Genomic DNA, 213,669 nt, shown 5'->3' on the forward strand with positions numbered 1-213,669 from the left:
CCACACGCCCCTATTGGAAGCCTTTGCCCTGTTCACGAAGAAGAGAGGTATTTCAGTTGAAAGTTTAATACACTGTTGAACAGCCAAACCTTACTGTACCGTTCCAGTGCTCAGCCGAGTGGAGCGTGTCGTTCAAAGCGTCCTCCCCGTCTGGTGGTCTCCATACGCCCCTATTGGAAGCTTTTGCCCTGTTCACGAAGAAGAGAGGTATTTCAGTTGAAAGTTGATACACTGTTGAACAACCAAACCTTACTGTACCGTTCCAGTGCTCAGCTGAGTGGAGCGTGTGTTGAAGATTTTATGATTTAGAAAATAAGTAATTTAGTTACATATTAAGACACTATTATTTATTTCCTTTATGAGTGTGTGACTTTGGTTTGTCTTTTGGGGGCTTACAGAAAGGTCAAGAATGCTGATGCAGCAGATGATTCTATTTAAGTTTGTCACATGGTGCAAGACCCTATCTATAGGATGTATGACCATTTTTGGAAGTGATGTGGGTATATATGTGAAGCTGACCACATGACTGGAGCGACTCTTTCTGCAGAAGGGAGCTCGGCTTTGTTTGTGAATAAAGTCTAACATTTCTGGCATCAAAGATCTCTGAGAAGTGATTTCATAAAAAGATTGAAACCACAACACGTGTCGTTCAAAGCGTCCTCCCCGTCTGGTGGTCTCCACACGCCCCTATTGGAAGCCTTTGCCCTGTTCACGAAGAAGAGAGGTATTTCAGTTGAAAGTTGATACCCTGTTGAACAACCAAACCTTATTGTATTGTTCCAGTGCTCAGCCAAGTGGAGCGGTTCGCTTAAAGTGTCCTCCCCGTCTGGTGGTCTCCACACGTCCTCCATTGGAAGTATCTGCCCTCATCGGGAAGAAAGAAGGTACCCCAGCTGAGTGTTCACATACTGTCGAGCAGTTAAACCTTGCCATATCGTTCCAGTGACTCGCCTGCCCCCACACTGACATACTTACCTGGTGGCAAGAAGAAGATTTTAATTAGGACTTATCCAATTGGCCACTTTTAATACAATAAAATACTGTCATTTTATTCCCTTGTCTGTCTGGTCCTTGACCCGTTCCTCGAGGTGGTTCCCGGTATCCAGGGGTGGGTGCAGTCTGGCTTGGCCCGCCCCGACCTGTGACATTATCTTTGATTTTTCCCCATTTAAATGGACAAAATGGTAACGGTCTGATAGGTACGATCTACACCAGCTTAATGCCTGTCCCTGAACACCAGTGTAATTTTGAAGTCGATCTAAGAGTATTTTATGATCTATAGTGTCGAACGCAGCACTAAGATCGAGTAAAACTAGTATTGAGATACAGCCTTGGTCAGAAGCTAAAAGTAAATCATTTGTAATTTTAACCAGCGCAGTTTTTTTTTTGTATTTTAGACATAAATGGAAGATTTGAAATGGGTCTGTAATTTGCTAGGTTATTTGGATCTAATTGTGGTTTCTTAATAAGAGGTTTTATAACTGCCAGCTTGAATGTTTTTGGAACATGTCCTAAAGATAGAGACGAGTTAATAATATTGAGAAGAGGCTCTTCCACTACGGGTAACACTTCTTTCAGTAGTTTAGTGGGTATTGGATCTAATAAACATGTTGTTGGTTTAGATGCAGTGATACGTTTATTTAGCTCTTCCTGTAGTTGTAAAGCGCTGTAGTTGTTGAGGGGCGATGATTGAGGCTGAATCATAAGACGCTGTCAAAGATTGTACATTTACAATTGTGTTTCTGATGCTTTCCATTTTCTCAGTGAAGAAATTCATGAAATCATTACTATTAAAATGTAACGGAATATTTTGTTCAGGTGATGTCTGTTTATTTGTTAATCTAGCCACAGTGTTAAATAAAAACCTTAGATTGTTTTGGTTATTTTCTATTAGTTTGCGGAGATGCTCAGCCCTGGCTGCTTTTAGAGCCTTTTTATAACGTGACATACTGTCTTTCCACGCGATTCTAAAGACCTCTAAATTTGTTTGTTTCCATTTGCGCTCTAAGTTACGAGTTTCTCTCTTGATAACATGCGTAGCACTGTTGTACCATTAGTTTTCTCTCTAACCTTTTTTAATCTAATTGGTGCAACAATTTCTAATGTACTAGAGAAAATGGTGCTCATACTGCTAGTCATTTCCTCTAGCTCATCTGTTTGTTTGGGTTCACTGAGAAGCTGAGATAGATCAGGTAAGCTATTCAAGAATCTATCTATAGTAGTTTTGCCTGGTCGATAACGCGGCGCAACATGACACATTTCAGCCGTACGTAGTATGCAAGTTACCATGTAATGATCAGTGACATCATCACTTTGCGGTATAATATCTATATCGGTTGGATCGGTTCCATATGATATAATTAAATCTAGAGTATGATTAAGACGACGAGTGGGACCACTAACGTTTTGCTTGACCCCAAAGGAGTTTAATAAATCTGTAAACGCAGCCCCTAACGCATCATTTGTGTTATCAACGTGTATGTTGAAATCTCCAACAATTATTGCCTTATCGACATTGACTAATAGATCTGAGAGAAAATCTGCAAACTCTTTTAGGAAATCAGCGTAAGGCCCTGGCGGTCTATATACAGTAGCCAAGGCTAGAGATAATAGGGATTTCTTTCTTACATCTAGGAGCGTAACATTTAGCACAAGTACTTCAAACGAATTAAACCTGTGGCCTGTTTTCTGAGTTACATTAAGAATATCTCTATAGATTGTTGACACCTCTCCCCAGTACTTAACCATCTCAAGGAAACATGCCCAACAGTGTCAATTATCCACTTTTTCAGTGATGGTCCCTGCTCACAATACAGGCAGAAGGGAAACTTTTACATGTTGACAACTGAATTGTACAACCAGGGCTTCACTGCGGGCACTTGGAACTTTTTTGAGGCCAGCCATGAAAAGGGTGCCCCCGATGGGGTAGGAGGCTTTCTGAAGAGAACAGCTGACAGATTGGTGAGCCAAGGTGAAGACATTTCCACTGCTAAACATCTTTTCAATGCATTGGTAAACACCAATACAGCTGTCAAGATCTTCTACATTGAAGAGGCTACAGTGGAAAAGGCCATACAGCAGATGCCACAACGACTCCCCGCTGTACCATGCACTATGCGGATTCACCAGGTCATCACGCAAGCACCAGGGAAACTGACATACCGTGATGTGAGCTGCCTGTGTTTAACAAGGCAGATTCTGCAATGTCAGTGTTACCAAGCTCAGGCCTTCGACTTCAAAGTCAACTCTGCTGTTCCTGCATTGCACCAAGAACAACCAGACCTTGAAGTACAGTGGGATAGAGATGACATTGTTGGTCAGTGGTGTGTCATCAGATATGACGATGAGGTTTACCCTGAAACCATTGTTGAAGTGAGTGAGACACATGTTCATGTTAAGTGCATGCACAGAGTGGGACACAATCGTTACTACTGGCCAATGCGAGAGGATGCGCTCTGGTATCCATTTGAGGATGTGCTCAGGTTGATTCCTGCCCCACAGCACGTGACAGCACGTCATGTTGAAATAAAAAGAGATGTGTGGGAAGATATTGCCAAATCATATCTTCATGGCTAAGGACATGCACGCACACACACACACACACACACACACACACACTCTCACACTCACACACTCAAAGATTACTTGATTGAGCTTGACAAAGTAATTAAAAAACAAACCATAATTGGCCATGTTCTTAGGTTAGAAAATGGGGAGTGTGTTCTGTCTCCGCCGGTTTCATGGGTGCCTGGAAGTTGGAGGGTGCCAATGTTTTACTTGGGTTCTGACATATGAATGTTTTTGAGATACAACTGTTTGCACTATTACAATTTTGATCCAATGCAGCACACTTATTCTGTTAACCAACAGAATAAAACACTATTTGGTTATTGTTACTTATTGCAGTGCACTATTGTTTTTTGTTCAATACAATGCACTACTGTATTTCATTCCACAAACAAGATTTTCAAAAATGTTTGCATGGTGGAATTTTTGTGTAAGTGCTGTTTATTATACTTTTGTTGTTGTTGTTTTCTATGTTAGGATCTCTTGCTTATGATATATGTGCTTATTAATAAAGTTGTGATTGATCCTTGTAAACTGATGTGCGTCTGTATTTCTCCTTTATGTCATGAAATATTCAACAGGTCTTGATTACATGCAATAAAAGATTAGCTAACATATAATAATTGATATAGTTTAGGATTATTTTTGTTAAATACATCATCCTACTTTGTCATGTCCAGTCAACTATGTTACTTTTGTCAACTATGATACTGGGCTGTCAATTAAGTTACCATTATGTTTTTAAAAAAATATATGTATTTCAATGGTTCCCTAATCTCCAAGTAAATATTTAGAAACTGAGTAGCTGTCAAATATATACCTCAGCATAATTTCATCAAGAAAATTATCATGAATCAAGCAGTTTGGAAACAAAATATACAGACCGGTTACTTCAGTACTTGAAATTTGGGGTTTCAATAGAACAAAATGTGTATTTTCTTAATTAATTGGGTATTTTAATTGAAATGGTAGGTAAATGGACACATATTCTTCCAAGAGTAATGATTTTTTTAAATATCTGCCATTTACTTAAGTTAACTTATAGGTTTTGTCCGTAACATAGTTGACCAAATAATGAGTAAACTTCTTGTTTTTCAAAATAAATAACTGAAATCAATTATGCCTGAGCTTGGCAATGACTAAAAACAAAATATTTCAGGGATGATTTATCAGGGAAGATAATAATATTTTGTAAATAAATATTTTTTTTCCCAGAATTATTCAAACTCAAAATCTCCCACAATTATATATTGACCCTGCAGGTTTGTGGAAAAACTTAAAGGAGAACTCCAGCGCAAAATGAACCTTTGGTCTAATTACACATTGTTACCTAGTCAACCGTTATCTGAGATTTGTTTTCATGATTATCGAATGTAAATAGTTTTATCTCTAAAAACAGTTTAGCCTATAACGCTAGTATAACGCTAGTATATGGGGCATGGAGTAATGACAAATAAAAATCGCTTGTTAATACCACTAACAAGGCTCAAAATAGCCCCACACTAACACGGCAGCATAATGAGGGTCCCTACATGCAAACCGAAGCATTGAGAACTTTGACAGTGTCCAGACAGTTTAATAAGAAGATATTTTATACATACAGTCAACTTCACGTATATAAGCAGAATCCATCTTGAGATTCTACACAGTTCAGCGCATTTCCTTTACGGAAGTATAGTTAAAGAAAGAAAGTGCAATGACCACATATATACAACAGAGGTCCATAGGGACTCATTTCATTTTCACTTCATTTTTCTTGATGCTTCAACTTCTCCTCACAACTTTATTATATATATATATATATATATATATATATATATGTGTGTGTGTGTGTGTGTGTGTGTGTGTGTGTGTGTGTGTGTGTGTGTGTGTGTGTGTGTAAAATTGGCATGCTTTTAAAGCTTAGAATCTCAGCTTTTTAATACATCCAAGCACTTTGATCAACTCTTAATGAATGCTGAGTAGTCCCTCTAAAACGGAGTGTACCGCCTGCAGGCGACAACAAGCTGCTAAAAAAAAAAAATCATATTTTTCAAAGCTACTACATAGATCAACTCAAAATAGGTGTAATTTGAAAGCTTAGAGTCTGGAGTTTACAATGAATGTAGCCAATTTGATTAACTCCTAAGTAGTGCTGAGTTATTTGCTGATATATATATATTTTTATCTTTAAAATATGTTTTTGTACTTTGTACTGTAATGTGTCAAAAACATCATACAGCTCATGAAACATTCACAGATCGTTGAAAATGGCACATAATTTTTTACAGCATATTATTACAATTAAAATTAGCCCAAAATGAACATAATCTATTCTATTTAAGACAAGATATTCCTCATGGAGGAACAATTAAAAAAATGCCCATTAGGGGACGTCAAGGACTGAACAAAAATGCTAACTTTGTTCCAAATTATGTAACTTTTGATAACTTTATGCAGCTCACTTGTATAGGGACTTCACTAAAAAAAAAATTATCCTACCGTATTTCCTTCCCTCTGTTCATAGAACGTTTGAAAAGTACCTGACACTACTGGCACTTCAAACGGGACGGGTTCTATGGTCAGATGAAACAAAAAAATAGCTTTTTTGGCAGCAAACACTTAAGATGGGTTAGGTGCACACAGGGATAAAAAAAGTACCCCATGTGTAAAATGAAATACTCTGCTGTATCTTTACTGCTGTGGGCCTAATTTTCTGCCAGAGGTCCTGGACATCTTGTTCAGATACATGGCATCATGGATTGGATTAAATACCAACAGATAAAAAATCGAAACCTAACAGCCGGGGCTAGAAATCTTTTAACGGGCCATGTTTGGATCTTCCAACAGGACAGTGATCCAAAAACAAATATCAAAATCAAAACAAAAATGGGTCACAAAAAAAATGAGCACAAAACCAAGATCTGCAATGGCCATCCCAGTCCCTGGCCTGAACCCTATAGAAAATGAGTGGGCTGAACTGAAGAGAAGAAGCACCAACATGGATCTGGGAATCTGAAGGATCTGGAGAGATTCTGTGTGGAGGAATGGTCTCTGATCTCTTGTCAGGTGTTCTCCAAACTCATCAGGCATTATAGGAGAAAACTCAGAGCTGTTATCTTGGCAAAAGGAGGTTGCAAAAAGTATTTAATAAAAGGGTGCCAATAATTGTGGCCAACGTGTTTTGGAGGAAAAACATTTATTTCATAATGTGATTTAGCCCCACTTTCAATTCTCTTGCTTCAATGAAAGGTTAGAATTTTGGCAATTTTTTGAATGAAAGATCAAAAGGATAAACAATGCAGATTTATTTTTTACAGCCAGTTTTGATCATATTTACCAGGGGTGCCAACAATTTTGGCCATGACTGTATATATATATATATATATATATATATATATATATATATATATATATATATATATATAGTCTTTTATCAGCAGTTTCTTGGCATGAGAATGTCCAAATGTAATGTAATTTTAAAATGTGAAAAGTTTTCTATCAAACGATACCTACCTTTTGACTCTCCTTGGCTATACTTTTGGAGTTATGAGTCTTTAGTTTTGTGTGTGTCACTCAGAAAAAAACAGCTCTAAAAATGCTCTGTTGCAGTCACACACGTGTGTGTGTGTGTGTGTGTGTGTGTGTGTGTATGTATGCGTGTGTGTATGAGATAGAAAGTTTGTTCCACTTTTTGTTTATGCTCTAGGACCAGACCTTGGTTTATATGTAGAAATTTTCAGATTTATACTGGATTTTTTTTTTTTTTTTGACAAACAAAATGAAAAAAAAAGTATTTTTTTTTCAGTTTCCCATTCATTTTCAATGTGGGGTCTAACGGACCGTAAAAAAAAATGTACACACCTTTAGAACAACCAAATCAAGCCCAGATTTTTTTTTGCCTGTTAAAATAAGATTATTTAGGAAATGTCACAGAGTTTCATGCCCCTGAGATGAAGGCAACACTTTTTAAAAATGAAGGAAAAGTCTGTTGGACCCCAAACACTGATTAAGGGTTAAGAAGAGTCAAGTCAAGAGGATCTATGACATCTGGAAGCATCTCTTTCAGTAGCTTAGTCGGTATAGGGTCTAACATACATGTTGTCGATTTAGATGAATTAACGAGTTTGCAAAATTCTTCCTCTCCTATAGCAATAAATTAATCAAATTTTTTCTCAGGGAGACTACAATGCACTTCCTGATGCGATAATGCAGTAGACGGTTGCATAGTTATAATTTTCTCCCTGATATTATCAATCTTATAAGTGAAGAAGTTCATAAAGTCATTACTGCTGTGTTGCTTGGAAACTTCTGGGCTTGAAGCTTTCTTTTTATCATTAGTTTAGCCACTGTTTCAAAGAAATACCTAGGATTATGTTTATTTTCTTCTAATAGGGTTGAAAAATAAGCAGATCTAGCAGCTTTTAAAGCCTCTCTGTAAGCAATCGAGCTCTCTTTCCATGAAATCCGAAATACCTCTAGTTTTGTTTTCTTCCAGTTGCGCTCCATTTTTCTGGCTGCTCTCATAAGGGCCTGAGTGTGCTCGTTGTGCCACGGCGTTGGACTATGTTCTTTAATCTTCTTTAAGCGCAGCGGAGCAACTGTGTCTAAAGTGCTGGAAAAGAGAGAGTTAAAAGTTTCTGTTGCAATATCAAGTTCCTCTAAGCTATCCGGGATGCTGAGATGATGAAACTGATTAGGAAGATTATTGATAAAGCAATCTTTAGTGGCAGAAGTGATCGGTCTAACATATTTATAACACGGAGTCGGCTTTGCAGCCTTGGCTAAATGTAATTTACATGAGACTAGATAATGATCTGAGATGTCATCGCTCTGCTGCAGTATTTCAACGGCATCAACATCTATTCCATGTGATAGTATTAGATCTAGAGTATGATTATGGCAATGAGTAGGTCCTGACAGGTGTTGTCTAACTCCAATTGAGTTTATAATGTCTTTAAATGCCAATCCCAATGCATCTTTTTCATTATCAATGTGTATTTTAAAATCACCAACAATTGGTACTTTATCTGCAGCCAATACTAATTCTGATAGAAAGTCCGCAAATTATTTGATAAAGTCTGTATGGTGCCCTGGTGGCCTGTATACAGTAGCCAGCACAAATCTCAAACGTGATTTATCATTTAGCACCTACACTTCAAAAGAATTATATTTAAAACTAGATTTCTTAGTGGTTTTGAAAATATTACTATAAATTACAGCAACACCTCCCCCTTTGCCTTTCAGACGAGGTTCATGTTTATAACCGTAATCTTGTAGGGTTGACTCATTTAAAGTAATGTAATCATTTGGTTTTAGCCAGGTTTCTGTCAAACACAGCACATCTAGGTTATGGTCTGTAATCATATCATTAACAATAAGTGCTTTTGAAATGAGAGATCGAATATTCAGCAACCCAAGTTTTATCATTTGCTCATCTGTATTATATCTGTTTTTTATTTGTTGAGCATGAAATAAATTTTTAACCTTAGATGGGTTTAGACATTTTTTGGATTTCCAAATTCGAGGAACAGACACAGTCTCTGCTAGCAGACAGTCGGTTAAGCCAGTCTGTCTGCTTCCTGACCTGAGCCTCAGATTGTCATGTTTTATCTCTAAGACTAAATTACTAGAGAGAAGAGCAGCACCATCCCAGGAGGGATGAATACCATCTCTTTTCAACAGGTCAGGTTTGCCCCAAAAACTTTTCCAATTGTCTATGAATTCTATATTATTTCGCGGACACCAATTAGACAGCCAGCCATTGAGTGAACACAATCTACTAACTATCTCATCACTCCTGCGAACAGGAAGGGGACCAGAGCAAATTATAGTGCTTGACATCGTACTTGCAAGTTCACACACCTCTTTAAAGGGGTCATGACATGAGAAACCAAATTTGCCTTGATATTTTGGTATATAAGAGGTCTTTGTACCATTAAAACGTCCTGCAAGTTTCATAGCTTAAGAGGACCCATTATAAACAAATAATTTATTTAATCAAGCTCTAAATACAGCTCGTTCTGGATCCATGGTAAGAAGTGACGTCACGGTACGAAGTGACGTACCAGCGTTTGCATATAGACCGCCTCCAGCACAAGACAACTACGCTTAAAGCGCAAGGCAACTACGCTCATTTCGTATCATTGTCGCGCCCGCGCGCTGCGCGCCTCACAAGTGTTCAGTCGACGGACAGCGAGTGGGTCTGTGTGTACAGGGAAATTACGATGCCACGCAGATGTGCTGTTCCTGGATGTGGACAAACAACATCTTTGAATACGCTGCGAAAGATCCAGTCGTCAGGGAAAAATGGATGCACTTTATTTTTTGCGGACGTCTCAGTCACGGCAGTGTTAGTTTAAGCGTTTGTTCTATACAATTGAAGGATGACTGTTTTGAGAACAAATCCCAAAATGATGCTGGCTTTGCCAGAAAACTGTTGCTCAAAGATAAGTCCGTGCCGACTATTCTGGGCTCAACAACGACGACGCAAACTGTAAGTAATGTATTTAAAACTTTAAACTACTTTTTAAATACGCCGAATCCGCAAATGTTCTGGCTGGGGGCGTTAATAATTGATGCATAGGCACTGACGTTAGCCAATCATAACAGTGGGCGATAACACTGAACTCTTAAAGGGGAAACACCCCCTAAACAGACTGTTTGAATCAGAGGATGAGAAACAGGGTGGGAAAAGGTCATAAATCACTACATTTTAAAAAAAATTTGTAAAAAAAAACTATAGTAATACAATAATTGCACCTAAGGGAACATAATAATAAAATAAAAAAACCCATGTCATGACCCCTTTAATGTTAATTTTGGTGATCTCCGACTGGCGGAGTCAAACATAATTAGTGCCGACGTGAATAATAATCTTAGAGAATTTATTAGCATTAGCCAGCACTTTTAAATTTGCTTTGATGTCAGGCGCTCTGGCTCCCGGCAAACATGTGACTATGGTGGCTGGTGTCTCTATTTTCACGTTCCGTGTAATAGAATCTCCAATAACGAGGGCACATTCAACAGGATTCTCAGTGGGTGTTTCACTGGATGTGGAGAACCTGTTTAATGTTGTAATTGAAACGGAAGAGCTTTTTTTTTTATCCGCGGCTACAGCGCCTCTCCAATTATCCATTTGCCCTGCTGCACGGGCTCTAATTCAGCCGGAACCGAATCGTGTAAAGAGTTCACTATGCTAGGCGCATCCAAAAGCAAAATAGTATCTAAAGCTCTTGCACTATTACTATTCTCAATTAAAGTTTGGATGCGTGTCTCTAGTTCTGAAATCTTCTCCGTCAGCCTGACTGTCTCCCTGCATTTATCACATATAAATCCTATATTGCAGACAGAGAAGGCTATGTGACATGAAGTGCAATTGATAATAACAGGAGAAGTCATTACTCACTGTGTTTGTTGACTGATTCTTACTCACCTGGGCTTTTGATGAACTCAAAGGCGTGCGCGCGAGAGAAAAATAAATAAATACATAACTGAGTGCACGGGTGGCACGTTAATAGGCTAGCAAATTACTAGCGTGTTGTGCTAGTAGTAACGGAAGCTAGCGATGTCAGGTTAATGTGTGATGTTGGGTAAGCTGTATTTAGTAGTATAAACAATTGTATTGTGGCATCACTGCCGTATCTTTGTTCTGATTACAAATGCAGCGACAAGGCTTTTAATGATGGTAAAGAAATACAAATCAATTAAACCTGTACTAGCATCTCTAAATATGCTCCCAGTCCCAATTAGATATAAATTATTATTGTTTGTATTTAAATCTCTAAACAACCAGGCCCACCATAATTGGTGTCTTGTCTTTTTTAGCTGCTCCAACTCCTCCTCAATCATTATTCTTCTTTGACTATGTGCTTGAGATTCTTTTTTCTTTCGTTCACTTTCAAGATGCATCCTGACCTCACCCTTGCTGATGTAACTGAAGCTCTGCTGTGAGGGACACCTTGGTAACAGCTCCATGCATGGACACGTAATCGCACACAAGTCTTTGTGCAATGACAGTGTCCTCTTGGATATTACAAGTGTCTACTTGTTTATTGATAGAGAAGCCCCTCTCCACCATAGCCTGCCTGGAGCAGAAGGTTTCTGATGAAAGTCAGAGCTGTGGGTAGGGCTGACTTATATAAGGGTGGAGAAACACATCCAGCCTCTTCTCAAGGGGCTTGAAGGACAGGAACTTCTCCTTCCTCACCTCCAGGGACAACAATTGTGAAAACTGCTGAATGATCAGATCACCTAAAGAAAGAGTGAATGAAAAAGCACTCACATATATATAATAATCCAATCAAATGTACATGCGTTTCTTTTGTAAATTGTATGCCTAACGTCAGGACTTAATAGTATGTACCTGTAGCAACCCCATCCAACTGCTTGTCTTGGAGAAACCTTTTGACTAGACACTTCATCTGGCCCTGACACAATTCTGGATCAGAATACATCACGGCGGGGTTAAGACAAGTAATTTGTCTTACAGTTGGGAATTTCAAAGGGCTCTTCTCTTGAATCTTCTTCACAATTTTGGACAGACCCTCGATGTATTCCTTTCTGAACTGGAGGACAGAAAGCTCTTCGGTGGATCTACTCTGCCGCTGATGTTCCTAAGGATGAATGGGCACTAAATGAAGTAAATAGCTTCCTCTCCCTCCTCTTTCCTTCTAGCTAATCCAGTGAGGGACTGAGTAGACCAGTCTAACAACAGGGACACCAGGAACAGCCTGGTCACACATTATGTATTTCCTAAATACCTTTATTGCAGCCTTAGCTCCAATGCCAATATCAACAGCTCTATGAACCCTGGACTGCATGTCACTAACATCAAGCCGGACCAAATGCTGAGGTGTGGCATCATTGAGAAGTTCTCGTTTGATGAATCGCCTCAGCAAACTCTATGAAAAGACAAAAATATACATATTTGAGATGAGAATAAAAATCTTCCGTATTATTAAATTAGGCTAATTTATCTGACTATACAAAATATTAGCATTTTCAATTAATTCAGTCTTAGCTGTAGTCTTAGCGTGAACGAGAGGAGATTTTAAAATCACTATGACAATAAAATGAGAAGATTCACCTCACCTTCAGCAGTTCAGCCAAGTCATTACCAATGAAAGGCAGCACAGGCTCATTAGTCTGGTATTTGTTGAGGAAAGGTGTTACAATTCGACACACTGCCCTGAAAAAGTGAAGCTTTGCCAGAATGAGAGGGTCTTTGGTTGCCGCCGCAATGGTATCATAGGAGGACGTCCCAGGGTTAGGAAGCTTTTTGGTGCTAACAGCCTCAACATACTTCATCATATCTGGGCAGATGACAAGGGCCCTCTCCGCCACTGGGAGGTTCTCGACCCAGCGGTGACCACAAAATGGCAAAGCGAAGATTTTGGACTTTGTGAGATTACAGAAATCCTCCCTTCTTGATGGCACGCTGTGGAAAATTGTATGCAGAGCTCTTAGGAACTTCTCCATATGCCAGTTGGTGAATCCACATTTGACAGAGTATGCAGGCCACAACTCCCCACCACTCATACATGCCAACCCTCCCGATTTTTCCGGGAGACTCCCGAATTTCAAAGCCCCTCTCGAAAATCTCCCGGACCGACCTTTCTCCCGAATTTCTCCCGATTTCCACCTGGACAACAATATTGCTACACCATCCGTCACTGGGCGCCGTTTCAGACCGAACAATAATAAAGGTTACACACCTAGAAGTCAAGCGCGGCAATCAGAACGGAAAAAGAAGCAGTCTATGCGCTGTCAGAGCCGTCTATGGGTTTGCGAGCCTTCGCTGCACGCGCCTCTGCTGACTGCGCGCGCGCCTCCCCACGAGGCATTTATACTTCGCGCTCGCCGGTGTACTATTCTTTGAAAAGACAGGGTGCGACTCGGTGTAATTGTCCTCTAAACCATCAGGAATCAGCGGTGAGAAGAAGTCAGGTACACTCGTGAATGTTTATTTTAGTACACTTTAGTAGGCTACACCAAAACCACACTACAAAAGAATCGTGCAAAGCAGTAAAACAGATTATTCAAAAAAAAAAATGGATATGAGAATGTAATCTACAACTAAATTAACGTTATCTTACATAATTTCTATGTTTTTATTTAGTCTTGTCAACCTTTTTATAAAACATGGGCATTTTTTTATTTCAAGGCTTCATTTAGTTAATGTAAGCAACTAACATTGCTTACACCCCCCCCCAACTAACATTGTTCAATATCCCCCCCCCCCCCCACCCCCCACCGAATATCTCCCTAATTCTGAGGTCTCAAGGTTGGCAAGTATGCCACCACTGCCAGCTGAGCACCCCCAAAATTCTCTGCATGCTCCTACTTCAGCATCTCAAAAAAACGGCAATAGACATTGGGTCTATCCATAGACACAGAGACCATCTTCCTCAAGTCAAGGTCACATACACACTCCTAAAAGACATGAAAAGTAAATTTATTATTGTTAAACTGGACATTTTTGCAGTCCGTTTGACATGTTGAGTTAAATTATAGCTAGTTAGTTAGCCTACGTCCTGTCTTTCACTTTGTATGCTGACTTTGCTTGAAGTTGGTGTCACGGGATCACTTCCACCCAGCGCATTGGGTTGCTGGACACTCTGGTAATGAGGAGAATATATATGATATATTTCACACTGACAAAAGTTGAAAAAAACATTGTTCTTTTAAAGTAGGCTATATAAAGGAAATACTTATAAATAAACAGCTCACTAAAGTTTAAAAAAAAAATTTTTAAGTATATAAATTAAATATAAAATAAAACGTATAATATAAATAAACATCTTACTAAAAATCATCTCTCTCTCTCTCTCTCTCTCTAAGCACGGGGCACACGCGCGTGTGTGTATGTGTTCAGCGATCAGAACGAGACATTGCAAATATTTTGTATAAGTATAAAAAGTTTAAATTAGATCTTTTAAAAATAAAAAGATTGTTTAAATTCAATTCAATGAACTAATAAAAACAAATATTCTACATCAATGGTCTATGGAAAAACTTGACTTGAACTAAAAGTATATCTTTTTTATTTATCAGGTTGCATGTAAAGAACTTTGAAATGTATGGGTCTCACAAGTCATCTCACACATTGTGTGAAATGTTCAATAATTCCTTAAATAGTATCTGTGAGAAAATCACCACATAGGCCTATCTTTAGAGAGAGAGCAACAATGAAGACATTTTAGAATCTGTGATGCCTCAGACCGACCCCCATTGATAGGCTGCTTATAAAGTCCTTCAGATCACCAGCACATCTTCAGAGAAATACCTTACTTGACAATAATGTTAGCTTCAGGATATAGGGTGACAGAGCAGATGAGCCTCTGTGCATCATGTAATGAAAGTCTGCTAACACCTTTCCTGAGCCAAAGTTTTGTTCGTACTAAATTTATTTCAAAGCATAATCGTAAAAGTTTAATTATGATCTTTTAAAATGAAAAGATTGTTTAAATTAAATCTTTAAAGTTTTAATACATTTGTATAATCTATTTATCTTTTAGAAGATTACTGTAATGATTTTGTTTAACGGAGACCCAAGTATAATTGTTATTAAACAATGTCTGTTCAAAAACTTGTTGAAAAACTGTACTTAGTCATCTTAAATTTCACTTATGAAAAGATTCAATCATAATTTTTTTGTCCATGCGGGGGTTTAAATTTTTATGGTGGGGGCTTTCCATAGCCCTAATGATTTTTGTACCGTAACTGTGTATTCTATCCCGTACACCTAAACACGACCATCACAGAAAACTATAAAATAAATAAATAATTTAATATAATTTTTAAGCTGTTTGCACTCAGCAAAGTTGGTTCCATAAATTAACTAATCTCTATTTTTAAATGAAATTAATAAATAAAGTATATAACTCAATGAATAATAACAAATATGTTACTAAAATGTATTCAAACAATTTTTACATAGTTTTAGCTAAATGAATATATATATATATATATATATATATATATATATATATATATATATATATATAAATAAAAATGTATATATATATATATATATATATATATATATATATATATATATATATATATATATATATAGGCTATAACACTTTACATTTTCATAGAGCTGCTGAAGTAGTTCTTTATGCAATGATAAAAAACAATCCAAGTTACAGGCCAGATGAGCCCCTTGGGCACAATGTTACAGCATATATACAGTTAGTCTGCGTTCCAGAGTTTTATTCATACTAAATTCATTTAAAAGCATAATCTTAAAAGTTTAAATTAGATCTTTAATTTAATTAGATCAAATCTTTAAAGTTTTATGAAAATCGTATCTTCTATTTATCTTCTTACAAGACTTCTGTATGATATATATAAGGTATACTTTTTTTACTAAACAACGAATGTTCAAAAATAAAATAAAAAATGTTTCAAAGCAAAAACTATGTGCTTTGGCGTCTCAGATTTATAAAAAATATTAAATCAGCACTTTTATCCATGCGACATGACACATGCTGTCAAAGTTTGTCACAATGTTTTTTAAGAAGTCCCAGGACTCTATTTCTCTTATTTAGATTAAGTTGTATCATTTAGAAAATCACCACATATTTTCAGAGACGCGATGTGCCTCTGTGGCCTACGAGTAAAGTTCGTCTTGAGCGAATATTACATTTTACTCGTCTTACAGTTTTTTTCAGTCGCTAACAAGCGTTTGTCCAGCCAGTTGTCACATTTTCAAAACTCTAAACACAATTAGCACAGCATCGGTCTTTTGTGGCCATACCATTCACACATTTCATGTCGTTTTCACACAAAATGCAGTCAGTGAACACATTTCCACAATGCTTACATTTTCTTCACAGACAAGCTATACCTCCCAACAAAACTATGGATTGTTTTTGTAGTATTTATGAATGTTAACACACAACATCCCACAATAGCAAAAACAATATTCCAAACCTTAGATACAGTATAAAAACCTCTGCATCTGCAATGATCAGTTCAAAAACAATATATCTCAGCTGATAATAAACAAACAATTGAATAATTGACACAGAGCTGATTTATGTTGGGTAAATTGGGCCAACCACAGCTGATTCCAGTCTGGCTTAGACTGGCTTGGACTCAGTGGCAGGGGTTATTTTTTTCTATTACATTGACACTTATTCAGTAAAAGGAGGAGAAGGGAGAAGAGCAGGCCCAGTGAGAGATGCAGTGAGCCAGTGGACCCTATAATACAGAGCGCATCCTTGCCTTTCTCAATGATCTCCACCAGCGCCTGGGTCCAGAGCAGCGCCTGGTTCTCATGAAAACATGAGGACCTTTGTAATTACCTGGGACAATGTGGCTTTCCATCATTCTCAAGCAATAACAACATGGTTTGAAGTCCACCCAAGACTGGTACGTCTCTTCCTTCCACCCTATTCACCTTTCCTCAACCCCAGAGGAGTTCGTTTCTGCATGGAGGTGGACGGTTTATGACCATCAGCCACATGACCAGATGTCCCTCCTTGAAGCCATGGATGCTGGTGCAGGGACATCACAGTTCATGATTGCATCGCCTTGGATAATATCAGATGTGATGTTGATGAAAACATGTGGCCTAACCCTGAAGATCGCAGAGATTAGATACAATAATTTTGTGTTTTTTTCAGTAAAAAAAAAAAAAAGTAAAAAAAAAGTTTTTTCTGTTGTTGTTGTTCAGAATGCTCTTGTGTGTTTCATGGATATTTTGTTCACTGTAAGCAATACTGTAAAACTTTTTCTGTTCTATCAAACCGTGTTTCTACTGTACCTCCTGTAGTAAACAGTAAAGGATTTGCTTTTACTGGAATGCTTTTGAATGTGAACATTACTACATGTGGACAGACAGTTCCCAACCAAGAAACATAAAAGTCTATGCAGTTTTTGTAATGTCAACAATATTCAGTATTTTGAAACCTGGTGTACTTTGTTTGACTGCATGTACCTTGTGAAGTGAAAACAAGTGTTATTCTTTGACAGAATCATTTCATTTTGAGAAAGATGTGTTCTATTTTGAAATGAAGAGTTAGTATATATTTAACAAAATGTGTTTTTGAGAAGAAAATTATCCATTTGGCCAATTGTGTTTTGTAGGTGTGAGTCTGTGTTAAGAGTTTAGAAAAAGTATCTGGAGTATGGGTAAGCGCTTGTTAGCGATTGAAAAAAACTGTAATTCAAAGCATGATCTTACTTTTCTACGCTAGCTATGATCTATTACACGTATGAATATATCATTTTTACTTATCTTGTATCTCCCGAATTATCCTTAATCATTGTGGAAACACACAGGGTGAAATATAGAATTTTAAAATGTTAGCATTTGTTGATGCGACAGTTTGTCTGTTGGCCGCATGATACTATAGCAGGAAGCATGCCCTTTGACCTCCTCGATTTTGGAGGCTTTTTGTTAAAGACCCTAAAGATAGTCCTTAAAGGTACGCTGTGTAGGAATTTCCCCCATCTAGCGGTGAAATTGTATTTTGCATTCAAACGAATAGTGCTCTCTAGTGCCTCGCTTTTCAAATGTGTGTTGCAACTACGGTAGCCGTTATGTGCCGAGAAGCTATGACAACATGTCTTCCAATAGCACTTCATCGAGTTTACAGTTTTTTACGATTGCTATGACAGTTTTTTCAATACATTTAACATTTTTGCTAAACTCTTAACGCATGTTATGGAAATTTTACATTTAGATATGTTTCTTTTACTTTTATATGGGTACGACTTGTATTAACGTTGAACTTTTATTTACTCATAAGCATTTAAAGGAATATAATCATATAAGCTGAAGCACAATAATAAAATATGTAACCAAACATTTAGAGATGCATGAGTTAGAACAAGCTTGCAGGAACAATATGTTCTAAGAAGAACTAAGTAGCAAGTGACTTTTGACTTCCAAGTGTGAAAAATATGTGCGCAGCCTTGATCGAACTAAAGATAGGCAATGGGTGTGAAAATGACAGGGGCTGAGAGAGGGGGTTTTTGGGCAGACATGACGTTGCTCAGACCAGTTAGAATTTGGGTTGGACATGAGATAATGAGCTAAGACATCTCCATTTAAGGTAACAAAGGATTTTTACACAGGGTGTGTTAGGGTATATAACCTTGGCGAAAGGGACTAGCCTTCGCCTTCTCATGTCAGATGCTCTCTGTGTGAGAATGCCATAGACCTTCTCATGTCAGATGCTCTCTGTGTGAGAATGCCATAGACCTTCTCATGTCAGATGCTCTCTGTGTGAGAATGCCATAGACCTTCTCATGTCAGATGCTCTCTGTGTGAGAATGCCATAGACCTTCTCATATCAGACGCTGTCTGTATGTTGAACGTCTTATTTCATGCATGAAATAAAATACTTTGTTTAATCTTTTGAGAATCGACTTTGTCTCCTTCATCCAGGTTTGAATATTGATAAATTTCCACAACAAATGGCGACGAGGATGGGATTGCAAAACCGATGATCGTCGTGAGGGGAACAGTTGACTGGCCATCCCGAGAGAACACTCTACGGCTCAATATCCTCAAGCTTGAGGAAAGAGAATTGTTCAACTCCTCACGACGACCTAGGTGGACGCAATTAAAGAACTCACAGACAGTGAGACTCACAAGACGGTGAGAGGAAATTTCTTATGTAACAAATAAGACAAATTTTGTTGATTGATATTTGCGTATTGAATATTTTTTCCTAAAGAGTCACGTTTGGGATAGACCTGATAGCAAGTTCCCAAACAGGTCCGGGATAAGACCACAAAACGTATTAAAATTTCCCTAAAGAGCCAGGGTTTTGAGAATAGGCCTGGAAATAATTTCTCAAACACCAGACAGAAGCACTGGTCTGGGAAAGACCTATATTGACGAATAAAGGCAATTTGGAAAGACCTGCATCGACGGATGAAGGCAGGGCGTGGGGTGGCTGCGCCAGGGAAAAGTTAATACGTAGAGGAGAGCGTGGGTGGCTGCGCGAGGAAAATTGATAGATAAATATAAAGTAATAAAAGAATAAATAAAAATACGCAAATATAAATTAACAAAACAAAATTAAGTATTATAGGGAAATTGAACAAACAAAATTGTAAAAGTAAAAATGGGTAATGAAAATTCAAAAAGGAAAGATGAAGAACATGTTGATTTCTCGAAAGGTTCATGCAAAATGCAATATGGGTTAATGGGGGTTTGAGTGTGTCACATTTGACTAAAACTAAAGAAAATTGGTCGACTCACGTTGTCAAGAAGAAAGACAAGACACATAGCAATCTTGAAAATGACGGATCTGACATTGTTTCTTCTTCTCCCTATTATGGCGATTTTTGTTTTGTTTTGTTTTTGTTTTGTGAGAATAAGAGAGGAGGACAGGACGCATCCGGCTCATCTTCCAACTCCTCGCAATCCTAACCAGATTCCAGCCGCCGCAGAAGGACGGGGTCAAGCAGTTCCTAACGCACCACACAAAGAACCATGCCACCACTCTGCAACCCTCCAGAAAATGAAAGTAAAGACTTTGTTCTTGGATGGATTGGACAGTGATAGTTCAAAAGCAATTCAAAAGAGCTGTGTCGGATGGCAACTGGCCTCCACAGTAGAAATGAGACAACACGCAAGACATCATGAAAGTGCAGCGGAAAATCAACACAGCCAAGAAAGACAAAGACCTCATGTTGGCCCTGGTGACAATGCAAGGTGTGTATATGGGCAACAACAACTCCAACCATCACCAAATGAACCAGAGAGGCAATGGCAGAGGAAGAGGAGAGGACGTGGTCGGGGAAAAGGACGAAACAGTCAACCATTTCAACAACAACGCAAAGAGCCCTATGAAAAATGTTTTAATTGTGGACGAAAAGGACATTGGCGTGATGAATGCCCACACGGCAAAGGCGGGAATCAGGCGGATTGAAAGGAGGAGGAGGGGTGAGCGACGGGGTTCCTGTCTCTCCAACTGATGAGTATAATTTACCTTTATTTTCTGATTTCTGCTCTATGCAATGAAGACTTGCTTGCTAGGGTTTTCTATAAGACTCATATTTCTTTACCCTTGATAGAAATGAATGTTAATGATGACGCATCTTTGCTATTTCTGCTTTGACACGGGAGCTTCCAATTTTGTAATTAAAGCCACAGAGTTTGAAAAACCAATTCCACTCTCTGGTAAGACGACTTCTTACAGAGGTGCAACTGGTCATGTGGCCATAGAACCATATTCGAAAACCCTTGAGTGTTCAATTGAAGGGGAAAAATAGAATAAAAAATTAAGCATTGTTTTTTAATTACTAAGTTATGCCCAGTGAATTTAATGCGAAGGGATTTACTTTGTAAGTAGGGTGTTTTTGTTTACTGTGGTGATCAGGGCTTATCAGCTGACATGAGAATGACGCATGAAACTGAAAGCACAGAGGATTTTTCTCTGTTTGTATATGAATGGCAAATTTCTGACACATGTCTGACCACAAAGCGGCTCATGACAGAGTGTTGCCATCTTCTGAATCTATGAGAGACTCAGATTTACATTGCACTTCGAATGTCAGCACTGATCCTGATGATGACTACGCGCAGCGATGATTTAATGTTGACATAGAAATTGTGACGACTGACTATGTGTATTGGACTGACCAATGGTGTGTTTTGAATGTGAAATTGACTGACAAACAGACAGTGTTTTATGACATGGAAAATGCACAAGCCTCATATCGCTGGCCAAACCAGTGAAGGCTGAATGGCGTGACGCGGGTCCCTTCATGGCCAGGTGCCATGAACTGACCGACTGGGTCATAATAGATCAAAAAAAAAAAGAATGATCTGCCAAAATGAAGGTACCAAAAATAGCCATGGCATGAAAACACTGAGAGGTTTGAGACCAGTCACAGTGTTGGATGAGGAAGTGAAACTGAACAGACTAAGTTTAACACAACTCCCTGTCATAACAGACGGGTTGGAGAGAGTTTCCAAAATGTTTATGGGCTACTGATAAAAAAATGATGTCTGATTGCAGATTGTGAGCCGATTCAAATAAAGACCAAATCCGACTATAGACCAAAAATAAAATGCAGTATCCACTAAAAAGGAAGTGGCAGTTTGTAAGTGCCAGGCTCATACTTCAGGTAGTGATGACGTTTCTAAGGAAAACAGGGTGTCAGAGTTTAGCAGCGAAGGCTGTAGCTCGACTTCCTGTTCAGATAACCATAGCAATCCAGCTGAATGAGGAACTAGGTGACAGAAGCGATGAAACAACACGCTTCTGCCTATGACAAGCGAAAATGGAGGAAGGCAGGCCGTGAATATAAAAATGGACGATGGGGCCCCAGCCAACCAATAAATAACAAACCATGTTTACCTTCTGATTTCTTTCAGGTATATGCAAGTTTGATGCATGGATTGGACCATGTCTCAAAAGGGAGGATGTTTACTATTATGCAAAATAACTGATTTACCAAAGTTTTTTTTTCCACAGTGGCAGCAGATTTTTGCAGCAGATGTTTGATTTGTGGGACTAACAATGTGGGGAAGGGTCAGGCAATGAGACAGGTGGGGCATCCCAGGCCGCAGAGACCATTCTCAAATGTAATGCTCGATTATATTGAAATATCAAAATCTGACAAAAAGAGATACTGCATAGTGGCAGTCGACATGTTTTCAGAATGGGTAGAAGCCATGCCAACAACAAAGGCAGATTCAAAAGGAATGGCAAAACTATTCCTACAAGAAATTGTCCCACCATGGGAATTTCAAATCCTGAAAAATTATTAAGGGACAATGGTTCACATTTTGTAAACAGTGCAATTTCAGCAGTTGAAGCATTCCTGGGTACATCCGGAAGCGGGAGGAGCTAACTTACATGAGAATGAGAAAGAGGGGATGCGCACAGCTCTCACCATTTGAGATTCTGTTTGCTCGCCCACCTCAGATGGACTGGGAGGCACGAAATCCTCGAACATTGCCTGACACCACTATTTGTGAGAATGACATGTTGCAATATTGTGTTGAGCTGGATAAGGTGTTCTGTGATATCTCAAAACAGGTCCAGGCAGCAGTTGCAGAGCCAGCTGAGACGGCCCTGCACAGCTTCCGAGGAGAGTTCGTGTTGATAAAGGATCTGAGACGAAAGCATTGGAAGGCGAAAAGGTGACAGGGACCATTCCAGGTTTTGCTGACAACTCAAAATGCGGTGAAAGTCGAGAAGCATCAGCTCATGCGGCTAGCTGCAACGGAAGAAGAATCCCACTCAAAGCTAACGAGTGCCAAACAGAGATCAGACTAGCCAGAGACGTGTCATCCCGTAGGTTACCAATTTGAAAACCACCGTCACTGGAGAGCAGACGAATCAATAGTAAGAGACGATTGTGCAATTTCAGGAGTGGTCAGAACTGTATCAAGGACTTTGTGGAACTTTAACGGCGTGGGCATTGAAATAACCTGTCTGATCATATCAACTAGACCTGCCCTGAGACCAAAAATACATCGAGAAACGGGACTGATATCGTTCAAACAAGAACATTTTCTCGCCTGACAAGGTTGTAATGTGTGGCAATAGGTCACTAAATCTTATCCTCTTAATTAGTGTGGCTGTAAGCCTAGCACGAGATGATAGCATATAGAGGTGAAAATGACAAAGGGAAAATGGGGTAAGACCATGTATTTTTGTAAGGATCCATGTCAAGGGCAATATGTGTACGGAGGTAATCAGGATGCTATCAGAGAGGGTCTATTGACCAAGGCGGGGTATGTCTCACTTCAGGGTGATTAAATTAGAATATTAGAGTGATGCCAGAGTTTTTGGAATTAGAAGAAATCACTGAAAATTTAGGAGAATTAATAGGGTTAATTCCATGTACTATGTAGAAATTACTGAATGTGAAAATTCTATAGAAATCAAATTATCTCCAAAGAAAGTCAAAAGTCAGAACCCATCAGAACACAGCACTAGAGACTTTGACAATGTATGGGCAGTGAAATGGCAATTAGGCGACGTATGTTTATGTAAATTAGGAACCTCTTGTTGTTTTAATTTGACTGACGTCCATCAAAATGTATCAGACATAATAGAACACATGAAAATGGCATATAGCCACTCCAGATGAAATGTCATCTTCACTAGATAATTGGTTCTTGGGCCTGCAGGGGTGGACGAAATTGTTAATAAGTACCATTATGCCAATCGGATGTTTGATTTTGATTTTTGTTTTAATGATTCCATGTTTAATGAATTGTATTTCTAGAATCACGGCTAAGGCAGTGACTGTAACAATGATGAGAATGAGAATGAGTCCAGGGGAATACACAACAGTGATAAGTAGAGCACCAGAGGACGAAGTTAAGGTGTTAGTGGCTGATGATGATGAGGATTATGAGAACAAGAGCGAACATGAGTTTGACTAGGAAATTAAGTAACCATGGAAAAATTTACCTGTTGTGAATTACTATGCATATGAAAAAGTAAATGTAAAATTGTGTGTATGTTCTTTGAATGAACATATGGGGGATTGTTATGGAAATTTTACATTTAGATATGTTTCTTTTACTTTTATATGGGTACGACTTGTATTAACGTTGAACTTTTATTTACTCATAAGCATTTAAAGGAATATAATCATATAAGCTGAAGCACAATAATAAAATATGTAACCAAACATTTAGAGATGCATGAGTTAGAACAAGCTTGCAGGAACAATATGTTCTAAGAAGAACTAAGTAGCAAGTGACTTTTGACTTCCAAGTGTGAAAAATATGTGCGCAGCCTTGATCGAACTAAAGATAGGCAATGGGTGTGAAAATGACAGGGGCTGAGAGAGGGGGTTTTTGGGCAGACATGACGTTGCTCAGACCAGTTAGAATTTGGGTTGGACATGAGATAATGAGCTAAGACATCTCCATTTAAGGTAACAAAGGATTTTTACACAGGGTGTGTTAGGGTATATAACCTTGGCGAAAGGGACTAGCCTTCGCCTTCTCATGTCAGATGCTCTCTGTGTGAGAATGCCATAGACCTTCTCATGTCAGATGCTCTCTGTGTGAGAATGCCATAGACCTTCTCATGTCAGATGCTCTCTGTGTGAGAATGCCATAGACCTTCTCATGTCAGATGCTCTCTGTGTGAGAATGCCATAGACCTTCTCATATCAGACGCTGTCTGTATGTTGAACGTCTTATTTCATGCATGAAATAAAATACTTTGTTTAATCTTTTGAGAATCGACTTTGTCTCCTTCATCCAGGTTTGAATATTGATAAATTTCCACAACACGCACCAACACACCTAAAACACACAATTGGCAAAACGGTTAATTTCATGCTCAAAATCACACATTGTAAACTAAACTCCAAAACTAATTTTCAAAATACAATAATACACTAACACAATACACTACATCTAACAAAACACTGCAAACATGTTTCAAAATCAAATAATTATTCAAAACACTAACACATGTTCTCTTCCAACAGGAACATTTAGTCAATCATAACACAATGACGGAAAAAACACTAACATCTGCTGAAATTACAGAAACTGCATTATGTTATGTGTCAGGTCTGCCCTTATACAATAGACAGTATGTTGTATTGATCATAGATTGTGTTTTGCACTGTAAGTTTCTTTTGAAGCCTCTCTACATTTTTGTTTTGTTGGGTTTAGTAAATGCATGCATTTTGTTTCTTTTGCTGCAGAAATTCAAAACAAAAAATGAATGACCATCTCAGAGTAGCTTTATGTACAGTTTATGAAAAAAAAAAGAAAAAAAAAGAGACAGAGACAGAATTACTGCAGTAAAGACTTTATTTGCAAAAGGACATTACTGTACTGGTACTTGTCTTCCTCTCCCTTGTCCTGGTACTTGTCTTCGTCTCCCTCGTGCAGGCATTTTTCTTTCTTTCTTTCTTTCTTTCTTTCTTTCTTTCTTTCTTTCTTTCTTTCTTTCTTTCTTTCTTTCTTTCTTTCCTTTCTCTTTGTGTTGCTCTATATTGTTCCTTTTCCACACAAGATCAGCCCAAAGAGTCCTCTTTTATAACATATGGTCATGCGATTGAAAGAACCTCAACACCTGAGTGTGCTTTGGAATCAGCTGTAATTTATATATTTGCATAACTTCAATAAGCTGTTTCTCAGTAGCAATGGAATAAAATACAGGGAATATATTTGTTTCAATTCACAATATGAACAGCTTTTCACTTTGACTTTATCCTATATAAGTTATGTTTAGAACATGATGTTATCTGTTCTGACATACAGTGTGAAAGCATTTGTAAATTTGGCAGTAAAATTACATTGTTTTGGTCTTGTTTGAGCTTGTGTGTAAAAGAAGTTCAAGCATTTTAAATTTGTGTTAACTGTATGCATTTTGTGTCAAAGCAACAAGAAATGTGTTAATTGTATAGCCTACAAAGACGGATGTTGTGCTAACTGTGTTAAGAGTTTAGGAAACTTGTTAAATGTATTGAAAAAACTGTCATAGCGATTGTAAAAAACTGTAACTAGACATGTTATGCTGCCTATATAATGAATTAGACAACCAAGCAAAGAAAAAAGCTCATAATTTTTTAGACCATAACATTGACTTACCTGTCGAGAAGAAAGCAGCGTCCCTTCATTATCTCTTTCCACCTGGAAAAAGCTATCGCGATATCTACCCTCGGTTTGAATTCACTGGTCGCGTTTCCTTTGAAATATATATATTTTTTTTTTTGCTTTTTGGCTACGAAGATACCTTCTCCTGTGGCTCGGCATAAGTATGATCCTGCATTAAGTACCGTGCCTTTCAAATTTGTCTCTCACTGATCTCCTTGTACGCATCAGCTGGTTTCAGTCAGCCGGCGAAAACGTGTTTTGGAAATGCGTTTAGGTAGGCTAGTGCTTTTTGCCCCTCTCTGCTATTATATATTTTTTTCAAGATGGCGGAACAACATGGAACCCTCCATGGACTTACCCGTCCCGTATAAATACAGATAATAAATTCTTTGCTTACGAGGATAAGCCAAATCATTGGCAGAGGTAATTTTACACCAATGAGGACATATTTATGAATAAAGACATTGATTTTAGCTAATAAAATACTTTTAAAAAACGACTTTACCTTTAATTTCAGATGTGTAAATTACAAAACAGCACTTTTCCACCATGTTAATCTACACATGAGCGGTCTTCAGAAGTCATAACTTCAGGGGTCAATGGGTCTCCTGAGAATATGTAATTTCCCTTAAAACCATAGATTAAGCTAAATGACACTACTTTCCACCTGAGGGCCTGAGTGTGCTCGTTGTGCCACGGCGTTGGACTATGTTCTTTAATCTTCTTTAAGCGCAGCGGAGCAACTGTGTCTAAAGTGCTGGAAAAGAGAATTAAAATTTTCTGTTGCAATATCAAGTTCTTCTAAGCTATCCGGGATGCTGAGATGATGAAACTGATTAGGAAGATTATTGATAAAGCAATCTTTAGTAGCAGAAGTGATCGGTCTAACATATTTATAACACAGAGTCGGCTTTGCAGCCTTGGCTAAATGTAATTTACATGAGACTAGATAGTGATCTGAGATGTCATCGCTCTGCTGCAGTATTTCAACGGCATCACCATCTATTCCATGTGATAGTATTAGATCTAGAGTATGATTACGGCAATGAGTCGGTCCTGACACATGTTGTCTAACTCCAATTGAGCTTACAATATCTTTAAATGCCAATCCCAATACATCTTTTTCATTATCTATGTGTATTTTAAAATCACCAACAATTAGTACTTTATCTGCTGCCAATACTAATTCTGATAGAAAGTCCGCAAATTCTTTGATAAAGTCTGTATGGTGCCCTGGTGGCCTGTATACAGTAGCCAGCAGAATTTTCAAACGTGATTTATCGTTTACACTATATATTTTTACATTAAGCACCAGCACTTCAAAAGAATTATATTTACAACTAGATTTCTTAGTGGTTTTGAAAATATTACTATAAATTACAGCAACACCTCCTCCTTTGCGTTTCAGACGAGGTTCATGTTTATAACCGTAATCTTGTGGGGTTGACTCATTTAAAGCAATGTAATCGTTTGGTTTTAGCCAGGTTTCTGTCAAACACAGCACATCTATAGGTTATAATCTGAAATCATAGCATTAACTATTAGCGCTTTTGAAGTAAGAGATCGAATATTCAGCAACCCAAACTTTATCATTTGCTCATCCGTATTATATCTGTTTTTTATTTGTTGAACATCAATAACATTTTTAACCTTAGGCTCCGTTTACACGATGGGAAAACGCCGATATTTCCCTGCGTTTTGGCCTGTTATTTACACGAAAACGCTGTTTTTATCCCAGGAAACGATTATTTCTAAAAACTCCGGCCAAAGTGGAGATTTCTGAAAACGCCGGTTATGTGTTGCCGTGTCAACTGGGAGAGACGGGGTTTTAGGTTCTCTCTTGTCGATTCTGAGGATTCTGATTGGCTTGCATGGCTTTATCCTTCTCCCTACACTGCCCCCCATAGGTTTGGCATAGTTATGATGGCGCTCGACGGCGTATTTATGCGGGTTGTGAGCACGATGTTATTATTGAAAACGGAGGGGGGGAAATATTCGTTTCTCTAAATACCTGGCTATGTGTAAATGTGGCCTTAGATGGGTTTGAACGTTTTTTGGGGATTTCCAAATTCGGGGAACAGTATGATGATATCTAGGTGAAAGAGTCTCTATGTGATGGGATTTATCTGACCTTGGTGATGTGAGGCCGCTAGCAGACGGTTGGTTAAGCCAGTCTGTCTGCTTCCTGACCTGATCCCCAGATTGTCATGTTTTATCATGACATAAAATCATGCTCACATGACCAGTGAGCATAAACAACGGCTTCGTCATAAACAAATTTAATCAAAGTTGTCAATAGCCTATAAATGAACATTCAAATTCATAACAAACAGTGGGTGAATACAATCATTCACACAAGCTGTCGCCCTACTGTGAGTTTGCTTGATCATTTACAATAGAGATCGATCGCTAGCTACTATAAACCTATATGTTGTATTCACTAAGTTTGCGCTGACTGCATAGATCTAGCTAATTATATCCTTGTGTTGATTAGGCGAACACGAACGTCCATTTAGAAAAACAAAAAAATGGATTTACCCACCTGTCCAGCAAAAACTGTCGGATTGGAAGCCCCTCTGGCGGCCCCTCGCCACCTTTTGCAGGCTTTTCCAATGTAAATTTGTGACTTCACACGTTCCTTATCCTTTTCCCTCTTTGCAATGTGTTCATCGGAACGTCGTCTCTTTGGTCGTGTGTCGGCCATATCAAACTTTAAGAGAATATAATTCTAACTTCCCTCTTCATGCTTCTATCTCCTCCACACACCCCTTCATGTGTACGCACACTAACACCATAAAATCTTGCTTGTCGGTTATTGGCTGGAACACTGTTTGTTATGTTTCGTGGTGCGGGTTGCCCCAATTTGTTTTTGTTGCCGTTTGTGGAGTCTGAGCTGTCTACAGAGACCGTGTTTTTTAACAGTGTGTTCAGGGGACAGGCAGCTAGCAGATAGCGAGGAGATGTTTGCTGTATGTGACAAAAAAATAAGTTGGCCTAAAAAACGTGTGACATCACTTATAGCACCTTTAACTATATCATATTATTATAAATAAAAAACTTACTTTGAAATGTTTGAGCAGGTCCACCACCATTGCATGACCCATAAACTGCGAGCCGAAGTATCTTGACTGGACGTGGTCGTCCACCCAGTAGCGAATATGAAGGTCCAACTGCTTACTTTTTAGAGTCTTATTGAGACTCTCGTCAAACATGACCACAAACCCATTGGCCATATTGACCTGGTCAGTCAGTTCTATAGTTATAAAGTGAGCCAACCCGCATTTAGTTATATATGCAGTTTTGTTGCTTTCACACGAGAATGTAGCTGCAACCTCGGAGTCAGGAAACATGGTTTTAAAAATCTCTGTAATGTTCTCATCCGATGTGTAAGAGTGGTGCTCAGAGATTGTTTTAAGGACCCACATCACCTCTGCCCGCAGAGTTGGTGTCAAGCCACAGTAAGATCGGATGTCCCTTGGCTGTGGTGGCAATGCTTCTAATGTAACAATTTCTAAATTACTGCTAGCCAGAGTTGTTTCAGTAACCAAAGAGGTCTGCGGTGCACAGAACTGCACAATAGGTGCCTGGCGCTGGCAAACAGTACTACACGCGGTATGTTTGGCACCCTTCATATGGGAGTCCAGGGCTGTAACACCCATCGTTGCTAGTTAAAAGATTTTCGGAACCAACAGAAATAGGCCTCGCGGTCAATACCTGGCACAGGTTTGACCCAAACATAATTCGGATTCCTTGGCCACAGTGAATTAAACCAACACTCTCCCATTTCAGCCAACAAACTAGCTACTATTTTGTTCTGTATGTTACCTCACTTGCCTAGTAACCATAGTAATGGGTGTGCACGCTTTCGTGCTTTCTGCTATGACGTGAGCGCGAGGTGCACTCCACGTTATGCTGCACAAATTATTAATTAGCCAACATTAGTAACAGTTAATTTTGTTACGATATTAACTTAATTCTAGTAAAGGCAAAAAAAAATAAGACCTTTGTAACGAAATCCAAGACTTTGTATACCAAATTCAAGGCTTTTAAGGCCTTCATTTTAGTTAAACTTTTAAAACTTCAAATTTAAAACTTTTTCAATGCTTTTAGACGTCGCGGATAGGATTGATGTCCTATCAATCACAAGTTCAGTATGGCGTACCACAAGGCTCCGTACTAGGACCGCTGCTGTTCACTCTGTACATGCTACCATTAGGAGATATCATTAGGAAACATGGAATTAGCTTTCTGTTATGCCGATGATACTCTTAACGGAATGCATAGCTGATAAAAAAAATTGGATGACTAGTAATTTCCTACTACTAAATTCTGAAAAAACAGAGATTCTAATTATTGGACAAAAAACTTCCACACATAATAACCTAGAGTACTGTCTAACACTTGATGGCTGCTCTGTTAAGTCTTCGTCGTCGGTTAGGAACCTGGGTGTGCTCTTTGATACCAATCTTTCATTTGAAAGTCACGTGTCTAGTATCTGTAAAATCTAATTTTTCCATCTTAAAAATATATCTAAATTACACCATATGCTCTCATTGACAAATGCGGAACAATTAGTTAATGCGTTCATGACCTCAAGGCTAGATTATTGTAATGCTCTACTGGGTGGTTGTCCTGCACACTTAATAAACAAACTACAGCTAGTTCAAAACGCAGCAGCTCGAGTTCTTACCAGAACCAGGAAGTATGACCATATTAGTCCCGTTCTGTCAACACTGCATTGGCTGCCTATTAAACATCGTATACATTTTTAAATATTGCTAATTACTTACAAAGCACTAAATGGTTTAGCTCCGCAGTACTTGAGCAAGCTCTTAACACATTATAGTCCTTCGCGTCTATTGCGATCTCAAAATTCCGGCCAGTTAATAATACCTAGAATATCGACTGCTGGCGGTAGATCCTTTCCCTACTTAGCACCAAAACTTTGGAACAGTCTTCCTACCATTGTCCGGGAAGCAGACACACTCTGTCAGTTCAAAGCAAGATTAAAGACACATCTCTTTGACCTAGCATTCACATAATGCATTATAGACTTCTATAACTCAATGTTAGGCTGCATAGATTAGGTCAGCCGGAACTGGGAACACTTCCCTTAAATCCTGATGTACTCGTTACATCATAAGAAGAATGGCATCTACGCTAATTTTAGTGTCTTTGTTTATCCCAAGGTTTTCCCGCAGCCTGACGGAACCAGGCCGTATCCAGATCTGACGAAGGACCTTCGCCTGGACCCGATGACAACGCAGTGCTGAAGTGCCAACTAGCCTCTCCCTATGGAGGATCCCTTTACCACTCTACAGATAAAGCATTGTGGACATTTCGCGTATCTCACCCATAGTGATAAAATAAGTAGTTTGTATAGGCTTGGTTTGTAGAGAATTACAAACATGCGGACATATATTCAAACACACATAACTATAGAATTAATTATTGATGCGCAGGTGAGCACCATCAGTGTTTATCACAGGTTCACGTTTAAAGTCTGTGTAGAGAGAACGGTGTCGTCTTAGCGGCCCCTAATTTAATAACAAATTATCCTTTCGACGGAAGTGAACCAATCAAAACTAACTTTAGCTGGAAAGTAACATTATTCAAGAACCGCTATAAAGCCAAAACAATCTGTTACCTAAAATTATACGTTTATCTCTGTAAAGCAGCTTTGAAACAATCTACATTGTTAAAAGCGCTATATAAATGAAGATGACTTGACTTGACCTTTGTGAGAATTCTAGGACAGAGACTCCTCCTTGGTGGGTGGGACTGCTCTAATGAAAACAGGCAGCACCTGTGACAACCTATTTAAGAAGCTCCTGGAGGTTGTCTCACTTTCTCTCATTTTTGTTTTGTCTTGGTTGGAAGAGTGGGTTCTTGAGATTGTGCTCCCATTTCCAACAGTTTATTAATTTGTTGTTCTTTTATATTATTATCTTATAAGTATATTTAAAGTAACGGTCAAAACATTTTCTTTTTTTAAACCCATCTTGTGAAGTGTCCTCTTTATGTTGTGACTTTGAGCTGGGTTGCATTAATAGGAAACACAGGAGCCTGGAAACATAGGGCCCTTTTTCACATTTTCATTATGTGACATATAAATCTTGGGAACATAGGACTCTGGGAAGAGAGGAACATTACATAGTTTGGGATGTCATTTGAACATGACATTAGACATACATTTTTGTGGAAAAGAAATGGAAAGAGAAGTTTAAGACGATTAATGTTAGACGCAGTCTCAAACTGCAGAAACCCGTGTAGACAGACCAAGACAAGAGTGTAAAGCAGCAGACAAAATAATGGTAATGAGCAATTTTTATTGAATAAACTTAGTAGTTTCATTCTCAATGCTCAGTCAGACTTTGTCCATCCATGGTATTATACCAAACTGCTTCACAACATCATCCTCTGATAGCAGAAACACTGAAATGACCTCACTCCCTCTTATCTCTAAATTATGAAGACCAAACAAACTTAAGACTAAATAACACCAGCAAAACATTGCAAGAGTAAGGAATATGAGTAATCAAATTGAATGGAAGGGAATAAATTAATATAATAAAAAATGAGATCATGAAAATGTTTGTTTGCTCTTCAACCTACACCGAAGATAACAAAAAGGGTCAGTGGTGTGATTCGGAGTTAACGAATATATAGAGAAAGATTGGAAAACTGTCAGTTGTTGTCACAAGCATTCATATGTACATGCCAAAGGAAAAGAAGCCTCAAGGCAAATTATACGTGAAGGAAGAAAACAAAATTGGTGATCTCCAAATCACTGACCATGCCAAGGTGGAACGTTGTAGGAGCATCAGTTGATCATTTAAAAATGATCCAAAAAAAATAAATGATTTGGCAGAAAATTAGATTTGGGTCACATTCAGCTGAGGTGTGAACGTAGCCTTGATTTCACACAGACACGTATTTTCTGGTGCCATTTTAAATTGCTGAGCCATTTAAAACACTTTCCACACAATGAACACAAATAGGGTCTCACATCTGTATGACACTTCAGGTGTATCTGTAAGTGAGACCACAAAATAAATCTTTTATTACACTGATCACAATTAAATCGCCTTCCTCCAGAGTGAATGGGCAGGTGACTTTTGAAATGACCCCTTTTTGTTAACCTCCTATCACACTGCAATTTCTTTCCAGAATGAGTTTGCAAATGACGTTTCAGGTCTCGTTGATACGTGAAACTCTTTTCACACTCGAGACACACGAAAGGCTTCTCTCCAGTGTGAAGTCTCACATGAGTTTGGAGGCTTACATTATGCCTGAATCTCTTTCCACATTGATGGCATGTGAAAGGCTTCTCTCCAGTGTGAAGTCTCATGTGAGTCTTGAGGTTTCCTTTAAATGTGAAACTCTTTCCACAGTGATGACACAAGAAAGGCTTTTCTCCAATATGAGTTATTACATGATCCTTAAGTTGTTTACGGTCTGTGAACGTCATTCCACACTGCTGACATATACAACGGTTCTCTCTTGAATGAATCTGCATGTGGTAATTAAGGGTTACTTTACATCTGAAACCATTTCCACACTGACCACATATGAACGGCTTCTCTCCAGTGTGAATTCTCATGTGAGTCTTAAGATTGCCTTTCTGTGAGAAGCTTTTCCCACATATTTTGCATGTGTGAGGGGTCTCTCCAGTGTGACTTCTCATGTGGGCATTAAGGGTTGATTTATATGTGAAACTCTTTTTGCATTGAGGGCATGTGTAAGGCTTCTCTCCAGTATGGAGTCTTGTGTGAGTTTTAAGGCTTACTTTATGACTGAATCTCTTTCCACAGTGATGGCATGTGAAAGGCTTCTCTCCAGTGTGAATTATCATGTGTGTCTTAAGGTTTTTCTTATATTTGAACCCCCTTCCGCACTGCTGGCATTTGAAAGGCTTCTCTCCAGAGTGAATTATCATATGTCTGTTAAAACGATTCATGTCTGGGAAACTCATTCCACACTGATGACATTTAAAACAATTTTTTGAGTGAACTCTCATGTGGTTACTAAGGCCTACTTTACGTGTGAAACGCTTTTCACATTGATCACATGAGAATGGCTTCACTCCATTGTGAATGTTCATGTGATGTCTAAGGTTTAGTTCTCGCATGAAGCTCTTTCCACAAAGTTCGCAGGTGAAAGGCATCTCTCCGGTGTGAATTCTCATGTGGCTTTTAAGAGTTCCTTTTTGAGTAAAACACTTTCCACACTGTTGGCAGGTGTAAGGGCTCTCTCCAGCATGAATTCTCATATGGACTTTAAGGTTTCTTTTTTCAGTGAAACTCTTTCCACATTGAAAGCAGCTGAAATAACTACTAGTTCCTGTCTTATCTTTTTTCCGTAAGGAAGTATTTTCAGTCTGTGTGTATTTTTCTCCATTGGCAGAATCACGATTTTTCTCATAGTGATAGTTCTCATCCATTTCATTCAGTTCTTGAGACTCCTCTTTCAGCGGCATCAGGTCTAGGGCAAAAAAGGCAAATATAAGTAATGGCACAAAGCAACAGACATCAAAACATTCAAATAATCCAAACAACAACATGCCAGATCCGAAACGGACTAAGCTCTTGAAAGATGGGTTTCCTTTAATCTCAGAACCTCCTCTTAATATAAAATCTTCACTTTCTTTAGGACATCCCAAAATCGTACAAAAAATAAAACGGCTTGACCCGGAAGAAACTGGGAAATGCATAGACCGATTTCAAATCTGCCATTTATATCCAAAATAAACGAAAAACAGTTTCCTCTCAACTATGTTCAGGTTTGCAGTGAGACAGTATTTGTAGTGTGGAAGCAATTTAATATTTTCTATATATGTGCATTTTCTTATATTCATAGTAATTAGATTAGCATGTGGAGTCCCAGGATTCTCTGCTACATCGATGGAACAAAGAACTATTAACGCGTATCTGTGTATGTATGTATCAGTGATGCGCGGGTCAATGTATAAACAACCCGCACCCGACCGACATTTTCAACTAACCCGCCCACAGCTCGGACCGCAAAAAAAAGAAAGAAAATAATGTACCCGACCCGCGTTTTTTTAAAGTAGCTAGTAAATGCTCATCGTAGCGTCATGGGCCATAGACGGAGGAACTAGGGGTGCGCATTTTTCTGAATGCTGTATGATATAGCCTAGTGTTTTTGTAGGCTAATAAAGGCTTGATTTATTCATTTATTTCGTTTCATTTTCTTAACAATTAAGATGCTGCATGTGTTTATCCAGTCTCAGCAAATACATAAAACTGACATTACTGAGCTATATGCGTTTAAAAGTAGCCTATTAAAATGGCACAATGGCATTGCTGTTCAACGCGTTGGGAAATCGGGCATTTTGTCCCGCGTCAGCTTTTATTAAAAAGTTAATAACGCACTCAACATTCAAAGGGTAAATAAGGATTTCCCACTTTCATCTGCAGACTGAGCGTGCGTCATCCTCGCGCCAGTTATTCAGCCAATAAAGTGTAGACCTATGTATTTCATAGAACATTGTGTCATATAAATTACAAAGGTTTAATTGGCATCTTTATTTCAAACGACCCGACCGACCGCGACCCGAATATCATTAAAAATATATTTGGATAACTCGTAACCGCGGGTAACCGCGGGTGACCGCAGGCACCCGCTCATTTTGGATCAACCCGCGCATCACTGGTTGCTGTGAATACCTTGTTTGAGTATCAGGAGGACATCCTGGCTAGTGTCTGTCGCGCACAGCTAGGGGCGAATGACCAGATGATGGGCCTATTTGGGAGAAAGTCCAGGGCTGTTTTTTAGCCCCAGTCCGTCCCTGCTTACTAGGATGCACCAAAATGTTGTCTGCCTAAAAGGATCAGCTGAAAATTACATTTTTTGATTTTTGTCTGAAAGAGAAAAAAGGCTTTAAAAAATTTGCCAAAAATATATGCCACAGGTTTCACTCTCGCGCAGCATTTTTTTTTTTTTTTTTTGTAACTTTGTGAACGGCTCCGCATCCGAAGATGCACAACTTTGAAGCAACTCTGACCGAGCGGGTTACTCTGTAACAGCACCCATCTGCTCCGCACAGTCGCTTACGGCCCAAACGTTCCACTCATGTAACGCTCACGCTCACTGGAAAAGCAAAGTCTGCTCAAATGTGCTGACATGAAATTTCATGCCCAAAATTTTCATTTCAGTGCATCACTAGAATACACTGGACCTGTGCATTAGATTTTAAAGTGTCAGCAGCCTAATATACTTGCTGCTTTTACGTCTGAATACTTTATTCAATGTCTGTACCTGAAAACTAAATTTCATTTGTATCTTTGTTCTGTTGGTTGTAGTTCGATTTATTTAATCTTATTTTATTACTGACTGTTTACTTGCCTTTAATAATGGTTAAAATGTTTGTTACATTTAGTAATTTAGCAGACGCTTTTATCGACTTACAACTGAGGACTAAAGCAAGCGAGTCATCGTGAAGAGGCTAAAACAATGCAAGAAGTGGTCAAAATACAAAGGTCAGCCATTGCTCAGAGTAATATAAGCCAGACAACGGAGGATTAAAGGAAAAGGATTTTTTTTTATGTAAAGTGCTCACGGAAGAGATGAGTTTTCAGTTGTCTTTTGAGTGTTGTCAGGGATTGTGGATGAGGGTGGGGAGATCATTCCAGGTTGTTAGTTAGACTTGTAGTTTTTTGCTGTGGTATCAAAATTGGAATGGAGAATTTTGAAATTCCACTGTTATCTAAAATTTTGGAGTCATATCCTTAGACACGATTAACTAGTATAAATGTATCAACCGGTAGAGTTTTTTTTTTTTTTTTGGACCATCTTCTCTATCGCGGTTACGCTCGTGATGCCAAATTTTAAGCATCCAAATTTACCTGCTGTCATTATTAATGCTAATCAATCAACAAAAAGAGTCACTGCTCTTGACTGAATCACTTTTTGTAAGTTTAATAAGAATACATGCATATTTAATTTACACAGTAAAGACTGTGCATTGTTTTTTTGTTTTTTTTATACATTTTGATTACTTAATACATTTTATGTAGCATTTCTGGTCCTTGAAGTTTTTCAGGTAGGTCTATTTTAATTTTTGTCTGTTCTATTGTTTGTTTTATTTTCTCTTTATCACTGTTTATTTGTCTTCCATATTTTAGGCTAGTATTTTTTTAATGATATTGAAAATGTTGATAAATGTTAATGGTATAAAATTTTGATATCATAACCTTATAAATAAAACTTTGATATCATAACCTTATTTAAAGCAAAAATATCTATATTGTGATGTATATCGTTATTGTAAAATCAAATTACTCGTATGTAAGATTGTCAAATTGCCGCCCACCCCTACAATCATATAACAAACTGTACCGAAACTGTGACCCTAACACCATGATACAAACCCCTAATATATATATATATATATATATATATATATATATACATATTTACATATATATGTATGTATGTGTGTGTGTGTTTCTATATAAATTCTGTATTAACTGAAAGCAACTTGAACCGACATGTCAGTGCCATAATTTCCATTTGTTTAGTCTCAAGACAAATGTCACCAGTATTTTTCTTTCTTTCTAAGGCATGTTTATAAAAGGTACTTAAAATGTCCTGTTTTAACTAATGCCTGATCCTGGCTTAGACTGTTTTCTCTCCTGTCCTCAGGTAGGCGTTTCAGGTGCCTCCGGACTAGGACCAGCAGACTAAAGAACCGTTTCTTTCCTAGAGCTGTTTCTTTATTGAACTCTAAGCCTTGCTAACCTCACTCCCCTCATATACTGTTGACTCTCCTCTCCCTCTTCACATCTGCCTTCATTGTATTTGCAATACTGGATTGTTCATTTGCACTGCTGACTGTCTATGACAGTAACAGCTGTCTACATATGCATTTGCACTTTATCTTGATGGGATTATGCTCAATTACACTGCTGACTGTTTATTACAGTAACAACTGTTTACATATGCATTTTGCACTTTATCTTAACGGGATTATGTCAATTGCACTGACAAATTGTTATTTTTAGTACCAACTGTTTATATATGCATTTTGCAATATCGTATTTTAACTGTAATATGTAATCACTCTTCACTGCACTTTATTCGGATAGCTTGTGTCCATACTTTATCTGTACTATTTTACATTTATTGTTATACTGTTATACTGCTCATCTTAGCCTAATTATCATTTTATATCTATCTGTAAAATTCTATTTATAGTATCATACTTTTCCAAATAACCAGTGGTGGAATGTAACAAAATACATTTACTCTGTTTTGAAGTTGTTTTTGTAACCCCACTTCATCTCAGAAGCAAATATTGTACTTTTTATGATAAACTGACTTTTTGCAGGATATTAGATATTGTTTAAAACAATATGAACCGTATATAATAGAAACACTACAAATGTCTTATAGACCATGGATAGGCAACGTCGATCCTGGAGGGTCGCTGCAGAGTTTATATCTGCAGTCATAGAACGGTTTTGCATGTTAAAATATTTTATAGTTTGATTTTTGAGCCTGTGATTTACGGTAATTTATTCTTCCCTCTTTTAGCCATGCCAATCTGTTTTGGTAGACAACGCAGTGGACAGTGGAAATATTAAAATTGTACTGTTTTTCTGATCTTAAACGTAAATTATCCTGTAAAAATTTGTAAAATGTACTGCAAGTAAAAATGTGTAGAACTATTTATTTTGTCAAATGTACAGAATAATTTTTTTTCATTTTCACATTTTAACTTGCATTTCAAAAACAATGCACAAAAATTCCTTGTTTGTTTCATTAACAAATTCATTTTAAAAATAATGTACAGAATGTTAATTTACAAAACCAATATTTTATTTCTCTACCAATCTCTCAAGAGGAGAAAACAATCTGTCCATTCTCTCCCTGTGATCTCCTCTGTCTCTCGCTGAACCTTCATGTCCTCCCTCTTAGCCTCTTTTTCTCTTGGCTGGTGCTGGCGCTGCTCCTCCTCATCTTGCTCATCCACTGCTGAACTTGGCCCTGGTGTGTCCTCAGGGATGGAGGCAATAGCCGCATTTCCACTGTCTGGCCAGTGCTGGGGTGGGCTAATCGCACCGAGCCCAAAATCACGAAATTTACTAAAACATGCCTCTGGAACAACTTCACGCAAACCCATAATTACACCAACAAATGGAAGTTTTATCAGAAAAATAACCATAAAGAAATCACTGGAAACTAGCGAGATTATGATAAAAGCAACCGTTTGCTGCCATTTTTGTTGTTTACATAAAGATTTAAAACACAAGCATCTATGTTTTACAATAATAAGTGATACATGGGTCATAATGAATTAATTTGTGTCAAGATTGCACATTAGTCACGGGAATAAAGTGTTATTTACCATTGTTTCACAAAAGAAATAAGACACGTACTTGTTCAGTCGCGTCTATTTCTATATATTTGTAGTCACAGGTCAGTATCACATTAAGAAAGAATGATCATTCCTAAAATAATTAAACCAAAAATTCAACCCGTGAAGCTTTAGCACTCTCTCCAGTGATAGTCCCGATACAGTTATATTTTCAGTCAGAGAAACAGAAGCTAAAAAAAAAAACAGAGTTGCTTTGTATAGAATATATGCTAAATATGGATATAAGACAGTCCGGTATAAACAGACAAGATACTGACAGATAAAATAAATACACGATTGTGATAGCCTATATGATTTGTCTGATTTCAGGCAGTCTTGCTACCATGTTTATACTATGGTAATGGTTAGTGCGCAATCACACATATATAGTCTTTTGCATTGCATATAAACATTTCTGCCTTATACAGTGATCAGAATCCACATCTGATCACAAACAGAAGTTATCCTGTCTGAAAGTGAATTCAACTAAAATTATTTAAGGTGCGTTCACACGTTACCATTCATTTCAATGGGGAGCGGGCGTTTTCCAGCAACACGCGCGATCGCGGCCATTGGCGACGTGACAAAGTTGAGATCTGTTTAACTTTATGCAAATGAAGAGCGACTTTCGGGAGCGACAACCAATAGGAGTGAAGTCAGTGAGGCGCGCGTGATCATCTGTCACTCTCTGACAGAGGCAAGTTGAACGAGAAGCTAATTTTAGCAGTCAGAAACTGTGCTATAAGTTGTGATGTATCTCCGTGTACATACAGCGGCGTTCACAGTACTGACTCAGAGCCTGAATGGTTTCGTGAACCCATATAGACCGGTATTTACACGTTTGTTGCAATTAAATAGCCGCGATGGCAAAAAGCACTTACAGTTTCTCGTTCATCTTTAATGTTATGCATGTTATGTACTGATTCCATTTATATTTAGAATTTTCCTTCCAAAATGTTTTTGTAGTGGCAAGAAAACGGATTTGTTGTCTACAACATGGAGAAACATCAGTGAATGTCATTCACAAACATTACTAGGCAACCAGTAGCGGGAACGCCCACTGGCGACCTAACCGCCAGCCACTGGCGACCTGCAGCGACAAAGTCGCTTGTAGTGTGAACGTAGCTTTAATGCTGGTATTTTAAATCATCCACAGCGTTGCCGTCTCCTGACTTAGATAAACTCCGCCTTTAATCGTAACCACTCCTCAAGCCAGAGTTGGCCCGCTTTGGGACGAGGTATTCGGCGGGCCAAAAAACCCTGGCTGTTGGCCCAGAGGAAGCCCCGGAAGTGACAGTGGAAACACGACTAGCAATAGCACACCCGCTTTTGGCCTGACAGTGGAAATGCAGCTAATGAGGGGGGGTTGTTGGAGTGCCTCTGTAAGAACACAAGAAAAAGGAAACACTTATGAAAAATATTTAGAAAATGACACAGCAGGACATGCATACAAAATACTCCAGAAATCATATTTGGATAAAACATTTGTAGACATAGCTTGCATGACAGTACTACAAACTACTGGTTGCCTTATTGTGGGCTTTGTATAGGTTGAGGGCTAACTGTTATAATACACAAGCCGCCAGCCTAGTGGAAATATTTCAAATGGGTCATTGCCTTACCTCCCTCCAAGCCACACTGGCCAAGTTTTTGGCCCGGAAAATAAATAAAAAAAATTCTGCCCTCACAAAATGTTAGAACAAGTTATGCATCAGACCACCTAACAAATGAAGCCACGCAAGGGTTAATTTAACGGTTTTTACGAAAGACCGGGGGCTCGCTTCGCTAGCTATTTGAGTAAATTTAAACAATACTTACATTTATAAATGTATTCTTCGGCCGCCACGGAAGAACTATCATCCGCCATTTTCTTTGAAAAAAAGAAATCCTGTTGTCAACGGCGTGGGCTGCGAAGTACTCACTCATTATTTCGCGGCACGGGGAAAGAAGGACGGTAGGGCACATTCGAAGGACCCTTCGAATTGGGACAGCCTTCATCGCGCCGCTGTGACACAATCGGCCTTCAAAAAGCGAAGGACGCAGCCCCTGAATTGGGACAAAGCTACTGATTTGATGCAGTGAGTGCTTTTGAAGTAAACATTTTAATAAGGATCAAATAACTGAGTTCAGTTTTAAGAATGAAACCAACCTGTTTGTTCCTCATTTTCCTCTTTCACTCTGAATGCTTCTTCAATCTTCATGTCTTCACTCTCCTCTTTAATAAACGCCATCTTTATAATTGTATGTCACATGGATCTCAGTTGCATCACCAGGATTTTTTTACAGGTTTGTTTACACACTTTGTTTAAGATGGGAATAATTAAAAGAAAGAAACATTTAATATTATTTTATACAATATATAAAAATAAATCCAAACTACATTTCTGGGTACGTCTCAATTAGCTCCCTAGTTCAGTAATTGGTGAACTGGTAAGGGAGTCAGTCAGTCGCAAACGTTTCGATCAAACCTATACACAGGTTTCTTGTATACAAACAATACCGGATGCGCGCGCATCCAAGAGGCAAGGTTGCTATATGTTATGCCGAGTTCTGTAAAAGAACATTGTAATTAACGTAGATTTCGCATTGTTTGTAAATTCTTGTTGACTCAATAATAAACTGTTTGCTTGTGTTTCATTTGCATATTAATATAACATTATGTAAAAAGTTAGTTAGTTGACTAGTATGAAATTGTCCAACTAAGTTTGCAAATCATAAAAACATGACATACCCTATGCATTTAGGTTAGTTTACAGCACAACAGCTCCGCGTCATCTCTGCTTCTGCTAGATATAGCCGTAAAGACTGTTGCTTTCTGCCTCTTAGATGCGCGCGCATCTACGTGATGACGTTGCACAGAAACCCGTGTATATTACAAATTAATTTAGCTAGAATGCAGATTAATTTAGCTTATGCAGACTCATGTTACTTATTTAGTATTTATGATATATATATATATATATATATATATAGGGGTGTAACAATATATCGTGCCACAATATATCGCAATACAAAAATGCAACAATACGTATCGTGGATAGTGACAATATGTATCGTGGATAGTTCACCCAAAATAGAAATTACTGTATAAGAAAAAAATCATGTTTTCAGAGTTTTAGTGTCAGTACTACATTAAACTACTATATAATGTTGATTATAATGTATAATAATGCAATGGTCAGCTTCAGAATCATGAATATTTTTATTCTGGTGTCACCATTATCCTTGAATTACAAGCACCAAGTCCAAACCTGTTCATTTAAACCCACAATGTAATATCAAAGTTAGCATTTTAATCAACAGTAAATTTTTTGTTAACCTTTTATCATATGTGGGAGTATCGCAATAATATCGTATCGTGAGTTCAGTATCGTGATATATATCGAATCGTGAAATGAAGGTATCGTTACACCCTATATATATTTGGTATTATTTAATAATTTATGTTTATATATTTATTTTTGGGAAAAACCTGTTAGTTTGTAAAAGTTGTCTACAAAGTTGTTTTTGTGGCATACATCGTTTTGACCAGAATACGTTTTGAACAGTTTCGAGATCTTCAAAGCTTTAAATCTCCAATCACTACTTGTCAGAGACCGAATTTCAGTTTACGATCTACTTTATTTGATTTCACGATATAGGGAGCGAAATAAGACGTACCCCTTCTGCAACTCATGCGTGGATGCTTTCTACTCACCAAAAATAACATTTATAAATGTTGCATACGTTAATTAATTGTAAATGCTATACGTTGATTAAACAATCTGTTCCCATTTAAACACCAACAATTTCCTAAATCACAAACGTTTAAAAGCACAAACCTTTTATTAGCCGAATCACAACAGACGCAGGAGCGCAGCGCATGTTTATGACGTCACACGACCACAGCAAAATAAAAGTGCAGGAGTGTTTTCCAGAGTGCAGGTTATGCGAGACTGGGGTAAGCAGTTTGTTTCAGGGTTAAGTTACTTCAGAGGTATTCAACACATGTGTGCCACACTGCAAAAAAAAAAAATGCTTTAATTTTTTTAATTAAAGCTCAAGATTCATTTACTAGACGGGTAAAATGACAAGATATTTTTGGCATTATCAGGACCCATAAATATTCCCCTTTGCATTATTATACATCTATGTTCAACATTATACAGTATTTATTTAATGTAGTACTGACAGTGAAACTCTGTAAACTTGATTTTATTTCTCTCAGTATTTTTCATTTAGGGTGAACTATACACAATAGGCTACAGATTGTCACTATCCACAATACATGTTGTTGCATTTTTGTATTACGATATTTACACACCCCTATAATCATCCCATAAAAAATGTCAATAGTGCTGTAGTAGTTTGAGTCTTAGTTTGGGTTATTTTTTTTCACCTCAGATTTAAAATGTCTCTGACTCATTGTTTTCTTTATATGATTGTTCTTTCATTGTAGCTTATAGTCTTCCCAAACAATTTTTTTTTTATCAAAAGCTAACCTAGTTCATAATCAAGGACATTCAGCCACTATCTGTTGTGGAGGATGAAGGTTTTCGAGAATTTGTGAATACACTTGATCCAAAGTACAGGATTCCATGCAAACAAACAACAAAACAACTAATCCTAGAAAGATATACAAAAAGCAAGCTCTTAGGGATCATCTCACTGTTATTTCCCCTCTATTTCAATATGCTGTTATGCTTTCCTAAATGCAAAATGTTAAATGGCTGTATTTATAATTTGATTAATAATTTAGTAATCACCGTATACTGAAAAATGTAGATGACAGAATTTGTATTTATTAACATGTGACAGTCAGTTAGATTACATGTGATCTGCTCCATCATTTTGAGTCACTTTGGCCCAGAAATATTTTTATTTTATTTATTAAAGTAAAAGGAATGTCTTTCTAATCATTCTAATGATTATTATGATTGATTCTAAAATGCAATAATTTAAACATTTATAGAGACTCATTTTAAATTTAACTTAAAAATTAAAATTAAAACCTAAATGTGTTCCTTGGTCAAAGTTTTTCCAAATGATGGTTGATATATTTTCATATCTTTACATTCATTTCTTTTCAGGCTGTACCGAGTGTCTGTCTCACGACTGGCCTGTGGACATCTGTTGCAATGGAATCATATATTTCTGTGACAGCACATTATATTTCTGATGATTCCTTTCTGCAGTCCAAATTACTGGAGGTTGAAAGGTAAAAAAAAAAGTTTCATTGGTAAATAACTTCTTTCTGAAATCCCGGAGGAAATTGCAGCGTCAACTATTGTGTATCCTAAATGAGTAATGTTGGCTTATTATTAATACATTTGAGTGGCCCATTTTATTGTACAATTGCTGGCAGATGGGCATTTATTGAAGTCATTTTGAAAACTCCATTTGGTAATGTTAGTTGTGTCGAAATTACTCTCTTCAGATTTAACGGCCAAGTAACTGTGCATAATAAGCACATCTGAGTATATCTTATTTCTTTGTTAGATTTGAAGGAAGACACACAACTGATGCCATAGGTACCCACCTTCGCAGTATCCTTCTGGAGTGGGGTCTTCAGGACAAAGTTTTTTGTGTAACTGCAGACAACGGAGCAAATGTGGTTGCAGCAGTAAGGAAAATGAGCTTGAGACATTTGCCATGTTTTACGCACACTCTTAGGCTGTTTACAGGGAAACGATCTGAAGAGAAAACGCAAACATAGCGTTGCGTTATCACTTTTTATTCTGCGTTTAGACGAGCGTTATGGGGGGGAAATCTGCGTACATATGGTGACGCAAAAGTGTGTGAAATTCGATGTAGTATGCACTCCAGGCGGCTAGGTGGCAATGTGAAGCACTGAAAGAGCCGCTGACAGTTTTTCATGTTTAATACGGTAAAGCTGCTGCTTTAACCCTTGGTGCTCTTCGCGTGTCGCTCGGATTATTTATTTTTTTGTCAATGAAATTAATGCTATATATGTCACGGGTATGGTGCGGGTGAAGAAAGGCAGAGGCACAAAGCTCCAATTCAAACTTTTACTATAATAAACTCACATAAAACTGGTACAGGCAGAAGGGTAACACTCCCAATACACTGTAACAAACAAGGACAGACAGAACAGAAGCAAACTAAGTACAGATACAAACGAACACTAACAAGGTGAAGACAGATGACACAGATAATGAGGACGATGAACAGGTGGATGATTGAGGAAGTGAGTTCAGGTGTGAAGACACAAGGGATTCTGGGAAGTGTAGTGCAGACTAAGACAGACAGCTGCAGACGAAGACTGATATAACGCCCCCCTTCAACAAGGCGCGACCTCGCGCCGTAGAACATCAAAGGGGTGGGCACCCTGGAGGCTGATGAAGGGGTGCCCCAGGAAGCCTCCAGGGCGGAGCAGGACGGGCAGGCGGCCAGGACGGGCAGGCAGAGCAGGACGGGCAGGCGGAACAGGACGGGCAGGCGGCCATGGCGGAGCAGGACGGGCAGGCGGCCAGGGCGGAGCAGGACGGGCAGGTGGCCATGGCGGAGTAGGACGGGCAGGCGGCCAGGGCGGAGCAGGACGGGCAGGCGGCCATGGCGGAGCAGGACGGGCAGGCGGCCATGGTGGTGTGGACCCCTCGGGCGGCGTGGACCCTTCGGACGGCCATGGCGGCGTGGACCCTTCGGGCGGCCATGGCGGCGTGGACCCTTCGGGCGGCCATGGCGGCGAGGACCCTTCGGGCGGCCATGGCGGCGAGGACCATAGACATGTATAAAGGCTAGATGGCTCAAGGCGGAGTCAGCTGTGTCGTCAACTTGGCGGCCATCTTAGGTCAGGAGACTCCGCTGCTGCTCCCTGCTGCTGTGGACGGAAGGTGAGTGACAAATGCTCGTAACTTGCTGATTTCTTGACGGATTTACAAACGGTTTGGTTTATTACAAACCTTATTAACGTGGCTATGATTTGTGCTGATGCCGATGTTTAAATTGTAGCTTCATGTTTTGAGAAACGCTTAACATTGCAGCGTAGCTGTGTGTTTCATGGCATCCCTGACGTTTATGACACACCAAGCCAATTGAAAATCGGTTGAAAATTGAGCAAAATATAGTTATTTCAGCACTACATGCACAATAGACTTTAATGTTATAACTGGACGAGCGGTGCTGTCCTAAGATGGCCGTCGGGTCCCATTGGCTCTCAGCGCCGGTAAGCCATCTAGCCTTTATACATGTCTATGGCGAGGACCCTTCGGGCGGCCATGGCGGTGAGGACCCTTCGGGCGGCCATGGCGGAGGCCTATAACCCCCCCAAAAAAAAATACTTGGGGAGAGTGACAGGATTCGGAACCGGCTCAGGAACAGACACCGGCTCAGTATGATGACACCAGCCTCAGTGTGATCTTCCGGCCGGAGATGGGCCTCGGGAGACTGATCCTCCTGAAAAAGGAAAAGGATCTGGACTGCTGCAAAATCCATATTGGTATGGTCGGTCCTTCTGTCACGGGTATGGGGCGGGTGAAGAGAGGCAGAGGCACAAAGCTCCAATTCAAACTTTTACTATAATAAACTCACATAAAACTGGTACAGGCAGAGAAGGGTAACACTCCCAATACACTGTAACATAAACAAGGACAGACCAAGACAGACAGAACAGAAGCAAACTAAGTACAGATACAAAGGAACACTAACAAGGTGAAGACAGGTGACACAGATAATGAGGACGATGAACAGGTGGATGATTGAGGAAGTGAGTTCAGGTGTGAAGACACAAGGGATTCTGGGAAGTGTAGTGCAGACTAAGACAGACAGCTGCAGACGAAGACTGTGACAATATATTTGTTTGATAATGTTTTGTTATTTTCCTGTATGGTGCATGCCTGTGACGTAAACGCGTACGCGACGCCTTCACTGTCTAACAGACTTTTGCGTTTTTTACCCTTTTAGACGGGAGCGCGATGGCGGAGCATTTTTAAGATTTCCACTCTGGAGGGTGGTTTCACTTTTTTTGCGTTTTTAAGCCCCAAAAACGCCGATGCCGTGTAAACGAAAGGCACATCCGATAAAATATTTTTTCGTTTTCACCCGCGAGCGTTCTCGTGTAAACAGGGCCTTAATCTTGTAGTAAAAGACAATCTTGCTGCAGTCACTGAACTTCATGACTTGAGATCCAAAGTGAGGAGAGTGGTAGGATTTTTTAGATCCAGCTGCACAGCAAAAGAGAAGCTAGGCAACTTGCAAAAAAAGACTTAAATGCCCCAACTTCGTCGTCTTCAGGACATTAAAACTAGGTGGAATTCCACCTATTTAATGATAGAGAGGTTTTTTTAACGTCCGGGAACCCCTCTCTGCAGCAATGAGCAACATGTACCTACCCATGTTTTCCCCCAGGACTGGACTGCAATGGCTCATGCAATTGAGGTGACCATACTTATCATATTGTGCAGATAGGCTTTGTTTGTGAGGCTTGTTTACAACATAACCTTTATTTAACCTTACTTTTTAAACAAAGTTTGTTTTATCAATTGTATATAATGAAATGCAACAAGAGGCTCAGCGCGATTATGTAACCCAGACTAATGTATGCTAAACACTTCGCATCATGTATTTTACAATGTCAAGGTTTGCATCTTCTCTCTTTATTCCAGAACATTTGATGTTTTGTATCTATTATCTTTGAACTGATTATGAAATTGGCATGATACATTTACCTGACATAATAAATTGTAAAACATTTGATTTTATTCTAACTGACTCTGACATTATTTTCAGTAAAGAGTTAAAGGTGAACTAAGTAACTTTTTTACCTTATCTGATCAACTTCGGAGTCACTGGAATGGTTATATTACTTATTTTGGGTTGAATGGTGGTGGTTTCGCACCCCCCTGGTGCCCGTGAGCGGAAAAACAGCGTTTGCAACTTTGGGCCGGCGGCCCGCCGGCCTCTTCGTCTGGAAGTATCGTGTGATCCCAAGTCTCGCGAGGTAAAGAATTGCTTTACTGCAAAAAGAAATCTGCTATAATGCTGTCATTATTGCACTCCCTCACGCTGTTGGAACCCGAATGAAGACGACGTTGCAAAGAGTTTCCCATCTGCTTTGATGTCGTTGATCTACTAAGCCTCTAGTGTCTGAGAATAGCCAGCGAGTTTTTAACAGTTGTTGTCAAATATATATTCCGAAGCTGCGGGGGGAGCTCTAGAGAGAAACCTCCGAGCGAAACGCGAGGATACAACAAAGAAATCCAGATCTTACTGAGGGCTGCTTTAAAAGGAATAGTCAAACATTCGCTCACATTTAATGATGCACAGATATCATTAAAGGGGTGGTTGATTATGATTTCACTTTTCTAACTTTAGTTAGTGTGTAATGTTGCTGTTTGAGCATAAACAACATCTGCAAAGTTACAACGCTCAAAGTTCAAAGGAAGGTAATTGCTTTTAAAGAAAAGGACTACAACAAACGGCTGGTAGGGACTACACGACATTCCTCATGTATGGACGAGGAATGTCATCCATACACGAGGGTTCCCCTTCCCTTTAACATGCTATATAAAAATATCTGTGGGGAATTTTGAGCTAAAACTTCACATACACACTCTGGGGACATCAGAGACTTATTTTACATCTTGTGAAAAGGGCATTATACCACCCCTTTAAAACCTTTTCATTTATGGAGTCAGATGAAATAACGAGGTAATACAATTCTTTAATTTACCATATTTCTGGCCTATAAGTCGCACTTTTTTTCATACAGTAGCTTGGCTGGTCCTTTGACTTAATTAACAAGATTTACTCGTCACAGGATCGCTGATGGCCCCAGATTATTATTGTTCAAATTCATTACTCGTTAAAACATCACACTCTAACTCAGCATCATTAGAAAGGTTTGAGACTCCAGCATCAATATTTGACCACTATTTAGAATTAAACTGGTTTGCAGTGACATTAATTTCTTAATTTATGCCAGGAGTGCAAAATAATTAATCTGTAACATTCGTTATTTTGAATAGATATCATCACACATACAGCATTCTTTCACCACTTCTCCGGTTTTTGTTTTCATATATATACAATATCTAGCATCCGCCAGGGCTCTTAGTCCAATGGTGCGCATATTTGGAGAAATAATGATTAATTATCACGTTTGAAAAATATTTCGTCACGCAAAATAACATTTCTATTCATATCATATTCATTATGCGATCTGATCGAGCTCAAACAGCTAGCAGATCGCATAATGAATATGATATGAATAGAAATGTTATTCATGCAACGCAACCACCTCTCTATCAGAGCACGGACAACGTTGTGTCAGAAACTGCCAGCAGACTTCCAAACCAAGGTCGACAGTTTCCGTGAGTTCGTTGAAAAGCAGGTAACTGAACACAACGTGTCACCGCATCATATTATCAACATGGACAAGGTCCCCCTCACATTTGACATCCCCATGGGCCGAAGTGTCACAGAGAAAGGGCAGAAAAGTGTGAATATAGTGACAACTGGTCATGAGAAATCACACTTCACAATGGTGCTGGCATTTTGTGGAGATGGATCGAATATGCCATCGAAATTGCCACCGATGGTCATTTTCAAACGGAAAACCATGCCCAAAGACGAATCTCCCCCCACAGTTGTCGTGGCCGTGAATGAGAAAGGGAGGATGAATCAAGAAATTATGAACATTTGGCTTACAAAGTGCTACACTAAGCGTCCTGATGGCTTCTTTAAAACACGCAAAGCCCTGCTTGTGATGGACAGTATGCGAGCGCACATAACGCCACAATTCAAAGATAAAATAAAAGCTTGCAAAAGGCTGAAATTTTTTCCGGAATCCCACGGGTCACGGGATTCCCTTGGGATTCCTGCAGGATGGGAGTCATCTTTGCTATTAATCACGGGATTTGGACGGTACAGGATAAATGGTTAACGGGAGCAGACGGGAGTGGGAATCGACCAATAGCAAAGATGACAAAAAAAGAAAAAAGTAAATGCACCATTTTGTAGTTTCCTTTTAATACGCCTACAATGTAACGCAATTAAAAAATAACTACACGACCCAACCGTCCCAGAAGCCATCAGTGCTTTTTGTAACGGCTTCCCGCCGGAATTCAAACAAAGAGCAGTGATGGAGGGAGCTAACAGCCGCAGAGAAGTCGATGTGGCAAAAAAATTATTTACAGCGCAAAGTCAGAAGTAATGACATGTCTATTAAGTTCACAGAACTGGTCGGAAAGTCTGAAATATTACGTTTATGAGAGTAGAATGTGACGGTGATAGCACGATGTACGCTGCTTCTAAGACATGCTTAGTCTTAGTCAAGTACGCAAGTGATTCAGGGACGAGCGGTCTGAAGAGGCACACTTGCAAGGCAAATTCGGGAAAGAATCAGCCAAGCATGGCTTCGTTCATCAAGCGAAAATTGCCATCAGGTGTCAAGTCTCGTCTGACCGACAAAATTGCTCGCATGTGCAACCAAGATCTCAGACCCTTTGCTGTGGTAGAGGAGAAAGGCTTTACCAACGTAGCACAGGAGCTGCTCGACATTGGAGCCAAATATGGAAGTAACGTGCAGGTGGAAGACATACTGCCATGTGCACGCACAGTTTCCCGTCACGTAGAAGGGGAGTATGAGAAAATAAAACTGCTGGTCATGGAGGAGCTCCGTCAGGCATGTCACTCTGCACTATTTTTATACATAAATTGTACCTCTCATGCAGTAGTCTGTGATCTATAGATTCTAAACCCTAAACACCAGATTTTCCTTACAATTTTTAAACGCCATAATATCTCCATATTCTAAACTGGTAATCTTTTTTACATGTAAGATATTTTGTGGCCCATTAAAAATATAATTCCTCCTTTCATGCAGACTAGAGACCATGCTGTAACCACAGACCTTTGGACAGAGGAAAGGACCAACACACACTACATCACTGTTACAGTGCATTACATCCTTGACTGGAAGATGGTAAACCGGATTCTGGCCACAAGAGAGATGGAAGGTGTTAAATCCAGTGACCACATCAGAAGGACTGTGGAGAGAATCCTTCAGGTATCTCTCTCCGTGTGTCTGTCTGTCTCTCAAATCAGATCATCTTTATCCACAAGGCATATGTAATTAATATTGCTAATTAATGATAAAATTGGGAAAAGTATGAGAACAGAGTGCAACAGTAACAACAACAAAAACATGTTTACAAGAAAAATTATACAATAAGAGAAATATATCAATAAATACAACAGTAGCCATGTGTGTGTTACTGTCCCTTACTGTACTGCACATCAGTTTGTTGCAGGCAGCTGCATCTGCTGCTCTCTGTGTCGGAGGCAGTTTTACTTTTTTGATAGATTAAGGAAAACGTTTCATAAAAATTTCAAACTTTTAAAAATAGTTTTCATATTTTCATATCTTAGTGTCCTCCTGTGCCGATATGCATTAAGCATATGTGTGAACACTGTATGTTTTGTCCTAATATAGTTATAAACATTTATTGAAAAGTTCTCTGTTCAGTTACAGGACCGTTAGTCATTCTGTTTTGATGCTCTTATATCTGGGCTTCTTTTTGCAAAGCTTTTGTGTTACTCTTTTTTTAATCTTTTTTATTTTTTTACCTCACACAGGAATTTGGCATCCTGAGCAACGACACCGCTTTTGTAACGGATAATGGCTCAAATGTGGTTGCAGCATTCAAGGATTATGTCCGACTCTCCTGTGGTGGCCATAATATCAACTTAATCTTAAAACATGTATTTGACCACTTGGACGAGGACAACTCGGTGCACAGCAACATCATCAAGCTGTTTAAGGACATAAAGACCCTTGTCACACACTTCAAAAGAGCAGGGGAAAATAGCATACAATTTTATGTCTTCCTGGTAAAGCTGCTTATATAATTTGAAAGAAATTAAAGTTAAATAAATAAAAAGAAGCTACTGTAATTTATACCTGCACAGGTCTTTGGTTGCAGCTAGCATACTAATCCAAATAAGTGACAAAATAACGCAAACATTTTCCCAGAGTTAGATAAGTCCATACATGCCTTTTTCATCTCCGAGCGTGCTATAAGTCTGAAGGCGAAGCACTGCTACTTGGGCGGAGTGATAACCGCAGCACCTGAGACGCCCCGTTGGTTTTGTTGACAGGAGAAACAACTCTGTCTCAGGTGCTGCGGTTATCACTCCGCCCAAGTAGCAGTGCTTCGCCTTCAGAGAATATAGTTCCCAGTATTTATACGGTTAAAATATGTCTGTCTCATGTGACTTTGTTTTTTGTACACTCTGTGACTATACAAATCACAACATGTAAATAGGAAAATGTTTGCGTTATTTTGTCACTTATTTGGATTAGTATGCTAGCTGCAACCATTTACATCCAGTCTTTGTGCTAAGCTAGGCTAGCGGTGGGTGCGTCAAACAGACTTATAGCACGCTCGGAGATGAAAAAGGTATGTATGGACTTATCTAACTCTGGGGGATAAGGTGAATAGGTTAAAGTCCCCCAAAAAAGGAGTGTTCCTTTAAGGAAAACTCTCAACGGTCAGGAGTATGAGGAGGTCATCAGCACCCTGAAGCACTAACAGAAACGGCAGGGACAGAGGAGAGAGTGGGAGGCCTTGTGGAGAAAGAGGGTGAATAACACTAGCATCAACAGCATTTGCAGAGCAAATGACAATTTATTTTTATTTATTTAGAGTGACACACACATACAGGACAGGTGTGAGGATTACCTTATAGGTAATGTTTAATATAGGTGTGTTAGACAAATTAAGTATGTTAGACTACAAAGAACTAGATTGTAAATGACAATGTTCTATAAGAATCTGTCTTTTTTCCTGAAGATCCACCCCCAGAGCAAGGAGCTACGGAGGGGCATGACTTCTTTGCAAGTTGTGTAGAAGAGGAGGAGAGGAAGGAGGACAGTGGTGATATGGAGTCACATGGTCGCCAGTTGGTGCTGCAATACATGAGTGACACTAAGTTGACACGTTTCCAGTGTCTTCTTGACTTCTGGCGGGAGATGTCAGGTGGGCTCGTACCAGTTGCCAAGAGGCTGCTAGCTATCCCCGCAACAAGTACTCCTGAGCGTAGCTTCAGTGTTGCGGGAAGACTGATAGAGGAGAGGCGTTCTACCCTCAATCCAGAAAATGTAGATGCACTTTTGTTCCTACACAGCAACATATAACTAAGATGGACTCATTATGCAAGAGCATAATTGATGAAAATCGACCAATCAGCCCAATTTCATAAACCATGTTTCTTTCTCTCTTTTCATTCCGGTAAAAGGTATATAAATGCTAATCTATTTATGAATATGTAATATTATATCAATGTAAATATATTTTTTATATATTTGTGAAGTATTGATACATGCATATTTCTTCCCAGTATTTTTATATGAAAAAAAAAACCAATAAGAAAGAAAACATGTTTTTCATGTAATTTTACACTGGAAATGTACATTTGCATTCTTTTTCTGTAATGTAAAAGTTTTTTTTTTTTTTTTATCTGTAAAATAAAAAAGTTAAATTCCGTAAAACTACAGGTTTTTTTTTTTTTTACAGTGAATTAGAGGTTTCAGTATCGAATAAACAAAGAATTTCCCATTTAGGGATGTTTAATTTTAGCCCAAAAGCCTCTAAAAAGGCATTAATAATTTCAAGAGCCTTAACAACTTTATTTGTGTTATATAAAAACACGGTTGTGCCATTTGCAAGTTGTGAAATTCTGATAACGTTCATATTTTACGCTTGGGTGACTACCGCTTTGTGACGTCACTCGCAGAATCTATGTCATAAACTCAAGATTCGAGTGAGTGTCAGTGAGCGAGTGAGTGAGAATCTGTGCGGGTAAAACTCTTCAGAAACACGGTTTACAAAGACTAATAATTATACACAGACTCACAGTTTACTACACATAGTGTGTCCACATTTGACAACATCATCGAACAGCATGTCCACGACATCTGTAGTTGGCATAGGACGTGTCGATAATCTGGAAATGATCACTTTCATGTCCGACGCGTTGTCCGACTCTATCGCGTCGCAGACAGCTGAAAGAAAGGCTGATGTGATAACCGCCTGGGTTTCTCCTAATATAGACGCCGTGGAGAACAACTCAGCAGGTGAGATGGATAAAAATACTCGCCATTTATACAATTATTATCGGTGTTTGACTCGGTGTTGGCCTAAAAAAGAAAATGTAACGTCTTCCATGGGCGTCGCTCGACCCTTTTCTAGATTTGTGAAATGGAAACCTGCAGGGACATTTCCTAAATAAGTGGTCAAAATATCACCGAAATCTTACCATTCTTGTTATCTATTTAAAAAAATAAAATAAAAACCGGGGACAATACATTTATTAATCAATTATAATTAATTATGATAATTGTGGGTAACTGACAACTGGTTTTAATATAATTCACCAAAGTCACATTATGAAAAATATAGGCTACACAGAACAGAAGCATTGCAATTAGCAAACAGATCAAAAACTATTGTATTATGTATATTATATTACATTTACATTATTATGACAAAATTATGACTTTTACAACACATTACAAAATAACACAAAATAAATACATATGATAAATGAAACGAACTTTTGAACATTTTCTAATTGTATTTAATATTTTCATTTTCACAAAAGACGAATAAATAACTACAACTATTTTAACTTTTGGAAATGAACCTTTACTATCCCTAATTAGGCTAATTATGTTGCATTATATGCTTATTTTGATTGCAAAGTATGTGCCTTCTGCAAATGTAATTTTTGTAGGTGTAATTGTTGATTTTTTTCATATCAGGATAGTGTTTCACCTGACCTACATGGTGGTGCATTAAATAATACATACAGTACACTGTGTAAAAAAAATGTATGACCAATAAGTTATGACAACATGTTTTTACATTGCTTTAACTCTCAAAATAAGTTATTTTCCACTTTATGTTGTACTAGTCAGTTTAATGTAATTTAAGTTGAAATGACTTAAACATCCAAGTTAATTGTACTTAAAAATGTAAGGCAGAAACATTTTTTTACAGTGTACAAACAGTATTATTTTTACATGAATAGTTACTACATTACTACTCAAGTAACCAGAATATGTGTTAGATGGGCTTTTTTGCAGTGTATTTGCGGGTTGTTTTGAAACTGTAAAATGGGGACATTTCTGGGGACAGCTCCAGTTGGGTACAAGACACCAAAAACCGGGATTGTTGTGTCTTATCATTTTCAGTTGTATTGATTGGTTGTTGCAGCTCTAATAGTCTTTCACAGTTAATCTATTAATTTCGGTTTTAACAGTTGGATATTTGTTCTTTCTTTGTTTTAGAAAAACCTAGAAAGGGGAGGAAGAGGAACGCAATCTGTGCATTCTTTAAGGGAGTGTTTAAGGCTGTAAAGCATCCCTTCCTCGGCTGCAACTCAAACAGAGTGGTGTGTCTTACACCACAGCTGAACCCACATCTGGATGATCCTGAGCTAATGCATATCCCAGTTTCCTCCAGGAAAACAGCCGTCACAGATCCTGAGCCACCATCTTTGCCAGGCCAGGTCTGTGCAGATCATGAGTTGTTGTCTGTCCCAGGTCCCTCTGGGATCCAACAAACACCTGTAGGAGATTCAGCTGATCCTGAGCCGTCGTCTGGTCCCTCTGTAAACAAGCAAATCACTGAAGTAGATCCTGCTGATTCCGACCCATCATGTGTGCCAGGTCCGTCTGGGATGAAGCAAACACCTGACACAGATCCAGCTGTTCCCAAGCCGGTGTTTGTCCCAGGTTCTACCAGTTTCAAAATGAATTACGGTGAGTCATTATTACTTCAGCTTGTTATTTTCTGCCCTGTTTTATTTCTGCCCTGTTTGGTAATCCTGACTGGAGTAGGTTTTTCACCACACCAAATAGTTATAAACTTAATCCAGAACCATATAAATTTCATATCCTCACCTATCACTGAAAATAATAGTTTTTTTCTACATTTTAGAAAAACCTACAAAAAGGAGGAAGAAAGCAATCTGTGCATTCTTCAAGAGAGTATGTAAGACTTTAAAGCACCCCTTCTGCTGCTGTGACCCGAACAGAGTGGTGCATCTTACACCACAGTCAGACCCACATCCAGAAGATCCTGAGCTAATCCATATCCCTGGTCCCTCCAGCATCCAGAAAACAGCTGACACAGAACCGCCATCTTTGCCAGGCCCAGTCTGTACAGACATTGACTCGTTGTCTGTCCCAGGTACCTCTGATATCAAGCAAACGGCTGACACAGATCTAGGTGATGCCAAGCAAGTGTCTGTGCCAAGTCCCACCCATCTCAAAATGACTTATGGTGAGTCATTATTTCTTGTTTGTGTTATTTGTGTTATTCTCTATTTACTTTATTTAAATTGCAATTCTGAATTGAGATGTCTTAAAGTTATAAATGAATCTGCTCATGCTGGGTACACACTACAAGACATTTGGGCCGATTTCTCCCCTTCCGACAAACCTCGGTAAAGTCTGGATTATCTTGATGGCTCAACAGATTATTTTATCAGATTTTCCTGTGGTGTGTTAAGAGTAGGGTTGGGAATCGTAAGACATTTTCCGGTTCCGATTCTGGTTCCCATTCAATAAAAATTATAAAAAAATAAATAAATAGTAGTAAGGGGAAAATGCACAATGCTTTTTGTGTTCATTTCTTATACTTGTCAAATGAGTTTAACAGATTGGTAATGTCAACAAATTCAACATATTATCTAGCAATTTTTGCACAAATAATTGATTTTTCTGAAAGAAAATTAAAATTTCTGCATTCCCCAGGATAATTTTGGACCTCTCCTATAGCTTATTGTATCTCCAGCTGTGGAGAATACCCTCTCAGAAGGGGTAGAATATGCTTGAACACACATGTAAGATCCAGACAGGTGAAACATAATATTTGTAAAATCGGTTTGAATGATTGATTCATAGACTACACTTGTTTCATTACTGGATGAATCCGTGCTCTAGCAGTTAATAAACAGAACTGCATGCGTCTTGCGGAAGAACATTGTAGCCGGAACTACTTCTTTCTGTTTATGTCTATGGGTGAGTCACGCAGGCACTGGCTACTCCGCAGTGGTGCCAAACCGACCGGTGTAAAGTAGTCAGAGTCTAAACACTTATTACAGGCTTACCGTAGTGATTCAGGATAAGACTCACTCATTATGTACATTTTGTAAATTCTGAACATAAAAAAAGTTACCTGACTGCAGCTTTAACAGTCATCTTATGAATGTTTTGAAGCATCAGATGTAATCGATACACTCGTTATTTGAAGCGACTTTCGTTTTGGTTGCTAATGTAGACAGTGTTTACTCAAACTATAAACTTTTATCTCAGTACTTCTGTGATCATTTGAATATTTGTAACAAAGAAATATTGATACTGTGTGGTTGAAAAGACTGTGAAAGTAAAGCTGTTTCATATTGACAACTGCTCTCTCAACGACAGCGCAAACAGATTTGAATGTTCCGATGTTACGTTTTTGCCATTGAGGAATAAGATTGTTTGCAGCTCTACTGTCTTTATACTCTTTTTGTTGATATCTGACACAAAACGTATGAGTAGCGCGAGAGCCAGTGCATTCATTACTATTTTATTCATATATTCATGAGGTGAGACGTCGCTATTAAAGGATAAGCTCCCAGCACTTCGCACAGGATCCGTTTTCGGAAATTATCACATGAAATGAAACACCACCCAATCAGGAACCAAGCTACCGGAAGATGGAAATTTCTGTAAGCAGTCCATATAAGTGCCATTTCTTCTTGCCGGTCGTCCGACCATGTTTGTTTACTTTAAAGTCATGTTTAATGCGAGAGATTTTGCGAGATCTCCCATGTTCACAGGTGGAACTCTGGTTGTCTGTGAAAGGAATCTGTTAGTGCGTGGTCTGCTTTCCTGGTCACATCGCAGCACTCCACACACTAAGTGTGTGGAGTGCTAGGAACAAAACGGTTAAATCTATGATTTCTTATCGTCATATTTGTGGTCTCTCTCTATATAGGCTATAGAGGGAGAGACTATCCTATTGTCCAATCCTAAACTGCTTAGTGCAAACGGTATTAGTTAGTTAAAAGGCATTAAGTTAATTATAAATATTAATAGGTTGATGTTCTGTTTTTTAGCACTGCTATTGGACTTCATAAAACATTCAAGGGACCTTGGAACCTTGTATATATCATGACCTTTTTTTGGTGTGTGTTTTTCAGGGTCTGTTGTGTCTGACTACAAAGTGGAACATTTGAAGAGAAGCGGAAGTTTCGGCATGGTTTATGAGGGGACCCGCATATCCAATAGGGAAAAGGTAGAGAGAATTCAACAAACATTTCCTTGTACAGATCTGTGTCCATGGTCTCTATCAAAACACGTCAGATTAAAACACAGTTTGTAGATGTGTGGGTCGGAAAAAATTAACTGTGTTTTTCCATTTACAGGTTGCCATCAAGCATATACCCAAGTGCTATGATGACCGTTATCTTGTCATTGTAAGTTGGCAAAACTTTAGATGTTTAAGTGCAGATTATCGTAATTAAAAGACTTTTAGCTAACATGAAACTAAACTGAAATAGACAAATAGAGTTTATTACATCTAAATACAAAGTTTCTCAAAGCCAATTAACCTTTTCTTTTTCTCTAGCCTGGTCATCCTAAACCTCTGCTTGCTGAAGTGGCGATGATGCTTAAGTTGAGTGAACCTCCCATAAGTCCCAACGTCATCCAACTATATGACTGGTTTGAGGACCTCCATAGCTTTGCACTCATTATGGAGTACCCTCAACCATGCAAGACCTTGATGGATTGCCTTCACGAAGTGTATCCAGGTTATATGAGTGAAAAAACAGCATGCGATTTAATGTTTCAGGCAGTCAACGCTACCAAATACTGCATTGACCGTGGAGTTTTTCATAGTGATTTGCACCCAGCCAATATCTTGGTCTGTGGAGACAGTTGGCAGCTGAAGTTAATAGACTTTGGTTGCGGTCAGCTATTTAGCGGTGCTACCTGTAAGAGCAGCGAATATCAAGGTGAATTGCCAGTTTGTGTAACCATAGCAGATATTGAAATCCTGCGTGTTGTGTCTTATCACATTATATTCTTATTGATTGCAAAATTGCTCAGCGCTAAATATGACTTATTTACAGGAGCTCCAGTGTACTGCCCACCTGAGGTCAAAACGAGGCCCAGATACTGGCCTATCCAAGCAATTGTTTGGTCATTAGGCGTTTTGCTGTTTGAGATGGTCCATGGATATGTGCCTTTTAGAAAAAAAGAGGATATATTGCGTGCTGATTTTGATATTAGGAACTCTTCCTTATCCAAAGGTGAAAACAAAACACTCATAAAGCCTCTATGCACAATCTCAGTGACAATAAAAGTGAATAGGCTAAAAGTTATTAGAGGATGTTAAATCTATCAATTACAAATTATTTTATATGTATGTGATCACAGACTTTATATAAGCAAATAATTAAAGGGGTCATGACATGAGAAACCAAATTTGCCTTGATCTTTTGGTATATAAGAGGTCTTTGTACCATTTAAACGTCCTGCAAGTTTCATAGCTTAAGACGTCCTCCCCATTATAAACGAATCATTTATTTAATCAAGCTCTAAATACAGCTCGGTCTGGATCCATGGTAAGAAGTGACGTCACGGTACGAAGTGACGTACCAGCGTTTGCATAATGACCGCCTCCAGCAGAAGACAGTTACGCTTTAAGCGCAAGGCAACTACGCTCATTTCGTACCGTTGTCGCGCCCGCGCGCTGCGCGCCTCACAAGTGTTCAGTCGACGGACAGCGAGTGGGTCTGTGTACAGGGAGATTACGATGCCGCAGATGTGCTGTTCCTGGCTGTGGACAAACAACATCTTTGAATACGCTGCGAAGGATCCAGTCGTCAGGGAAAAATGGATGCACTTTATTTTTTGCGGACGTCTCAGTCACGGCAGTGTTAGTTTAAGCGTTTGTTCTGAAGGATGACTGTTTTGAGCTTTGCCAGAAAACTGTTGCTCAAAGATAAGTCCGTGCCGACTATTCTGGGCTCAACATCGACGACGCAAACTGTAAGTAATGTATTTAAAACTTTAAACTACTTTTTAAATACGCTGAAAGATCCAGTCGTCAGGGAAAAATGGATGCACTTTATTTTTTGCGGACGTCCCAGTCACGGCAGTGTTAGTTTAAGCGTTTGTTCTATACATTTAAGGATGACTGTTTTGAGGAAAAAAATCCCAATATGATGCTTGGCTTTGCCAGAAAACTGTTGCTCAAAGATAAGTCCGTGCCGACTATTCTGGGCTCAACAACGACGACGCAAACTTACTTTTTACCATGGCTAATATAAACAGATTTGTATAAGAGAATCTTGAAAATATGTCGCCTTTCTAGTAGGCCTACATGTGATTAGTTAAATAATGTTAAACTGTTAGCAAATTAAGCTATAGGATAATTATGCAACAATAATCCGTTTTCAAGTGTCTCGGGTTATTTATTTTTTTATTAATTCAAAATAGTTTCACTTTCCATGTGGACACGAGCTGATCCAGTCTTCGTTGTTGTGGTGATGGTTCATTTTCCTCTGATTCCGGCTCAAACATATTAAGGTTTTATCATTGCAAGAGCCATCGCTTCGCATGCATCACCCGCTAATAAACAGTTGCGCCGAATCCGCAAATGTTCTGGCTGGGGGCGTTAATAATTGATGCACAGGCACTGACGTTAGCCAATCATAACAGTGGGCGTTAACACTGAACTCTTAAAGGGGAAACACCCCCAAAACAGACTGTTTGAATCAGAGGATGAGAAACAGGGTGGGAAAAGGTCATAAATCACTACATTTTAAAAGTTTTTTGTAGAAAAAACTATAGTAATACTATAATTGCACCTAAGGGAACATAATAAAAAAATAAAAAAAACCATGTCATGACCCCTTTAAATTTTTCATGGCAAAACAGGTTCATTACTCTACACATGCAATGCATTTCACTAAATAATATTTACTTTAGATTAATCCCAGAAGCTTTTTATACAATCAACATTAGTGTGTTTCTATGTCTAACCAACAATCTCTCTGAAAACTTGTACAGATTGTCGTAGGGTGATTTGCCAGTGTTTGACCCTTGAACCAGCCCTGCGACTGAATCTAGAGCAGCTCCTACATCATGGATGGTTTGAACACCAAGTAGAATTAAGGAAGGAAGGGGATTCTGGACATCAGTGAAGGTAGTGAGGTAACAGTGTATGTATTGTTCTGTGTATTTATTATGTAACATTGTTGTCTTGCACATGTTTTTGCCTTATCTTGGCCAGGTCGCCGTTGTAAATGAGAATTTGTTCTCAATCGGCCTACCTGGTAAAATAAAGGTAAAATAAAATAATAAAATAAACAGACAGATTACAAAACTACATTTGCAGTCATTCTTGTTAGATGCCAAGCACTGCAAAGCTGTCGTAATGGAGTTCCAAACGTAGGTTCGGGAGGAGCTTAAACATTCAGTCCTGTCATTATGAGTGTAAATAAGCAACAGTCTTTGCACCGTTCCAGCTACAATTCTTCTGGCATCCCTCTTTCCTTCCCATCTCCTCTATTTATCTTTTCCTTTTTCTGTGCAGTACTGTTATAGGGGGCTTAGCTCGGAGCTCGAGCTTCCTTAGAGGACAGCAAGCCAAGTTCCTTTTAACATTAACTATTGAAGGGTAACTAAACCCTAAAACAACTATTTTTAGTTAATGATTTGTAAGACTGGGGCTTTATTAATGCTGTTCAAGTACATTTTTTTACATTTGGGTATAATGTGTTTTAATTCTACAATATATGGTGTAAAAATGTCTGAGTGCTGCCCTCTTCAGGTTGAACGGTGGCTACTGCAGTTGAATTTTCCTATTGGCAGTTGTGGTACCCTGTGATGTAAGAGGGTACCAGCTAACCACGTCTCAGGTGCACAACTATTTGATCACGTGGGCTGTAAAAGGGTCTATACCCTTGTGTTGTGTGCACATTTTTTATTTTGGGCTGTGACAGGCCTGACAACTGAGGGAGGGCCGCTAAGTGAAGGGGGTAAGTGACGATTACCCGGGTGTTGTGTGTTTGAAACATACAAATTTTGTGCTTTATTTGGGTTGCTGTGAAAACAGCGTTTGTTTGTACTGTAGGGGTGCACGAAGTTGACTACAGTGTGAAAATCTCCAGCAGCCTGAGCTGAACGGGGAGCTGTGAGATCTAGATGAGCTCTTTTCGAGGGCGGTCCGGCTAGAGCGAGACTCGGACCCTCTCTCTTTCCTCCTGTGGCTAGGAGGGCTTCGGCAGCTCAGGGTCCAACACAATGTGGGGTCGGGGGCTTTGGCGCCGGGGCAGCGGGTAGCGCTTAGCTGATCTTGAGCGATGACGGGTATCAGCCACAGGGTGGGGCTGAGAGACCCGAGGCCCTGGTTTCGCTGGCTGAGGAGGTGGCGTTCTCTTGAGGCGGCTCGAGACAGACCTGGAGCACTTAGGCAGGAAGTGTTTCATAGCTTGTGAAGACTTCTGTGCCTCGGTTTAATCTCTCAGAAAACCCTTTCACACCTGGGCCGAAGAGACCGGTGCTGGAGATAGGTGAGTCGAGGAAAGCCATCTTATTCACCTCCTTGATGTCCGTGAGGTTCGGGAGCGAGGCATTTGCTCTTTTGTGAAAACTGAGTGTCGCAGCGGCGAACACAACAGTAGCAGAAAAGGATAAGCGTTTCTTGCCGGATGGCCTCAGGAGAGCAGTGACAGAAGAGAAGCGGCTTTGAGGTGAGGCGCTGTCCGCTGTATTCAACGCTCGCTCTAGCTGTTTTGGCTTGTTTCCACGGCGATGGCTTCAGAGGAGTCAGAGACGTGAAGAATCGCTGAAGGAGATCAAATCTGCTATTTTGGCCAAAATGGGGTCTCTTTATTGGCTTAGGCCACGGCCATTTAGGCGCGCTCTGAAGTGCTATGGCGCCAAGTCACTTGATTAGGTCGCGTGTCAGAGGCGCTTGGTCATAGGATGTGCAGTTGCCGCAGCACAGCCAATGGGCAAGCTAGATGCTCTAAAACGTAGTGCAGCTGCACAGCGAACACAGCAAATTATTAGCTTTAATATTTCTTGAGGAAAGGAGTTTCCTCACTGCGTATTAGCTACGCAATACGAAGTGACCGTTCTCGAAAGGGAACTCTATATTTCCACTAGTCAAGTCATCTTCATTTATATAGCGCTTTTAACAATGTAGATTGTTTCAAAGCTGCTTTACAGAGATAAACGTATAATTTAAGGTAATAGATTGTTTTGGCTTTATAGCGGTTCTTGAATAATGTTACTTTCCAGCTAAAGTTAGTTTTGATTGATTCACTTCCGTCGAAAGGATAATTTGTTATTAAATTAGGGGCCGCTAAGACGACACCGTTCTCTCTACACAGACTTTAAACGCAAACCTCTGATAAACACTGATGGCGCTCACGTGCGCATCAAGAATTAATAGTTCTATAGTTATGTGCGTTTGAATATATGTGCGCGCATGTCTGCAACTACTTGTCCTGCCTATAAATTTGATACAGAATTTTATTTTATTTTATCACTACAGGGTAGATACGCGATTTTTCAACAATGCTTTATCTGTAGAGTGGTAAAGGGATCCTCCATAGGGAGAGGCTAGTTGGCACTTCAGCACTGCGTTGTCATCGGGTCCAGGCGAATGTCCTTCTTCAGATCTGGATACGGCCTGGATCCGGCAGGCTGCGGGAAAACCTCGGGATAAACAAAGACACTAAAATTAGCGTAGATGCCATTCTTCTTATGATGTAACGAGTACATCGGGATTTAAGGGAAGTGTTCCCAGTTCCGGCTGACCTAATCTATGCAGCCTAACATTGAGTTATAGAAGTCTATAATGCATTATGTGAATGCTAGGTCAAAGAGATGTGTCTTTAATCTAGCTTTGAACTGACAGAGTGTGTCTGCTTCCCGGACAATGGTAGGAAGACTGTTCCAAAGTTTTGGTGCTAAATAGAAAAAGGATCTACCGCCAGCAGTCGATTTTGATAGGTCTAGTTTGATACACTAGACCTGATTAAATTTCTAAATTATCCAAAGTTAAAAGCATGCCTAGAATAGCCTATGTGAAGTGGTCCTGTATGGTCTGGGAATAGGGAGAGCCTACAGGACAAATTTAAGCCAATTCCCCACATTTTTTTCAACATGTCTAAAAAATCTTATAAGTGTTGTCCACAAGCTTCTTAACACATTAATCTAGAACTTAAAAAACATCTCGTAATAGCACCTGCACAGCATGCTGTCTTTTTTTTAACACATATACATTATTTTTAGAATCTAATCACATTCTTGCTTGCAATTGATTGACCGACACTTTGTAGTATTACACGATCTGGTTATACCAGGATACTTTGCTACTTTTGACATTCAAGACACTACAGTAAGATGCTCGTAGCTCGCAATTCCTCTCACAAACTTTACACCACACAATGGATTTCTGTAACATAATTTTCAGACTTGATCTAGTACTGCTCAAATCTAGTAATTGATCTAGTAAATGCTATCCTTTTATAATAATAAGTACAAAGTGTGATTGTGGGCTGAAAAAGAAATCAGTCTTTATTGTAGCGTTTGATATTCAGTCTTTAGGTACTAAAAGAATTTGACTTCTAGTCAAGTCACCTTTATTTATATAACGCTTTTTACCATACAGATTGTTTCAAAGCAGCTTTACAGTGATAACAGGGAAATAATGCAACAACGTTTGTTTCTGCTGTACAGCAGAAAATAGCATCATAGTCCAGCTTAAGTAAGTTCAGTGACGTTTCATTTTTGTTGTAAAAAAAAGTTATTAATTTATATATATAGCCTCACTGGAGAAAACATTGATGTCATCGTCCAGCTCAGTTCAGTTCTCATATAATGGTGTCAATGCAGGCAGATCCATATTATTGTTGAATACTAAATGTCCCCATTTGTCCCCACTTTTAAAATAATCATGTCATACAGCTAGACATTATTTAATAGTACAGTTTCTGTAGTTGAATAATTGTTTGGTCTACAGGTTTACATATGAACTAGTTCAATACAGGAACACAGTGCGAGTCTACTAGAGAAAAAGATTATCTGATTGCACAGTTCAGTACAAAACAAACATCATCTCTATTGTTTAAATATGCATGTCAAATCATAACTGAAGACCTACTTAACTCTTTGCGTTGGAGTTCGGAGGTTTTCCTTCTGATTCCAAAACATCAGTAAAATAAGAATAAACTAAAATGAAACATATTTGCTTTTTTTGTTTTCAGCAACAAAATATCAGCCCATGAAAGATGTTCTTTCTACGTACAACCTGCAGTTTTTATCGCCTGCAAATGCTGTCAAATCACTGGATATTGCTTTTGAAGGGCTGTTGTGACAGCAGGATCATCCCTGTGTTGATCAGTCACAGCGACGGTAGAACTGGAAATGGTAGTCGGTAAATAAAACTTCTGCGTAGTTGGGATCGGTGCTGCAATCAGCCAAACCCTGTGTAAAAGAAACATGTCAATACTGACAGAATACGGCCAACAGATTAAAGTAATGCTGCTAGTCACACCATGTAAAAAGACTTAATATTTAATTAGACACTTGTACAGAAGTACAGTCTGTTCAATATTTCATCTGTTAAGCTCACCTCTGATTTTCACAAGCCTCGTGTTTTAGTCCACTGGACAGACTGTACTTCTGACCCTTACAGTGTAATTTTCATTCATATTCACCATATTACATATGGTGTTTACCATGACTAAAAGTCGTTAAATAAAGACACTGTACATTCAGAGATTAACACACAAACACATAAAGATGCACAGAAACTCACAGCAACTGAAGAGCGGAAATGGTAAGAGGAGCGATGGTGATTCGCCACCGCCAATGTCCACTTATGTATGTAGCCCTATGGAAAAGAAATACTTTTAACAAATGCATGAAATCAATAACAATTTTTACAGGAACTTAAATAAAATTGGACCTATTTTTTTATGTGCTACTCATTTTTCATTAACAGAATCAAATCAATTCTGAGGGTGAATAGTCTGCAACAAATAACATTATTATCAATGAATTATTATAGAATTACTCTACATTTACTTTATATTTAAACTATTATGAATATATAATATTATTATTACATATATAATGAAATGTTTTTCTAATGCATGTTGCTTTAAGTGTATAAGTGCTGAAGTACCTGTGTGTTGAGGGCAGTGTTTGACTCTGGGCTGTTGTAGTCGAGTACTGAAGAGCACTGTTCGCTCTCATCATGTGAACACAAGTGGATCACCAGCAATTCATTTGTGCTGATCAAGTGGGGGAACAAAAACCCTCATTCATATCAATGAGAAAGTGATTCATATATGCAGACACCGTTTTTCTGTTTTTCCATTTTTTGAACATTATACAGCTGATGTAAAACATTTGAACACCCTTGTTAAAATTACAGCTTTTTGAGATGTAAAAAAAAAAATCATGCCAGATAACAAAATGGAAACTTTTAAGGAAAACAAAGAAAAATTAAATAATTAAAACAACCTGATTAAATAACCAAGAGGGCAGTATAATGAAGACTGTGTGTAGTATGAACAGTGTACTCACCTCATTTGGAGGGTTATTGGCATGTTGGGTGGGATGTGTTTACTGAGGGGAATGAGGTACGTGTAGTTTCCCTTCCTACAAAACATAGATCAATGGGTAAAAATGCAAATGCATTACGTATAGAACATTCTTTGATAACTTTAGTAAAAGTAAGTCAAGAAATCCCAATGTGCTATAAACACTGTTGTATTGAGCAGCATAGACCAGGGGAGCGACGCAACTTGCTGCTTTAACCACCATAGTTCGATGCATTGTTGAAGAAATCAACTAGCTAGTCGCAACAATTTCCTAAAACCTTATTGTTGCAAATTTGTCGTTCAACCACGTTAATGATGTAATGCAGGTGGTAGATAATAACTTATTTTAATGAATCCATTTGAGATCGAATTAATGCAAGATTTTTTTGCTATAAATTGCGGACGTGGCATCTAGGGACTAATTCTCTTTTTTTCCTCAGTTATTTTGCTTTATTTCTATGTTCGTACATGCACACTCTTCAAAAAGGGCGCTTTAAATATCTTGACAAACTAAAACAACGTAAATTAAATGAGTAAATATTCTAAATAAAATAAATAGATTAATAAATGTAAGCATGCTTATTTTGATCAAAATAATGTTTTTTTTAAGTCCACGTCATAAAAACAAGAACCTATGCTTCTAAGCACAGGTCAAGAGCTGTTGTTCCAACCACACAACTTTCAGTATCAGGACCCTGATGTGAATATTATCTTCAGAAATAGCTAGTTAGGATTTCATAAAGGGAAACATATGACTGGTCACATGGCGAGTGTTAGACTAAAAGTGAGAATGAAAAATAAACTTCCTGTATATATTGAAGATGCAAGTTTGCTACCTACCCAGAGTCCTCTTGCTGACAGTACTGCTGGTCTATAACTTGTTGATTTTGTGTTATGCGGATGGACTTTATAGTTGTGTTTGTCCCTATGAAGAAGACATGAACAAAGACGTAAAGGTGTGAATCTTTATTGTGGCCAGATCTCCAATTCATTCTGCTATTTGGAATAAGAAATGTTTTAACAAAATGTATTTATCCTAGGGAGACATTCACACTAAGTCCATTTTTTTAATAAAAGTTTATATATCTGAAACAAAGCAGTGAGTAATGAAAACAGCCTCTAAATAAAACAATTATGTTCCATATTACTATATATCAGTGTCAGTGTAAAGGAGGTACAGTAGTAAGGATAAGTCGTTTTATTTTAAAAGGCAATTTGTTGTTTATCTGATAATCTTGGCATGAACAGGCTTTTAATCGGTCAACTTACAATCAGTAGAATTTTTGAGTTTCTCTGGCAGTTCTAACCACTTCTCTGAAAGAGAACAAATAAAAAAAAACACATGAAGTCAACCAACAATATATATTATAGTATATTTGATGATTGAACGCTGCTACTGTGCCTCTGACCTTTTAGTGTTTTTGAAAGAAAGTCAAAGGGGACGGTTGTGTCTGTCAGTTGGGTGTTATGATTATGAATTAAAGTTGAAGGACAGCAGTAGACTTCATCTGAATAAAACACATTGGAGAAATCGATGTCTGGAGGCCAGGGACCAGGATGTGTGGTGGAGAACACTGCAAACAGTCAAGATTAAATTCACCATATAAGATAAACAATGATCAAAATATACAGACCAACCAACTCGCATAAGGGCTTCTCACAAGTAACCCTGGGTTATCGTTTAAACTTTAACCCCGGGTAGGGGAACATTTCAGACTTGTCATTTAAAAGCAGGGTTAGAACTGATTTTTACCCGGGGTAAGCACTGCTTTTTGAGGTGTTAACAATGCAGTGCCAAACGTGTTTTTTGCTAGTTTCAGCTTGATGCAGTTATCATTATCCCATCCTGCGCCTCGTTCTTTAAAATGGCAAATGCATTTGTGTGCCCATGCTGCCCTAAATATGAGGTGTGTTCAGGCGCATTGTAGGCGCGTTGCTTTTGAGGAAACTGAAATAGACTGCACCGTTGACCAACAAAAACCTCAAAGTCAATGGCGCAGTATTTTTTTTGTTATTTAAAGGGCGTGTTAGTAATTAGTGCGCATATAGGCGGATCCACACCTCGCGTACACTTTGTCCCATAGATGGTCTACTTGCACGCTTTAACCTCACACACGAGCTGATCCGTTTCCTCTCTGGAGACATGTTTGGTTTTTCCGCTTGCAAATTCCGGCATGTAAATAGCGAATCCACCATGGCGTGAGCGCAACTGGCTATTAAAGGGAATGGGAGACAACACTTTTAGATCATGCGCCGGGAGTGCCGACCATTTTTCCTGTCGTTAAACTAGCAAAAATGGAGTCGGGCACGTCCTAAGCGCACTTGCGCTGTGCGCTTTAGACCATGTGCTTAGATCATTAAAATATTAAATCCAGACAAGACAGAGGTTCAAAAAACCGCCCACAAAACCTCTCATGGATGTCCTGCTACTTTATCCTCTACAGTAAAAGACCTGGGTGTGATACTAGACTGCAACATGTCTTTTAAAAATCATATTTCATATGTTACAAAAACTGCCTTTTTCCACCTTAGAAACATTGCTAAGCTACGTAATATGCTATCAGTTTCTGATGCAGAAAAGTTAGTTCATGCATTCATGACCTCGAGACTAGATTACTGTAATACTCTATTAGCTGGTTGTCCTGCATCCTCAATAAACAAGCTACAGTTAGTCCAAAATGCAGCCGCTAGAGTTCTTACCAGATCAAGAAAATATGATCATATAACACCGATCTTATCATCACTACATTGGTTACCTATAAAGTTCCGTATTAATTATAAGGTATTGTTACTGACTTATAAAGCCCTAAACGGCTTAGCTCCAGTCTATTTAACGGATCTTCTATCGCCATATAATCCATCGCGCTCTTTAAGATCACTAAATTCAAGGATTTTGGTTATACCTAGGATATCTAGGTCCACCAAAGGAGGGAGAGCATTTTCACATTTAGCTCCAAAACTCTGGAATAGCCTTCCTGATACTGTTCGTTGCTCAGACTTGCTCTCCCAGTTCAAAACTAGACTAAAGACTAGATCTCTTCAGCCAGGCATTCAAATATTTTTTTAATCTTACAGTTAAATCCGGCCTCTAGTTCATAACCGCCAGAGGAGAACTGGCCCCCGACTGAGCCTGGGTTCTCCCAAGGTTTTTTTTTTCTCCATTAGGTCACCTGATGGAGTTATAGGTCACCATTGGGTCACCTGATGGAGTTTTTCGTTTCCTTGCCACTGTTGCCTTTGGCTTGCTCAGTTGGGGATATTCAATTTAATTAATCAATGAATAATACTATTGATTAGCATTACCAAACATGGACGTTTTATTAGGGCCCAAGCCTTGAAAAGGCGAAGGCCCTATTGTTTTCCTTCGGATTATTCTTCTTTATTATTATTATTTATTATTATTATTATATTACTACCTTTTGGGCACTTTTGGGGGCCTTAACGTGCTCAAAAACTCTTGAAACTTTGCACAAATGTCAGAACCCGCGGCCATTAGAGCTGGACTGAAGCTGGTACCCGGGCGTGGCAGGAGGGCTCGACAGCGCCCCCTGGAACGCGGTCCGAAAACTTGGTCCATAAATCAAACACGCTTGCGTGGAATAATATGAAACTCGGTACACTTATAGATCTCATCGGTTCATATATCCTTCGTGCTCTGACTTTTTACCCCAGCCCAACAGGAAGTCGGCTATTTGGCGTAGTTTAAAAAACACATGCAATGGAATTTAAAATACTCCTCCTAGACGATTCAACCAATCACCACGAAACTCGGTGTGCATGAAGTCAAGACATGGAGGATGAAAAATTGCCAGGGGATTTTTGATATCTCGAACGCTTTGGCCGTGGCGAGGAAACAAATTTATGGCGAATATTGGAAACAGGAAGTGTGTTATAACATCCTCATACATTAATTGATCTTGATGAAACTTCAGCAGTGTGTTCGTTGTAAGAGGCCGATCACATGGATGTGACTATTGTGAGTCAAAGTTATAGCGCCACCAACTGGCAGCAGGAAGTGTGTCACTTTCAAAATGCTTTGAATTCACCCTCTTATTTTTACCCGATTTGCTTCAAACTTTATGTGTATAATGTAAACACACGGCAGATGTAGACATGTGAAAGAATTATTGATATCTTAAATACTGTTGCCATGGCAACGCTTTAAACTTTTATATTCTTTTTGGGTGCATTTGAGGCTCTTAACATGCTTCAAATTGCATGAAACTCAACATGCATATCAGATTTATTAGGTACTAGGCATGTGTGAAGTTTCAGAAACGGGCGCGGTGGAGGGGCTCAGTAGCGCCACCTTTAGTTAAAAATGGGGTATTAGTTTTACCTACAGTAACAAAAATCGGTAATTATATTTATCTCCCCGAGCCGGACAACTTTCTAATTTACAGTCATTAGCTCTGACCAACAGGAAGTCAGATATTTTGGTTTGAATGTGATTTGATGGGAATTTTGCCAGTCTCTCTCAGTGTCTGTGTGTGTGAGAGAGGAGGGGGGCTTTATTTTAACCCTTTCTCTGCTGTGTGTGACTTCTCGGGCACTTTTGGGGCCCTTAACGTGCTCGAAAACTCTTGAAACTTTGCACACAGGTCAGAACCTGCGGCCATCAGGGCTGGGCTGAAGCTGGTATCCGGGCGTGGCAGGGGAGCTCAACAGCGCCCCCTTGAACGTGGTCCGAAAAACTTGGTCCATATATCAAACACGTTTGCATGTAATAATATGAAACTCGGTACACATATAGATTTAATCGGGCCGAACAACTTTCGTGCTCTAAGTTTTACGCCAGTCCAACAGGAAGTCGGCTATTATGGGCTGTATGAAAATGCTTGCCCCTGGAATTTGATATACTCGTCCAAGAAAAATTATCCTATCGCCACCAAACTCGGTCAGCATGAAGTCAAGACATTGAGGACGCTAAATTGCGGACGGATTTTTGATATCTCGAACGGTTTGGCCGTGGCGAGGAAACGAAGTTATGGCGAGAAAAGAAAAACACAATGTGTTATAACGTCTTCATACATTTATTGATCTTGATGAAACTTCAGCAGTGTGTTTGTTGTAAGAGGGCGATCACATGGATGTGACTATTGTGAGTCAAAGTTATAGCGCCACCAACTGGCAGCAGGAAGTGTGTTACTTTCAAGATACTTTTGACTAAAGTGGGTGGGTTATTTTTACCTACAGTCACAAAACTCGGTCTGTATATTGTGCTTATCGATCCGGACAACTTTCTAATTTACAGTCATTAGCTCCAACCAACAGGAAGTCAGATATTTTGGTTTGAATGTGGTTTTGTCTCTCTCTGACAGAGTTCCCCCTGCCATTCTCTGTGTGTGTGTGTGTGTGTGTGGGGGGGGGCACACACACAGACAGCCCCCCCCTTTTCTGTGTGTGTTTGGAGGGGAGCAGAAAGACTCACACTGATGCAAGCTCTAAAGCAGACTTCTTCTCGACAGTCAAAGCGGGGTTACGTTATTGCCCGTCGTGCACAGGAACCCGAAAGGCAACGGGGTGGCGGCTTTTTATATATATATATATATATATATATATATATATATATATATATATATATATATATATATATATATATAAATAAATATAGCTGCAAGCAGCGATGGAGGGCCCAAGCCGGTGGCAGCGCCAGCCCGGTGCCTTTAGTGTAACTAAAGGCACCAGGGTGGCGGTGCCACCGGCTTGGGCCCGTAATCGCTGCTTGCAGCTATATTTATTTATATATATATATATATATATATATATATATATATATATATATATATATATATATATTTATTATTTTAATTTAATACTGTAAAGCTGCTTTGATACAATCTGTATTGTGAAAAGCGCTATACAAATATTCTTGACTTGACTTAAAAAAGGGCCCTTTTTATGTCCCCCTAATCACACACCTGATTCAACTCATCAGCTCATTAGTATAGTCTTCAAGACCTGAAATAGTTGTGTCAGATTAGAAAGACATCCAAAATGTGTACAGTTAGGGGTGCTCCAGGACCAGGGATGGGAGCCACTGCCTTTAAATTCACATGCTTTGGACAGTCACTGAAACAGCACGTGCTGTGTAAACATTAGTTTCAGTGTTTGAGGGGAAAAATGTCAAATGGTGATGGAAAACATGTTTCCAAACCATTTTTTTAATAGTACGGAGAGTCTATTCAGGAAAAGAATATATACTACAGTGGGCAATGTATAATATGAGAATGCACAATGCTAGAGTCTTTCTGTAAACAGGTTGCATGCTTGGTTTATCTAATCAGTGACACCGTAAATATGAAGGTTAACCCAGGGTTCAGGAATGTACAATGTGCCACGTCAGCTTGTGAATACCCAGGAATATTTGTTAATCCTAGGTAAATTATGAGCAGTGTAAAACGTGAAGCAAGATAACCCAGGATTCAGTTTACCTGGGGTTTAGAAAGACCCAGGGTTAACTATTTCAAGTGTGAAAAGCCCTATATAGTATCTCTAAATATCTACATACAGTACCTGTGGTCAGTGCTGTTGGTGTAGTGTAAGGCGGTATAACATTCGTGTGGTTGAGACTGCATGACAAGAACACAAAATGACAGTCGATTAAGTTACGCTAACAGTGACGCAACAGGCATGGCAAGTAATGTAATGTATCTGAATCAATGTGCACCAAACACATTGGTTTGTAGTGATGACATCAATGATGATGACATTCGTACCTGTTATTGAAGTCCATGTCTTCTTGTAATGTTAACAAATGGAGTGCAATAATACAAATGACACTGCAAAATAACAGGACAAAATAAAGTCACACGCATGTTTTGTGAAATATTGTGTCAAGATCAAGTAGAATTTAATTTGGTCTCAAACTGTCCTCAAGACCTTCATTTAAAGAAACATTCCTGGTTAAATACAACAGTGTTTGTTATTTGAGCTGTAAAAGTCTCTAAATTGTTATGTTGATGTGAGAATACGTTTCTAGACATACACAGTTTTTGGTCAGTGTTACATGTTGAGGGACCAATTTATTATTTTTTGTGGTAATCATCAGCTGAGCATTGATAAATTATATTTAACTGGGATTATTTATTTTACTTGTAAGTCCTGCACATAACATTCAGATATTATGTCCAAAGATATTATGGACACAAATTAAGAATTCGTTATTAATCTGTTCCTTCATTTTAGGTAAATCATAGCCACAATGTAACTACATTAAAATGAGGAGGGAATGAATTGGTACAACGTGGCCACAGACTAATTAAGGCACAAATTGTAACTAAAAGGGGTTATGACATAAGAAATCAATTTTCCTTTTGAAGATAAAAGGTATTTGTACCATTAAAACATCCTGAAAGTTTCATAGTCATTAAAATAATACAAAAAAATAACCACTTTAACTAATAGATATCGCCATACTTTCCCCAGTTGATTAAACAGTGCATTAAGACAATTGTTTTTAATCTTATGCTAATGAGACTTTATCTGATTAAATATACAAAAATCTGAACATTGCATGAAGCCAGGTCCTAAATTCTCGTTACCAAATTAGAGTTGAATGTTTTAACAGAGATATTTCTTGGAGATTTCTTGCATTTTTTTTATTATTACCCCATAAATCAGAAAAAAATAATGTTTTATATAGAATGCTACTACCCAAGTCGTTTTGAGAGAACTTTTAAAAAATATATGTCTTATTGAAATCTACAGTTGTAAATAGATAAAGTGCAATAAAATAAACAATTAAAAGTGTATTTGAATGTTTTCTTTCCACTAGTCTGAAAGATGACAAGTTATGGAAACCAAATAGCCCAAAATCTCAAAATTGACTAGTGCCTGTAAAATATATATATATATAAATAGAAGACATGTTTTTTTTTATTGTCTTGCCTTAATTAAACGTCGCCATTAATTGATAAGTCGTGGGAACAAATTCCTAATTTGTGTCCAAAATATCTTAAGGTGTGTATTTAAGAAGACCATCTCACCAAAGAGCCATGGTTGTTACGAGCATGATGATGCTAGCTTGGAATACTCTGTGTTGAAGACAGTGATGATATCTCCCACAGAAGTAGTTCTGGAAGAAAAATATAATATGCAGTCATATTTGTCACATTCATTGTAGAAAATTATAAGAAATTTGATTTTCACGTACTTTGCTAGACTGCACTGGCGGTGACTTTGGTAATGGAAGTTTTGAATTAGTAGTGTTTTTTTGTTGTGTTGATATGTTGATTTTCCTGTGACAGAAAAATTTCAATAGAACGACAGATTTAAGATGATTGCATGAGAGCACATACTGTACATCACAAATCACACATATTCACGAAAAACTGCAACAAATGTTAAGCAACAGTGCAAAGTACAAGTTTCCATTCAAACTGGAATATCACCAGTCAGCAATTATGGATTTTAAAAATATATACAGGTGAAACTCGAAAAAAAATTAATATCGTGCAAAAGTTCATTTATTTCCGTAATTCAACTTAAAAGGTGAAACTAATATATTATATAGACTCATTACGTGTTAGGGCTGTTAAACGATTAATCGCATCCAAAATAAAAGTTTGTTTACATAATAAATGTTTGTGTACTGTGTATAATTATTTTGTATATATAAATACACACACGTTCATGTATATATTTAAGAAAATTTGTTATTTATATAAAATTTGTCATTTATATATAATATAAATTATATATAAATCTATATACAGTATATACATGCAAATCTTTCTTAAATATATACAAGCATGTGTGTGTATTTAAATATATAAAATAATTATACACAGTACACACACATTATATAAACACAAACTTTTATTTTGGATGCGATTAATCGTGATTAATAGTTTTATTACATGTGATATTTCAAGCCTTTATTTGTTATAATTTTGATGATTATGGCTTACAGTTTATGAAAACCCTTAAATTCAAAATTAGAATATTGTGAAAAGGTTTTTATAGCTGTTTTTCAGGTTCGAAAACGCAAGGTGCACAGCAATGCCCCGTTCACACAGAATGAGCAGTGCACTGCATTTTTATGTTACTAGGCAACCACCGAAACAGCTGTCCTGTCAGTCAAGTAAACATCAAATCAGCCTTTTATTAACTTTATTTACTTTCTGTTAACATTGTGGTAGTTGCGGTTCGTGAAGTCGTTAAGCTCCTGGTTACCCGCGAGAGCACCACAACTTTATCCTCCATCACACTCTCCGGGCGTTCAAAGCAACTGTAGCTTTCATCACTACAACGGAAGGTCCGCCTCTCCATTCATTCTATTGGACAGTGGAAAAAAACATGATGACGTCGGGCGCATTTTCCGGTCGGAGTTGCTTTTTTTTCAACTGTAAAACGCGAGACGCCTGGGGGCGCATAAACTAGGGATGGCGAAAACTAAAAAAATTCTTGACCGACCACCGAGCCTCATTAGTCGGTTGAAACCGGTTAACCGATTAGTTTAAAATATGCTACGCTATTTGAAATAACAGCCATTTCGAGCCGCGCCTGCAATTTCACAACTCTGTCGCATCTCTCTGCCGCTCTGCCTCCCGCTCACACACACACACACACACGGCGCCGGCGCCGCCCTTCCACTCACGTCACTTTTTTAAAATCCCCAACAGCGTGAAACATGAGTCCCGCAAACGCGGAGCCGAGGAGCTTGTATGTAATCGGAGGACAAATGGCTCCTTAGTTTCGAAATGGTTTGGGTACAAGGTGATCGCGTTGAAAATAAAGGCGTTTGTCTAGCGTTAGAAGCTCATTTGAAACATTGCCGCGGCTCATTTCAGAAAATGACAGCTCCGAACCGAAGAGACGCCGCTTTAGTTTCAGGTAGTGCTAACAATAATAAAGAAAGATGATGATCATCATCACCTTATCTGTTACCACTGAAATGTATTTGTAATGTATTTTCATATTTAAGCACTGTATCACACAAGTTGCAACTTACGTTACATCGGTGTCATTCTGTTTGGTGAAATGGTCCCACACACTACTATTTTCTGCACGCTTCCTCCTGTCGTCTGCCCTCGAGTGTGTTAGCCTGTAGCCTTTATTTTCTACAAACCTTGTGAGCGCGAGAACCCAAACGGTGTGACCTCGCGCCGAATGTTTTTATTGGTTTATTAAGTACAAACGGGCGAGTTATGAAAGATTGAGTGAGAGGGATTTGTTCACTTCACACAAAAATATATTGGAATGAGATGCTAACTGTAGTATCGTTTAGTCCACTGTCTATAATAGACTAATTTAGAGATCACTTTTCTTTTTTTTTAACCGACTGCCGAAAACTTTGATCGGTTAAAGTTGATACGGTCAACCATCGGTCAAACGGTCATCGGTTAACATCCCTAGCATAAACAGTGCGCAGAACGCTCACTACCATAGTAAAACAATTTTAAAAAGGCGCCTCTCACTGTAAAAAACGCCTTTGGTGTGATCGGGGCCTTAAAGGGTTCACTGCCTGTGGCTCTAATTCCTGTAATGGCAGTGGCCATTTTGTGTTTGGGCCGCAAACTGCTCTTCAAGTCAAGTCAAGTCACCTTCATTTATATAGCGCTTTTAACAGTATGGATTGTTTCAAAGCAGCTTTACAGTGATAATAGAAATTAGCATAACAGTGAAGTTGCGAAAATCATCTTCAGCCCAGGTGTCCGTTCCAGAGCCCGTTCCAGTCCACTACAGAACTACAGAACCCACTTCAGCCGGGGAGAATTCCTGCAGCTGTTTTGACTTTACACATTTTATAAACTCTTCACAAGTTCTCAGCTGGTCAAAATACCATCATACGTGCGCACATACAGCAAGCGCATTTAGCCTAGAACACAGCATTGGTTTGGATGTTTGTTTAAGATCTGTTGCACAACACTTTTTTTTAAATTTAGGTTCAGTTTTTAAAAAATGACAGTGTGAACGCTAAGAGAACCAGCGTTACATGTATTGTTTTCTTTTTTTGGTCCAGAATAAAACAACCAAGAGAACTGAACTACAAGTGTGAACACGCCCTTAGATAATGTGTCGAATCCAGGAAACACTAAAGCATGGACCTCCATGTGTATTGAGAAAAAGGGAAATAAACTTGGGGAAAGAGCATCGGAAAGAGAGAAATACTGTGTGGAGAAATTCCATACCCTTTAGCAGGAGGGCCACTGTTGGAGCGGATGCTACCTAGCGTCTTCAATTTGGCCAGGCGAGTGTTCAAAACCTCAAGCTCTTGAATACGAGTCTCAAAGTTATCAGTGAGTTTACACAGCTGCTTCACAGCACCCACGTTCTCCATAAAAATCTGCTCCTTTAAGACATACCGACCAAAATTATTTTACATAATGTCCATGTCTAGAAATATTTAGTACAATTAATAACATATATCTGACAGACTCACTTTGTCCACCATAAGAAAATTATCGATCTTCTCCCCGTTTATGCAAGTGACATCACCCATCTCTCTCACAGCCGAAGGCAGGAGTTCTCGGACTTCTTGCGCTATGATTCCTAATCAAAGCGAGATGGATGATGGTGAGTGTCTGTCTTCAAAACATAGTTTTATATATAGTGCAGTGTATACATTAATTTAGGTTGTACCTGTTTCATGATGCTGGTCAATTCCCATCCTTGAGGCAAACTCCGGTTTATAATCATACTCCACAATTCTCATCTGAGCTATCCTCTTTAGCTGCTCTGTTGAGTCCACCTACAACATCGCAAGGCACAAGATATAATTCCTTTCACATTATACTGTCTTTACTAGTAAATTACCATTTAGAGATCATGTGTTAACAGGACCTTTTCAAAAATAGTGGTTGAAAAGTTGTAACATTACCAGTAAATTACTGGTATAATGATATATGTGAACAAATAATAGGATTGCCAGTATGAGCATGTACCAGGTCTGAACACACTGATGTAAGAAGAAGGCTTTTAAGCTAATTTAATGCTTGAGGTGTTTATCACTGCTTTTCTATGTAAATGTGCTAGATTCATCAGCGCTGCTTCTCTGTAATTACTATTAAGTTCTACAGTAACTGCAGTATTATAGTACTACTAAGCTGATTTAATGGGTTTAATGTGTGAAAGGGGCTAATGTGTTACTACTTATAAGCACCCAGTTAGATCTGCTAATATCATGTCTCAAATGTGTATCAATGTGTATCAAGGGATCAAGGGGTCTCTGATCAGATCTCTCCAGACTGAGGTTAATACCAGATCAAATCACTTTTGGGAGGCAATCCATTTGAAAACAAAAAAGCCATTAAAGGAACACTCAACTTTTTTTTGGAAATAGGCTCATTTTCCAAATCCCCTAGAGATAAACAGTTGAGTTTTACCGTTTTCGAATCCATTCAGCCGATCTCCAGGTCTGACGGTAGCACTTTTAGCATAGCTTAGCATAGATCATTGAATCTGATTAGACCGTTAGCATCTCTCTCAATAAAATGACCAAAGAGTTTTGATATTTTTCCTATTTAAAACTTGACTCTTCTGTAGTTACATCGTCAGAAAATGAAAAGTTGCGATTTTTTTAGGCCAATATGACTAGAAACTATACACAACATAGCACAGTTCCTTGATTATTACGCAGGAATGAGAGTATAGTTCCTAGTCATATTGGCATTGAAAATCGTAACTTTTCATTTTCTGTCGGTCTCAGTACACGATGTAACTACAGAAGAGTCGAGTTATAGGAAAAATATCGAAACTCTTTGGTCATTTTTTTGAGAGATAATGCTACCGCCAGACCCAGAGATCGGCTAAATGGATTCGAAAACGGTAAAACTCAACTGTTTAACTCTAGGGGAGTTGGAAAATGAGCCTATTTCCAAAAAAGTGGAGTGTTCCTTTAACACTGCTGTCTTAACCTTAATTGAAGGTCATCTTGTTTAGTTTGTCTTTGTAATAACTATCAGAGAGACACACTCACTTCCTGAATGTTTTGTTTGGCCCTTCTGTCTGAGGGATGCATGACGTTGCCCATTATCTTGGCGTTCCCACAAACAACCAAAGCCTCATCGGGGCTGTCTGTGTTGATGCCAATCCTCCCGTGACACACCACAGACTCTGGGATCTGTCCTCTTTGCCAGAGCACGTCACTATCATTCTCAAACTGACCTGGATTGGAAGCCTATAGATGGAGAGATGATAAAAGTTTGAGAACACTTTCATACACCGTCAAGACACATTGGGTGCATCTCATTCAGCTCCGTAGCTTCCTAAGTTGTGAATCAGTATATCATGTACACAAATTCAGGCACTGGTAAGGACAGTAAGGACCCTGACTCACTACAAATTGGGACATTGATGACTCTATTTCCGGCGACATGACAATTAAAGTATATTATGATTAATACTTTGCTTGTTATATATATGTGCAACATTATAAATAAATTATGTTAGCTAGACTGTCTGTCTAGCGATGTATTTTTATGCTGAAATATAATTAAATAATAGTTTGTGTTTTTTTTTTTAAACATCTATCGCGTTTCACTATGCGTAGTGAGTTGGCCCTCGTGATTTATGTTCTGTGCTTCCGAACTTCAGTTAATGAAACATAGTGAGCATCGATGCTTACTGGTGTTCACGGTGCATTGTGGGACTTTTTAGGGAGCCAACCTTTCAACTGGTAGAATTTTGCAATTGAGACAGCCCTTAAAATAGCAGACTCCCTTATCAGTGGCCCAGCTACTAAACTAGGGAGCTGATTGAGATGCACCCACTGTCAAAGCCAACGGAAGGCTTCCACCACCAGTGTTGGGGAAGTTACTTTTAAAAAGTAGTGTTTGCTCATTACTCGTTACTTCTTAAAAAAAGTAATCCGTTACTTTACTTAGTTACCCCCTTTGGAAAGTAAAGTTTTACATTACTCGTTACTCGTTACTTTTATTGGCAGAACCCAATATCTGTTCCTAAATGTGTAGGCCTACATAAAGTTATACTATGAACCAGTGGCGATTTCTTTAAGACTGCAAGGGAAGCTCGGCTTCCCCTATAATGTCCACAATTAATGGTCAAATATATGTACTATTTTGTTAACATTTTATTGACTAAAAATGCTTTAGAACGCGTTCATCTCGAAGACGAGTTCGTTCAGAATCAGCTGCTGGTCAGCTGACTCGATTTCCTTCTCATTAATTCCCGTGGCGTCACAGTGCATTTCCCTGTTGAAGCCGAGTGTCCATTGACTTCAATGGGGCTGCTTTGAACAGTTTTTTTCAGTGCTCCGAAACTAGACGGTCATTGGATAAATGCTGCGATTATGTCCCGCCCACGGACGCTCAGCGTCTCTGGGGGGAATGGAGAAGTGGGCGGGCCCGGACTCCGGGCGTCTGCGTGGTGATGGAGGGTCTGTCATCTCCTTTTGATTGACAGAATTTCTGCCAATAGCTGAAGCTATTCGAGCTCAGTGAAAAGTAAACCGAAAAAATGCTTTTCTCACGCAGGGAAAAATCGCGAAGCAAAGAGGACACTGACACTGACAGACAACAAAGAGAAGGTTACTTTTGATAAGCAAATTCTCAGCTCTCCGATTCTGTAATTTGTATTACGAAATTCAAACAATAAATATCGCTTTAGCACTTGTAAATGTGACGTGACAGATCATCTCTCACTCTTTACAACCAGTAAATAATAAATAAACACGAACCAGCATGTTGAAAGATCCAGTACAACTTACCAAAATGTATATGCCTCATACTTAATATCGAGCAATCAGTGTTTTTCAACGCGGAAAGAGGTCAATAACACAGCTGGAGAAAAATGTCACAACGTTTAGGTTTAACGTACATTATCTCAGGATCAAGAAAGCCATTTAATAACCATTGCACGTTAGTTGGCTAGAAAAATTAGCTACAGAGAGGAGTATTTTGCTAAATATGTGCACTGTATGACATATTTATATTATATTTGTATTATATTTAATTTGAGTTGTTATTTAACCTTTAATAATAATACCAGCTGACAGGGCTCTCTGTATGTTTACAGCATTAGATGAGATTTTTTTTCTTGAAAAAAAAATGAATGTAGGTTAGGCTACCTAATATTTATCCAAATGAATCGATATTGAATCAAGATCCGAATAAAATCAAAAGAATAAAATTGAATTGAAATGAAATCGTGTGTCAAGCAATAAATAAAATCAGTAGTCTACAGTCATTGTACCATGTAAACATTGTAACATGTTTTTACTAAACTTAATAAAATTCTGTTTAATTACCTAATGTTTTGACAATCACGATACACATATTTTGATGGAAGTTTTGGACCATTTTTATGATGTAGGCTGAAAATGAGCTTCCCCTCTTTGAAAGACCAGCAGCCGCCACTGCTATGAACTCTACCTATTGAAAAACTAGAGGGAAAAAAAAACTAGAAAAAAAGAGAGATTTTGAAATATAATTTTTTATTTATTTATTTTTTTACATTTGAAAAACCTGTATAAAGTAAACACCAAAGAACAATATTAACTATTGAGCGGTGGTGACGCGTTCATGAAAAATGTCACAAAGAACCGGAAAAGTTATTGGTTATGGATATGTCAAATATAGCAAGGAGATATTTCAATTGTTTATTAATAAACAAGTGTTTTCTGTCAGTGTCAGCTGCAAAGATGAAGTTGACGATGCTGACTCGCGATCTTAGTAGTAGTGAACGCGCCAGAGAGAAATGCACATTTCATACGGATTACATGAGGAGAGAGTAGTCTGTTTTCTTTCGTTTTGAATAGTTTTGTTTAAAAGTACACATTTCAAGCTTTCTATATATTTCTCAGGTATTTGAGGCAAGTAGCTTATATGCTGAGAGTTTGGGTACATTTATGAGACGAGCTCCAGTTCACGAGCCGGCGCGGAACTCCTGAGAAGTCCTGATTATATTGCCTGCTATATTTACTTCTTATTTATTAATTCCAGGCAATTGGTTGATGAAACATTGATTAAAATTAAGATACAATTAATACAAAACGAAATTCACTTTAAAGAAAGGCTTTCTACAAAAACAAACTTAATGAAGTGGTCAAAATCATGTCTGCCCACTCCATTTGTCTCCCGATTGTGCATCTTATCTTACTCATGCTTTTCACTTTTCATATAATCAACATAGATGAAATAAAACAAATAATTATTTAATTAATCGTTTCTTTAATGACTTGGCAACAACTAGGCCTATTAGCCTACAGTACAGAGAAATTTTATGTCGGAGCGGGATTTGAGTGAACGCCATCTTACCCGTGAGCATGTGGGTGGAGAGGTACGGTTTTCAAAAAATCATCGAATGTTATTTAGCTTGATACGCAAAATGAAATTTCTTGATTTTGCTTAATATTTGGTGTTTTAAATGCCAACCCTTTTTCATCCGGTGGGTATTACTTTTGGTTTGCGCAGTGTAATTCACAGAATGGACTGCTCTGCTACCAGCCTCTGTCACGTACCGTGCAGAGCTTGTGACTATAGCAAGCGTGCAGCTGAGAAGACAGTGTCGTTGTCAATTCTGTCCCTGGGAAAAGTAACGTTGTGGCGAATTGAAAAAGTAACTACGTTTCGTTACCAAATTTTCAGTAGTTGCGCGTTACACTACTTTTTACTCGAAAAAGTAGTTACGTTGCTGTAAAACACGTTACACACAAAACTGTCCACCACTAAAGCAGCAATCTTTGAGGATAATGTGTGAAAATCTGGAGTTCATAGCGGGCTATGTTTGTGCTATACCGTTTATGTCAGTAAAGTAGTTATTTTTCTTCTGGATACGCAAAAGTTTTGACCACAACTCTGTGGAAGTATATGTGGAGATTTATTGCTAGATACAAAATTTAGTTGCCTTTTAATTCTTAAGGACTGCAATCCAGCCCAGGGTTATGGTACAACAGCAGGAACACTTACCCTGACGATGATTTTTTCAGAAACTTTAGCAACTAGCAGGAAACTGTCTTCTTTCACAGTAGCATACAGACCAACCGCCATCATAAAGTACCTATCAAGGCAAGGCAAGTTTATTTGTATAGCACACAACTACAACTATAAACTATGGAAATTCAAAGTGCTTTACAGAAAGGAATGAAAATAATCTCAAAATAAAAGCAAGGAAAACTAAAACAGTTATAAAAGAAATATATTATACAAACACTGGTGTATCATATTTTTCACAACTCCCAGTTTTACTCTGAGATTTTCCCATGGTGATTACACTGTCTGTGGTGTTCTTTTGGCGTGCCTAAGCTATTGGAGGTCTTCGATGGACCAGATTTTCCCTTAAAATCGGACAAGAGAAGCTCTAGGACTGACTCACGGGGTAACCTCGGGTTCACTGCCCCATCAGTCCCAAAAACCCATTTGTTCAGAAGCTCTAGGAATGGAATCAATCCAGTCCGCTCCCCACAGAACCTTGAGTTTAATTACACGTCAAACTCACTACTCCACCACAGACCCAGGTCATCAGCATGGTTTCATCTCTCAAGTTCTCCAAATAAGTAATTTATGTTTGTCTCTTACCAATTCTCAGTGCCATTTGAGTTCAGTTAAGCAATCAGTCGATACAGTTATAAAAATAATTCAAAGAGTAATATGATTATACATAAATAAACTTCTAACATACAGCATAAACCTTAATAGAACAAAACATAAATCAAGCATAAACAGTAACAGAGTACAGCTAGTTATAATTAAATGGTCAAATCTGTAGTAGCATTGCAGCTTTCAGACAATACATTTCACAGATGCAAACTCATAAGTGAAATTTGTAACAAATCCCCTATTGCCAAACCACATGACAATTTCTCCCTCCAGACATATTTGAGAACTTGCAAATGCCTTCGTGGAATAGTGGAGTAACATCTCACAGTAAGAACTGGCAAACAGTTCTCTCTCTTATCAGTGTCGAGCGGTGACTTCTTTAACCGGGTATGCTGGGTCACGCATCATGTCAAAAAATGCTGCCGATGCAGAAACGTTAGATGGGTTTAAAATACGCGAGAGGATCAAGTTCGCTCTAGAGAGAGTGCTTACTCTCATGACACATAGAAACACAGCTAAAAGTATTCTATGTTTATGTTAGAGTTAATTTTGTTCACATCACGTATAATTCATGACTGATACTGTGTGCCAGCGTTGTGTGTGCGTTAAGATTCAAGAGGAAGAATTATGATAGGCTTTTTCAAGAAAGAAGACATCACATGTAAAATGAATTCTATTTAGAAAGAACATAGCTTTTTTAGAAACTTTATAGCCCACTTACAATTTAAATTTAAAGTGTTTATTGCAAAAAAAAATTATAAATGTAAGTTTAAAAAATTTGCGTTGCATTTACAATCTTATAAAAAGATTTACCTGTTGAGACACACCTTCACTAACGCCCGTAAGCAATATTATATACATGCAATACCAGAGGCTGCAGTTTCAGGACCGCAGTTCTAGGACCTCATTCCTGAAACTGCAGACTCCAGTATTACAGGAATACCTTACTCCCCTTAAGAGCTTGATTGTGATGTTTGAGTTGAGGAGGGTGGTAGGCACGAAATATGTAAAATATGCTGGGGTATTTTTAATTCCACTAGGTGCCACCAGTGTCGCAGAAACGACATACTTCACATTTAAAGGGTTAGTTCACCCAAAAATGAAAATAATGTAATTAATGACTCACCCTCATGTCGTTCTAAGCCCGTAAGACCTCCGTTCATCTTCGGAACACTGTTTAAGATATTTTAGATTTAGTCCGAGAGCTTTCTGTCCCTCCATTGAAAATGTATATACAGTATACTGTCCATGTCCATAAAGGTAATATAAACATCATCAAAGTAGTCCATGTGACATCAGTGGGTTAGTTAGAAGTTTTTGAAGCATCGAAAATACTTTTTGGTCCAAAAATAACACAAAATAAGACTTTATTCAGCATTGTATTCTCTCCCGGGTCTGTTGTCAATCGTTCACAGTTACGCTGATGGCGTAAGACGCTGATGACGTGTTATCTGGTGCGCCCGAGCTTCATTTATAGACTGAGGGAAACGCACGCTGTAAAAGTGTCTCATCCGCGACATGCACATTTACGCACCATTAAAAAAATGATATCCACGCAAACAATGTAGAATAGCTTGAATATAGCGTGCGTCTCCCTCAGACTGTAAACGAAGCTCGGGCGCACCAGATAACACGTCATCAGCGTCTTACGTCAGCAGCGTCACTGCGGAGTCCTGAACGCAGATTCACAACAGACCCGGGAGAGAATACAATGCTGAATAAAGTCTTATTTTGTGTTATTTTTGGACCAAAAAGTATTTTCGATGCTTCAAAAACTTCTAACTAACCCACTGATGTCACATGGACTACTTTGATGATGTTTTTATTACCTTTATGGACATGGACAGTATACTGTATATACATTTTCAATGGAGGGACAGAAAGCTCTCAGACTAAATCTAAAATATCTTAAACTGTGTTCCGAAGATGAACGGAGGTCTTACGGGCTTAGAACGACATGTGGGTGAGTCATTAATGACATTATTTTCATTTTTGGGTGAACTAACCCTTTAAATGGTATGGCGCATAGGCTTAAGCCCAAAGTATACTCTTTCTTTTACTCATATGCTAGTATGTATGCAGTCGAACTCGTAGCCTTTTTCAAATATACTCCATTTAATAGCTTGCGTGAACGCAGGCGGTCAACACATGCTCTCTAGAAAGTTTTATCTTTGTCCACAGTGTCTGCGCTATTTTTATCGTTAAGTTATGACTAATAAAAATCTTTTAGTTTTCTCTTAAACTAAAGTTGCGACTATCTTATAACCCCCTCACACAAGCGCTTGTCAATAAGGGCGTCTGTTGTTATTGCAGTCTCCGTTATTATTATTTTTGTTGTATTTTAGTTTCATTACTGTACTACCCGGGCCAGTGTTGCCACCTTGTGGAATAACTGACTAGTGCAAAACAAATAGAATGCGCATATGTGCCCTTCGTGTAAAAAATATGCGTATCTACAAAAATTGGGTGGTGTACTATTCTGGTGACAAATCTTATTTTTACAAAGTTGAAAAAATTGGTCACTTTAATGTAATTTTCATTGATCGAGATCTGGCGGAGGTGGAGGTTAATGGGCAAAGTTTTTTGTAAAAAAAAAAAAAAAAAAACTTTATTAGGTTTACTGACATATTACAATGTTTACGTGGTTCAGTGATTGGTACTGGTAATGTGGTTTTATTAGGGCTTGATTTCATGATTTTGATTCATAAGCTTGCTATTCGATTCTGATCTTGATCCAATTCAATGCAATATCAATTACATGTAAGTACATGTTAATTTTCTCAAGGGTTACGGCCATTGCACACTGAGTCCAACATTTTCGTATGCGTTTTTTCGTATTCGTGATTCGGTGGCTCTGAATTGTCAAAGCACCATTCAAACACCATCCAAACTGCTTGTTACAGATGCAAAAAACGCAGAAAATCTAACCCGTTTCGATATTTTTTATGACGGACGAAAGTTTCGGAGGCAGTGTGCAAGCGTGATTGACATAACGTGAGGTCGTATTTATTTTTTAACGTGCGAAAATTTTGGATGCGAATTTCGGACTCAGTGTGCAATGGCCTTTAGGGTAACTAATGCTGTAAACTATACATGGAACAGCTGGTAAGTAATTATTAAAGGGCAAAATTAACAACTGATTCATTTACAAATGCATATAAGCCAGTTTTTATAATAATAACATTTTAATTAAAAAAAAATAATGATATGCAAAAAATTATAATGGATAATATAAAGTAATATAGTGCATTTTTTTGCTAAATGCTCCTCTCCAGAGTAAATTTTTGTAGCTAACTATCGAGTTTATGTTCATTTAATGGTGTTTCTGAGGTAAATTTAGCTTTAACATTGTTTACAAGCTGACAATCCTGATTATCTTGATGGTTGTACAGATTAGTTTATCAGATTTTCCTGTGTTATGAGGTGTGTTAAGAGTGATTGAATCTGCTCGGTAGAAGGTCAAGGCCACACGGATCTTAAATCGTAATTATCCAATGTATTGTAGGTGTTCGTCTGATTAAATGAACAGAGACGACATCAAAACTGGATGAAAAGCCGTGAACTGGCTACCGCTTTAATTATCCAAAACCAATCAAAAGCAAACATCAATCCCTTAAAGGGGAAACTCACACCGCAGGCAACTAACATTCTTAAAGGTGAAACCTAACATGCACTGTAATTGAATTCTGCGTGTGTTGCCACAGTGTTGAATATTTACATCAGAAATCCTGTTGTGTGGGGGGAACCCGCACTCTGTAGATTGTCACATGGAATGAAACGATACCCAATTAGAAAGTGAGCTGATGAAAGGCGGAAGCATAATCTCATTGCTTTAATTTTTTTATATAATCATTAAATAATCTTAGTTCATCACGAAAAAAAAGAGGCATTATAAAAGTACAAGAAGTTTGTACACTAGCACACAGCTCTTCCAGCTTTTTGTACACAGCTTTTCCAATCTGACACTGAAAACGGATAGTATATATATTGCTCTGTGACCTGCACCATTTGGTTGCCAGGTGCACTGATTGCTCTGGGCTGGTCATAATGTAATGGCTCATCCGAGGACCATTTTGTTTGTGCGTTGATCAATGTTTATATGTGAATAAAAACCTAAATTAAATTTGTTTGCCTGTGCAGAAGACCTGGATTAAAATGATTCAAATCATAACCACTTTTATGATGTTTTTATTGACTTTTGTAAGAGTAAAATTCTCTCTCAGGTTTCATCAAAAATATTGCCATTTGTGTTCAAGCGACTCAAATATACAGCATTTGAGTTCACTTGGAGCAGCATTTACTGTGAACTGATCAAGCTACTCTGTGACACTGAAAACAGAATCATGACCCATTTTGGATCCAAAATGGTGAATTTTACAGAAAAGTAAGAAGATTGTATTCAATCCAAAAGACCTTTGTTTCAGTAGTCTAGAGATAAACTCATCAAGAAATCTTTTTAAAAGTTATGTTTGGAAGATTATTCTCCTTAAACCATCTAAGAATCACAACAGATAACTGAACCAAACACCTGACCAGAAATCATGAAATATTGAAGGGGAACACGGTAACTCTAGCCATTTCTTCGCTGATTTTCACTTTTGTTGTCGCATGTTTTCTCAACGAGCTCCCCCTACAGCTGTGGGACGTATATTTCACAACACGGTCGTAAAAAAAACCTCCCCCTTTCTACCGCTGCTCATGTGCATATGTTATTATTGGAGCCGGCCAACTTTATTGTGTGGAGCTTTGTCTACCGAGGTGGGTAATAAATCATACACAGTACCATAGAACATTGACGTGAATGTCGAATTGCCGTAAAGCAGTTCGTGTTTCTCGCTCATTCTCGCTTCTCACAAGACTTCCTATTTCCAACTTACTGGGACGTTAGTCCCCATGTTGCAAGGTTGGTTTCCCGCCTGGGAACGCTGGGGGGAGCGGGGAAAGTCACAATTTTCACCAGAACAGGTTATTTAACCATCCAGATGATTTCTAAATGGTTTTATTAAGTTGAAATAGTTGCCAAATTCCCCTTTAAGGTTTGGCCTGCACAAGCGAATGTGGCGCATCTAATAAAACTACACCAAAAGTGCTTTCCTTGGATCATTGTTTCTAACTGTTGGTAAACTCTGTATGTCCAAAGGTTAGACCTTCAAAAGAACAAGCACATTTCTTTGTATGTAACTAACCTTTGATCAGGATTGGGTTTGCCCTTTTTCCTCATGTTATTCGCCGTCGTTTCACAGAAGTGTAAGCGTCCTACTGTCACCTTAGTGATTGTATCTCCTGGCAGATTTACTCTAAAAGAGATATTACACCAAAAAACTGGATAAATTACACAATTATAAATATGTTTTTCCACATGCTTAATTTTAAGTATCCTTACACTCACCTGACCGGCAGGAAAGGCTTCTTGCTGCGATCCGACTGAGACTGCTCGATGGTGATTAAATGGTTCTGTGCTTCAAACTACAAAAAGGTTCAAGCGTCAAACAAACCATCTGCATTCAGAACATAAATGTTTCCATAAGGTTTTCAGCCATGTTGTCACTACCTTGACCCCAAACACCTTCACGTAGAAGCTCTCCACGGGCATGAGACCTGCTGGGGTTCTGACAAATCTGGGATCTCCAACCATCCCAATGTGAACCGTCACCTGAAAATGGTTCTTCTTTTGACACACAAAGGCTTCATCAGCTGTGGAGTAGCTGAAGCCCTTATCAGTGTCCACATGGTAACCTGGAGGTGGTCTTCACAAAAATGTGGACAGTATAAGATGTCAAGATAATGATTAAGTAGTAGTGAGCACTAGGGTTATAACTATATTTTAAAAAAAGATTTCCTGTATCATAAATCAATGAACTTTTGCTTAAAAAAAGGCCTTAATTCCTTTAAAGTTTAAAAAATGGTCACCCCAGACAAAGAAAAATTCACAACCATAACAAACATTACTGCTTATTAGTTAGTAGCACTTCCTAAAACTTTCTATAACTTTCCGGGACTGTTTTTTTGTAGAACAATTATGCATGGTATGTAATTTTCCAGTTCAATTTATGCTTCCATAATTTTGTGCCTTCTAAAGTATCAATGTTGAGTTGTTTGCTCACAAAGCTCGCTCTCTCTCTCTCTTTCTCGTCGAGAACGCTGCTGTGGTGAGAGTGAGCTTTTCTCTCTATTCCTGTTTTTTTCCCCAAACTATTCTTTCACAAGTGTGTAGTGTTGCTTAAGTATTGGTATAAAATTGTAGAGGAAAATAATTTGTGTGTGAAGTATAATTAAGAGAACGCCCAGTCAAAGCTTTGAACAAATACCACAGAGGAAACTTTTCACTGCCTGCTTTTAATTGTTCGGTGGAGGATTGTGCTTTGGCTGTTGGGAAGGCTGTCGGTTATGATAGTATTGTGTCCGCTTTACGAATGAATGGCGCTGTAGTTATTTTCTTGGACGACATAGGAAAAGTGAATAGTGTTGTTCAGAGTGGAATTGTGATACAAGATACTTTGGTTTCTGCTGTACCGTTAATTCAACCAGCGAAAATAATAATCCTCTCTAATGTTCCACCCTTCATGATTTGCTGATAAAAGAGCTGTTTAGGCATGGCAAGATTATGTCTCAAATGAAAAAAATACAGCCCGGTTGTAAACCTCCATTGCTCAAGCATGTTGTTTGTTTTAGACGGCAAGTGTATATGATTTTGAACAATGGCGAGGATGAATTGAATGTGGCGTTCAAATTTAGAATTGACGGGTTTGATTATGTCATCTTTGCATCTTCGGGAATAATGAAGTGTTTTGAGTGTGGCAAAGAAGGTCACACCAAACGAGTGTGCCTTGGGAGGGAGGGTTAAGGGTACAGATGCTGGTTTGTTGACAAATGAAAAATACTGGTAGTAGTAATGTGGAGCAGACTAGCGTTGATATTGCAATGATGACTGTGCGAAAAGAGGACGGAGATGGTGAAAATAGTAAGAGTGTTGATGTTAGAGGTGTTATAGGTGTTGAGGGTGAGGAAAATATAGACAGGGGTGCACATAACTGGTACGCATGCACGACAAAAATCAGGAATATGTAATGCCACTTGTGTTATTATGCGCCTTTGCGTACTTAAAGGGTAACTGTCGCCAAAATGCAACCTTTCATTTAAAACCATAATTAGAATGGAAACGCCACTAAGTTTGACCGTATTTTCGTTTTCGGGCAAATTGCCTTTTGAATGGGAGTGCTAGGGACACGTATATGAATCAAAAATCTCTATTTTTAAAAGAGTAAGAAGGCTCGACACAACATGAAACTTTGCTCGAAGTATCACCAGGGGCTCTACACATGAACTCGAGCATTGAGAACATTGTGTACACAGAGTTTACTAGAAATAAATATTTTGAACAACTCACTGTAGCTGTGTCCGTCGGCATTTTGTCAGTCAAAAAGAGTCGATCTCCAAATGCAAATGAACTGACTCTGAATTTTAGTATTGTTTCTTATATGAGGATCCTTTTTCAAATACAAGGTCAATATTGATTTTCACTAATGACAACAAATTATCCGTGAATTTATATGGAACTAAGCTTTAGGAGCTTTCCATCTTTAGTCTCCTCCCTGTTAAGTTGCATTCGGAGATCGACTATTTTTGACTCCATGAATTCTAAGGAACGTGATGGAAACTAAACAATCAAATTACACTTCAAATGAATTTTTTCCAAAGATGTTTTCTGTCATTTTAGGTAGTTTTTTTCATGCTGATGTAAATTGAATTGTTCGTCTTTTAAAATAAGTTTGGTTTTAGTTAGTTATTTGATGCTATAAAAACAGGAATGTTACGTCATGATTGACAGCTGTGGCCACGCTACATATGGGGTGAGTACCAAACACCATCTCCTGGTACTCACCTGAGTAACTCACTGAAAAAGTTATGTGCACCCCTGAATATAGATGTTGTTTCAGGAGGTCTAGAAAGTACAGAAAATGAAAGTGAAACTAATATGACAACTGATGTTGTTATAGCAGCTGAATGTATTTTAGCTGAGGAGAATAAGAATACTGATTTTGAAAAAGATAAGGCTTTGTTTAAAGCTCCTTCTTGTAAGAGGAAACGTGTTAGGAAAACCCCATCACAAAAAAAAAAAAACCAAGACAAAAAAGTGATGAAATGGTGATGTATCAACAACCTGGGAAGTGACGATGAGACTAAACAGTGCAATTGATGGTTCTAATAGTGAAGCTGTAGATAGTAATATTGAGAAATAACAACAAAGCTATACTTTTGCTAAAGTGAGAATTTTCCTACAAAAGACAAAAAATAGGAAGCATGTCCAGGTCATAGATTACTTTCCAGATCAAAACGCATTCGTTGAATCAGTTGTGATGTTGATGAGGGGAGAAGGTGAAGAACAATTCACAGTACAGGAGATTGAATAAATTTGTTTCTAAAGTGAAACTGTAATTAAAGCATGAAGATGGATTTGAAACTACATGTTACTGTGTTTTTATATGTTGTTTAAACCCCTTCCTCAGCACCCCCAATTTTGGCATACATGCATACATGACATACCCAGAATAAAAAGGTTGCAGCTTCTGAAGTCATTCTGAATAGACACATAACCAACATATATTTAGAAAGCCAACCCTTGAGAGTTTACAGTTCAAGACTCAAAATTAACCAGACTGTTATTAATATTGAGATATATAAGCTCAAACATAAAACAAAAACAACAAATATTAAGAATATATTTATTAAATGTATAAAAATATTATGTGAATTTAAGATAGCAACTTATTACCACAACTAAAGTGTAGCCACAACTGTGGTCATGCTTCATTTCAAATCTGAGAATGATATATCTAAAATTATGCATTTTGTGAAGCCTATTGTGAGACCATATCAGGGGAGACTTTGGAGAAGGCTAAAAGATTCTCATCAAATATGTATTGCCTGTAATAAACACTCATTTACAGTCTCTGACTAATGTCTGGCGAGGAGAACTGGCCCCATTCATGTTCTTTTCATTTAAATCGACCAACCTTTCACACCTCTGCCGGTATGAGACTTAATCTTCATTATTCTTTTGTCCTTATTCTTTTGTTTGAATCCAGCCAGATTATAGCCGTTCTTCTGGCATAATGCTTGGCCATTGACACCTAATGTGCACGAATAATCCACCCATTAACTTTACTCTTGTTAGGAAACAAACAACACCAAAAATATATTATTACTTTAAATGCGAATTCTTTAAAAAATATATACATATAAGGAATAGAAAGCTCGTGTAGCAGGTGCAACACAACAAGTAGCTAACGTTAGCCTCCAGCTACATGACACAATTTAATTTATTAATATTACACTTTTATTTAAAGCTCACTTTAAAACACCATCGAGTATTTGTATCATATTCCGGTCGCGGTTTAAAATGGTTTCAAGTCAAAAAAAGATTTTGAAATATGTCATTTTTAGCATTTTATATGAAGCTATGAGCTATGCTTAGCCTCACCTTTATTTTTTATTCATATAAAAATACCCCGAAACGCACGAAAACAACACACAAAACACATATACTTCAATCGTGCATTTAATAGCTGCTTGTTTCGGTGAAGAAATCTCACTTTCGTTTTGTTTATTACGGATATCCAGAATGAGGAAGTATAGACAGGACGCGTCATGCAGAAGAGGTCAGGTTGAACACGTGGCAGTGTTGCCAGATTGGAAATGTCCAAGTATCGTACCAGAAGCTCAAAATTATCGTATTTCGAAGAAAATGATCGTACACGAAGAAAACATGCGCAGAATTCTCCAACGGGGGGGGGGGGGGGGGGGGGGGGGGGGGTCTGAATAATTCGCTTGGTTGGGTCCTTACCATAGACTGTACAAAAAATAGGTCCTCACATGCGCTTCGTGAGGCACACACGCACACTAGCACACACACGCAATGTCTCTCGCTCCCTTTCTCTGCTGTGCGCGCGCTCTTGCTTGCTCGATCTAGATTTCGGGAGATTTTTTAACTATTTGCGGGGAATTCTGAAATTATCGTACATTATGGGATTTTTTTCATTATTGATCGTACATCGTACAGAGGTCAAAATTATCGTACAAATACGATAATTATCGTACGTCTGGCAACACTGACACGTGGAGATGATTGACAGCTGTTCAGCAAATCATAGCGCTCCGAGGTCAAATCTCACGCGATCCAGGAAGAGGAGACCCATATCTAGCTCCGTTCGCTGTTTGGCACTTTAGATCGCTTAAATCACTGGAAACTGAATAGAAATTTGTATTCTGTATGAATAAATAGATTACTAGATTGTGATAATTATTCATTATTTCTCCAAATGTGAAATAAACCAAATGATACCTGGTAGGTTATTAGTCTTACAAACTAAATTTGAAAAGTTTAATTTTGTTTTTATAAATCTATATGCTCCAACAAATGGTACTGAAATGTCTTCTTTAATAATATCAGTGTTTTTTTACAAAATTGTAATTCAGATCATTATCTCTTTGTGGGGGTAGATTTGAACTGTATGGAAAATGATGTTCTTGATAGGAACCATTGGGAACCTCACACTGCTTCAAGACGTGTAATATGTGAGTTGATCGAAACCCACAGTTTATGTGATGTGTGGAGAGAATTGAACAATAACAATAGGCAGTATACATGGACACACTGCAGAGATAATGGTATCTCTATGGCCAGGCTTGATACGTTTTATTGTTTTAGGTATCATTTTAATATTGTTAAGATTGTTTGATTACTCCAGTTAGTTTTCAGATCACTGTTTGGTTTTATGTGAAGTGTTTATAGCGAATGTTACAATAAAGAGTGATTATTGGCATTTTAATGCATCTTTCATACCTGCAAACTTGTCGCTTTTCGGCGACAATCGCCGTTTTCTTGCTCAATTAGGTCATTTACGTGAATCGCGTAGAACCGGAGAGTTTTTTTGTTTTGGGGGGGGGGGGGGGGTGTAGGCTGTCATTCATCTGCATGCCATGCAGGCTAGAATTGCGAAACTTTATTGGGTAATTCTTATAATTGACATTTCTCTGGGCCAATCGGTATCTTAGCACTTACGTCAGAATCTTGAATCACATCGCGCGCCTCCGCATCCGATGATGCACGACTTTGAGCCGAATCTGCCAGAGCAGATGGATATTAGTACATCTCATCACACAGGCAACCAGTTTGCGCGTGTAAATCGGTGGTATGATCTGGTTTTCAGTCTAAAACAGTAGCGTCAAGTAAATGCCTCGTCCCTTTGGGCAGATCCGCGCGCAGTCAGCGGAGGCTCGCACTGCGGTGCCCATGGCAGACGTGGCGACCGGCGGCACTGATAATGCGGTGGCTCTGAATCCACTTGTTTACAAGAAAGGAGGAAACAGCCACATGTGGAGATATTTTGGATTAGGCTATCACGTTGCCAGAAAGGGCCGTTCACAATAGCGCGTTTTTTGGGCGTGCAAATTCCATAGACTAAAAAATAGGCAAATTCGCTTTCCAGACGCGCCTAATGGTTGCATAGCAACGACAGACGCAACGAGAAAGCGGTGCAAACTGCGCTTTCTATGATGATGAGGAAGTATCAGCAAATAATTAATTTATTTTTAGCCGTTGCATAGCTTTACTACTAGATATATTCATGGATATGAGAAATAAAAAGCCACCCTGGCCTGTATATGATCGATGCGCCGGTCACTTCTGTTATATGCCGCGCGACTGCATTTTAAATAAGCACGCGCACAAAACGCGATATGTGAACGACCCCTAAAGTGGTATCGTGTGCGGTTGTATCTGGGTAGTTTAAAAGACCGTTAAAAATGTAATATGAACGTAGTTTTGGATTAAATAAAAGTACAGTCAAGTCAAATAAAGCACGTTTTATCTCCTGTAGTTTGGCAACACTACAATAGGCTACCATTCATTAACTTTACTTAATGCCTTATCTAACATCAATTGAGTGAACAGTACTTTTTTACAACATGAATTAATGTTTGTGAATGTTAATACAAACACTTGATTGTTCATGTTTGTTCACTTCATCCATTGTGCATTGATAATGAACAGATAACACTTTTGATTTAAAAAATGTATTAGTAGGCCTACATTTTTAATTTACCCCTAGGTAAATAATTGCTACACTATTGTTTGTTGTTAGGACGTTTTAGCTAATGTTATCTAACAAATGAAATCTTATTGTAAAGTGTTTTTAATTCTACAGTTTCCATCTCTAACCGTGATATACACTTTAATATATGTAAATTTAATTAAGCTTTGGTACCGAAATTGGTACCGAGAACCGTGGATTTTCACCGGTATTGGTACCGAACACTGAAATTTTGGTCCCGTGACAACACTAGTTGCATGGGATGCATTTCTAACAACATAGGGCTATTTAGATAAACAATCTGGCGAGTGTGTTTTAGGGTAATACACCAACAGCAAATTTCTTTAAAGGGCTACATTTTGCATCCAAGTCTATCATTTGAAATCTTTACATTGTATTGTAGCTCAGAATTCAAGTAGTCGTGTATCTCGAAACAAAGATCAGTCCTTGGACCGATGAGATTGGCTAGCTTATCGTGATTTTTCATTTCAGAATGAGGGAGCTTAATGAGGACTCCTCATTATACAGTATATAGCACAGCTAGACTCATACACTATCAGTAGATAGGCCATGCCAAATTTACCTTATGTACAAAAGAGACAAAAGGTACATGCCTGGTTCATTCTGACCAGACCTATTGTAAACCTGGAAGGTCGATTATGGATAACATCACTTTATCAGGGATATTCTGGATTTCTCTGGTTATCTGGATCTTGATATAGGCTTTATTTAAATTGATAAAGAAAAAGCCTTTTATCGAATAGAGCATCAATATCTTTGGAATACACCTATAATGCCCTTGGTTTTGGGTCTACTTTTAATGCTATGATTAAAGTATTGTACAAAGACATTGAGAGCGTACTGAACATCAATGGTGGTTTGAGTGAGGTTTAAGACAGGGATGTTGTATTCCTTAGCAATCGAACCAATGTCAGATTAATTGCGTTCTTGTATTGTAAGTATTTGTGAGTGCATCTTGGAGATGTATCTGTGCAGTAGAAAAAATGGGATGGGATTATAGAAAAAAATTGAGGGTAGACTAAAGAAATGGAGATGGATTCACTCCTAGCTATCTTTTAGAAGGAGAGTACTAATATTGAACAACTTAATAGCCTCTACTATGTGGCATAAGCTCTCTTGTGTGGAACCTCCCAAAGGACTATTATCACGTTTACAAACAATATTAGTGGACTTTTTCTGGGACAGGCTGCACTGGGTCCCTCAAAGTGTGTTTTTTGCCAGTAGAGGAGGGAGGACAAGGTCTGGTGTCTCTATCAAGCAGATATGCAACATTCCGATTACAGTTCATTCAGAAGTTTTTAACAGGCTCTGTGGATGTGGTATGGAGAGAAGTTGCAAAAAACATTCTTCACAGAGTGGATGGACTTAGACTAGATACTGCTTTGTTCCTCACGGATACTAAGAAGCTAAACTTGAGTGGACTATCTCCATTTTACTATGGTTTGTTCAAAGTTTGGGGATCTTTCATTATTAAAAGACCAGAAAATGTTAACTCTCTGTTCTGGTTGTTGAAGGAGCCTCTAGTTAAGGGGGCTCATTTGGACATAACGGATCAAGTACCGAATCTTTCTCAGAGACTGTGTAACACCCAGACTGTAAAGCTGGGTCACACAATTAAAGTGGCCTGCTCTGAATTGAAAGACATTATGGCTGTGGCATCTTTATTAGGACAACAATGTATGCGATAAGCCTCAACTCTAATGGAGTTATGGAGAAAGAAACTGGCAGCAAAGGAGTTGTCACTTCTTCAAAGAAATGAGGAAGGGAATTTGCTTCCTGATATGAGAGACCCTTTTCCCAAGCACTGGATTACACCAGATTTAAAGGAGATTTTTTGTTAAACTTAAATGGGCTTCAGGACTTATCATTGGATGAAATAAGTGGGAAAGTGAAATACAATATTGTAACCAAACATTTGTAAAAGTCAACACTGTGTGAGAAAGTAGATAATGTCTGGAGAGAGAGATTTGATATTGGAAATGAAGATAAACTATTTTGAAAGGACTTATACAAACCACCATTGATGAAAAAATCAGCCATTGAGAAGCCTGAAGGGGTCTGTTGCTCTTAATGATTTTGTGTCGATCATTAATCCCAATGTCAATGAAGGTTGTATTTTTTGTGGGTTCAGATAAACGATTGTTCATTGTTTTCTGGAATGTATCAGGCTAAAACCACTTTTTGCATTACTAGAAAACATGTTTGTAGGTTTTAAGGAAAGTTTCACATCTAAGGCTTTCATTTATGGGACAGGATAGAACCACAATCACAGATTTAAAGGGCAGTTGATTCATTTTATGGTCGGCCAAGCAAAAAAGGCCATATATATTTCAAGAAAAAAACAAGATTAAAAAACACATGGACAAGATAGTGTATTGTTGTTTAAGGCATTTTTCAGGTCTATGATCTCAGTTGAGTTTAAGTACTATAAAGAGATGCAGGATATGGAAACTTTTGTACTAAAGTGGTGTTTATTTGTACTGTGTTTGAGGGGGAATTCATTTGAAATGTTTTGCTGTGTTGATTGGTTTTGTGAACGATTTGATGATGCATTTTTCTTACTGGTGTATGGGTAAAAAATATATATTTTGTTTGGGTTTCCAATAATGTGCATTTGGAAAAGCATTTAAAGTCTTTATGCGCTTTGTGTTTCATAGCATAGTGCTGCACTGTTATTATTTAAATTTTTGGTCAATATTGAACAAGGATTTGATCTGCTGTAAAGTGTAACAACAACAATCTCCAGGCATTTGTTATAATACATAACGTTGTGCATAGATTGAATTATGTTTATGTTATGTATTTTAACAGTGTTGTTCATTAAAACCAAAGAATTACATGCTTTAGATACTTTATTTGAACCAATTATTATTGCCTCGTTATGATTTTTTAAGTCATTTTAAAGAAAAAAAAAGATCATATTACTCTATTAATCATCAGGTTAAGAAGTCTTGGTAGCTACTCACAACGATTCAGATCTGCTGTTGTGGAGCGAGCACCACTGACTGGGCTGATACTGGTCCCATGTGAGCAGCTGGTGCACACTGCTTGCTGGACTTCCACCAGTAGCATCGCTGTCATACGACTGTGCTTCATATGATCCACTCTCTGGACCTGAAGACAACACAGACATTAAGCAAAGAAATTCACAATATGATATGTATAGTCTGGTATATATACTACGTGACTTAATTGCAGTCTGGACAAGTCTATGCTAGCTGCCGAGAGTCAGAGACAATGTGCAAATATCTGAATTGACAGATTTAACAGAAAATTTCATAGTGTATGATGGGCACAGACTCACATTTTTAGTCCATCCAGTCGAAGGATATAAAACATGTTTAACCCTCTGTGGTCGGCAAACGCGCGGGCGCGTTTTGCTCTGGGTTTTTTTACATAGCAGCAACATAGACTTAAAATACTCCGTCATGTATGGTCATACAGACTTAAGAAATATGAAAAAAGAATCTGTGAGATGTCTACTTTTTTATGTGTCAATCAAAACAAAACGAACCCAGGTGCACACCAAAAGTGCTAGTGTGAAAGCACCCTTGTGTAAATTTAATAGCATTTTACATTGCATCTGACCAATATATGTGACCCGTCACAGAAAGTAGGGACACAAGTCGGCAGCACAACTTTTGAGCAAAATGAGAAAGCGTTTTTTTTTCAAAACTGGTGATTTTCGCTTTTTTGCAGAATCTGTTAGTTGAGATCACGAAGAAGCCTCTCCATGTTTTAGATATCAATATTGGTATATTTAAAATCGTACATTTTTAGGTTGAAATCGGCTTGTTTTGTGAGATTCTAGCTCGCAGTAGGGGCGTGTCATTGTGTGTATTTCCATACTGGATAAGCCGGCTTTTGTTTCTTTTGTTATTGCCCCCGCCCTCCAAGGGAACAGCGTGGTAGGACTGGGCGATATAATATCGATATAAAAAATATATTGATATATTTTTTAAATGGGATATGGAATTAGACCATATCGCATCGATATAGTTCAAAGTTGCGCTGTGACCCTTGCTGCAAGCAAGCTGCTGCGTGCTTTTGTAGCAGTCTGCGTCTCAACAGCCCAGTGTACAACGCGACAAATACTCACATTAAATGTTTACGCAGAGAAACAGGACACTGCAGCTCTCAAAAGTTAATTATTTGCATGTGCTTTAAAGCCTTGCCGGTTAAACATGTCATTCGCTGCTGAAGCGCTGTTTTAATGCGCTTTTCTGCGCTCAAACAGCCGACGCGCACATGCACTAAAAAGCCTGTCTAACAGCGCCTGGATACTGGACTAAGTTATCTTTCGAGTCTTTTTGAGCTAATACTGTCAAATACACTCAAGGTTTACATAAAGAAAGTTGGTTATGTCTAAACTGAAAGCAAACCGAGAAAATTGAGAGAAATCTGCGTGTCATATTATGCGTACATATTAGACGCGTTGCTTTCAGGTCTTAAAGAGACAGTAGCCCTAATAGTAAACATGCAGCCGCTTGTCCTTAAATAGATTGTTCACCCAAAAATAAACATTTTGTCATTCTTTACTCACTCTAATGTTGTTCCAAACCTGTATTTATTTATTTCTTGTGCTGAACACAAAAGAAGATATTTGGAAGAAGAAGATTCAGGTTTAAAACAACTTGAGAGAGTAAATGATGACAATTAACATTTGGGGAGAACTGTCCATTTAATGTTAATAAAACAACATGTGCTTTACAGCTTTACAGGGGGAGCTTTACAGGGGGTATGGCTTATCTAAATGAGATGTAAATGAGCCCTATTGTCACTCCCAGCAGCAGAGAGAGGTGAGAACTGCAATCTTTAGAGGCAGATTTCTCCACTTTGAATTTTTTTGAGTGCCTACCTTCAAATGGCCACTTCTTCTCCAAATATTATCAGATTTCCATGTGTTACACATCGTTGGAAAGCTTGGAGACTACACTTTCAGAATCTGTGAATAACTCAAAATGCCCCAGAACCGACTTGTGTCCCTACTTTCCGTGACCGGTCACATATTGCAAGATGTAATGCCAAAGACACTGGCAAATAGACCATGGACACCTAAGATTGGACTCAAATATTCTGCATATAATGTAATACTTACAGAATGACGGTTTGGCCCAAACCGGGTCAGCGCCCATGTGCTGCTCTGTGTGCTCCTCAAAAGAGTTTGACCGTCTTCTTTTCTTATTTTTTTGTAAGAAATTTCTGTTAAAGCAAGAACTGCAGACTGTGAATATGCTGAATAAACTGCATAACAAAGCAGAACAGCACATGCAGCAGACGTGTCTTACCCTAGATGTTGGTCGTTATTTGGGGGCATATAAGGGTACACGGTCTCTGGTTGCATAGCATAGGGCACACACGAAGAATCCGCAGCAGCATTAGCTGGCATATGTCCCGCTGAAAGTCCCATTGGTGAGCACTGAGTAAACTGCAGGATACCATGGATGGGTGCATTATGGGACGTGGCTGCCTCTATGTAACTATCAGCTGTGTTGAGACTGTACTGAGGTACCGAAGCAGGTGAATTAGCTTTGATGTGGTTCCCAAGGGTTCTGCCAACATCATACATGAGTCCTGCACCACCACAGCGCTCTGGTTTTATGTCTTTAAAGGGACAAGATGGAGGGAAGGAGGCTTCTGATTGGCTATATGTGTCCCTGCTGCTTTGTTCAGTAGACCATCTGGAATCTGGTGAAAAGACAGATAGTTTAATGACTTTCCACTGTATTCCTACGCCCCATGGCGCTTTGTGCGAATTATGGGTGTAACTTCCGCTAAGCTGTAAACAATCAGTAAAAGAATCACACTATAAACGCAATAATACAGGGTTCCCTTTCGAAGGGAACTCGCACTGCGTCGAATGACGCTTTGGGGAACGCCTCAGGCGTGACAGGTGTCTGAAATCACAATCAAATCACGGCAATCACATTGACCGGCGACAGCCCGTGAATCATTAACATGAATGATATAAGGGCGCCTTGCAAACATGACAAATCTTCTTTTCGTCTTCAGGGACTGTCTGTTTGAAACGCTTTTCAAAGAAGGAAAAACGAGAAATGAAACGTACAGCGAAGGCCGATTGCTTTCAGAAGTGTGTCGACCCGTGCCCAAGGTATTTGACGCCGGGGGACACACACCAGCTGTGCGTTTTCTGCCTGGGAGAAGAGCACGCACGGGAGGTTCTCGAGGGAGCCCCCTGTGCAAACTGTGAGCGGTTTTCCTTAAAAACGCTCCGCTCTCGTCTGTCCCTCTTCTCGAGTGAAGGGGGTTCAGCATCTGGACCTTGTGGTTCAGGTCCCGCTCGTTCCGAGGCAGAGCGGCGACTTGCATCATGGGGCTCCCAGATGGAGCTTGTCGATCACTTTCAGAGGGCTGTAAACCTCTCAGATGATTCGACGACTGACGAGGGTGAGCTGCAGGTCGATGATGAAAGCCTTTCGCCGACAATTCCTGCAGCTAGTGCTCTTCAGGACGCGCAGGAGATGGCTGAGGAGGTCGACAGTCAGGTGGATCCTGAACCCACTCAGCCATCCTGCCCCGTGTATGCAGAGCTGGTGGATGTAATGGAGCGCGCCGCCGGCAGGCTGCAGCTGCCATAGCAACGCGCTAGAGGAGAGACCGCTCGCGGCAGGCTCGACGATCGGTTTCTCCCCGGCCATAGACCACCAGTTCAGGTTAGCCTTCCATTCCTCCCCGACCTCCACACTGAGGTTGAGAAGGCATGGAAGAATCCATACTCTGCCCGTATCCACCGACATCAGCGGGCTAGTTTCGCTGATGTCGAGGGGATCGGAGATTATGGATACGTGTCGATGCCGCCCATTGACGAGACGTTTGCGAACTATCTCGTCTCTGGGCAGGCATCAGAGCATACTCGGCAGCAGGTCAGGCTGGTGCTGCCCTGCACACCATGGCGGTCCTGCAGGCGTACCAGAATGATCTGCTGAGGGATCTCGACCAGGGGGCAGGATTGTCCCCCGAGGCGGTGGCTGAGCTGCGCCGCACCACAGATCTTGCTCTCCGGGCCACCAAACAAACCGCTGCTTCGATCGGCCGGTCGATGGCAGCGATAGTGGCCATGGAGAGACATCTGTGGCTAAATCTAGCCGACATCAGGGATAAAGAGAAGGCCTTTCTCCTCGATTCACCGGTTTTGCCCTCTGAACTCTTCGGCACCTCCGTAGAGGCGGTGGTGGGGAAGTTCAGGGAGGCGAAGGCGCGCTCAGCAGCATTCAAAACCTGTATACCGCTGAGATCCGGGTCCGCGCCCAGGCAGGTGGGAGGACCTGGCCCGTCTCGGTCTGAGGACCAGAGGCGGGGCCAGCGAGCCAGTGTGACCTCTCGTGCGCCCCCTCCAGGTAGGAGCAGGGAGCAGAAAATGCGTGACTCCCGCAACAGGAGGGATTTGAGGGAGGTTATCCAGAACAAACGACAGCGCCGGTGAAGGATAACCTCCTCGGAGGGTCATGAAATCTGCCCTCTGCTGCTTCCGACTCCTCAGGCCTGGGGCGGGGCCTATGATGGCCCGCCTAGGCTTGGCTTGTGAGAGCGCCTCTTTCAGGCATGTAAAGTGATGGACCCCAGGTTCATAAGGAACTACCTGGCGAGTCTTCACTCCGCACGCCGCAGGTGAGCTGATTGGTCTTCTTAAGAGTAATTAATGAAAAATATATACTAATATGTATCTCTCTACAGACCTCGTTCCCTGTATAGAGTCATGGGGTCATGTCAATGCAATAAGGTAAGAAGGAAAAAAATTGGATTATTGAGGGCCCTGAAGTTCCCCTCTAGGTGGCTGGAACGATAGGAAGAAGCACCAGCTGTAGGGGCTTCTTTTGTGAAAGTTTGTTGGCCCTTGGGCTCTTAGCCACCTCAGGGTAGAGTAGTTGGTCTCTCTCTCAAATAGGATTTTTTTGACTTGAGTTTGACTGACGCTAGAGCTTCAGATAGATCTTATGTCCGGCCCACGGGACCGTTTGACTTCCTTCCTGAGCGATTCTGCAGCCAGTTGTATGAAATAATAATAACTATTTTTCTAGTAAGGCTGTGGCTCCTCCGAGCCCTCAGGTAGATCTATGCTTGCAGGCTGGCCCTCACCAGGGCCGCCTCTGTAGCTGGCCTAGGCTGTGCCAGGGATAGTGGAGGCGCTCTGCTTAAGCAATTCTGCCTCTGAACCTTCACTTTGTGAATATAGGTTTCTAGCATCCCTGTATGACAGCCTCCTCCAATGAGAGTCGTTAGGCCAAGGCCCGCCCCCTTCTCTGCATTCTGGGGCGACAAGAGTAATGCAGCGTGGTGCAGAGGCATGGTTTATAAAGATCCTGGGTTAGGCCTCAAATAGGCCTCCCCGGTACAATGTGTCTTTATTGAGCAGGGTTAGGCCGTCTTTCGCCTCACGAAGAGACTGGGTCTGTCTGCCCAACCCTGCCGTGCAGAACTAGCATACGGATCTGGGCCGCCAGTATAGGCTTTACTCACCTCGTTGAGCTACTGCTCGAGCATCGGGTTGTAGGTGGTTGTCTCACAAACAAGCCCCACTCCCCTAGGTTGGGCACAGATACTTTTTCTGTCACCCCTAGAGCCACAGTGGAGAGAAATTCCTCGGTGATACAGGGCAGGTCTGATTCCTTCACTTTCACTTCTGTATTATCCTACCTCGCACCACTATGGCTCGGGTTGAGCGGAAAGTTCTAGCCTTCACTTCTTTTTTGGTCGAAGTACGCTCCCCTGAAGCCAGAGCACTGCCATGAGCTGACGCCCATGCGTACAGATGGTAGGCGCCTGACTCTGGGGCCTCCGTTGAGGCAGAGTGGCGTATGTTGTACTCCCCTTGCTTAAAGGGTGCTAGCGCTCTTGCCGAGTACACTGCCATGGGCAATGTGATTAGGTACCAGAATGCTGTAGGCGCTGTGTAAACAGCTTATCTGCCAACGAAGGCTGCACCGTTAGGTAGTAGGCCTCAGCAGGCCTCCTAAATGGGCAGCCCCCAAGGGGGCGCTGTAGGCCAGCTCACCTCAAGTGGCTGGCCTTGGTGGTTCGGGCAGTTGACTCACTGATGGGTAGTAGGCCCTAAACAGGCGGCCTCGGAGGTGAATGCCAACATTGTGGGACATACTTTATAGCCAGGTAGCTAGCCGTAATAGGCCTCCTGTCAGTGGACCCAATAGTTATGTTGGTGTGGTATGATTCCCAACAGTGTACCTTTGGAGCAGAATTGACTCGCTATCAGCTAGTAGGCCCAACCAGGCCTCCCTAATAGGCGAGTCCCCAGTGGGCTGGCCTTAGCAGGCCGCCTTCGAACCGTCACCCAGATTCAGGGCTCATAGCTACCAGTTGTTTAAGATTGCTATCAGGTAGTAGGCCTCCTCAGGCCTCCCTGAAGGTGAATTCCCACATACGGTGGCTATCAGGTAGTAGGCCTTACCAGGCCTCCCTGAAGGCATGTTCCCACATGATGTGATTATCAGGTGGTAGGCCTCACCAGGCCTCCCTGAAGGTGAGCTCCCACATACTGTGGTTATCTGGTAGTAGGCCTCACCAGGACGCAGCAGCTCGAGTTCTTACCAGAACCAGGAAGTATGACCATATAAGCCCCGTTCTGTCAACACTGCATTGGCTGCCTATTAAACATCGTATACATTTTAAAATATTGCTGATCACTTACAAAGCACTAAATGGTTTAGCTCCGCAGTACTTGAGCGAGCTCTTAACGCATTATAGTCCTCCACGTCTACTGCAATCTCAAAATTCCGGCCAGTTAATAATACCTAGAATATCAAAATCGACTGCTGGCGGTAGATCCTTTTCCTATTTAGCACCAAAACTTTGGAACAGTCTTCCTAACATTGTCCGGGAAGCAGACACACTCTGTCAGTTCAAATCTAGACTAAAAACACATCTCTTCGGCCTAGCATACACATAACACATTATAGACTTCTATAATTAGGCTGCATAGTTTAGAACAGCCGGGACCGGGAACACTTCCCGTAAATCCTGATGTACTTGGTACATCATAAGAAGGATGGCGTCTACGCTAATATTAGTCTCTCTGTCTATCCCAAGGTTTACCGCTGTCCACCAGAACCAGGCCGTATCCAGATCTGATGAAGGACCAGCGCCAGGACACGACGACGGCGCTGACCTGAAGTGTCAACCAGTCTCTCCTCCTCTCCACTCTGACTTCACCAAACCGGAACTGGACAAATACTCTGATTCATTCTGACTTCTGACCTGTAATGCTCCTGAATCATAATCATACACTGTTCTCTCGTTGGCCAGAGGAGAACTGGCCCCTGACTGACCCTGGTTTCTCCCAAGGTTTTTTTCTCCATTCTGTCACCTGATGGAGTTTTGGTTCCTTGCCGCTGTTGCCTTACCTTCTGGCTTGCTTAGTTGGGGACATTTAATATTCAACAATATTATAGATCTGCCTTAAAGGTGGACGATGATGAAATTGTTTTTTTTTGTATTCATGTTATCACTGTGAAGCTGCTTTGATACAATCTGTATTGTAAAAAGCGCTATATAAATAAAGGTGACTTGACTTGACCAGGCTTCCCTGAAGGTGAGTTCCCACATACTGTGGTTATCAGGTTACAGGCCTCACCAGGCCTTCCTGGTTATGAGCTCCCACATACTGGAGTTATCAGGTTACAGGCCTCACCAGGCCTTCCTGGTTATGAGCTCCCACATACTGGGGTTATCAGGTTACAGGCCTCACCAGGCTTTCCTGAATATTAGCTCCCACATACTGTGGTTATCAGGTAGTGGGCCCGCCAGGCCTCCCTGTGAGTGGTTCCCCAACGATGCTAGGTTCTGGAAGCTAGTGGCCGCTTGCTGTCAGTTCAGCTGGCCTTATTAGGCTGCTGCTGAAAGCGAGCTTGTGCCCTGGCTCAACTAAAGTGTTCGTCCTCTGCTACTAGTTCCCTCCCGGAACCTCTTACTCTGCCTACAGCCTGGTTTTCCTACCAGTCGGTCCATTGCTCCCCTCTCTGAGGGTCACTATGAGTGTTTGGACTCCTGAGTCTGGTCAGAGGGTCGTAGGCCTCTCGTGAGGCCGCCCAGTTAGATCAGCCCCTAGGCCTTCACAGGGCTCCTCAGTGTTTGAAACACAAACACTGGGTAGATCCGTGGATCGAGTAGAGAAACTCCCCTCTCTAGCAAGGGTTGTAAAGCACTATGCTGAGTCATACTCTCCGGGATATCCCGTATCTGAGATCAGGCCTTCCTGGTGGCATTTCGGGGGGTATATTCCCCCGAAATAGTGACTGGCTGGGGTTCCCTCTGGTTCCCTAGCCACATTCCCTAGAAGGGACCACTTCTAAATTGAAGTTGTGGTCCTAAGCCTTTGAGCAGTAGGCTTTGAGCAGAGGGTAGGCCTTCGGTTAACATCGTTTGGAGTTCCTACTGTTAGGCTTATAGCTTGGGCTATGACCGTAGGGAATGCTGTCACTGACAGCCCAGTGTGGCCTGAGAGTGAGTGGTTATAGCATTTCATTTGAGTTTGCTGGTTCTGACAGTTGTCACTGCCTCCTGGCATGCACTCCCCTTAGCATGGCGGCGTGGGTATATCGTTCCCCAAAGCGTCATTCGACGCAGTGCGAGTTCCCTTCGAAAGGGAACGTCTCAGGTTACGACTGTAACCTATGTTCCCTGAGAACAGGGAACGAGACACTGCGTCTCCTTGCCATGCCTCGGGGCCTGCCTACCAAACAGTCCCTTCAGACGATAAAGGTGATATGTCATGTTTGCAAGGCGCCCATATATACTCGCAGGTCGCACGTTAATCATTCACGTTAATGATTCACGGGCTGTCGCCGGTCAATGTGATTGCCATGATTTGATTGTGATTTTAGACACCTGTCACGCCTGAGGCGTTCCCCAATGCGTCATTCGACGCAGTGTCTCGTTCCCTGTTCTCAGGGAACATAGGTTACAGTCGTAACCTGAGACGTTTTTTTTTTTAAAGAAAACTGGGTACAATGAGATGACATTATTCTACTCACCCTTCAACCATCAAACATTAAAAGGACATTTAAAAGTGTAAAAGCATCAAAAAGGTACTTTTAACAGACCATGAATAACCCCAAAAGCGCTATTCTTTCCACAGCAATAATGGACGGGTTAAATATCACTGTAGTAATATATATCTGTATTATGTAACATATGTTGGCTTAATCAAAAATGTTCATTAACTTCAGCATTGCGTGATTCTATTTCAAAGTGATTTCCGTCATTTTGACAGATAATAAATTTTATTTAACTGTGAAAGCAAACCTGGAAAGAGATGTTAGGATTTGAGGAGAAAAACGAGATAGTCTTTGTGCATTCCAGTGAATTATTAACGTAGAATATCTATCGGGAGAACAGACCACAAATGTGCAGTATATGTTGTCCTTTTTCGTACTTATACAGAATGCAGCGACTGAAGCTCTTGCCATAGATATTCTTGTTATATCATGTCACGTTAAAATACCAAGTTTGACTTTATTCTCATGAAGTCGAAAAATAAAACATGAAGGAAAATTGACAGCTCTTTCAGTCAAACTGATGGATAAGCTTTATTTGTAGGGCAACCTTATGATTTGAAATGATTAGTTTCTGGCTTTTTGAATGGAAGTTCCCCAAACCGGAAGTGCCACCCATAATTCAAAATGCAGTAAGCTCGTCAGAAATAAGGTGGATAACAAATGTGTTTTAACTCTTTCCCCGCCATTGACGAAAATTAAACAGCGCTTCCCTGGAATTTTGATGTTTTCAAACATGCTTTCCATGTTTTCACTTAGGGGACACAATTACACATCTTCTGAAAGAGTATATAATCTCCCAGGCAAAGAAGACTCAGAAACAAGCGATAGCATATGTAAGCAGATGCATATCATGTAAAATAAAATAAAAATGTGATCATCAAGGTTAACAGCATATAAATCAAAACTGCCCAACTTTACTGAATGAAATGGTGAACCAGGACGAAGTATAAGACTGTGCAAGCTTTGGGGGTGTTGATGAACTCGATCTACTCCATTTAGATCATCCTTCTGAATCCGATCCAGACGTAGTCTTTGACAAAAATTTGATTTTCTTAGCTTTTTGCTCAAAATGTTGCTTTAGTAAACCTACACACATCAAGTGTGTATGAACTGTGAAGTGTGTACTTGCATGAAACAAGAATAAAACCAGTTTGTTGTTTTTAAAGAAAAAAAAAGAGGAAGCAGCAAAGGGTCTGTTTTGGATAAATTGCGTGTTCAGATTAGCCTATAAATCTAGATGCAACCTAGCGGCAGCAAAATTTTTTTAGCATTTATTGAGTCTAGCAACTCCGTTGGCTTGCGAGCTGGAAAAAACAAACTCTAGTCAGGCCAATCACATCGTGTATAGTGTCGGCGGGCGGGCTTAACATAATGATGACATTCCCTGCTACTTGAAAACAAAATGGCTGCTGCTGCTGCTGGCGAACAGCTGTCTTTCGAATCGGCTTTGGCCGCGACTCTGGAGGACTTGGAGTTAAGCTTTTCTTTAAGAAAATAGAACAAAGAACGGCACTTAAGTAATTCTTAATAAAGAAAGAACTGGGCTGGGAAAGAGGTTGGGATTTTAGATTTGAGAAGACTTCACCTTGTATTTGTGGTGGAGAACTACGTTCTGATCCTGAATCTGGTGGTGACTCGGGTAACATGCTAAGAAATAAGAAAAACGTGTACTAAGAAGAACAAATAACCATGTTTCAGGTTAAGTGGACGTTATTTGAAAATATTTTAATTAGAATATCTGAAAGAACTCACAAAGTGGGATCTGTCTCATTGCTCAAATACTGCTCCAGAATACTGGTGTCTACCACGGCACTCTCCAACACCCCACTCACATCTTGTCCTGATGAAAAAAAGAAGATGAATGAGGGCTATAGCAGCTCAGACCGGATTTCATGCTGCAGTGAGCTCTGGGGTTATGCTACCATTCTGCTGTTGGATTTACATTCGTTCTTGATGCTGATGCACTTTTGTTCATCATCAAAATACAAAGAGATAGCAAACATAATTCATATTAATCCAGTGGTTTAATACAATGTCTTCTCAAGAGACACGATTTCTTTAAACGATGAACATAATTTTATTCACTGGTTCTCTCAAATCAAGCAAGCACATTTGAGCTTCAGTTAACCATATGTTAACCACAATTAATATTTTTAACATCAACCAACCTTGCAGACTGTTTGTAAACTTGTATATCTAAAATAACTGGTAGTGGCTGGCACCATGGCCCAGTTGCACCGTAAAATGATCCTTAAGTCCTGTGTACCTGTTGCACCATATAGACAGTTCTACGTCTGAGACTAGGGGCCCTATCATACACCCAGTGCAATGCAGCATCAGGCACGACGCAAGTGTTTTTTGCTAGTTTCAGCCGATGCAGTTATTATTTTCACGTCCTGTGCCACATTGTTTAAATGTCAAATGCACTCGCGCCCATGGGCATGCTGGTCTGAAAACAAGGTGTGTTCAGGCGCATTGTTAGCGTGTTGCTATTTTGAGGCAACTGAAATGGACTGCGCAATATTTTTTTTGTTATTTAAAGAACGCGTTAGTAATATGCGCCTATAGGCGGGTTCACAATGCACACACATGCGCAGCAGCACACAAATATTTTTAAATATGAAAAATGAAAGGATTAAAACGTAAAAGATTATTATTGTTATTGTGTACATAAATATAAAAATGCCTACATGTCATAATGGATAGTCATTGCATGTATCAGAATTAGGCCCCGTTTACACGATGGGAAAACGCAGATATTTCTCTGCGTTTTGGCCTGTCATTTACACGAAAACGCCGTTTTTATCCCAGAAAACGATTATTTCTAAAAACTCCGGCCAAAGTGGAGATTTCTGAAAACGCCGGTTATATGTTGTCGTGTCAACTGGGAGAAACGGGGTTTTAGGTTCTCTCTTGTCGATTTTGAAGATTCTTATTGGCTTGCATGGCTTTATCCTTCTCCCTACACTGCCGCCCATAGGTTTGGCATAGTTATAAAGGCGCTCGACGGCGTATTTATGCGGGTTGTGTGCACGATGTTATTATTGAAAACGGAGGGGGAGAAATATTTGTTTCTCTAAATATCCGGCTATGTGTAAATGTGGCCTTAGCCTACCTATTTGCAGTAATGATGAATGTAATTGGCTAATTATTTGACCAATCGTGCCAATACACACATGTATTTAAACTGACTCGTCAGGTTGAGGGTGTCTATCAACAACCAGTAAGCCATATCAAAGCCTGGATCCAACGCGGACGACTGACTGACTACTGAACATGTAATTTGAGCAAAACATCACTTGTTGAACTCCTCAATTTAATGTTAGTGTATTTGATCAGTAATGTATTTTCGAATTGTTCAACCAAATGGAGTACCTGATGGACCAAAGAATTGGGAGACTGAGGAGGCAGAGGGTCTACCGGCCAAGGTACATATATCTGTCCCTGTCTAAGGGGCAGTATCGCCAGAGGCTACGCCTATTCCACCAGGCAGTAACAGACCTCTGTCATCGGGTTAAATAGGAGTTTTAGGCTAACTTTGGGTTCCCTGGGTTTGTGGGTGCGATGCAACACGCACGTGCAACTACGGGTCCAGGAGCAGCAGAGCGCAGTGTGATCATGGATCGGGTGGACTCAGAAGAAAGATCCGCTGGATGGAGGAGGTTTTTGCAGGAGATGTTGGCGGTATTATGCGCTCAACTGCTTCAGGTAGCCTCGCCTCTCCTCTCAACCTTGAGAATGGTTGTTCACTGGGTTAGGCAGTGGAATCTTCAGCCAGCGGAGCTGCATGACATTTCAAGTTAATTTATTTTATGACTGTTGCTGGTCAAATAAAATATTTTCATAAGAAGCCTGAATGTATTGTACACATTGATTTTGTTTCCATTATCATTGCATTACCTTGGACGCCCAACTCTAAGCCCCCAAATCCCTTAATGCTTTCAGCACTGAAGATAGAGGCAGCGGTGTACTCCGCTGGCGTTAGGTCCGAGTGGCTTTAGGTGGACCTCTTCCCGTGGCCACTTACTGTTTTTTATTAGTGGCAAGCTTTTGTTCTCCCCGTCTCCTGACATCATTGAACCTTTTTCGGCATTGTACATCCGTTTTTGTGATGCCAGAAGACGAGGACACAATCACCGCTGCCACCTCCCACACTTTCTTCACCTCAGGGAGCTTTGGTGGAATCCGGCTTGTCCCGTAGATGGTCTGCTCGTGCGCTTTAACCTTGCGCACAAGTAGATCCGTGTCCTCGCTAGACAAGCGTTCAGTTTTTCCGCTTGCAAATTCTGGCATGTAAATAGTGAATCCGCAATGGTGCAAGCGAAACTGGCATTTAAAGGGAATGGGAGATGAGACTCTGATTGGTTTATTGCACGTAACGCCCAAAACACACCCATTACTCATTAAGAGAATAGGAACAACCCCTTTAGAACATGCGCCGGGCGCTCAGACCATTTTTCCCGTCGTTAAACTAGCAAAAGTGGTTTCGCAAACACCCTAAGTGCACTTGCGGCGTGCGCTTTAGACCATACGCTTAGATTGTTAAAATAGGGCCCTGTATTTGTTCAGGGACTCTTATTTCATATACATTTCATTCCATTGTTCCCGTTTTCTCATTTCCTATTGTTTAGGTCCTGCTTCCTTGGTTGCCTTCGTCAGTGTATGATTTGGTTTTCTAACCAGAAGCTGAGTTGTTTAATTAATACACCATTCCCAAGTAGATCCTCGCCTCCACTCTTCTTCTTTGCAACCACACTGTGACAGAAGAACAGAACCAACATGGATCTAGCAGTAGTACAAATCCTCATTCTTACTTAGTAGGGACCATTCCCTCAAGGACCATACACATGAGTTTCTAGAACGGTCTCACATTGTGCACTACCCTGACGAATCCCTGTGTTTTCTATTATGTGGGACTTAATGGGCAGAACAAAGTGTCCTGAAGCTAGTGTCTAAATTCCATCTTTGGCTGATTGAACTTATTCAGTGGCTGTCCTCAACCGGTATGCCAACTTCTTTCCACTCTGCTGGTCCCGTCTGACTGCCTAAATTCCTTGGTTCCATCTGGGGCCCTAGACCTTCCTCCTCCTCCGGTCCCTTAACGGCACGGATGATTATCTTGTTTCATCCAGTTCCCTAATCCTTCCTCCTCCACTGGTCTTGTGCAGTCCTCAGGCCATAGCTCCTGTTACACCGTCATGACTATGGTCTCCTGGCTAGCCACTTCCACCATGGTCTTCTGAGTTTGAGGCGAAAAGCTCCAACCCTCCACCTCCACTTCGCTCTTCCGAAACCATGACTCTGCCTTTGCCCTCCAATCCTGTGGCTCCACCACGGCTCATTGATCCCTCGACTCCACCATTGTCCATCATCCCTCTAGCTCCACCAGGCTGCCTTGTTCCTCCGACTCTGCCTTGGTCTGTCATCTCTAGTTTCTCCTTTAGTCTGTGTAAATATATCCCTCATTTGTTATTTGTCCGTTATTTGTCTATGCTCCCATGTTCCATTGTGTTTTTTTAAACCTTTTTCAACTATATCCTCGCCTCAACTCTCTTCCTTTGCAACGACACTGTGGCAATATATGCTTGGAAACAATGTCTCACCTCAAGTCCTTTTACAACCAGCGATATTTCTCTGAATAAGTTGTGAAGAGCGTTTTTTTATTTTCTGTTGACTTATTGACCAACATGCATTTCAGACTCCTGGAGAATGTGAGAAATAATAATTAAAGGGTTACAGGCTTTTTGATAGCATGTCAGTTCACCTAGAAATTAAGTGTCATATTGTTGAATTAAATGTAAATATAACCAACATTTAAACTGTTATATAATAATAATAACAATGCATTTTTATTTAACGGCGCCTTTGTATAACACCCAAGATCACCTTACAAACAAGTCTTTATTTTACTACACTTTGTCTGTTTGCGTCTCTAGATTTCTCCTAAATTCAACAAAAGTTGGTGTTATAAATCAACATGCTGATCCGTGATCGCTGTCTGCACCCTGTCATCACATATACCATTGGAAAGCTCTCTCTCTCTCTCCTGTACAATGTTGTCGGATCTAAATATTGGTTATTTCCTTTTTTATCAGCAACCAATCGTGAAAGTACAATGGGGCATTTAACTCTAAAAGCGAAATCTCATTGGCTGATGTCAATCTTTAAAGGCCATTTTCGTTTTTTTCCTATACTCTGAGCCAGAATTCTCCACTTCAGCAGCACTTACATACACCAAACCTTCAAGTTGTATTCCTATCTATATTCTTAAGGTTTTTACAGAGGGGTTTGTTACAGAGTGATAAAAAGAGATATCCAAAATCCCCTCAATAAAAACATTTGACTCTAATATGTCAACAAAATGAAACAAGAATTTTGAATCTGGCTTTATCCAATGTTCAGATTTCTCTTCTGGAATATATGCAAATTAGGGCATATTTAATGAGATAATACCTCATTAGCATATTTAAACATAAATATTCTAAAAACTTGTAATACAAAAGTTATTTGTCTTAAAGCTGCAGTCCGGCACTTTTTTGTGTTTAAAAATATCAAAAAAGACATTTTTGAAAAAAAACGTAACCAGCCAGTGTTCAAAACGATCTGCTTGCCTTACCTCGATTCAAAACGGTAAGCTTGTAATAATGATTTTAATTCCAGTGGTACTGGTGGATTTCCGCGGGAATTTCGAGCATGTCTTTGCGTCATTACGTCACTTCTGCATAGAGAATGAGTCCCGGCTAGGCGGCTATATAGCGTGTGTGGATGATGGTGGAGATTTAGCTTAGCACTTGGTATGGCGGATCCCGAAAGTTTAAAGCGACAATCACCAGGGACAACTGGAGATTCACCAGTTGTAAAACCCAAAAGACTTCGGACTTCACAGTGGCTACAGAAAAGAAGAGACTGCAACCGAGCCCATGCTAAGGATAAACATCGGCAGGGCTTTTGAAAGGTGGCGTGAACTCCGTGTTTTGAAGGGGTGCAAAATGTATGTGAATAAAATTTGATTATATTACAGTTTTAAATAAGCATTTGATTACACATACGTGTGTGTTTTTTATTTCAAAGAGAAACAGTTATAAGGAACATTAATTTGTTGGTATGACAATTAGAATTTATACTGCACAGAAATGAAAACTGAACTACAGGTAGCCCTAATACACATTAAATGTAGTCACGCAATAATGATGTAGTTAACATTAATAATTTGAGAACAAAATATATTTTTCACGTTTTGACGTGATATAAGCAATCGTTAGATTTAATCAGCATGATATAGCCTACTGCAATGCTTCCCCCCACCCCCCGAATTTGGTCAGAACAAAAGTGAATGTTACTTACTTGTTCAGATGACATTTACTGATGAAAATTATAATGTTGGTTATACACTTTCAAAAAGTATACTCTGACATTGCTGATGACAGTACAGTATCCACAGCGACAGGTTCTCCTCAATACATTGTGTTCATCCGCGCTGTTTCATGCCGATTTACTACCCACGCACAGTTAATAATTCCACGAATAACTGCAATTGCAGATTTCAAACAGAGATGGCGACAAAGAGGAAAAACGACGGACTGCAGCTTTAATGTCAGTAATCAACTGGGGAAGTTTCATGCTGATATCTATTAGTCACATTTTTTTTTCCTATTCACCTGGGGTGTGTCCCCTTAAGACGGGATATAAAAGTATGCAGACTATCACTGCATATTTATGAATATTGAGAAGGAGAGAGTTCCATAGGCGAGGGGCCGTATGGCTAAAAGTTCTAGCTCCGTCATCTGTTTGTGCTCGCCACGGGGTTTTACAGTGTAAAGTGGTTCACAAGATGCATTGGTCTAAAAGTAAATTAGCCCGTATGTTACCTGACATTGATCCAAGCTGTGACAAGTGTCATCTAGAACCGGCTAATCTAACTCATATGTTCTGGACTTGTCTTGCTTTATCTCTTTTCTGGGAGTCGGTTTTTGACTCCCTTTCCGCTATTACTTCTGTCAATATCCATCCCTCTCCGCTAATTGGCTTGTTTGGAGTTTTGCCTCCAAATTACTCATTGCCGTCTCATTTCGCTGAGTTGGTAGCTTTTCTTACACTACTAGCGAGACGTTGCATTTTGATGAACTGGAAGGGTCCTTGAGTCCCTTCTCATACTCGATGGATAAAAGATGCCTTATTTTCTGCTAAATTGGAAAAAATTAAACACTACCTTCGTGGTTCCATGATTAAATTTTCAAGAATTTGGTTACCCTTTTTTGACCATGTTAAATCTCTGCAGCTGAATACAGTCTCAATTGACTGACTGACCGCCTAACCCTGCACTTTCAGTGGTTTCTCAGTTTTCAACTGGTATTATTGTTAGCAGTACACATTATTTTTTAAGTTTTGAGGTTACTCAACTTTACTTGCTGGACCTAGTTAAGGCTGACCTTGTCCTATTTCTGTACTATGACATAAAGCTCTGTTATATATTATATACTATACTAATCCTGTTAGTACTGTGAGGGATTTTGTGTTGATGTTTTTGTATTAATGTTTTTATTTAATTTATTTTTTATGTCTTTTTTTGTTTTTGTTTTGTTTTCTTTGCTTTTTATTATATTATTATTACATTTTTGTATATTGATTGTTTGTCTTTGGTGTTGTGAAAAATTCAATAAATAAATCATATATATATATTAAAAAACTCCTGTGAACGGAAGCAGTGACATCGAGTGTTATAGTGCTGATAACAGTAAACTAAAGATAAGGCAAGATTTAGATGCTTGACAGAAACAATTGTTTTAAGTTGCTTGTCTGACTTTTGCTTTAAGGCCCAACACAAGTTATTTTTTGTTCTTCACTTAGGGGCAAAAAGATGTATAAAATACCTGTTCAGCAATGTACGGTTAACAAACATCCTGACGCCGCCCACGCTGATGAGAGAGACGTTTAAATGAACATGTGCTTTCCTCTCAATAACGAATTAATAAACAAAAATGACGGTGGTGAGCCGGAGTGAAAAAAAAATAAAGTTCTAGCTCCCATAGTAGTTAAAGGGCACCTATTATGACATTTAAAATGTTCCTAATGTTGTTTAGGGAGTCCCCAACAACAGTTTTACATGCATGCAATGACAAAAAACACTTTTGTTGTCGTATAATATGCATTTATTTTTACCTGATTTGCTCACCGTGTCACATTGTTAATGTGTTTTCTGTTGTTTCTATGGACTTTTAGGTTGTTTTTTCTCATTCAGTGTTTTTCGTCATCTCTGTCGTCATTTTCATTAGTTCATTTTCATCACCTGTCTAGTTAATCAGTTAATCACCCTTCATTGTCTTCACCTGTTGTACCCTCGTCATCCTCTGTATTTAAGTTCCTGTCTTTCTCCCTTCAGTTGTCGGTCAATGTTTGATTATGTTACAGTGTATCGTGAGTGTTTCCGTTTTGTGTAAGCTTTATTATAGTAAAAGTTTGAATTGGAGCTTTGTGCCTTTGCCTTTGTCTTCATCCGCACCATACCCGTGACAGATTGACCGACCAAAAAGTTATGGAGGAGGACACCATGGAGGCATTTCTGTTTAACCAGAATGGGTGTTCCATGGAGGAATTCGTGGAGTTGTACCTCCACCTCCACCAAGATGTGTACTGGAGTGAGAACGATTTGAAGCAGCGCTTCTGGTGCGGACTGGACGATCCCCGGGACCAGTTACTACTGTTGGGAGACTTAAATCTACCTTTTTGTGACTTTTTAGATAAAGCCCTTTTGGTGTCTGGGTCTTCCCTCGCGGTCTCACCTGTCGCTCCGGAACTTCAGGAGCCGGTGCCTGAGCTTTTTGGCTTCCAGATTTCGCTGTTGCAGTGGGAGGAACTAGAGCCCGCTGATCCTGCGCCAGAGCCTGCTTATCCTGCGCCAGAGCCCGCTGATCCTGCGCCAGAGCCTGCTGATCCTGCGCCAGAGCCCGCTGATCCTGCGCCAGAGCCCTCATCACTGCCCAGCACAGAGCCCTCATCGCTGCCCAGCACAGAGCTCTCATCGCTGCCCAGCACAGAGCCCTCATCGCTGCCCAGCACAGAGCCCTCATCGCTGCCCAGCACAGAGCCCTCATCGCTGCCCAGCACAGAGCCCTCATCGCTGCCCAGCACAGAGCCCTCATCGCTGCCCAGCACAGAGCCCTCATCGCTGCCCAGCACAGAGCCCTCATCGCTGCCCAGCACAGAGCTTCCTGCATCGCTGGTCCCGTCCAGCCCAGAGCTTCCTGCACCGCTGGTCCCGTCCAGCCCAGAGCTTCCTGCACCGCTGGTCCCGTCCAGCCCAGAGCTTCCTGCACCGCTGGTCCCGTCCAGCCCAGAGCTTCCTGCACCGCTGGTCCCGTCCAGCCCAGAGCTTCCTGCACCGCTGGTCCCGTCCAGCCCAGAGCTTCCTGCACCGCTGGTCCCGTCCAGCCCAGAGCTTCCTGCACCGCTGGTCCCGTCCAGCCCAGAGCCTTCGCCGCTGGTCTCGTCCAGCCCAGAGCCTTCGCCGCTGGTCCCGTCCAGCCCAGAGCCTTCGCCGCTGGTCCCGTCCAGCCCAGAGCCTTCGCCGCTGGTCCCGTCCAGCCCAGAGCCTTCGCCGCTGGTCCCGTCCAGCCCAGAGCCTTCGCCGCTGGTCCCGTCCAGCCCAGAGCTTCCTGCGCCGCTGGTCCCGTCCAGCCCAGAGCCTTCGCCGCTGGTCCCGTCCAGCCCAGAGCCTTCGCCGCTGGTCCCGTCCAGCCCAGAGCCTTCGCCGCTGGTCCCGTCCAGCCCAGAGCCTTCGCCGCTGGTCCCGTACAGCCCAGAGCCTTCGCCGCTGGTCCCGTCCAGCCCAGAGCCTTCGCCGCTGGTCCCGGTCAGCTCAGAGCCCTCTTCGCCGCTGGTCCAGTCCAGTGCGGACCTCCCCAAGAAAATTTTGGGGGGGGGCAATAAGTCCTCTGAGGGGATCGTGGAGGCCCTTCCGACACGGTTCCCATGGTCACCCGAAGGGTCCTCACCGCCATGGCCGCCCGAAGGGTCCTCACCGCCATGGCCGCCCGAAGGGTCCTCACCGCCATGGCCGCCCGAAGGGTCCTCACCGCCATGGCCGCCCGAAGGGTCCTCACCGCCATGGCCGCCCGAAGGGTCCTCACCGCCATGGCCGCCCGAAGGGTCCTCACCGCCATGGCCGCCCGAAGGGTCCTCACCGCCATGGCCGCCCGAAGGGTCCTCACCGCCATGGCCGCCCGAAGGGTCCTCACCACCGTGGCCGCCCGAAGGGTCCTCACCACCATGGACGCCTGAGGGTCCGTCTGCTCCGCCATGGCCACGCCCTCATCCTGCTCCGCCCTGGCCACCTGCACGTCCTGCTCCGCCCTGGAGGCTTCCTGCTCCAGATCGGCCACCTGTTCATCAGCCTCCAGGGCGCCCACCCTCCCACCCCTTTGGATGTTTTACGGCGCGAGGACGCGCCTGGGGGGAGGGGGGGGTTCTGTCACATTGTTAATGTGTTTTCTGTTGTTTCTATGGACTTTTAGGTTGTTTTTTCTCATTCAGTGTTTTTCGTCATCTCTGTCGTCATTTTCATTAGTTCATTTTCATCACCTGTCTAGTTAATCAGTTAATCACCCTTCATTGTCTTCACCTGTTGTACCCTCGTCATCCTCTGTATTTAAGTTCCTGTCTTTCTCCCTTCAGTTGTCGGTCAATGTTTGATTATGTTACAGTGTATCGTGAGTGTTTCCGTTTTGTGTAAGCTTTATTATAGTAAAAGTTTGAATTGGAGCTTTGTGCCTTTGCCTTTGTCTTCATCCGCACCATACCCGTGACACACCGACTCCCAAATGATTCGTTCAACGACTCATTTTCCCAAACCCCTCCTTTGCGCGACGCTAATCTGCGTTGATTGGTCAGATGACCCAGCAGTGTTTACAGTGATAATACTTATTTTTAACACGGAGTACAATGATGCTTTTATCAATTCAATTTTGTTATAATAATGATTATAGTCCACTGCTTTAGTTTGTAGTAAAAAACTAAAAATAAGATGAAGAATTTAATGTTATGTTAGCGAGCATATCCCAGAGTTCATATTGTAAAAGCACAATCAGTCTTTGTTTGCATTAGCCCGATGCATAAACATAACGTTTTTACAAAAAAAATACAAATAAAAATGCAGTTACGTTACTACGAGGTATTACTCTATTCTTTAAGACAACTCCGAAAACAACGACAACACTTCACATATCTCAATACAATTGTCATTGAAGACCTAGAAGCTAAACGGTGCTTACACAACAAACAAAATAATAATTAAGCATGCTACATAAAACATAAAAGCAACAATTATTTATAACACTTACAGGTTGTGATACGGAGGAGGAAGCTGATGCAAATACACTTGGAACTGAACCTGCCTTCAATATCAGCCAGCTCGCGAATCCAAGTTTGATTGCATTTAAGTTGGTAAAGCAATCGTCTTCAAAATGGCGCGAACAAAGCACAAGGCTCGGACTATACTTCTGTGGTATAGTTGTATATATGAATTGTAGCCACTTAGTCTTCAAATGCTCCTCCTTGGGCAGATGAAAAAAGTTGTCTTTTGAGTCGCACTTCAGAACACAGCGTCTCGTCGCCATGACGTTCTCAAGTTTTCCCTGGCCTTGGAGCGCAATAAGTGGGCGTATCGTATTCAAATAACTTGACAAGTTGACGTCATCTAGTCAGAGAAAAAGCTTCGGTCTTCTAACGATTCATAAAAATGACTCCGAGTCGACTCTAACTTTTTAAAGACAATAACTTTATATACGGTGCACTTTCATATTTCAAACTTTGCATGATGTTTTTGTTCACTTAGATCTATGTTACACACTACATGAAAGGTAAATTTCAAAATTCCATAATAGGTGCCCTTTAAGCATATATGTGGTGACACAAGAGAAAGTGTGAGTGAAGGTCTTAGAGCGTTTGTAGTGGTACAAATATGAAGAAGATCATTAAGGTGTACAGAGGAGTGAGATTATGAAGTGCCTTGAATGTGAGAAGAATAATTTTGAATTTAATGCAATACTTCACTGGAAACCAGTGAAATGTGCTCAGTAAAAGTAGTTCTAGAAAGGACACAAGCCGCAGAGTTCTAAACCAACTATAGAGGGGTTTGGAAGGAAGACCAGTTAGAAGAGCATTGCAGTAATCAATACGTGCAGTAAACAGTGCATGGATAAGGATTCCAGTGTTGCTCATTGTAGGGGAAGGATGGAGATGATTAATATTATGCAGGTGAAAGTATGCAGTATGTGTAATATTATTAACATGAGCTTCGAAGGAAAGTGTGCTATCCAGAATGACACCCAGAGTCTTAACCTGCGGGCAAGGACACATTGCATCATGATCAATCTCCACAGTAAAACAATCAGATGTGGTCAGAGTAGATCTTGAGTTTTAAAAAGTTAGCTGAAAGCCATTTTTATTTCAACTAAACAGCTGGTGAAACAAGGTGGAGGAAAAGAATGAGAGGGTTTGGAAAACAGGTAGAGCTGGTTGTCATCAGCGTAACAGTGAAAATGGATACCAAATTTCCAAAAAATATGGCCAAGAGGGAGTAAATAGATAATGAATAGAAGTGGGCCCAAAACAGAACCCTGAGGAACACCAGTATTAACTGTAGATTGTCTTGATCAGACATTTTTAAGTTGGCATAAGGGATATAAACCAAGACAGGGGATGCCAGTGATCCCAATAGAAGCTAACCTGTCAAGGAGTATCTTATGCGAGATGGCATCAAAGGCTGCACTCAGGTCGAAAAGGACAAGTAACTATTTATTATCGGGGAGATGATCATGGACCTGTGGTTGCAACACACTTTTCCAGGATTTTAGAAATAAATGGCAAATGTAGAATAATTATCAAGATTAGATGGATCAGCCCCTGGTTTCTTAAAGTGCCCCTATTATGCTATTTTAAAGTCTCCTAATTTTGTTTTAGAGGTTTCGTAAAAAAAAAAACTTAAATTTTCTCATAATATACATTGCACATCACCACATTGGTCAATGATTCTCAAACGACTCATCGGATGAATCGGTCTCTCTAAATCCCTCCTTTCCAAAAGCCTGCTCTGCTCTGATTGGCCAGATGGCCCAGTCTGTTGGGAACTGGTCTACCATGTACAACGCCTAGCTAAAGCTACACGGCAATTACCATTACTGAACTTCAGCTCTATCCGGAAGCTTCCTACAGCTCAGCGATTAAACTGTAAAGACCGTAACGATGACGTCGATTTTACCATCTGAGCGCGAGTCCAATGATGAAACATTGGAAGAACTAGTCATTCAACACGAACCTCCATCGCAAGGACAATTAGAGCACAACGTTTCTCAGTGATGCGCTACTCAGTTTAAAGGGGTCATGAACTGGATTGTTTTATAATTTTATAATGTTGCCTGGGGTGCCCTTATAATGTTAGTATGTTTTTTACTTAAAATTTTTCCATAATTTAGAAATAAAAGGCATTTTTTTCTAGCCTAATTTTAGCCTCTGATTTGAACGCTCTGTTTTAAGGGGCGTGTCTGCTGTGAGACTTCAGTGTAAACGCCCACTGTTGTATAAAATAGCTAGTATTACATGTGGAACTCTCTCGAAAACCTTTACTACGTTTTTACTATTACAGCTATCGAGATTAACGAATCGTGAAAAGTATTGTTTAAAGCACTATATTTAAAGCGCATATTGCAGGTTTTTTTTTTTTTTTTAATTAATATGTAACCTTGTATGAAAATACCATATGAAAAGTAAATGCAGGATTAAAAATTGTTTTGCAAGACGTAAGGGCTCAAATTTAGTAAAAAACGTGACAGTGAAAACGCAATTTTTTCACCTTTACGTCACCAGAGGGAGTCGTTTGCTGGGCTCTGCGTTTGCTCAGTGCAGAGAATGTTGGTATTCAGTAGGAGCGATCGTGATTCTGTGTGTTTTTTCTGTGGTTATTGTATTTCAATTAATCACCATCGTGGTAAATGATTGTGAATTATGGCCTGTCAGGACATCGAGTCCACAGGTTTCCGAACAAGAAAAAGGACGGTGCTATCTTCCGTGCCTGTGTGCGTTTTGTGCGGGGTTTAGAGACGAGACTTCACTTCTGCATCTGCTTTGAAAAACTCTGTAGTGTGCAGCGTTCACTATAGACCGGATGATTATAATCCCAGCGATATGATGGAGTTATATGATGACGGTGATATGTGCACACTGTCCCGGCTCCTTCATCGGGTCGCCCGGTCCGCTGTCAGAATGTGGTTCGGCCACCGGCGGGAAACGTGACGGTCACGGATCCGTCAGAGATCACTTATTGTAACGTAACTTTACATCGGTTTTACAAAATGTGCCTTGTCTTAATTTAATTCATTAACATTATCCTACATTTGTGTGTTTGTTATTAGTCTGCAGCCCGACACTTATTATTATTATTATAATATATTATGATCATTTTCAATCTGTACTCCGAATTTTAATGTTTGTGTTGGCTGTTTCTACATATAAAGTTTTTATACAGTAAGACAGTTGTGATTGTGATAATTTTTTTATTCATTGTCACCAAATGGGGCTATTCAAAGCCTTTATAAAGTCCCTCTTCCTCTGGAAACTGTCTCCTAATGGCTGACATACACAACACATGCAGGTAAGGGTCTAAATAATAGCTTTGCTATTGCATGATAATAATCTGTACAATATTGTGATCTGAGCATATAGTGTTATTCATATAATCGGCTAAGGTGAATACATCTATAAGCTAACACTGTTCTCTCATTGAGACCCCTGCCCTGTTCTCCTCACACCACAACTCAACGTGTCTCCTCTGACCGTTGTTTAGTCTCTCTTGGTTTCATACCAGGCTCATAATTATATGCCTGAGGTCCGTCATGCGAGTAAACATGTAGGCTACAATTTTCTCAGCGTCCGAACTGTCATTGCAATTTATGCTTTCCTATTGTTTACTTTGACCGCTCTCCCTCCCGTTACATCACTTCCGGTTTGGCGGTTTTCAAATGCGGAAGTAAAAATCTCTCACAAAAACGACTCCAGAAGCCCAAATAGCGTTTTATAAGTATGTTTATATTTAAATCTAGTTCCTACATTATTTTTCTATACATTGGCTCACTGGGTACTCTAACCTGCAATATGCTCTTTAAATCTATTCCATCACATGAAAGCTTGCAGTGATGAGAACCACTACGCAGATGACGTTGATCGCGTGGATAAAGATCTCATTATTGCAACGCAAATTTGCACTCTCACGAATGCTTTCACAAAATAACAATCCAAACACAATGTAAATACAGTAAGAGTTTCGTTGTGCAGTGTAACAGCGGCATTGATTTCATAACAAGTTTTGGCAAGTGTCCAGAAAAACTTGTGCTGTGTGATTGACAGCTTGGGCAATTTGGAAGGAACGTTCTTTGATTGCTTTCTGTATATAATTTAATAACAATTTAAATAGTTTGAAGTTTGTAACCATAGCTACAGTATGTGAATGGCGTCTCAACTATAATTGACTGTGCATAATTGAATGCTGGGCTTACAGTCATAAGTTGTATAGTTCTAAGGTCAAGACTCCTAACATTGCAACCATCTACCTCTGTAGACAAAATGAAGTAAAGACTTCCTGGCTCAGACACTTATGAGAAAATTATTTCAAAAGATCCACAAACATGTCTCACCAATCATAAAATACCTGGACATCACAATAATGTCAAAAAAGGAAAGGGACATGAAGAACCTCTCACAATACACAGACTATCTGTCTGATCCAGAGACCGCGTCCAAAGGCCACCATTCCAAATAACTAAAGTATCGACTAATCCTTCAGACAAATGTCACAGATTATGGACTGAGAAACAAATTTTTGACAAAAACCACTCTAGAGGATAACGAGAATGGCAAGACAAAACAGGCTGAACCCACAATCATCATAGATTGGCTTGAACTGACTGAAGGAAATGATGATGAAGATGGTACAGACACAAACAATCAGTAGCCAACCAGATTGAGAGAGCTTCACAACGGCGGAAACTGAGCAGCCACAACATTAAAACCACCTGCCAAATAACTCAAGAATTCAAGAACTGACTGTTCATTGCTGCCTAAAATGTCCCACCCCTTTATAGGTGCCATTGTAATGATATACATGTTATTCACTTCACCTGTACAATAATAAAATACATTTAAATTCTAAAATTCTAGATATAGTACACTGTATAGAAACAGCAAGGAGACAGTAAACGTACGTGTGTATTCACATAATGGGCCTTGATCTGTTTGCTCTTCTGACTTGTTTTATAGATCCGTGACCTTGAACTTTATAGTAAACTGTACCTTCATACTGTACAGATTACAGCCACCTACATTATATGATTGTTATGCTTATAAATGCCATGAAGTCCATGGAAAACACAACCTCCATGAAATACTAACATTTATAGTTCTTAATCTACAGCAAGTTGTTTGCAGATATATATTAAAAAAAAATACATAAAAAATTCCAGGTTTGTAACCAGATTTCAGAGAAAACGGCTGATATAGAGTACACTTTAATACACTTTTTTTTTAAACACTGACATACATTTTAAGAAGCAAACAGTTACAGTATCCAAATTATTCAACTATATATCACAGTAATATTTTACTTACTGACCTCGTATATGGATTTTGTCTTATATTTTGCAAACCCAAAAGATTATTTCAAAAGAATATTTTTATATTTTAGAAATTTAGGAACGTACTGTATTACTATATTTGTATTATTTACACTATGTAAGAATATGAATTATGCATTAATATATATCATTATTACTATGTTCATTTATTTATGGTTCAACTAAAAGAGAAAGAAAACATGAAAATATGGTCGTAGGTAAAAACAGGTGAATGTTGTTTAGGTGTCTTACCATTAAAAAATTGCTGCAGTGCCTCATTTTCCCCAAGCACATCCATTGGATCAGCTCCAGGTCTCCTGAATTTCTTTTAGTGCTGCTTATTTTAAACCAACTGCTGTAAATGCCCTATGTGAAAGACGCAGGACAGGTTGTATCTTAGACATGGAGAGATAGCATGAACTTATTCAAATACTTATCGCTTTACCTTTCCCCAATTCAGAGAAACTGAGAAAGATCGACAGCTTGTTCATGTCAAGCACATGACAGCATTAGTTTCCTTTTCGTTTTGCCTCTAATGTAATGTGACAAACCAAACTGTATGATCTCACACAAAGTACGTTTAGTTTAGACTGATCCACTTCAATAATATTGTTGTAATCATTGATAGCGTCAACTAATGTTGAGCCATTTTAAAGTCAAAATAGAACAAAACTGAAAATGTACGCCCTGTTAACACAGGCTCACAGTGATCATGGCCTGGAATGGCGGCAGCCAGGTTTGGTGATCTGACTGTCCGCAAACTACACATACACATCTAAATCAACAGAAATGGCCACTTAAGAGAATACTGTACTTATACTAGCTTCTTAATGTAACATAGGTCTAAATCAAAAACCATTCATCTAAAGTCATTACTACTAGCTGCTAATATACATGAAAAAGTATAAAAAGTTTCCAGTTTATACAAAAAAAGATCCTACCTTTTCCTCCAGAATGTAGATGACGGTTATTTTAGTTTCGACCCATTTAAGTTAGCAGCTCAAGTGTAATCCATCAGTAACTCCATATACACCACAGATAGATGGTCTCTAGTGAAGGCCCCTATATATTCCTACATTAAAATAAATAATAATATCTATAGAAAGAAAAAAATAAGTTCTTATTCATTGAAAATGGCAGCTGTTGCGCAGTCTCGTATGTAGTTTGTTCTCTGACCCTAGAGACAAAATCCACCCACATTAGAGCAAACACCTGTAGGAGGCCATAAAGGAAGCTTTGCTTTATGAGGTAATCACACACCGACATGCTGCGAGAGCTGAAGGGATTGATGGGTGTGTTTCTGTGCAAATAGATCAATGATATCCTGGACGCTGTGGATTTGACAGGCGCAAATAATGGAGGAAAACATTTGCTTCAACAGCATTAATATTACGATGAGAGAAACAAATATACTTAGTCATTGTATATGGACCATATTCAAGACAGAATCCTCATGGTTATATAGTTTATCATATGGTTCAAGCGGTTCTGACTTATTTGGTGCCCTATGTGAAATCAGACATGCCAATCATGGTCTATTCTGATTGATTTGTAATGCAGAAGTAAGCTATTTTCTTTGAATGTGCCAGACTTCCGATTCATTAGCCATTATAGGTAAATAACTGGAAGAATAACAAAGGTTAGTATAAACTATTTGCGCTACAAACCAATGCGTTTATAATTCTGATAATGACATAAAATAATATGATAACAAATACATTTGGATTATCAAACACCATAATAGAATTTTTTTTACAGCTAAATTAACTGGAAGCGAATGACAGAAGCCTCACACATTCAGGTTACAAAATTGATTGTTAAAAATAAGCTAGATAGAGATTTGCAGAGTATGCACACACAAATTCTTGGGGGAGAGCAGAGCCAATTTATAAGAGAACACTGTATATTTGAGAGGCCACGTCCAGTTTTGATGTAGGATGTAGGAGTTGCTTTAATTGAAGGATACTGAAGTTTGCTGGAATTTTTGGCCATCCCAAACCTCATATATTTACTAGCCGCTTCCAAGTAGGCGGCACACTTAGTCTAGGATAGTTTGGCTGAACTGGGGGCAAGGCAAGCTGGGTGGATGCACTTCTGGGCAATTCTTGAAATTTAAAGTGTGAAAGCGCATCAGCTTTATCATTGATACAAGAAAGGTATGTAGCTTTAAGAATAAAATTATTATTAACACAAATCCACGTGAAACGGTTGATAATGGGAATATCAGGCAATATACATTTATTAATGATACAGGCTGTAGATTTGTTACCACACAGAAACAAAATCTTTTTTCGACACATTTGTTTCCCCAAAGCAAACAGGCTAAACAATAAGATAAATCTCGAACAGTGTGGGAGATTTAACTTCCGCAGGTAGGTTGATGATTTCGCTGTGTCATTTGTCGGCGAACCATTCGTTACCGAATAACCCGACACATTTGTTTCCCCAAAGCAAACAGGCTAAACAATAGGATAAATCTCGAACAGTGCGTGAGATTTAACTTTCGCAGGTAGGTTGATGATTTTGCGGTGTCATTTGTCGGCGAACCATTCGTTACCGAATAACCCTCCGAACGGGATGGATAAAGCTACGTCGGTGTAGAGAGATAGAGGTATTGAATGACTCAGTGTAAAAAAAGAAAAGAAAAGAAGAAATCCCATTCCAATTGTTAAGTAAGCTGGTCCAAAAGCGTAAATCAGACTGGTATCCTCCATCTAAACTAATTCAATCATGCAAGCTAGTAACAGATTTTGACAAATGCAATAATCTGGAGATAAACGTGCGGCCATGGGGAATAAACGTGCGGCCATGGGGAATAATACACATGGCAAAATTTAAATGCCCAAATAAGCACAATAGATCTGGCTTAGAAACGTTTTCCTAGTGGCTACCCTAATGTCTAGTTCACACTACATAAACTTCGGCAGATTAGACTACATGACTTGCTCTGGAGTCTTGAAGTCGTTGTGGTGTTCACACTAGGTAAATAATCTGCAACAGGGGATTACACACTACTCGAGTTGACAAGAACTCTGTCACGCAACGACTCTATCCGGTCCCTAAACCACGTTTTGTCACGAAAACACACGCGAGAAGTGGAATGGGAAATGACGCGAGTTGTCTATTTGAAAATGACGAAGTGGGGATCTATGACGTCAAAGGTTATAAAACACCGCCTCCGCAGAAGAAGATCAACGCCTACACCTTCGGATTCCAATATTAGGAATGCGTGGTTAAACTTTAATAAATCACTTAGATCAGTCACAATATCCGACACATGCTTTGCAAACAGACTTTTACGACACGGATCTGCAGCAATGCCACAAACATGTAAGTAACCATGTGTTTATTCTAATGCCTGATCTGTGATGGAGTGATTTCTGATGTGTAATTATTCAAGTTCAGATAGATTATCTTTCTCAAAATCGCTCAACTGTTTATACATCAGTGACTAAACAATCAACTTCACATCGTTTCTCTTAGTAGGGTGAAAATAATCTTATTTAAATTGTGATTAAATTATATACAGAAAGCGATCAAAGAACGCTCCTTCCAAATCGCCCAAGCTGTTAATCAAACAGCGCAAGTTTTTCTGGACATTTGCCAAAACTCGTTATGAAATGACGCTGTTACACTGCACAACGAAGCTCTTACTGTATTTACATCGTGTTTGCATTGTTATTTGGTGAAGGCATTCGTGAGGGTGCAAAAATTGCAATAGATCTTTATTCATGCGATCAACAGAGATATATGTCATCTGCTCAATGCTCATCACTGCAACTAAATATAATGATTTAAATAATACTTTTCACGATTCGTTAATCTCGATAGCTGTAATAATAAAAATGTAGTAAAAGTTTTCGAGAGAGTTCCACATGTACTACTAGCTATTTCATATGCATGCATGTCAGCCAATCACAGCAGTGGGCGTTTACACTGAAGTCTCACAGCAGACACGCCCCTTAAAACAGAGCGTTCAAATCAGAGGCTAAAATCAGGCTAGGAAAAATGAAAAAAAAAACACTAACATTATAAGGGCACCCCAGGCAACATTATAAAATAATAAAACAATCCAGTTAATGACCCCTTTAAATGTTTTTAGTGATATGCTTTTTGCACCACAAAAAGATGGCTATCCAATTTTGTTGTAGGCCTACTTATGACTATGACAATAAAGGCATTCTGATTCTTAAACTCCCAAACACTGTTCTTTTTCCTCCTATTGTTGTAGACACCATCAACGGAGGCAGAATGACGGTCAATAGCCCAGGATTTTGCAAGGAAATGGCAGTTTCCACATTGCCTTGGGGCACTCGATGGAAGGCATTATTCACATACAACCTCCAACAAAAAGTGGCAGTCTTTACCAAAACTACAAGGGCAGGTTCTCTGTGCTAATGATGGCTGCAGTAGATGCAAACTACAAGTTCATCTATGCAAGTGTGGGTACCCAAGGTAGGGTTTCAGATGCTGGACTCGGACCTGCGCAAAGCAATGGACCAGGGCCTACTGAACTTTCCTCCACCTGAGACTTTGCCCAGCTCTGACATAATGATGCCCTACATGTTTGTGGGTGATGAAGCACATGACCTCATGAAGCCATATCCATTCAGACAGATAGAGCACAGTCAAAGAGTACTGAACTACCATCTTTCTAGGGCACAACGTGTGGTAGAGAATGCATTTGGCATTCTTGCCAACAGGTTGAGAGTTTTCAAGTCGACCATATGCTTGGAGCCAGACAAGGTGGTGAAGATAACAATGCCCTCCCTGTGCATCCACAACTTGTTCTGCGAGCGCAGGTCCGAGGCATATACACCTCCAGCCTTTGTAGACTGGCAGAATGCTGACCATAACATGGTTGATGGAGTCTGAAGGAATCATGGGATGGGGGCTTTTCAGCCGGTGGAGCATAAAGAGAGCGCAATGCAACAGTAACAGCAAAAATGCAACAGAATCTTTTGTGGGACTATTTTGTCTCACCAGCAGGTAGCATTTCTTGGCAGGAGCACCACATTTAGAAAAGTAGAGATGGCAAGGTATTTTCTTCCTTGTCATCTTTTTTGTTGTGTGTGTGTGTTCTGCATTGCATTTTGTTGTTAAAAGTTCTAAATCAATAAAGATCTTTAATTGACCTTGTCACAAGCGAAGCTTGGTGACAGAAAATGAATTACATGGACTTGACACGCATTCACACATCACAACCTGATTATGCCGGCATTTACCATCTTTTAAATCAGAATGGTGTTGTGTAATTGTTTTCCCTATTTGAAATGAGTCTGATATATATATATATTTTTGTCTGTTTGTTCCAATTGAATCCAACTATTCAATTATAAAAAATAAAATAAAAACTTCACTGTCTTTTTATTGTAAGAATTCCCCCAAAAAACTTTGTTTTGGCTGTTGGCCTTCTAGTCTCATGCTGCACCATCAAACAGTCCAGCTGATTCAAACAGGTTTTTGTAGCATTAGCATACCCCTAATTGGGCTGAACCATTTGTAGTTTTGTCTGGGGGAGGGGGAATAGCAGCTAAACAATTTCATTTTTGTATGTTATTTATGAATATGTTTAGTGTTTCATTATTTTTATTTTTGTGTATAATGTATTGTATGTTTGGTCCTTGCTTGTTAATTTGGTACAGGCCGAGTGTGGAGTTAGCCCTTATAAATAAGGAGCTATATAGCTTATCAGGTCAGTCTTGGTTTGTTTAAGGCCAAAGATGAGACCCTGTTGGAAATTTGACCAAATTATTTGGTGTAGCCTTTCTTTGCACATTGTTGCAGTTTTGTTTTGTTTTGTTCAGTTTGTTTGTATTTCAGTATGTGACCATGTAAATATATATATATATATATATATATATATATATATATATATATATATATATATATACATATACATATATAAATTTTCTTTTTTTTTCATTTTTTTTTTCATCATAATAAACTATCTTTTGGGGATCCACTGAACCTCTGTCCAGCCTCTGTCCTGTTTAAAATGATTCTCTCTGACCACTGGGCCATCTCTTACAGTTGGTGTCAGGGATGGCCCTGGTCATAAACATGCTGATTTTTTTTTTGCTCATTGAGATGCCACCAAAGCTGAGGGGTCAGCCTGTGGAGGGCACTGAGCAAGATCTGGGACAAGGTGCAACAGGAGGTTCGTCCACTGCTGAAGTTACTTCATCTGGAGGAAAAGGGGCCATCACCAGTCTTGCCCAGATGTTCCAGAGTCTTATGGAATATCAGCGAGACTGTGATGACAGGTGTTGGAAACTTTTCCTTCATCGAAGCAGAGACCAGGAGACGTTGGGATATCTTTCAAGTAGAAGTTATTCTTTGAAGACTTCGCTGTGCGTCGCTGTAGTCATCCAAGTCTGACTAAGGGAACATTACATGATATCTTATACCTTTCAACGGGGAGGGATTTACATCGCAGTGGCATGTAAATAAAGTACAGGAGTCAGCTCCTTTCCTGATCTCATCAGCATAACAGTGTCCTTCAAATGCATTGATGTTAATCCAATTAGCCTAACTATTCAACAACTGGGTCAGGGGCTCCCAGAGCCATTAAAGACAAAGGGTGAGAGTCTCAGTAATTGACAATTAACAATAGAGAGAACAGGACTGGCAGAAATCTTTTGCCGGTCACTCTGCATAACCTTAAATGCTAAACAGAACTTTTTCAGTTAATATACTATTGTATTGGAACCTATTTTAATAAATTTGTAATACAACAGTTCCCCCTTTGAGAGTTCCAATAACTCTCACACAATACAAATTTAGACACTTAAAGGTTCATTCTTGTAACTTGTGATCGTTATAGGCACATAGGACATGCTCTGTGTTGATTTTCTGTAACTGCATGCTGACACAGAAAAAAAAACTTGCAATTAGGGTCCGTGAAGTTCTTACGAGTAATAGTCTTTTCTGGTTGGAAGTGTCATTTTCTCGTGAGGGCTGTGAGTCATTTGTTGAATGAAACACTTGATACTGTGGATGCATATATAGTATGCCAGTAGGAGAAACAACAGCAGAATTGCTATTTCCTTGATCCACAGCCAGAGTTTACTTAACAGGTTTCCGAACCATGAAGAATTATCTTCAGTCATCTATTGTAATTTTTCTGAAAGATCAAGATTGTCTTGTTGGATTTTGTTCAAGTCCTCTGTTGGATCTATTAAAGGTGAACTTTGCAGGTTTTTTACCTTAACCTAACAGCTTCGGAGTCATTGGAATGGTTATATTACTTTTTTCGGGTTGAATGGTGGTTGTTTCACACCCCCCTATCGCATGTGAGCGGAAAAAACACACTTGCAACTTTGAGCCGCCGGACGCGGCGTCAGGAAGTATTGCATGATATCAGGTCTCGCGATGTAAAGAATTGCTTTACGGCAAAAAGAAATCTGCTAAAATTCTATCATTATTGCGCTCCCTCACGCTGTTCGAACCCGAATGAAGACGACGTTTTAAAGAATGTCCCATCTGCTTTGATGTCGTTGATCTACAAGCCTCTGGTATCTGAGAGTCGCCAACAAGTTTTTCGACAGTGTTATCAAATATCTATTTCGAAGCTGAAGAGGGAGCTCTGTAGAGAAACCTGCGAGCAAAAAGCGGGAATACAGCGAAGAAATTCCCGAAACTGCATAGCCTGCATAACTGCAAACTGCACTACATCTTAATTTCAAAAGGCCATATCTTAAAAGTGATAAAAGATAGACTTTCTGTAAATTAGAGAAATATTAAGGATGACCCAAAGTTTATGTAGTATCCACAGGAGTAAATCACGCACATCTTATTTTCAAATACGGGTGCTGGATCACAAGTATAATCCATGTAGTAGTAAGTAACAGTTCCGCACACCGAATAAGCTCCCATTCAAATAATTTTTTTTTAGTGACGTTTCGGGCCTCACATGGCCCTTCCCAGGGTATCTGCACATTTTTTAAAGTCAAATTTAAGGCTTTTTAAGACCTTTTTAAGACCTGAAGAAATCAAAATTAATACCGTACATTAGGGGTTTGCAATATTAACAAAAATATATCTCGATATTTTCAAAGTTTTGTTGATAATAATTAGATGATATTTTACTGATTTTGTACTGGTACCATGGCTGGTTTAGGTTTGTTGTTGACAGCAGACTCACAAAGATATTCATATTTAACATATTCTACGCAGTGGTCAGTTCACAGTAGTGACTGAAATAAAACATTTTATTAAGGGGCAATATTTGCCGCCTTAAATTGATTTCCAGGGGCATTTTCACCTAAATATGGAAATTATTTCTAAACGTATTTAGAGGTATGCATCACCTTTTATGTCAAATTCTAACATTCAAATTAAATTCTATTAGAATAAGACCGTACCACTGTCAAATTAAATAATTAAATTAAAAACCATCCTTGCAGTGCAGAGGTGACACAGAAGCGGCATCCGAACTGGCATTACTATATTTACACATCATTTGCAATTGCATAAATAAAGCTATTCAAGATTTAAATATGAAATTATTTATAATTTTAACATTTTAATTAAAGGGTACTTTAAATATGCAACTAAACCCGCCAGTAGGTGGCAGTAAGTCACTGTCTTAATAAGCGAGTTGTTGGAGTTTTATTCAACCGATTTGTTCAAACGGCCGATTCATTCATTGAATCAAATGATTCGTTCAAAACGCGGATTTCAGTTTTAAAAAAATAATCGCTGTCTGTTGGACTACAGTTTCATTATGAAATTCTCGTCGGCGAAATAAAGGGGGAAACAAACAATATTGACAGTATAAAAAGTAACACACAATGTTAACTTTATTGTTAATTTAACTGTTGTATAAAATAAATAGCACATTTGCAATTGTGCACAGGAAAACGGCACTCTTGCTCGTGATATTCTAATATAGCAACATAATATGATATAAATATAATAAGACAAAAACTCATTTGGGGACATACCTATAACTGCACTGACACATCACGCAGTGAAAGCAAGCATGAGAGACAAACGTGATGTCAGCTCGAACTCGCGGTGCCTCGTACGTAGTTAAAACAATGATTACAATATCATCATAGTTCATAGACAATCCTAAGCACAAAGAATGAACTATTGAACTGACATTTACTCGATCTCTTATCCTCTCCTCTCTCGCGTGCAGGAGACAGACGCAGGCTAATACGCTGCCGTAAATGACGCGAATTGTCACGTGAACATGCAAATCCACAAAGATAGAATAATAAAAATAATACGTACGCTAATTAGATAGTTTTCATTTGGAAAGCATTTAGATACGTCGTCAAAGTGTCATCTAAAATTTAAGACCTTTCATAGGTAAAAATAAGACTTATCATAAGTAAAAATAAGACTTTTAAGACTTTTTAAGGCCTTAAATTTTAAATATCGAATTTAAGACCTTTTAATACTTTTTAAGGATCCGCGGGGACCCTGCCTTCCTCAGACTCTAGGAAGGGCCATGTGAGGCCCGAAACGTCATTAAAAAAAATTATTTGAATGGGAGCTTATTCGGTGTGCGGATCTGTTACTTACTACTCCAAAGTTTATGTAGGGATGACATTTTCCCATCGAATTAGCATATTATGACGTCATATGGTGGCGGCCATCTTGGATTATAGAATTTTCATGAAAAGTCACGTATTTAAATGATAAAATGCAGCACTTCTTTCCCCCCAAAATGTCCCTCACCTTCTGTATGCTATATTGCACAATACTGAATGCTCAGGTAAATAGTAAGTAGTAAACAAACTGTAAATCATTACTAATAAATGGTAGTCAAGTCAAGTCATCTTCATTTATATAGCGCTTTTAACAATGTAGATTGTTTCAAAGCTGCTTTACAGAGATAAGCGTATAATTTAAGGTCACAGATTGTTTTGGCTTTATAGCGGTTCTTGAATAATGAATACTTTCCAGCTAAAGTTAGTTTTGATTGATTCACTTCCGTCGAAAGGATCATTAGTTATTAAATTAGGGGCCGCTAAGACGACACCGTTCTCTCTACACAGACTTTAAACGCGAACCTGTGAGAAACGCTGATGGCGCTCAACGTGCGCATCAAGAATTAATTCTATAGTTATGTGTTTGAATATGCGCATGTTTGTAATTCTCTACAAACCAAGCCTATACAAACTACTTGTCCTGCCTATAAATTTGATACAAAATTGTATTTTATCACTACGGGGGAGATATGTGAAATTTCCACAATGCTTTATCTGTTGAGTGGTAAAGGGATCCTCCATAGGGAGAGGCTAGTTGGCACTTCAGCACTGCGTTGTCATCGGGTCCAGGCGAAGGTCCTTCGTATGATCTGGATCCGGTAGGCTGCGGGAAAACTTTGGAATAAACAAAGACACTAAAATTAGCGTAGATGCCATTCTTATGATGTAACGAGAACATCAGGATTTAAAGGAAGTGTTCCCAGTTCCGGCTGACCTAATCTATGCATCCTAACATTGAGTTATAGAAGTCTATAATGCATTATGTGAATGCTAGGTCAAAGAGATGTGTCTTTAATCTAGCTTTGAACTGACAGAGTGTGTCTGCTTCCCGGACAATGGTAGGACGACTGTTCCAAAGTTTTGGTGCTAAATAGGAAAAGGATCTACCGCCAGCAGTCGATTTTGATATTCTAGGTATTATTAACTGGCCGGAATTTTGAGATCGCAATAGACGTGAAGGACTATAATGCGTTAAGAGCTCGCTCAAGTACTGCGGAGCTAAACCATTTAGTGCTTTGTAAGTAATCAGCAATATTTTAAAATGTATACGATGTTTAATAGGAAGCCAATACAGTGTTGACAGAACGGGGCTAATATGGTCATACTTCCTGGTTCTGGTAAGAACTCGAGCTGCTGCGTTTTGAGCTAGCTGTAGTTTGTTTGTTGAGAACTCCGGTCAATTTTACCGTGCTGTCAATACAGAGAACAACGACAAAAATCGGTGTTGCCTACACCGTGTTATCCTCTTTTTAAATTTTTACCCTATTGACTTGAATGGGGTCTAATTTTAAACCTGCTTTTATTTCTCTTATCATCCTTGATGTGTCATTACAAGTGCCCAGCCATGTTGAGTGATTCCTTCAGAGTGAACACGAGTGAATCTGACTGCAGTAGATGTGAAAGATATTAATAAAAATTATGTTATATCAGCCAGCGCACATACCTGTATTTAGTTCCTGTTTTCGGTCGAAGTCCAAAGTAGTCGATTGTCGAGTTCACGCGCGTGATCATAGGTAACTAAACCTATGCGCGTGATAACGGTCAGATAAGTATGATTTAAACCATGCTAGTGCAATTCCACTAATGCCAACATAATGTTCGAGTCTATTTAAAAGGATGTTGTGGTCAATGGTGTCAAATGCAGCACTAAGATCAAGTAATACTAATAGAGAGCTACAACCACGATCGGATGATAAGAGTAAATCATTTGTGACTTTAACGAGAGCTGTCTCGGTACTATGGTACGGTCTAAATCCAGACTGAAAATCCTCGCAGATATTATTTCTTTCAAGAAAAGAACACAGTTTTGAGGATACTGCTTTTTCTAATATCTTTGACAGAAATGGCAGATTAGAGATCGGCCTGTAATTGACTAGTTTTGTAGGATTAAGTTGCGTTTTTTTAACAAGCGGTTTAATCATAGCTATCTTAAAGGGTTTTGGCACGTATCCTAGAGATAAAGATGAATTAATGATATTAAGAAGAAGATCTATGACATCTGGAAGCATCTCTTTCAGCAGCTTAGTCGGTATAGGGTCTAACATACACGTTGCCAATTTAGATGATTTGACGAGTTTGCAAAATTCTTCCTCTCCTATAGCAATGAATGAATCAAAATTTCCCTAGCAGACTACAATGCACTTCCGTATGCGATACTGTATTAGACGGTTGCATAGTTATAATTTTTTTCCTGATATTATCGATCTTATAAGTGAAGAAGTTCATAAAGTCATTACTGATGTGTTTCTTGGAAGCTTCTGGGCTTGAAGCTTTCTTTTTTGTTAGTTTAGCCACTGTTTCAAATAAATACCTAGGATTGTGTTTATTTTCTTTTAATAGGGTTGAAAAATAAACAGATCCAGCAGCTTTTAAAGCCTCTCTGTAAGCAATCGAGCTCTCCTTCCATGAAATCCGAAATACCTCTAGTTTTGTTTTCTTCCAGTTGCGCTCCATTTTTCTGGCTGCTCTCTTAAGGGCCTGAGTGTGCTCGTTGTGCCACGGCGTTGGACTATGTTCTTTAATCTTCTTTAACCGCAGCGGAGCAACTGTGTCTAAAGTGCTGGAAAAGAGAGAGTTAAAAGTTTCCGTTGCAATATCAAGTTCTTCTAAGCTATCCGGGATGCTGAGATGATGAAACTGATTAGGAAGATTATTGATAAAGCAATCTTTAGTGGCAGAAGTGATCGGTCTAACATATTTATAACACGGAGTCGGCTTTGCAGCCTTGGCTAAATGTAATTTACACGAGACTAGATAATGATCTGAGATGTCATCGCTCTGCTGCAGTATTTCAACGGCATCAACATCTATTCCATGTGATAGTATTAGATCTAGAGTATGATTACGGCAATGAGTCGGTCCTGACACATGTTGTCTAACTCCAATTGAGTTTACAATGTCTTTAAATGCCAATCCCAATGCATCTTTTTCATTATCTATGTGTATATTAAAATCACCAACAATTAGTACTTTATCTGCAGCCAATACTAATTCTGATAGAAAGTCCGCAAATTCTTTGATAAAGTCTGTATGGTGCCCTGGTGGCCTGTATACAGTAGCCAGCAGAATTTTCAGACGTGATTTATCGTTTACACTATATATTTTTACATTAAGCACCAGCACTTCAAAAGAATTATATTTAAAGCTAGATTTCTTAGTGGTTTTGAAAATATTACTATAAATTACAGCAACACCTCCTCCTTTGCGTTTCAGACGAGGTTCATGTTTATAACCGTAATCTTGTGGGGTTGACTCATTTAAAGCAATGTAATCGTTTGGTTTTAGCCAGGTTTCTGTCAAACACAGCACATCTAGGTTATAATCTGAAATCAAATCATTAACTATTAGTCCTTTTGAAGAGATCGAATATTCAGCAACCCAAGCTTTATCATTTGCTCATCCGTATTATATCTGTTTTGTATTTGTTGAACATCAATAAAAATTTTAACCTTAGATGGGTTTGAACATTTTTTGGATTTCCAAATTCGGGGAACAGACACAGTCTCTATATGATGATATCTAGGTGAAAGAGTCTCTATGTGATGTGATTTATCTGACCTGAGGCCGCTAGCAGACGGTCGGTTAAGCCAGTCTGTCTGCTTCCTGACCTGACCAGATTGTCATGTTTTCGGTAGAAACAAACCGAATGCATGTAGCGGTTGGCCTTTTGCTGTAGAGATTTTCCATTTACTACATACAGTAGGCACTCTGATTCCATGTATGGGGCACATATATATTATTCATATGACACACAAACACAAGTAGACAAGACCTGTTTAGTTCAAAAGCTCACTCGCCACGGCAAGGCACAGATCATGAGTGAGTTGACGAGACAAGACGAGAGACAATGTTAGGGTTTTTTTTGGGGGGGGGGGGGGGGGGGGTTAGCTGACAAAGACGCACACATCACAAGGACATGAACACACACAAAAAGAACGCATATTGTACACTACTAAATGGTCAGGGAAATAGATAGTAAATCAACAGTGTAAATCATTACTAATAAATGGCAGGCAAAAATAAAATAAAGAATTTATGTAGCAGGCATTTTCCTGTAGAGATAATGACTCCCTATCCATCCAGGTGACATTTCTTGTAGTGTTTCATGGTGTGGCACCTCTCATTGCATGGCACAACACAAAGACCCACCCCACACTGCCTGCACATGTATTTTGTCTGACGGCAGTCTTTAAGGGTGGGTCCGATCAGAACAAACTACACAATCTGGGTAACCATCAGCCTGGCAGATAAAGTGGCGCTCAGTGAGTCTCTGTGGCAAGTCTCCCAGTGAGGATGACTTTCGGCCTTTGTTGCTCTCTTTCCTGGAAAAGCCTTCCAGTAAAGCAGTGATGACATCCTGCACGAAGACTTTCAGGGGCTTGTGAGGAGCAGCAGTGCAGCGGCAGTAAATGATGTGGGCATTCACCATGCTTACACTGAGAATGGCATTGAAAATTCTGTTGTACCATTTCCTTGACCTATGGGGAAAGAGGTAGGTCTTCATTCTCTGGTCTGCTGTGTCGACACCCCCCATGAACGAATTGTAGTCATCAATACAAACAGGCCTATTTATCTCCCTATAGCCACTATCAGTGTGTTTGGCCCTGATGCGCTTTCTGACACATGTGTTGGAATGCAGTGTAGAGAGCACGATCTGCCTCGCGCGCGCGCCGAGTGTGCACAGCTCGGACTACTGTCATTGTCATTGCGACTCCCCACCCTGCCTCCACGTTGCCCCCTAACTGTCCTATGAATACTTTGACCTCGTCTAACATACCCAGTGGCATTAGACAAAGTCTCCACCACAATACTGTCGCCGTGATTGCGGAGAAGCACACGGTCAGAAGACAAAGCTACATGGCTAGCGCGGTAAAAATCTCCCGCCTCGTTCCCCACAACACTAACACGCCTGCTAACTTCGCCATGAACACTCCGACCCCGGGAAACATTGTTCCCACCACTGACATTGGGCAAAGGACCATCTACATTGGGCAAAGGATTCACCGTTTGTGCTTGGTGTAGGACTATAGTTTCACTTTCAGAATCACCGTCATCTTCTGAAGGCAGATATTCCCCTTCAGAATCAGGGTCCGCGAATAAAAGACCCAACAGTTCATTGCGGGTAAGCTTTGATGCCATTATATAATAATAATAATCTAATGTAAATACTCGCTGACGTTGACAATATTGCTCTGATAAAATGGCTCACTCGCACACTAGCTCCGCTTTTGTTCGCACTGATTCAATGCGCTCTAGCTCGAAGATTTTATATAGAAGCATGACGTTTTTCGGGATGAAGTATGACATGTCTGCCATCTAGTGGAGGGGAGCTCAAATGAAATTTTACACCCTATTTGACAAAATCGGCCGTTTTATCTTGTCGAGTAAACTCGACAATGGCGCCTAGAGGGTTAACCCGGTGCAGCACTCAAGGCTCGGCAGTGGGTCTAGTTGTTTTCTAGAGGTTGTGGCTTCATACGCAGGTGAGGAGGTCGGTGCATATGGGTCTCGGGACAGCAATCAAGTGCTATCTGCACAGAGTAAGAAAGAAAACAAAAGACAGTAGAGCAGTATTTGTTCAAACACTAGGATTGTATCCTTTTCCGAGTCTGATATTGTTGTTCCTTCTTTCCCTGTCTTAATTCCTGTGACACCAAAAGAACAGTGAGGTAAGGATGGACTAGTAGATGGGGAAGGCCTATGAGGGAGTCTTCACTGCAGGGTTGGCCCCCGAAGCCTGTTGCATTCGGTTCTTTCCTGGGCTCCTCAATGGTCCGTGTCCTATCCTATCCCTGTAGGTGGGGGAACAACTTTACAGTGTGGTACAAATGAGTACAGGTTTTCCTTCCCTGACACAACACTGTAGCTGCTGTAACCAACATCACTTGATGTGGGCTGTGCCACTTAGGCTCAAATGGCTTGTTTCTGAATTACTTAATCATGACCCATTGACCTGGGATGATTGCGTGTCCACCTTCTGGTGGAGTCTGCTAACACGACTCAACTCTCTCTTTGGCACTCTGTACTTGCTTTTTTGAGGTTGATACAGTAAGCAATCAGGGCATCTGAGGCAATGTGTACATCAGCATTTCTAAGATCATTCACACCTGGCATCTGCATTGGGCGTCCAGTAATAATCTCATGAGGGCTCAGTCCTACTGATCTGTTAGGTGACGCTCTCATACTACACAGTACTGCTGGCAGCGCTTCGACCCATGGTACTCCTTCCTGATGCATTCTCCTTAGCCTGGTTTTGATTGTTCTGTTTGATCGTTGTGGCCTGTATGGGCAGTGAAGATTCCACTTAATCTTCAACATTCTAGACACTTCCTTGACTACCTGTCCTGTGAAGTGTGTACCTTGATCTCAGTCAATGCAATCTGGTAATCCCCATCTGGGAATGAAATCAGTGACAAGACATTTAGCAGTATGTGCAGCTGTAGCACGCCCTGTTGGATAAGGATTTGTGATTTGTTCAAAACATAGAACAAATAGAGACCCTTAGGCCTATATGCCTCTAAAAAGACTATAACAAAACAGGCTACCAAATTAAGGCAGGTTAAAATAAATCCACTTAGGCTACAACAACAAGACAGATTGCAATTGGCTCTATGAAACTATAGGGCTAGACACTTTTCGAGAATACAAAAAGGAAATTTAAGTGCTCTGGCTTAAAGGCCTAACAGGAAATATGGCTCAGTCATTTAAGTCAAACTCCAAAAAGTTCAGTAATAAGGGATGTCATATGGAAAAAAAAATGGAAATAAAAACTTTCAGAAATACAAAACTGAAATTAAGGTGTTTGGGCCACAAGGCCTGACAGCAAATATGGTTCAAAATCAGAAACTTCAGTAATGGTCAGACATTGCCAACAGTAAAATTGGATTTAAAAAGTTCTGTTTCCTGCCAACTATAAAACAGAGGTAGCGTGCAGCTAAACATGGAAAAATTAAAGTAAAGGGAAATTGAAGCTGTGCTTATGGCTATGGTGGGGGCTAGCCTATTCCATTATACCCACTTGACTGAAATATCTGTTAAAGCGCATCAGAATAAGGCGCTGAAAGCGTCCATCCCCAAGACGGTTGCGTTTTGGGGTGAGTACCAGACTCCCAAGACTGAAAAGTCTTTCGACCGGTGCACTGGATGGTGTCGGTGCATTATAGCGTAGTGCAATTTTTTTTATTCTTGGAAACTGATGCAGGCTTTCCATCACCGGATCAGAATTGAAATAAGATGTTACCTCTGTTTCCACTGACATAGATGCATCAGCCATGGCATTGGGCTCTTCATCAAATGAAAAGAAGTCATCCTCCCGGGAGGTGACTGCAGCAGGTTTTAGCATCACTCATTGGGGTGGCAGGCTCTTCTACTGTTAGGGCGCGGCACTCAGTGGTGAGAAGGTACTTGATGTGATCTCTTCTGGTCTCCTCTTTTACCCAGCACAGTTTAAACTTGGGCAGCGAGACGGCAGCCAGTAGGGCATCCTTGGAGTCAGTTGTTGTGACAAATCGAGTTTTAATTACTCCCACAATTATTTCAGGCAACCCAGTGATTATTTGTGAAAGGCCATTTTGCTTTGCTAAAGTTTTGTCCATTAGAACTTCAAGTGCTGGTTGAAATGTCCCATAAAAACAAGTTTCCTCGCCCTGTAGGATGTCCAGTGCAACACTGAAAGGCTTCATAATGGAGCAGTATTCCTTCAGAAACTGGTATTCCCTGTCATTCATACATTTAACATTCATACTGAATCTGTGTGCATAGATTGTTAATGTCAGTTAGTGCCATTTCTATGATCCGAGCATAGGCGTCATAAAATGAGTTCCACCGGGTTACTGAGGGCACAATCAATTTCCTTTTTACTGATCTCTTCTAGGCCCTCAGATGCATCTGCGTTTGATGCCAACCATTTATGAATCTCATTGTTGGCAATGAGGTTGAGCGTGTGAGATGCACATCTGTAATGTGCAGGCAGCACACACAGCCCTTGCTGTGCATCCTCATCGTCTCCTCCAGTGAGAACGCTGTGGAAGTCGGTGAAGGCCACTTTCCCATCTTCCTCTTCCACCTACTCTTCTTCATCCTCCTCAGTTTTGACTTGTTGGCATTCCTTAAAAGCTTTAACACAGTTGCTGCCATTGTTTGTCACACATGCAGTCACATTTTCAGTAGTTAATCCATACTGGGAAAAAATATCCTTAAGTTCAGATGCAATTGCGTCATATGTGTGTCTACCTCTGAACCTACGATAAGCGATCGCAGCCTTCTTCCATTGCAACGTCTCCGAATCGATCCAATGGACCGTCACCCCAAAAAAACTCCTGTTGTAGGCAGTCCATATGTATGTAGTTGTTGACACGTACTGCTGCTCATCAATTGTTGTCTTTAGCTCTTTTTCCATGGCAGTATAGTATATAAATATTTTATTTTACAAAAGCACAACGTTTTGTTTTGATTGTAAGTGGACACATACAAAAGTAGACATCTCACAGATTCTTTTTTCATATTTATTAAGTCTGTGTGGTCATAAATTACGGAGTATTTTAAGTCTATTCAGCTGCTATGTGAAAAAAATTGCGCAAATCACGCCGGCATGATTACTGACCCCAGAGGGTTAACGCCTCCTTGCATACAGCTTTCTTACACAAGACATGTCATACAAATTTTAAATCAATATATTGTCTTATCTGAATGAGTATTCAGGGTGATTTTCACATAGTTTTGGAGCAAATATTCTAGGCTATGTGATACAATTTTCAAAAGTCTTGTGAAGAAATAATCAGTTTGGGTTTCATGACCTTATTTCAGTGACATTTCTTTTGTCCACGTTTAAATGTTATTATCTCAAAACTACACAATTTTACATACATACTGCTGACATATTATTGTAGCAGAGTTTGTGCTGAATACAGTGTAATAAGACTTTAGCCATGAAAATGTCACAAGTAACAGAAATAAGCACAAATGTTAGAGCATGTCAGAACACTTCCAGGACCCAGAAAACTCCTCAGACCCCAGAGGGTAAAACAAAGTTTGGTTTTCTTTTACGGGATGTTTAAACCTTTACAGGGGATTACAGGGGAAAGGTAGCTACTCACAGCCCCAACAATTCGTTTTTTCCTGTTCTTTTTGTGCTCTTAGAAGAGTCCTAAAGTTTCAGTGGACACTGGCGGAACTACTTCAGGGTTGTAGGCGGGCTGAGAAGGAGCAGAATTTTACATAGTATTTCTTTTACTATCTTGCAACTTCTTCCTACACTTTTTCTCCCAAGGTCCTAATTTTCCACACTTGCCTTCTCTTTTAGGCCATCTATTGCCTTGTTTCGTTGTGTTAACGTAGCTGCTGCTTCTCTCACTTTGGTTTTAACGACAGCATATCTTTCCCATGCAGCTAACCTGTCTAGGTTACTTCTGAGCGTTATGTTAGACCAAATTAGATCTAGGAATAATGGCAAGGCTCTTCTGTACTCAGCTACAAGGCCATCTGACCAGATGCAGACTAGGGGTCCTTTGTCATCTAACACACTTTCTTTCAGAATCAACTATTCCACTGTAAGTTACGGCTGACTGACAAAACCTTTCAGTGTATTCACTCACAGTTTCTTCTTTCCTTTAGAGTTCCTTTAGAGAAGAGTTGGGAGGAACACTTTCAGTTCCCTCAATTCTGAGATCTCCTAGCGCCACATACTTAATCAGTTACTGTTTGGATGGCTACATCTGTTTCAAAGAAAGCTTGTAAGTCAGGATAATTGTTATCAACTTCTTCCACATCAGTTTTTTCTGCAGCTTTGTTGCGGTTTAATTTCTTAGTCAAAGAGGATACTCTAGCACAGAGTTCTGTTTCTCTAGCTCTGAGTTATGCTGAGACTGTTGTGTAGCTAGTGCTAAACCAAATTCTCTGTGGCAGCAGATAATGCCGCCAGAACAGATTTCACGTTGTTCTTGCGAATACTTGCTCCTAGTTCCTTACACTCATCTACCGTCCAAGTCTTGTCTGGATGAAGCTCATCTATCTGACTATTAAGTTAATTTGTACTCCTAACAGTGATTTGAATTCGCTATCTGACCATAAAGGAGTCGCAAGACCACCTTTTTCAGTTGTAGGGATCAGTCTAGCATTTTTTATAAACATTTTGTGAGTTTCTTTATTACACAATTAAAAACACTAAAACTTCTCTGATCAACAGAGTGTACACTTGTTAACAAAGATTAACTATTGTTAACCTTCCGTGGCAGAACAAAGGATAACACAAATTACTAGCGCTTTACGCTAATCTTCCCTGCCTGAAACATAGGATTAATCTTCTATGACTACTCATAGGATAAATCACCTTCTCTGGTAAAGCAGAGGATAACTATACACAGTGGGGACGCCATGCAAAACGCAGCACCATAAGTAACTGGTTGCACAGTAACTCAGGACCCCTGAGCGCACAGAACAAGCCAGAAAACTCAGTATATATATATATACATAACAGACCGGACTCCGTCGGGTCTAGAATAATATATATGTGTCAGTAATATCACCGACAAAATATACTCATAAACCCGACACCGTCGGGATATTAGCATGGGAAAATTAACCAGCCAAAGCGGGTTATATATATATATATATATATATATATATATATATATATATATATATATGTATGTGATTGTGCACAGTAGTATTTAGACAAGACCAGATCGATTTAAGATCGATTAAAATTTCAAGAATCGATTAGATTCCGATTCTCAAGATCTTGAATCGATTATCATTATTCGATTCGATCCGATCCGATCTTCAAGATTTAGCCTTTTTTTCCAGCTGTTACCTGAATTACAGGACTGTAGTTATGTAACATATTGATACTATTATTATAGACATTCAACTGCAAATTAATGGAGTATTGATGGTTGTATAGAACAATCCCCCTTCCAGACTGTTGATACAACTGCTTTCACAAACTTGCACTGGTGTAGACGACAGAGGACGCAGAGGTATATCAGCAGCAGTAGACCGATTATTTAGACGCAAACCTGATGTATTATTAAAAATGACATTAAGAATTTTCCAAAAAGCTCCTACAGTTCAGATGCAAATGCACCTTTATTTTTTATTTTAATGATCAACAATTATAACACATTTGTTCTAAGCCAGTGCAAATGTAAATAGATTGTTGGTTACTGGCTTCACAGTAAACAGACAACATTACACAGAATGTAAATAAAATTTGAACTTACAAAACCTTTAGAAAACACAAGTGTCACAGTTTTGTGTAAAACCTTCAAGTACTCCAGGTATAAGACATTAAATTGCCTTTAAAGTGTATTTGTGTAAACTGGTCATTTTAATAATTATAATAATAATAATTCATTACATTTATATAGCGCTTTTCTGGACACTCAAAGCGCTTTACATAGAAGGGGGGAATCTCCTCAACCACCACCAATGTGCAGCATCCACCTGGATGATGCGACGGCAGCCATATTGCGCCAGAACGCCCACCACACACCAGCTTACTGGTGGAGAGGAGACAGTGATGAAGCCAATTAGTATATATAGGAGGATGATTAGGAGGCCATGATGGACAGAGGCCACTGGGCAAATTTGGCCAGGATGCCGGGGTTACACCCCTACTCTTTCGAAAGACATCCTGGGATTTTTAATGACCACAGAGAGTCAGGACCTCGGTTTAACGTCTCATCCGAAGGACGGCGCTCTTTGTCAGTATAGTGTCCCCGTCACTACACTGGGGCGTTAGGACCCGCACAGACCACAGGGTGAGTGCCCCCTGCTGGCCACACTAACACCTCTTCCAGAACTAAAGTAGTAAAATTTAAACTAAAATAGTAGATAAAAATAAATAAAAACTGGAAAAGGCCTTGCCTATTAAAGTGCAAATAAAAATAAAATGGAAATTAAACTTGTCTTAACCCAGAGTGTGAACTGCCATCACTCAGGAATGGAAAGATTCTTCTGCAGGAACAGTAGCTCATTGACATGCCCAGGTGTAAGGCAACTTCTTTTGGCAGTAATGATATCACCTGCAGTTGAAAAAACCCTCTCAGATGTGACGCTGGTTCCTGGGACACAGAGATATCGCTTTGCCATGCGAGCCAAAAGAGGATACTCCTTTTCATTCTCCCGCCACCAGATGAGAGGATTATCCTGCAGTCCCGCAGGTCTCCTTGCCCTGTACCTTTTGATCTCGTCTTCTGCCTCTGCCGCTTTAGTTTTCTGTGGTCCTACTTCCTCTTGTGGTCTGTAGGCTTCCCCAAAGAGAGACTCCAAAGCACTGGATTGCTTGAATTGCTTGGGTGCCGGAGGTTGGGGTTCCACCTCTTCCTCCACTCCATCAACTTCATCAGCAGCATCATCTTGCTGTGTAAGAAGAGAGAGAGAAAATGTGTATTTTATTGTGTGTGTGTGAGTGAAAGAGAGAGTGGACTTTTTCCACTGAGTTTCTTTTTAAATGATTACTTACATTATATGTGTCACGGTGTGGGTTTTGTTCCTTGTTGTTGTCTGTCATGTGATTCCCTCTTTGCCATGTGTCTTGTTAATTGTCTGATCATTGTTCCCATGTGTTTCTGATTAGCCACGCCCCCTTGTTATCTTGTTTAGCTTGTTTGTCTGTATTTATACCTGTGTTTCAGTTGTTGGTTGTCGGTCGTTGTTTGTGATAGCTTGTAGCTGTCTCCTTGTTCCTGTTCCGAGTTTCTTTGTTTACCCTGGATTACCTTTTACTGTCATCATTGTTATTATTAAAGTGCTCGCATCTGGATTCTCTCTGCTTCATTCCTGCCTCAGCGTTACAATATGCATCTTCCACCATCCCACACACTGCTTCAGTCTGGAGTCTGGAGAAGGTCCTGTCTCGCTCCTCCTCATTCAGGAATGGCAGAGCTTTGAAACGTGGATCAATAGCTGAAGCTACGTACACTATGTCCTTCTGGTTTACATACCTGGAATTGAAATTTCACACATTTTGATCAATTTATCCCCCCTGAGGAGGACAATAATGTCTTTAATGAAGTTTCCTTTAAATATATATATATATAAAGGAAACTTCATTAAAGACATTATTATATATATACATAATATATATATATTTACATACAGTAAAATAGTCTCATATCTCTCTCTCTCTCACTCACACATACTAACTCACTCACTCACTCACTCACACACACACACACTAACTAACTCACACACACACACACACACACACACACACACACACACACTCACACACACACTCACTCACTCACTCACACACACACACACACACACACTCAGTCACACACACACACACACACGCAGAGCATGCAGAGGTGCTATCACTGAGAGAGTTTGGGCACTTTTCTTCTGACATCACTTGAGTGGCTGTCTTCATTGGCTTTAGAGCTCTGACCACATCTTCTGCATCTGTTATGTCCTCTTCCTTCAGGCTGCAAAGATCCTTTTCATTTCTCCGCACATCAGGTGAGAGCAGAGCGGCAGAGATCGCGGGTTGCTGCTCTAAAAAGCGCTCAAGGATTTCTAGTGCACTGTTCCAACGAGTCACCACATAAATGTTGAGCTTGTGTGCATTCAGCTGCAGTAGCTTCTGCTTTTCTTTGAGGATACGGGTGGCAGTTGTACTGCGATGAAAGAACTTTGCGATGTGCCTTACTCTCCCAAGAAGGCGTGCAACATTCGGCAGTTTGAGACCGGCTTGTGAGGCCAGGTTGATTATGTGCGCGAAGCAGCCGACGTGGGTTAGCCCCGTAATCTCAACCACACGGACCATATTCGCCGCGTTGTCAGTGACTATGGCTGGGTCTTTACTCATCAGCCCCCACTCCTCCATAGCTTTGGTTAACATTTCAGCTAGACTGACAGAGCGATGGTTCGTTTGAACTTCGGTTGTCTGCAGCACGAAAGACACGAGGTTCCAGAGCTCGTCTATGTAGTGTGTTGTCACACTCATGTTAGATTCCGTAGCTACGGATGTCCAGGTGTCACTCGTAATGCCCACCCTCTCTGCGGTCTTAAGCTTACACATTACACCATCTTTTACTGTCTGGTACATGTTGGGGATCACTTCTTCAGACAGATGTTTGCGAGACACAATGACATAATTTGGTTCCATTACCTTCATTAGCCGCCTGAATCCCACGTTCTCAACAACAGAATACGGGCGCATATCTTTGCAAATGAAGCCCGAAATCGCCTCAGTTATTTTGACAGAGCGTGCAGAATTAGTTGGCAGTTGTAGAGTTTGTTTCAGTGTCATCTGTTGCGGTCCGGTGGCGTGCTTGGATATGATGTCTTGATGATGTCGCATCATGTGGTTCCTGAGATTTGTAGTAATTCCACAATACTTCACCTCCATTTGGCAGGCTTTGCAAATTGCTTTGCTTTTGTCAAGCTCGTTCTCTGCATTGCTTCTGAACCCGAAATGGTGCCAGATCTCAGCTTTGAGCTTTTTTCTGGAGTTTTCAAAGTAACCGCTTGGTTAACGTTACTGACCGCCATGTTCGTTGTTCGTTTTAATGTCATTCCACCTCGCGTGCATGCGTGAATTCAATGACACAGCAAAATGTAGGCCTATTATTAAATCGATCCTCAGAGTTACGGATCGATCTTTAGAAATTAATATGAAAATCGATTAAGAATTGGTGAATAGATTTTTTCAACACAGCACTACTGGAGGGGTTAATCCTCCTAGCACCTTTCAGACACCGTACCACCAGTTAATTTCTTCCTATTGATTGGCCAGCTACCAGAGCATGATGCGCTGCAATAGCTGCCACATACACTTTGAGCGTGGATGGGGAACGGCCCACGTCCAACAGCTCCTGTAGGAAGGAGAGCACCACAGGTACCTCACATGACTCTGGGTCAAAACGATTTTTCAAGCACCAGCTGGAAAAACCCGACCACTTCAAAGCATACAGGCGCAGAGTAGATGGGGCCCTGGCTTCAGAGATAGTGCTTAAGATGTTCTCAGGAAGGTCTCTGGTACCCCTTTTCCACCAGCAAGAACCAGGTGCTGGTTCAGAGCTAGAGCTAGAGCCAGTTCGGAGTTGGTTCTACTGACGGGTCTTCTAAGAACCGGTTTGCCTTTCCACAGGCTAGAGAGCCAAAACAGAGCCAGATCTTACGTCACTGTGTATACATCTCATGTTGCCCAGCAACGGTAGCGCGGCATCGCCAAACAAAAACACACCAGGCTTGTTCGAGATGGTTCGGCTTCTCGCAGACCGATCGCCGCGTGACATCAGAGCACTGCGAAAGCGATCCAAAAGCACAAGGAGTCGTATGCTCTTCAAACACTCCCGGAGCTCTGATCGGTCCGTGCCGCTCCGATGCATCTCGAACAAGTCTTACATCAACAATGGCGGTCGTTGCGTATTGATGCTCATGGCTTTGCGAACCTACATCGGCATCCAAACACGGCGAATCCAACGCGTTCGTGCAGCTCGCCGTAACTTGCATAGACGGAGATTACAATCGAGCTTCTATTAGCTCGATTAGCTGCTATTTAAAAAATGGCGGTCACAAGTTTCTGTTCGTCTTGTTGGTCACGGTAACCCCGCCCCCAGCCCCTGACGCAAACGGTTCTTACTTCTAGCCCAGCAATGTTTTGGTGCTACTTAAGAACCACTTTTACTGGTTTGGAGCTAGTGCTTTGGTGGTCGAAAAACAAAGAACCGATTTGAAACTAGGCTCTGGCTCCGAACCAGCACCAGCTCTGCCTTGGTGGAAAAGGGGTATCTGTACCCGTTTAGGGGCCATACATGGAGGGCCCATAAGTCGGGTCGAGGATGCCATATTGTTTTGTTTGCCTGAGAGAGGAGGTTTTTCCTCATTGGGACAGGCCAAGGAACTGTGTCTGATAGCGAAACCAGCTCCGGGAACCACGGCCTGGATTTCCAGAGAGAAGCTGTTTGATGACTTTTTTTTTCAGCGCGATAACTTGTAGCTGTATATTCAAGTGAGCACTATGCCAAAGTGGCATAAATATACAGTAAGTTGTATCCACAGTAAAGAGTGGGAGAGTGACCAAACTCTCAAAATATGTATTACACCTGTGGTGGGAGATGACTCGAAGGAAATATAACTAACTCTGAGAGCAAAATAATATGACAATTGAAATCAAATATGGGACACAAAAGTTGGCGCATTCTTGTTATTTTATCGAACAGTATGTATCAATGAATGCCAAATTTTGGCTGTGGTGTGTGCATTAATGTGTGTGAAATACCTGCTAATTACATTGCTTATTCCGATCACTTATATTGGGCACTTTTTGCACTTAAACTGGCTTATTCTTACTGTTGACAGAGAAAATTATGCATGTGTTTTACGAGGGTCAAAGTCATTGGTTAATTTCTTGATTGCCGTTTTGACACCGTCTCCTGGACATTTTAGTCATATTTGCTAATTCTCTTTAATGTATTTTCCCTGTTTTGATCTGTTTTCCTGGGAAATTGAAAAAAAAAACCACGCTTCTACCTCCACCTAGAGCAAAGGTGTTCTACCTCTACCTATTTGTTTTGCAAAAATCCACCGCTCCCAGTTCTTCTGGTCCAATCAGCGCAGGGCTGTGTCAATCAGTTTGTGCACACGCCACAGATCCCCCCTCCCCGCTCGCACACGTTACAATATCACATGCACACGCCTGAAGTTCGCAGGTGTGTTGGATTGTACGAAGCGTGATGGCGCTTGCCTTGCCTAGTGGGGGAGGGGCATGAGTTGTAAACATTCAACATTTTGGCTAAGTCCCCTCAATCTGCCAGACTTGTCGACTGCAGCTTTGACATGGGAATACAATTATTTTGGCAGTTTAATGTTTTGGGCGTGGTTTTTCTAGGACTGGGTGGGTTTTGGTGAGCTTTTGGGTTGGGAATCATTGACCCAATCAGGCAACACTGCTCCTGATTTAAACACAGGCAAAGAAGAAGCAGAAACAAGTGATAGCATATGTAAGAAGATGCATATGTAAAATATCGTGATCATCAAGAAAAAAATGTGCCTAATGTTACTGAATGAAATGTCGACCCAGGACGAGGTATAGGACTGTCCAAGCTTTGGAGGCGTTGATGGACTTGATCTACTCCATCTGTTTTGATCATCCCTTTGAATCCGATCTGGATGTAGTCTTTGACGATTACGTGATTTTCTCAACTTTTTGCTCAAAATGTTGCATTTTTATTTAAACTTACCCACATTCAAGTGTTATTGGAAAAATAATGCATTTAGGTAGAATAAAATGGTATTTTTTGTTTAAAAGCAGACGGTCTGTTCTTTCTTTTGATATATTGCATTTTCACTTTATAAAAAATAAAAGTGTTTATACTCCTCTGGAGGTGCAGAACTTTATTCAGGCTTCCAGAAAGGCACTAAAATCAAAATGAAGGAGGCTAGATGAGACTCATGAGGAAATACACAGGTCTGAGAGGATACAAACAGAACATTCCAGATACACAAACACAACAGCACACAGCAAGCTATAGCACTGAACATTTCAATCTAAGAGAGGTTGAGACACGTTTATTTGAATGCGTTTCATCCTTCATTGTAAAGATTCTTCAGAGAGAACACAACCTCCAGCTACAGTTCATGCTTTAGTGTCTTCTCGTCCTTCTGCTTCAATAAATATGATGAGGTGTGGTGGTCCCTGTGAAGCCACCCTGACAGGTACAACTCCATCATGTCAAGGAGTGGCCAGGTTAAGACAATGACGTTCCCAAGACTGTTATGGCAGTCTGTTCACAGTTCGTCTTTGTAATAGCCCAACTTGGCGTTGGACATCTCCTTCCGTAGCAGCATGACCTCCCAGAACATCTGCTCTGCTTGGAAAAACACAGCATTATGTCAATTTTAGAGGGGAAACCTTCATAAGAACAAACATCTGCTTATGCATGTTTACTTTTATCACGCTTGTGTTTACATGAACCCTAATAATCTGATTATAATTGGACTAGCAGCACAGTCGGAATAAAAAAGTCACATGTAACCATGTCAACCGGAATGAATTGGCAAAATCCGATTTAAATGATACTTTCACTCAATTAAAATGGAAAATAAGTTATTTTTACTGGAGTAATATTTTGTTATGGTCTCTGTACTTTTACACAAGTACTTTATGTGTGTAATTCATCCCATATCAGTGACACCAGTGACCTACTACTTCTGGCGAGATTCTGAAGTCTGCATACGACGGACACTTTACATACGACGGACACTTTACTATCCCATGAGGCCACGGGAGGGGATTTATGAATGGAGGTGAAGCGATGCAACTGACACTGGTAGGTCACATGATAATGACAACATGGTGACACATTCACACTATATAGAACATACTTACACAGTTGACCCTGATCCGTACCTCAATTTCGCAATATTACAAATGTCATATATTTTTATATATTTTTTAAATACTCGATTTTTGAATAAAGCTTTTAGCGAAATATATTTTGGTAAAGAATTTGTGCATATTCATGTTCAGATTAATATATAATAATTTCATACTGTAACACCATCAATCTTTTTACAATTAAAACTAAAACAGATACATACAGTATATGAACCATATTAAATCCATGCAGAAAACAGCATCAAACTTAGATGCTGATCTGTAGCTTTGAACGATCGAAGTCTATAAGATAAATGATTATATATTATATATTATTATAAATTATTAGCTTACCATCTTGTTGTTTGACTAGTCCTTGGAGGATGTAACGGATGTAGGTGAAGAAGTTGCAGACAGACGTAATCTGAGGTAGGTAGAGAAGATAAGTGTCATTCACATTCAAACCTCAGTACTACACATGAAAACAGTGCAATGATAACATTCAACGTATAAAAACTAAACACTAAAATGCTGACGTGGCCTATCATATTTAACCCAAAAATCCAAAGAAAGAAAAAAGCACATGCAGAAAGACAATCAAACCTAACAGCACTAAAGAGCATTGTGATATCAGATGTATGGAATTCAGTTTATGCTGATTTTAATCAAGTTTTATTATGGTATAACAGCCGGCTTAATTTTCTTCATAGATATCTATTATTTTTCAGATTTATGAAAGATATCCTTATATATTTATTTAATTATTTAGATACAAGTGTGAAATATCTTTACTATAGCTAGTTTTCCATCCACCTATTTTTATTCGCATTTTGGGATATCGTATAAAAAAACCCCGCTGAAATGCCAAGATGCGTATAAATTCTAAAAATGCACGTAATAAATATGTACCGTATTTTCCGGACTATAAGTCACACTTTTTTTTTCATAGTTTGGCTGGTCCTGCGACTTCTAGTCCGGTGCGACTAATATATACAAATTAATTCATACTGTCTGTTCTTGGTCTTGGATTTTGTTAAATAAATGACTAAATAAATGCGACTTATAGTCCAGTGCGACTTGTACATGTTTTTTTTCCTCTTCATGACGCATTTTTTGACTGATGCGACTTATAGTCTGGAAAATACGGTATGCGCTCAACTGAGTCCAGAATTTTTTTTTTATCTGATAAGAAAACATGCACATAAACTACGATGGAAACACATTTACAAAAAATAAATGAATACAAGAAACAATAAATTCCTTGATGCGGATACAAAAAGACGTGACTTGGAACGCAGTGGAACGGGATAACTGGACTAACCAGTGGACCGAACACGTTGCAGAGCATCTGAAATGCTCTTTTGGTCGTTCTGAAATGCCTGAGCAAAGTCTGTCGTCAAAAGTGGTTCTGTTTAATTCCCTCCAAGAACTCTCTTACACAACTGTGTTACCAAACAGCAGGCGTCCACCTCCGAAAGCAAGTTAACATCAACACGTGTTAATAGAGTTTGGTCTGTGCGCTGAGAGGAGTAGGTACGAAAATGATTATATTGCCTCATGACTTCTACCAGATCAACTTCCATTTTTCTTAGTGATATTTACATCAGTTTACCAGGAAGTAGCGATTTTGTTCTCTTCGACTCACTGGATGCAGGGCCGGATTAACCATTAGGGCAACTGGGCAATTGCCCAGGGGCCCAGGACATCTAAGGGGCCCTGGGTACCGTCAAATATTATGTCAAATATTAGGATTAAAATGTCTCCACGATCTGCTTTTGAAGAAATATCGTAGGATCGTGCATTCTATCAGTTTGCAGTTCTGGCGCCTCCGTCTCAACATACTGTACAGCATGACGTATATTCACATGAAATGCAGAGGAACGGGACACTGTAGTTCATAAAAATTAATTATTTGCATGTGCTTTAAAGCCTTGCCGGTTAAACATGTCATTCGCTGCTGATGTGCTTTTCTAACGGGCGCTTTTCTGTGCGCAACAACGTTAACGTTACACCCGCCGACGCGCACATGCACTAAAAGCCTGTCAAACAGCGCCTGTTACTGGACTAAGTTATCTTTCGAGTCTTATTGCTCTAATACTGTCAAATACACACAAGGTTTACATAAACAAAGTTGGTTATGTCTAAAGTGAAAGAACAGTAGAAAAAAAAAAGAAAAAAAATCTGCTTGTCAAATGTGTGCATAGACTCGTCGCGGGCAGATCTTAAAGAGACAGTAGCCCTAATAGTAAACATGCTCATCCTTAAAGGGATAGTTACCCAAAAATAAAAATGATGTCATTATTTACTCACTCACTCTAATGTTGTTCCATACATGTATTAATTTCTTTCTTGTGCTGAACACAAAATAAGATATTTTGAGGAGTGTGGCTAACCGGGCGGTTGCTGGTTCCCATTGACCATAGTAGGAAAAAAACTACAAGTCATTGTGCCCAGGGGCCTCTGAACTCTTAATCCGGGCCTGACTGGATGGAAACAGTACTTTATTCGCAACTGTTATATGCAATATTCCAATTTTGCGCACAGATTAAATTCGCAACTTTGGATGGAAAATGCAGTACCAGCACAATCAACACTAGAAGGATTTGACTAATAATGTTTGTTAATTGAGCCTAATCATTCACTCCTGACAATTCACAAGCATATAGCAAGCCAAATTAATTTACAATATTTATCAAGACTGGATGGGGAAGCGAACATCCATATGTCACTAAACAAAGATGTTGTGAAGCCTATCCACATTTGTTTAACGCAAGACTGTGCGCGGCCATTTGTAAATAGAATGTGTATCGAACAACAAGCCAAAACTGTAATACTCACCCGATAGCGGCAGAACGGAGACACGTAATAATAGCTGCTGGAATCGCCAAACTTGATTCTGTGCTTGCAGGTTTTGGTTTGACCACACAGGGCACATTTCCTACACAGCGGGAAAGAGAATGAAAGCAATTAGAAATATATTAAACCACAAACTTGATGGGCATCTGAGGAGGGATTGACGACTATCAGGGAGAATAACTAAATGAAGCACAACTCCCTGAAACACAGACACAGGGCGGCACGGGCCAAATCAGGGGGACCGAGGGTCTAATCACGATTCACTTACACGAGAGTCTGTGCCATCCTGCCACAGGAAGAGCCCATCAGAATAAGAACAAAACCAACAAAAGAACACAAATACAGAATAAGAACAAATACAGAAAAAAAGAATGCCGAATGAAAGTCATGCAGACAGACAAGAGATAAAAATAACAAATTGGATCTGACAAACTTTAGATACATATCTAATAATAACCTTTTGATTAAATGTAAATTAATGTATAACGGAAAGTGTATATTTTACATGTTAGTCTTTTGTTTTTGTTTTTTTACATTTGAATAATAATTAACTAAATGTACACACATGATACTGTTTGTTCCAGAAGCCATTTTACTCGAATATACATAACACAATAGGGAAGAAAACACTATTGTAACTTCTATTTCATGCCGACATTAAGGTGACGTTGTTGAAGTGTAATTACACAAATGTGTGCTGAGTAATATTAAAGGGTAACTCTCGCCAAACTTGAACCTAGGCTTTTTTTTTTAATCTACCCGAGTCAAACATTCGTGTAAAAGCATAATTAGAAAGGAAACGCCACTTTTAAAGCACACTGTTTCCGGTGGCTGGAATTTTGTCAGTCAAAAGTAGTCGATCTCCAAATGCAAAGTGAGTCGTACATTTTTTTCATTTTTAGTAAACTTTGTGTACACAAACAATGTTCTCAATGCTCAAGTTCATGTGTAGAGCCCCTGGTGATACTTCGAGCAAAATTTCATGTTGTGTCGAGCCTCCTTAGTGTTTTAAAAATAGCAATTTTGATGCTATCATAGAAGTGCCCCGTGCACTCCCATTCAAAAGGCATTTTGACCGAAACCGAAAATACGGTCAATCTTAAAAGTGGCGTTTCCTTTCTAATTATGCTTTTACACGAATGTTTGACTCGGGTAGATTAACAAAAAAGCCTAGGTTCAAGTTTGGCGAGAGTTACCCTTTAACTAACTACATGTACTTACTATAGGATTAAGTGTAGAGTTTAGTTTATGCAAAATTTGGTTTATGCAAATGCATTTGATGCCATTGTCACATTCATTGTTTATTTGCAGGATACATGGCTCATATTATGAGTGATATGGATCTCTAAAACGACTTCCTCCACAGAGTAATGGAGCGCCGGTCCTCGTGTCGGTGAAGTGGGCGACACTCACTTGGGTCCTCCACACTCGACGGCAGACGCTTTGACCACCGGCAGCGGCTGGAATCCCACCGGCTCCACACTCAGTGTGTTCTGCTCCACCGCCTCCAGGATCGCCGATCCAAGCTGCGGATCACACAAACTACCCATCAGCCACGCACAGGTCAACGTGCCGGCGAGCTTTAGCATATCATTATAGCGAACAAGCAGTGGAGTTTTTTACAAGGAGATTTACAGGCTGTTAATATTTCTGTATCACTGTGTTGTGTTTGTTTCTTTTTTATGTTTAGAAGATAACTGAGCCTTTAAATCTCCTTTGTAGATGCTTTACAAGACATAACTAGTCTTACTTCCATTTTAATTAACTACCTGAATTAACCACATTTACTTAAAATTTCTAAGTGATCTTATGAATCACTGACAACTCCCAAATAACTGGTTTGTAAACAATGCTATACTTAATTTAGAAACTATAAATTGATCATTAATAAAGTATGACAATACAATTATTAAATACATTATAGATATGCTTTTAAATCAAGAATAAAGCATTTATAGCTGTATTTATAAACTGCTTATTAATGTCTATTAATGCTTTATAAATTATGAATGAACTGTATACTAATGCTTAATTAATAGTGTGCCGTTATTATAAAGTGTTACCGTGTTGTGTAGCAATTCATGAGTAGGTTCAACCACCAGAGAGCAGCTGAAGATCTCAGTTATTAGCCCAGATTCTCAACTATTAGCTGAGCTGCCACATTTGTTTAGTTCATTACAGCTAATCATTTACAAAATGTCCATAAAATACTAACAGGACTAATGTCCATCAAATATTAACAGTAAAAGGAGGAGCTCATACGCAAGTCTTACAGAAGGAGGACAGCAGAAGCATACCTCGCTTTTAGAAAACGTCAAACATGGGTAGATGTCTTCTCTGTAAATGCGCTCGAGAAAAGAGCAGCTTCTTTCCAGGTTCGGCTCCTCTTTCCATGCTTTGAACTCTGTGAAGAGCAGTGAATCCACCTAACAAATGGCAAAAACACACATATACTATTTAATATCCACCATTATAACAACTTGTATAGTCCATTTCAGAACGCTGGTTGAGGGGAAGATGATCAGTGAACTTTGAAGTAAGTTTCAGACGGTACCTTACACAGCTATAGTATATTGTGTAGCTTCAGTTATGCATCATTATATCGAAAATGATGCCAGTATGTAATATTTAAATACCTTCCACAGAACAAAGTAAGACATACAGAGGTACGTTTCCCAATGCACTGTTAGTCAACAATGAACGCAAGTTCTGTAACCGATTTGGTGTTTCCTCAACCTGTGTTCACAACATAAAACAGTCTGCCCTCCGTAAACTATCTAATGACCTGATGCACTCTGTCGATCCAGGGAATTGTGCTGTTCTAGTTTTCCTTGATCTTACCACAACATTTGACACTACAGAGCATGGAATTAGAGCATCCAATTTAGTAGAAAGTTGTTCTGTAGAAATGGGAAATGACTCTTCTTCTGCTGCTCTCAATGTTTGTGGAGTTCCTCAAGGCTCCGTTCTAAGTCCCATCTTGTTTTACCTATATGTGTTAGTTTCTATTTATCTTCCTTTGAAGGTCACCCAAAGTTCACCCAAACATTATGGCAGTGAATGGTAACTTAGATGTTTGAAGCCCAAAAAAGTGCATCCATCCATCATAAAAGTAATCCATACGGTAAAAGTAAAGTCCATACGGCTCCAGGGTTTAATAAAGGCCTTCTGAAGCAAAGCGATGCGCTTTTGTTAGAAAATTATCCATATTTATAACTTTATAAACCGTAATCACTGGCTTCCGGAGTTCCAGCCCAAGAGTGAACTTGAACGCATGACGTATTGACGAACGCAAAAGCACAGAGGATAGGGCGAAACAAAACACCGGTCATGAACTTGAAGTCTATAAAGAGAAATTTTAAAGAGAAATTCTACAGCTGGCACCACCGTCTGTAGAAATTAGTGGCATCGGTGCTACTGCTCTCAAATGTTAGTTTGGAGCCCTGCATATGAAAAATGTTGTTTGAAATGTGCTAAAGAAATAAATGTGAATGACTGAATGTAATCAAACGATTCATTCATAAATTGGATAGAATGTTTGGTTTAGTGTGCAGTCAGAAAGGACATCGGAAATATTCTCATAAGATTCATCTACAGTACATACCTCGAAAGATAAAAATACATGTTGATGCTTGTGATTAATGAGACATTATGTTTGACACGGAACAAACCCCAGGGGTTTATGGGAAATGTCTCTGGATACTCACACAAACGTACACAAGCAGATACAAACCTCTTTACACTCACGTACAATGGGCTGCGTTACCGCAACCTCCTGCTGGCTGCCCATCATGGCGCTGCTCGTGCTCTTGTTGCGACCGTGGCCTTTCTTAAAGGGGGCTTTGGGTCCGGGGGGCATTTCCCTGCAGGGGGATGTGGGAGAGGTTGACAGGACCAGAGTCTTCAGAGCAGCCACCTCAGCCTGCAGAACGTCGATCTGAACCCAGGAGAAAGAGAAGGACTTGTCAGATCACAAACTTAAGAGGGGTTTAAGTTCAGGTATTTACTAAATATCACATCTCACAATACATAATAAATGTGTGTGTACTGTGTATAATTATTTTGTATATATAAATACACACACATGCATGTATATATTTAAGAAAAATTTGTTATTTATATATAAATCTATATACAGTATATACATGCAAATATTTCTTAAATATACAAGCATGTGTGTGTATTTATATATACAAAATACTTATATTTGAAAACGGTCTCCCGTGTAAACAACAAAACGTCACATGCACATGCGTATTACGTGTTCAGTCTATAGTGTTTCATCGCCATCTAATGGCCTGGCAGCAGAACACAGCGTTTTTAGGTGTTTCCGCGGATCCGTGTGAATGGGGATTGTTTTGACAATTGTGTTGTCTGTACATGGAAAACTCAAAGGAAAAATTTCTCAGTTAAGCATATTATTGTCATGTAAATGTACCCCAAGTTCAGTCATACTGCGAGACATTTCTTGTGACCAATTTGACCAGTTTAGTGAGATGTTGAGTAGCTTCGTTTCTTCTGAGCTCACTGTATTCTCTCATTTAGCTCACTGATTTGCACTTTTTGTAGAAAGTGCTGTCTTGACATTAAGCCATAACAAAAGAGACATGTCAGCATAACTCACCTTTCCCAGCGCCTCCTTCAGCTGTTTCTCCGCACAAGCCTGCTTCAGGTTTGCCTCGTGCACCATCTTATGAGCCTCCTGTTGAGTATGTCACAGATCAGATCCAACTCAAACTCGTCTGTAAAAAACTCTAACACAACAGACCAGATCAGAGGCACCTCGCAGCGCTAGAGGACGAGGACACTCAAGGACTTTGACTAGCAGAAAACAAACAAAGGAAAACAGAAAGACATGAAAAAGGAAAAGTATGAAAAATGCAAAACAGAGGAGAGGAAGTGAGACTTCAGAGCGGGTTACCTAATCACTCAGCACATCTGTATTCATATGGTATAAAGACCTACATACTGTAGGCATGTCATATGTTGACCCTGTCCACATAATTACATGAGTTAAAGTGTGTAATAAATCATTCGATTCGATACAAATGGAAATATGAAGCAAATTAATTTGGAAATATATAGTGAACGGTTCGGTACGTAACTCGGTTCTGGGGTCCTGGTTCGATACGAGATTGGTACAATAGGAAAAATAGTCACACTTTAGTTTAGGGGTCAAATTCTTACTATAAACTACCGATAAACTATGACTTTTGCCTCAATAAACCCCTAATTACGGCTTATTAGTTAGTAAGGTTGTTAAGTTTAGGTGTTGGGTTTAAGGGATATAGATTATGGTCATGCAGGATAAGGCATTAATATGTACTATTAAAAAAGTACTAATAAACAGCCTATATCCTAGTAATATGCATGCTAATAAGCTACTAGTTCATAGTGAGAATTGGACCCTAAACTAAAGAGTTACCGGAAAAGCAACAACTCCACAATGCTAGGTTTAGGAGAGTAGTGCAAATGACAGTGTGTCAAAGTGTACTCCTTTGTCAGTGAGCGCAGAAAAACGCACTTGACGCTGCGCAATATCTAGAGGACTTGTTTTCAAGCGCACACGCGCTGTTCTACTTCTGCCTTTTCCTGTCGTGGTGGTTAACAAACAGCGTTGCATTAACATCCTCGTACATTTATGATAAAAAAACATGTTTATAATTGAGTTTGTTTATTCACTGGAATGGAACGTCAAATGGAACTCAACTGTGCTCATATAACTCTGAATGACGTAACGGTTTGTTCGGTTGGACTTTAGTTTTATTTTATAAACAGCTAAAGCAATGTGAAGTAGTCGTCTAACATCTACCATACTCCAGTTTTAAGGGCACCCTAAAAGCAAATGATGCAATAAAACATGTTGCAATAGTTTCACCAAGATAACAATCTTAATGTCAATTTCTGGGTTTGCCACGAAAGCTTGTCAAGAGCTGAATACTGATGAAAGATTTGATGTGAACTGCTTTACAACCCTGATAGCACACACACGTCACAGAGGCGTATTCAATGGGTGCGTTTTTAAGGATGATGTAATTTATGGGGCGCTTGCTATACTAGTCTTTTAAAAGTTCCCTGTCTGGAGATGATGTTTATGACTTATTTTAAGATGTTTATCACTACACAAATATGGCACCTTTGGCCTTAGTTGGTGACACTTTATGTTCAGCAATATTATTGAACTGACTGAGCTGACACTATAGGATGAGAACTAAACTGAGGTGAACAATGACATCACTGTTTTCTCCAGAGCGGCTTTATAGCTGAATTTAATTGATTTCATATTTGATGATCTTTACACAGTTATTGAATGGAACTGAACCAACACTGAATTGATTTCAGCTGAACAATGACACTATTGTCTTTTTAGAGCCGCTTTACAGCAGAATTGAACTCTGTTTGTATCATTGAATCATTTTCCTGTACCAATACCAGTAAAAAAATGTGGGGTTAGTAAGAACAATTTGAAAGAAATGTATACGTTCAGTCAGCAAAGATGCATTAAATTGATCAAAAGTGATGTTTTTAACAACTGTTTTTAACATTGATAATAAAGGTTTTTTGAGCAGCAAATCAGCATTTTAGAATGATTTCTGAAGGATCTTCTATTAACAGAAACTTTTGAAGGGTAGTGTATATTTCGTGATATATAGTATAACTGATTCTAACTATGAATTGTTAAATAGGTGTCTATTATACCTAATATAGGCATTTATTTATTTTTAAAAAAGTGTGGAAAACATTATTTTATTCTTACTGTTTTACTTTATACATTAAATAAGTAAAATATACACACTTTACAAATCGTGCAATATATATAGCATATAGTGTGGACAAAGTCTGATACACAGATGTGCCGTCAATAAGTGTTTTAGGTCTGTCTTGAATCATTTGAGTTGAGCCATCATAGTGCTGAATGTTCACAGTAACTCCAGACGATCAAGTGCTCACAGACACACACAGATCTGCTTCGTCATTTGGCAAACAAACCTCAAAAAGGCTAGCAGTGAGTTCCTCCAGCTCCTGCCCCAGCTGGTCTCTCACTTTAGAAAGCCTCTCACACTCCTCGTCTTTTAACTTAAGATCCTTCAGACACATGCAATGACATGAACAGAACACAAAAATGATAAACAGAACAGAAAAACAGGGAATGTAGGGCTCATTCTCTCACTTAGCCCATGGCATCAATGTAAAAGGGTGGATGATTCAGCACACACACACGCTACAGTTTTCTTTACAAAACAAAAACAAAAAAATATATATTTTTGAGCAAATTTTTACTGTGATTAACATATGTAACTGAAATTATAAAAAATCTTATTTGTTAATTGAAATCAGTGGCGGGCCGTGCATTTCACACCTAGGTCCAAAATGTATTGGTATGCTGAAGCATTAAGATTTCCTTTCACTGGAACTAAGGGGCCAAGTCCTACCCCTGAAAAACAACCCCAGACCATAATCCCCCCTCCACAAAACTTTACACTTGGCACAATGCAGTCAGGCAAGTACTGTTCTCCTGGCAACCGCCAAACCTAGACTCATCCATCGGATTGCCAGACAGGGAAGCGTGATTCGTCACTCCAGAGAACACATCTCCACTGCTCTAGAGTCCAGTTGTGGCGGGCTTTACACCAATGCATCCGACGCTTTGCATTGCATTTGGTGATGTAAGGCTTGGATGCAGCTGCTCAGCCATGGAAACCCATTCCATGAAGCTCTCTAGTCTACGCTCTGTTCTTGAGCTAATCTGAAGACCACACAAAGTTTGGAGGTCTGTAGCTTCTGACTCAGCAGAAAGTTGGCGACTTCTGCGCACTGTGAACCTCAGCATGCGCTGACCCCGCTATGTGATTTTACGTGGCCTAACACTTCGTGGCTGAGTTGCTGTTGTTCCCAATGCTTTCACTTTGTTATAATACCACTAACAGTTGACTGTGGAATACTTAGTTTGCATGCCTAGGTGCTTTATTTTATACAACTGTGGCCATGGAAGTGATTTGTACACCTGAATTCAAAGATTTGGAGCGGTGTCCCAATACTTTTGGCAATATAGTTTATCTCTTCAGAGTATGAAAAATTGGTCATTTGTAGGTCATTTTGCATAACGCATCTGCTAAATGAATAAACGTAAGTGTAGATCAGGGAGTGTGAATGACGTTTAAGTGTCTCACCCGTTGTGCTTTGGTGAGCTCCTCCTTTAGCTTCTCGTAGCCTTTCTCTCTGACCTCCATAAATGACGGACTTCTGAGACGGGACAGGCTGTCTGTGCTCAGGCCCAGAATCTCCTCTCCATCAGCCAACAGGACGTTGCCATCCACCACATCCACAGTGCCTGCAGGATCATTTCCACTGTGGAGACAAATTTGGTTTCAAAACTTTGCATACGGAAAATAGCGGAATACACAGAGTGAGTTTCTGCGGGAAAGGTACATGATCCAAGCTGACCGAAACATGAACATGCTTTATATATACTGTATAAGCGCTTCAAACAAAAGCATAAGCGTTTACTGCGTTTCGCCCTGTCGTGCTTTGACAGATGCGTGTGCCGTTTAATTACGTTGACACACGTTTCCAACATTTTCAGTTGGTTTTATGACTGCAAGTCATTATCTTCAAATGCTATTGTTATTTTTTAACCTTTAATAATAATAATACCAGCTGACAGGGCTCTATACGTTTACAGCATTAGGTGAGTTTTTTTTGGCTCGAGGTCATGGTGCAAAGGACCCTAGGTTGAAATGACTCCGAACCATCCCTTTAAAGTCGCCATGAAATGGAAGTTGTGATTTTGTTTTGTTCCCTTGTGATACTGAAACATCTTCTCAAACAAGAAAAAATGTGTGGCAGGACTTTGTCCATGGGGTTCATTGGATGGTTTGTTATTGTTGTGATGTCATGAAAGTGACAGGTTGTCCCGCCCTCACCTCAGTAAACACATCATCAGAGATGTCACTGCAAGAGGGAGGTTATTTTAATTAAAGATTACAAGGGCACATGAATAAAAAAAAGGATGTGCACAGATAAATCACATTTATAATAAATATTGCAATATTCCATTAAAAATAATAATTCTCCATTTTGGTTGTGCATGCATGCATAAAACATTCAGGTACATACAACATTTTTGGATACTTCAGCTTGTGATTATACGCTTTTGATGGCATCTCCTCAAAGTAAAACAAAATACTTATTTTTGATACTATTTTTGGCTTTTGATAAATGTAGTGGGACAGGAAACAGAACTGGGACACAGTGGAGAAGGATTCAAATCTGCATTACTGTATTTCAAAATGACGATAACTTGGTCTGCGGATGCAAGCACCAATATCAAGGGTTATTATAATTTGTCATTTTTAATTTAGTTATTATTGCCATTTTAAAGTTATAGCTTTCATTCTTTTCTTGTTCTGTAGTTTCCATGTATTCAGTTTATCTGTAAATTAAGTATTTAAGAATTTTATACAAGTTGAATAGTTAAAAAGATTATAAGTTATAAAATTACTGTCATTATTTACTCCCCCTCATGTCGTTACAAACCTGTTTGACGTTCTTTCTTTTGTGCAACAGTCGTACAGGTTTGGAATGACAGTAAATTATGACAGAATTGTAATTTTTGGGTGAACTGTCTCATTAACTGAGATTATCTAAATACGTTTAATGTTCTTAAATTTAACAGCATAGCCAAAATGTTTGTACACATAAATGCAAGGCTGGGCAAACATACTGTATATAAAAAACTTAAGTTGCAGAGGAAATTAACTGACTGGAGCTTCTGTTGTAGACTGTTCGGTTCTGCCCCATGTTTAAGTCTTACCTGCCATTGAGGGCGTCCTCTGTGCCCAGGTGTCGGGGGGCCGAATACACGGGCTGGGTGGGCAGCTGGTCGGCTCGGAGAGCGTTGGCTGCGTTCTGGCCGGAGGACAGCGAGTGTGTGCGGTACAGTGTGGTAGGGGGAGCGTTGTGCTTTGGTGGGCTCGGGTCGATAACGCCATGAAGATCTGGGGTGGTGGGTGACGCCAGGTTCACCTCATGGAAACCTTCGAGCGGTTCACTGGCCATAGCCACAAATATCTTCATACAATACTCTGTAAAACATCAGGAGAGGACAGGTAGTTCAATTACTAGACCACATAAAAGCAAAATCCAATGTCTATGACCAAAACCATCTCATTAGGATTCGTAAAATTGCATATTTGTAAAAAAAAACTGGCTAGTCTGTGCAAGTAGCCAACCAGCCCTAAAAACATTTTTAATGTCAAAAGTTGAACCTGTGAACTAATATGAATGTAAACAAAGGTTAACGATTGCTGTAAAAATATATTTCTCATCGTTAGTTAATGCATTAACTAATGTTAACAAAAGACCTTATTGTACAGTGTTACCAATAAAATGGTGTTCAATATACGCTGGCCAAAGCTTTACAGTATGACATGAACATTAGCATAATTTACATAAGGAATATCACACAAGTAGCGTGCTGATATACAGCCATATCGCATGGCTACTCATGTGATATTGCGTTTACAACAGTTTGACAGCACAGTTAACAGAGTAAATAAATGAGAAACAACAAAGGAGTGTCTTTAAAAAACCTCTTTTGTTTAAAAACTCTCAAGTTGACAGTTTAACATTTGGGCCCAAGCCTCTGTTACTAATTCTAAAACATTAGAACTAGCAACGAAGGAATGTTGAGTCGCTTCATTTAAGCGTATAAAACGGTTAGTTCCAGTCCTTGATTCTGATTGGTCAATAGCTGTGTTTTATCTTTGACCGCTTCACCCAACGGTTCTATGTATCACTGCGCAACACCCTTAGCAACCACCCATAGCAACATAAACATATGCTTTTTTTTCTTATTTGGGGAAAAACTTAAGAATTAAAAGGCTAAAAAAAAGTACATTTTTTATTTACTAGGTGGCATGACAGTAGATGAGTGGTTTGAGAAACAATTTGAAGAGACTTCAAAAAAATATGAACCATCATGCTCTAGTGCTAAAATATGACATTGATACATTCGAGAAGACTCGTAATGAAAAAATACTGTGCAGTGAAATGCTTTGATTTTAAACAAATCACCAAGACGGAACTCAACGCACTTCTCCGGAACCGTCAGAAGCTCCAAAGGTGAAAAATATGGCATCAGCAGTTATGTAGCGTTGCGTGCAGGACTGAACCGATTTTTGACTGTTACAAGAGAGCCTATGGGTGTGAACTACCTCGCAACAATGTTGCCGAGGATTTGTAAAGCAGCAGGCACCTCCAAGATTTACACAAATGGTGCAGAGACTGTCCCATGCAGGTCTCGAATCGAGGGAAATTATGTCTGTGAGTGGACATGAATGTGAAAGTTCGCTACAGAGTTACTGGAGGCCAAACTTAAATCAGAGAAAGCAGTGGAGTGACATTCCTGCTGCAACAGGAAACACGGCTGAGCCTCAACTAAAAAGAACCGCGTCGAATATCACCATAGTGGAGCCAATTGAAATGAGACGCGTCATATTTATTGCATGCATAATAAACGGAAATGTTCAAATAAATGTAAATATACAACAATATTCTAGAAGCTAAATTAATCATATTTTATTAATACGATCAATTAAAATAGATTAAAGACCTATCAAAATATGTGCCCTTGTGTTTTTATTTTGTTTTATCTATTTTAGAATTAAACTATTGACAACAAAACCACATTGCAATAAAGGTTTATTTATAAGTGCAGAGGGAAAATAACAGAATAAACAGAAAACAAATGAGAGATAAGCTGTATTTGTGTTAGGGGTCGACTGATATGTGATTTTCAGGGCCGATGCCGATACCGATTATTACAGATAAAGTAGACCGATAACCGATATTTTGAACCGATATATAGCCTATGTCTGGTGTAAAAATGTAGGTTAATGTCAAAATTAAGAAAAACAAAGGGTTTTAACAAATACTTTATTTAAATGATTTTAAACTTATCTTTAAATCTGATAACTGTTAATAATAACATTATTATTGTTATTAATAATAATAACTTAAAAAGTGTAGGGAGCACCCAGCAGCATTCTGTAAACATTTTGTAAAACTTAAAGACTCTATTTTAATAGTTAAATTAAATTTTAGTCATCAAAAAGCATTTCTAATAATTGAAATCATCAAACTTATTCAATTTATTTTACTTATAAAAATTAAACCCTAAGCCCTTTGAAAAACCGAACTTTTATTTTGACGGGTTGCCGTGGAGATCTTTGAGTTTCTGCGTGTTTATGATATGACGATAATTTTGTCAGCTGAAGCATTAAAAAGCTCATGAAGTGACTAAGCGGCTCTGGAGATGATGTTTGCATTAATGTCCTCGTATAAAGATGCGGCTGAGGCTGAAAACAGCGCAAGCGTCACGTGTGCTCCAGTGTGTGTGTGTGTTAAATTAAATCACGCGTCTGCGCCATTCATTTAGAGACACGCAGGATTCATATTTAAATACTCTTTTTGCGGTTTGAAATTCGATTTGATTCGTACTGTCCTGCTTTTTATTAATTCATCAAGAAGTTGACACATTCCGTGACATTCGGCTTTATACAGTAAATTTCGTTTTTATGACTGGATTCCGCAATTTCGTCCATGTTTTCTACATCGCGGAAATCACAGGTCCCTATTATATTGAGGTATTTTGCAACTTCAGTGTAGTGATTTATTGCTACTTCAGCGAAATCTGCTGCTGCCTTGAGAGACAACTGATGCGTGATCAGTGAAGCTGCTCCAGTCCGCAAGTGCTTTCGGTGTGAGTGCAACACTTTCAGTGCCTTCAGCTTTCCACGTTGATTGGCCGGACTCGTGACTCCCAACAAATCAGATGGGCGGGGACATTGGTCTAGTCCATAGATGGGGCGGCAGTGGTTCAGTGGTTCATGTAGGTTGTCTACAAACCGAAAGGTTGGTGGTTCAATCCCTGGTTCCACTTGACCAAGTGCCGAGGTGTCCATGAGCAAGACACCTAACCCCAGCTGCTCCCGACGAGCTGGATGGCTCCTTGTATGGCTGACACCGCCGTCGGTGTGTGAATGGGTGAATGTGAGGCAATATGTAAAGCGCTTTGGTGGCCATTGGGTCTGTAAAAGCGCTATATAAATGCAGTCCATTTACCATTTTTACCATTTAGATCGTATATAAAATGGTCACAGCGACCCCATAGGTTTCAACGGAGAAAAGTGAAGCCCATTAGAAGCACTCACTTCCTGATGGCTGGGCGAACTGCGCAGACTCAAACTTAGCTTGACGACGTTGATGTGACGTGAGCCTGTCTGACAGCTGTAGGTCTTCTAGTAGCTGTGCCGAGAGAAATCTGAATCATTCCCTTCCGAATCTCGCAGAGACGGAGAGCGTTAGCATTAGCTGTCCATGAGCTAGCAGCAGGAGCAACTTTATCACTCTCTATGGGCTTCTTCCTTGACTTTATGTCTCCACGTCTCTCTGATTGCTTGCGAGCTTCTCCGCCGGTCTATACGGTAATTTCTGGACTGTGCGACAGAGAGTCGAGTGGTTATGACGCAATCGTTAGCCTATTTTTACAAAAACTGCTTCTATGGGGCCATAACGTAAGTTACAATGTAATGGAGCCTTTTATACATTGTCGTGTTTCTTTATAAATAAACAATGGACAGATGGAGTCTTTGGACGCCTCAGATGTAAAGTTATGCGCTGTCAAAGTGACGCCAAAATGAATGAGAGTCAATGGAATGCTAACAACATGGGGGTCTGCTAATCAATGGCGGCCCCCGGGGAAGCTTCGGTTTCTGGCTGATGGAATACCCGCTTGGTCTAGTCTGAGCCTTGGTCACCACAGAGTGCTGAGTTCCAACAGAGGTGGATATAGCGCACTCCGTCAGAGCCAAATATAGCGCATTTCAAAATGTAATTATTTTATCGGCAAATCGGTTTTGAAAATGGCCGATACCGATAACCATAAAAATGCGTAATATCGGCGCCGATAATCGGTCGACCCCTAATTTGTGTGAGGAAAATCACATCTTAGTATTATGTTATATATGTCACATTTTAGTATTATGAGAGAGAGAGAGATCAATTAAGCGAGTGCATTACCTGCATATAGCTAATATTATGATATTTATACAAAATCATTTTGCTCGTCCGCCATGACACTCTTTGTAAGAGAAATGCTGCAAGCGGAGTGATACAAACAGTGAAACGTTCCCGTGGTGATACATTCAGAATATCACATGGCTGGAAAAGGCTCTCGGCCAATCAGAATCGAGAACCAGAACAAACTGTTGTACAAATAAGAGATAATAAACCACGGCTGATTCCTGATATATTTTCAACTACAGACACACAAAACAAGAATACAAGCTACAGATGAATGAATGAACGGTCAGTCAATTCCTGAAATAACAGAAGAATTGTGAGGATTATTACAATAAACATTCACAATTAAAGGAGCCTTTTTCACCCAAAAATTCTGTCATCATTTACTCACCCTCACATCGATCCAAACCCATAAGACTTTCGAACATATTTCGAAACCCAACGACGATATTGTTAATGTCCCTTCATTGAAAATCCATTCCACCAAAAAGTTCATAAAGACGTTGCAATCGTAATCCGTATGAATCGAGCGCTTTAATCAAAGTCTTCTGAAGAGACACGATCGCTTTGAATTTAATTTAGGAGTTTATTTATTGATATACACTGATCAACACATACACAGAGCACATCAAATATAGTAAGTGGAAGTCAACATGCTTGCGTAAAACAAACATTAATTTATCATATTTGATGTGCTCTTGTGTATGTGTGTCACCAATGTTTGTTTATATAGAATAATAAATGCCTAAATTAAATTCTGAAGCATCAAAGGTTTGGTGCAATCAACTTTCAATAGAGGGATAGAAATTCTCAGATTTCATTAAAATATCGTCATTTGTGTTTCGAAGTTGAGCGAAAGTCTTACTGGTTTGAAATGACAGGAGGGTGAGTAAATGACGACAGGATTTTCATTTGGTTGAACTATCCTATCCTTTTCATTACATAATGCAACTGTAAGCAGCAATGACTCCAGACTGAACACAGACGTGTTACTACTTTAATGTTTGATAGTACCAGAGAATATGTTGATGTGGTTATGAATTATACAAAAAGTTAGTAAAAGTCACATTATAAGCTACACAACCATGACACACAGTTAAGAATCCTACTGATTTAGGGTACGTTTACACAACAACAATATGCTTAAAATGGAGACGTTTTTCCTTTCCGCGTGCAGACGACACCATTGTCAAAACGATCCCCATTCACACGGATCCGTGAAAACGACTAAACACGCTGTATTCTGCTGCAGGCCACTAGATGGCGATGAAACACTTGACTGAACATGTAATACACGTGCATGACGTTTTGTTGTTTACACGGAGACCGTTTTCAATAACTTGCACTTTGAAACCCGTTTTCAAAACTTTGCGTTTTCAGGCACCCAAAATGCCGTTGTCGTGTCGTTTAAACGAACGGCCAAAACGCATAAAAAGTTTTACGTTTTTAGTTGCAAACGGTGTTGTGTAAAGTAAACATCCCCGTAGTAAAGAAAACACGCTTATATCTCAGCTTCTTTTAGATTCCGGACATTCATCAGCCAACTTCATGAGGTTCATTCTGGGACGCTTTTAAACTGTATTTAATGAGGAATGTGTGTGATGGACACGTCATGATGCTTCACCTGGAAAGATCAGTAAGCTGGAAAGTTGTGTAAGATCATAAGAAACATCAATTCAGTCCAGTGTGTCAAAAGGCTTTGTTGATCAGTATACAACATGAATGAATACACATTCTGTGGAGAAGGCATATATCTAGGCATTGGTGCGTGTGTTGCTCGTGAACGCTGTAATAAACCGAACAGATATCTGATAGGCTAGAGTTGCTCTTCATTAAATATTGAGTCCTGCTGCTGCTGGAAGCGCTCCAGCTTATCTACACTAGCTCTTACTTTCACCAGTGGAAAAACAAACAAAAAATCGCTAGCTATCTGGAGCACGCGTGTTTATACGAGTGGATCATTTTTCGCTCCAAGTACAAGTATGGCCATGAGTACTTAAGACGTGACAGCAGCAACCGATCATACAAACACAAACATTATGTGACTTTTTACCATTTTATTTACCATTACTTTGCAGTAGAGTGGTGCAGTTATGACGTCAGAACCCGGAAGATTCGAGATCCTTTCAGATTTTCCTATGCAGTTTTATAATGGCGGTTTTGCGATTTATGAGTCAAATAAAGCCTGTGGTTAACAACATAACTTGGCTAGGCCTACACTTTGTTTGTTTTTCTACAACGTAAATAACACACTTATAGCGAAAACGCGCATTTTCAAAAGGTTATGTTAACTTTTTACAAAGCATATGTTTTTAATAAGTAACTAGATAAGACAGCTTGGGGTGTGAGTGCGTGCAAAACATCAAAGTATCATCAAGTTATGTTTACCACCACTTTATTTTACTCATAAATGACTCATTATAAAACGCCATAGGAGAATCTGGAAGGAACCAGCGGTGAAACCGACTTCTGGGTTCTGACATCATACCTGCACCACTCTATTGCATTCGGACTTTGACCGAAACATGTTTTCTAGTATTGTGCCCTTAAAACACCCAGGAAACACCCTGGGCAACATCAGCACACATTATCATTCTGGAATGACTTTAGATTGATAAGAGCAACACAAACTTTGAACACTTATTTTATTCAACAGAAAACAAATCGATTCAGAAAATAAAAACTGTTCTGATTAGTCTGTTGTGTATGAATCTGAATGTCAATCAATCAGGGAAGCTATAAAGGTGAGCTGAGCCAATAACTTTCACTAAAGTAACCTGAGCTCGTTTGATCCAGTACAGACATCATGTGTAATTGTCACACTTATAATAATAAATGACATTATTATGTTGTTTAAAAGAAAACATTAGCCTATTGCTGCTCATCAATAAAAAATTATTATTATTATTTTTTCATTTATGCCAAGAAATTTTTTCGAAATCACTCTTTAGTTTACTTCCTTGTGTTTGTTGTGCTATTGCGCTCGTTGTTTCGATTTCTAAGCGAGTGCTTTAGTCCACAGAGGAATTACGCTCGTCACATCTATTGCAAATGTGACCTCTTATCCGTCCACATGAAATTCATACTACACAACTATGTGTGCTTTCGACCCAAAACATTACTCAACAAATGTTTACATGACAACGATATGCTTTAAACAGAGGAGTTTTTCCTCAACTAAAAGAACTAAAAACGCTATTCTGCTGCCAGGCCATTAGATGGCGATGAAACACTATAGACTGAACATGTAATACACATGTGCATGACGTCATCGTCTTCAGAGATATACGTTTTAATTGTTTACACGGAGACCGTTTTCAAAATCTTCCACTTTGAAACCCGTTTCCAAAACTTTGCGTTGTCAGGCAAGCATAAAAAAGTTTTACGTTTTTTTTTTTTTTGAAAACGGTCCCTCAGTTTTTATGTATCGGACCGTAAAATGTTAGGACCAGTTATGAAGAAAGAATTTAGATCGTTCTTTTAAGACTAGTCTAAGCAGTTTATGCAACCAGCCACAGGTTATAAATGGTAGAGGTATTAGTAAGGCCAGCAGGGGGCGCTCACCCTGTGGTCTGTGTGGGTTTCTTAGTCCTAACACCCCAGTGTAGTGACGGGGACACTATACTGCCAAAAGAGCGCCGTCCTTCGGATGAGACGTTAAACTGGGGTCCTGACTCTCTGTGGACATAAAAAAATCAGAAAAATGTCTTTCGAAAGAGTAGGGGTGTAACCCCGGCATCCTGGCCAAAATTTGCCCATTGGCCTCTGTCCATCATGGCCTCCTAATCATCCCCATATACTGATTGGCTTCATCACTGTATCCTCTCCACAAATAAGCTGGTGTGTGGTGGGCGTTCTGGCGCAATATGGCTGCCGTCACATCATCCAAGTGGATGCTGCACATTGGTGGTGGTTAAGGAGATTCCCCCCCTTCTATATAAAGCGCTTTGAGGTCTCAGAAAAAGCGCTATATAAATTTAACGAGTTATTAATTATTATTATTATAAATCATGCAAACAGTGTCTGTTTCACATCCATCTTTTGTGATTTGATTTTCGTTCTAATCTGTAACGTTAACATTGACAACTGAGGGCCCTATTTTAAGGAAATAGTAACGCGCCATCAATATGCCTGAACCATAGACTGTAAAAAAATATGGACGTAGTGTCCGTGACGTCACCCGTAGGTTTCTGAAGAGCATTTTTGAAGCCTAAAGTGGGCGGAGCCGGGCGGAGCCATCTTGGCCTCGCGTCACCGCTCGTCACTCCCGGATAACAAAATATGGGCAAAGAGGCGGAGCTGAGGAGTCTGGCTATCTGAAATCACGCGACGTTATGGAGTTAGCTAAGCTCAGGCTTGGGAGCTAATGCTATATGCTACTCACAGTACCAAGTCTGCGACTGCACAGGGGCTCGCGCTAAAGTGATTAAAAGATTAAAATCAGAATGCCAATTAAAAGGTCCTGTTTTTGCCCTTTGAAATATTCTAATAATTAAAAGACATTGCTACAAGTGAGACTGTGTATCGTGATTCTGTACAGCTATTCTGCTAGTTGAAAATGTATTATGCAGTAACTTTACAATATTACTCTGAGAGTGTGTGTGACCGTGATTATGTGCATATTTTTTACAGTCTATGGTCCGTCAGCGCGGCATCGCTCGTCAAGTTCGTAGAGAGCTTTATTATTCAGTCCATTTTAAATTCTGATTTTGGCCGCATCTCAATTTTCAAATGGGTCAAAACATAGATATATTACCTATGAAGTTCAAGAGATCCGCACTCATTCAAGGATGTGCATTTATTGCATGGACGGAGAAAGCACCGACACCTGCAGGATTTCATCTGTACATAAGCATGTTATAATCTGTTCCAGAGCAACGGCACCGCAGAACGAGTGTAGCCTTTATATCTATAGACGTTTCTAAATCTGAAAACTCCAAAAAGCAAAGAAATTGTCAGACATCCATTAGTGCATGCCATGTTCACAGAGGAAAACAACTGGAATACAGCGCTGGTTGTTCTCTCGAATGACACTCGACGACAACGACGGAATCCAAAGCCGTGGGCGAAGTAATGGGTGTATTAAATTATATGAAATAATCCCGAAAAAAGCACAAACACGGCAGAGATGGCAAGTTCGGCAGCTGGAATTTGCTGCGGTGAAGTGACGGCTAACCGGCTAACCATTTACATCAGCGGGAATCCACCTGTCACTCAAAAGTGGACACACCCTTAATTTTGCGGAACTTTAAATATTAATCAACTAAACAGGTGAATAAAAAAATTCACCCCCCTCACAGTTGTTATGAAGGGCAAAATTAGCTGTATAGACCAAAGCCACACAGAGAACCACGCTGTAAACATGTTTTTTTCTGCTGTAAAGTTGGGCATTTTAACATGCGGGAGATACAGATTTGACTCCCTTCTGCAGCCAGCCTCAAGCGGCCAGTCGATGAATTGCCGTTTAATTCACTTCCGTGTTGGTTTCAAGAGAGAGACAGGGAGGTTGCCGCTTGGCCTGAACACACCTCGTTTTCAGACCAGCATGCCAATGGGCGCAAATGCATTTGCTAGCCTATTTAAACAACGTGGTGCAGGACGTGAAAATGATAACTGCGTTGTGCTGAAACTAGCAAAAAACACTTGCATTGCCCTGTGTGTGTGAAACATACTCAGCTGTTTTGGTCTAAGATGGCAACATAGGATGCAGACAGAGTACAGGCTGTATTGTCACGGGGCGGCATTAGTTCATCTTCTTGAGTAACCAGAGTCATATGAACACACTCACCAACATCCAACAGCACAATAGAGGAGAGCATCCCTCCAGGAGACAGACACACAGACAGACTAAACTACTGTTGACTGTGTGTCTGACGGTGTGCAGCTCACTACTGTTTACGTAGCTCAATGTTGGTCATTGTGGTTCGTCTTGAGGAGATCCTTCACTAAGAGGTCAAACGGACAATTGTTTCCTACTGGATAATAAAACGTGGGGGAAAGAATCCCACAGAGTTAAAGAGGGACCAGGAACTGTAGTTTCACGTAGGGCTGCATGATACATGGTTTTAGCATCGATATCGCAATGATAAAAATACTGTTAGACCTACATGAAAACCCTTAAAAGCACTGATTATTTCTAGTATCTTTGTTCTGTTGTATTTATTTATTTGTGCTATTGCTTGTAGTTTAATTATTTGTTCTTTTTTCATTAATGACAATTCACTTGTATTTAAAGGCAGGGTAGGTGATGTTTTCCAGAATTATTTTGTTGTTGTTGTTGTTATGCTGGTTGAAAGTTTCTTCACATCCTGATAGCAATCACTAAGTTAAGTGGTCTAAATGTATATAAATATCAGGTCCGAATGCTACGATACGATGTCCTACCTGCCTGTCAACGTATGTATTTTCATACCTCTGCAATCTCACGTCATCAGCTCATTTCATGGCACTAAAGTCTGACGTCTTCAATTTGTGATCGGTTGGTGAGATCGGGCCTATTTTAGTGACTCAAAATCAAGTCATGGAATGTGATCATCGGCCGATCAATCGTTTTTACTCCTTTCAATGGCCCAAATTTTGGCACATCCCTAGAGTTTACTAAGAGACACATCCTCACGTTTATATAAAAACAAAAGCAAGAATCAACAGAACGGAATGGACACATTAATAAAAGTTGGACTTCTTTTAAAAACAGCATGACACCATGACCTAAAACCATCAAATGTGTACATGTAGCAGCAGTGCTTTAAATGTTAATAAGTTAATAATGATAACAAGCCTGTATTTATCATGGTGATTTGTACAGATTTTTTTGGTACAAAGTCGGTACTTTAAAAAAAATGTGACGATACCAGCATTTCCTTCTAGCATTTTGACTGTTGAATGGATTCTTAAACACCTCTGATTGGCCATTGCGTTCACGCACTCAACATGTGATTGGCTGCAATAATCAAAGCTTCAAAAACATGTCTTCACCGAGCGCTTGCACAGATACACACAGAATGTTTGAAATCAGGAGTCTATCAGCGGATCCTTAATGTATCCAGATAGATAGACGCTAGGGGTGTGCGATATTACGATTTTTGATCGTGGACGATTAAAATGTCTCCACGATCTGCTTTTGAAGAAATATCGTAGGATCGTGCATTTTATCAGTTTGCATTTCTGGCGCCTCCGTCTCAAAATGCTGTACAGCGCGACGTATATCCACATGAAATGCAGAGGAACGGGACACTGTAGTTCATAAAAAATTATTATTTGCATGTGCTTTAAAGCCTTGCCGGTTAAACATGTCATTCGCTGCTGATGCGCTGTTCTAACGGGCGCTTTTCTGAAACACCCGAGGCGCACATGCACTAAAAGCCTGTCTAACAGCGTCTGATTACTGGGCTAAGTTATCTTTCGAGTCTTATTGCGCTAATACTGTCAAATACACACAAGGTTTACATAAACAAAGTTGGTTATGTCTAAAGTGAAAGAACAATAGAACAAATTAAGAAAAAATCTGCTTGTCAAATGCGTGTTGACTCGTTGCGCGCAGATCTTAAAGGGACAGTTACCCAAAAATTAAAATTCTGTCATTATTTACTCACTCTCTAATGTTGTTCCAAACCTGTATTAATTTATTTCTTGTGCTGAACACAAAAGAAGATATTTTGAGGAGTGTGGCTAACCGGGCAGTTGCTGGTCCCCATTGACTACCATAGTGGGAAAAAACTATTATGGAAGTCTCTGGGGTACATCCACTGTTTGGTTACCCACATTCTTCCAAATAACTTATTTTCAACAGAAGAGGGAGACTTAGTCGGGTTTAAAACGGCTTGAGAGAATTTAAATCTTTGGAGAACTATGCTTGTTAATAAAACAACAAAATACAAAGAGCATCTCACTCACTCTTGACTGAGAACTTTAATAGTAGCTTTAATAAGAATCCATGTAAAATGTATACAGTGAAGTCGATGTTGTGTTTTTTTTCTTCATAATTGTTCATTTAATTACTTTCTTCAATGCTGTTAAATACACCTGTAGCTGAAAAAATAAAGCACTGTTTATTTAATTTGTATATTAAGTTGTGTATGTGTATCTATCTTTGTTCTTAATTTTTAATAACAAAGAAAATGACAAAGATTTTTTATCTTTGCCACTTTGGCCTAAATGTCTGCCATTCTTTTTTATTTTATATTTTGTTACCTAAGGCTTTGTTTTTAAAATAGGGACATTTGTTTGGCTGTGATGCTCAGTCACTTGCAAAATAGTAAAACCAACATGAAAAGGAATCGTGATAAAATCGTTAATCGTGATTTTCCTGAAAAAAATTGTGATATGATATTTTTACCATATCGCCCACCCCTAATAGACGCCTGCTTTCAAACACTCCCGTGTGTATCTGTGCAAGGTACTGAATGGGTACAGAAGTCAGTACTTTTGACAACACTACCCAAAGCATAACTCACTTCTGGTGAAGAACTACCTCCAAACGAGCAAAGTGAACATCCTTGACTGGCCTGCACAAAGCCCAGACTTAAATCCAGTAGAAAATCTGAGGTACACACTGAAGACCAGAGTCTATGCCAGGAGACCAACAAATCTGGAGGAGCTTGAGAGATTTGCCAAGGAGGAATGGACTGCGACTCCTCAGGACTGACACGAACGACTAAAGGCAGTTATCAAGCAAAAGGGATACACTATTGACTATTACATAGACAGCGAAATAGTTTCGGCCCAGATCCCAGATCCGGCCCGTATGGAAGCCATGTGTACGAGATCTGGGCCAACTCAATGGTGCTGTCAGGGTCACATAAGAGGGCTAATAATTTTGACTTGTAGACTTTTTTATTTGTGGTTATAATGTTGTTTCTATTTGTATTATAAACACTCCAAGTTTCCTAAAATAACTATTATGTTTAGTGTTGCTGTGTTGAATGCTGTGTTGAAGAAAAAAAAAAAACTCTGTTAATCAGCATTTGGGAATCATTTGAATAAAAATATAATAGTTCATAGGGGGCTAATAATTTTGTCTTCAACTGTACATTAGTTTAGTCTTCTATGTGAGTTGATGACACTATAACGCTGGTTATAGTAGGTGCACAATGACTCCACTGTCACCAGCACATGGATCAGGTATCCCGCCTGACCTGAAGCCATTCAAACCGCACAAACTATTTACTACATAGGGCTCATTGTTTTAAGACAGGACGAGGTGAGGGGCTGGAGCTCAGTACACTACAGTATAGAAGCAAGTATGCTGCATACACACTGTCATTAAGGTTATATTAAGCTTTCAGAGCGAGATGGACCAGAAGTGCTGGATGCAGAAACAAGTCAAAATTATTATTATGTACACACACCTGCTATCTTAATGTGCGCGTGCAAGGAGAGGTCATGTTATTATATTTATGCTTTCAACAAACCCTGAGTAAGACATTGTAATTCAAGCACTGTCTTCTCAACACCGTGTCATGATATGAACCCCTTATGAATAATGCATAATGCATCATCAAAGCCTCATTAACACAATGACATAATACGTTGGATTTGGCGTTGCTGCAATACATAAAAGCAAGAATGGATGTTAAAAGCGCAAGATGGCTGTCTAATGTAAGTACACTCACATGTCCTGAAGGGATTGTGTGTCTGTCATGTATCCCGCTCCTCCAAGAAAATACACGGATATAATTAATATCAATACATGAACGCTTGCACGATCACACAGTTCGCGCTTTTCCTCTCATAACGCATGTCTTTCTCGTGATAAACTAGTCCTCGGTTAAAGACAGTAACCAGGGCCAGACAAAGACACAACAGAGCCACCGGCTGCCACCATCCCGCTTCATGATTGTGCTGCTGTTCTGTGTGGAATATACGATGCCTACTATTGCGAGGGTTTCTTCATGAATGTTGAATAGGTCGCGCTGACGTTTCTCAGATACGTTCATTTGGGCTCCAGGCACGTTATCTAATTAATATTCATAAGGTAGTGTTAAGCTTCGTTTATTCGTCAGCTGTCCCGCCTACCAACGCCTGCCTTTCAGCCAATCAGTAAGGCCTATTGATCGAGGGTGAAGTTACCTAATTAATATTTCACGAGCCGAGGTTGCCATAGTACGACTGTTCATCCGACTATCCTGTCAGATGAGGCGGAGGCTCTGACCGGCTCACGCAAGCGCTGTTAAATCGCTTCTATTATAAAACATATTTTTAATACACATAAAACCATAAAAAGTGACGTATTAACCTCGAGTAATAATAATAAATTCCACTCAGCTGTTTGTTTGGGGTTATAATTTGGACAGCAGCGCCGAACATTTAAAATATAACGGACAACGACGGTTAGTTGAATACTGGATTGTGGTGGTCTCCCCATATTAGGTCTAATTATTTCACTGGATCAAAACCTTGTTCTACCCAGCTAACAATTTTTGGTTCCCAGAACATGTAACCATAGGCGTAGATTACGCGGGGGACGTGTCCCCCCCACTTTTTATAAAGTGTAAATTTGTCCCCCGAACTTTTTTCATAGGGGAAGTGTTCACGACATGTTGAGGTTTTCGCAAGACAATGTGTAGTTATACATATAGATTTAAAATTCAAAGAGAAAAGATCGTCTATCTACACGTGACTTTCACGTTGCCATGGTAATCAGTCACTCACGCTCGTGCATCACCACACGCCCATGCTCGCACCCGCACTGATTATATCGTCGAGGTCGAAATGAAACGGCAAAAAACTATAAGTTACACTCTTTTTTCGCGAAAAAGTCCAGCACCGTAAGTTACCATGTGGTATCCGAATTGGGTTGCTCATTGTCATTGATGAATAACTTCGCCTAATTTTCTTGATGAATTGAAGATAGAAGAATCTTCAAGAAATTTAAGATTTTCACTAACGTTACTGCACAAACGTGCAGCTTATTTTGATCTTTTTTATTCGTAATGTCTTTTATTTTCAGATATGTTATCAAAGCCCTTCAAACTATAATAAAGATTGTGATTGTTAATGCTGAATTTGGATTTTCATGCATTAGGCTAACAGCCATTTTCTAACTTATTTGCTTGAATCGTGCAGCGTTGTAACATGTGTACATGATGTTAACCATATAATATGGTAACACTTTACAATTAGATTAAAAAAGTTTGTAGACAAACTTTAAGTTTTCATTAAAAAGCCTAACCAGAAAGTTTGAATTAGTTTTAAAAGCATTAAGTTTGAATGTTTTCAATATGAAAGACAGTTTTGGTTAAGTGAAACAGATAGATAGATAGATAGATAGATAGATAGATAGATAGATAGACAGACAGACAGACAGACAGACAGACAGACAGACAGATATATTGTTAACTAATGAAACCTTATTGTAAAGTGTTACCATTCAATATAAATGCAGTATGCAATTGTATGCATTAATGTTCTGATTTAGGTCTTAATTTATAGGGTTCATTAATATTATTGCACTAATTTAATGTTTTTATTTTCTTTCTTCTGTGTTGTCAAGATTGATCAAGAAACAGGGAGCCTAGGGTTGTCAGGTCAGAAAGAGGATGACACACAACAAAAAGAAACTTCACAGGTGAAAAGTGATAGACTGACTTTTAAAAACACCTGCTATTGCATTTTTTTTATTGTATAAAATCTACAACAGATGTTTGGAGTACCATATATAGACCAATCATAAAATTACCATTAGGAAAATATAGGAAACATAATTTAGGATTCATATTATTGGTTATTGTTCAGCAGTGTACATCATTTCTTATGTATGTCACAATTCCCTGTATCTGCATATTTCAAACACTTCTTTATTGTCAATGGACAGAGCCAGAAGTTACTTTAGAGTTGAGAGGGAATGAAGCAGAAAGTTTCAAGAAGGCCTCAGAGGTGAGGGAAAACAAATGACTGGAATAAGTTAAGAATTTTTTTTTTTTTTTTTTCAATACACATTCATTATGTGTTTTATGATGTCTACACTGTCTTGCATAGGCATAACAAAGTAACTACACATTTTGTGACAAGTTATAACTATAAAATTGAGTCTTAGAATTTGGCTTAGATTTGGAGACATAAAACCATTTGTTGTTGTGTACCAATTTGTTTATTGAATGTGTAAATGGAAATTAATATACAACATATTTAACAACAGCACAGTCTGTGTTGAAATATTTCTGATACCTTTTATTAATCAGACTAATTTGTACTTTTTTATAGACAGGGCAGGGGGCATCAGACATGTTGACAGTTGTAGAAGGAGGTGGGTCTTCAGTACCTGTATTAACACCTCACCAACCAGATCCCAAGACTATTGTGTGTCAGGTGCTTCGGGATAAAACTTTAAAATTTCAGGCTCAGTGGTACCACGATTTTGCATGGCTCCATTTTGAGCCTGGTATTGAGGGAACTTTATGCTTCTACTGCCACAAGGCCTTTAAAAACAAAACGTCTCAACTTGTCAAAAATACAGAAACCACCTTTATCAGCTCTGGCTTTAAAAACTGGAAGAAGGCCAGAGAGAGATTTACATTACATGCTGGATCAGAATGTCACAAGACAGCCATAACAACACACATCTATGAATCAAGACCAGTAGATGTTCAGCTGTCCAATGTAAGGGCATCCCAGCAAGAGGAGGCAAGGAAATGCCTATTAAAGATAATCAGTGCTGTGCAGTTTCTGGCAAGACAAGGTTTATCTTTTAGAGGCCATGATGATGATGAGGGAAACTTTAATCAGCTTTTAAAATACAAGTCAGAAGATGACCCCAGCCTAAGCAAATGGTTGTCTCTCAAAACCGATTATACTTGTCCACAAATTCAAAATGAAATCCCCAATCTATTCAGTAATTCTATAATTCGTGGAATTGCACAAAACATCAATTCACTTCCTAACTTGCAGTTTTGTACCCAAGACATATCAGGGAAGGAACAGGAATCAGTCTGTCTTAGATATGTTGATCATGATCTAATAGTCCATGAGGAATTTGTTGGCCTGTATGAAGTGTCTGTGACAACAGGAGATAACCTGGCAAAGGTTCTGAATAGGGGTGGGCGATATGGCAAAAATATCATATCACGATTTTTTTCAGGAAAATCACGATTCACGATTTTATCACGATTCCTTTTCATGTTGGTTTTACTATTTTGCAAGTGACTGAGCATCACAGCCAAACTAATGTCCCTATTTTAATGTTCCAAAGTGGCGAAGATAAAAAATATTTGTCATTGTCTTTGTTATTAAAAAGTAAGAACAAAGATACACATACACAACTTAATATACAAATAAAAAACAGTGCTTTATTTTTTCAGCTACAGGTGTATTTAACAGCATTGAAGAAAGTAATTAAATTAACAAATATGAAAATAAAACACAACATCGACTTCACTATATACATTTTACATTGATTCTTATTAAAGCTACTATTAAAGTTCTCAGTCAAGAGTGAGTGAGATGCTCTTTGTATTTTGTGGTTTTATTAACAGGGATAGTTCTCCCAAAAATTTAAATTCTCTCAAGCCGCTTTAAACCCGACTCTCTTAAGTCTCTCTTTAAAGTCTCCCTCTTCTGTTGAAAATAAAAGTTATTTGGAGGAATGTGGGTAAACAAACAGTTGATGTACCCCAGTGACTTCCATAATAGTTTTTTCCTACTATGGTAATTAATGGGGACCAGCAACCGTTAGCCACACTCCTCAAAATATCTTCTTTTGTGTTCAGCACAAGAAATAAATTAATACAGGTTTGGAACAACATTAGAGAGTGAGTAAATGATGACAGAATTTTTATTTTTGGGTAACTGTCCCTTTAAGGACAAGCGGCAGCATGTTTACTATTAGGGCTACTGTCACTTTAAGATCTGCGCGCAACGAGTCTACACGCATTTGACAAGGCAGATTTTTTCTTCATTTTTTCTATTGTTCTTTCACTTTAGACATAACCAACTTTGTTTATGTAAACCTTGTGTGTATTTGACAGTATTAGCGCAATAAGATAACTTAGTTCAGTAACGGGTGCTGTTAGACAGGCTTTTAGTGCATGCGCGCGTCGGGTACGTTATTGCGCTCAGAAAAGCGCCCGTTAGAACAGCGCATCAGCAGCGAATGACATATTTAACCGGCAAGGCTTTAAAGCACATGCAAATAATTCATTTTTTATGAACTACAGTGTCCCGTTCCTCTGCATTTCATGTGGATATACGTCGCGCTGTACAGTATGTTGAGACGGAGGCGCCAGAAATGCAAACTGATAAAATGGACGATCCTACGATATTTCTTCAAAAGCAGATCGTGGAGACATTTTAATCGTCCACGATCAAAAATCGTAATATCGCACACCCCTAGTTCTGAAGGATGTATTGCTTCGTCTTAACTTATCCATCACTGGGCTGAGAGGACAGGCTTATGATGGTGCTGCGAACATGGCAGGAAAGTATTCAGGGGCACAGGCCATCATCAAAGAGAGTCAGCCACTTGCACTATATGTCCACTGTGGTCCACACTGTGTAAATTTAATTACACAGCATGCGTGTACAGCATCTCCAGTTATCCGTGACTCTTTGCAGTGGGTTCATGAAGTGGGAGTTTTGTTTGGCCAATCTGTGAAAATGAAGTAAATTTTCCAGGATATTTCAAAGTCAGAGAGTGGATCTGTCAAAGCCATCAGACCTTTGTGTCCTACAAGGTGGACAGTGCGCACCTGTGCCATTCGTGCTGTTCTAAACCAGTATCAGCCGATGTTACTTGCTCTAGAGGAAATGGCGCGTGGTCATTCAGAGTCAGCTTGCAGGGCAAATGGTTTGTTTGACAGATTTCAAAAAGGCAATGTTTTGCTTGGCCTTTTACTTGCCTTAGAAGTGACAGAAGAGCTGGAGTGTCTCAATGCTTCTCTTCAGAGCCGCACTCAGACAGTAGATGGAATGCTAGCTGCTGTCAACTGTGTGAAGGACACAATTGCAGAAAAAAGAACAGAGGATTCATTCCAAAGAGTATACAACAAAGCAACAGAAATGTGTAACTCCCTAAATCTGTCTCCAATAGAAATGCCCCGTGCTCGAAAGCCTCCGAAACGCCTGTCTGGTCAGGGTTCAGCACATGTACCCAGTTCCTCAGCAGACTATTTCAGGACAGAGTTTTTCAAGGTCTTGGATGTTGTCAATATGCAGTTTCAAGAAAGATTTGAGCAAGAGGGGCTGCTCACGATCAGTTCTATTGAAAAGGTACTGTTGACAGGAGATTCTGATGCTGGTCTGTTGGAACAATATCCAGAATTGCACTGCGCTTCACTGAGGGTGCAATTAGCAATGTTCAAGTCCAAGTACGATTATCAGTCAACTACTGAGGCTGCAAAAACTCTTCGGAATATGTTGCCAGAAGTCCGCCAACTCTTTGACCAAGTGGAAACACTTGTGAGGTTGCTCCTTGTTTGCCCTGTTTCTTCAGCAGAGGCTGAAAGAAGCTTCAGCTGTCTGCGAAGATTAAAAACCTGGCTCCGAAGCACAATGACACAGTCTCGTCTTAACAATGTTGCTGTGTGTCACATACACAGTGACAAACTGGACAGTATAGATAGGGAGATGATTGCTCAGCAATTCATAGATGGAAATCAACGTCGCAGAAACACTTTTGGCAGTTTCAAGTAGCTTAAAATGCTGATTGATATATATATATATTAACTCTGTATAAATAATCTGCTGCTTTTGAAAAAAACAAGTCTAAAAGGAAAAGCATGAAATGTGAATGAACACACAAAACTGTTTATTGCATCTTATTGTTCTACTAATTTAATGTCTCCTTACTGTGACATGTTTGTCATTTGAGTTCAATACATATCTGCAAATGTGTGGTTTGAGTGACTTTTTTTATTTCCTTCCTGAAATGTGGACTAGAATAAAGTAGAGTGTGAATGTGAAAGTATCCATTACTGTGTGCCATTCACATACAAAACATCGTACACAAAAAACTATTTAAAATATGTAAACAATATAGTAAAATAAACAATACCATGTGCAATATAGATTACAGAACATCTGTATTCCTTTTTTTCTTTCTGTTTTATTGCTTTAAACATGAATAGCATATTAAGCCAATTAACCAATAACCTGAAAAAAAACGGTATAATGCTTGACATTCTGTCCCCCTCACTTTTGAAATGATGGCTACGCCCCTGCATGTAACGTTAGTTTTTGGTTAGCCAGGAAAATTGTTCGGTTTTAGGTTTGCAGATTTTATTATATTAAACTCTTTTAATCGTTTTTTTTTTTTTTTACATATTCACCCTTTCATGCATCATTAATAGGTCATATATCATAAGTACCCTAAATCAAGTTTGTATAAATAAATAAATCAGCACACAATTTTGTTGATTCATTGTTTAATTATCAACTTAAAATAAGGCATTATAAAAACAGCGTTATCAGAATTTTTATTCAGGAAAAGTAATTTGCATGTAAAATACTTACAAACATGAAAACATTTTGTATAAGTTAAAAGGGGGGTATAATGCCCTTTTCACAAGATGTAAAATAAGTCTCTGATGTGATGTCCCCAGAGTGTGTGAACTTTTAGCTCAAAATACCCCACAGATATTTTTATATAGCATGTTAAATCTCCAGTCCTTAACTTTTTTGGGTTAAAAATTATCCAAAATAAATTTGAGCAAGTACACAACCAACCAGTTTTCAAAACTATCTGCTTGCCTTAGCTCGATTCAAAATGGTAAGCTTGTAATAATGTTTTTAATTCCAGTGGTACTGGTAGATTTCCGCGGGAAATTCGAGCGTCATTACGTCATATCTGTACACATAAAGAAGGAGTCTCGGCTATAGAGCTGGTAAGTCCCGCCCCTTCCGTAAAACCCCGCTGGACCTCAAAGTTGAAAAACCGTCAATGCAAGTGAATGGGAGAAAATAATTATTTTCTGGTCCCGTTTGAATTGTGCCATGAATGTGAACATATGTTGTCTGTGAATTTTTTATATAATCTTTCATGTTACAAGTTTGACAGTATATGGTATGATTCGTCGGCTAGCAGTTGTGGAAAACACATAACGAGAAAGACTACATGTCGCCTATGTGACGTCACCCCATAAAGTTGACTTACCCGTGGTTTTCGCCAACCTCAACGATTTTGTCCTCTCCCTGAAAGAAGGCGGTGAAGTGCACCAAAGACACAGCCATGTCTAGCGGGATCTGTGAGCTAGAGCCGTGTGCTAGTGGTGTTGACGTTTCAAACGCGTCGAAAGTAGCGAAGAGTTGTAGTCCACAAAGTGCTCTCACACAAAGTCTACCCGTATCAAACTTCTACCCGCGAAATTGTAGCATTCTTCACACGAAAGATTATATAAAAAATTCACAGACAACATATGTTCACATTCATGGCACAATTCGAACGGGACCAGAAAATAATTATTTTCTCCCATTCACTTGCATTGACGGTTTTTCAACTTTGAGGTCCAGCGGGGTTTTACGGAGGGGGCGGGACTTACCAGCTCTATAGTACAGGCTATATTGCGTGTGAGGATGCTGGAGGTGGAGATTTATAGCCTTTTCGGTAACACTTTATTTTACAGTGTCCTTGTTACATATGTTACATGTACCATAGTAATAACAGTAAATTATGCATAATTATATGCAACTAAACCTCGAACAAATCCTAATCCTACCCTAACCCTATAGTAAGTAAGTAGTTGCTTAATATTACTCAGTAGGGTGATATCAGGTAAATTGGTCCATTTTTTGTTAAATCGTTTCCAGGGACAATAATACAATACCATTTATGCCTTTTCCATGTGTTTTTTATGATTAATAATGACTGTTTTTGATAATTTTGTGTTGAAATTATGTAATAAAATATAATTATTTAGGCCCTACAGTTCTTGAAACATCAGCTGTGCCAACTTTTTTTGCATGAGCTGTTTCAGGTACAATGGGCCAGTCAAACTGCAAAGCGAAATAGTAATTTATCATCAATTTAAATTTTAAAACAAAATTGTTTATACAGCCACATACCATTTAAACTGCATTAAACAAACATATTCATATGTGCCATAAAAACATTGTGTGTGTGTGTGTGTGCGTGCGTGCATGTGTGTGTACAACACATTTAGAACGAAATGTGCAAATTACAAAAATTCACATTCAAAATTGATAACTGATATGTGTGTGTGTGATGAAAACATTTTTCAAACAGTCTTTGCAAATTAAACCATCGTCATCACAGATACCATTCTCTCATGAAACCAGGCAGAACATGGATCATATTTTACCCATTCCTCAGTAGCCTTAGGGTCATTTGGGTCACCATGGGTGTTGCAGACTTTGCAAGGTGGTTTGCTTCTCTTGCCCTGCTTTTTTTCCCCTTTTGGTTGCTTGCTGCCCGGGTACTTGTTGGCTTGCTTGGCTGGTTGCTTGCTGGATGACTTTTTTGTTTTAATATATTCAATGTGTTGCTCACTTGTGAGGTTATATGATGGTGGCTGCACTCTCTTTCTTCACTCCCTCCCTGTATTCATCTAAGGCTCCCTTCATCCTCTCCTCTTTCCACAGATTGTAGTTGTTTGGCCTTCCTTTCCCTCCCTGTTTTCTCTTTGTATCCTTTCCTCACTGCTCCTTGCTTCTCCTCCTCTATTTGCTCTCTCCTCTCATTTCCTCTGCATTCCTTTCTCCTCACCTGTTCTCTCACTTCCTCTCTCTTTCCTTCTCCCTCTCCTCTTGCTTCCTTCTCGTTTTCCATACTCACTGTAAAAAAATATCTACTACCATTATTACTGGTGGGGGGGTCATGGTGAGTGTGTGTGTGTGTGTGTGTGTGTGTGTGTGTGTGACACACCCTCACATACACACACACTCAAACACATGTGTGTGTGTGTTTGTGAGTGACACAGCTGATGGCCCATTTGACCTCAGTGGGTTAAGGTAAATTGGGCCGCCAAGAAAAACATAACTTTTTCAAAAAATATGTTCATATACCAAACTAACAACATTATTTCTGATTGATGCCATCAAGACAGATATTATGCATAGTTTTTTTTATGTGCATGTTTTTTTATATATATATATATTAGGGCTGTCAAACGATTAAAATATTTAATCGCGATTAATTGCATTAATGTCATAGTTAACTCGCGATTAATCGCACATTTTTATCTATTCTAAATGTTTCTTGATTTCTTTTTGTCCCATTATTTTTTCTCATTTTAATGCTCTTATCAACATGGAAAAGTGGATCGGCTTGCTTTGTGCAAATGTTTTTTATTGAAAACAAGATTGGCATATACTGTTCAATTCCACATTCTCACTTGGAGCAAATAATCTCTCACACAATGTAACACTGTCCATCAATAAAAGGGTGACAGAAATACTGACGAGATGACGTTACTGATAGTGACGAGTGTGCTGAGATCGCATCAGCGGTGTGTGTGTGTGTGTGTGTGTGTGTGTGTGTGTGTGCTTGGCCATCAAGTGGTATTTCAGACTGGACGTGCTGCGATGATAGCTCAGTTCACAAAGACAAAACACACAGATCACTTTGGTCTTGTCAACTAACCCATTTGGCAACTTTTTAAAAGTAAATTTTCCATTCAGAATCTTATTGGCCTCCATTTCGGCGTCTCGCGCTCATCATTCATCAACTCAAAACGTAACGTTAAAGCGGGTCGCACACCGGACGAGAAGCGCAGCGCCTCGTATTTAAAATTCGAACACATTATTCTCTATGAGAGTACACACACCGGCGGCGCCATTCAGCGCTTTTATTGCTGGCCATAAACTGAGAAAGCGCGCGTCCGATGTGCGAAACGAGTTGTCCTAGACGCGGCTCGGCGCTTCTCGTCCAGTCTTTGGCGGCTCGCAAGCCCAAACAAGTGTGTGCGGCGCGCCTGTTGTTTTGTTTCTGGTCTAGCTAGATTCGGTGTGGCGTTGTAGTTTTAATAACGTTACTAGTTGCTGCAAAAGCATGTGAGAAAAAACTACAAAGTTTGCTAGGCGTTAATCTCGCGATAAAAAAATTTACACCGTTAACATGGGTTTGCGTTAACGCCGTTAATAACGCGTTTAACAGACAGCCCTAATATATATATATATATATATATATATATATATATATATATAGATGTATTATCCTTATAATAGTTTAGTTACCATGTGCAGTCTTAATTTGAATTATTGCCCCGCCCACCATAGCAACCATAAACCAATCAAATCACCTGTTACTTGTCAAGCACAGTTATGACAACAGTTTGAAATCATTTGCAGTCATTGGCTGGGACCCCCAAACCTTAAATGGCCCATTTTACCTGATATCACCCTACTTAAATATATAATTACACTGTAACAACGACACCTTAAAATAAAGTGAACCACCTTTTCTCACAGCACTTGACAGGGCTTGACATTAACTTTTTGAGGCACTTAAATTTATGTTTCACTTGTCCATGCACAAAAGTCACTTGTCCTGGTAAAGATTTATAATTTTATCATTTATTTTTGATAAATGCCACTTTCTACCCGGCAGAGGCTGATTTACCAAGGGATACTTTAAAACGTGTAGCTACTTTACATCTGAACATTAGCTAATATTTAACTATACATTTAACCAATAAAAATGCTGTTAATGCTTGTTTACAGTACACGGCTGCTGGCGCTAGCTAGCTGACGTTACTTGTCAGCCGGGTTGGGTTGCCCCCCGACAGACGCCATAGACCACTCCGTCTTCATAAATAACCCAGTTGAATTCATTTCCATTTGGTTACACATTTTCGTTCCCGTTTTAATTCGTATGGTGCTGTTGGTGTAAAGGCCATTGCACACTGAGTCCGAAATGCGCATCCGAAATTTTCGTACGTTAAAAAATAAATACGACCTCACGTTATGTCAATCACGCTTGCACACTGCCTCCGACATTTTCATCCGTCATAAAAAAAATCGAAACGGGTTCGATTTTCTGCGTTTTTCACATCCGTAACAAGCAGTTTGAATGGTGCTTTGACAATTCAGAGCCACCGAATCACGAATACGAAAAAACGTATACGAAAATTTCGGACTCAGTGTGCAATGGCCTTTAGGTGACTTGTTTTTGGAGCTTTTCCTAACGCTTTGAGGCAGGTAAAAATGTTTCAACTTGGACCGACTCCTGATTAGCCAATCAAAGCATTCTGAGTTGGACGCTGGTTCGTCGGATTGTGGGGAAAAAAATGTGTTCGTTTCAAAATTAAATCTGTAAAATAGACGTAATGAGTGGCACATAACGTGAAGTAACATGGCATTTTATTTTGTTTGAAATTTAACTTGTCCAGTGGGACAACTAATTTTCACTTCCACTTGTCCTACAAAAAAATCCACTTGTCCCGGACAAGCGGACAAGCCTTAATGTCGAGCCCTGACTTGATATAATTAAACTTTTCAATTTGATGGCGGATCCAGAAAGGTTCAAACGACAATCACCAGTGACGAGATTCACCCGATGTAAAATGCGAAAACAAGGATAAATATCGGAAGGTCTTTTTTGAACTGCGTGTTTTGAAGGGGTTCAAAACGGACGCAGAGACTGGATGTGGATGACTTTCTGCTGGATGAGTAAGGTTCAATTATGTAACAGTAGCGCTCTTGTTCGCTTAATTCATTCAGTTATGGAGTAGGCTACTGAAATACATGTAGTCACACAATGGTGTTGTTAACATGAACAATTTGACAACAAAGGATAATTTGCATGGTTTGACGCGATATGATAATCGTTAGATTTAATCCGCGCGATTTACTGCAATGCTTTTTTACAACATCAGATACAATGCATTAAATTGATTAAACGTGACAGTAAAGGCTTTCACATTTGTTACAAATATATTTCATGTAAATGCTGTTCTAATAATTATGATGCTGAAAATTCAGCTTTGATCACAGGAATAAATTACATTTTAACATATTCAAATAGAAAACGCCATCCTTCCCCACCATCCTTCCCTCTTACCTCCACCTGTATATCTTTATAAGAAAACCAACGGCTCTTTTAAGAGCTCCTATACTCCTCTTACTGCCTATACTCTCTCTCTCACACACACTCTCTATCTTTCTCTCTCCCTCTCTTCCAGAATCTCTCTTTTAATCTCGTCCTGGTTTGTTTGAGTGAAAGAAGTATTTCTCAAAATATCTTTGTGTCTCTCTCCCGCTTACTCTGTGATAGAAATGCCAGGCCAGGGATCAACAAGTCGAAAGTGTGTGGTCTGCCATACAAAACTAAACTGTAAACCTGTAAAACCTCCAACACATCCAAGGTAGAGCAGCCACATAAGCTGAGGCTAAAAAAAAAGAAATGCGAAAGTTTGATCAGAAGAGGGAGAGCTGGGTGCATTTCCAAAAAAAAACATCAGACCGTATCCTCTCTCATATCCAGGATGAAGCTTATATATATATTAGATGAGTTATCAACATACCAGTCTGATTATAAAGGCTGGCTTTTTTTTTTATGAACACCAAGAAACATTTGTTCAATAGATTTTTGATGTTGGTTATGTTGGTCATCACATCTGGTACCTACAGAATCTTAAAGCAACAACAATAATACAAGTAAAATGATTATGATGTCTTTTAAGCTGTAAATTTAGTTTGAAGTTCAAGTTAAGTTTATTTAGAAACCCAAATCACTGTTTATAGTCTCAAAGTAGCATACAACCCACAAGTTTATAACAAACAAAACAGGACGACATGCCCTTACTTAATCCTTAAAGATGCATGGCAAAGATTCTCAGTTATACAATTATTTATCACACTGCAATATTAGTAAACTACATAGAAGAATGTCCATAAAATAGTGTACCGTCACAGTGTTGGGGAAAGTTACTTTTAAAAGTAATGCATTACAATATTGCGTTACTCTCTTAAAAAGTAAGAGCTGTCAGTCAATAAATGGGAAAACAAAGTAACTTGCGTTACTTATTTGAAAAAGTAACTCAGATATGTTGTTGTAAATTTTAAAAGTAATGCGTTACTTTACTAGTTACTTGAAAAAGTAATCTGATTACGTAACTCAAGTTACTTGTAATGCATTTCCCCCAACACTGACCGTCAGTAGCCCATTGCCTGACATCATGTACCCAATGATGCACGATGTTCTCAGGACACCCCAGCTCACTGCTCAAATTCTCCAGTCGCTGAGACTCAGCCTCAGCCTTTTTGAAAGTCTGGTGTAAAAAAAAAGAAAAAAAGATTGCCTTTGCTATCTTAAAAAGTGAGAAAAATCATGAAAAGCTTTGTGTACATAATGTATCTGCTGGATAGTGCAAGATGAAGGCCTTCCCTCTTCCGTCGGTTCCATCCAATAGCATGAACAGTTAGCATGTCGTTCCTGGCTTTAAACAAAAAAATTATGTGATGGAGGAAAGTCCTATTAATGCTCATGGTATTTTACTTCATCCACACATTGACCATTGAGTTTTAATTTAAGAGAGATGTAATGCAGTTCTATTAATGTGTTAATTTCATATTAGAATATTTCCAGCTTTTTATTTGCAATATTATATAATATTTACAATCTCAGAGTACAAAGTATTAGACCGAAAGAATAAAAACAATAAAAAGAAGAAAGAATAAAAAACAGGTTTCCTAGAAGCATTTAAATAAGCAACAATTGCCAGATTTTGTCCTGTACTGGTTGTGAGGGCACACAGAGACAGGTAGCCGTTTACCATTTCGACCTCGTCCCCTGCAGTTGTGCCAGCACCTTCCTGATTTTTGCCACTCCAGATTATCTAACAAATTAGTTTGGCACTTATATTATAATCATATACAGTGTATTATATAAGTCATACAAATACAATTTTAAATTGTATGATAAAGAATATGCAGTATCTCACACTTGGTTGAATGAGCCTTGGCATGCGTGACAGAAAGGAATGGTCTCATCTGCAGTAAAGGTCTGAGTTCCAACATGGAAACTGCCAACTTCTCAAGGTAAGGCCAATACTTGCGAGCAATATCCGTGCAATAGAACTGCCCGTTTGTGGCTGCTTGGAGCTCCTTCTGCAAGTACAACGGATAAGCAAATATTTCCCCCCTGTAAATGTTAAGAGCCTTGAGTAGCACTCCGTGTCTGCAAACAACCACCTCAAGGCCCTCTTCATCCAGTTTGCTTGCTCCACACTGGCTCCACAGATCCCTTTGCCGGCAGTCTGCATGACAAAATAATTCTGGTTAAAACTGAAAGTTGCTATGTTTTCTAACTAGTTACTTCATCCATCAGGATGGGTAAGGTTACATCACACCAACTGACATCTTTGTAATGTTCGGTGACAATAAAGGTTTACTTTCAAACTATTACTAAAGAGGAGCTTCAGAAAATGCATCTTCCACTTTCTCTACTCTAGCTACACAAACTAGTTGAAAGGCAGGGTGACAAACTGCATGCATAGTCACTATCTCTTACAGAGATCTGCTATTACATAATGAATGACCGAGCTACTAAACTAGCCACTTTGGATGCCACCACACATACCATATCTAATTTCAAACCTCAACACAAGATTGCTTGAAAGAGTGCACCGTGCTCAAAGTGTATATACTAACAAACTAATATACTAGTGTCTACTATAAGCTTACACCAACCAGGGATACATTATCTATTTAATAAAGCAACAAACATAATTTTCAAATTTTGGATTTAAATCAAAGGTGCAAAAAACTATATATTTTACTAACACTTTTCATTTTACTCCTGATCTCATCAACAAAATGGTGTACACCAGTGTCCTTGGCAATGAAGGTGCCATCAAAATAGGGTTCCTCTGACCATAATAGAAAAAAACAAATATGTTCAGTGTCAGACATTACATGTAGTTGAACAAGTTTAAAACAACTAACCATTTTGACTGCCAAAATCAGTGCACTTTTCTGTTGCCATCTGCACAAAGAGCAAGCATGTTGGGTGTACATGGTGAAGTGCTCTACACTGGCCATTTTTTCACACTGGTGCTGGCAGAATGTGTATTCCATGAAGCATCTCTGGAATATGTCTCCATGTATTTTCCCAGTCTGTACATGCGATTAGTAAAGAGTAAAATTAAATAGCTACACTAATATTCTCCCATCTCTACTTAAGGCAACTTTGATCCACACTGATCTTACCCTTCCAAAGAGACAGGTCCTTCTCTCCAACATCCACAAAAAACCTTGTCTCGATAAACCTGGTGCGACAGTTTTCATTTCTTTAAATGAGCTGAAGACATCCACTGAAAACAGTGTGTCAGCATTCACAGATGCTGTCCAATACACACTTCTTATAGGCCTTTTTCACGGAAGTTAGAACGCACATCCGGTTCAGCGTTTGTTGTGTAAAGCGACTTCCGGTCGAAACAACAATGGCCGAAGCAACATCGAGGTGTCATTGTAGCATGCCTCATTGAACAAATAATAAGCAGCGACAAGCATATTTGAATTTTCATGCTTTTCCAAGCGACGACTGTCTGACAAAGAAGTGGATGCATGCCATTCGATGCGTAAAAGGCCTGACGTTTAAGATCCCTAGAGGTAGCACATTTGTTTTTTGCCGGCACTTTACCGACGATAATTACACTGGCCGCTACTGGTCGTAAGCGCCTCGGAAAAGGGGCCGTCCCGTCCCGATTTATGTGGAACAACTGGGGAGAAACTTCACGTGAGTCGGTTTACAAAAGAGTTAGAGTTGACACTTTTCCTATCCCTTCCTCTGACGACACCCAAGACGACGAAATAGTGAGGTAACAGCTGGAGCAGATCATGACTATGCAGTCACTCCTCTTCCAGGGAGGTCTATGCATTTCTGAAAACAAGTTATGAAGCAACTTTCCCGTCATATTTTATTAAATCTATTAGTTGAACCCTTATTACATTTATGTCTTTTCACTTTCAAGTCATAATATAATTTTAGTTAATATTGACAGAAATTACTATTGCAGGAAAATATCACCATACTTTATTTCTCCAAATAATGCAGTCACAACTGAGCAGTAAAACAATTAAGATAGAAAGATACAATTAAGAACAAAATCTTAAAATGATCTAAAATGACTATTACAATAAACATTTGTTTTGAATCATAGTAAAAGCCAGATAATTATACATATGAATTTGTAAATCAGGCAGGTTGTATCACTGCACAACACCTTTGAGATATGGACACAGGGTCTGAGTGGGCTAAAGCTCTAATTTTGGGTATAATATGTAGTTATAATAATATTTGTTAACGTAAGTAATTAATAATTGTTTTGCCACTATGTTTAACTGTTATTTGTGTGAATCTAGGTGTACGCAGCTGCACGAATACAGGATTTGGAAGCTGAAGTCAGAAAACTGGAAAGTGAGGTCATGCAGCTGAGAATACTCTCTGTCCCAGTTTCAGAGATTCTGTGCTTCAGATGAAGAAGACATACGTTTTTACACCAGGTTTCCATCTGAAGAGGTCTTCCAAGCATTCTGGAAAGCTAGTGAGCCCTCAGCATCCATGCTAGTCTTCTGGTCTAAAGCCCAGAAGAAAGGACAGGCAACTGCTGTGGAAGCTTCTCACAGTCATCACCACAGCTTGCCACTGATTGATGATTTTTTTTTTGTACTGCTGTCGTGTTGCTGCAGGACTAAAGGAGAAAGTGTTGGCTGACATTTTCAAAGTAAGTGTCACCACTGTTAGCCGCATCATCATAACTTGGGCTAGTTATCTTTACCTTGTCCTTGGATCATTGCCCATATGGATGAGCAGAGAGCAAGTGAATTCCATCTTCACTCACGCTCCAGTCTGAGGTGTTCTCTTCATATAAAAACACCACTATCTCCAAGAGGTTGATCGGTATTGCTCCTTGCGGAGCAGTTACCTTTGTATCCAGCCTGTACACAGGTTCCACCTCCGATCAAGAGTTGACGAAACAGTCAGGGATTCTTGACTTGCTGGAGCCAGGTGATGCTTGTATGACTGACAAATGATTCAGCATTGAGAAGACGCTGGAAGAACAGGGGGCCAAACTCATCATACCACCTTTTAAAACAGCAGCTCAGTTCAGCAAAGAAAATGCAGAGCTCGTCTACGAATTCTTGTTGAGAGAGCCATCAGAAGAGTGAAGGAGTTTCACATCTGGGACACCACTGTACCTTTAACCTTGTCTGGAACAGTTAACCAGCTGTGGACTAACTGCTGCTTGATGAGCAATTTTCAGTAGCCGCTTGAGGTCACAAAGGGGTATGTCCATCATAGCCTTTTTATTTCAAAGAGTGACTTTTATGTAATAAAATGTATGTACTGTATCTTAATGTTACACCTCTAGTATTATATTTTTCACATTGTACAGTTTAATAGGCAATTAGTATCAGCTATGCATTGTTAAAATAAAGTAACAATTGTAGTTTCATAAAACATTTATTGAAAATCATATCTCAGTGTTAAAAGATAAATATTATAATATATACAAATATAAAATCATTAGAACAATTACACACTATAAATAAAAAATGATATACACAATTCCAGACTACCTTATTATTATAATTATTATAATGTTTTACAGTATTAACAATTTATACAGTGCAATTAGGGCTATGTAAGTACAAAAGTAGTAAAGATCCAGATTTTCTCTTATCTGAGCTATCATGACACGGTCCCTCCACAGACTTTCAACTGTCATGTCCTCTTCAGTGTCATTGATGAAGTCACACCAACTGAGTCCAGTTACAGCCAGCTGACCTTGTACCTGCCAGTAATATTTATGAGATTTTTTCAGGGTTGCCTGTCCATTCACAATTTTAATATGCCCAACTACAGAAAATGTAGGAACATCTGGGCATTTCACCTCAGCAAGCCCGAAACAGGGATCTGCATTAGGGTCATAAACTTTGGCTTCAGGACTGGCACCGAGGTAGCACGTATCTGGGTGCACAACAAAACCACAAGGTGAGACATTCACATTGAACAGTTCAGGGTAACGTTCCAGCACCTCAGGTTCCCTGTCAAGGCCTCTTTTCATTGCCATAGTTTGCTTTACGCCCTTGAGTATCCGCCTTGCCAGTGCCTGGCCAGATGAAAACCTCATAAAAAAAACTCATAAAATCTGCTAGCAGTAACTCTAGGCTTTCGCATATTCTTCCACAGTGGACACTTGGATTGCTCCTGAGTCCGCTCCTCTATTATAACCAACTCCGGTGTGACACTTAGGCTCTCCAAATGGAAGAACTGGTAGCAGTTTTGGACGAAGTGCAAGCTCCTAGGGAATTTAGAACCATTAAGGACTTCATTGAACACATGTAGGTTCAATACTGCAACACAGGAGCAGTGGGAATCATATCTTGCACAACTGCAGAAAGTATCTCCAAAAAGCTGTAATTCTGTCAACTTTGCCTGGTTATTGTGATGCTTTTACAGACCCAGTACAGCCATTCTCAGCACCAGATTCACTGTGCAGTCTACGTGATAAAAAAAATGGATGGGAGTGAACTGTCTGTATAGCAAGCAAGTAAGTAAGGTAAATGTTACACCGGAGCAGGCTGAGTTCATTGAAAGACAGACCAGAAAGCAGCATAAATGCTCATCTTGGTTTCTCTTTCACACTGGAAGAATTACTGCATCCAAAATGCATTCAGTCTTTGTGTCTGACTTTGACAACCCTGCACTACAGTGAGAGCAGTTTGTTACCCCCCAACAGTGGTTATACAAACCAGTGTCCTGCTAATGCATGCAGAACACAAAATGAGGAAAATGGGAGGACACAGTATAAACTGCAAACCATGAAACATCACTGTGACATGCAAATTAGTGAATGTGGTTCCATCATAAACCCTAAGTTTCCTCAGGTTGGAGCATCTCCAGATGGGTTAGTGCAGTGTATCTGCTGTGGAAGAGGCTGCATCGAGATAAAGTGCCCGTATAAGTTGAGTTTGTGTGTCTCCCTGAACTTGTAAATGGTCACTTCACACAGATGCCACTTAAACAGATTTCTGTTCCAGAAGGGAATCAGAAAAAAACTCAACAGACCTCTGAAATAGTACAAAAGAAGGGTAGGACCAGGAGAAATGTTGAGAAGTTGTGGTGCTGTTCATGTTCATCATTACTGATTTGCAGTTGGCACTATAATTGTCAAAATAGGCAAGTATTAAAGGATTATTCACCCCAAAATTAAAATTTCCTGTTAATTAATCACCCCAATGCCATCCAAGATGTTCATGCCTTTCTTTCTTCAGTGGAAAAGAAATTCAGTTTTTTGAAGATAACGTTTCAGGATTTTTCTCCACAACAATGGAATTCAATGGCAACCAGAATGTAGAAGTCCAAATCAATGCAGTTTCAAAGGACTTTAAAGTGCTTCAAAGGGCTCTCCTCTATTCCATCTGAGGAATAGGGTCTTATCTAGCCAAACGAGTCCTTTGAAACTGCATTGATTTGGACTTCAACATTCCGGTTTCCATTAGAAATTCTTCCTATTGTTGTGGAGAAAAATCCTGAAATGTTTTCCTCAAAAAACTTAATTTATTTTCCACTGAAGAAAGACATGAACATCTTGGATGGCAATAGGGAGTAAATTATCAGGAAATTGCCATTTTGGGGTAAACTAATCATTTAAGCCTTACCAATGCGTTTGTTTTCATACTGTCAAAGTGAATAACAAAAAAACTATAAATGAATGAAAATTTTGTCATACATGCTTTAATGCAAGGCTGGTCAAGCAGGATAAAGCATCTGCACATCACAAAGATGGACACAGTGGAAGGAGTACATTGAAATGGAGTTTAACTTTGTACATCAGACACATCACAACAGAACACGTTGAAAACCACTTACTACTCTACAGTTGAACATTGGTTTGTCAGTGCACAACAGACAGTGACAATCTTGTCTAAAAATGTTATATCCTCACCTTCACATGGGAAGATCATGTTGATGGGTATGGTTCCTGTTAAAATTGTATATTTTTGACAAACATTTCCAATCACTCTTTCCACATGGATTCTTACTGCACCCACACACCGGACGCGAATGCGCGTCAGGCGCGAGTGATTTCAATGTTAAGTCAATGCAAAGACGCGTTAGACGCGTTTTACGCGCGTAACGCGTCTTTGCATTGACTTAACATTGAAATGACTCGCGCCTGACGCGCTATTCGCGTCCGGTGTGAACGCACCATTAGGTGAGCTTGGACATATCTTTAATGCTTTCTCACTAATTACTTCACTTCTATTTTCAGTATGTTTATAGCCTACAGTGAGACCTGTCCAGTTATGCACTTGTGACCCTTCAAACTTCACAGAATCAGCTGGAGAGAGAGACCTTTTTTATTATTAAATTCGGTGTGCACGCAGTACAATCTCCTATCTCTGTTTTAATGAAAATACAGCATTAATATAGAACGATGATTAAATTGACTGGAACTACCTGTGCATTAAATTGTTTTACTGCACACTTCCAGCCAATCAGAATAGAGTATTCAGAAAGACCATGGTATAACGGCACATAACAAATTTAATACTAATGTGATGAAGTTTCCTAAATGTCTCATTTATTTTAAGTCACCTCCCTGACCTAGCAGTATTGGCTAATGGAGAAGCTGTCAAAGGACTCACTCCCAAACCTCTGATTTCCTGCGTCCTTACTGATTTATCAGAACTGTCTTTGGTGGACTCCAGATTTGGTCCTGTGCCCCAAGGTTCAGTGCTCTCCTACCAGTGGCCTCCTCTTGTGACCAAAAACTACATGAAACATCCAGATGCTCTTGTGTTCCCTAAACTCCCTATTAATGACTAGGTGTCATTAATTACACGGGTTTAGATTCATTTCTAGTTGACAGTCCTCACAATTCACCAGCTAGTGAGTCAGATGACTGCGAAAGTGAAGGCAATGATACTCCAACAGATGATTTTCTTTTACGGAGTTTGAGATATTGGGCCACAACTTTCTCTGTGTCATTTGTGTCATTAACACCACTTCTGATTATTCTGGGGGGTTTTTACCCCCAACTCCCAAAATATGCAAGGACAGTCCTTAGGAGTGAAGTTGATGTGCCTACTACCAAAATGGAGGGAGGAGAATACTACCACTTTGGCTTGGCAAAGGGACTGCTGTCCCGTTTTAAATGTTTGACCTTGCCAGCAAATTTGCATTCACTAAAGCATCAATTCAATATCGACAGGCTTGCTCTTTTTAGAAGCTCCAAGATTCAGTTTTGGCCAACTCTAGCTTTAATCAATTACGATTACAGTATGCCCCCGTTTATTGTTGGTCTGTTTTGTGGAATTAGCAAGCCAAAAAATGTGTTTGAATACTTAAGCACTTTTGTTAAAGATTTTGACACACTTGCTGACTAATGGCATAATTTACAATGGTAGAAAGTTTCAAAACATTGTCTCTTCAGGCCCTATCTTGCACCCAGTGCAATTGACTTTGAACACCGACGCATGTATCATTCCTATTTTGCACCCGCGCACAGCGGACTTTTCCCTCCACAGACGCACGTCGGTAAATTAGGGAATGAACTTGCGCTCGCGGGGGCGGTTCAGCGCAAAGAGGAGGCGTGTTCCGGCGCAATACTTCCCTGGTGCTATTTTCCAGTTTTAGAAAGCAATTGCGCCACTGACCAGGAAAAAAAACAGTCTAAAGACAGTGGCGCGTTGCGCGTTAGTGATATGGTATTTTAAGGGCGCGTGCTTGGCCATAATGTAGCGTGTTAACGCGCATCGACTTTGATTCTCTAATATAAACAGCAGTTTTCATTTTTGCAAATCATACATTATTACAAGGATAAATATTAACACACGAGGGAAATCATTGTTGTGTCCATGAAGATGTGGAAAAGATCTATCTAGATTTAAAAAAAAAAAATCTAGATTAGGCTACACATTTACCCAAATTATACTCCTGTTTAACCGAAGCTAATTTGGGTGGGTTTCTCCATCATCCCCAATGTCACTTCTCTGTGTTTTACGGCCCTGACGAGAACGTCGGTCTCCTCGGCTGTGAACCGCTTCTGGCGTGCGCTGGCAAATCCGCCGTTATAATAGCAATCCGCCGTGGAACAAGCGTGCCTGCTCTTAAAGGGAATGTGAGAGGATGCTCTGATTGGTTTATTTCACGTTACGCCCAAACCACACCTATGAATAATGAAGCTACTTCAGACCAACCCCTTTTAGATTTGCGCCAGGCGCAAGAGGCATTTAAATAGCAACAGCGCCGGGATCCGCCCACAAAGTTACTTGCGCTTTGCGCTTTGACACTTGCGTTTCAGATCGTTAAAATAGGGCCCTTCATTTGTGTGTGATACACCTGCTCGTGCATTTGTTAAGAATACTAAGGCTCACAATGGTTATGCTGGATGTGACAAATGCTGCCAAGTAGGGGAGTGGAAAAACAAGATGATGTACCCTGAAACAAATTCAAAACCATGAACTGATGAAGACTTTGATGCAATTCTTGATGATGAACTGACAGAATCACTTAAGACAGAAGCTTTCTCCTTTAAGTGGCATTGTAAAAATTGTCTCAATGTTACCATTAGACTATATGCACCTTTGCTGTTTAGGTGTCACTAGGAAGCTACTGTATATATGGACAAGAGGACATTCACTGGACACACGATTATCAACTCAAACCATAAATAAAATTTCTACAAAACTTATGATGCGCCGTTCCCACACACCTGTTGAATTTAACCCGTAAGCCCATGCCACTGACAGAGCTTGATCGATGGAAAGCCACTGAGCTTCGCTCATTCATGTTGTATACAGGCCCCATTATACTCAGAAACAGCATTCCAAGTGAGCTGTGTGATAATTTTATGTTGTTTTCCATTGGGATGTGTTTTCTTCTCTCTCCTGGCACCTCTGATGGCATGGTTGACTTGTCTCACAAAATGCTTCTCTCCTTTGTGAACCATTTTGGAGAGCTTTATGGCAGGAATGAAATTATGTTCACCATACACCAAGTAATACACCTTGCAGATGAGTACAGGCTTTTTGGGCCACTGGATAATGTGTCTGGTTTTTCTTTTGAGAATTATCTACTAGGACAGGTCAAGCATATGTTGCGCAAGCCACATTTACCATTGCAGCATGTAATAAAAAGAATATCTGAGATCCCATGAGTGCATTTTACATTGCCTCCATTTTGATGGCCCTTTGCCTCTTTAGTTTAGCTTAGCTGAACAATATAGAAAAGTTACTACATATAAATATACATTATACATTACACAGGAAGAAGATAACTGCATACAGTTGGAGATGCAACTGCTCTTGTTAAGAATATTAATATTATAAAGGTGGAAGAATAGATATTTGTACTGTATCAAAATTTCAAACATCAGAGGTCATACTTTTCATATCCCTGCATGTCTTCATTCATAGGGTGTTACTAGGTCTGGCAGATGCATGACAATCTTGGTGTAAGCAGACTGGCATACATCCAAAATAAATGTGTCCTCTCTTCTGATAAAAATGGCTTCATTGCAATGCCTATGCTTCATGTAAAGTGAGATAGAGGTTTATTGTTGCTTTCCTGTTGGTAATACCCTGTTAGCTATGGAGGGCTAAAGGCCCTTTAGGGGCTTCGTTAGCAAAGATGCTGGATAGAAAAATAAAGGTAGTGGTAGTTTTGTCATTTGTGATTATTGGTCTTTTATGGTATTAATATTGTAAATGTACAATCGTGGACATTTTTATTTTAACATAAACCATATTTTCCAAAATGGTTGTTTATGTACTGAATAAAAAAACCATGGTGATTTACTCAGTACATGGACAACACATTTGTAACATATGGTTTATGGTGTGGATGAGTTGGACAATTACAGTACATTGAGTAGATGTTTAAAGTTTCTTGGATTTTATCTTCTATCTTTTCATTTGCCATCTTTGCTTTCTTTTCTCAAGGTGGATCTGAAATAGTCCAACACAACTGGCTTCATGGTGACAAATTATCATGGCCACCATTCTTCACCAAAGAGAGAACCAAAATTCATGCTGCAGTAAAAAAAAAATACCTCCAGCCAGGTGACGGATGGATTTTTTATGAGCCAGTGAGACGTTTAGTTAGACGTGGTAAGTAAACAGCTGTTGAAGCAGAATTTCAGCAGGATAGTTCACCCAAAATTGACATTAATAGTAGCAGGGGTTAAAGAGAGGTACAGTATGAAGGTCCCCCCAAACTTTATCTTAAGGGTGTCTTTAACTGTGACACAACGGATATTCAGTCAGATGAGGAGTTTGATGGTCGACCAAGACGAAATTCGAAGTAATGTTATTTAAATGGACAAATAATCAAGAAAGTGATCAAATTTTATTTACGATTCTGCCCATCATGCTGTCTGATTTTTTGTTTCAGACCAAACCCTATGTATAGTCAGGATGTTGAGGATGTTTTGGAAAGAAGAAATTTGCTCATGCTCCAAGAATTGAGATGACAGGTATTCTGTTTGTTTAGTTTATTAATTTATGGTTATTGTGGTCTGTATATTCAGTTCCACTTACCCTGCAATATAGAAAACAAGTTTGAAAATGCTGCACCACCAATAGTCTGTTGGTGCAACCAAGAATACCAAGCAAGATGGAAAGATATTGAGATTGGTTGGTTTGGGGAGATCCCTTTACAAGCGACAATTGTAGATGAAAATCTCATCAAAAACAAAAGAGAAAATCAATGGATTAGGGTAACTCAGAAAATTTGGAACGAGATTATTAAGAAGTATAAAATAAAGGATTGTGTGAAAATATTGAAATGGAGTACATATGACTCAGACTTTAAAGCAAATATACTAGACACTTGTTTCAAACTGTGGTCTAAGAAAGGGATTACGGCCTATTGTTCAATAATGGATAAAGGACAGTTGTTAGATTTTCAGACCTTGAAAGAAAGATTCAATTTAGAATCTAAGGACTTCTTCAGATACCTTCAATTGCGACAACATTTCTATCAGAAAATTAAAAAAGTGTCTGACGAAGATCCAAACAAGATTGCTTTAGTTAAATTAATCACCTCAGCGTATAATGCTCAAACCATTGGGGAAGACTATTACTAAATTATATTAGCCTGGGAAAACCCAGACCACTTCCGGCAAATTTAGATTTGCTCTGCAAGTGGGTCTGGCAAAGAGCCCATTGAAACCCATTTCCAATCCGCCGAAATCGCGGCACCAATCAGAAACGTTTTACACGATGACGACAGAGCAGAGACGGTGACGCAGATTTTGTACATTACAAAGATGGATGCCGCCGTGGAACATCACAACATCACTCGTTCGAATCAGCTATCGCGTCTGTTTCAAGCGATTTAAAATGGTCATTTTCGTTAACACAAACAGAGAATTGCTGAGAGTCTCGAGATGTTTCTCCGTCGCTCTGCATACGTCATGTCATTCATCGCTCTGATTGGTTTTAGATCTTTCCGACGTCCGTTGGTGACGCCCCTGTGGAAATGAATTGTCTATGGAGCTTTGCCAGACCCTTACTCAGTTACAACTGAGAGGGTCTGGGTTTTCCCAGGCTAAAATTATATAAAACATTGACAGATTTACCAGGAGATTCATCTCTATGTTAAAGAGAGGTGGGAGAAGGAGAGCAGACAGTTTAATAATAACAACTGAGGATTGGGAAAAAATATGCAAACAACAATGGGCAACTTCCCGCTCCCTATACTGGAGAGAATTTTGCTGGAGAAATATCCGTTTCTTTATTACTCCAAAACAGAAAAAAAAAACATTTAGGTAGCGCAAATTGCTGGAGACAATGTTGTTCTCATGATGCCAACCACTTTCACATACTTTGGGATTGCCCTAACATCAGATGTTTTTGGAAAGATGTACACAGCATACTAGAAAAGATTCTAGGCATCTGAATTGATTGCAGTTTTGAGACACTTTATTTAGGCATTGTGGCGTGGAGCTCCTGGGAAAGGAGGAACAAATACATGTTTAGAATAATTCTTGCATCAAGCAAAAAAGCACTAACCAGAAGCTGGTATAAACCTAACCCCCCACAAATACAGGATTGGATTGGTGTTTTAAAATGTATTTTCAATATGGAGAGAATGACATTTTATGTGAATTTTCAGAAGGATTTGTTTGTCGATTTCTGGTCTAAATGGATTGAATATATAACTCCTATTGAACCAAATACCTTTTTGATTTAGGTTTTTATTTTATTTATTATTAGTATTATTAATATTATTATTATTTATTTTATTTTTTCTCCCCCCCTTTGGGGATTACCCCCCCCCCCCCCTCCTTTGTAAATAGTTGCTGTGTTCATTTAGAAGAAAACTATAGAGATACTCTGAGGTACTTTGACACTGTCACTGCCTAGAGAGTTTTGCTACTCCCGTTTAACAATTATTTATGTAAACTGGTAAAGCTGTAAAAGTGACAAATGTAAACAGAGGTGAATTGTATCCCTTTACAATTGTGACGTCATGAGAGGCTACACAGCTCTTAGCGGGACAGTTCAAGTAGTGCAGGGACACAAAGTTCAAATATAAACAAGGACTTTATTAAAGGTCTTGGGAATTAACAGAAACAGTCTTCCACACTCAAGAGTGTAACTAAGGATCAGGTTGGTCTTCAACAGTCAAAACTTAAATGATGCCTCTTCTGGTGGTGAAATCATAATCCTGATTCCCTCAGGTAAATAAACAGTCTTTTCCAACCTTTTCCAATCAGTGCTGCAGCCCGTGGCCAATCCAGCAGTAAGTCCTTCAAAGGTCTGAAGTTTCCAATGATAAGTATTTCCAACCTTTCTTGTTCTTTGTGGAAATGACTGTGGGCTGGTCCGGTCCTCCACAGAAAGCACAGCCTGAAGCTTCTCTCCCAAAACTCACACACCCACTCACTGTGTCTCTAACCCTTAAAAAGCCCTTCAGCTCATCAGACCCTGATCAGTTTCAGGTGTGCGGGAATGTTGTGTATTGAGGGGTGGAGTTCCCGACTCCACCAGCAGATGGAGCCATAGCTGTTCGGGGTTGCAGCCATCTCAGGGGAATGTAGCGTCCTTCCAGGACCCAGCCTCTCGTGACATCACACATCCCTCCCCTCGAGACCGACGTCCTCGTCGGGGTGAAGGAGGTGAAGAAGGCGTCACGCCGGGAGAGGGCATCCGCATTGCCGTGGCACTTGCCAGCCCTGTGGACAACCGAAAAGTTAAATGCTTGCAAGCTCAAAAACCATCTGGTAACTCTACTGTTAGTTTCCCTGTTCCTGGCCATCCACTGCAGAGGGGCATGATCAGACATCACCGTAAAACGTCGGCCGAGGAGGTAGAAACGCAGGGACTCCAGGGCCCAGGTTACAGCGAGACATTCCTTCTCCACAGTGGAATAGTTCTTCTCTCTTGGAAGTAGCTTCCTGCTTAGGTAGAGAACAGGATGTTCCTCACCGCCGTGTGCCTGGGCGAGTACCGCACCCAGACCCACCTCTGAAGCATCCGCCTGGACAATGAATTCTTTCTTGAAGTCTGGCGCCACCAGGACCGGACTGGAGCACAGAGCTCGCTTCAGGTTGACGAAGGCCGCCTCCGCCTCAGGGTTCCATCTCACCATCCGTGAGTGGCGTTTGGTTGTCAGCTCTGTTAAAGGTGTAGCTATGGTAGCAAAATCCATTATAAAACGTCTGTAGTAGCCGGCTAGGCCCAAAAACGACCTCACCTGTTTCTTGGTGACGGGCTGTGGCCAGTCCTGTATGGCCCGCAACTTGGCTTCCTGAGGCTTGACCAACCCCCGCCCAATGGTGTACCCCAGGTAGTTCGTCTCGCTGAAGGCCAGCCTGCACTTCTTTGGGTTCGCTGTGAGCCCTGCTTCCCTGAGCGAATCAACCACAGCTTGCACTCGGGGTATGTGGCTGGCCCAATCTGGACTTTGTATGACCACATCATCCAAATATGCCGCTGCGTACCCCTTGTGGGGAGCAAGGACTCGATCCATCAAGCGTTGGAACGTGGCAGGTGCTCCGTGGAGACCAAACGGGAGCCGGGTATACTGGTAGAGCCCCTCCGGTGTGGCAAAGGCCGTCTTCTCCTTGGACGCCAGGGTCAGAGGCACCTGCCAGTAGCCTTTTGTGAGGTCAAGAGTGGTTAGGAAGCGAGCATGCCCTAAGGAGTCTATCAGATCATCAACACGAGGCATTGGGTATGCATCAAATTCAGACACCTCGTTCAACTTCCGATAATCATTACAAAATCGTACTGACCCGTCGGGTTTGGGAACCAGTACAATGGGACTTGCCCAAGCACTTTGGGACTCTTCGATGACTCCCAGCTCCAGCATCTTCCTTACCTCCTCCTGAATAGCCAGTTTACGAGCCTCTGGCACGCGGTATGGGCGCTGGTTTACCGTTTGGCCAGGCATGGTGCGGATCTCGTGTTGGACCACCTCTGTATGCCCGGGGAGGAAGGAGAAGACATCTCGGTTACGATCCACGAGTTCCAGGGCCATCTGCCGTTGATGTGGGGACAGGTTTGGACCCACCTGAACCTCTTCTCGCACTGGTTCCTTGGACTCTGTGGGGGGTAGACAGCTGAACAGCGCCTCCCTGGCGTGCCACTTCTTTAAGAGGTTAACATGATAAATCTGCTCAGGTTTTCTTTTATCCGGTTGGCTTACCTTGTAGTTTACCTCTCCCACACGTTCAATGACCTCATATGGTCCTTGCCAGGTTGCCAGGAATTTACACTCAACGGTTGGCACCAGGACCAGCACTCTGTCGCCCGGCTTAAACTCTCTGGGTTGAGCAGATCTGTTGTAGGAGGCTTGCTGTTGTCGCTGAGCGGTCTCCATGTGTTCACGCATCATGGGATAGATGGCCTTCATTCTCTCCCTCATGGCCCCGACATGTTCAATCAAGGTCCGCTGTTGGCATGGCTGCTCCTCCCAGGCCTCCTTGGCGATGTCCAGCAGTCCTCTGGGTCTGTAGGAAAGCAAGAGCTCAAAGGGTGAAAACCCCGTAGAAGACTGAGGTACCTCTCTCACCGCGAACAGTAGGTATGGTAGCAGCTGATCCCAGTTGCGCCCATCTTCCCCAACCGCCTTCCGCAGCATGGATTTTAGTGTTTTGTTAAAACGTTCGACTAACCCGTCCGTCTGGGGGTGGTAGACTGAGGTTCTCAGCTGTTTGATCTTCAGTAAAGCACAGAGTTCTTTCATCACCCTGGACATGAATGGACTCCCTTGGTCCGTCAATATCTCCTTTGGGATTCCCAGACTAGTTGAGAGAAGGAACAGCTCCTTGGCGATTTGTCTGGACGTAGCCTTCCTCAGCGGGATGGCCTCAGGATATCGGGATGCATAATCCAGGATGACCAGAATGTACTGATGCCCCCTGGAACTTTTCGGTAAGGGCCCAACTATGTCCAGTCCAATCCTCTCAAAAGGAGTTTCGATAATGGGCAAGGGAATGAGCGGGCTTCTATATGTGGGCTTTGGCGCCACCTGCTGACACTCAGGACAACTACGACAGTAGTTCTCTATCTCTTTGTGTACTCCTGGCCAAAAGAAGCGTTGTATGATTCGTTCCTTAGTCTTCTCTACCCCTAGGTGGGCCCCTAGCGGGTGCGTGTGTGCTAGGTTAAGTACGGTGGCCCGATAGGGCTGTGGTACGAGGAGCTGTTCATGCACTTCATCGTTCTTCTTTACTACCTGATACACTAACCCTCGGCTTACTGCAAAATGGGGGTAAGTAGGACTTGTCCTATCCCCTAGCACTACTCCCTCTAAAACCTGCACATTTCTTAAGGCATTTGTAAGAGTGGGATCCTGTAACTGGGCTGTACCATACTGGCCTGTGAGAGGGGGAAGCTCTTTGGTGCCTCGGACGTCCTCTTCACTGGAGATCGGAGCACTTTCCTGGGCCATGTTCTCTTCTCCCGTGTCTGGACCAGTCTCTGTGTCAGCCTGGGCACTCGCCATTCCTGCAAGAGCACAGGCCGGAGTGGGTGATTCTGAGGGTTGCACTTGAGTATTCTCAGGATGAGTCTTACCTCTCCGCTTCCGAGGTACACGGCCTAGCCTCTCCTGAGTCTCTCTCCACAGCGGGTAAAAGGCTGGGCAGTCTCGTCCAATTAAGAGAGGGACGGGTAGGGAATCAACCACACCCGCCACCGTGAGTATGGTTCCCCGGGTAGTGGTCATTGTGAGTTCAGTGATGGGGTAGTCTCTGGTGTCTCCATGGACACAGGAAACTGGGAGGACTTTCCCTGGTGTTAGACACGATGAACCCACCAGGTCCTTACGCACCAGGGTGACCCGGCTACCTGAATCTAGCAAGGCCTCCACGTCATGGTGATTCACAGTCACCGGGCAGGTGGGGGGTCGGTCTGGGCCACCATCTATGACTCCCACGAGTGAGGCAAAACGGTGGGCGGCTGGTGAGCTGGAGGACTCAGCAGTAGGCATAGGCTCATCTGCCGGTTTCCCACACTGCCAGGAGATGTGTCCCATCTCCCCACACCGGTAACACTGTCGGGTTTCACTCTCCTGGTGTATTCTTCCTGGACCCGGCCGGCTTCTGGCTCCCCCTGGGGCCTGGACAGCTCCTGAAGTGGCTGGGTTGGAAACCTTGGGGTTCTTTAGACGGGTTCCTCCCGTCTGTGGTGGGGACGCACTCCTGGGCTCTTTTCTGGAAGCACGAAGCATTTCTGTTGTGGCCTGATACCTTTCTACAGCTTCCACGGTTAGATCAGCCGTGGTCAAGGCCTGTTGACTGATGAACCGTTTCGCCTCATAAGGCAGGGCCCGCAAGTAACGATCCACCACAATGGCTTCCACTACCGCAGCTACCGTATTTTTCTTCGGTTCCAGCCATTTTTGCGTGATACGGACAAGTTCGTGCATCTGCGCACGAGGAGGCTGGTCTGGTTGGAAGGCCCAGCTGTGGAAGCGCTGAGCCATACCAAACTTGGTGAGCCCATTTCTGCTGAGGATCTCAGTCTTCAGGGCATCATAGTCAGTCACCCGGTCGGGGCCCAGGTCCCGGACAGCATTCAATGATTCCCCGGTTAGGAAGGGGGCTAACAGTCCAACCCACTGTGCCCTGGGCCAGGCTTCCCTAGTAGCCGTGGCTTCAAAGGCATGCAGATACGCCTCAACGTCATCTGTAGCCCCCATCTTGGATATAAAGTCACTCGCCTTTATTGGGCGGACATTCCGGACGGCCATCTGTTTCTGTAGCTGCAATTCCTCTGCTTTTAGAAGGTTGGCTCTTTTTTGTTCCGCCAAGAGAGCCACGTTTGCTTGCACCTGAGCTTGTTGGCCAGCAATAAGGGTTTTCAAAATTTCCTCCATTCTGTTATGTGGGGGGCCTACGGTCAATTTGGAAAAGTGGGCAATCAAATTTTCAGTGTCCTCCTCTGACATGCACTATTAACGTTTGAGCTTGCCCGCATTCTCCACCATATGTGACGTCATGAGAGGCTACACAGCTCTTAGCGGGACAGTTCAAGTAGTGCAGGGACACAAAGTTCAAATATAAACAAGGACTTTATTAAAGGTCTTGGGAATTAACAGAAACAGTCTTCCACACTCAAGAGTGTAACTAAGGATCAGGTTGGTCTTCAACAGTCAAAACTTAAATGATGCCTCTTCTGGTGGTGAAATCATAATCCTGATTCCCTCAGGTAAATAAACAGTCTTTTCCAACCTTTTCCAATCAGTGCTGCAGCCCGTGGCCAATCCAGCAGTAAGTCCTTCAAAGGTCTGAAGTTTCCAATGATAAGTATTTCCAACCTTTCTTGTTCTTTGTGGAAATGACTGTGGGCTGGTCCGGTCCTCCACAGAAAGCACAGCCTGAAGCTTCTCTCCCAAAACTCACACACCCACTCACTGTGTCTCTAACCCTTAAAAAGCCCTTCAGCTCATCAGACCCTGATCAGTTTCAGGTGTGCGGGAATGTTGTGTATTGAGGGGTGGAGTTCCCGACTCCACCAGCAGATGGAGCCATAGCTGTTCGGGGTTGCAGCCATCTCAGGGGAATGTAGCGTCCTTCCAGGACCCAGCCTCTCGTGACATCACACAATAAAAACTTAAATTTATATAAAAATAATAATGCTGCACCATGGTCAGGGCTCGACTAATTTTTTGCCTTGGTTACACTGGTGCGCCTCACTTTTATATGTAGGTGCACCAGGACAAAATTTAGGTGCACCCAAATTTTTCCTCGGATTGCGTCGCCTTTAACGCCACAATTTCAATGTCACCTTTTTATCGCGCTCCATATACATTCATACATATTATGTAAATTATTTTAAACAAGAATAAGGTGTAGGTAAATACTTTTCTTTATTTTAAGCACAATTATACTGTATATAAAAGTACA

At 39.8% G+C, this 213,669-nt stretch overlaps 6 protein-coding genes and 2 long non-coding RNA genes across 28 annotated transcripts; 2 read left to right on the forward strand and 6 right to left on the reverse strand.

Annotated features, from left to right (window-relative positions):
- Positions 1-11,659: 11,659 nt before the first annotated feature.
- LOC307004066 (uncharacterized protein) lies at positions 11,660-13,086 on the reverse strand (the record flags this gene model as incomplete). Its single annotated transcript, XM_079623008.1, has 4 exons — positions 11,660-11,799; positions 11,912-12,161; positions 12,309-12,449; positions 12,640-13,086. The coding sequence occupies 4 exons, from the start codon at positions 13,084-13,086 to the stop codon at positions 11,660-11,662; spliced, it is 978 nt and encodes a 325-aa protein (XP_079479134.1).
- Positions 13,087-23,283: 10,197 nt separating this feature from the next.
- Positions 23,284-24,748, reverse strand: LOC307003746. Its single transcript, XR_013798799.1, has 2 exons — positions 24,573-24,748; positions 23,284-24,490 (listed from the first exon to the last, which is right to left on the reverse strand). It is a non-coding gene; the product is annotated as an uncharacterized lncRNA (long non-coding RNA).
- Positions 24,749-32,422: 7,674 nt separating this feature from the next.
- Positions 32,423-43,433, reverse strand: LOC307004663 (uncharacterized protein). Of its 7 annotated transcripts, XM_079624054.1 has the most exons (4): positions 41,638-42,083; positions 41,307-41,534; positions 38,962-40,868; positions 32,423-34,591 (listed from the first exon to the last, which is right to left on the reverse strand). In XM_079624054.1, exon 4 carries the CDS (start codon positions 34,584-34,586, stop codon positions 33,000-33,002), a length of 1,587 nt encoding a protein of 528 aa, XP_079480180.1. In that variant the 5' UTR covers positions 34,587-34,591; positions 38,962-40,868; positions 41,307-41,534; positions 41,638-42,083; the 3' UTR covers positions 32,423-32,999. The 7 variants fall into 7 exon arrangements, 6 of the variants coding, with proteins under 6 accessions (XP_079480180.1, XP_079480178.1, XP_079480179.1 ...); XM_079624052.1 differs by lacking the exons at positions 38,962-40,868; positions 41,307-41,534 and adding an exon at positions 43,310-43,433 and having other exon boundaries at positions 41,638-41,787; XM_079624053.1 differs by lacking the exons at positions 38,962-40,868; positions 41,307-41,534 and adding an exon at positions 43,186-43,352 and having other exon boundaries at positions 41,638-41,787.
- Positions 43,434-54,279: 10,846 nt separating this feature from the next.
- On the forward strand, positions 54,280-61,694 carry LOC307004067 (uncharacterized protein; the record flags this gene model as incomplete). The annotated part of the gene is made up of 8 exons (XM_079623009.1): positions 54,280-54,564; positions 55,780-56,253; positions 56,432-56,776; positions 58,683-58,777; positions 58,908-58,958; positions 59,111-59,498; positions 59,616-59,795; positions 61,561-61,694. Exons 1-8 carry the CDS (start codon positions 54,393-54,395, stop codon positions 61,692-61,694), a joined length of 1,839 nt encoding a protein of 612 aa, XP_079479135.1. The 5' UTR covers positions 54,280-54,392.
- A 3,421-nt stretch (positions 61,695-65,115) lies between these two features.
- On the reverse strand, positions 65,116-127,547 carry myrfl (myelin regulatory factor like). 3 transcript variants are annotated; one of them, XM_079624042.1, is made up of 26 exons: positions 127,357-127,547; positions 126,668-126,781; positions 110,511-110,598; positions 110,344-110,405; positions 102,018-102,417; positions 101,828-101,931; positions 99,696-99,843; positions 90,168-90,363; positions 90,006-90,082; positions 89,803-89,913; positions 83,987-84,077; positions 80,038-80,238; positions 78,702-78,810; positions 78,502-78,611; positions 78,251-78,411; positions 75,271-75,355; positions 75,104-75,192; positions 73,835-73,897; positions 73,632-73,687; positions 68,525-68,689; positions 68,385-68,429; positions 67,956-68,040; positions 67,099-67,173; positions 66,695-66,803; positions 66,326-66,400; positions 65,116-65,991 (listed from the first exon to the last, which is right to left on the reverse strand). In XM_079624042.1, exons 2-26 carry the CDS (start codon positions 126,711-126,713, stop codon positions 65,905-65,907), a joined length of 2,838 nt encoding a protein of 945 aa, XP_079480168.1. In that variant the 5' UTR covers positions 126,714-126,781; positions 127,357-127,547; the 3' UTR covers positions 65,116-65,904. The 3 variants fall into 3 exon arrangements, with proteins under 3 accessions (XP_079480168.1, XP_079480169.1, XP_079480170.1); XM_079624043.1 differs by lacking the exons at positions 110,344-110,405; positions 110,511-110,598; XM_079624044.1 differs by lacking the exons at positions 110,344-110,405; positions 126,668-126,781; positions 127,357-127,547 and having other exon boundaries at positions 110,511-110,662.
- A 20,524-nt stretch (positions 127,548-148,071) lies between these two features.
- LOC307004495 (E3 SUMO-protein ligase ZBED1-like) lies at positions 148,072-150,496 on the reverse strand (the record flags this gene model as incomplete). Its single annotated transcript, XM_079623815.1, has 3 exons — positions 148,072-148,500; positions 148,964-149,084; positions 149,493-150,496. The coding sequence occupies 3 exons, from the start codon at positions 150,494-150,496 to the stop codon at positions 148,072-148,074; spliced, it is 1,554 nt and encodes a 517-aa protein (XP_079479941.1).
- A 2,966-nt stretch (positions 150,497-153,462) lies between these two features.
- rab3ip (RAB3A interacting protein (rabin3)) lies at positions 153,463-181,261 on the reverse strand. 13 transcript variants are annotated; one of them, XM_079623709.1, is made up of 12 exons: positions 181,021-181,258; positions 167,139-167,409; positions 165,496-165,673; positions 164,315-164,410; positions 161,949-162,026; positions 161,076-161,261; positions 159,622-159,750; positions 158,738-158,850; positions 157,593-157,610; positions 157,307-157,406; positions 154,823-154,892; positions 153,463-153,959 (listed from the first exon to the last, which is right to left on the reverse strand). In XM_079623709.1, exons 2-12 carry the CDS (start codon positions 167,399-167,401, stop codon positions 153,880-153,882), a joined length of 1,311 nt encoding a protein of 436 aa, XP_079479835.1. In that variant the 5' UTR covers positions 167,402-167,409; positions 181,021-181,258; the 3' UTR covers positions 153,463-153,879. The 13 variants fall into 13 exon arrangements, with proteins under 13 accessions (XP_079479835.1, XP_079479836.1, XP_079479834.1 ...); XM_079623705.1 differs by having other exon boundaries at positions 153,464-153,959; positions 161,058-161,261; positions 181,021-181,261; XM_079623707.1 differs by having other exon boundaries at positions 153,746-153,962; positions 181,021-181,261.
- A 685-nt stretch (positions 181,262-181,946) lies between these two features.
- On the forward strand, positions 181,947-183,283 carry LOC307003914. Its single transcript, XR_013798880.1, has 3 exons — positions 181,947-182,175; positions 182,901-182,975; positions 183,222-183,283. It is a non-coding gene; the product is annotated as an uncharacterized lncRNA (long non-coding RNA).
- The last annotated feature ends 30,386 nt before the right edge of the window (positions 183,284-213,669 follow it).

Source organism: Phoxinus phoxinus (assembly GCF_949152265.1).
Source record: "Phoxinus phoxinus genome assembly, chromosome: 9".
In the NCBI taxonomy this organism is placed as follows: Eukaryota; Metazoa; Chordata; class Actinopteri; order Cypriniformes; family Leuciscidae; genus Phoxinus; species Phoxinus phoxinus.

Excerpts from the sequence above, each read along its gene's own strand:
- rab3ip (XM_079623700.1), bottom strand. The coding sequence starts at position 167,401 with ATGAAGATATTTGTGGCTATGGCCAGTGAACCGCTCGAAGGTTTCCAT. Across the intron at positions 165,674-167,138 it reads GAGGACGCCCTCAATGGCAG|TGGAAATGATCCTGCAGGCA; the intron begins GTAAGACTTAAA and ends TTGTCTCCACAG. Across the intron at positions 158,851-159,621 it reads TGACGTTTTCTAAAAGCGAG|CTTGGATCGGCGATCCTGGA; the intron begins GTATGCTTCTGC and ends TGTGATCCGCAG.
- LOC307004663 (XM_079624052.1), bottom strand. The coding sequence starts at position 41,719 with ATGGCGTTTATTAAAGAGGAGAGTGAAGACATGAAGATTGAAGAAGCA. Across the intron at positions 34,592-41,637 it reads GGAAAATGAGGAACAAACAG|ACCTGATGCCGCTGAAAGAG; the intron begins GTTGGTTTCATT and ends TTTTTGCCCTAG.
- myrfl (XM_079624042.1), bottom strand. The coding sequence starts at position 126,713 with ATGGATGTGCTTGGGGAAAATGAGGCACTGCAGCAATTTTTTAATG. Across the intron at positions 78,811-80,037 it reads CCAAACAAAACATTCAGGAA|GTGGACTCAACAGAGCAGCT; the intron begins GTGAGTGTGTCT and ends GCGATGTTGTAG. Across the intron at positions 68,690-73,631 it reads ACCAACAGCACTGACCACAG|TGTTCTCCACCACACATCCT; the intron begins GTACTGTATGTA and ends GACTGTTTGCAG.